This window comes from Pongo pygmaeus, chromosome 3 (assembly GCF_028885625.2).
Source record: "Pongo pygmaeus isolate AG05252 chromosome 3, NHGRI_mPonPyg2-v2.0_pri, whole genome shotgun sequence".
Taxonomy (NCBI): domain Eukaryota; kingdom Metazoa; phylum Chordata; class Mammalia; order Primates; family Hominidae; genus Pongo; species Pongo pygmaeus.
Window position 1 is genome coordinate 120,259,980 of NC_072376.2, and position 288,358 is coordinate 120,548,337.

General features: G+C 38.8%; 1 protein-coding gene and 1 long non-coding RNA gene across 5 annotated transcripts; one reads left to right on the top strand and one right to left on the bottom strand.

Moving 5' to 3' along the window:
* Positions 1-65,986: 65,986 nt before the first annotated feature.
* PAPSS1 (3'-phosphoadenosine 5'-phosphosulfate synthase 1) lies at positions 65,987-180,047 on the bottom strand. 3 transcript variants are annotated; one of them, XM_054486656.2, is made up of 13 exons: positions 179,738-179,862; positions 177,968-178,022; positions 160,868-160,982; positions 153,467-153,702; positions 146,707-146,845; positions 141,668-141,786; positions 117,415-117,528; positions 114,354-114,465; positions 112,151-112,356; positions 110,939-111,074; positions 101,812-102,080; positions 87,566-87,795; positions 65,987-66,708 (listed from the first exon to the last, which is right to left on the bottom strand). In XM_054486656.2, the coding sequence occupies exons 3-13, from the start codon at positions 160,977-160,979 to the stop codon at positions 66,570-66,572; spliced, it is 1,812 nt and encodes a 603-aa protein (XP_054342631.1). In that variant the 5' UTR covers positions 160,980-160,982; positions 177,968-178,022; positions 179,738-179,862; the 3' UTR covers positions 65,987-66,569. The 3 variants fall into 3 exon arrangements, with proteins under 3 accessions (XP_054342631.1, XP_054342630.1, XP_054342632.1); XM_054486655.2 differs by lacking the exon at positions 177,968-178,022 and having other exon boundaries at positions 179,738-180,047; XM_054486657.2 differs by lacking the exons at positions 177,968-178,022; positions 179,738-179,862 and adding an exon at positions 179,465-179,660.
* Positions 180,048-193,022: 12,975 nt separating this feature from the next.
* LOC134739378 (uncharacterized) lies at positions 193,023-200,978 on the top strand. 2 transcript variants are annotated; one of them, XR_010125973.1, is made up of 3 exons: positions 193,023-193,269; positions 195,259-195,427; positions 198,563-200,978. It is a non-coding gene; the product is annotated as an uncharacterized LOC134739378 (long non-coding RNA). The 2 variants fall into 2 exon arrangements; XR_010125974.1 differs by having other exon boundaries at positions 195,262-195,427.
* The last annotated feature ends 87,380 nt before the right edge of the window (positions 200,979-288,358 follow it).

The window sequence follows — 288,358 nt, forward strand, 5'->3', positions numbered from 1 at the left end:
TGATTTGTAAGAGAAGAGATATCATTCCAGTGGCTGAGTTTCAGGGGCAGTGGGAAAATTATCTATTGCTTTTTTAAAAAGGAAAAAGAAAAGAAACTTCTTTCTGACTGACAACTAAAATTTTTTAATCCTTAATTGGGGCTACCAAACATATCTTAGTATGAATTAGTTTGTGTGTGTATATACATACACACACACACACATATATATGTATACACACAAACTGTGTGTCTATATATATACACACATAATATAGATAAATGAGTTTATAAACTCATTCATACTAAGATATGAATGACAGCTCATACCTCTCCTGAAAATATGTCTTTGAGATGGAAGACTGAATCAGGGCTCTAGAACAGTGGTTCTCAAACTTTAGTGTCTATCCGAATCACCTGGAAAGCTTGTTAAACACAGCCTGCTGGGCTTTGCCCTCATTACCAATTGAGTACATTTTGCATAGCAAGGTAAATAATTTGTATTTCCAAGAAGTTCCTAGGTGCTTCTGATGCTGTTAGTCCCAGGATCACACTTTTAAAGGCCTCTGCCGTAGAACAGCTGGAGTGAACTGAAGCAGAGGTTGTGTTTCTGAAGATGCCAAATGCCAGATGTGCCAGAAAAGCTTTCAAATTCCATGCAGATATGTGCTGGTCGTGCTTTAAACGTGTGAAATCATAACCCTGGGTAATCCTGGGGCTCTGACCCCACAGTTGAGCTGTTATTTGCCTAAAGCCTCTTTTTCTACCTGTGAAGCCTGCTCAGTCTCTAAACTGGGCACATCTCCCCGCTTTATGTCTTTGAGTCTCAATGCCCTGCAGCATGCCAACAACAGGCATGAATTGTTTCACCCAGTTCTTCATTTGTCAGCAGTTCCAGGTGCCAACTTCATCTGCTGGCTCACATTTGAAGGAAGAGCAAGGGGGTAGACAAAGGATCAGCGAAATTCATTAGGGGAGAGAGAGCACTACTCCAGAAGGCCAGTGAAATTGTTGTTACTGCTCCTGAAAGAGAATGACTTTGGGATGAGCTTAGCTTATAATATGGGCCTTACTATTTATAGCTTGAACTATGTCATCCTCTAATATTACCAATTTTTAAAGTCAAAAAGTTTGCTAAAATTCATGGGTCAGTAGGCATCAGATAATTGTTGGTCATTCATCTAAGCACTAGAGACCAACATTATTCTTTCTTGCTCATGAATATGAGAGCAGAGAAACCTTCTGTGGAATGGACAACCACAAGTAAAGTCAGTTAAGGCTTCTTGTAGGGAAGGACTAACCCTACATTAACATAATGTATTCCTGGAAAAGTGTGGATTTTGACAATCTAGAAAATTTTTTCTTTAAAGATAAATAATGTAATTGGAACAAATAAAATAGAAAACAAAATTTTGTATGAACTTACTTTTATTTCTTATTTCTAGAAATAGCTCTGTCTTTTCCTCTTTCTTGGTCTTTTATGTTTCGCATTTCTCTAAATTTGCTCACTCCAATACTAAATACCAGTTGGCAGAATATTTATTTGATACTTGAAGCAAGAACAAAACCAAAAAAAAAACTTCAGAATACCCCAGTAAAAACAGACACCTTCATTTGTTCATTCAACAAGTGTTTATTCAATGCAGGGTAAGTGGGCCAAGTGTGGGCTGGGCATAAGACAGCCGGTGGAGAACAAGATTGACCCAGTCTCTGACTTCAAGAAGCATTCAGTCTAGTGAAGGATCCAGATAATCTGTAAGTAAATTGATAAGTAAGGAAATATAGATTATAATAAATGCAATGAACAAAATAAACTGAGTGATGGAGAAGAGTTGGAATGGGAGATGAGGAAAGACATGATGGCTGCTTTCATCTGGTAGCGAGGAAAAGTCCTTCTGGGCAGGTGATACCTGAGCCCACTCTTAACAGAAGAGAAGCAGGCAACCCTGCTGAGAGGTAAGGAGAAATGGTACCAAAAACTCTGACATGAGAAGGACTTTGAGTATTCCATTGACAGAAAAAAAGGCCAGCAAGGCAAAAGTCTTGAAGAGGTCGGCAAGGAATGTCAGGCCCAGGGCAAGTTTAGATTTTATTCTAAAACTAATGAGGATTTACAAACAAGCAAGCTATTCTGAGATATAATCTAATATATTTCTGGCTGTGGTGTGGAAAATGAATTGTGAGGAACAAGTGGAGAAGTATGGAGACCCATTAGAAACTATGACAATAGACAAGATAGGATGATGGTGTTGATTACAGTGCTGTGATGGTTAATTAATTGTATGCGTCAACTTGACTAGGTAGAACATAAAGTGCCCAGACGTATGGTCAAACATTATTCTTAGTGTGTCTGTGAAAGTGTTTCAGGATGAGGTTAACATTTGAATTGGTAGACTGAGTAAAGCAAATTGCCCTCTTTAATGTGAGTTGGCCTCATCTAATCAGTTGAAGGCCTGAATAGAACCAAAAAGCTTCAGATAAGAAAGAACTCCACTTGCCTGACTGCCTTCAAGCTGGGACATAGGTATTCTCTGCCTTTGGACTCAAACTGAAAAATCTGCTCTTTCTGGATCTCAAGCCTACCAGCCTTCAGACTGGAACTACACCTCGGCTCTCATGAGTCTCCAGGTTGCCAACCATAGATCTTGGAACTTGTCAGCCTTCACAATCATGTGAACCAATTCCTTAGGACAAATTATCTATTTTTTCTCTTGATCTGTTTCTCTGGAGAATCCTAAGAATACAAATGAACTTGGGGAGATATGGACAGATACAGGACATGTTTTGGAGGGAGAATTGATAAGAACTTGGATTTGTATTAATGTAGGGATGAGGAAAAGTCCATATTAGTGTCTTTAAATAATGAATTCTTTCTCATTTTTACCTACCAGTTGGTAATACGTTCTTACCCCCATAGCTTTTAAAAAGATTAAAGAAAGTATTTTTGCACAGTCCTTGACAGCCACATCCTATTTCTGCCACCCAAATGATCTACTGTGCAACCTCAGGCTAATATTTCTCTAAAAATTAGGGAGTAAGGAACAAGTATGTGCTATCTCTACTTAATAGTCATTCCACGCGAAAGCCATGTGATGCTTCTTCATTGATTTTATAATGAATTTCTCACAAAATTACTAAAACAAAATTGAGCCTACAAGCAAATATTTCAGACAACTTCTTTTATCCTTTGTTATTTAGAGTAGATCATCCCTAAAGTACAGTGAGACATGAGAGTCAGGTATGATTGTACATGGAGGCACGCAATGGACCTCTCTCCAAGCATGAGAGCATCACAGTACAACTTAAGCGTCCAGAAGCCAAGAAACTCATCTCATTATATAACTTTTCCCACAATTGTAGAGGCCAGAGCTCACAGAAACATACATGCAGCCTTTTAAAGCCATGCAGGTATATCTGACACATGTCTAGAGTGACAATTGTGAAATTAGTGGACTCCTAACTCAGGAGAGCAGGGGCTGCTGCCAGTTTTCCAGGCTCTTCCCTTAGACACCTCTGGGTCTCTTGGCCTTCAGGTCTTAATATGAGCTGCCCAAATAGTAGCTAAATCTATTTTTAAATAGTAATTTGAGGAATACTACTTCCTCATATCAAAACACTTCATGCTTCACCAGGAGTTAAAGGGAGACAGGGGATGGCCCATTTAACTGTAAATAGAGAAGAATTAAAACTCAGAAGCTTGGATTTCTCTAGGCGGAAGTGTGTTTTTGGTTGTGTTGTGTTTGCTCTTGGAAAAATGTGGCATCCTGTTTTTATTCTCAAAAGGCTTTAAATGCTTATTAAAAAATGTTCTTTGAAATCAAATAGCTCTGTAAAGGCTGTATTTTGATGATTTGATTATAAATGAATGAAAAGCTATGGATTAGGTCACACATGGTTTTAAAGATTTACAGGCAAAAGTGTCTAACAAGACACATTGCAAGTTTACCAAATTCAAACATTTGAAAGAAAATGTCACAGGATAGAGGAAAACAAGCTGATTTTATGCTAATTGAAAGGCTCACTGATGTGAGTATCTATATCTTAAGAGTTTGATCACCACCATTAGGTGTCTCCATTCATCATTTCTGCCAAAGGTCTAGTATATTCCACATTTATAGTTTCTAGTTTAAGTTAACCACCCAAATGTACAATTTTAAAAAAGAAATGTTATTCTAAAATAGGGGGTAAGCTTAATATTTTTCCTTCCAGCCATGGCTGAAATTCAGCTCCTAGGATGGCTATTGTATTATCATTAATAAATTACCTACATGAACAAACATATGTGGAAAAGAAGATTTTCAGCTCTTCATTAATGTTTTTTCTCTTAGAGAAATTTACTTTTTCCCTTCCCAAATCACATTCTGAAGCAATACTCTCCTGTGCCTATTGCAAAGTGAAAGGCTAAGACACAGCAGAAGAGATTCAAAGGGAGGATCTACTTTGAATTTCAAAAATAATGAAATTATTTGTATTTCAAAAACAATGAATTTAGGAGAACCAAAAAATAAAAATAAAAAGTGTTTAAAATTAGGAGCTTAAACAGGTAAGGTTTTTAAGGGTGTGGGGATGGAAGTGGAAGACATGTAAAGGGTGAAGGGAGTGGCCAGGCTAAAAGGCTGGACCTGAAAGGACACACAGAGAGAAAGGCAGAACCCATCAGAAAGCAGTCAGCATCTGGGCTCCACTTGAGTGAATGCTGAACATGGCCTCCGCTCCTGAACATTGTCATTCCCTCCTGTATGATAGTTACAGCACTTTTGTTTGTGGTATCATTAATATGACTGATTTATTCCTTCTGTTTATTTTTCATGGTCAATCTTTCCAGAACTAAGTTACTAAGTTTTTTCAAATAACCAGATTTTGGTTTTGATGATCATCTCTGTTGATTTTTAGTTTGCTTGCAAGCAGGCTTACTCTTTATGTCATCTTCTTTCTTTTTTTTTTTTCTCTACCATTTTTGTGTTTCTTCTGTGTTTTTTTTCCCTAGCTTTGTGAGCTAAATGTTTAATATGTCTATGTTAATTTTTTAAAGAAATGCATCTTAGGCTATAAATCTCCCTCTGAGTGCTGCTATAGCTGTATCTTGCTAATTTCAACATGCAGTAGTTTTATTGCCATCTATTTCAAAATATTTCAAATTTCTAATTTCAAAATTCTAATTTTGATTTCATCTTCAACTCTTGTTTTCTGAATTCTAAATGTATAAGAATTGGTTAAATATATTTTATTGTTGATTTATAATCTAAGGTTATTTTGGACAAAGAATATAACCATATTCTATGAAATCAAATAGTTGAGCAAATTTTATGTATGTTCATGTACTTAGAAAAAAAAGTGTGTTTTCTAATTTTTCAGCTCAGTGGTATCTAAATGTTCTCTAAATCAAGCTTATTAATTGTATCATTAAAATTTTCTATAGATTTACTAAATTTCACTTTATTGATCTATTATCTGTGATCCCCTTAACCCCTTATGTGAGCTATTTTATTAATTCCTCTCTTATTTCTCCTATATTTCTTTTTGCATGTATAAATAGATACATGTATTTTTTTACTTCCCCCTTTTCTTAAACAAAAAATTTGGGTGTATGTGTGTGTTCTTTAATTTTTTATTATTATTATTATACTTTAAGTTTTAGGGTACATGTGCACAATGTGCAGGTTATTTAACAATATAGTCTGAACATTACTCCATGTAAGTTCATAGTAGAATCTTAACTCACAATCCTTATCATTTCTTATAGCTACATAGTACTCCATCATGTAAATGTGCCATAATTTAGCCAATTAATCTCTAATGTATGGGCATTTAGGTTGTTTGCAGAATCCTGAAGTTACAAATAACGCTGAAAAGAATAATTCTATGAATACATTGTTCGTATTTTGGTTAATTTTAGAGTAAATTTCTAAAAATGGGGTTGCTAGGTCAAAGAGTAAATATATATGTAATTACGTTATATATTGACAAATTCCCCTCCATTGAGGATCTTCCATTTTTGTATTCCCATCTGCAGTGGAGAAGATGAGCTGTTTCCTCATAGCCTTGCCAATAGAATGTGTTGTAATATTTTTTAATTTTTGCCAACCTAAGAAATGTTATCTCAGTGTAGTTTTGATTTGCATTTTTCTTATTATGAGAAAAGTTGAATGCATTTTCATATATTTGAGAGCCATTTTATATTACTTTTGTGTTGTCAGTTCATATACCTTGCCCATTTTTCAATTGAATTTTTGGTCTTCTTTCCTTAATTATTAATATTTTTATATATATTAGGGATGTCAATGTCAGTACTTTGTGATACACATTGAGACATTTTTTTCACAACTTGTCATTTGTCTTTTAACTTTGCTAATAGTGTTATTTCTCATAAAACTTTTTTTACTGTAGGCAAATTTTTCAGTCTTTTAATGCATTAGTATTTTAAGTCATATTTAGAAGGCTTTTCTTATATATGGATTATGGAGGAATTCGCCAATGTTTTCTTTGAGTTTAATTTTCGCATTTAGATCTCTGATCCATTTGAAGTTTATTCTTGTAGTTGGTATGAAGAATAGATCTCTTTTTTTGTTACAAATGATTATTTGGTTTTACTAGCACCATTTATTTTTAAAAATTCATCTTTGCCTGAGTGTAGTTTGAATTTTCTATTCTATTCCATTGGTCTTAGTTTTCAAGCACCAGTACCATACTATTTTAATTATTGATTATCTTTATTATTAATATCAAAAATCTTTTTTATAGAGAGATATTTTAGTCCTCCCCTATCCCACCAACCCATAGTGCTTCCTTCTCAGTGTTTTCTTAGCTCTTCTTATGTGTTTCTCCTTCTCTATAAACTTCAGTATCAGCTTGATTTCCTTCAGGTAGAAAGCTTGTTGGTGTGTTTGTTGGGATCACAAGTGTACATACCACTTAAAGAGAATGAAATTGGATGCTTTATCAAAGAAAAAGAATGGTTTCCATTTGTGTTATTTAGGAACACTTTATGATTCTCATATAGATTTTGCACATTTTTTAAGCTGTGCTAAGCATTTTGTTTACTAATTTCTTTATGGCTATCTTAAATGGAGTTTTTCTTTCATTATAACTCCCAAATGGTTATATATATATATATTTATATTTTTTATATATATATTTATATATATGTTTATATATTTATATATATTTATATATATTTATATATATTTATATATTTATATATTTATTTATATTTATATATATTTATATATTTATATATTTATTTATATATATTTATATATTTATTTATATATTTATATATTTATATATTTATTTATATATATTTATATATTTATATATTTATATATTTGTATATTTATATATAGATATATATTGATATATATTTTTATATATAGATATATATTGATATATATTTATATATAGATATATATTGATATATATTTATATATAGATATATATTGATATATATTTTTATATATTTATATATTTATTTATATATATTGATATATATTTATTTATATTTATATATTTATATATATTTATTTATATATATTGATATATATTATATATATATTTATATATATTTATACATATTTATTGATATATATTATATATATATTTATATATATTTATACATATTTATTTATATATTGATATATATTTATTTATATTTATATCTTTTTTTATATATTTATATATTTATCTATATATTTATCTATATATTTATATATATATTTATATATGTTTATATATTTATATATGTATTTATACATATTTATATATATATTTATATATATATTTATATGTATTTATATATATTTATATATATTTATATATATTTATATATATTTATATATTTATATATATTTATATATATTTATATATATTTATATATATTTATATATATTTATATATATATTTATATACATTTATATATATTTATATATATTTATATATATATTTATATACATTTATATATATTTATATATATTTATATACATTTATATGTATTTATATATTTATATATTTATATATTTATATATTTATATATTTATAGATATATTTATATATATATTTATAGATATTTATATATATTTATAGATATTTATATATATTTATAGATATATTTTTATATATTTATAGATATTTTTATATATTTATATACATTTATATATATATTTATAGATATATTTTTATATATTTATATATGTATTTATATATATTTATATATGTATTTATATATATTTATATATATGTATATATATCTATATATTTATATATATCTATATATTTATATAGAGAGATATATATTGATATATATATCTATATATCGATATATATCTATATATATTTATATATATTTTTATATATATTTATATTTTTATATATATTTTTATATATTTTTATATATATTTATATATATTCATATATATTTATATATATTCATATATATTTTTATATATTCATATATATTCATATATATTTATATATATATTTATATATATTTATATATCTATTTATATATATTTATATATTTTTTATATATTTATTTACGTATTTATACATATTTTTATATATTTATATATATTTATATATTTATATATTTATATATGTATATATATTTATATATTTATATATATTTATATATTATATATATTTATATATTTATATATTTATATATATATTTATATATTTATATATATTTATATATTATATATATTTATATATTTATATATTTATATATATATTTATATATTTATATATATTTATATATTTATATATTTATATATATTTATATATTTATATATATATTTATATATTTATATATTTATATATATATGCTATTTATTTTAGCCTGTTAATTTTATATTCTGCTGCCTTGTTAAAATCTTTTATTGCTTGAGTTAGTTTTATTATTGATTCTGTAGCATATTTTTAAGTTACTGTCTGCAACTAGTTGATTCTTTTTTTTAAATACTTATTGTCTCCCATTGTTTTTCTTTCTTTAATCACATTGGCTTATACTTCCAACACAATATTAAATAATATTGGAGATGGTGGACTTAACGCATCTTGCTCCAGGTCCCTGTAGGATTTAAGTATATGTTATTTTATTATGTCAAGAAAATATCCATTTATCTCTGTTTTTCCTAAGTGTTTTTGTTAGAATGAAATTTTGTCAAAGGCTTTTTCCAGCATCTATGGGAATATTCATATGATTTTTTTTGTCGTGAGACCTATTATATAGTGAATCATATTAATAAAATTTTTAATGTTAAATCATCTTTTCATTCTTTATATACATCACATTTGGTCATAGTTTATTGTGTTGTTAATATGATAATTGACTCTGTTCATTAATATTTTATTTAAAAATTTTACATCAATATTCATGAGTGATTTAGTACCACTATTTTATCAAACTTAGAGATAAATGTTTAATTCACTTCATTTAAAGAATTTGGATGGTGTTCCTTATTTTCTTCATTTTCATTGCTCTAAAACAAGTTACATCTCATCAATTTACCTGATATTTAGGATTTGGCTACATTCCCCTGTGAAAACTTCTAGGGTTGGTGTTTTCTTGTGTGTTAGTTCCCTGATAACTCTCTCTATTTCTTCTAAGAACATTAGTCTATTGAAACTTTCTCTTTCTACTAGGATCGATTTTGGTAAATTTGATTTTAAGTTTATTTGCATAGAGATAGGCAAATTATTCTTTTATGATATATGTTTCCTCTTTATTAATAATTTCCTTTTGTCATTTCTTAATTTGTATATCTGTATATTTTTCCTTGATTATTTTAGCTATTGGTTATTGTATTTTTATGATTTTTTTTAAAGAATCAGTATTTTTATTTATTAATTTACCCTGCTATTTCTCTGTTTCCTGCCTCATTAAATACTGTTTAGAATTTATTATATCCTGCCTGATGCTTCCTTTTGGTTTGCTTTATTGTTCTGTTTCTGACTTTATTTGCTTAGGATTTAATGTGTTTATTTTTATTCTTTCATTTTTATTGATATAGGTGTTTGGGGCTATTCTTCATAATTGTTCAGTCTGATCACTGCTCTAAATATGTCTCACAGGTGTGGTTATGTAGTGTTTCATCATTATTTTTCAGAAATCAGTAAGTTATGTTTGCATTTCCCCTTTCACTCAAGATTTGTTTTTTTAAAAAGGCTTTTTAATATCCACATGAAAGATTGTTTTTGGTTTTGAACTCCTTTAAAATTTCTATGTTCTTTAACTCTTCTATATTCTTACGTTTTCCTTTGTCTACTTCATCTAGTTGGTATTGAGGGTGGTGATTTCTAGTCTCTTATTATTATTCTGTTTCTATGTATTCTCCCTTTTATCTTTTGTAGTTTCTGCTTTATAATACTGATAATTGTGCTGTTTAAAACATAGGTATTCATAACTATTATTTTTTAGCTGTAAACTGTGGCTTTTAGTATTATAAAGTGTTCTTTTTTATCTGATTAACTATTTTTGCCATGAAATCTGTTTTGTCTGATAATAGGTTTATATCAGCCCAGTATAAATTTGCCCATCATTGTATTTTTAGCTTTTTTAACTCCCATTGCTTTACGTATTTCTTTTTTAATCAGCATAGAGTTAGGGTTGCTATATGAGACAATAAGAAAGCTTTTTTCTTTTTATGGGCAATTTAAGCCTATTTACATTTATTGACACAGTTGATCTAAATACAATCATATTACTTTATGTTACAGTTACTGCAAAGTTTATGTAAGATTGACTGTGTATCTTCTATATGGCATGTCTTATTTGCGTTTTTCTTAATATTTTTTCTCAATTTCTTGATGTTTAGGATGATTTAATTTTTTGTTCTACTGGTCCTCTTTGGACTTATGCTCTAATTCCCTCTTACTTTTTCTTACCATCAGTTTATCAACTTATAAAATGGTATCCCTTGACTCCTACCTATTATCTACAGAGCAGTCAATGACCTTACTCCACTTTCCTTTTCTCATTCCCCACTCTTCCCATTTTTAGTTGCATTCTTTCTCCTTCTTAAGACTGTATAATGTTGACATACCACCCTTTCACCCATGTCACCAGCCTCCTTTAGTCTTAGGTATACAACTAAATTTACTAAATATTCAACATTAGTTCTCTTGCCAAAGCTTTTCCTGTCATTTCTCTGTTAAATGAAGCTCAGTTAAATGCAGTTAGATTTCTTAAACGTCATTTACCTGTTAAATAAAGCTAGATTCCTTGGAAATACCTTGTTAGTATTTTCTGGTTCTTGTGATTTTTTAAAAATATATATATATATATTTGCTTTGGCACTTGTAGTGGGTTGAATTGTGACCACCAAGAAGATATGTTCAAGCTGTAATTTCTCATGCCTGTGAACATAACCCAATTTGGAAACAGGGTCTTTGCACATGTAATTAGTCAAGGATCTCCAGATGAAATCATCCCAGACTTAGAATGAGCTCTAAATCCAATGATTGGTGTCTTTAAAAGCAAAAAGAGAGGTAGATTTAGGCATAGACACATAGAGAGATATACAGAGAAAAAGGCCATGTGCAGACAAAGACAGAGATTGAAATGATACAGCCACAAGCCAAGAAATGCCAAGGATTGCCAGAAACCACCAGAAGCTAGGAAGAGGCATGGAATATTCTTCCCTGGAGGCTTCAGAGGGCACATGGCCATGCCAACAGCTTGATTCAGACTTCTAGCCTCCAGAACTGTAAGAGAATACATTTCTGTTTTAAACCACCAAGTTTATAATAAGTTGTTAGTGTATCCCTAAGAAACCTATACAGCACTTAAGATATAACTTGGCTGAATATAAAAACACTTATCTCTCATTCTTCTTGAGTTCTCCAAAGTGCTGCTCAACTGTTACCTTATTTTGATAAATCTGATACCAATTTAATGTTTTAATAATTTGAACCTGAGGCTCTTGAATTAGTCTTTAGAATTTAGTAACTTTACTAGAGTTTATTATTTCAAATCAAATTTCCCAGGTTCACCACAGGCCCTTTCAATATTTAGATTTAAGTTTGCCCTCATTTTTATAAAGTTTTCTTGGATTACAGCTTTAAATATTAGTTCTGTTTCATTGTTATTTCTTTTTAGTTTTTCAGCAACTCCAATTATACTCAATTTGGATTTTCATTGTCTGTTTAATTTAATCACCCTTTACTTTCTTTTTTATATCATTTTCTCTTAGCTGTTTTTCTGTCTTCTTAAAATGCCTCTTATTGAATTATCATATGGGTCTACTCCCCATTGGGTACCTTGCTATTTAATCTTCATTTCTGAGATTGTTTTTACCCCTTTAATTTATTTCCCAATTTCAATCAACCCTCATTACATTTCTTACTTTTTTAAAACAATTTCTGTTCTTATTATTTGAGTTTTTATGCTGTTTTTTTAATAATAGCTCCAAATATTTACCCGATTATATTAAATTCACTGTAGAGTATGATTCAGCTTACTGATTGATTCTTTGGTGAGAATTTTCATCAGCTGAAGTACTTTATTTTCATTTTCTATTTTCTTTTTGTAGTACCATTTATGGAGTTAGTCTGATTTTTCTGTGTTAGACATAAGAATTTCTAGTTCAATATCACCCTCTTCCATCATAATAGTGCATCGCAGTTTCTATAATGAATAATATTAGTTGTTGGGAGTGTTAAACCAAGTTTAGCCTAAAGCTGCCTCCTTACATATTTTAAGTTCTACCTAAAGGTTTTTCTGTACATCATGAACTATAACAAGTGGAGGTGTAAACAGACCATAGCCTACACTTGTGCCAATCATTGAGTTTTGGCCAAATCTAGCCAACTGTTCAAATAAGGCAAACATTAAGCTGTAACCAATCTGGCTGTTTCTCCACCTCACTTTCCTTTTCTGTACATCACTTCCTTTTTCTGTCCATAAATCTTCTTCCACCACGTGCTGTGCTGGAGTCTTTGAGCCTACTCTGGTTCAGATGGCTGCCCAATTAGCAGGTCATTTGTTGCTCAATTAAACTCCTTTAAATTTAATTTGGCTGAAGTTTTTCTTTTATCAGGTGGAAGGGAAGAGCTGATATGTCTTATTTTTCTTTTCATTTCTGTATTATTCTTAATTTTCCCTTTACTGCCTTCTTTTCCTTCCATGTTACTTCTCCAAAGGAAAATCTCTTTTTCTATGTACCTGCTTTTCCCTTAGAAGGAATGCTTCTCTCAGCCTGCTACCTCCAGTTTCACTCACATTCCAGACTCCCCTTTGTAGCTGGTGCTGTGAACTAAGTCCCAGACCTCAATTTAATAGTTAGGACTTTTTTGTATGGTAGATTTTTTTTTTTTAAATCTATGCTACACCTATGGCCTCCGTGTTCCTCTCTCCCACCATGGGCACCCATAGACAGCTGTAGCAGTGGGAACTGCAATGGTAACTCCATTTGAATTTGTATTTATTTCTCTACTTACAAGTAATTTGGAATTTGTAAGATTCTGTGTTTCCTACTAAGGCTGTAGGCATACATCACATGCGGCTCCTTTGGGTTCATTTTTTATTTTAGGATTTGAGGGAGAGTTTTTGGACAGGTCTAGATTTAAGTGGTCATCATTGTCCTAGAGCCAACCAAAACTCTCTATTATCCCTTTCAATGTTTCCTCCCTCTTATTTCTCCCTTCTCTCATTATAGACCCTTTACTATAGGCATATTAAACTCTCTGTTTTCTTTCCGTGTCTCTTAATTTGTTTCTTGTGTTATATAATTTTTCTTCTACATTCTTTCATTTTTATTTTCTATGTGTATTTCTGTTGTGTAATATTCTCAGATAAATCTTGTGATTTATTCCTCCTCTCTTCAACCGTGGCTAGTCTAACATTTAACACACCTGTGGAAATTGTTTCCCAAGTTATTTTTTCATGACTAATGGCTTTAAGACAACAATGGTATGTACTTCATAGGATTATCAGAAGCACTAAGAGTTTTAAAATGCTACGATGCGTCACATATTTCCTGGTACACCGTATTTATTTTAGACCATTTGGGCTGCCATAACAAAATACCAGAGCTTATAAAACAACAGCAATTTCTCACAGTTCTGCAGGCAAAGAAGTCCAAGATCAAGGCACCTTTAGGTTTGGTGTCTGGTGAAGGGCTGTTTCCTGGTTCTTAGACGACACCTTCTCCTGTGTCTTCACATTGTGGAAGGGACAAGGAGGCTCAATAGGGCCACTTTTATAAGGACACTAAGCCCATTCATGAGGGCTCCATCCTCACGACCTAATCACCTCTCAATGGCCCCACCTCCTAATACTATCCCATTGGTGATTAGGTTTTGACATATAAATCTGGTAGGACACACACTTTCAAACCATAACAGTACTCGTTAATTGTCAGCTATCACTATTATATATTTAGGATACTCAACTCTAGCTCTCATTCCTATAGGACCTTCAACCTAAACTTCTCTTCCACTGCAGATGTCAAAATCCCAGGCCCCAGCCATTTAAATCTTTATCTACTTCCTATAACTCCATCATCCAATTTAATTTCAACTCCCACACACCCCTTTGTGGATTTCTTTTGATTCTGGCTTGGCTATGTGTCAAAAAATATTATATTTTATAATAATGATAATAATAAATTATAAAAGATTTATAGCACTTTTCATAGTATCCATTTGAAACCCAAGATAACTGTCTTTCCCATCCATAACTGATAAGAAATCCCTGCAGCAGCACTTAGGACTTAGCTTGAAAGCTGCCCAGTGGAATTATAATCTGTCCAAACTCTGAGAATGTGTCTGGCCCCTGTCTTCCTCTTCTTTTTGAATAATCCCTTTGAAATATCCTAGAACAGTCTAAGTTCCAAAGGAGTAGGTGAAACTCTTGACAGCTGCACAGGGAATTAGGGGGAACACTCTCACTCCCACATTTGTGTAGAATCAGCTTAAGTACTTTCAATATTCTTGCATTATACTATAATTTTGGCTGACTATACAAAAAGCACTTTATTAAGAAATAGAAGTTCACACTCAAATTCCCTTTAGAGAAATTTTTTTTGAAACATGAAAACAAGTCATTTGAGCCAAATAATTGATAAAAATAAATTGGCATCAAACAGAAAGTAAGAAAAAAAGAGATAGAGTAGAAAAAGGAAAAGGCCACTTCCAACATACTGTAGTGTAAGGATCAGAGAAAAGTTATTGTATCTATTTTGGTCAACAAACTTCTCTGTAAAACCTTTTTCTTAAGCCTATTGATCAAAGTCAGTCAGGTTTCCAGATAAGAAGGGAACCTACTATGAAAAATGTGGAGAAGAAAAAGAGGCATCAAAAAAAAAAAAAAAAAACAACGCTAGCACTGGGCAAAGGATAAGGGAAAAGATGATGCTGGAGGCCAGGGCTCTGAAGGAAACAAACACTCAAGCTATTGTAATAGGGATGCATCAAAGTGAAATGCAAATTATAATAAGAAAACTATCAAAAAATATGCTTGGATTTTTTTGTGTGAAACCTAGTAAAAAGACTGAGTTTTGCATCGAAGCTTACATAAAGCTGAAAATAATCCCATGTAGCTAGGGAGAAATTTCTAAATCTTGGTTATGGTAGAAATTGAGTCTCTTAAAAGTTTATAATAGACATTGTGTCTTGACATAATAAAAATTTTAACATATGTAGTGGGAGGAAATAAATGTTTTATGCAAGCAAAGATGAAAAATCTAGAAAACAACATTACAAAATGTTGCTGTTATTGTTGCTTAACCAGGGCCTCTTTTCATAGATCCACCAGTGGCTTCAGCTAGGGATATCGGCCCTGAAACACTTTTGATAGGTATTGAAACTATTGGTTCCATCTCCTGGGACCACCATCAGTAGGAATAGAATTAATCCTTGCTAATCAGCCAAGCATTGTATTGCCTTAAGCAGTACAGGTGGCCACATCTAGAGGAAATTCAGAAATCACATATCCCTTCTATTCCTGTGTGTTCTTGCCTAGTAATCTGTAATTCTCCTGGCTATAAACTGTTCCTTCCTAGCAACAATATACCATAATTTCACTGGCCATTCTTATTCATTAATACCAGCTGCTCAGCAGTGCCTGAAGGTATCAGAAGAAATATGTGTAGACGGTTTTACCATCTGGTTGTTAAAAGCTGATGAAGCCCTTTCATGTAAAGCTGGGATTGGCCAGACACCATATGCATGAAGCAAAGGCCAGCAATATGAAATGAGAATCAAGGCTTGCTACAAAAGAAGAGTTATTTTCTCTTTGTCACTTTTGACTTATGATCTTCTTTGTACCTAGGCATTAAGAATAACTACAAATATCTAAGGCACTTTCACCACTGTGAATTTACAAGTTGTGTTTCGCAGATCACACTTTATTGCAAGCATTGAAAATAAAGGCACAGGGTATGATAAATCAGTAAAAATGAAATCTGTTACAAAGTTGTTTCAGGTTAACAGTCTGACAAGTGGACACTGTTCTGATCACAGTAAGGGTACTGGACTTTATGCTGAGGTCAATGGGAAGCAACGGGAATAGGCGAGTGACTTGATCAGGTACACATCTTCAAACCATGACTCTGGCAATAGATGGAAAATGTACTGAAGAGGAGGAAGAGTGGATGAGTTGCTGATGGTTTGGGCTAGACAGTAGCTGTGAGGATGGAGAAACGCTGCAATCCTCTGAAGTGTGGGAACAACAAATTGCATTTCAGTTCCCAGGCACTGATTTCTCAGTTCTGCCAAACATCTCCAACCCTGAAACCACAGCCATTATTCATCTCATTCTCTGTGCTAAAACAGCCTTGCCGGGTACCAGCCACTATGGCTACTGATAATAAAAAGGCCAGAGCCTCAGCTGCAGCTGCCCGAGCAAATGGAACTAAAGCAGATGAAGGCAAGGCCTAAAGGAACAGGATTATATTACTTACTGTGGGATCTGAACAGAGATGACAGCAGCAGAGAGGAAAGGAGTCCACAGAACAAAGAATCAGCAGTGCACCAGTCGCCGCTTAATCTGTTCCCCAGTGATAAGAAAAGCATTCCTTTGATCAGTGTACACCAAGGAAGCCCTACACAGCCAGATTTCCTCCTGCAAAATAGGTCTTAAAGCCTTAATGAATTTGATTATCTAAAAAACACTCTCTGTTATAAAGATCTAAGAAACAAAGTACAAAAAAAAAAAAAATCAAAACAATCCAAAAAGCTTCTTTGGAAAGCCATTCGACAGTGTGGCAGCTGGATATAGGACCAATCCCAAGACTAAGTGAAGACCTTCCATTTGATGAAAGAGCTAACCCTGCATATAATGCAGAGACCTAGACTCAGGCCATCTCATGGTATTCTGTGAACGTTATTGATTAACATCAAATGGCAAGACAAAATTATGAACAGCAGTCCTGTAATTCAGTCAACCTTTAAGGGTAGAAGCAATGTTCACCTGTACATAATTCTCTTGGACAAGACAGGTGGAAGCTGGCTGACAACAGGAAATCTATACAGATGCTTGAGAGTTGAAGAACGTTGATGTCAAACTGAAAAAATATTTTGAATGTATAATGAAGCACAGATCAGATGAGCACACTTATCTGTACAGCAACATGAAAAATGCAGATACACCCAGCTTATGCACTGCTTATAGAAACTGACGAGTTTTTGTTAACATGGGATTATTAATTATTTTTGTAAGAAAAAATCTGCATGATGCTGAATGTTACAGTATCAAAAAAAGCTTTATTAAAAAAAAAACCCAATCGCTTAAGCTTCCCTTATTAAACAAGAAATCTAAACAATCATTACATATTCAGAAATAAAGCAGCACTTATACGCATGCAGTATGGAGAGAACTTCTAGCCAGAATTTAATGTTCTCAATCACTTAAGAACCACGAAAATAACCATATCAAATGGTATTTGCTCCTCTAATGAAAATCAATCCTAGGCTAAGTTCCTCCTCAAGTTGAAATTCCCCAGTACAGTTTAGACAATACCAAAAGCATTATTTTTTCTTGTCATTTTTTGGTCTCAAGACAGAAAATTGAAATTATTGGTCAGGTATAGGCATTTGTTTTTACATTTTCAATGATTTCAATTAGCAGAATGTGTCACTCTACAGAGTAGCTGTGGAAAACAAAAAATAGCCACAAATCTTCTGGCTTTCTTCCCATCCATTCCACTTCCTTTTAAATCTATGCAGGCTAATTGCATGAATCAATAGATCATAGAAGGAGTGACACTGGGCTAGTCTTCATGTCTAAAGGACATGGAAACTTCTACTTCCTGTCTCCTCAAACACTCACTCTAGGGCATGCCAAACACCATAGAAGAATTTCAGCTTCCTGAGATTGCCATGCTGTGAGAAACCTCAAGCTAGTCATGTGTAGATGCTCACTGAAGAGAGAGGTACCTGGCTAACCCCTAGCTGTTCCAGTCAAACCAGCCCATGCACATGACATGGAATAAAAAACTATTTGGACATCAGTTCAATTGACCTATCAGATGATGCCATCCTCATTTGACATGTGACTGCAACCACATGAGGGAGCCTAGGTGAGAATTACTCAGCTAGCTAAGTACATTCAACCCACAGAATCATGAATAATAACAATAAATTGCTATTTTAAGCCATTAAGTTTGGGATAGTTTGTTATAGTAAGTAATAGCAAGAATGGGCTGGGCACAGTGGCTCACGCCTGTAATCCCAGCACTTTGGGAGGCCGAGGCGAATGGAACACCTGAGGTCAGGAGTTCAAGGCCAGCCTGACCAACATGGAGAAAACCCATCTTTACTAAAAATACAAAAAAATTAGACGGGTGTAGTGGCACATGCCTGTAATCCCAGCTGCTTGTGAGGCTGAGGCAGGAGAATCGTTTGAACTCAGGAGGCAAAGGTTGTGGTGAGCCGAGATCATGCCATTGCACTCCAGTCTGGGCAAAAAGAGCAAAACTCCGTCTCAAAACTAAATAAATAAATTTTAAGAATGGTAGCATTTTGCCAAAATCTCAGTGCAATTTTTAGAGTTAAATTCTAAACTCTTTTCACCTTAAGTTGATGTGTTATAAGTGTAAGCTGTTTTATGTAAGCCTCAGGGTAGCCATAAAGCAAAAGCCTATAAAAGATATACAAAATATAGAAAGAAAAGAATCAAAGCCTACTACCACTACAGAAAGACCATCAACAAAGGAAGAAAGCAAGAGAAGAAGAAGAAAATGAAAGATATACAGAACAACTAGACAACAATTAACAAAATAGTAGGAGTAAGTCTACACCTATCAATAATAACCTTGAATATAAATGGATTAAATTCTCTAATTAAAAGATATAGAATGGCTGAATTGATTTTTTTAAGACCAAGACTTAACTATATTCTGCCTACAAGAGACTCACCTCACCTGTAAGGACACACAGACAACATGCTCCTCAATGACCACTGAGTCAATGGAAAAATTAAGACGTAAATTTAAAAATGCTGTGAAGCAAATAAAAATGTAAACACAAGATACCACAACATACGGGATACAGCAAAAGCAGTACTAAGAGGAATGTTTAAAGCAATAAACATCTATGTCAAAAAAGTAGAAATATTTTAAATAAAAAATCTAATAATGTACCTCAAGGAACTAAAAAAGCAAGAATAAATCAAATCCAAAATCAGTAGATGGAAAAAAATAACAAAGATTAGAGCAGAAATAAATAAAATGGAGGCAAAGAATAAACAAATCAACAAAATGAAAAGTTGGTTTCTTGAAAATATAAACAAAATCAAGAAGTCTTTATCTAAAGAAAAAAGAGAGAAGACCCAATAAATAAAATCAGAGATGAAAAAGGAGATATTACAGCTGATACCACAGAAATACAAAAGATCACTAGAGACCATTATAAATAACTATAGCCAACAAATTGAAAAACCTAGAAGAAAGAGATAAATTCCTGGACACATACTATATACCAAGACTTAATCATAAAAAAATAGAAAACCTGACCAGACCAATAAAAAGTAACAAGATTGAATCAGGAATAAAAAAAATCTCACAACAATGAAAAGCCCAGGAACAGCTGGTTTCACTGCTGAATTCTACCAAATTTCCCTTAATGAAGAACTAGTACCAATTCTTCTCAAACTATTCCAAAAAAAATTGAAGGGGAGAGAATTTATTCTAACTTATACTACAAGGCCAACATTACCATAATATCAAAAGGAGACAAAAACACAACAAAAAAAGAAAACTATAGGCCGATATTCCTGATAAACATAGATGCAAAAATCCTCAACAAAATACTGGCAAAGTGGATCCAACAGCACATCAAAAGGATGATAAACCATGATCAGGTCAAGGAGGATTTATCCTAGGAATGTGGGGGTGGTTTAACATATACAAATTAATAAACATAGATCCCATCAATAGAGTAAAGGACAAAAACCATATGAGAACCGTAGTAGATGCAGAAATGTATTTGTTAAAAAGTCAACATCTCTTCATGACAAAAACTATCAACAAATTAGGCATAGAAGGAACATACTTCAAAACAATAAAGGCTATATATGACAGGCCCACAACTAACATGATACTAAATGGTGAAAAGTTGAAAGCCCTTCTGCAAAGATTTGGAACAAATAAGGCTGCCCACTTTCACCACTTTTATTCAATATAGTTCTTGAAGTCCTAGTCAGAGCAATTAGGCAAGAGAAAAAAAAAAGGCATCCAAATTGGAAAGGAAGTCAAATTGCTGCTGTTTGCAGATGACATAATCTTATATTTAGAAAAGCCCAAAGAGTCCAACAAAAAACTACTAAAACCAATAGATGAATTCAGTAAAGTTGCAGGATACAAAATCAGCATACAAAAATCAGTAGCAGTTTTACATGCCAGTAGTGAACAATCTGAAAAAGAAATCAAGAAAGCAATCCCATTTATGGTAGCTATAAAATAAATAAATGCTTTAGGAATAAATGTAACCAAAGAGGTGAAAGATTCCTACAATGAAAACTGTAAAACATTGATGAAAAAAATTGAAGAGGACACCAAAAAATTTTTTTAAAATCCTATGTTCATAGATTGCAACAATTAATATTGCTAAAATATCCATACCACCCAAAGCAATCTACAGATTCAATGCAATTACTATTAAAACACCAATGATGCTCTTCACAGAAATAGAAACAAATCCTAAAATTTGTATAGAACTTGAATAGCCAAGCAATCTTAAGGAAAAAGAATAAAGCTGGAGGCATCACACTATATGACTTCAAAATATACTACAAAGCTATAGTAATCAAATCAGCATGGTGCTGGTATAAAAGTAGATACATAGACCAACGGAACAGAATAGAAAATGCAGAAATAAATCCACACATTTACTGCTAACTTATTTTCAACAAAGGAGCCAAGAACATATGTTGGAGAAAGAACAGTCTCTTCAATCAGCAGTGCTGGGAAAACTGGATATCCATATGCAGAAGAATGGAACTAGACCCCTATCTTTCACCATATACAAAAATCAACTCAAAATGGATTAAATATTTAAATCTAAGATCTGGAACTATAACACTACTAGAAGAACATGGGAAATGCTTCACAATTAGTCTGGGAAGAGATTTTTTTTTTTTTAGTATGTTGTCAAAGCACACACAGCAAAAGCAAAAAGAGACAAATGGGAATATATCGAATTCAAATGCTTCTGGACAGCAAAGGAAACTATCAATAGAAGAAAGAGACAATCTACATAATGGGAGAAAATATTTGCAAACTATACATCCAGCAAAGGATTAATATCCAGAATATACTAATATAAAGAAACCATCCTTACCTAGCAGGGGAGATGTGATGATCAGACTATATAAGAAACTCAAACAACTCAACAGCAAAAAAAAAAAAAAAAAAAAGAAATCTGATTTTTTTAAATGAGAAAATGATCTGAATAGACATTTCTCTAAAGAAGACATACAAATGGGCAGCATGTATATGAAAACATGCTCAACATAACTAATCATCAGGAAAATGAAAATAAAAACCACAATGAGATATAATCTCACCCAAGTTAAAACAGCTATTATCAAAAAGACAGCAACAAAAAAATAATGAAGATGTGGAGAAAGGGAAACACTCCTACACTGTTAATGTATATTAATGCAGCAACTATGTAAGACTGTATGGAGGTTCCTCAAAAAACTACAAGGAGAACTACCATATGACCCAGAAATCCCACTACTGGCATATGTCAAAAGTAAAGGAAATCAGTAAGTCAAAGAGATCTCTGCACTCCCATGTGTATTGCAGCTCTATTCACAATAGCCAAGATATGGAATCATCCTAAGTGTCCATCAACAAATGAATGGATAAAGAAAATATGGTATATATAAATAATGAAATATAATTTACCCATAAAACAGAAAAAAATTCTGTCATTCACAGAAACATGGATGAAACTGGAGGACAGTATGTAGGGAAATATGTCAAGCATGGAAAGACAAATGCCACATGTTCTCACTCATATGTGGAAGCTAAAAGAGTTGATCACATAGAAATAGAGAGTAGAGTAATATAATAGTTACCAGAGCCTGGGAGGGTAGAGCTAGAGAGAGACTGGTTAATGGGTATAAAATTATAGTTAGATAAGAGGAATAAGTTTTCATGTTCTATAGGGTTTTAGAGTGACTACAGTTAACAATAATGTATTGTATATTTCAGCATAGCTAGAAGAGAGGATTTTGAATGTTCACAATGCAAATAAATGGTAAATATTTGAGATGATGGATATCCCGATTACCCTGATTTGATCATTACACATTGTATGCATGTATCAAAATAGCACATATATCCCATAAAGATGTACAATTATTGTATATAAATTAAAATTTTTAAATAAATTTTAATGGGTTTAATCCTATAGACCTCAGTGTGAAATAGAGTAGCCCCTAGCCATATGTAGCTATGTAAACTTGAATGAATTAAACTTAAATTATATTTCAAAATTCAACTTCTCAGTCACACTGGCCACATTTTCAGTGCCCAGCAGCCACAGTGGCTAGAGATCACCATATCATGCAAAAGAGATTATAGAATATTTTATCACAGAAAGTTTTATCAGATAGTGCTTTTATAGACCAACCCAGAGCTCTGTCCATGCTTCTCTGTAGAAGAATGAGGCTGAGAGGGAACATGTGGACGACGTATTCTGTCTGCTTAAGCATAAAACTAATTCAAAGCACAGTTCTAAGACATATATGTAACTGAACTGAGGAAAGAAATGAAAAACTAGGTGTGGATTTTAAACGAAGTTGGTAAAATTTGTCCAGGCAGAATTTTTTTAAGCACAAAGTCCTAAAAAGTAAAACTTTTTTGATAATTATGTTCCTCCAGCAGTAACTGATCTCATTTTGTCACTGAATATGGGAGAGATTCTTAGAGGAAACATCATCTCAAGCTTAACCTTGCAAACCCGAGGCAAGCATGCTGCTGTAATTGAATAGGACATTATGCAGAATTCATAAAGGCTTTTGCCTGACAGAGAATCATTAAGATAAATCAACTGGAAAAGAACAAGGATCCAGTACCTTGGCATGGATCCATAAAAAATGTTGCTTTTCATTATGAGATTCCCTTTGTTCCTTGTGGGAAATTGTGAATCTACATGGATGTATATGTATATGTCTACACAGGAGAGCTACAGAAAGAGATGCACAAACCAATTATGCATCTGCACATATATAGGTATGCCTTTAGAAAGAGGATATGCTTAAGATGTCATCTTTTTAAAGGCCCTCTAGACACCTTGATGGGTTTTTTGTTTTTGTTTTTAGGTAAAGATCAAACAACAGAATTTCCAAAGTGATAGCTTTCTAACAACACTTAAGATGGGAATCAAGTATAAGTGTGAGGTGAAGATTTATGACACACGAGAATATAAGATAAAAGGTATTTCATTTTATCTTGCATGGTCCTAAAAAGAATTCCTGTTTCTGCCTCCCCCTAATAGTTTTTGTCCTCAAGAATGCCATTTATGCTTATATAACAACAAACCTCAGCCACCAAAGACCTCTATGAGGGCAGCTTTCTCACTCTTTATTTTTTTATAAGGGAAGGGTGCACTTACAACTACATTTCTAGATTTTCTATGAAAAAAATAATTATCTGTAGGACACCTCTGAGATCCGTTTGACAATGTGACTATCAGAACTAAATCCAGAGAGACATCTTTTCCAATATAAACACCTTAAAAGGCTATAATTACCCATATTTTCCAATGAAAGCCACCTTTAATTTTCTAAAATAATATTACATTTGCTCCATGGGCAGGGAATGGAGGAAAAAGAACATGATGGAGGCCTGAACTCCCATCTCAAGAGCCTCAGAAACAGGGCATTGTGTCCAATTCCTCACAATAATTAGTTAAACACACATCTTTCAATGCCATGGAAATCTAATCTCTAAGGATCTTTCTATCTTCTGTTTCCATGCAGAGGACTAGTTCCTGCAACAATCAAAGCATACCAGATAACAGCAAGTGTGATACTCCAGTTACTTTAGGAAATGAGGTGAATGAAATGACCTTAGGTATAGGCTATAAAGGCCTTTTTATGGTTCTAGTTGAACATACAAATACCATATCCATATACTCCAATCTTTCCTTTTTTTTTTCTTCTCTCACCTACATTGAAATTAGAAGAGGTATATATAATAGCGAGAATTGCCCTGAAACTAAAAAATAATTTTTAAAATACCTTTTAGCTTAAACCAGGCATGGAAAATTTCAAGCCAAAAGATTAAATTTGGAGAAAGTTACTAGCAGATGAGGACTAGGGCTATAACAGAAAGCACATTGCAGACACTATCACATATGAGTCATTATTAAAAATGTTGTTTTATGTGTATCTACATAGTAAGCTATATATTCGGTATGCTACAAGGTTATTGAGCTCAGATCTAGACATTATCTTGAAAATATTCACTAATGTTTGCAAAGCATTTTAACGTTTATAAAAGAAAGACACTATTTTTCCCCATAGAAGGTATTCAATACGAATTTGGCACATTGAATTGCATTTGGATTTTATCATATTAGATTTTGGGATAGCATTACTGGTGCTAACACTAAAGCTGTCTTCTCTAACTACAAAGAAAAACTGATTTCCTTAGATAGTGCCAGCAAATCCTGGAGATTAAAGTGGGCATATTTAATCTGAAAGCAATTTTTTAATTTAATAAATTATTTATGTACAAATACATGTTGCCAAATAGCAAACTCTATACTACTATAAAAGACAAAGTATCCATCTACATGTAGAGAATGTAGCCTTCTACTTTGTGTGTCTGAAACTTAACTCCTCTCCCTGATCTTCAATAAGGGGGAGCACTAAGGGGAGGATGATGGGACAATGACGGCTGGTCATCAAAATACTTTTCACTCAATTGGCGTTACCATCCCAAATGACTAAGGCAGAGCCCTTTGCATCTAATGTAGAGACTCTTAATATAAGCCAGACACAGGAAAGGGTCCTAACACTCCAAAGCATATAAGCACCATGAACACAGGGATTTTTGTCCTTTTATTTATTGCTATATCCTCAACAACTATAATAGTGGCTAACATATTATTGGTGAATTATTTATTACATTCTTCCAGGAATAATTAAGTAACACCAACATTATTTCACTAGGAAAGGAGCAGAGTTAAAGTTATTCTAACAGAAAGAATTTCCTTTCCTCTTGTACTGTCTGAGATGAGATCAATAATGACCTTAGAGATGTGTGTTTGGTCCTTCAGTGACTCGTGAGGAAGCAGTAACAACTCCAGCTGGTGGAGAAGCCAAACTGGAATCAGAATCTACATTCCAGGCAGAACCTCCCCTAATATTTGCAGGATCTAGAGCAAGGATATTGGCAATTCCCTTCAGCCAAAGACCACCAAGAACATCCTTGTAGCATGATTAAATTATTGATTTGTTGCAAGGAGGAAGAATGTTTATCATGAAGGACATGAATCTTCTCATTAAGAGGGCACTTGAAAGGACTTACAAGATTTGGGCTCAGGGTAAGTAGTTTTGAAGAGAGTTCAAGGATGTGAGACTTTGCTGAGGGGTTGGGTGCTTTCAGGAAGTGAGTGGAATTTTATATTTGAGAATCTTAATGATTCTTATCTAGAAAAATTAGAAGAAAGTAGAGGCGAAGTTGCACCAATAAGGAAGTAGCAGTCTCTCATGGTAACAAGGAGAGGAGGATGTTTGTTTGGTCACTTCTCATCTTGAAAAATGTTCTTGTTCTCAGAGCAAGATTCCAGAGTGGTCCTGTTTTAGCCTTGCTCCCTCATGGTCCCAAAGCAGCCTTGTCTGGCGTTGGTGTTCTGTGACACTGTCCATGCTCCACAGGAGAATTCCACAATCTGGTTGTAAGTACTAAGCCAGCTCCTCACCACCAGAAAGCTTAGCTGAGAGGAGGCCAGCTCTCAGGTGTGTAAGGCCATGTATCTAAGTATTTCAAGTTAAAAATCAGCCTAACTGTTAAATGAAGTATGTTTTATCCTCCTACTTTTACAAATATGTTCATAACAGCAAGACTGAAGAGGCTATGTAAAGCTACGGTTTTTAAATGAATGAAAGTTGGCAAAATATTTTAAAAGAATTTAATTACTAGTCTGCATATCTGGATATTCTATTGATGAGTCTGTGATGTTCGTATGACTAATAAAAGAAATTGTGTATTTTTCATGAAATGTTTTTCCTACAACTCAGAAAAATCACTAATTATGTTGTTAGAGTGAAAGTTTCTACATAATTTTGTTCTACAGACAATAGTGATCTAATACATTTAAAATAAAATATATGGTATTCACTATATATAAAAGGCAGATATATTTTCACCAAAAATAAAAAAGAAAATTAAAATTATACATATTTCCAAAAACAATGATTTTCTTCTAATATATTCCATATTATTAAAATGAAAGGGCAAAATAAATGTTACTATTAAATATCAAAATATCAAGTAAAATTATGTAAAGAAAACTAAAATCTAATTTAATATTTTAAAAATATGTGTAAATCTATTAAATATATTTATGAAAATTAAACTGATACAGGACAGGGACAGGGAAGTGCTGGGAAGAGAAGAGTGGTGTCCCTGGCGAGGGCTCCATCCTTGGGCCTGCACCCACAGACCTAGGGGAGGACAGACACTCCTGTTTTCGTGCCCAAGTGTTGCATTTTCCAAGACCACCCTGGCCCACCATGCCCTCCATCCTGTGCCTATAAAAATCCCGAGAGTCTACTGGGCATGCACATAAGCAGCTGGACGTCGAGAGGAACACATCAGAAGAAGGGCACACAGGTGGCTGGACGTCGTGCCTGGAGAGGAGCAGAGGAGTGGAAAAACACACCAACAGGCACCAGCAGACGCCTGTCAGACGCAGACGCCGTCAGGCAATTCATCAGCGGAACAACACAGACGCCCAGGGGAATTTGGCTGGAGTAGTCGGAGGAGAGTCCAGCCACTGAGCAGCCCAACTCCAGGGGAAAACCACCTTCCCACCCCACACACCTTCTGGTCCCCCATACATCTGCTGAGAGCTACTTTCACCACTCAAGAAAGCCTTGCACTCATTCTCTAAGCCCACGCATGATCCGATTTTTCCTGTACACCAAGGCAAGAACCCCAGAATACAGAAAGCCCTCTGTCTTTGCAGCAAGGACACAAGCCATCTACAGACGGCAAAACTAAAAGAGCACACTATAACATGCCCACTATGGCTTCAGGAGCTGTAAACATTCACCCCTAGATGCTGCAGTGGGGTCAGAGCTCATGCTCCCCACAACCTGCCTGTCTGCCTGCTCCCACTAGGGGTTTTGAGCAGCGGGGCACTGGGGAAGCAAGCCACACCCCCAGTACATTCCCTGTGAGGGGGAAAAGGGAAATTTCCCATTTCAAAACCATTCATGATTCTGGCATTCGCTGTCCATCCAGTTGCCAATGCAAAGAATTGCTATCACCCTTCACCAGTATTACATCTAGACCTACATATCTAAAATGTAAGTGATAGGAAATGTAATATTGAAAAACGCACCTCAGCAACCATGTACAAACTGTGGAAAGTACTTTGCTTTTTTCGTAAGTATCTGTAGATCCACAAATTGAAACCTGAAGAGAACATGGACTCTCAGCACTACTGGGAAATGGTATTTCATGATGCAAGAAGTTGTTGCACTTATGCTGTCTGAGAGGAAGAGTTTGATGAGTTAATTTGTCTTTTTTTCTTACTTACATACTTTTGCCGTTCAAATCCTTTTTGCTTCCTGAGGTACTTTACATCTTCAATACTGGCAGCAGTACAATCAACACCACACATGACATGAAGACATACTCACTTTTTGTTCAAGGACAGTGGGAAAGCAATGTCAGAAGCATTTCTCTGGGGCCTGAAGCGTGTTAGTCAGGAGGGCAGTTGGTTATGGCCATAGGTCACGCTGCAATTGCATTGAGCTCCAGAAATCAAGGGATGGAGGTACCCATGCACTCTTTAAAAATTTTACATTTTGTGTGTGTATTTGTGATAAACAGGGTCCCCCAAAGCATAGGGCTTGATGCAGGGTCCCATCTTGCTCACACCATTGGGATCTTCCTCTTCTCTTTCAAAACCAGCCAAGTTTGACCAAAGGAGAGTATTCGTGAGTACCTGACCAAAGCCAAAGCCATTGGAGTTTGCAAACTCCTGTAACAATGGGAGAAGTTTCTCAGAGGAAAGAAAACATATCAGGATTTGGGGACTAGACATAGAAGTCCCCAGAAAGAGGAGCAGGGATGAAAGAGAAAGAAAGCCCATTTAGGTTACTCTGCTTTCAAATGCCTAAATCAATAAGGCATTGTGTAGCACAGGGGAATGCAATAAATTATAGGCATGGTTCCCTCTTCACTGAACTGCTCTTTTTGAGGTACATCTGACCTTTTAGTAAATAACTTTTCATATCTGCCTTATAGATTGTTAGATGTTTGATATGGGGAAGTTAGAAAGTATTGGGGAATAGAAAACTAATGACCCCATTCTGGGAGACGCTGATGGAGATTGAGGACAATTGTTGGAGAGATTTTCACTGGTCATTAACCACAGCAAAGGGACCACAGACACAGATTAAATTCCCTGATTTATACTGCTCCCACCAGCCCCCATAATCTATTAGCAGGAAATGCCATATGAGATAGTCCTAACCCAAGTTACTCTCGAAAGTTTCTTTAAAATATGTAATATCAACTTTTTTGCAAGTGAGATCCCCAAATCCACCCAATTCCTTCCAAATATGTAAAATTTTACATTCCTAGGGGCCATATTTTTGACATTTTGGACAGCCAAGCTTGGGAAGTAGTTTCATCTACTAGAGATAAGGTTCATCAAGTAACTTTGGCCTCATAATCTCCACTCCCCCTAGATGTCCATAATCTTTTTTTATTCATTTTAGGAAGATTTAACACATGGATTCTATGTGTCAGGCATTGTGATCATCTATTGAAGTTACCTGATATGACAGTCTTCAGCCTTAAGTAGTTTAGCAGAGTCTGTCAAAAAATGCTATTCCTTCTACATTAAAGTAATCCACTGTTTCAAACCATAGAGTAACTTAGATCTCTGGCCTTACAGGAAGCATCACTGTCTATTATAATCTTTAAAAAATTGCATTAAGTGGAAGGGAAAACTATTTTAAATCATCTTGGTGTTATTGTAGTAGTTTACGAATTGGGGAAATTTATTCATGCATAATGATATTTCTTCCTATGAAACTACTTGGTGGTTGTTGACATTGGTTGGAGGCTTTTTGCCATGGACATGCAGATACTAACCTCAGATAACTCCTGTGTTTGAACCTTTAGTCTTCATGGGTCGATGTACTAGTCAGGGTTCCCCAGAAAAACAGAACCAACAGAACATGTTTGTGCTTTATTTCAATCTACCAACACTGGGAAATGTGATTTGTTATGTTTGCTGTGCTACCATCAGTCAAATAGAGGTTTACTCCTGAAAACCTACGCAAAATGCTATACAGCAGCAGTTCCTGGTTCCATCTTTCCTCCTTAGAGTTACGTATCTAATTCTCCCCAGATACCCAAAGATGAACAAGAGTAATAAAATCTCAAGATGCACTGCTCCTATTTTGTGAGTAAGCTGAAGGGCTCTGGGGATTAAGGAAAATGGAAGTAGAGAAAGAACTAACTCCATTATGAAACAGCACCTGCATGTCTGCAATGTAAAATAACTGCTCCTACAAACCACCCAATGATTGTAAACATACCAATACCGGAATTTAATCAATTAATGACTATACAATTAAAATGAGTCATCTACAATCATAGCCCTCAGAACATCTAACTGGCTAATGTTTTATGGTGGAATGTGTTTTGATATTTAATACCCAGCTTTCATAAAATACATGTATCTTTCAGCACAAATTATTTTGGCTGATGTTTACATAGGAAGGTTTTATATTTATATCCCTAAATCTTATTACAACATATTAAACAATGTAGTCAAATTCAGTGAGTCCAAATACAACTGTTAAAATGTCAGACCTTACACAGACTTTTTTAAAAGCTGAAGAGTGCCAAAAGAGGGGAAGTGCAATGTATGACTGCATGCAAAGCAATTGCTTATTAACCACTACTCTTATTGTTTGGTGATCAAAAAGCCATACTGTAAGCATTTTAGAATCTATTGCTTGTGTATATAAGTAATATACATATTACTGCTTTAGTTCCATTTAAGAAACAGGTGGAATGGGAGTGCTACCGCATACTTTTATTTTCTATTTAAAGTAATGGGGAATGAGCTACAAGTTAGCATTTGTTTCACAGAACGTGTATGATCCAGAAACAAAATACCGATGAGCAATTTGCCAGCTATGTGCAACAAAAATGAATCTTACAAACGTAAAATCAAACATGAGAACTCAGACAAAAGAACACAGATGGTATGACTGCATTTATATAAAGTTTTAAAAGCAGACAAAACCAAACTCTAGTATTTAGGGATATATGCTTCAATGGTAAAACTATAAATAAAAGCAAGGAAGCAAATTCCAAAAAACAAGATTGTGGTTTCTTTTGCAAGGAAAGAATGAAATAGTGATTGGGAGGGTGCATTAAGAGCATGTCTGGAGCAATGGTAATGTATGTAAACTGGTATTTGCTTTGTAATAAATAAATGAGAAATGAACTATGCTTGTGTGTATACAGTTTTCTGTTTATGTTCTTTATTGCATAATGTAAATGTTGGGAAAAATAACTTGTGGATATAGTTAGATGTCAAGAGTCTGTTTTAAGAAGGCTAATACTCTGATGCACTAATTCCACCTTTACAAATCTACCTTATAGACATAATCTCTTTTTAAAAAGTCTTATCACTCGAGGCGGGGCGGGGGCAAGATGGCTGCCTAGAAACACCTGCAGTTGGAGGCTCCCACTGAGAAGAAAGAAAACGGCAAGTTAATCCTAAACCGGCAACTGAGGTATCCAGGTTCTCTCGTTGGGACTGCCTAGACAGTTAGCGCAACATATGGACAGCGAGAAAAAGCAGAGCGAGTTATGGCCCACCAGGGAGCAGCATGGGGCAAGGGGAGCTCCCATCCCCAGTCAAGGTAGGCAGTGAGTGTGTTACTCCACCCGGGAAACTATGCTTTTTCCACGGATCTGTGCAACCTGTGGATCAGATCCCCTCGTGAGCCCATGCCACCAGGGCCTTGGGTCCCAAGCCCAGAGCTGTGTAGATTCTTGGCCGCCACTTTGCTGGAAACTGCCTAAGACAACCGAGCCCCTGGGGGGAGGGGCGGCCATCATCACTGTGGCTGCCAGCTGCCTAAGACGACTGAGCTCCTGGGGGAGGTGCAGCAGCCATCACTGCAGCTCCAGTCTGCCGTTTTCCCTGCCGGTGCCAGGGAGATTGGGTGGTTTGGACCCAGGAGGAATTCTCCACAGCACAGCGGCTGTGGTAGATCATGGCCAGACTGTCTTTTTAGGCCAGACCCTGACCCATCCCTCCTCACTGGGTGGGGCCTCCCTGTGGGAATTTCAGCAACTCCAGCCAGGGGTTTATAGACAGAACTCTGATCTCCCTGGGATGAAGCCCCTGTGGGGAGGGGCAGCCACCGTCTCCATTAATCAGTAGACTTAAATCTTTCTCTCTGCTGGCTCTGAGGGGTCCGGGCTGTCCCTGACTAATGAGATTCCCCCCAGTGCAGCGCACCCCCTCTACCAAGGGGCAGCCAGAGTGCTTCATTAAGTGAGTCCCTGATCCCATGCCTCTTGACTGGGTGAGACACCACCAACAGAAGTCACCAGACACCTTATACAGGGGCATTCCTGCTAGCATCAAGTTGGTGCCCCTCTGGGACAGAGCTCCTAGAGGAAGGAGCAGGCAGTCATCTTTGCTGTTCTGTAGCTTCCGGGAGTGACACCTCCAGGCGCAGGATGGACCCCCAGCAAACGGCAGCAACCCTACAGAAGAGGGGCCTCTTAAAAGAAAAACAAACAAACAAACAAACAGAAAGCAACAACAGCACCAACAAAAAAGTCTCCACAAAAACCCCATCCAAAGGTCAGCAGCCTCAAAGATTGAAGCTAGATAAACTCATGAAGATGAGAAAGAATCAATGAAAAAATGCTGAAAACTCAAAAAGCCAGAGTGCCTCTTCTCCTCCAAATGATTGCAACACCTCTCCAGCAAGGGCACAGAACTGGGCTGAGGCTGAGATGGATGAACTGACAGAAGTAGGCTTCAGAAGGTAGGTAATAATGAAATTCACTGAGCTAAAAGAGCATGTTCTAACCCAAAGCAGAGAAGCTAAGAACATGATAAAACATTGTAGGAGCCATTAACCAGAATAACAAGTTTAGAGAGGAACATACATGACCTAATGGAGCCAAAAAACACAATACAAGAACTTCACAATGCAACCACAAGTATCAATAGCTGAATAGAGCAAGCAGGGGAAAGAATTTCAGAGCTTGAAGACTACCTTGCTGAAATAAGACAGACAGACAAGATTAGAGGAAAAAGAATGAAAAAGAATGAACAAAACCTCTGAGAACTATGGAATTAGGTAAAAAGACTGAACCTATGACTGATTGGGGCACCTGAAAGAAACAGGGAGAAGAGAACCAAGCTGGGAAACATACTTTAGAATATCATCCAGGAGAACTTCCTTAACCTAGCAAGACAGGCCAACATTCTAATTCAGAAAATCCAGAGAACTCCAGTAAGATACTCCATGAAAAGTCAACCCCAAGACACATAATCTTCAGATTTCCCAAGGTTGAAATGAAGGAAAAAATGTTAAGGGCAGCCAGAAAGAAAGGCCAGGTCACATACAAAGGGAAGCCCATCAGACTAACAGTGGACATCCCAGCAGAAACTCTATAAGCCAAAAGAGATTTGGGGCCAATATTCAATATTCAACATTCCTAAAGAAAAGAATTTCCAACCCAGAATTTCATATCCAGCCAAACTAAGCTTCATAAGCAAAGGAGAAATATAATTCTTTTCAGTCAAGCAAATGCTGGGGGAATTTGTCAGCACCAGCCCTGCCTTGCAAGAGCTCTTGAAGGAAGCACTAAATATGGAAAGGAAAAACCATTACTAGCTGCTACAAAAACTCACTGAAGTACAAACACCAATGACACTATGAAACAACTACACCAACAAGTCTGCAAAATAACCAGCTAGCATCATGATGACAGGATCAAATTCACAAAAAACAATAATAACTTAAATGGAAATGGTCTAAATGCCCCAATTAAAAGACACAGAATGGCAAGCTTGATAAAGAGTCAACACCCATCAGTGTACTGTATGCAAAAGACCCATCTCACATGCAAAGACACACATAGACTCAACATACAGGGATGAAAAAAAAAAATTACCTAGCAAATGGAAAGCAGAAAAAAAAGCAGAGTTTGCAATCCTAGTTTCTGACAAAACAGTCTTTAAACCAACAAAGATTAAAAAAAAAAAAGACAAAGAAAGGCATTACATAATGGTAAAGGGATCAATTCAACAAGAAGAGCTAACTATCCTAAATATATATGCACCCAATACCAGAGCACATAGATTCATAAAACAAGTTGTTAGAGACCTACCAAGAGACTTAGACTGCCACACATTAATAGTGGGAGACTTTAACACCTCACTGTCAATATTAGATCATTGAGACAGAAAATTAAGAAAGATATTCAGGAATTGAACTCAACTCTGGATCAAGTGAACCTGATAGATAGCTACAGAATTCTCCACACAAAAACAATAGAATATACATTCTCAGCACCACATAGCACTTACTCTAAAATCTATCACATAATTGGAAGTAAAACACTCCTCAGTAAATGCAAAAGAACTGAAACAATGGCAAACAGTCTCTCAGACCACAGCACAGTCAAATTAGAACTCAAAATTAAGAAACCCACCCAAAACCACACAACTACATGAAATTGAACAACCTGCTCCTGAATGACTCTTGGGAAAATAAAGAAATTAAGGCAGAAATCAAGAAGTTATTTGAAACCAATGAGAAAAAAGAGACAACATACCATAATCTCTGGGATGCAGGTAAACCAGTGTTAAAAGGGAAATTTACAGCACTAAATGCCCACATCAAAAAGCTAGAAAGATCTCAAATCGACACCCTAACATCACAATTAAAAGAACTAGAGAACCAAGAGCAAACAAACCCCAAAGCTAGCAGAAGACAAAAAATAACCAATATCAGAGCAGAACCGAAAGAGACAGATACACAAAAACCCTTCAAAAAAATCAGTGAATCCAGCAGCTGGTTTTTTGAAAATATTAATAAAATAGATTGCTAGCTAGATTAATAAAGAAGAAAAGAGAGAAGAATCAAATTGACACAATAAAAAATGATAGAAGGGATATCACCACTGACCCCACAGGAATACAAACAAACATCAGAGAATACTATAAATATCTCTATGCAAATAGACCAGAAACTCTAGAAGAAATGGATATTCCTGCACATGTACACCCTCTCAAGACTGAACCAGGAAGAAGTTGAATCCCTGAATAGAACAAAAACAGGTTCTGAAATTTAAGCAGTAATAAATAGCCTACCAACCAAAAAAAGCCCAGGACTAGGCAGATTTACAGGTGAATTATATCAGAGGCACAAAGAGGAGCTGGTACCATTTCTTCTGAAACTATTCCAAACAATTGAAAAGGAGGGACTCCTCCCTAACTCACTTTATGAGGCCAACATTATCCTGATACCAAAACCTGGCAGAGATACAACAAAAAACGAAAACTTCAGGCCAATATCCTTGATAAACATTGATGCAAGAATTCTCAATAAAATACAGGCAAACCAAATCCAGAGAGTAAGTCAAAAAGCTTATCCACCACAATCAAGTCAGCTTCATCCCTGGGATGCAAGGTTGGTTCTACATACACAAATCAATAAACGTAATCCATCACATAAACAGAACTAAAGACAAAAACCACATGATTATCTCAATAAATGCAGAAAAGGCCTTTGCTAAAATTCAACATCCCTTCATGTTAAAAACTCCCAATAAATTAGGTATTGATGGAACAAGCCTCAAAATAAGAGCAATTTATGACAAATCCACAGCCAATATTATACTGAATGGGCAAAAGCTGGAAGCATTCCCTTTGAAAACCAGCACAAGACAAGGATACCCTCTCTCAGCACTTCTATTCAACATAGTAATGGGAAGTTCTGGCCAGTACAGTCAGGCAAGAGAAAGAAATAAATGGTATTCAAGTAGGAAGAGAGGAAGTCAAATTGTCTCTGTTTGCAGATGACATGAGCATATATTTAGAAAACCCCATCATCTTAGCCCAAATGATTCTTAAGTTGATGAGAAACTTCAGCAAAGTCTCAGGATACAAAGTCATTGTGCAAAAATCACAAGCATTCCTATGCACCGACAATAGACAAGGAGAGAGCCAAATCATGAATGAACTCCCATTCACAATTGCTACAAAGAGAATTAAGTACCTAGGAATACAGCTAAGAAGGGAAGTGAAGGACCTTTTCAAAGAGAACTACAAACCACTGCTCAAAGAAATCAGAGAGGTCACAAACAAATGGAAAAACATTCTATGCTCATGGATAGGAAGAATCAATATCATGAAAATGGCCATACTGCCCAAAGTATTTTATAGATTTGATGCTATTCTTATTAAACAATTATTGACATTCTTCAGAGATTTAGAAAAAACTATAAAATTCATATGGAACAAAGAAAGGGCCTGTGCAGCCAAGACAATCCTTAGCAAAAAGAACAAAGCTGGAAGCACCATGCTACCTGACTTCAAACTATATTGCAAGGCTGCAGTAACCAAAACAGCAGGGTACTCATACAAAAACAGACACACGGACCAATGGAACAGAATAAAGAACTCAGAAATAAAACCACACATCTACAACCATCTGATCTTTGACAAACCTGAAAAAAACAAGCAAGGGGAAATGATCCCCTTTTTAATAAATGGCGCTGGGAGAACTGGCTAGTCATATGCAGAAAATTGAAACTGGATTCCTTCCTCACTCCATATGCAAAAATTAACTCAAGATGGATTAAAGATTTAAATGTAAAACCCAAAACTATACAAACCCTAGAAGAAAATCTGGGCAATACCATTCAGGACATAGGCATGGACAAAGATTTCATGACAAAAACATCAAAAGCAATTGCAACAAAAGCAAAAATTGACAAATGCAATCTGATTAAACTAAAGAGCTTCTGTGCAGAAAAAAGAAACTATCATCAGAGCAAAGAGACAACCTACAGAATGTGAGAAAAATTTTGCAATCCATCCATCTGACAAAGGTCTAATATCCAGAATCTACAAGGAACTTAAACAAATTTACAGGAAAAAAATAACCTCATTAAAAATTGGGCAAAGCACATGAACAGACACTTCTCAAAAGAAGACATATATACAGCCAATAAACATATGAAAAAAAGCTCAACATCACTGATCGTTAGAGAAATGCAAATCAAAACCACAATAAGATACCGTCTCATGCCAGTCAAAATGGCTATTATTAAAAAGTCAAGAAACAACAGATGTTGGCAAGGCTGTGGAAAAATAGCAACACTTTTACACTGTTGGTGGGAATGTAAATTAGTTCAACCATTGAGGAAGACAGTGTGGCAATTCCAAAGACCTAGAACCAGAAATACCATTTGATCCAGCAATGCCATTACTGGGTATATACCCAAAGGAATATAAATCATTTTACTATAAAGATATATGCACAGCTATGTTTATTGCAGCACTATTTACAATAACAAAGGCATGGAATCAACCTAACTGCCCATCAGGGATAGACTGGATAAAGAAAATGTAGTACATATACATCATGAAATACTATGCAGCCATAAAAAGGAATGAGATCATGTTCTTTGCAGGGACATGGATGGAGCTAGAAGCCATTATCCTCAACAAGCTAACACAGAACAGAAAACCAAACACTGCATGTTCTTACTTATAAGTGTTCTCACTTATAACAATGAGAATTCATGGACGCATACAGCAAAACAACACACATTGGGTCTGTTGGGCAGGGGGTCGGGGGAGGGAGAGCATCAGGATAAATAGCTAATGTATGCTGTGCTTAATATGTAGGTGATGGGTTGATAGGTGCAGCAAACCGCAATGGCACACATGTGCCTATGAAAACCTGCACATTCTGCACATGTATCCTGGAACTTAAAATAAAAAGCCTTATCCCTAATGATATTCACTGAAAAATTATTAACACTTGGGAAATGAATATAACCTAAAATCCAACAATTAGGAAATGGCTTAAATAAATTATATTTGTAAACTATCTGGCCCAATTATAAATACAGTACAACTATGACTATATATTTTTTAAAATTCTATCCATGAAAACAAGACTTAAAAGACAATAAAATATTAAGAGCAAGTTTGGGTAGTGGGATTATAGCTGATTTCTTTCCTTCATGTTTTACCTAATTTCTCCACTTTTCTTTAATTAGTTCTTATTAATTTAAAATTTTAAGAAAATAGACTGCTGCTCAATTTGGGCAGGCCTTTTATACAATCATGACTTACCAAAATGCATTTATATTTAAGTGTGCAATTTGTTGGAGTTTCAAAAGCCTCCCTTCTTTAAAGCTTCCTACAGAATTTATGAAGAATTATTATTTCTTGATCAGCTGAAGAAATAAAGGTACATAGAGCTTAAGTAACTTGGCCTAAGTCACACAGTCAGGAAGTGGAGGAGCCAGAATTTGAAATCATAGTTGCTGATTTTAAATTCTGAAATTCATTAAAGTATGGATTACCTGGGGTCAGGAGTTTGAGACCAGCCTGGCAAACATGGCGAAATGCCATATCTACTAAAAATAGAAAAATTAGTTGGGAGTGGTGGAGGGCGCCTGTAGTCCCAGCTACTTGGAAGACTGAGGCAGGAGAATCATTTGAGCTCAGAAGGCAGAGGTTGCAGTGGATTTATTGATATAAAACATATGTAACTTAAAATTTACCATTTTAACCGTTAAGTGTACACTAGTGTCATTAAGCACAGGTGCAATAGTCACCACTATCTATTTCCAGAACTTTTTCATCATCACAAATAGAAACTCTAACTATTGTTGGAGGAAAAACTGGGTTCTTGTCACATGACCAGGAAAGATTAGGTTTGCAGACAATTTGAAGGGAGAGGGGGATGGAATTTATTGGGCAAAAAGGAAAAAGGAAAAACTACACAGCAAAGTGAGAGGGGTTCCTGTTAACAGGCCCTCATATCACAGACTGAATCCCAGGTTACCACAAAGAAACAGGAGCGGAGGGGCCAGGTTCCTCCCTGCTGCAAACAGCCTGAATTTCTCGAAGCCCTACCCCATCCTCCTAGTGTGCAGGCCAGTTGGGGATTCCCGGGGAGGCCCTTTTACTTGGCTGTCTCATTCCCCACTCTAAAGAAGTACATCTAACTGCCCTTAGAATAAGGATAAGGATTAGGATAATAACAAAGACTGATTTTGACTGCTTCCTGCTGACAGGGTGTGTGCTGTTTTCAGAAAATGGCAGTCAGAGCTCCCACAGAGGCCTCTCTAAGGGTCTCTGGCAAAAGGGGCCATTGTTCCAGGCTCCAGTTGCATGACCGTTTGGAGTTTGATGACCTCAAGGCAAGAACAGACAAACCAGGCTATTAGAAAACATGTATCAAAATGAAACAAGGTGGGGGTAAGGACAGCTCAAAAATCCTGATGCCTTTTACCAGTTTGCACAGGAAGAGAGGGACCAAAAGCCGACTGGTTAAAAAAATAATAATAAAATAAAATAAAAAAACCTTTTATTCTTTTGCCAGCATGTCAGCCTTCTGGGTTCCCTTCCCCTGAGCCCAATCCTAAGCCAAGCAGTTTAAGGTTTGGGAAATTGACTCTTCCCAGTTTGGAGGATGTATCCAATGGGAGTGTCCTGTAGTACAGAGACACAATTACCTATCTGTGAAGAGGGGATAGAAAAGGAGAAAGGAAAAAATAAGACTTTTTTTTCAAAGGAGTCCCAGGGGTTCAGGATGCATTAGAAAGGGATACAGATTGAAGATGAATGGCTATCCATCTAGAAAGAGGGGAGCAGGTATCACTGGTTCCCTTCTCTTCCTAGCAAATACTTGGGGTATGTGAAGGAGGGAAAGTAAGGTATTCCTTTTTCTTTCCTCCTTCCTTGAATACTTATGTCCTAGCAACCCCAACAAGGTGCCACCCATGGATGTTAAAGTGGCTTTCACCCATGTTAGTGAGCGAGTCTGGGGGATGAGAGTATTCAGTCTTACCCATGTATGCCTTATCTCCCCTGCTATCACTAGCCTTTGAATTCCCTAGACCTCATTTATGCCATGGATACTAGCATGGCCTTTATCCATGAAATGGAAAGCTTGGCTGAATCAGTAGAAATCAGCCACACTCACCTGCACTGTCTTTTAACTTCTGTTATTGCCTGCCTCTGGATCCCTCAGATCCAGCTTTCTTTCCTTGGGCTTTGACCCAAAGCTTGTAATTGAGTTTGGGACAAAAATGTGTCTCAGGGGGCAGTGCATGAACTTCTTATCATAAGCTGAATGCTAAGGTGAAACTGTGGAATTGAGTGCCCCCCCAACAAGGGAAAGAAAAGGATATCTTGTGACATGCCCAGATAACTAGTGGCTATAATTTTGCTTGCTAAGGTTTGGGTGCATTGTGCTTAGTTTGGTTAGTTCCCTTGGTCTTACTTTCCCAAAAAGGAAACCTCTGGGTGATGGGCATTCTATTTATTCCCATCACCTGGCAGGATTTGCAGGATAATTACTCATAACTAGAATATCAACCCAGATTTCTACATTACCCATCCCTCATGTTCCTTCTGAGCTGCAGTTGGAGATTGCTGGTTGGTTCCGAGTAACAAGCAGGGTTAGTCTAAAATGTAGCCAAAAACTTAAAAGCAACTAAGTTTAGAATTTAATGACAAATGTATAAGTTTTGAAACATTTCTCTCTCTCCAGTCCTCATTTTTGTTAAAAAAAAAAAAACATGATAGAACTGAGTTATCTGCAAAATAGACTTTAGTCTTATACTTGGCTTGATTATCTGCATAAAGTGCAGCAAGAATAATTATTTCTACGCAGGTCTTTTAGATTGGCTTTGTTGGAACTCTGTTCCACAAGGAATCTCAGATAGGATCTTTGAAAGCAGAGCCCAGCCATGGGTTTCTATCCTCAAATACCTGTGAGTTGGGTGATACTCCCCTCTTAAGGTCCCAAGATAAACTTGGAGTTCCTGGGCCTGTTAGAAAGTAACATTCTTTACTGACCACAGGTCAGGAACCCTGTACAAGAACTCTTTAGACAAGAGTATGAGGCCAGTTTTTTTCTTAAGGGGCTTTTATCAGCTCTGCAAGTTGAGCTTGACTCCTTAAAGGGAAGCATATCCTTTCAGTCAAAGCCTTGGTAAAACAACCAGTTTCTCCAATTGTGTTCTGTTGCAAAAGAAAATTGATTTTATTGCACTGATGCAAACAACTATATTGCCATAAGTTAAGAATATTTGCAGATAGTTTCCAAATTCTAGAGGAACCAGGTAGAGAGAAACCAACATGCTCCAAATTTTGTTCACAGGAGTATACCTTACTCAATTATGAAAGGCTGTAAATAGTTCAAAATAAGTTTTCTTGACTCTGAAAAACAAAACAAGGATCAGCAATATTCCAAGCAAAAGTCAAAAGATTGTTTCAGTTTTCTGAGTTCAGTCAATTTAGTTCTTGTTTTGCTTGATATTCATAAATATTCAGCTCTTCATGAGTCCTGTACATTTTTTCTGTACTCAAATATCACAATTTACATAGTTATCAGAAACCTGTATTTAAACACACTTATCAGAGTTCTGTAGCTTATTATAAACAATATTTTGAAAATGATTAAAACAAGACAACAATTGTCTGTGAATAACAAAATGTCCAGGGTAGTTACAGTTAGAAACAAAATTAATAAAGAAGTTTAGTTATCTCTGTGGTTTACAAAAACTTAACATAACAACTTCAATTATGATTGATAGCATATACTCAGATATTAGAATTTTAGAAACCCCAGACAATTTTGGAACATATATTAGTATTATTCAACAAAATATAGCCTAAAGAAGACTGAACACCATTTTGGCAATCCCATGTAATGAAACATGTCAAATAATCCTGTTTACCTCTTTTCTGTGTAATCCAGGGGCCTTCTGAAGCATCTGAAAAGTTTGGTGTCAGGAAAGACAATTTTGATACCGAAGTTTGATTTTGAGAAGCCTGTTAAATATGTTAGAGATTTAAAACATTTGATGTTGAAACAGAATTCCAGATTACAGAAATTATTTATTTTCCCAAAATGACTACTCAGAAACTTTAAAAAGGCAAAAACCTTTTATAACCCTTTACAAATTTTGGTAAAGAGCAGTTGAGTGCCTTAAGAGTACCTTGCGTGCTTATTTTAATGCTCAATTTACAGAAAAACTATATAATACCCTTTGAATTTAGTCAGTATGTTCACACATGGAATTTTTGCAAGATTAATTTTTACAATCTTCCCATCACTTGTTTGAACTTTTAACTTCATCTTACTTAATTTAAAACAATTATTTAACCCTAGGCAAGAATTTACACTTTTATGCCTTTTTATAACCTTTTATTAAAAACACATTTTACTGTTCTCACACACCTTGCATGTAAATCTATTTCCAGCAGTCTCAATTATATGTCATAATGGTAACTTTTAGCAATTTTTAACTTTAATGTAAAACCTGGTACGTTGTTTTGATTATGTGCTACATGCAGCCAAGGCTTGACCCCTTCCAGCATAATTAAGGGTGTGGCTAGTTCCATATGTCCCCAGGCCTTACCTTCTTCTTCTTATGTGAATATTCCTCCACCAGGGAGAAAAGCTTAATTGCTGGGGACAAAGCTGGACTCCCTGGCCAAGGACTGGGAGACTCCATGGTGCATGGCAGTGAATGCCAGCCAGCCATGTGGGGTGCCTTAAGGCCCTGGCAGCAGTTGTGGCTTATCGCTGCCCTGAGTGGCTGTTGAACACTGCACACACATGTGGCAGACATGGCCATGCACCCCAGGCAGCAGGGAAGGGGGAGCAGGGAGCTGCCCCACCCAACCATCCCATGCATGCACCCACCTGTGGCCACTGGGATGGGTGTGGACCACCTCCAGTATTGTAAAAGGAAAGATAGGTGCCATTACTCTCCTGAAAAAAATAAGAGGAATGTCATGGGACCAAAAGGCTCAGAAGCAAAAGTAAAAGGTTTTGGGTCTCCATTTTACTCACCCTTCCTCAGGTCCCACATTCTGGGCACCAAAAACTATAAAGCAATAACTCCCCATTCTCCCCTTCCCCAAGACCCTGGAAACCAGCATTCTACTTTCTGTCTCTATGCATTTGCTTACTCTAGGTACCTCATATAAGTGAAACCATACAATATTTGTCTTTCTGTGATGGGCTTACTTCACTTAGCATACTCTTCACAAATTTCATACATATGGTGGCATGTATCCAAATTTCATTCCTTTTTAAGACAAATTAATATTCCACTGCATGTTTATACCAAACTTTATTCATTCATGTGTTGATGGGCATTTGGGTATTTCTACTTTTAAGTTAAATTAAGTTTAGGCCTGAGGTTGCCTCTATACTTGAGTCCTTATGTGGCAAACTGCAACATTGGTAGACAGACTACTAACTGAAAGCTTAATTTAGGAGTACATAAACTCTTCTAACAACTGGCTGAATTCTAGTCAATCACAGCAGCTGAGCTTCAGTCAATTGCAGGTGGCTCATTCAAATAAGGCAAAACACTGAGCTGTAACCAACTAAGCTGACTGTGCATCACGTCTATTCTCCGTCCATAAATGTTATCTGACCACTTTGGGGTCCCGGAGTTCTTAGAATCTATTCTGGTTCTGAGGGCTGCCCAATTCCAGAATTGTGAATGAAAGCTAATTAAAATCTTTAAACTAAATTTGTTGTAATTTTGTTTTTCGATACCACCTTTAGGCTACTGTGAATAATGCCGCTATGAACATTGGTGCAAAAGAATCTCTTTGAGTTCCTGCTTTCAATTTGTTCAGGTATATACTGAGAAATTGAATTTTGGTAATTCTAAGTTTAGCTTTTTGAGGAACCACTGTACTATTTTCTACAACTGCTGCTCCATGTTACATTCCCATGAGCTATGCACTAAGGTTTTAAATTTCTCCACATCTTCACCAACACTTGTTATTGTCTGTTTTTTTTTAAATAATAACCAACCTAATGAGTGTGATCATTTATTTTTATACATGTGCCCATTGTACTAATAGTCCTAATTATCTTTTAATAGAAAATTTAAAGGATGAGATAAAGATACAGTATGAGTACACTTTATCCAAAATGCTCAAAATAGAAGTGTTTCGAATTTTAGATTTTTTTCAGATTTTGGAATATTTGCATACATATATGCAAATCTTGAGGATGAGACCCAAGCCTAAACACCAAATTCATTTATGTTTTATAGCAACCTTGTACACATAGCCTGAAGGTAATTTTATGCAATAGTTTAAATCATTTTGTGCATGAAACAAAGTTTTAACTGTTTTGACTGCAACACCTCACATGAGATCAGGTGTGGAATTTTCTACTTGTAGCATGATGTTTGCACTCAAAAAGTTTTGGATTTCAGGGCATTTCAGATTTTGTAGTTTTACATTAGGGATACTCAACTTATAAAATCCATATTATAAAATAAATTCAATTTGTATGTATTGTTTCTCAAATATTATGTTTATCCTAAAAAATTAACGTTAATATTAATGGTTTAGGTAAACACAAAGTAACATATGACACCTTGTTATATTCTAAAGCTTAGTTCAGCACTTTGTGATGTCACTGAGTTTTAATGGCTATCATCTGAAAAGAGTTTATTATATGTATATTTACATCCACATGGAAAAACTATGTTATTGGTTGTAAACCCTGAAGTTTATTTTTTTTACTTGCATTCACCAATTTTCAATATTTTTCTGTTAAAATACATCTCGTAAATTTTTATCTCTATGATATCAGTCTGTTGTCTTATAAATAAATCAGAAAGTATTGTATTTTCTTACTGCAGATTAAATATCCCTAATCTAAAAATCTACAAAGTTCAAAACTTTTTAAGCACTGGACATGATGTCATAAGTGGAAAATTCCACACCTGACTTAATGTGATGGGTCACAGTGGAAATGTAAGTGCACAGCACAGTTTACTCAGTGTCCCCAAGAAAAAAAGACCCTCTCAGCCCTCTTCAGCTGCAACATATTTTTTTCCATGCATGCCCAGACTTCCCCATGCAAGCATGCTTGCAAAGGGTAATAAAATGCCACTTGTGCAGGATGAATGCACCAATGGCAGATTCCCTCCAATGGCCCACATGGACCAGGACCTACGTGCATTACTCACTGTTTTTTCGCTTATTCTCTGCTCTCTGATGTACAGATACTGTTGGACATGTCAAAAAGACCTGCAGATACCCTATGATAATGGTGACAAGTGAAAGAGGAAGCATTTATGTTTATCTATAGCACAGAAAGATACACTGTTGGAGAAACTGGACAGCGGTGTACAAGTGAAAGAGGAAGCGTTTATGTTTATCTATAGCACAGAAAGATAAACTGTTGGAGAAACTGGACAGCGGTGTAAGTGTAAAATGTCTTACAGAAGAGTATGGTGTTGGAATGTCCAGTGTTTATGACCTGAAGCAACAGACAAATAAACTGCTGAGGTTCTATGCCTAAAGTGATGAACAAAAGTTAATGAAAATAGGAAAACACTGTGCAAAGCTAAAAATGAAAATGTTGATTTTGTATTGAAAGAATGGATCCACCAGTATTGCAGTGAACACATGCATATAATGATATGCTGATCATAAAACAGCAAAGATCTATCACGATGAACTGAAAAGAATTGTGAATATTCAACAGGTTGGTTGTAGAAATTTAAGAAAAAATGTTGCATTAAATTTTTTAAATATTTGTAGTGATAAAGCATCTGCTGAACATGAAACAACAGAGAAATTCATTGACAAGTTTGCCAAGGTCATCACCAAGGAAAATTTGACACCAGAACAAATCTATAATGCTGATGAAACATCACTGTTTTGGCCTTATTGTGCCAGAAAGTCACTGACTGCAGATGATGAGACAGCCTCTACAGGAATCGAGGATGCCAAGGACAGAAGAATATTTGCATACACTACTCTGTGTATGCAAGATATAATGGAGATGGGACCCAAGTCCCATCTCTACTGGGCTGTGCTAATGCTGCAGGCATGCATAAGTAAACCTGGTGTGACAGGGAAAAGCTGTGTCCTTTCTGTTTCCAAGGAATGAATTTCTTACCAGTCCATTATTATGCTGACAAAAAGGTATAGATCACCAGGGTCATCTTTTCTGTTTGCTTTCGGAAACATTTTGTACCAGCATCTTATGCTCAGAGCAGGGAAGTTAGACTGGGTAATGACTGCAAGATTTTGTTATTCCTTGACAACTGTTCTGCTCATCCTCCATTTGAAGTTCTCATCAAAAATGCTTATGCCCTGTACTTTCCCCCAAATGTGACTTCATTAATTGTGACCAGGGTATCCTTAGATCAATGAATAGTAAATATAAAAACACTCTACTGAACAGCATCCTACGGCAGTGAAAAGAGGCGTGGATGTGGAAGATTTCAAAAGGAGTTTAGCATGAAGGCTGCTGGATATGTTGTTACCAACCCTTGGAACACAGTGACTAATACACAGATGTGCATGCCTGGCACAACCTCTGGTCTGTGACTCTGTTCAGTGAGGATGATAAAAAAGTTGGTGACTTTGAAGGATTCTATATATCAAGTGAGAAAAAATGATGTTTGACCTCCTTACATATTCAAAAAGATATACCTTCAGTGTTCATCAGTAAGCTAGAAGAAGTGGATATTGAAGAAGTTTTTAACATTGATAGAGTCTCCAGTTGTTCATTCATTGATCAATGGTAAAATAGCTGAAATGGTTCTGAATCAAGATGATCAGGATAAAAGTGACAATGAAGATGAAGTTAACACTGAAGAAAAAGTGCCTGTGGACAATGCAGTGAAAATGTGATGGGGTTATTGAAAGACTAGAGCAGTGTGCATTAATAACAGAACAAGAGTCATGTCTATTTATAAAATCAAAGAGAGACTTTGAAGACAAATATCATTGTTAATGAATTAGAAGACTCTGGAGGAAACATTTTAAAAAGCCATCCATCAGGCCAGGAGTGGTGGCTTACAACTGTAATCCCAGCATTTTGGGAGGCCGAGGCAATTGGATCACCTGAGGCCAGGAGTTCGAGACCAGCCTGGACAACATGGTGAAACCCTGTCTCTACTGAAAATGTAAAAATTAGCTGGGTGTAGTGGCAGGTGCCTGTAGTTTCGGCTACCCGGGAGGCTGAGGTAGGAGAATATCTTGAACCCAGGAGGCAGAGGTTGCAGTGAGCCGAGATCACCCCATTGAACTCCAGCCTGGCGACAGAATGAGACTCTGTCTCAAAAAGAAGAAAAGCCATCCAGCAGAATGACTCCTTATCCCTAGACAACCTACCACTTCCTGGTCCCTTAATTGCTTCTGATAAAAAAATAAAATACAGTGTGCATTAAGCTTTTAGTCAAAACACAACATCATCGGTGGAGATCGAAAGCCTGCTGCTGTTGGTGGTTGCGGATGTTTAACAGTTGATACAGGTTTTCCGGTGATGCTACTGTGCTGCTTAGTTACCCTGAACACATTATTTTTTCACTGCACTCATGGTATCTCATATTTTTTACTGTTAAGTACTTGCGTGTGAACAAGTGTAAGAAAATGATTGCTTTTTAGTAGCACATAAATTCAGAGTCAGGAATGATGGTGATGCCAAACAGCATAGATTATTTACATAGGTGGCTGAGATTGTGACACTTTTGCTTTCTGATAGTACAATGTATACAAACTTGGTTTATGCACAAAAGTATGTAAAATATTGGATAAAATTACCTTCAGGCTATGTGTGCAGACGTATATAATCATAAATGAATTTTGTGTTTAGACTTGGATCCCATCTCCAAGATATATCATTAAGTGTATGCATGTATTCCAAAATCCAAAATCCAGAACACTTCTTTTCCCATGCATTTCAAATAAGGGATACTAAACCTGTATTATCAAATAGTTTGAAAACCCACTGTAACTCTTTATTTGAAATATGTTTTTAAATAGACAAAAAATTTACTCGTCAATTTTTTAAGTTTAGATATGAGAAAATTTGTATGGGACACATACACATTGTTTGGCAGTAAAATCATGGAACAATGGAAACATTTCCAAACATCCAATTTTAAAATGCTTTGTTCATAGCAGGAGTTTCTTTTGAAAAGCAATTACTTTTACATTCATTGTTAAACATTACTTTAAACTTAGGGGATGGATTAAGTGTGTTTATATTTTCTAAAAACATCTGGTGGGTAGCATACTATTGACAGACACTTGTCATCACAGAAAAGAACAGAAAATCTGGAACACTTGTCTTTTCATTTTAAAAAGATGCAAATTATACATCTCTAAGTTAATTATTCAGTACTTTGCCATGATAAACGCAGAGAAAATTTTATGGTAATAAAGATTTTCACAATCTCTTCCCATCTCATTGCAACATATACTCTTTTATTTCGTTTTCCTAAAACTAAGTGCACCCGCACAGTCTGTATCACAAAGAGGGCAATACATCAGGATAGGATGTCATAAATGAATGAGTGGGGCAGGCACTGTCAAGCCCACTGCTTGGTGTGATTCCCAGTTGTAATAAAGCAAACGACCACAAAATATCTCCTTCCTTCTATCCTTTGCAATGTGACTTTGCAGCTCCTTTCAAAGAGAGAAATTACTTCCACTTCCCTTGAATCTGGGGTAGTATTGTGCCTTGCTTTGGCCAACAGAGCATGGCAGAAGCACCAGTGCCCGTTTCAAACCTGGCCCACTAGACTCTTTGCCTGCTTCTGCTCTTGCTTGTGGAACTCTGCCACCAGGTGATCAAGCATCGGCTTCTTACAAATACGAATCCCCAGGGCACTTCTCCAGAGATTCTGATTCATTGGGTCCAGGGATTTATACTTTTATCAAGCATCGGAAGTAATTGTGATTCAGGAGGTCTTCAGATAACACCTCAGAAAACACTGCAAATATGGATTATGGAGTGGCCTCAACTCCAAGCATATTATCAGAATCAGAAAATACATATGAACTAGGGTCCACTCAGAGCAGCCTAAACTCAGTGGTAAGGTTGCATCAGTGTATGCTCCTGGTGCATGTAGGGAGTATCCCACATTGTGACAATATTGATACAACAATTAGAAGGAGGACCTCCAGAGAAGAGCAAAAGAAGTGTCCCTGGAGGTTTTCCTGTGTGTCAACTTTGCAGGATTCCTGAGCTTGACTTCAGCTCTGATTTTGTCTTTTACTAACTTCATGATCTTGTATAATTCCCCTAATCTCTCCAAGCTTTAGCCTTCCTATCTATAAAGTGGGAATTCTAACTGTGTCATAAGTTTATTGCAAGAAAAAAAATGAGGTAAGTTGTAGAAAGCACTTAATACAGAACCTGGCATACAGAAGATGTTCAACTATTTATTATTCTTGTTTCATTATGATATTGTTATCCTTAGAAACCTACTCCTCTTAGGATGTGGAGAAATAGGAATGCTTTTACACTGTTGGTGGGAGTGTAAATTAGTTCAACCATTATGGCAGACAGTGTGGCAATTCCTCAAGGATCTAGAAGTAGAATTACCATTTGACCCAGCAATCCCATTACTGGGTATATACTCAAAGGATTATAAATCATGCTACTATAAATACACATGCACACGTATGTTTATTGCGGCACTATTCACAATAGCAAAGACTTGGAACCAACCCAAATGTCCATCAATGATAGACTGGATTAAGAAAATGTGGCACATATACACAATGGAATACTATGCAGCCAAAAAAAGGATGAACTCATGTCCTTTGCAGGGACATGGATGAAGCTGGAAACCATCATTCTCAGCAAACTATCACAAGGACAGAAAACCAAACACCACATGTTCTTACACATAGGTGGGAAATGAACAATGAGATCACTTGGACACAGGGCGGGGAACATCACACGCTGGGGCCTGTCAGGGGTTGGGGGGCTGGGGGAGGGATAGCATTAGGAGAAATACCTAATGTAAATGATGAGTTGATGGGTGCAGCAAACCAACATGGCACATGTATACCTATGTATCAAACCTGCATGTTGTGCACATGTACCCTAGAACTTAAAAGTATATTTTTAAAAAGTTGAGGTTTTCCCATTAATTTCCCATTAATAAAAAATCCTACTCATCTCAAAGGGCTAATTTGCATTTCTGGACATCTCCAAATCCCTCAATGGAAGCCTGTCTCACATATAGTCAAACTCTGGAATCAGCCATATCTTGGTTCCCGTCCTCAACTCCACCACATGTGACTTCAAGCAAGTCACTTATAAATCTCAGTGTTTTCATCTGTAAAACAGGGACAACAATATTACCTTACACCACAGGGTTGTGAAGATTAGAAGAGTTAATGTTCAATACCTCACACACTGCAGCCCACAGCAAATATTAGCAATTAGCATTATTTTCTCAGGGCTATTCTTCATAAATTCTGAAATCCAAATCAAGAAAATGCATTTGCAGGTTTACGAGAAGCAACCCAGAAATTCAATGGTAAGGTCGCATCACTGTATGTCCTAGTGCATGTAGGGAGAATCCCTCAGTGTGACAAGATTGGTGGAACAATTAGAAAGAGGACCTCTTCTAATTGAGAGAAGGAGGAAAGAAGAGTCCTTGGAGTTTTCCTGAGGCACAGACCCTAAAAACAGACCTATCTGGTGTTTGGAGCTGCAGCAAGAAGAATAAATTTGCTTTTGTGGGACTCATATTGCCAAAAGCTCATCTGTGAGTGAATAATGAAGTTGAGACGTACGTGGTCACCAAAAACAAACAGACAAACAAACAAACAAAAAAAAAAGGTCAGGGCTTTGAGGCCCAGGAAGTAATTTAGGAAGATAATAATAAAGGTATCCTCCCATCTCTATTACCTCTTTTACTACCTAAACCAGACCCTCCTGACCCTCGGCCTGCAAAAGTGCAGGACTTTCAACTGGTTCCTCTGCATCTTGTTCTTCTGTTCCTCCCCTCCACTCAGCACACCAAAGCCCAAATTATTTACTGAAAACACCACTTGCCTCACACCATACTCCTGGGTAAAAACCTACAGAGAGCCAGGTGCGGTGGTTCGTGCCTGTAATCCCTGCACTTTGGGAGGCTGAGGAAGGTGGATCACTTGAGGTCAGGAGTTCAATATCAGCCTGGTCAACATGGTGAAACCCTGTCTCTACTAAAAATACAAAAATTAGCTGGGTGTGGTGGCAGGCACCTGTAATTCCAGCTACTTGGGAGGCTGAGGCAGGAGGATCACTTGAACCTGAGAGGCAGAGGTTGCAGTAAACTGAGATCACGCCATTGCACTCCAGCCTGGGCAACAATAGCGAAACTCCATCTAAAAAAATAAAACAAAAAACAAAACAAAACAAAAAAACCCTACCGAGGCCACTCCTATTGGGTCTGATATAAATACTTCATTCTCACACAGTAGGCTTCACCCTGATGCTGTGTCCATGAATTTCTTCTCATTACGGTCATCAATACAAGTAGTCCCCCTTTATCCAAGAGAGATACATTCCAACACCCCCACAGTGGATTCCTAAAACCTCAGATAGTACCAAACCCTGTATATACTACGGTTTTTTTCCCTACACATACATACCTATGATAAGGTTTAATTAAGATTAAGTTAATCTGACACAACACAATGCTGTCAATCAGAACACATTTCTGTTTACGTTTTCCATCCACAAATGTAAGGCCTTTTCTGTTTTAACTAAGCACTTATCGCTTGCTGTTTGAGGTGCCACAGCAAAAGTAGCACTACACTACCATGACAGTAGATCTGATAACTGAGAGGACTGCAAAGTGACTAACAGGCAGGTAGGATACGCAGGGTCAACGCACTGGCCAAAGGGATGATGCATGTCCCAGGCAGGATGGAGCAGGATGGCGTGAGATTTCATCCCAATACTTGGAACAGTGTGCAATTTAAAACAGATGAATTATTCATTTCTGGAATTTTCCGTTTAATATTTTCAGACCATGAGTAACTGAAAATGTGGAAAACAAAACTGTGGATAAGGAGGGATTACTGTAGCCTTCCAACTGCCAGAAGCAGGGGGAGGGTGATACTCTCCTGAACATTCTTGTAGCCCAAGTTAGAAGCCAAATGTAGCAGAATTCCCCCAGACCTTCACATTTTAGGTCTGATTTAATTGCATTCTAGCCAACGTTAAACAAGATTCTTTATCTTGTTTTAATTTTGCATTCAGAATAAATCTGCTATAGCTGAATATTTTCCCATGTTGGCTTTTTCACTGGTTGTATTTTATTCTTTTTTAAAAATTTTTTATGATTTACAAATATTTCCCATATTCTTATTTTTTATAATAAGATTTTCTCTAACCTTTTAAAATCTATTTCATTTTTAAATATGTTCTCAGAACCAGAAGTCTTGGTTCTCTTAAAGGGTCGCTTGCTTGGATAGAGCTAAGATTCTGACTTCCAACCTCCCAGAGTCATGCCTGTGGGTTACTTCAATATTGGAATCTTCCACAAATGATTTTTGGCAACCAAAGAGGGAATGAGCTGTGTCTAGTGGCAAGAGGATGCTAGCCCCGTGAAGTGTGGCAGGGTTGCCTTGCATTCCTCAGAGCTTGAAGCAAAGTTCAGAAAAAAAAAAATGCTAACATTTAAAAGCTTGCCCCAAGGCCTCTGATAAGGAGCATATTTCTGAGACTGAAGTGTTCCTGTCTTTCATATTTTATAACCTTGCCGTTGCAGCAGGAGAGCCATGGAGAAAGAGAGATGCAATCACGGAGAATGGGAGATTGGCTTGGTCCTGAAGAGAAAATGCCCGCAGTGTGACTTGTTTTCCCATGTTTTCCAGTTCAGCTGAGAGTACGAAAGGAAGCCTACAACACATGGGACTACCTGGGCTTTCCTCCTAGTGTCAGAGGGGCTTGTAAGGTAGGATCAACTTTGGGGGAATCTGGAGCAGTCTATAGGAACCTCATGATGTCTGCTAACTTAAAGGCCTGTTTAATTATTATGAGGCTTTCAGCTAAGGAGCTGAAAAGTGGAACTTTCAGTTTTCCAGAATTCTCTGGAAAGTGTTCTGTCAATTCCTGCAAAAGCCTTGCATCAAGCAAACTATAAATCCATAGCAGTAACATGGAAGCCAAAATAACATTAAAAATGTTCTTATTGCTATTGTTAGTGGTGGTCGTATTCTGTTCTAAGATTTTATGGGCTCTTAGGAACCTCAGGAATTCCTGAGAATTATTTGTGGGAAAGCAAACATTTTTAAGCCTCACTAACAAAGGAGAAACAATTTATCAGAGCCCTAGTTCAGGAGGGGACCATCTTTGTTCTACCCTGGCTTTAGCTGAAAATATCATGTTTACTCTCAACTTAAATATTCTCAAAATGTCCAAGGGACCAGGGCTTTACTCTTTGATTCTAAATAATAACTTCTCCATAAAATCCTCACTTCTGGAGCTGATAGTCAAGTACAAATCTTATTAAAGTGTTCATTTGGAATGCATATCCAAATCACAACATATGATAACTTTTTAAAAATTCATCTCAGATTTTATGCCACCAAATATTAAATTTTAGGTGCATAAGAATGACACAAAGCACATATTTAAAATGCATATTCCTGGCTTCAATTCAGAAATACCAACCCAGGTGAATTTAATACAAGTGGGCCAAGGCCACAATTTGAAAAACATGTCTTTAGACTTTTCTCAGTTAAATACAACCAAACAGAAATTGTTAAATGACATCCATCATGTCTTGTTATACAGCTTGCTGAGGAAGCATTCTTGAGTCTGCCTACCAGACAGAAAAAAAAAAAAAAGGAATTATTTTATGGTTAGCAGTGTCCACTCTCTTTTATAAGGGAAAAAAAAGCCTCCTCCCAAACAAAATTCTGTTTAGGTCTCCTGGCCCAAACTTGTCCCATGGCCTCTCATAGCCACCACAGAGCCTGGGAAAGCTGGGAACAAGGCTGTCATGATCAGTCCAAGTGATCATGACCCAACACTAGGGCTTAGTATGTTGCCAACCTCAACAGAATCAGGATCCTGTCTATAAAGAAGGTGAAATAAACACTAGGTAACTCCTAGTGTCTACCTGAAAAGGGAAGAAAGCAAATAAATGTTGGACACCTACTATTATACATGGAAAATTCTGGAACAGGTACTTTCACTTTTTAAAAAAATCACATTTAACGTAACATTATAGATATTATAGATATAGTGCCTGTAAACAGAGCCCTTTGCTTTTGTAATATCTTCTCTGATGATTTTCTAAAAAGATTGCCTTTAAAAGTTTCTATTTAATGTAATTTTAATCACTCAAAACTGAGTTTTCAAGTGTGTCTCTAAGCTGTATTATACTTTAGTTTTCTGTATTGAGGTTCTTTGTTCTCTTTTGGTTGTTTCAGGCAGCAAGAGAAAATTTTTATGCAAACTTTGGGCACAATATTTTTAATCCATTTGAGATATGAATAAAAGGAACCAAATCCCTTCCCTATTTTCCCAAAGACAAAAATATTTTTAGAACCCTAAGACCTCAAATATAGCTATTATGTGGTATACGGTGATTTCCCTGAGAGATTGGAACATTAAAATTTTTCTTTTGTTCTCAATTTTTAAAAGGAAACTAAATGCAAAAAAAAAAAGTACTAATACAATGCACAAGACACCATTTAAAACATGGAAGTCAGGAAGCACAAAGGTGAATGTTCTCATAGGAACCTCAGATCATGTACCCTGTTTCTATGCATGATCTGGGTGTTTCTGCTGATAAACCTGACATTCTGTTTCTTTGTTTGTTTATTTTGTTTTTTAAGATGGAGTTTCACTCTTGTTACCCAGGCTGGAGTGCAATGGCATGATCTCGGCTCACTGCAACCTCTGACTCCTGGGTTCGAGCAATTCTCTTAACCTCAGCTGCCCAAGTAGCTGGGATTACAGGCGCCCACCATCATGCCCGGCTAATTTTTTGTATTTTTAGTAAAGATGGAGTTTTATCATGTTGGCCAGGCTGGTCTTGAACCCCTGACCTCAGGTGATCCACTCATCTCGGCCTCCCAAAGTGCAGGGATTACAGATGTGAGTCACTGTGCCCTGCCTAACCTGACATTCTAGTCACGAACCCTTATAAATCTGTAACTGCCTGGACAGTCATCATATGTTTAGAAGTGAAAAAAACTACTAGAATAATTGCTTATTAAATTTCATATTTATTTTTATTCTCTGCATTGTATCTATAAACAATATAATTATCTGTATTTTTATTCTCTGCACTGTATCTTAAAACAATATATTTATCTGTATTTACAGGTCTTTAGTTTCCATTACCAGAATTGGGTTGATGGATCGACACAGTGCTAAAAAACTCTGATCTAGGCCAGGCGCAGTGGCTCACACCTGTAATGCCAGCACTTTGGGAGGCCGAGGTGGGTGCATCACGAGATCAGGAGTTCAAGACCAGCCTGGCCAACATGGTGAAACCCTGTCTCTACTAAAAGTACAAAAATTAGCTGGGGGTGGTGGCACATGTCTGTAATCCCAGCTACTTGGGAAGTTGGGGAAGGAGAATCGCTTGAACCCAGGAGGTGAAGGTTGCAGTGAGCCAAGATCGCACCACCGCACTCCAGCCTGGGTGACAGAGCAAGACTCTATCTTAAATAAATAAATACATAAATAAATACATAAATAAATACAAAAACTCTATTCAGTAAACAGATCAGTCCACAAGGCCCCAAACTGAGTCAGACTGAATGTCTGACACTTAATTGAATTGTTTAGACATTTTATAGCCGTAGACATCCAATCTCACTCCTAGAATAGGAGGCAATTGAACAAGCACCACACAGATTTCTTTGACTTTGAGGGGTTAAATCTGCTGGAGAGTTATGGTCTCTTCCCTTTGTCATCTCCCCCTACCCTACTTATTCCCTCCAAGTCAGAGAAGGGAATAGAAAGGCACGATATACAAACTAAACATTATATGTAATGCTATGTTCCCCAAACCTGTCTCCTTCTTTTAGGTGGAAACTCTGATATGCGGACCCCATGATGTAGAATTAATTCTTGGTCTGGAGCAGGGGTTGGCAAACTTCTTCCTTAAAGAGTTAAATAGTAAATATTTTCAGCTTTTCAGGCTGTAAGATCTCTGTCTTGAACTCCTCACCTCTTCTGTTGGATCTTGAAAGAAGCCACAGATAATACATAAACAGATGGGCATAGCTATGTTGCAATAAAACTTTATTTGCAGAACAAGGCAGTGAGCCAGGTCATTTGCTGACTGCTGGTCTACAGAATTCTAGCTAGTTTGTTTTTCCTCATTGTATTAAGGATATATTGAAATATTTTATAGTTCAGTAATTCAACCCTATTTTTAAAAAATATACACTGTTGCCTGATTCCAGTTTATTTCTTGACACTACTATTCTAATTAATCTATCAGGCATTCTTCTAATTGTAAAGCTTCTAGCTCCAGTTTCAGATTCCTTTAATTTTCTTTACCTTTATCACAACCCAAATTTCCCCAGCCTTCCTCTGCTGATGAGTACAATCACAGCTGAGTTAGAACATATTGGCCTTAATACTTGTTTTAATTAGTGTAAGGTATCAGAATATGGCATCCCAAAATATGCCACTTTGGCATAAAAATTATTTTGAGTTGGAGGCATATGAGAATCAACAGATGTATAAAGAAGTCTTCCTGGAGCTTTCCACATCCAACTAAACGCAGACAATTCTGAGAAGTGAGAACTGGCATGAATGTCCTCTCCTTGATGGCCATGAAGGAGATGGAAAGTCTGCACCAAGATGGACCTGAACAAACAAATCTTACTCCATTCATTTCTCCCACATATTCACCCTCCCTCTATTTGCCACTTGTCTTAGTCCATTTTGTGCTGCTATAACAGAATACCTGAGGGTAGGTAATTTATAAAGAACAGAGATCTGTTTCTTATGGTTCTAGAGGCTAGAAAGTCCAAGATTGAAGGGGTGACACCTGGAGAGGGTCTTCTTGTGGCATTATCCCATGGCAGAAGGTAGAAGTGCAAGTGGGCACTCTTGTGAGGAAGAGAAGGGGGCTGAACTCAATCTTTTATCAGGTACCTACTTCCAAGATAACAACCCAGTCCTGCATTAACAGCATTAATCCATTTCTGAGAGCAGAGCCCTCATGTCCTAATCACCTATTAAGATGTTACCTCTAAACACTGTTGCCTTGGGGATTAAGTTTCCAACACATGAACTTTGGGAGGCAAATTCAAACCACAGCACCACCTTTGAAAGCCTGAAACCCTTTTTGTTTTGTTTCTTTACCAATGTTTGTTTGTTTGTTTGTTTTCATTAAAATGCTATTGGCCAGGCGCAGTGGCTCACATCCGTAATCCCAGCACTTTGGGAGGCTGAGGCAGATGGATCACCTGAGGTCAGGAGTTTGAGACCAGCCTGGCCAACATGGTGAAACCCAGTCTCTACTAAAAATTAAAAAATTAGCTGGGTAGCATGCGCCTGTATTCCCAGCTACTGGGGAGGCTGAGGCAGGAAAACTACTTGAACCTGGGAGGTGGAGGTTACAATGAGCTAAGATCGGCCCCCTCTCAAAAATAAATAAATACAAATAAAACAAAATATGCTATCTAAGCCAAATTCTAGCCTTTCTTTCATTTCAACTACTCATCAAGAGGTTTCTGCCTTGCTGTGCACTGCATCCATTAATAAACTGTTTTTCTCTTGTTAACCTTTTTTTAGTCTAATTTATAGGGCCCTAGCCAGAGAACATTAGTAGATGGAGCATATTTTTTGTCCCCTACAAAAGCTATTGCTGTATAACAAAGCAACCCAAAACTCGGTGTCTTAAGACAACTACTTAATATCTTTTGTGAGTCATTGGGTCTGACAGTTAAGTCTCTCCTCACTTTTTCATCATAACTTTCTCATCAGTTCTTGGTATTTATTATTCCAGATGAACTAATAAAACTATTTTCTCTAATTCCCAAAAGAAATCATTGAGGTTTTAATTGCAATTTCCCCAAACATTTATTTATTTTAGAAAGATTGATGTTTTTATATTGTCTTTTCACCTAAAACCATGATATACCCTTCTATTTTTTCAGACCTTGTTTTCTGTCTTTTCCTAACATTTTACAGTTGTATTCAAGCAGTCCCTGGTTTTTTTTCTTAGTTTTGTTAATAAGCATTTTACAAGTTTTATGGCTGTCATTGGGGCATTTTCATTTGTAGTCTATTATTATTAACACAGAGAATTTTGATTTGTACACATTTATCTTATGCCTAACCTCTTTACTAAAGTCAAATTTAAGTTTTAAATTTCCCTTTCTACAAAATTATATTGTACTTTTCATTTTTCTTTCAATTCTCAATTTAGAACTCTTGTTTTTTCGTACTCCTTTCTTACTATTCCTTACTATGCGCCCAGTGTTGTTACAAGCATTAAATAAAATAGTATATGCAAAGCACTTTGCACAATGGCTGGCAAAAAGAGCAGTTAGCACTCAGTAAATCTTAGCCATTATTAAGAATTTGCTGTTTATTCAAGATGAATTTAAACTTTATGCTATACTTTGGTCATCATCCTAGTCATAGCCATGAGATCTTTTGACTACGTGAAGCGGGAAAAAAATATATGTGTGGAAAACTCTGGGAAACAATATACAATTTTGTATTTCATATTCCCATATTCCCGATACCTGTTAATATCCAGACTATACAAATAATGAGCTAACACATGAAGCACCATTTATAGTTAGTTCAATTCTAAAGATTAAATGTATGTAAGATTTTATGCTTTGATGAGAAGTATCAAATTGAATTTTTAAATGAAAATTGTAATGCTTATAAAATGCAGCTTTAATATAACCAATGAACACAATTAAAGCAGACCTTCTTAATTAAATATAATGTTGAGAATAATCTATGTTTCTAATTCTGATATTCCACTGCCTGTATTGAAAGACACTTGATTCTGCTTTCCCAAAGGGCTATCATTTTTTTCAATTTTTTTCTATTACATTTGAATTTGTCTATGCTTGTTTTAGATAAATGTTTCCATTTTTCTGCTTTTTCCCCTTGTAAAAATATACTTTTATAAAAAATCTAAGAAACACTAGAGAAGTTGGACACAAGGAAAAAGAAGTGCAGCTGAACCAAGAATACCGTGTTTTGACTGCCTTTGGATTTGTATCTACCATGTACCTCTACAGTCACGTGCAGCACAAGGATGTTTTAGTAAACAACAGACTATATTCCTAGACTGACTACATACCTACAGAGGGTAGTCCCATAAGACTGTAATGCTGTATTTTTACTGTACCATTTCTATGTTTACATACACAAATACTTACCATTTTACTACAATTGCCTATAGTATTCAGTACAGTAACATGCTGTTCAGTTTTGTAGCCTAGGAGCAACAGGCTATACCATATAGCCTAGGTGTGTAGTAGGCTGTACCATCTAGGATTAAGTCAACTCTATGATGTTTGCACAATGACAAAATCACCTAAGGACACATTTCTTGGAATGTATCCGTGTCATTATATTTAGTCACTTGGCTCAGTGAGCTAGAGAGTGGTACTATGAAGCAAAGATTCCAAGGTCTAGTCTTGTCAATTTTGATATCACTGTATTTCTTGGCCCAAAGACTGTATTTTAAAAGTAAGTAATTATTAATAAAAGCAGCAGTTCTTTAATGCAGTATTTCATTTAATTCCTGACTATAACTTTTGCGTCACAAACAAGGAAACTGAGGCCTAATAAAGCTGAAAGTCAAAAACCAAGGAGGAATTAATGGTTTGACTTCAGAATCTGAATTCTTAATCACAAAACTATATTCTCTTAAACTTTTGTCTTCTGTTATGCCAAAACATTTTCTCCTAAGTAATTAAATTTTTAACTGATTTCTTACTCAAAATTCTTTATTGCTATGAGTAGCCCATTAGAAATTGCTTACAACATATCAAAAGTCAAATTCCTATATATGTGCCTGTATAGAACATATACATGTGGCCCTGGATCACACAAAATAGCACTGGCCATATGCTCAGGTTGAAAACTCACTTAAAGCAGGCTTCAGGGCAGCCAGATGGTGATTCCAGAAATGTGTCAGACATAGCTCAGTCTTCCCTTTGAATTACTCTAACTTGGCTGTTTTTTCTTGGAGAAGTGATTATGCAGCAAGGTCCCACTAAGTTTGCTTTTAACATACAATTACTTTTCTCTTGGGAGGACAAGAGCAGTTATCTTCTTGGGGAGAACACATGATTCTCAGACTGGATAAGCCAAGGTGAAGGGAAGCAGAGAGGACATTGGTCTTCTTATTTCAGTGTAGATGTTTTCCCCTTCTTAATAAAGATCATTATAGACGCCCAGTGCTGGTACAGGTCTGGGAGATAAAAGTTCATGATGAAATTTTCCATGCTTCTTATTTCAGTTCCTTAAATCTAGGCCCTAAAGTCTGGTGCCATTTCGCTTGGGAATCATGGGGAGCAGAAAGTGGGGATAAGAAGGCTTCAGTCTTACCCTGCCTCTGCTCAGTTGTAGTCCTCAAATGCATATCATTAAGGGAGGCCAGATTTTAGCTCAGTCTAGAAAAAGACTGACTGAGAGTTAGGTGGGCAGGGTATTTTTTGCGCAACTTATATATAATTATATTCAGGACAAGACTGTGTGGAATAGAAAATGCGATCCTGCAGAAATACAACCAAAAAGGCTTGCAGGCCTTCTAAGAAATACACTCCACACATAAAAGAAGCCCAGCGGGCAAATACCTCCTTACTTTGCAAGCCAACCCACTCCTGGATGTATATGTGCTGATAAGGATATATCATATGTGGGAAGCATGACTTCCGAATTTTCCCTGATAAAGAATTTGAATGTTGACTTCCAAGAGAAAGACATAATTGTTCCCCTCTTGGATGGAAACGGAACTCAAATATGTGGTCCTGGTTATCATAGTGAAATAGAGAATTGACAGATTTCAAACATTATATTTCTGCCAAGATGATTGCAATTTTCCTTCTTCCTTTAAAAAAATATATTTTTCCATTCACTTTTCCAGCTAATGAATAGATAAAAATGGCACTGAGATTTCCAAGACCACTTGGCAGGAGAGGTTTGATATGAGGGTTGAATGTTTTAAACATTGGTTTGAGCTTATTTTTATGAACTGGAAGAGGAAAAATGAAATTTCTGCATATATTAGATTTGTAAAGACTCAAATACCAACCTGTGAACTGGTGGAAATCATTGGTTGCTTTTATTTTCTTTTCTGTCTGGAACATACAAGTGGGTGACTTACCCCATGGGCACAGGAGTCTGGAATCATGTTCTCACCAGGTCCCCCTCTGGTGAGCTGGAGGCAGGAGGTCACAGAGGGGACTACACTAACGACAATTGCCTGATAGAACACATGGTTACTTTCTAGACCATATTTCACCCCAGTGCTGTTAATTTCTCATCTTCTCATTCTCACCTTAATAAGTATATTGGTGTAGTCTTGAAAGGATGCTGTTTCTTGACTGCCAAGTATTTTTTAAAATGTCTTTTCCCCCTTGTATGTTTAGCTTTTAAAATACACTGTTGACAGTAAAAATCATCTAGAGATTTGGCAGTATCAAGAATTTTATGAAAAGTACACTTTTTTTCACGTGCCACCTGTCATGGTCAGGGTTCTTGGTAACAAATGATAGAAACTTACTCCAGTTAATTTAGGAGTATCTGTGATACCCTTCAGTCTTTGTAGAGAATTTATGGGAGGGCTACTGGGTATTTTACAGAATTGATGAAAAATGCAAAAGAATGAGGTTTAGAAAGTGGTTCAAGAATGAAAGTAAGTTGGTAGTAGAGGACCCAGCCAAGGTTATGTCCCTGGAATATTCTAGATAGGACAGCACTTCTACACGAGACCCCACCTCCATGGGTACCATCTCCACTACACAGTTGCTGCCTCCAGAATCCCAGCTCTGTCCTTGCCACCACGAACTCACAATGCATTGTCTCTAGAACTTTGCATCTCTTTCTACATGTTCAATTCTGGTGGGAGTTTCTGAATTAGTGGAGTTAAGGTGTGATGTCACACTCTAGCTGTTTGTGGTTGGAGGAGTATCTGTGGTACCCTTCAGTTTTTGTAGACTTAAATAAAGGAGTTATTCCTAAATAGTGAGATCTAAATAATGTGGAGCAAAAAATATGTGTGTATATGCATATCAACTACTACCTCTAATTTTTCCCAACACATCCATATGCCACTCTATACCACTTCCTAATGAATATTTTTATTCACAATCCACTTACTCATATTCTCCATTTATTCTATGTATCAATTTCTCACTAATGATTCCATGATCCACTTTTTTTGCATTTTTCCTTCTATTTCTTTTCCTAGTGGTATTTTGTTTCCATTTGCCTGAATGCCAGTACACAACTTCCATGTATAATCTGCTATCCCTTTATAAATGCTGAATCTTCAAGGCCAGATCACAAAAGATTATTTCATCATAGAAAGTATGATCATAAAAAGCTGATCTCAGCCAGAATTCTATACCCAGTTCCTGCATCTTTACTTGAAGATCCTATTTGATATTCTACAAATGCAAATATTCTATAAGAGCCAACTTGATAGGCTGCCCCATCCTCCACACCCCCAAGAACAGACTAACTGGAATCCTCCCACCTCCTTCTACCTTGTCTCCATTACCAGTGCTGCCATCCATCCATTTGTCTCATCCAAATCAGGAATTTGGAGGTCTGTGCAAGTTCTCCTTTCTTCTTCACCTCTACATCCAGAGAATCAAACAACCCTGTCAGTTCTACCACATAAATATTTCTTGATTCTGCCCTGTTCTCTCATCTGTCCCTACTGCCATTGGACTAAGTCAGGCTCTCATTTTATCTTAAGTGAAGGGCCCTGCTTATTCCTTCTGCCTCATTTCTCACTGCTTCCCACACTTGGCATTTTTCACCCAAGCTGTATCCAAGGAACAGTCTCTGAAATATGTCCAACTGTTTTATGTATTTCTGTTTGCTAGGAATATGTTTTCCTACCTTTTCTACTCAGAAAACAAGTGCTCATGATACAAAACTGAACTCAGAGTTCACCTCTGCTGTGAAGCATTTCTTACCTCCTCTCACCTCCTATCTCTAATGCCATCCCCAATATCTAGTTTATTCCTTCCTCTGTTCCATCACTATTCAATCATACAGTATTCTATCTACTATTACCCCTCTTAACACTGAACTATAATTGCTGGTGTGTATGATTATAAGCTCCTTGAGACATGATGTGGTTTGGCTCTGTGCCCCCACCCAAACCTCATCTTGAATTGTACTTCCATAATTCCCATGTGTTGTGGGAAGGACCCAGTGGGAAATAATTTGAATCATGGGGGCAGTTTCCCCTGTACTATTCTCATGGTAGTGAATAAGTCTCACGAGGTCTAGTGGTTTTATCAGGGGTTTCTGTTTTTGCATCTTCCTCATTTTCTCTTACCGCCACCATGTGAGAAGTGCCTTTCGCATCCCACCGTGATTCTGAGGCCTCCCCAGCCATGTGCAACTGTAAGTCCCATTAAACCTTTTTCTTCCCAGTCTTGGGTATATCTTTATCAGCAGCATGAAAACAGACTAATACAGTAAATTGGTACCAAGAGTGGGTGTTGCTGAAAAGATATCCAAAAATGAGGATGCGACTTTGGAACTGGGTAACAGGCAGAGATTGGAACAGTTTGGATGGCTCAGAAGACACCAAAATGTGGGAAAGTTTAGAACCTCTTAGAGACTTGTTGAAAGGCTTTGACAAAAATGCTGATACTGATAAGGTCCAGGCTGAGGTGGTCTCAGATAGAGATGAGGAACTTGTTGGGAACTGGAGCAAAGGTAACTCTTGTTATGTTTTAGCAAAGAGACTAGTGACATTTTGCCCCTACTCTAGAGATCTGTGGAACTTTGAACTTGAGAGAGATGATTTAGGGTATCTGGAGGAAGAAATTTCTAAGCAGCAAAGCATTCAAGAGATGACTTGGGTGCTGTTAAGAGCATTTCATTTTAAAAGGAAAACAGCATAAAAGTTAGGAAAATTTGCAGCCTGATGATGCAGTAGAAAAGAAAAACGCATTTTTTGAGGACAAATGCAAGCTGGCTGCAGAAATCTGCATAAGTAATGAGGAGCCGAATGTTCATCCCCAAGACAATGGGGAAAATATCTCCAGCCATGTCAGAAACCTTCATGGCAGGACCTCCCATCACAGGCCTGGAGGCCCAGGAGGAAGTGGTTTGTGGCCCAGGCATAGGGTCCCTGTGCTGTGTGCTGCCTAGGGACTTGGTGTCTTGTGTCCCAGCCACTCCAGCCACTGCTAAAAGGGGCCAAGGTACAGCTCAGCCCATGGTTTCAGAGGATGCAAGCCCCAAACCTTGGCAGCTTCCACATGGTGTTGAGCCTGTGGGTACACAGTAGTCAAGAATCGAGGTATGGGAACCGCCACCTAGATTTCAGAAAATGTATGGAAACGCCTGGATGGCCAGGAAAAAGTTTGCTGCAGAAGTGGGGTCCTCATGCAGAACCTCTGCTAGGGCAGTGTGGAAGCAAAATGTGTGGTGGGAACCCCCCAACCGAGTCCCTACTGGGGCACTGCCTAGTGGAGCTGTGAGTAGAGGGCCACTGTCCTCCAGATCCCAGAATGGTAGATCCACCGCCAGCCCGCACTGTCCACCTGGAAAAGCCACACTCTTAACGCCAGCCAGTGAAAGAAGCCAGGTGGGGGCTATACCCTGCAAAGTCACAGGGGCAGATCTGCCCAAGATTATGGGAAACTACTTCTTGCATCAGCGTGACCTGGAGTCAAAAAAGATCATTTTGGAGCTTTAAAATTTGACTGCCCCACTGGATTTCGGATTTGCATGGGCCCTGTAACCCCTTTGTTTTGGCCAATTTCTCCTATTTGGGATGGCTGTATTTACCCAATACCTGTACCCTCATTGTACCTAGGAATAACTAGCTTATTTTTTATTTTACCAGGCTCATAGGTGAAAGGAACTTGCCTTGTCTCAGATAAGACTTTGGACTGTGGACTTTTGGGTTAATGTTGAAATGAGTTAAGACTTGGGGGACTGTTGAGAAGGCATGATTGGTTTTGAAATGTGAGGACATGAGATTTGGAGGGGCCAGGGGCAGAATGATAGGGTTTGGCTCTGTGTCCCCACCCAAATCTCATCTTGAATTGTACTCCCATAATTCCCATGTGTCGTGGGAGGGACCTGGTGGGAAATAATTTAAATCATGGGGGCAGTTTCCCCCATACTGTTCTCATGGTAGTGAATAAGTCTCATGAGATCTGACGGTTTTATCAGGGGTTTCCACTTTTGCATCTTCCTAATTTTCTCTTGCTGCCAACCGTGTAAGAAGTGCCTTTCACCTCCCATCATGATTCTGGGGCTTCCCCAGCCATGTGGAACTGTAAGTCCAATTAAACCTTTTTTCCTTCCCAGTCTCAGGTATGTCTTTATCAGCAGCATGAAAACGGACCAATACAAGAAACGTATCCCTACTCCCCACTCCCAAATACAGAGAACAGAATGGCAACTTTGCTACTTACTCACAACTCGTGGTCACCAATATTCTCAGTCTACTTGCTTTCCTATACCCACAGAAGTCTGCATTTCCTAACCCTCCTTACATGTGAGTGGGGCCGTGTGACCTGTTTTGCCCGATGAACCAGTAGGTGATGTGTGTTACTTCTGATTCAAAACACTGAAGAGTTGGTGTGTAATTTTCATGCTCTTTCCCTCTAAAACCTCTTTTTGACACGGGAACATAAGGTGGGAGAACTTCACCCTGAATGACTAAGGTGAACAGAATGTCAACCTGTATGGATCAAATGGCACAAATTTAGAGATGTGTTTCTACAGCATAAGCTAGTTTTTCCTAACTAAAGCAGTATGTACCCATCTATGTTCCAAATCCTTGGAAATTGTTATATAGATGTTTTAAGAATATTAGAGAAATATTCAAAGAAACTTTTTTTTGGATGGACTAAGAATGCCTTATTATTTTCCCACTTAAAATAATGGAACACAGGCTCCTGCTATCAAAAATTTCACTGTAATACAGTATTAGAAACTAAGTATTGGATTCCAGTAATAAAAGATGCCTGCATTTTCCCTCTTCCATCAGAAACTTTTTCACAAGGAGGAAAGGGTATGTGGAAACAAAGCAATATAAAATAGATCACATAAATAAGAAGCCAAAAAATTAATTTTATTGAGTAAAGAAGTTCATTCAGAGCTTACACAGATCATAAGAATACTTTAGATTATAACAGCTGGAAAGATCAATAGCTGACTGGAAAGAAGAAAGGAAGCAGTTTCTATTTTCAATGTAGAAAAAAATCTAATTGCTACAGATGTCTTGTAAAATCCTCAAAATAAGGTCTAGCCAAGTTTATTGTTTGGTAATTTTTTCTTTTTTTAAGGGGAAAAAAAGCAAGATTTAATGTGTATACTACTGGTTACAACTAATATAACAGCTTGAAAAAATCATGAGACAGAAGCATAAATATAATATAAAAAGACAAAATTTTAAAATTGTATTGTAGGAATATAACTATAATAAGTGGAAAAGATACATTAAAACCATCAGTGTGTTACACTTGTTCAAAACAGAACTCATAAGGCAGACCAAAACTGATGCAAGTTAAGGAAAATGGTCTGCTTTTAGGAAGCATGTCCAGACAGACACCACAAAGAAATGCCAACAGAGACTGTGTGGTCCCCTCTTGTTACTAGTAACATGTCAAAGGTGGAGTGACTGGGTTAACAGCCTAAGCTTTCTCCAAGGATTTGTAGTATTCCGTCAGCACAGTCCAAGCCTTGGGAGCCATGAAACCTTCAGGTGGTTTCTGGCCTTCTCGAGCAAGTTTGCGCATTCGTGTTCCTGAAATAAATTCAAAGTCTTCATGGCTAAAGGAGAGGAAAAAAAGAAAATTATTTCATAATTTTAGAAACTTAGATTTTTAAAAAGCATTTGTTCCTTCTGTTCATATTAGACAAGCTTAATGAAAAAAAAATACTGAACATAGTACTTGTGAATATAAATCTCATTTCAAATTTGTCACTGAACAAAAAACACCACTATTGAATATTACCAATTTTTAGAACCAGAAAAAAATCAGTATTTAAATTTTTATTGAGACCATTGTAGAGTCACATGAAATTGTAAGAAATAATATAGCCAGTCACCATTGTACCCTTTATCCAGTTTCCTCCCAAAGGTAACATCTTGCAAAATTATAGCATATCACAGCCAGGATATCAGTGTGGAAACAATCTACCAATCTTACTCAGACTTTCCTAATTTTACTTGTACTAATTTCTCTTATGCACTTAATACTGTACTACTTTATCACATGTGTAGGTTCATGTAGCTGCCACAGTGAAGTGACAGAACACTTCCAAAACCACACCCATCTCACGGGTTGCCCTTTTATAATCATACCCGCATTGCCCCTCTGCCCTCTCCTCGCAGCTCCTGGCAACCACTAATCTAGAACTAGATTTTTTTTTTTTTTTTCAAGAAAACACTAAATCTAATTTAGCTAGCACAAATCGAAAACTTTTAAAGAAGTTTCAATCTGAAAGGCTAAATTAATACTGGAATATTAAGAGTACAGTTGAATTCTTTTTTTTTTTTCTGGAACAGCAAATAGCAATAATCAATACTATTTAATTGACAAGACACAACAGACGTAGTGCTGATAGTTTTTCTCATCTTCACACATACAAAAACACACAAAAGCCCTCAAACCACTAAGCACAGAGCACATATAGCTATGGCATATATTGCTTACCTTAAATTCATCCATCCTCGTCTCTCAAACATGGGAACCAACCTAGATGGCCAACTAGGACTCAGCAAGCATTTAGAGTCGCTCAGGTCACCAGATCACGAGCCTGTTTACTTCTAATTGGCAGTTTTACGTTCCTTCCTCTCTTCATTATTTATAAACTTAACCTGAAAACCTGGTGCAATCATAAACTACCAAGTGGCCCTGGCTTCTGGAGGTATGCCAAGTATGTTTTAACTAATAATCACACTTCTACAAACCTAGAAGGAAATAATTAGAAGCAGACAAATATTATGCCTAAGACAGCTATGTGAAAGTCATTTTACGATAGCAAAATACTATAAATAACCTAAAGGCTGAAAGATCCTAAATAAGTTACAGTATAGTCCTCCTGAGTAGAATATTACATAGTCATTAAAGTACGGATGGGACAAGATGCTCATGATGTGATTAATGATAAACAAAATAACCAGGACACAAAACTATATACAAACATTGCTATGAACTTATAGGTGGAACCTTAGGGAAGTAATTAGAATTAAATGAGGCCAAAAGGGTGGGCCCCCTATGATGGGATTAATCCCCTTATAAGAAGAGACAGGAGATTCTTGCTCTTTCCTCTACATAAGGACACAGCAAGAAGGCAGCCATCCACAACCAGGAAAAAGGGTCCTCACCAGACACCGCACCTGCTGGCACCTTGATCTTGGACTTCCCAACCTCTAGAACTGTGAGAAATAAATGTTTGTCATCTAAGCCTTCCAGGCTGTGGTATTTTTTATAGCAGCCTGAACTCAGACAAATATCACTGCTATTTTTAGAAAACAGAGAGAGAGAGAGAGAGTGCACACATAAAGAAATATGCCCTATGTAGTCATTGTTGGGGTTTTAAAAAAAGAAGAAGTATGCCCAAATGTTAACAGTGGTTATTTCTAGGAAGTGGTCTTACAAGTGCTTTTTATTTTGTTCATGTTTTCTGCAGTTTTCTACAATGATCATTTCATCAATTATCAATATTATCAAAATCAAATAAGAATGTCAATTATTATAATTTTATAATGAGTAAAAACTTATTTTAAAAATCTCTATCCAAAGTGATCATTCTGGCCTCACAACAATTATAATGGCTATTAACACACCTGTAAATGACAGACATTAGCAGTAAAAAATACATCTGAATGGTGCTAGGGACACCAAATATATTCAATAAATATTAACTGACCAGTGATAAGGTGGTTTATTATCTAACTAGGAGCTCAGTAAATATTTGGTGAAATATGAAAGGATAAATAGGTACATGTAAAGGAAAATGTATTGGTTCAATATAGTACCATTCATAGCCCTTAATGAGTGACTTTACACTGTGGCAAAAAGGGGAATTTAGCTTTACTGAATAATGTGGTCAATTTGTGCTACTACTTTGTTTGTTTTTTGAAATACATTAATGTTTTATTCAAATGTAACAAATTAAGAATGGGTCTTAGAAGTGGGTGGCAGAGGGTCGTAAGACAAAAAACTAACATGCATTAAGATGGGATAGAAGTGCTGATATAAATAAGTGAACACATAAATACATAATATAAGAAATGTTAGTTACTGAAGTTTGGGCTACTTCTACATTCCCTTTTATCTAAATCTGGACTATTCATATTAGAAGTTTCAGCATGCCCTTCATAATGATCTCATCAATAATCCTCTTCAGATCTGTCTTCTCTCTGACCTCACTCACCTCCACACTAGTCAGCTTTCCACCATTTTCCTTATCACAGTTCACTGAGTCTAGCTATGAGCTTGTGGGCTATCCATTCACTAGGGTGGGCTCTAGAACAAGAAAGAAGTGTTATGATTTCCTTAGTGATCTAGGTGGTATATCAAGCTTCTGGTTTCTTCTGTTTGATGTTTGTTATCTGTGTGCTCAATGACTCAACTGCTCACAGGGTCTATATGAGACTTGGGCTTTTTTTTTTTTTTTTTTTTTTTTTTTTTTTTTTTAATCACCGGCCTCCAAGCATCTCCTGTACCTGACCTACCGCTCTGCCTGACCACTGCTGTCAGTTCTTAGAATCAACTTGACACCCGGTCTAGTTCTACCTCTTAGATTCACTGTTGGCTCCAATTCTGGCCTTTCCAACTTCCCACTGAGGAACCAGGATTCTAACAAATGTTCCACTCCCCTTTGAAACATGTCTAAGAGTTTTACTCTGGAATGCTATACATATATGATATGAATATAAACTAGTGTGACTCATTTAATCAGTCACAAGAAAAATCAATGTCAGTGTTTTATAATCTAACTATTAAGCAGAAAGGTACTACTACTTTAATTCAGATATGTGACATCCTCCCCTAGTCATCCTGTCTATTCTTCCTATTCCCTGCATTACCATGAAGATAGACATACACATTCAACTCAGTATTTCAACTCTCATCTTCTTAGGTAAAACACATTTTACATGTCTACACCAAATTATTAAAGATGATGGAAAAAGGAAAGATTAACAGATATTGCTTCAAAATAAGATGGTTTGATTCAGAGAGTTTATAAATGTGGGGAGTACCTCCCACCTCTATCATATTCAATGTGCAAGAAATGCCAAGTCGACCATGATATACGGGTCCATGCAGATGAGCTGGTTACTATAGCTCAAAATAAAGCAAACTATCATCTTTATATTACATAAAGGACTATGACTTAAGGGGAGAAAAACAAAGTTACTGCATGTGAAATGAGCCTAGAAAAATAATCAAGGCTACGAGAGAAGAGATTTCAAAAACAATCAGGAGAGCTGGAGTTAGAAACACTTTGTAAGTTTATCAAAACTAAAATAAAAACTGAGTTTGAGAAAATGGAGAAGCTCTCCAAAGAAAGAAAACTCACCAAAAGGCAAAACATTTGTCAAATTGAACTCAGCTCTGCACCAAGCGGACCTAATAGATATCTACAGAACTCTCCACCCCGAATCAACAGAATATACATTTTTTTCAGCACCACACCACACCTATTCCAAAATTGACCACATAGTTGGAAGTAAAGCTCTCCTCAGCAAATGTAAAAGAACAGAAATTATAACAAACTGTCTCTCAGACCACAGTGCAATCAAACTAGAACTCAGGATTAAGAAACTCACTCAAAACCACTCAACTACATGGAAGCTGAACAACCTGCTCCTGAATGACTACTGGGTACATAATGAAATGAAGGCAGAAATAAAGATGTTCTTTGAAACCAATGAGAACCAAGACACAACGTACCAGAATCTCTGGGACACATTCAAAGCAGTGTGTAGAGGGAAATTTATAGCACTAAATGCCCACAAGAGAAAGCAGGAAAGATCCCAAATTGACACCCTAACATCATAATTAAAAGAACTAGAAAAGCAAGAGCAAACACATTCAAAAGCTAGCAGAAGGCAAGAAGTAACTAAAATCAGAGCAGAACTGAAGGAAATACAGACAAGAAAAACCCTTCAAAAAATTAATGAATCCAGGAGCTGGTTTTTTGAAAGGATCAACAAAATTGATAGACCGCTAACAAGACTAATAAAGAAAAAAAGAGAAGAATCAAATAGGCGCAATAAAAAATGATAAAGGGGATATCGCCACCGATCCCACAGAAATACAAACTACCATCAGAGAATACTACAAACACCTCTACGCAAATAAACTAGAAAATCTAGAGGAAATGGATAAATTCCTCAACACATACACTCTCCCAAGACTAAACCAGGAAGAAGTTGAATCTCTGAATAAAACAATAACAGGAGCTGAAATTGTGGCAATAATCAATAGCTTACCAACCAAAAAGAGTCCAGGACCAGATGGATTCACAGCTGAAATCTACCAGAGGTACAAGGAGGTACTGGTACCATTCCTTCTGAAACTATTCCAATCAATAGAAAAAGAGGGAATCCTCCCTAACTCATTTTATGAGGCCACCATCATCCTGATACCAAAGCCTGGCAGAGACACAACCAAAAAAGAGAATTTTAGACCAATATCCTTGATGAACATTGATGCAAAAATCCTCAATAAAATACTGGCAAACCGAATCCAGCAGCACATCAAAAAGCTTATCCACCATGATCAAGTGGGCTTCATCCCTGGGATGCAAGGCTGGTTCAATATATGCAAATCAATGAATGTAATCCAGCATATAAACAGAACCAAAGACAAAAACTACATCATTATCTCAATAAATGCAGAAAAGGCCTTTGACAAACTTCAACAACCCTTCATGCTAAAAACTCTCAATAAATTAGGTATTGATGGGACATATCTCAAAATAATAAGAGCTATCTATGACAAACCCACAGCCAATATCATACTGAATGGGCAAAAACTGGAAGCATTCCCTTTGAAAACTGGCACAAGACAGGGATGCCCTCTCTCACCACTCCTATTCAACACAGGGTTGGAAGTTCTGGCCAGGGCAATTAGGCAGGAGAAGGAAATAATGGGTATTCAATTAGGAAAAGAGGAAGTCAAATTGTCCCTGTTTGCAGATGACATGATTCTATATCTAGAAAACCCCATCGTCTCAGCCCAAAATCTCCTTAAGCTGATAAGCAACTTCAGCAAAGTCTCAGGATACAAAATCAATGTACAAAAATCACAAGCATTCTTATACACCAATAACGGACAGAGAGCCAAATCATGAGTGAACTCCCATTCACAATTGTTTCAAAGAAAATAAAATACTTAGGAATCCAACATACAAGGGACGTGAAGGACCTCTTCAAGGAGAACTACAAACCACTGCTCAAGGAAATAAAAAAGGATACAAACAAATGGAAGAACATTCCATGCTCATGGGTAGAAAGAATCAATATCGTGAAAATGGCCATACTGCCCAAGGTAATTTATAGATTCAATGCCATCCCCATCAAGCTACCAATGACTTTCTTCACAGAATTGGAAAAAACTACCTTAAAGTTCGTATGGAACCAAAAAAGAGCCCGCATCGCCAAGTCAATCCTAAGCCAAAAGAACAAAGCTGGAGGCATCACGCTACCTGACTTCAAACTATACTACAAGGCTACAGTAACCAAAACAGCATGGTACTGGTACCAAAACAGAGATATACATCAATGGAACAGAACAGAGCCCTCAGAAATAATGCCACATATCTACAACTATCTGATCTTTGACAAACCTGACAAAAACAAGCAATGGGGAAAGGATTCCCTATTTAATAAATGGTGCTAGGAAAACTGGCTAGCCATATGGAGAAAGCTGAAACTGGATCCCTTCCTTACACGTTATACAAAAATTAATTCAAGATGGATTAAAGACCTAAACGTTAGACCTAAAACCATAAAAACTCTAGAAGAAAACCTAGGCATTACCATTCAGGACATAGGCATGGGCAAGGACTTCATGTCTAAAACACCAAAAGCAATGGCAACAAAAGCCAAAATTGACAAATGGGATCTAATTAAACTCAAGAGCTTCTGCACAGCAAAAGAAACTACCATCAGAGTGAACAGGCAACCTACAAATTGGGAGAAAATTTTCGCAACCTACTCATCTGACAAAGGGCTAGTATCCAGAATCTACAATGAACTCAAACAAATTTACAAGAGAAAAACAAACAACCCCATCAAAAAGTGGGCGAAGGATATGAACAGACACTTCTCAAAAGAAGACATTTATGCAGCCAAAAGACACATGAAAAAATGCTCATCATCAGTGGCCATCAGAGACATGCAAATCAAAACCACAATGAGATACCATCTCACACCAGTTAGAATGGCAATCATTAAAAAGTCAGGAAACAACAGGTGCTGGAGAGGATGTGGACAAATAGGAACACTTTTACACTGTTGGTGGGACTGTAAACTAGTTCAACCATTGTGGAAGTCAGTGTGGCGATTCCTCAGGGATCTAGAACTAGAAATACCATTTGACCCAGCCATCCCATCACTGGGTATATACCCAAAGGACCATAAATCATGCTGTTATAAAGACACATGTACACGCATGTTTATTGCGGCACTATTCACAACAGCAAAGACTTGGAACCAACCCAGATGTCCAACAATGATAGACTGGATTAAGAAAATGTGGCACATATACACCATGGAATACTATGCAGCCATAAAAAATGATGAGTTCATGTCCTTTGTAGGGACATGGATGAAATTGGAAATCATCATTCTCAGTAAACTATGGCAAGGACAAAAAACCAAACACCGCATGTTCTCACTCATAGATGAGAATTGAACAATGAGAACACATGGACACAGGAAGGGGAACATCACACTCTGGGGACTGTTGTGGGGTGGGGGCAGGGGGGGGAGGGATAGCATTAGGAGATATACCTAATGCTAAATGGCAAGTTAATGGGTGCAGCACACCAGCATGGCACATGTATACATATGTAACTAACCTGCACATTGTGCACATGTACCCTAAAACTTAAAGTATAATAATAAAAAATAAATAAATAAATAAATAAAAAGGTAGAAAGAGAACCAAGATGATTATATGTAGTCATGGAAGAAGGGAAACTTAAAAATGGAAAGGCCACAGAGGAAACAAAACACTGAATTTACAAATCAGAATTTAAATCTTACTTAATAGAAGAGTTTTAATAGATGACAAAAAAAAAAAAAAAAGAGATGGAGCAGTGAAATGGCAGAGATACACAATGGAGTTCAGACGTGACTTTTTTTTTTTTTTTTTTTAAGGAAACGAGAGAAGGCTTACCAAGTTATATAGGCAGGAGAAAATAAGTGGCAAGAATGAGAAAGGGGAGGAGGATGAGTGCCAGGAGAAGAAACAAGAGAAACATAAGATGGAGAAGGAAGCCCAGGATGAAGACACAGGGAGAGGGGCTTTGACAAGGAGGAGGGCCAGGAGTGATGAAAAGAGGAAAGAGAAGGTGGCAGGGGAGTGGAGAGAGAGAGAGAAATGATTTGGTGTTAGAAAAAGATGTGGTGGTTAATGCAAGATGGTCTTAATTTTCTCAATAAAGATGTCAGGTTGCCTTCTGAGGGTGTGGAGAATCTGCATGTGAATGAATATATAAAATAATCCATCAATGCAGTTAGTTAACTTTATCTCCAGGCCAGAGAGGTTACATCTCAGGACAAGACTTAGCAAGCAGAGCCTAGACAGGAAGCTAAGGGAGTTGACTAGTTATGGAGGGGGTGCAGATAGCTTTCCAACTATATCCAAAAATGCTTGCTCTAACCAGATGTAAAATTAAAAACTGGTTTGGTCAATAATAATTTGACAAAATACTGACTGAATGTGTTTCAGTTCCTTAGGAGGTCCACTTATCGGCTCCCTAAATAAGCTTCATTTTGAAAAATTATGATACTAGAGCTTTCTGGTCATGTAAATTTTAAACTCTGGTTTCAAAAAAGAAAAACTTGTCACTTGCTTTATAGAGTGCTTGTTGTTGAAGGCAATGAAAAAGAAGAGAGCAGCTTGCTGGATGACTCTGCCTAACTTTTTGGAAAAAAGCCAGACCAATTAAAGTCCTTTCTCTCCCCAGAATGCCAAACTGTCTGAAATCCAGAAGTTTGCTTGTATTCCTTCTGAAATTGCAATTTTAAACCAAGGTCCCTGGGTACCTCTTGTCCTGTAGCTATTTCACACTCCATCTGCCCTGCATGCCACAGGCATTTCTTCATCACACGGAATGGGAGTTTCCGCTTCCACATGGTGGTCGTTCCACTCCACCCTGGCTATGGAAAACACATTTTCCTCCACCTCATACTTATATTTCTATCTCTGTCACATAAGGATTTTAACTTTTTATCAGAATGTAGGTTCAAGGAGTGGACACAAGAGCCACCATAATCAAATCATATTTTTCACAAGTACATCTTCAAATGGACATTATTCTACAGAAATAACTAAATTTTAAAAAAAACTGAAGAATTTCTGGAATGGGCTAAAATTATCTCTGAACTTCACCTGTGAGTAATCAGGAATCTGCCAGTAGCAGGACAGGCTACTAAATAAGGGACCTTAAGTTTTCACTACAAATAAATTCTAATTTGGGCCATTTCATTACATTAGTTAACCAATCTTCTATGGCACCTGGAAAAAGAAATACAAGTATGTTTGCTTTTTTTCCTTCTCAAACCACTTGGTTACAGATTCTTATAATCTACAGCAGACAGAATGCTAGCTCTTAAAACAAAAGAGAAGAGGTTAGAACAGCAAGGAGGGGAAAAAAACCCGAAATAAGCAGAATATGTGAAACCCTTCATAACATACTAACCACATGTGGCCAGCATCTTGACTAACTCCAAAGTAGAAATGACTCTCGGCCACTTGTTGAAGATTTCAAATCTTTACAACCATCTGCTGTTTCTTACTCCACATACATGGCCATCAGAGCCACCATTACAAGTTGCTCACATGGACAAGAGCTGGGGTCAGCAGATGGCCCTTCAAGTGTATCTTTTGAAGGTTCATATTCGATTAGACCAGCTTTTTAAAAGTGCTAACTAGGCAACAAGCAATTCAGAGAAGCAAAAGGGAATTTCTTCTTTGATAGGACAAAAAATAATAGTGGTAACTTATAAGTGAATCTGTTTTGAGTCTAACTAACTTTTTAATCTAACTTGAAAGCGGGTTACATCAAACATAGTATACATCAAAACATTAAGCATTCTTAAGACTGGGGTTAAAAATTCTCTTCAAAATCAGATAAACATTTATGGCTTTCTTTTTAGGAATTTAAGCACTGTTTGACATCATACATGACAAACAACAATTTTTATTTTCAAACCAAAGACCAATTGAAAGACATGAAAAATTGAATTATCTAAAATCTAATTAATAAAAGCCATTCATTTGTCATGTTTTCCTCCCAGCACTCCAGTCTTTTAAATAAAGGCTAGAGTGTGGCACCTATTAAATATTCAGCCAAATAATGGACTTCCAGGGCTGTCCTAAAGTGTACTGCAAAATCAACTCAATTTCTCAACAGAGATGATTTTTGCCATCCTCTTCCCCCTCCCCAGGGCAAACATCCTATAATGCATAGGACAGCCTCTCCAGAACAAAGAATTATCTGGCCCAAAAGGCCAATACTCCTGAGATTGAGAAACCCTGCTAATGGGTATAATAAGAAAGAAAGAAAGATTGAGTTGATAGTTTTATAAAATGTAAATTTCACTCTCACCCTAAAGGGGCAGAAAAGAAAAAAGAGATCTCAAAGTCACAGGAAAAAAGAAAAGCAGGTAACAGAACAAAACATCACTATATAAGACATATAGCTTTATAGTTATTTCCTCCTAGACCTCTTTACAGTAAGAAAGGTCAATGACTGGACACAGCTCAGGTCTACAGCCTAAGGCAACATCATGGCCAGATCTCAGTGGCATCTGATGGTACAGATACAGAAAAACCATACTCTGTGTTTTTAAGAGGAGTGGGAAGAAATGGGACAAGGAGATGGATGCTACCTGCCCCCAATGATACCTAAGGACATGAGTGTGCTGTAAGGAAGCCTCTTCCAGAGTAGGGGGGAGCCTTCATAAACTTCTTTATTCAGCTACAACCAATGAGACTTATGGCATAGTATGGTACCAGATACTGACAAAGAGCCATTAAAATGATAACAAAGAACTTCTAGTAGCATGGAATGATGCTCATGAAAAGTAAATTAAAAAGCAGGACACAAAACTTGATTATATTATAAACTCAACTATGTACAACTGTGTTAGACGAATGTATAAAGAGAATAAAAGCAAACCACACAAAAAGTATTGGTGACATAGGTGTTAATTTTCTCTTTTTAAATGCTCTCGTAATTTTTCTCAAACATATTTTCAATTGGTTGACCTCTTAGGGGGCACTTACTCCATTTACCCCTTATTCACCCAAGAATGCATCGAAATCAGGGCACCCTACTTAGCCACAAAGAAGAAACTTTCTAGGAAGACAGGTTTTTTATCTTTTTTTTGAGGAGTCTTGCTCTGTCACCCAGGCTGGAGTGCAGTGGCACCATATCAGCTCACTGCAAGCTCCGCCTCCCAGGTTCACGTCATTCTCCCGCCTCAGCCTCCCCAGTAGCTGGGACTACAGGCGCCTGCCACCACGCCCGGCTAATTTTTTTTTTGTATTTTTTTTTTTAGTAGAGACGGGGTTTCACCACGTTAGCCAGGATGGTCTCGATCTCCTGACCTCGTAATCCACCCGCCTCAGCCTCCCAAAGTGCTGGGATTACAGGCGTGAGCCACCGCGCCCGGCCAGAAGACAGGTTTTTAAGAGTGAGCACAAATGGCTGGGACCTATTTTCCTTCCACTGGAGGACATCAAGGGCACTTGTATGGGGAGACCTGGACTGCTCTACATATGCACTAGAGAAAATACTCTTTCAGGAACTGTCTCATTTGCTCTTTTTACTTTTTCTCTGGTACTGATACTTTACAAGAGTGGTCAAACCTGGTCAGGGCTTTAGAGAAAGAGAAAATGACCTTTGTCCTGCTTTGTGTTCAAAGCTACTTTGGCTTCCTGGCATTAAAAAAAAATGTCTTCAACGGAGTTGATTCCAGCTCACTAGAATTCTACACTGGGGGCAAAGCCCAAGAGTACTGCTCTGTCTTCAACTGCTGTTTACTGCTCCATGCATATCTCCCCTTCCCCCTCCCTTCTTTCTCCCAGATACTATAGTTGATTAAAAGCAGCATATGGGTATTGCTGGGTTTTATACCAAAAATACCATAATAACATCTCTTTAATGGTGTCTTATCTATCATTCCTAGTATCAACCACTAAGGGAAAAAAATCACTTCTATTTTATTTCCAGAAAATGTAAGCTTCTCACCTCTCTACAATGGTGTCAAAAGAGGGGCTTATGAAAAGATAAAACAAATAATGCGTATTTCCATGTCATCTGTTTATTCCTGATTAAATAAAGTTTGCCATAAAAACTAGGTAGGAATGTATCATCTTCTATTGTTGGATAATAATCTAAAGGGAGCAAAATACACAAAATCTTTTATTAACTGCTTTACGAAATGTAGAAGCAGACTCTTGTCATCAGAACACTTTTGGAATCAAAATATTTGCTGTTACAGAAAACTTAAAATTGTACACAATAATGATGGTGTGTGAAACACGAACCCTTCACTAATTCCATCACACTTTTATACCTACAGTTCTTTCCATTAAAACTCTCTGCCCATTACCTGTGGAATTACAAAAGAGGATACTGAACTAAATTGGTTTTGTTTTGAAATGGGGGAGGTTGAGTAGATTTATGTATTTGATAAGAAAAAGCAAAACAGCCTTCATTTAATATAACAATTATACTACAAGTCCTACTGACTGTGCATCCTGAAGATGCTTTAAAGTCAAGCCAATTCCTCCAGTCTGCCCACTGCAACCCACCTGTATGATAGTGATACATGCCTACACACTGACCTCCCTGTCTTTCTTTCTCTTTTCTAAACTTCTAGGTCACTTTTATAACTTTTATGTTCCATGTGGATACTTTTACACTTGTCCTTGGTTTTACAAACACTACAAGTATATTGACTTTGTAATCTATATCTGGTAATTCTAACATGTGAAGTCTCTGCAGGTCTGCTTCTGCTGACTATAGTTTCCATTTTTTTCTTGCTTATGGTGCTTGTTTCCTTGTATCCTTTGTCATTTTTGACTAAAACTGTTCATTAAGTATATATAAATATTGATAGGAGTAAGTTGAGACCTAGGACGCTGATGTGCTCCCCTAGGAAGAGTTTATGTTTGCTTCTGCTGAATGCTTAGAGGCCTGCCTACTCGAGAACCACAAAAAACTAATTTCATGACTTGAGGGTTTTTTGTTTGTTTATTTTAATATCACCCAGGTAATTTAAGTTTAGCCCATTTGAGCAGAGCTTTCAGCTTTCGAGCTTAAAGCAGAATGTCCTGCTCACAGTCTCCTAGAACAGAAGAAGAAACCGGGTTCATTTCAGGTTCTCCTTTACACTTAATTAAGGTGGGAGGGAGTCTCAACTGAATGGGAGTGTCTCCTGTTGGGCTCTCCACCTTGATCATGAGCAGAGTTGTATTTTCCATCCCCATCTACACTATGAGGCATTGAAAATCAATACTGTCAAGTTTGTTAGGTTTACCAGGGCAAAAGCAGCTTCAATGCTCAGCTTATGTGAATTTTCAGCATTCACTTACTGGTTTTGGCCTCACAGTTCCTATCATCATCTTGTCAGATCCACAATACTTTTATGAAAATGTTCCATTTAATCCAGCATTTTTAATTTCTTCAGAAAGGCAATCTGTTAAATCTAACCTACCTCTTTACCATAAACCCAAATTTTTTATAACCAATCCATACAGTCACACCACCATCTTTTAAAAATTCTTATCAACTCCAGCTCCTACCTTTCAAGAACTGCCTTATCTGGCCCCCGAATATCTCATCATCCTCCTTTGACCCTGTTCTACCTCACTCTGTTTAACCCTCTATGATCCTTCTCACCCAAGACCTTGACATGCACAGATCCTTTTGTCCAGAATACTATTATTCCCTTCTTCATCAAAGGAGTGCCGACTCATCTTTTGGAGCTCAGTGCAAACATCACTTACTCCAGGAACCTATCCCCGGTACCTCAGACTTGGTCAAACAAGTGCTAACTGAGTTTCCCACAGTCTTCTGCCAAGCACTTACCATCCTTAATTGCATGGTCAGTGGTTTACTATCTATCTTCTTTCCTAGAATTTAAGTTCCATAAGGGCAATGACAATATCTGCCTGTTTCCAACTATAGTACCTACAACCTAGCAATGGCTTGCAAATAGTAAAGGCGCCATAAGAAATTAATAAATGAATAATGCAAAGTAAAGTGAAAGTTGTGTACTAATTTCAATAGAATATATTGACCTCAATACAAGATCCAGTATATATAAAATATATAATTTGATTTTCAAAAATATACAGAGCTATACTATACCTAATTATAATTCAAATGCATACTAGAAGACAATATGATAGAGTTTAAATTAGGTCTTATCTATTAATGATCATGAAGCAACTCCCCACTATAAAGTATGTGCAAAATTAACAAATACAGGATGAGACTCATTGGTAAATTCACACAGTTATATTCAGACTCTACATGTATTCAGAAGAAACATCAAAATTAATAAAAACAAGGCATTTTATGAATTAACAGAAAATACAGTTTCCCGATACTCTAACAGAAATACTTGTGTATTGCAAGTATTACTTGCAATACTGTGGCAAGACAGGGAAAGGAAAGAATTCACACAAGAAACATTTCAGTGGTCAACTTGATAAGACTCGGCTATGAAGAGTGAGGGAAAAGGATAAAGGACTTTAAGGTTCTATATAGTGTGAATAAGAAGTAACTAAAGAAATGTAGGATTTGGGGATATTATGAGGGTAAAGGTAAAGCTGGTTTTGGCCATTTTAAGAAATGGCCGAAGAAGAAATAAATTTAAAAAGAAATCAAAGAAACAAGAAATCTAAGTAGAAATGTTCACTAGTGTGGCAGGCAGAATTCCAACATGGCCCCAATGACCTTTGCCCCCAGTGTTATTACCATCCTAGGTTATTGCATGGCAAAAGAGATTTTGCAGATACAATTAAAGTTACTAATCAGTTGACCTTAAAACAGCAAAATTATCTGCGTGGCCCTAAGCTAATCACTCAAATTTTCCTGTCTTGTAGCAGAAGGGAAGTCACAGAGATCTGAGGCATGACAGGGATGCAACATGAGGGAGGTTCTACTGCTGAGATGAAGCGGCCCACAAAAAAAGACCAAAAGTGGCCTCTAAGAGCAGACAGCAATGCTCAGCCAATAGCCAGTAAGAAGACAAGGACTTCAGTTCTGTAACTAGAAGGAACTGAACTCGGCTAATAACAAGGTTCAACCTGACAGTGGATTCTTTTCAGAGCCTTCAGATAAGAACCCAACCTGGCCAGAGAACCCTGTCAAGCACACCCAGTCTTCTGACCGAAAGAACCATGCATGAGGTAATAAATGGGTGTTACTTTAAGTGGTGCTTTGTTATGCAACAACAAAAAACTAATACAACTGGGAAACACTGATGTACAAGTTTAAAAATCACCTCCACAGAAACCACAGGAACAGATGAGCTCTCCCATGGAAAGTACACCTGAAAAACCCTTGAAGGACGCCTACAGTTAGAGTGTTTTTTAAAAATGACACTAACAGTACATTATTTAAAGTATACTCTGGGCTGGGCGCGGTGGCTCATGCCTGTAATCCCAGCACTTTGGGAGGCTGAGGCGGGCGGATCATGAGGTCAGATAGAGACCATCCTGGCTAACACAGTGAAACCCCATCTCTACTAAAAATACAAAAAATTAGCCAGGCGCGGTGGCAGGAGCCTGTAGTCCCAGCTACTTGGGAGGCTGAGGCAGGAGAATGGTGTGAAACAGGGAGGCAGAGCTTGCAGTGAGCCGAGATAGCACCACTGCACTCCAGCCTGGGCAAAAGAGTGAGACTCCGTCTCAAAAAAAAAAAAAAAAAAGTATACTCTGGCATCAAAAACATGAAAGAAATACTCTATTGAAAATGTGGAAATAACTATTTCACTAATCTGAATAATTCTGTATCTATCTACCCTAATACAAAGACTTACTTTATAATAGAGGGAAAAAAATACAAATAAGATAACTGAATTACCTCTAAAAGTTTATTTGCAATTTCTGAAAAAATGGACTTTAATCTTGTAGTCCTAAAATTAAATTTCCTTTAGTGCCTATTATAACTAATTTGAACCTCCTTAACTTTCTAAATATAAACAGATGATTTTTATCATAATTCTTATCAACAATGTTTTGCCTGAAATCTTCATAAAGTTTGTTTCTTTTCTCCTAAGCATTGTCTTACATTGGTATTTAATCAAATAAAAAACAAAACAAATTCATTAATTACATAAAAGCTGGAGCCGAGTAACATCCATTAATCAAACAAAAGACAACCTCATCTGTGCATAATTAATAACTGTTTTCTCACTACATCAAACGCTATCACCTTTCCACAAAATTTTAATCACTTTCCAATGTATTACCATCAACTTAATTACTTTTGAACACAAACACAAAAAGTTAGAAAACTAAGGCAGTTTTAAAGCTTCCCCAGTTATTACTTATTAAGATTTGGTAACCTCCAAAAAATTCCAAGAAAATGAGCCACTCATGCAACTAATATAGAATTCATCTTTGGAAAATCTTAAGAGAACTGATGTAATTATTTAGCTTTTGAATGATTAAAAGAGAGACTTAAAGCAATACTACACAGTTATTTAACCAAACATCAAAGTTATCAAAGGCTTACCAGCACATCAGTCAACTACATACAGATGGGGTTTAGGGTCCTGCGTGTGATTAAACCAACTGATCATGCAAAGAGACCACAGTAATGAAACATTTCGGCACAAGAAGTGTAAAAGAAAAGCTCAACTCTTTTTAGTTTGGTTTTCATAACTCATCAAAATGGAAATTCACCTAAGTTTTAAGCATGTAGCCACTAGCAGAATAATTTTATTTCCCTCTCCTTGCTCTCCCTTGCCACTATATTAGCAACTTAAGGAAGTTAATCCTAACTCTCAGAACAAGATTGTGTTCATAATCCCTTATACACAAACTAAATAAATCTCATGCTAGGTGAGAAGCAAAAGGTTTCTGGGCCCAGCACTTCACCTGACGCTGTATGTTTTACAGATCTGTAGGAGGGCACTGCTACCCTTTTTTAGTGGTTTTAGAGTGGGGAGTTCTTAAAAGAACTACAAATTACAGGGCCTCTCCCCAGACTAAGTAAATTAGAATTTTTGACAATGGCCTACCATAAAGGGGCAGAACTGTACCCAAAACTTTTTTACTTCCCTTAATAATCAATTTATATTTTAAAGTTTTAATCACCTTTTGTGGTAAAACAGTTCAAAGTTTACTATAATTTCTTTTTATTCTTTTTTTTTTTTTTTTTTCTTAAAAAAATTTTAAGGCATCCTTTTGGTAGAAAAGGTCCATTGGTAGAAAAAATCCTTTTGTAACTCTCAGCATACCACTTTTACAGTTGCACTTTTTAGACAGTGAAATCGTACTAGGTGTACATATATAGTGTATATACACATACATATAGATACATATTTCTTTTAAAGGCAAAAAAAATCCCACATGATTTAGAACTATTTCTAAATGTTTACAAACCTAATTTTGTACAAAGGTAAAAATGTTCTAGTTTGTTGCAAATTTTTCTTTTGGTGTGGTTCAGAAGTATACTAGAATCTGGGCCACATTTCAGATCTTCAGAAAATATAAACTAGAATATCTTCTGTCTTGAATTATATAGGGAATAGTCAGGAGTCCTTTTACACTTGCCTTTTCTGTTCATTCACTCTCATAAGACTTTCCTGTATTTTAGCTACAGTTCATCGCTCAGAAAAGTCTGCTGTCATCTAAAAGTATGCATTGTCTCCAGAATTATTTCTGTCATTAATGAGAAACCTAACATCCCCCAATCTCCACTGGTAATAATAGTATTTCTTTCTCCAGACAACTTATCATTTATTTCAACTAAATCAAATGACAACAAACTTTACATCCATTTTAGAAACAAGAGAATGTTGTTTTAATTTTTTAAAGGTTTCTTTTTCTCTTCTGTCCCCACTATTACAAAATGAGCCACAAAAATGAGGACACAGGGTCAGGGCTACATTATTCCTAAATGGGGAACCAACTATGAAGTATCATGGGAAAGGATGGCAGCTTTCAGACTAATGGTTACTAGGCCATAGTCAATTTCCAATTAGTACATGTCAGTAGAGCTGACAATGATAAAAATGTAAATTAAAAAAATTATCTGTTTTGCTTGTTGTATTATCTGTTTGTTTGCTGAATGTGGATTGTGATTTGTACTAAAAGAGAAGGTATACTAAATAAAGGTTAAGCACAAAACAATTCATATGTACAAGTTCTACTAAGGTGTAAAAATAACTAGGTGCCATAGAGCTACACATTTTCGGCTAAGAGGGAATCACCCTGTCCACTGCCTTTATTCCAGAGACAAGGAAGCAGGGCAGAGAAGACAGGACTCTCAAGTCATATAGCAAGGACAGGGCTAGAACCCACAACTTCAGAGTTTACAGCTTCACACTACCACTTTAAACTTACAGTGTACTACCTATAGATGAAAGTTAATACAATTCTGTCAGTCAAAGAGAGACAGATACAAGGGGCCTCCAAAAGGTTCATGGAAAATGTTCATTATCAAAAACAACTATGCATGGATTTCAATTTTTCACCAAAATAAACTCACACTAACTGATTATAACATGTCTGAACAGGATCTAGTTTGAGGCACTAAGAAGGGTAAGACATCAGTTTGAAAAGAGCCCCTATCAGGGAAATATGAGTTCTGCTAAAACTGAAGAACAAACATCAACTTTATGGTGAAGCTTGGGTAAAAGAATGGTGAAATCACTGATGCTTCAGGAAAAGTTTATGGGGATAATGTCCCAAAGAAATCAGCAGTTTACATTTTAAGAAGGGACAAAATGATGTTGGAGATGATGCCCATAGTGGCAGACCACATAAATTTTCAAGGAAGAAATTAATTTTGTCCATGCCCAAGACCAACAATTTTGATAGCAGAAACAAAAGCCAACACCATAGACAGCTCAATTGGTTTGGCTTAACGATTCTGACTGTAAAATTAAAGTTGAGCAAATTTTCCACTTGACTGGTGCCAAAACCACTACACCCAGATCAGCTGCAGACAAGAGCAAAGCTTTCAATGGACGTTTTAAACAAGTGGGATCAAGATCCTGGTAAGAATTGAGGGAGGAGATCAAATGTGGCTTTATGAGCACAATCCTGAAAATAAAGCACAACCAAGCAATGACTACTAAGAGGCAGAAGTGGTCCAGTCAAAGCAAAAGTGAACCAGTCAAGAGCAAAGGTCGTGGAAACAGTTTTTCAGGATGCTCAAGGCATTTTGCTTGTTGACTTTCTGGAGGGCCAAAGAACAATAACATCTACTTATTATGAGAATGTCTTGAGAAAGTTAGCCAAATCTTTAGTGGAAAAATGCCCAGGAAAGCTTCACCAGAGAGTCCTTCTCCACCATGGCAATGCTCCTGCTCATTCCTCTCATCAAACAAGGGCAATTTTACAGGAATTTCAATGGGACATTATTAGGCATCCACCTCTAAGGTCCTAATTTGGCTCTTTCTGGCTTCATTTCCTAATCTTAAAAAATCTTTAAGGGGCACCCATTTTTCTTCAGTCAAAAAAAGACTACATTGACATGGTTAAATTTCCAGGACCCTTGGTTCTTTTTTATCCCTAGTCTCCAGATCTCCAGATACCCTCATCCTTCAGGAATGGATTAAATGACTGGTGTCACTCACAAAAGTGTCCTGATCTTGATGGAGCTTATGTTGAGAAGTAAAGTTTACATTTTTTATTTTTATGTTTTAATTCCATTTTCCACAAACTTTTTGAAGTCCCCTCACATATGTTTGATATAGTTTGGCTCTGTGTCCCCACACAAATTCCATCTTGAATTATAATCCCCACATGTCAGGGGAGGAACCTGGTGGAAGGTGATCAGATCATGGGTGCAGTTTCCCCCATGCTGTTCTCAAGATAGTGAGTTCTCATAGATCTGACGGTTTAAAAGTGTGGCACTTCCCCACTTTGTTCTCTTCCCTGTGGCATGTAAATCGTGCTTTGCTTCCCCTTCACTCCCCAGCCATGCAGAACTGTGAGTCAATTAAACCTCTTGTTTATAAATTATCCAGTCTCATGTAGTTTTTTATAGCACTGTGAAAACGGACAAATACAATGTTCAATACTACCAATAATTTGTACTAAAAGCTTGGGTTTTTTTGCTCTTCTGTCTTTGAAGACAGAAGTTGTGCTGTTAATGATTAAGACCACAGACTCTACAACCAGACTGCCTGGGTTCATTTGCTGAGCTGCCATTTACTAGTCCTGTAACCTTATACAAGCTACTTGGCCTTTGTATGCCTCTAGATACTCACCTATAAAATGGAGGTAACAGCACCTACTTTAGAGATTGTTGTGGAAAATACAAGTTGAGCACCCCAATCCACAATCCAAAATACCTCAAAATCTGAAAATTTTTGAGCACCAACATGACAAAAGTAGAAAATTCCATCTCTGACACCTTTGCTTTCTGAGGGCTCAATGTACACAAATTGTTTCATGCACAAAATTATGTAAAATATTGTATACAGTTACCTCCAGGCTATACATATAAGGTATATTTGAAACATAAATGAATTTCATGTTTAGAATTGAGTCCCATCCCCAAGGTACCTCATTCAAATATTCAAATATTCCAAAATCTGAAGGAATCCAAAATCAAAAACACTTCTGGCCCCAAGCATTTCATACAAGGGATACACAACCTGTAAATAATTTAATACTTGTAAATAATTAGGACATTGCCTGTCACGTAGTGATTGCACAAATATTAGCTAAACTCTCTCTCCACACATAGACTCCCTGGGCTTACCAGAGATTCACACTACCACTTTAAACTTACAGAGTGTACTACCTATAGATGAAAGTTAATACAATTCTGTCAGTCAAAGAGAGACAGATACAAGGGCCTCCAAAAGGTTCATGGAAACTCCAAAAGGTTCATGGAAACTCCAAAAGGTTCATGGAACTTACCAGAGTAAACATCACTAAGTCCTCAAACTACTTATGCTCAGTAAGCTACAGCAGACACAGTAGGCAGAGAAATAACAATATTGTCCTCACAGACTTCAAAACAAAATTCCTGAAACCATGAAACTAGATTCAAGTTTTATTTCTACTTCTAACTTCCAGAATGTTGAGAAATTAGTTTTCTGGGTTTACCTTTCTCTGACATGGGTACCACAAAACCTGTCATCAGTAAAGATCAGACAATAAGCTAAAACCCTGGGAGCAGCTAGACCACAAAGTACTTCAAAGATTTGTACAGAGAATGTAAGACTTACTGTTCAGAGTCATAGTAGTCCATACGCTTCTTCTTCTTGTTGTAAGCTGCAACTCGAAAGGGAACTATTTCTAAAGTGATTAAACCAGGGGCCATCGTCAGCACTTTGGCACCATGACTTGGCTCATAAAGATCCTTCCCTGTTTCTGGATGAGGCATGCCAGCAGGGTCTCGTCCAACAATGTAAAAGTTGGCTCCTGCAACCATCCGTGCTCTGCAATGCCACTGGACCTAGAATAAAAGTTTCATTTTAGATAACTTTGCTTTTATGACTACGCACTTAGAAATAGTAAGTGGATAATAAATGCATATGCTTTTTACATAATCATTATCAGTAGGAAATCTCAACAAATTTAGATATATCATCCTGGGAAGCCAGAACAAAACTAACAAAAAACAAAAACAAACCTCCCCCAAACCAAAAGATTAAAAGCATATATCCATAAATATTTATGGATATATATGTATATATATTTATGTATTACTTATAAGATATATGTAAACATACATGTGTCTAGATGTTTGATTTTACACAACTACCAGATGCCATTTATACAGCTCAAAATCTAATATATGAGGTTAGAAGTCAGGATAATGGCTGATCCCTAGAGGCAGGCAACTGCAAGGAGCTTCTGGAATCATGGTAATGCTCTGTTTCTTGATCCAGTATCTGGGTGCTGGTAATTAGGGTGTGCTCACTGTAAAAGTTCATTGAAAAACATACATACTTATAATTTATGAACTTTTCTGTATATTATACTTTAACAGGTTAAAAAAAAAACCCTTTTGGATAAAAATGACATGTAAGTACTTACATAAACTCGTACTGAGAAAATCGTATAACTAATATATAACTAATCTTATAACATATGCCCAATACTAGTTAAAAAAAAAAAAAAGATTGGTTGTGAGTAAACGGCCATGCTGCATCCAAAACTAGCCTTGAAGCCTCTAGTTTCAGACCTAGTAAGACCTATTATTAAAAAACAAAAATTGGTCTAACACCTAGAATAATGAAACTTTAGAATTTAAAGTGACAGTAAAAGATCATCTCTAGTTCAACATTCTCCTTAAAATTTGAAGAAAGTAAAGCCCCCGAAAGGTTAAGTGACTGGACAATAAAGTTTAGGATAAACTCAGGCCTAGAAATTTGGTCTTAGCTCCTTTCAGTGTAAGGCTCCATTATTTAATAATTTATAAAACCATCACTGTTCCATATTAAAATAAGGTATAAATGATAACCACTACACATAAATAACCAAATCATCTTTTATTGTTTTGTTTTCATTTTCTCTCTCTTGGTAATTTCCTGCATACCAGGAAATTAGTTTAGAAAGTGCAATAGTAAGAGGGCAATTCCATACCTCACACTTGAATTGTTCACCCTGAGGGGTTTCAACTTTTTAAGTTGTTTCTACTGATGTTTGCCTACATGTTTTCAAACAGCATGCTTACACTTTGTTATGACTGTTTAATTTTACATAGTATATAACACAGACCTTATTTCCACATCACTTAGAACTTCCTACCATATTCGAGTATTTAATGAGGTTCTTATTCCCCAACAGGTACAGTGATATCAACATTTTTGGTGAAATCAATATTCATCTGTGAAGTGAGGATTATAATGGTATTTATCTCATAGAAGTTTTAAGAAAATTAATAAATGAAACATGTGAGGACTTAGAATAATACCTGGCACAGAGTAAATATACAATAAATGTTAGCCACTATTATCTCTATTTTAATCCCCTTTTTGTACAACTGTTTTTCCTAGAGTTAATGATTGCCTTGATTTTTTTCCACTTGCGTTGTTTTCCCAGGTTTCTGTGTACCTTGCTCTAACCTGCTTCATGAGCACACAGTTTAACACAATAATAAAACTGTGTGTGTATTTGTGTAAAGATAAGGGAAAAAATACAAAATTCAGGACAGAGATTATCTAGGGCAGGGGGTGGTGGATGATGGAAATGGCAGCGTAAGAATGGGATTGGTGGCTGGGCGCAGTGGCTTATGCCTGTAATCCCAGCACTTTGGGAGGCTGAGGCAGGCAGATCACGAGGTCAGGAGATTGAGACCATCCTGGCTAACACAGTGAAACCCCATCTCTACTAAAAATACAAAAAATTAGCCAGGCGCAGTGGCGGGTGCCTGTAGTCCCAGCTACTCGGGAGGCTGAGGCAGGAGAATGGCGTGAACCCAGGAGGTGGAGCTTGCAGTGAGCTGAGATAGCACCACTGCAGTCCAGCCTGGACGAAAGAGCGAGACTCCATCTCAAAAAAAAAAAAAAAAAAAGAATGGGATTCGTAGGAGTACCTGCTAGATTATAAGTCATACCTATCAAGTTAGCAGCAATTCGATGTTGTTCATTAAATAGTCTGTTTATTGGTTTTGAGACAGGGTCTCACTCTGTCACTCAGGCTGGAGTGCAGTGGTGCAAAAATGGTTTACTACAGGTTCAGCCTCCCGGGCTCAGGCAATCCTCCCATCTCAGCCTCCCAAATAGCTGGGACCACAGAGATGTGCCACCATGCCTGGCTATTTTTTATTTTTTGTAGAGACAAGGTCTTGCCATGTTCCTCAGGCTAGTCTCGAACTCCTGTGCTGAAATGACCCTCCCACCTCAGCCTCCCAAAGTGCTGGGATTACAGGTGTGAGCCACCATGCCTGGCCATTAAATAGTTTTTAAAAAGACTTCATGTTTAAAACACCAAAAACAATGGCAACAAAAGCCAAAATTGACAAATGGGATCTAATTAAACTAAAGAGCTTCTGCACAGCAAAAGAAACTACCATCAGAGTGAACAGGCAACCTACAAATTGGGAGAAAATTTTTGCAACCTACTCATCTGACAAAGGGCTAGTATCCAGAATCTACAATGAACTCCAACAAATTTACAAGAGAAAAACAAACAACCCCATCAAAAAGTGGGTGAAGGATATGAACAGACACTTCTCAAAAGAAGACATTTATGCAGCCAAAAGACACATGAAAAAATGCTCATCATCAGTGGCCATCAGAGACATGCAAATCAAAACCACAATGAGATACCATCTCACATCAGTTAGAATGGCAATCATTAAAAACTCAGGAAACAAAAGGTGCTGGAGAGGATGTGGACAAATAGGAACACTTTTACACTGTTGGTGGGACTGTAAACTAGTTCAACCATTGTGGAAGTCAGTGTGGCGATTCCTCAGGGATCTAGAACTAGAAATACCGTTTGACCCAGCCATCCCATTACTGGGTATATACCCAAAGGACTGTAAATCATGCTGCTATAAAGACACATGCACACGTATGTTTATTGCGGCACTAATCACAATGGCAAAGACTTGGAACCAACTCAAATGTCCAACAATGATAGACTGGATTAAGAAAATGTGGCACATATACACCATGGAATACTATGCAGCCATAAAAAATGATGAGTTCATGTCCTTTGTAGGGACATGGATGAAACTGGAAATCATCATTCTCAGTAAACTATCGCAAGAACAAAAAACCAAACACCACATATTCTCACTCATAGGTGGGACTTGAACAATGAGAACACATGGAGACAGGAAGGGGAACATCACACTCTGGGGACTGTTGTGGGGTGGGGGCAGGGGGAAGGGATAGCTTTAGGAGATATACCTAATGCTAAATGACGAGTTAATGGGTGCAGCACACCAGCATGGCACATGTATACATATGTAACTAACCTGCACATTGTGCACATGTACCCTAAAACTTAAAGTATAATAATAATAAAATAAAAATAAATTAATTAATTAAATAAATAAATAAATAAAAATAACACATACATAATCAAGATTAAAAAGAGCAATTAATTCAAGGGCTAATGACAAGGCATCACGTACCACAGATAATGATTAATCCAATTCTGTGCATCTGAGGTCCATGCAAGATATTTTTAGGAAGTAATATTAATTTACATTCCCACCATGTTTTACTTTTTCCAAGTAAATGGTGGAATATTTTATTAAGGTTCAAATTTACTGACAAAATTAACAAGATATGTTATCTACACATCATTTAAAATAAACCCAAAGAAAGAAATACATTTCTTAAAATGTAGCTCATATTTTACCTAATTTGGTTCATAGGGTTCCTAACTCACAATGGTTAAATGTATTCCAAAGTATATGAACCATAAGATTTTGTATACATTACATAAGTTGGAAAAAGAATTAAAAGGTGACTAAATTTTACAAAAAATATTCACAAGATCTAAAATTTCTACAATATTCTAGACTTTTTTTTTTTTTTTTTTTTGAGACAGAGTCTCGCTCTGTCGCCCAGGCTGGAGTGCAGCGGCACGATCTCAGCTCACTGCAAGCTCTGCCTCCTGGGTTCACACCATTCTCCTGCCTCAGCCTCCCGAGTAGCTGGGACTACAGGCGCCCACCACCATGCCCAGCTAATTTTTTTGTATTTTTAGTAGAGACGGGGTTTTACTGTGTTAGCCAGGATGGTCTCGATCTCCTGACCTTGTGATCCGCCCACCTCGGCCTTCCAAAGTGCTGGGATTACAGGTGTGAGCCACCGTGCCCGGCCTATTCTAGACATATTTTTAAAGTTTTTCTAAAATGTTTTATTTTTCCTTATTTTTCATATTCTATTCGCCTTGACTAAAACATGAATACACATTTTAGATAGGCGTCATCAATTTCCAGTTCCCTGACCAAAGAAACCTACTGTCTGAAAAAGACAAGTTCCCTAAAGATGACTCCTAAAAACAAAAAGTGAGAGAAAAAACTCGAGGGAAAAAAAATCTTAACTTTTATACTGTATTTTATTCCCAAGCATTAATAAGGTATACATTTGGTGATCTTTTTTCACTAGGGTACAGCTTAAAATAAACTAAAAGAATTAAAGGGAAAAATATTTCCACAAATATTCTTTTTGTCATCAACAAAGCCAAGAAGATGCTCATCCAACATGTCAATTCAATGACCTCTGCATTTAAAAGCAGGCCAACAATTAAAGGAAATAGGTGGAGCAAATAAGGACTGCTTTCCTCTACATACTTCCAATCTCCTACAAACAGTTTTTATGATAAAGTGAGGCAATTATAGGAAACAAAAAGAAGAAACAATAGGATGTGGCCCGTGAGTTAACATTTTAAAAATAAAACCACTTAAAAAATAAATAAATAAATAAAACTACTAACATAAATTTATATGCTGGTAATAAATAACCTTACAGAAAGAATAATCCACATGCCGGGACCATGAAACTAAAAAATTACGTAATAAACATTACTTTATAAGACTTTAAAATATTCTTATCACCCGAAATAGCACAACAGTTGCATTTCCTGGAAGCTGTGGTGTTTCATGGACTTGGTGACATAGGTATACAGAGACCCTGGCTTAGTAAGTGCAGTCACAAACATTCAAGCTTCCAGCATTTCAAAGTCAGTGACAAAGCAGGCATGTGAGTGCGCAGTGATTACCTTTTTAAACAGTATTATACTACTTTGCTCTGCTTATGCGAAAGAAAACTGGGTATAAGATATCCGTAAGGCAAGATTTTGATAACATGTCAAAAAACCCAAGCAATTTCAATTCCAGAAATATTGTGAGGCAAATATGCAAAAAGGTTCATTTCAGGATTCATTACGGGTTGTCGAAAGACAGACACTAACTCAAAGATCCTTCAATTGGGTGTTGTTATTGAATTAAATTCCTAAACAGCAGGGAACTGTGCCATCATTTAAAAAAAGATCAATATTTAAATTAACATAAGAAGATATTTATAATATAGGAAGGTTAAGAAGCAGTTTTACGATACAAAATACATAATAGAAATGTTGGGGAGAAACGAAACAAACGTTCTAGGCCTTGATCTCTAACACAATCATCATGCCCTAAAGAATCTGATTTTGGAAAATCACTCGCTGAAATCGATTAGTAGTGAAACAACAGCAGAAGCGTGCAACTCAAGGAAGAGGAGGAATGAGAGTGATGAGAAGTATGAATTCTAAGAAACCAAAGGGGGTAACACTCTGGAGTGTAAGGCAGGGCTTAATATTCCAGAAACAGAATAATGAAATCCCTAGTGTGCACCTGATTCACTATGTGGTACAAAATTTCCACACCGCCTTGTTCGAGAAAATGAAAAAGGAGGGGAGGACAGGAGGACTAAATTCAAATAAATAATACTTAGGTTCCACAATTATCTCATTTCACCATTAGATAGGGTTTCAGAATTGTCTTATCAAAATGGAAGGCAGAACATGGGCTACTAAAAATAAATAACTGTAATTAAAATAAACAGATATTTGTTTCAAAATTTCCTTCCCAAAGACATTTGTGGAGCTAAGGTTTACTCAAATTTTTACTTAATCTCCATAGTGTTAATCAAACAAGTAAGAATTAGTTTACTATCCAATAGTGAGAATAGGAAAGTAGTTTCGGATCCAAATTATAGCCACTGCTTTAAAAAAATTTATCTATGAAAATTTTAATTCTATAATGGCTTCTCCTTGCCATCCATCATAGGTTAAGATACCATATGACTAATAAGTCAATGATCACTGATGGATAAGAACCTCAGTTACATATCTCCACATACAACTTTTATAATATAAAATCCTTCAGAGTTAGAACTGTTCTAGATTCATCCAAATATGGCATGTTATTGAGAAGAGTTTCTTAACCTTTTAATTCATGCCCCTTTTTATAAACCTGAAAGTCTCATTTGTTCCAAATCCATTTGAAAATAGTGTCTATCACTTATCTCCCCACTTCCAAACCTGGCAAAGACTTTGGTAAATTTTATTTTCGGTAGTTTCTAAAACAAAAACAAATTAAAAACCTACTTTTCAAATTTAAGGTTACATTATAAAATTATAAAATGGACTGTACTGCTTACATATCATACCACTACCACTAAACCATTCTCTCCCCACACCTGACGGTTGAGAAATTTCACTGTTCCAGAAATCCGGCAGATTAGATATACGATATTTTCAATTTTTCTGAATTAAAAATACTGAGAATAATGAATTGAACAATTAAAATTTAAGTCCCACTTAAGTGGCTTATTTCTTTATATCTTCACACCAAAATCTGCATTTATTTAAGTGTAATAAATTTTATTAAAGTCAACATTCTATAAAGCCAACTTTATATACTCAAAGTGTTTATAAAAGAACATCAGGCACAGAAACTATTTTTTTAGTAAATGTTTGAATATTATTTTCTAGACTGTCAAAAACGTTGTTTGTGTTAATGCTGTAAAAATTATTTAGGAAGTCAAGTGCATTACCTAATTTTGCTGTGTAAAAAATCTATACCTTAATTAATCTCATGAGTTCCATATTAAAATATCCCTAATCTTGGTTGTACATTATCTAGCATTAATATGTTTTCTTGAAATTCCCAAATCATAGTGGCCTGTCTCTTGATTTTCCAGAGATAGGAATTATTTTAAACTCTTCAAGCTGACTGGAAGAATCTAGACAGGCAAGTGAAAGGCGAGGCTCATCCTCCCATCATACAGATTCCTGATACTGTGGCTTTTGGTCTTCTTTGTATTAATAAAACTGATATTCTAAGCGTTTCAATTAAGTTCTATTACTCTGTACTGGTACTGAACAGTAGTCTCATGAGAGTCATATTTCTAGTTTGCAATGCAAAAATTATGAAATTTACTTGGACATTTCATTCATCTTGTAGGAGCGAATTAAACATACCTTACAAAAACTCTCATACAATTTTAAGAGCTGAAAGGGAGTCTAGATCATGGAGTCTGAATTCTTCATTTCGTATATGAGGCCCAATACAAGATATACAGAATTTCCCCAAAATTTCCTTTAAGGATAATCTCTCAATCTCCAAAAAGATATACCTCAAATGTAAGAGCTGCATTTTTTTCAGAACAATCAGCAACCAAACTAATTTTATTCTTGGAAGTGACCTTGCCCTGGCTGAGCCCAGACCCCCAGTCAGGTGAGAACTGTATCAGCCCTCCCAGAGTGGGGGCTCAGAGTGGAGACAGCAAGCCCGGAAACGCTCAGCCTCTGCCTCCTCTTCCTGCCTCCCAAACCCAGGGACCCTCAAGAGGCTCTCTGCCCTCCCACTGATTATTATTCTAAGAAAACAGAGGAAGGCAACCATGGTGATAAGGCACTGGAAAGTATTTCATGAGGTCTTTCATTAGGGTGAGAAGAAGAAATTAAAATAGGTAACAATTACCAAGCTCTTCTTAATATGCCACTCACTGTAAAAAATGTTTTATAAATATTAGTTAATGTTTACAGCAAATCAATAAGATAGTTATTATTCCTGTTTTACAAATAAGAAAACAGGGACTTGGAGAATTCAAATAACATATCCTAGCTGCAAAATGAACTAGTGAAGGATCAAGTCTTTGGACCTGGGTCTGTGCGACCCCAAAACCCACACATCCCTATTCATACTGAGCTACTGACGCTGTGTCAAAGACATTTAGGGAGGAAACTGTATAGATTACCTAGCTGGGAAATCAGGAAAACCTGAAAAATCAGACTAACAGACAAATCTGAATTTGACACTGCTTTAGTAAGAAACAAGCAAAAACAAATTCTGAACTGAAACTCTATTAAGAGAAAAAAAAATGACATTTTTTCCCTATGAAAAGCAACCTATAACACCTGCAAAATCTGATGCTTCCTAATGAAATAAGTTCAGTTCTCAAGACATATATATGCTAAAAGTATATAAAATAGACTACAGGGATCCCCAAAATTACTTTCAAAGTAAATCAACACACTCTAAATGCATTTGTGGTACAGGTCCACAATTGCTTATCTAAAATTCTGAAATCTAAAACTCAGTTTTGTAACTCACTTGGTAGCCAAACCTGATCAAAACTGAGGAAGTTTCTACCAGCCTTTTTGCCGATCCTATTTGTGAGAAAAATCATTTACTTTGCTACAGGAATATTAATGTACTTTAATATGGGGGTACCATCCCAGACCCATCAGGAGAAGTAATACATAATCCTAAAGATTTTGGAAAAGAGACTGAACTGTGTCATACTACTCAATAAACTTTGGAACCAGATAAATGAGAAGACAAAATTATCAAAGACCCCCAAAGAGAGTCAAAGGTACAAGTGAAACTTAGGTGTCTATAGCTTGTATAATTAGGCTCAGATCTTAAGAAGTAACATCAGTTGCTAGAGCTCATGGAGGTGTGTAGAGGGAAGAACAAGTTTATATGCTAACAGACACCCTACTCACTGCTCCAGATACTGGCATAACGCATGGACTAATTAAACAACCACACTGGCATCCATGTCATAGTATGTTCTACTGTCCCTGGTGAAGGGTATCCACTCGCTTACACAGAATCAGTTTCTTTTAACGAGTCAATTAACAGTGCCTGGGTAATTTTCATAGCAAAGGATAGTCTCTACCTCCAACTGCATTTTCCCCCAAATTCAACTGATAATCCTCATTAAAACTTCATAAACCGAGGGTATAGCTGTTAGTAACATATATCCACATTCTCAAAAACATCTTACCTTTGACACTTTCATGTCACAGGTCTTAGAAAGCATTATTTATTCTTCACAAAAATGGATTTAGTATTTACTGAGATGAGACAAATAGAATTTCCTACACAGTCAATTAATACCTCACAAAGACAAAATATGTATCTATAACACCATTTTAGCATTAGAAAGTTAACACTCCCTCCACATCCTCGCCTCCTCCATTCCTGAAATGGAATTTAGGATTCAAGCCATAAAATCTTTATAGACTGTAAAATCAGGAACATCCTGTTGATAACCAAATAGGCTTAACAGCTGCCCATGGTTCTGAAAAGCATTTGTGCTAAGGAAACAAATCTGGTACCAATGCCTTCTAAATAACCTACAGAAAATGATTAAAGGAAGAGTCGTTGTTTTTATTTTATTATTACTAGTTGGCAAATAAGCGTTACTGACAGACTTTTTCCTGATGTCACTGGAAAAGCTACAAAAATGAGAGCGTGGTTTTTTTTTATTACAAAAAAATTCTTCACTTATGGCTGCAAATAAGCCAGATAAGTCAAACACATAAGTTAGGTCCTCGAGAAAGATACTTTTACTAAGCAGCTCAATCCAACAGCCTAAATACTGTCAGGCCAAAAACATTAAAATACTTCATGGTCTGAAATATTAAGATGTTTACTAGAATTTCTAAAGCTTTTTCTTTACAAGTTCAGAAGTTAAAAAACCGCCTTTTGCTCAGGCATCAGAGCTGGGCCTTCCTGAAAAGAACCACATCTCTTACACTCACAATTCACACACCAGAGATGTAGAGGCAGACACAGCTTTAACGTGCCTCTTAGTCTCCCTAGAAAAACCTGGGAGCTCTGTAGGCACCCAGAACAACTAACTTCTTGGAATTCCCTCCAAATGCCAAAGCACAAAGCTACTTTGAGGCTTCTTGGCAGCAAGGAGCCCTAGAAGGAAAAAAAACAGGCCCAAGTTTCAGTCCCAGTTCTGTGTCTCTCCTAGACAGAACACTAACTAGTCAGGCTCCTCTGAGCCCTCTAAGCCTTGACCTTCAGTGTCCATCCTTATCAGGCCTGCATTGCCCAACTGAGGAAAAATCTTGCTAAGTTTGTTTACTGAGAATCCTCTATTCTCAGTATCTGCTCACCCTCATTATCTGATCAAATTCCTTATCTTCCACCCACTTCCCAGGTATCTGATGATCCTGGCCTGCCTTCATCAAGAATCCCGTTTATCCCAGAATCCCCTACTTCCATTGTTTCCTCTCAGTAATTTTCCATCCACTTACCTCCACCCTGTCCTTTGCTATCAATCCCCACCTGTCCATGCTGTATTCAGAGTTGAGCCCAGTTCTATACTGAGGTCTTTATTCTCCTGTTGCAATATTTCCTGAATAAAGTTATGTTTTTATTACTTTAATCACTGTACAGCTCTGGTCTTCTTTGACAGACTACAGTTAAGTCACTTAGCCTCTCTGAGCTTCAGTAATCTCACTGGTAAAACAAGAATAAAACCTTCCTCACCAAGTTGTGGGGTAACCTAATGCATGCATGCAAAGCAGCTATTCAGTGAGTGACACACGCATAGGCACTCATAAAATGGGTATTTTCAATTTCTTTATATTAGCTTTATATATTATTAAACACCAGAGGATATCCCAAATCAGGGCTAGGACACACGCTCTGACATGAAGCCTGTTAGGCAGTAGGTCATCCCAGGCTCCCTGCCATAATCAAACTCTAGGACTTCATAGACTTATGAAGCAGCCTGGAGATACAGACAGTTCCTTGGATGTGGGGCCAGAATCCTAGAAACGCTGAGAATTTGCAGCAAAGCAGTTTTTTAAAGGTAATTATATTAATTACCACATATTGTCATGAGCCAGGCAATGTGTTAAATGATTTACATTGATCCTATTTGCTCCTCTCAACAATAGAAACATAGGCAGATATTACCAATATCATGAGTCAGGTATTGTAAGAATACAAAGATTAACAATACATATTATACAAAGAATATCACAACCCACAACTCTAGGCTCTGAAAAAAAAATAAGTTTATTTGGAGATTCCACCTCTAACGAATGTTGCCAGGGCCATCCTAACTCACTATTTTGGAACTCTTATAGGATATTATAAGAATTTATTTCTAGTCTTTTCAAAAAAGATATGGCTACATATTTTTAAAAATATTTTAATGTTATATAATATTAAAAATTATGTGAAATTATAGTACATAGCTCTGGAGCCAGATTACTTAGGTTCAGATTTTATCTCTACCATTTACTACTACTATGTAATCTTGAACACAGTTTAACCTCCCTACTTCAGGTTCCTCACCTGTGAACTGTGAATAACAATAGTACCTACCCTCTTAGTATTACAAGGATTAATCCTTATAAGTTATAAAACCTAACATAAAACTTATAAGAAATAACTTATAATGTAAGTTATACATTAACTAGCAATCTTTATAAGGATTTAGTTAACATATGTAAAGCATTCAGAATATTGTCTGAAAAATACAGTAAGAAATCAATAAAATATGGACTATTATATTCTATTTCTCAATCCTTTATAACTATAACTCATTTACTAAGACTCCATTTCAGTGAAACTGGTTCAATGAGGAGATTTTTTGAGGCTGGCTAAAAAATAGGAAAAGTATTACAAATTGCTTGGCTAAGTAATCAGGACTAAAGGACCAAAACGGCTCAAATGAAAAGGACACTCAAGTACTGGTGAGGCAATACACTGCTGATGGTAGTGTAAAATGGTACAATCACATCAAAAAACTGACTGGTAGAATCTACTAACGCTGAACAAATACATATCCCAGGACCCAGCAATTCTCCTCCCTGGTATAACCAACAGAAATGTCCACAAAAAGACATGCACTAAAACCTTCACGCCAGCGCTATTCTTAAGAGCAAAAATCTGTAAAGTGCCCAAATGTCCATCAACAATATTGGGCAAAATCACACAACGAAACACCACACAGCACCAAGAATGAACAATCTGCCACTAATTACATAACAATAAAGGTGAATTTCACAAGCACAATGTAAAGTGAAAGAAGCCAGACACAAAAGAGTATATGTGGTATGATTTGAATTACAGAAATACTAAAAACCAGCTGGATTTAATGCTGTGATGCAATACTCAGGCCTCCTGCAGGAAGGGAGTGGGCTCTCCAGGTTCTCAGCTGCCAGCAGACACCCAGCAGCTGTCACCCTGCTCAGAAACTGCTTCTGTTGAAAGGAGCAGCAGCACCCAAAGGTATGCCCCCTCCCATGGGCAGCCAACCCCTGGGAACACGGAAGTATAATGCCTATTTCCCATGCAACTTTGGACATCTCTGAAGGGCCTTTTCAGAGCTCCCCATGGACTCAACTAAAGCCTCCACTGAGAATGAACTGTAGCTCGACCTCCCCCTCTACAGAATCCTGCTCCCTTCCTTTCTCTTCCCTTCCAGAGGTGTTGATCCCAAGAGTTCTCCCTAAGAGACTTCCTGAACCCTCACCTCACTCAGAGTCTGCTCTCAGGGTATCCAATCTTAAACACAAGCTAACTGGGCCTATGATGTTAATGTGAGGGTACTGATGACTCCTAGGGGGAGAACAAGTAGTGAACAGAAAGGGGCAAGAAGAAAAACTTCTGGGTGATGATAAAAATTTTTTTTTAATCTGGAAGCTGATTGTCTCTGTTCCAATGGGAAAAATTCATTTACTTGCATCTATGAAAGATGTGCTTTTTCTTTTAATGCTTCTGTAACTCAAATAATATGTACTTTTTCATATATACTTTCTCATATATATATTATATTTCAATGTGAAGTTAAAAGAAAATAAGGCAAATTAGGAAACGATCAGAATGGGACAGAATCTTAAAGAACACTTAGTCCTACCTACACCACTTACTGTGCACTCAAACACAGTCTAGAGAGGTCTCAAGAAGTCTATTGTGAGATTGCAAACCAGCTGGTGGCAACCCAGACCCCGAACTGTGCCTGGACTCCTCGTCTACAGTCTTGTATTATTTCCACTAGACCATGCTCTTGTGGGGGTAGTGAGCAGAGTTGAATCTGAGGCCAGGAAAGGACTTGCTGCAGCTAGCATATTGATATGGTTCAGGACACACTACTCCAAAATATGGTACCTTGGCATTTGAGAAAACAGCAGAAGAAAGCAAGCCACTCTCACCTTCCCCTAAGGCAGTCATAAAACCTAGCAGATCTTCCCCTGAAGTAGGTCAAAAGACTCTCATTCGAGAGGTGCCCTCCCTATACCTAGAGGAAAGGAATGTGCTTATCTCTGAAAACACAAGGACGCAGAGAAGAATTTAAACAAACAGGCTTTGCCCAGCTCCCCTCTTTAACGAATACCTAGAACTCTGGTAACGGGACAAGATCAGTGTTGTTGTGTCTGCAATGTGGCCAGCAGTTACAAGAGGAGCTTGTGGCATACCTTCCCAACCACGCCCAGCCCTGTCTGCAGGGAACATCCCCTCCTTCACAACTGGGACCAAGACCCATAAGAGCAAGTGAAACCTCTCCCCACCTTTCCTTTCTCAAGGCTGCCCCTAACATCCAGGGAACATCCCTAACGAGCAGGAGAGGATGTCATGTATGCTAAATGTTTGGAACAGGCCTACAGAGCAGAGAAAAAGCAATCCGATGGTGACACTAGCTGTGTTAGTAAGAGTGGCTTTAACACTGCTGCAGTGAAAATCTTACAAGCAGTCTACCTCAGTTGGTCCGGCATACATCATGGGAGATGGGAAGATGGCTACCACTGTCGTCTCCGGATTCAGAACTCCTTCCTCCAACACTGCAGCATGCTGCTTCATACGCCACATCAAAGGAACATCGTCATCCTTTGTCCAGCCACCCAGAGGGTGGAGGAGGAGGACGGGGCGCCGGTAGCCCCTCTCTAGAAGTTGCTTATGGGTATCCTGCATTAACAGGGCATGTCCATTGTGCACTGGATTGCGTAGTTGAAATGCAAAGACAGCATCTGAAAAGAGAATTTCCAGAGTTAAGAATAGCATGTTTCTAACAGATTACTTTCCAAACGATACGCAATTTTTCTTAAAACTGGATACTTAGGATTAAGCAAACATATGCAAACTCAGAAATCAGAAAACTGGTAAAAAAAAAAAAAAATGTACTGCTTTGACCGTTTAGGATAACATGACCTATACTTCTACTATACAATATTAAGTAAATCATACTTATCTGAGGATATGTAATATAACAATCATGGATTTATAAGAATTACTTTCTTGCATTCATGGGAAATGAGAGCAATCATCAGACTTTCTGGTCCTAACATCATGGATCCACTGCTTACCACAGATAAACATTCTTGGTGTGTGCCTCAGGTACCCACCAGATCAATCCCTCCAAACAACCTAAGATAATGCTTTACTAAGGGAGACAGAAAGGTAGAGAAATATATTTGTAGTTTCAAAATTTTACTTACTGTCCAAATATGCTCACTTAACGATTACTTTGTTCGACTAGAACCATATTTTGTTTTATGATCAAAGGTCTGAATTTTGGATTATAGTTTAGCAACAACAATATCCCTTAAAACAATGAAAACTGCTAGACAGATGAAATTGGCTAACTCCTTATCTCCTGCTTACAACCCTGGGTTCATTCCTACGTGGTGGTTGCTAGCAGGAGACCTTTCCAATCCAGTTAGAGGAGCTCTGCATTTCGCCACCCTCACAATACCTGACAAAGCATCATGCCATGCTGATCCAAGCTCGACTCAGGGAGAGGAACAGCCTCTTTCTTCTAACAATCTGTAAGCCAAATAGTACATCTTCTCTAATCTATTCTCAATTCTGACCCTCTTCTATCACCATAACAAAAGGTATCACAGGAAGACTGTGGCATCCTACTTAACTGGGATTTTTTGTTTTTGTTTTGCCACATCATGTAAAATCCAAGATTTACAGCATGATCATTACTCTTGGAAGTTCCTTACGTTACCTTTATACATGAACAGAACAGGGCTGGTTTTCACAAAGGAAATAGCTGATATGACATTAGGTACAAAAAACAGAAAAGTCTTGACATACAAGCATTTAAAATTATTTTGCTTTGGGATGGGAGGAGGGAAATAGACCTAACATTTTTCTATCCTTCTCAATGTACTTCAAATTTTGTTTTACATATGGACATAAAAGATGCCAAAATATCCCTTTTGACCACTAGAACTACAGATACATATATATACATACATACATACACACACACACACACACACACACACACACATCTCTTAGTTTTGTCGACTTTTTTTTTTTTGTAGGACCATTGTTTGGTCCTACAAACAATGACTACCCAGGGGCAAGAAGCAAAACAAAAGCCCATACATTCTAAATACCATTCCCCACTTAAATAAACCAGAGCTCCTTGGCAAATGGCAGCTTTTAGAGCTGGGGCAAGAAAAGTACAACATGAGCTGTAACACCTTTTTGCACCATTAAGAAGGGAAGTGCTCAAAGAATAATGGGGACATCTGATGAAGGCTCATCTGACAGACCACAGTCTACACACTGGTGAATAAAGCCACACTATGACAACAGCAAGACCAGGTGCCGCCCTCCCCGTCAAGCCCCTCCCAACCCTGCTCTCAGGTACCTGAGGTCACTGAGCAGAGCCCTAGGTACTAGTGATTTACAAACCTGTGTCTTCTGACCAGAACTCTACCCAAGCTCAGACTACTGTCTCCCCAGCTGCCTCTTAGTGCTCCACAGGCGCCTCACCAGCAATTCACCATTACCTACCTCAGAGGCTCAGCTTCCTTTCTAGTCCTGTCCTCCACGTGTAATGTGTCCCTTCTGTTCCCTACATCTCATTTGCAGCACACTAATTACCAGCACACTCAGCCTTCATCATCTCTTCACGAGATCTGTCTTCAAATACGTCTTCTTCCCCTACCCTACACGACAGCCAGTGACAGGGAAGAAACCCGCCAGGGACAGGATGCAAATGCAGTTGGAGACATGCTGAGCCTGAGGGAGTAGTGAAACTGGCCTGCCCTCCAGGGGCTTGCAGTCTAGTCAGAGCAGGGGAGCAAAGACGTTCCCTAAGAGAATAAATACACGTTAAAAGGAATATAGTTCCTTCAACTCCGGCAGGACATGACAATATTCCTTCACTTACTCCTCTGCACTATTACCACAAGACTGGTGACAGCACTACCACAGTGTGGAGGACAGAGTGAGGGAAGGAAAGAATGGGCGTCTTCACCTATACATGACACTGCTGGACTGGATTCATTGATTCAACCAATTCCTTCCTGTTCTATCAACAGTGAGGATGAAATGCGAGCCAAATTCAAACGGCACTTTCCTGATTTAAGTGGTCCTTACCTCTCTACTGACTGACACAAAAATCTACACCACTTAAGGCCTTCTAACCGTGGCACCAAACTTTTATATGTCATCTGCCTCTCTATGCTTTTTTTTAAAGTAAAAACCATGAAACCCAATAAAATTTGATGAGAAAATCATCCATAAACACGCTGTCCTGAAAGCACGGTCTTTTGTTTTGTTTTGTGCAATCTTCCAGTTTTTCTCTTTGTTGCATACATTTTTACACAGCTATAATCAAACATATGACATTTCTATTCCGCTAGGCCATTCTGGTCTAACCACCTGTTTCTGACATCTTGTGGTCCTCTTGGAGCCACAAGGCTTACTGCTGGGCCCTATGAAATTCCTTCTTGACAGACTCACTGGAAGCTTACCCCTACACCTGGGTTCAATTACTGCACACACATAGATGGCTTCTCTTAGCCACATCTCTAAGCCCTTTCTTCCAGTTTACCAGACAGATGCATTACAAAAACTATTTCAATATACATTGCTCATTACCTACCTCTTTCCCTCAATTCTTCTACCTTTCCTATTACTGTCACACCTCAAGCCAAATTTGGGTCTGGCCCCCAAAGCCTATTCCTTCTGCTGTACCGCATGTCTATGTGAAGGAACTTCCCAGCAGAGCAAGTTCTCTCCCTTTCCTCTGGATTTCCTATCATCTAGTCCAGGAGCCAATATACTAAGGAAACAAGTAAAGTCTGATCTCTTTCCTTCCAGCAGGTAGAAGAGGAAGAAGAAAGTGAAGAAAGTTTTTCTGAGCATATATGTGTGACAAGGAAGGAAATGAAGATAATCAGCATTCCCTGAACACATGTAGGACAAGCCACAGGCCGCTTCACCTAGAGGCGTTGCCAGCAAGGACTGTCATCGCACAGTGCAGAGCGACCCAGACTCTACTCTTTCCAAGCTGAGTATCCAAAGACAACTGCAACTCAGCAAATAAATGAATGCGGTGATGAGCAGGGCAGTGCTCCTAAATCCTAGTCACCCTTCCTCAGACTTCCCAGAACTGTGCTTCACATCCCAGCCCACAGCCAGAGCCCCAGTATCCACCCCAACCACTGAACACAGAATTACAACATCTTCTTGCTTCTTTCCTCTTAACTTCACTGTAAGACTGAGCTACATAGAGCAGTAATTAATAATTCCTTTCTTCCCTCCCACCCAAGGTTTCTATCTGCCTCTCTACCCTAAAGCTCCAAGAACAGACATTTCTGATTTTCCCAAAATCAATACAGTAGCTAAACAAGACAATGGTTCTAGGGTTGCTAGAATTGTGCGTGTGCTTAATGTTTGTTTTTGTGGGAGTTTTTGTGAAGGGACCTGGAATAACAAAGCAATTGGATCTCCCCTCCTCCCTAGGGATTATCATAAACTAACAGTCTTTCTTTTACTCAAACTGCTTAAGACGGGGGAGAAATAATCATGCTACTATAAAGACACAGGCACACGTATGTTTATTGCGGCATTATTCACAATAGCAAAGACTTGGAACCAACCCAAATGTCCAACAATGATAGACTGGATTAAGAAAACGTGGCACATATACACCATGGAATACTATGCAGCCATAAAAAATGATGAGTTCATGTCCTTTGTAGGGACATGGATGAAACTGGAAATCATCATTCTCAGTAAACTATCGCAAGAACAAAAAACCAAACATCGCATATTCTCACTCACAGGTGGGAATTGAACGATGAGAACACATGGACACAGGAAGCGGAACATCACACTTCGGGGACTGTTGTGGGGTGGGGGGAAGGGGGAGGGATAGCATTGGGAGATATACCTAATGCTAGATGACGAGTTAGTGGGTGCAGCACACCAGCATGGCACAGGTATACATATGTAACTTACCTGCACATTGCGCACATGTACCATAAAATCTAAAGTATAATAATAATAATAATAAAATAAATAAATAAATAAATAAATAAATAAAAGAGATGGGCCCCTTGAACAAATACAAAGATATTAGAATTTTTCACAAGCTGGTAAATTCATATTCTAAAGTATGGCAGCAATGAACTACTTTGTATTCTCATGACTAAAAACACTTCCAAATTAAAGTAAGATGTTGACTATAAAGCTTTTTTTTTTGTGCCAACTGGGTTCTGTGCCGTTTATTTGCCATTTCCCTCCCCATCTATTCTCTGATGTCCTGGGGCAGGGAGCACAGGTGTCCCTCAGGGCTTCCCCTATAAAGGGCTGTTGTCCTCCTGCCTTGAGGGTGGAGACATTAGCAGGCAACCAGAGGATGGACGGAGGAAAGTTTTCGGGGAGCTCTTCTCCCCACTATCATCTGCCTCAGTGCTGTGATTCTGGCTGTGCCAGTGACCCTGCAACCAGCTTCTGCCCAGTGGCCCTCCCACAGCTGCAGCTCCCACCTGGCTTCAGAAACACTGTTTCCTGCTCTCACCCCTTTGGGACTGGCTAACACTACCCAATGCCACTAGTCCCTGGACACCTCAGCAATTCCTTGTAGGTTCCCTTAACTCTGACCACCTTTCTTTAAATACTCGCTTCACTGAATTATGCTCAAAGCCTCATCTGAGTGTGCCTTCTGCTTCCTGCTGGGAGCTGACTGACACAGGTTCCCCTCACCCAATCTCAGCTCTCTGGCTTGCTGCCACTTATCATCGAGATCCACTATCCACTTCAGAACCAAACACAGATCTGCTTCTGCCTCAGCTTTCTCATGTACCATCCTCAACTTTACTTAAAACATTGTTCTGATGTCTCCATTTACTCACTTAAAATGTAGTTTGTAATTCAGCAACACTATAAAGCTTTCTCAGATTTATTCAACACTGTATTACCACACACTAGTCTGAAAGAAATTATGTCAACTCTTCCCTTTGCAATCAGCAGGACACCAATATTCTATGTTTAATAAACACTAACAGGCTCTCACTTGGCTTAAGTGAAATGCATTCTTCCCCTCCAGGATATTGGTCAATCATCGGTAATTCAAAGAACTTGCCATCTGGAAATCTACCACCTTGCAATCACCAATGTGGGTATTAAAGACTTCTCAATCCTTCCTAGCTACAGAATGGTCTAAGAACAGCCAAACTGACAGTGCTGTGCACAGGACAATAGCCCACATGGGGTAATCAAAGTACTTCTAAGATGAGGGGAGGAGAAGGAGGGAAGAGGTAAAAAAAGAAATCCTAGATTAAGAAAATAAGTAAATAAATTCCCTGCTTTCTCTCCCCTGAACACATCAGAACTGACTTGTTATTGGCTTCCTGAAAGAGTGAACAAGAACTACAAAGTAAACTCCTCGTTCTGTTGCTTATTTGCCTCAGTATAAAAATAGAAAAAATAAAATAACACTCCAATTTTTGTTGTTTCATGTAAGGCTAATAACTGGCTCTCAGCTACTTTAAACAAAGTTGCAATCATTCATTATGCAACACATTCTCTAAATGACTTAAAATGTTTGGCTCACAAAGAAGAGTGCAAAACAGATGTAATATGAAAGTCCCTAATTATGAATAATTCCTTGATAAGACCCTTTCAACAGTGCCAACAATTAATTTACTAACATCAGTTCCAGATATGAATTCAAATTTTGGCAAAAATTTAAACAACATGGTCACAGCAAGTCCTCCATTAAACATGTTTCTGTTCACCAGCAGAAAAGGGAAGTGTACATATAATAAACTACCAGATGCTTCTGGTTGCAAATCACAGAAAACCCAACTAAAAGCATCTTAAATGATTTGAATATATGTTATCTCTTTGAATAAGAAATCTGGAGATAAATGACTCCATGGCTGGATGAGAAACTCACAGTATAAGGACAAAAGTTAGCATATTTGGAATTTTCATGAATACAAAATGGTTGCAGGAACTCCAAACATCCAAAATAGAAAGAAAGAGAAGGGTGAAAAAAAACAGAATTTGTCTGGCATAAGCCAAACTGTCGGAAAGAAAATCTTTCCTGAAAACCCTCTTCCTTAGATCTCAACGGCCAGAAATGACTTAATGCACTGACCCTTAAATCACATACTGACAAAAAAGAGTGGGGCATCATTATTAACTTGTATCAATCATTATTCATTCCTGTATACTGGGCCTAAAACATGTTAGCAAAAAAGAAGAGAAATGAGCTGTTATACAGGCAGTACCAAGTATAGCACTCAAAGAAGTTTCTGTATCAGTAATTTAAGCCAAATATTTGCTTCAAATTCAGGAGTAAAGTATAAAAGGGGAAAAGGGATCCTACACTCAAAAACCCTAAAGGAGCCAAGAAAGAAATGTGAATGAGTTAAGCAGACTAGGTAGGAGCTATGGAGCACTGAAGACTGGGTGGCCCATATGAGGCCTCCAGTTCTTAACCCATTTTATTAAGTTCATAACACTTCAAATTTCAGCAGTCTACAGCAGAACTTAGGTATAAACAGATAATTCTTGCTCTAACCTTCACATGAATAAAGTCTAGCTTCAGTTCACACAACAAAAATTAAGGCACCTGTATTACCATGTTGCTATGAAGAAATGCCCGAGACCAGGTAATTTGTACAGAAAAGAGGTTTAATTGACTCACAGTTCCACACAGCTGGGGAGGCCTCAGGAAACTTACAATCATGGTGGAAGGGGAAGCAAACACATCCTTCTTCACATGGTGGCAGAAGAGAGAATGAGAACCAAGCAAAAGAGGAAGCCCCTTATAAAACCATCAGACCTTGTGAGAACTTACTGTCACGAGAATAGCACGGGGGAAACCACCCCCATGATTCGATTACCTCCCACTGGGTCCTTCCCATGACAGGTGGGGATTATGGGAACTACAATTCAAGATGAGATTTTGGAGGACACAGCCAAACCATATCAACAACTTAATCTCTTACTACATACCAGTACAGTTTAAAGTGCCTCACACATCTTATCTCATTTCATTTTTTAAAGTAAAATGTTATGCTTTAGGTACCATCAATATCCTCATCAATTGTCCATGAGCCTTAGAGAGAAAAGTAATTTCCCCACAAACACATAACTGCTAGGTGGTGAGGCAGAGTCTGAACACAGAACTCTGAATGCCTACCAGGAGCATTCTGGAGTTCACTGACACTAACACAAACACAAATGAAATGCCTGCTCTTTCCCAGTTGTTCTGTGGTTGCTTGGAACAAGGGCCTCTGGTTCACAAACATGGTTTGGTGGCCAGCTATATACCCCAAAAAGGCAAACACATTCACCTGCCCTTTCTCAGCCACATCCATCTGATTTCTACACAGAAAATATGAAAGAGAGCAGCACCAGTGCTTAGGGCCAAATCATCTCTGCAGTGGGTGGGAATTAATTAGGAGCACAACTGCAGGATGCTTCCAATTTTAAGGCTTAAAAAAGCCTCCCCAAATCTACAGTGAATGCTGTTCCCTGATACAGAACCTTGAATTTGCAGGTGTAGAAAGAGTATGGGTGCACCAAGGTAAGCACATCATTTACCCACCTCTGTGTCAAACACCTAATAGCAGGAAGTTTGATATAAAAATCCTGTCCCGGAGTGCTTTATAATATAGAAAGCAGTATTATAAAGAACAGCATATGTAGCTTCTCTATTCTGCTCTTAATTAACTTTTTCTGTTATTGTTTAATGTCTCTCTCTTCTATACCATAAGCTCCTAGAGTATTTATTTATGGATCCTCAGCACATGGCATATTGGCATATAAAGATCCACAAACATTTTTTACATGAAGTGAACATGATAAAAGTTCCATCGTTCCATTATTTGCTGCAACACATGACATTCATATATTGGAAGTACACAGTATATATTTGGTGATGTTAGGCTTAACCAGCTGATTCTTCCTTGTTAAGTTTCTTTTATTTCTGTAATTCTATACCAAAAATTGTACCCAAAGACAGTCTGATGAATTGTTTTGAGAAGTATTTCTATGCACAGTGTTGTTTCTTTTAATTTTTGCTTTAAACAGCTTTCTCTATTGTTTAAATCATGGTCGTGTATCATTGGTACAATGGTATGATACAATGGTGATATATCATTATTTGCTGTGACACATCACCAAATATATACTGTGCACTTCCAATATATGAATGTCAAGTAAAACATTGAGATACATGACATTCATATATATATATCTCATATATATATATATCATGTAAAACACTCTGACATATAAAGCATATTTATATGAGTGAATTATTCAAATAATATTCTATAGTTCCATTCAGCTTTAACATGCGAGTTTTATAATAAATGAAAGGTAAATTCTGTATTAGCATCTAGCTTCCAGAGTATTAAAAATAATGTCAAATCAAATTATACCAATATAATGAAACTACACAGGCTAGTTTTGATTGACTACATTTCTTTACATATTCCACTGCTATATTTACCTGTACTCATCATTGTTTTACATTTTAGTGAGCACTGGAAAAAATCTTCTAGAACTTTCTCTCCAAACCGACCTATATTAGGAAATTAAATCCATGTCTTACCAGCATTCATATCTTTAAATTTCTGCTTTAGCTCAGCAGGAGTAAGACGATACTGATCAAGACCATCATTCCAATAAACTCGATCCAAAACTTGAAGATCTCCTCCAATCAGCCAATCTCCCTGTTCCATAACCATCTAATAGGAAAAAAAAAATTTTTTAATGGAAAATAAGATCAAAATAAGTAAAAACATTTCTCTCATATAAGCTAAATACAGTCGTTGTAAGCTACTCTCATCTTAAATGAGGTAAATCTGACTTATCAACTAAATTGACATGAGATGCTATAAAATTAGAATCGATTTTGTGATTTCCCAGAAAACTTGTGAAATAATCATACATATGAAATAATCTTTGCATATGAAAGGCAAACAAAAGCAATGTGAATAATTATACCTTTTTAAGTAACAAAAACATTCTTTTCATTATTATCGTACATTGATTAACAGAACAATTTGTAGCCCCGGGTCACCCCACACTGTGTTCTCCAATCCTTACCTTTTGAAGAATTAATGATCATTGAGTTAGATACAAATTCATGCCTTCCAATCTCCACACCACCTCAAACGTCTTATAATTTTACTACTTTCTTTCTCTGCATCTGAAAGGAGGAGTTATTACCCTCCAGGACCTGTTCATCTTCACAAGGCAGCTCCAGTCCTCCTTTTCCCCATGAGGCTTTGGCTTATGGGCCAACAACGCACCCAGCTTCTTTCTCAGTCTACCTTAACACACCTAACAACTGACAGAAATTTGACTTCAATAACATTCCACATACAACATATATATGTAATAAATGAGGTACTTTGAAGAGAAATTATATTTCACTGCTTTCACATCAAACCACCCTGGTGAGGGCTCCCTTAGCCTCTACCTCACATGCTCATTATAAGTACATGCCTAAGCACACAGCAAGACTGTATACTCCAAGAGCTGAAACACTGTGCCGGTGGTGTCCCTGGCCCTGCATTCCCAGTATCAGCACCTACCTCAGTGCCATGTATACAATAGAGATTTAAAATATGTTTGTTGAATAAATATTTATCTGGACCAAAATGACAAGAGCATAAACTCTTATCACACATAAGGTCCAATCTCCATTCTGCAAAATATTAACAATTCCAATGAAAAGTCAATACACAGAAAATGCCCACATTTCAGCACAGACATCAATGGCAAATCAAGATAAAATGCAGCGAGGTTTTTTCAGCACCTTAATATAGGGGTGGTTCTTGCATGTTGTTCCCCACTGTCTGGCACAGCGCTCCTCTTTCCTGTGCTCAAAAAACTCTGGATTGCGAAGAATGGCCACACGGCGGCCCTCATACATCAGAGCAAATGCTGTACAGCCATCCAGCCTCTCTTTATCTTCATGAGTTGCAGTCAGAACTATAGGTACTGACAAGTTAATGACACCCCCTGCAGAGCACAAAAGAATATGAAGCACACAGCTTGGATTACTCAACAGGCTTTACTTACATCCACCTTTCACTTCAGGGGACACTTTTCAAATAATAAAAGGCTGTGGGTCCAGTGACAGTATTCAACTGGTACCTGGCACAGAAAAACGAAAGACAGAACAAGCTACAAGGTCAGGGAGAATGAGCAATGACCTCCCAAGTTAAAAAAAAAAAAAAGCAAAAATTAAAAAAATCAAACTGTCTTTGGGTACAACATTTTGGTATAGAATTACATAAGTAAAACAAACTGTTTAACAAGAAATAATCAGCTGGTTAAGACTAACATCACCAAATATATATTGTGCACTTCCAATATATGAAAGAGACACAGAACTACGTTTCTGGGCCTTTTCAGGAAAAACTTAAATCCTTGTTGATAATAGGATGACATAATAACCACAATTTATGTGGCAAGTTGATTAAGTATACTTGAGTATCCTTGAGATAGGAAGACAGAACTACCCAAAAAGTTCTTTTCTTAATACAGTCAAATTCAAACTGATATCAGCTATCACTAACCAAGAAATAAAGACAGTAATGGCTGCATTTAAACCAAAATGTGTTGTCAGTGAAACTAAAGGCACAGTCTCAGCATGGAACCTTGCAAGCTGTAAAAATCTTTTTTCTACTCATCATCTATGGGTTAGAAAAATAAAGTGTGCTCTCACATTCATATTTGGACTATTTATATACTAAAGAAATCATATTTTTTTGGACATTATGGCATATCTTCTTTGAACAAAAGATGTCAAGGAGAGTAATGATAACTGCTTGGCTGCTTTTTAAATTACTACCACTAGGTAAAGTGTAACATGGAAAATGAATAGGTAGATTTGCACCAAGCCCAAGACTAAATCATTATAAAGGAGGTAGTCCACAAGACTTTGCAATTAGTTCCAAGGAAGAAAATCAAAATGCATTATTTAAATCAAAATGCATTATTTAATCCTTATGTTCTTGTGATAAAGTTTCTTGAGAAGAATGATTAGAAATTATGTTTTCTAATATCTATTTCACCACCCAGTTAAAAGAAGTCACAAAACAAAAAACTTGGTAGCAATTATAGTAGGGTTCTGGGACATTTAAAAATATTTTCATAAGGTAGTAAATTAATCTTACCAACAGTATACAACACAAAATTAAAGGCTGCTGGATTATGATAATATGTTGGATATCATTTTTTTTTTTTTTTTTTGAGACAGTCTCATCCTTTCGCCCAGGCTGGAGTACAGTGGTGCCATGATCTTGGCTCACCACACCCTCCACTTCCTAGGTTCAAGCGATTCTCCTGCCTCAGCCTCCCAAGTAGCTGGGATTAGAGGCACACACCACCACACCTAGCTAAGTTTTGTATTTTTAGTAGAGAAGAGGTTTCACCACATTGGCCAAGTTGGTCTTGAACTCCTGACCTCAGGTGATCCACTCCCCTCAGCCTCCCAAAGTGCTGAGATTACAGGCGTGAGCCACCATGCCTGGCCGACATCAATTTATTTGACAATTTTTTGTTAATGTTTTAAAAGAATAGGAAGGACCACATTTTAAGCCACATATTTCAGAATTCCTTAACTAGGATTCCACAATTCCTCATTAGAAGGCTCAAGAATGGGCTTCAGTACCGCAAAACACAGCACGTGCATGCCCTGGGTGGGAAGCAGCTTTCCACAGTGATCAGGCAAAAACAGCATAGAATAACTGTATGTGTTTTACAATCCATCCTCAGCCCTGATCCCCAGATTTTCCCTCTCTCTCTGCAACAAATAAGAGTCAGGAAATGGAAAAACGAAAATGAGATCTCATGATTCACTTAAATAAAGTGTTCGGTACTGATATAACTTAGCCTTATAATGCTACCTCTATTAAGATGTTACCCTACTACTACTTTTTGTAAACAGTGACAAATCTCTGCAACTATGTAATTTCTCTTCCATATATAATTTTGAATGTAAAATGTCTTACCATCCAGAAGACAATCAAAATGAAGGCACTGCAAGTACTCCCTCTCTCTCATAAAGCCATTCAATGGGGTTGCCCAACCTTCTGCCAAAACCTGCACCCACTGCATATCCACCTAGTAAATTTGAAAGTAAAGCAAAATTTTCTATTGTATGTATATATGAGCAAAAGCAGTGATGATCTTTAGGAATTTAATTTTGAAAGCAATGGAAACAAACAGTGTAAGGATGAATATAGATTATACCAAACTAACAAAGAATAAGGGCACTAGGAAAATATTTCCTTCTCTTATTAAATTTAAATAACATTAGGCCTCCAAGTATTTCTAACAAGGACAGCCTCTCCTAAACCAGTGGTTCTCAAACTTTACCTCAAACCCCTGGAAAGCTTGCTAAAATGATGACTGCTTCATCTGCAGAGTTCCTAATTCAGTCAGTTTGCTGTGGGGCCCATGAATCTGTATTTCTAAAATGTTCCCAGAAAATGATAACAGTGATGATCTAACACTTTGATAACCATTCTCCTTAACCAAGAGAAACTTTACAGCCAGAAGAGGTAGCTCATGCCTGAAATTCCAGCACTTTGGAGGCCAAACAAAGCAGGCAGATCACCTGACATCAGGAGCTCAAGACCAGCCTGGCCAACATGGTGAAACCCAGTCTCTACTAAAAATACAAAAAATTAGCCAGGTGTGGTGGCGCATTCCTGTAGTACCAGCTACTTGGGAGGCTGAGGCATGAGGATTGCTTAGGCCGGAAATTGTTTAAGCGCAGGAGGCAGAGGTTGCAGTGAGCTGAGATCACACCACTGCACTCCAGCCTGGCAGCCTGGGCAGTAGAGTGAGACCATGGTTCAAAAAAAAAAAAAGAGGTCATTGGGAGACAAGGATGTTCAAATGACCAATAAATGTATTGAAAAAACGGTTATTCTCATAAATCATCAGGGAAATGTAAAATGATGGCATGATCATTTCATAGAGAAGACTTCACCTTTATCTGTAAAGCTGCATTTTATTTGACAGTTTGGTACCTTTACAGTGCACCGAAGCACACAGCTTACATGCTCCAAAAGGAACTAGGGCTGGCTGGAGAAAAGGCTGAGTCCAATTATAGGGCTAGAAGGTACAAGGTGAGCCTGGAACATCTTGCCGAGCCAGGAAGCAAGGAATATTTCCAAGATTAACAAAATCTTGTTGGAAAGACACAGGAATCACCCCACTGGCCAGCTAAGACCATTTAAACTTCAAAAGGAAAATACTGGCTGAGGTCACTTGATATACAATAAATAAGAAGAGCCTTGGTCCATCAAGTGACTCACAAAAAAGTGACCATAAAGTACTGTATTCTAAAAAAAAAAAAAGGTGTATAGAATTAAGTACCTTCTGTTCTGTGGTCTTGTTAGGGGAAAAAAAAAAAAAGGAAGCTACTGCACTCCAGCCTGGGCAACACAGTGAGACTCCGTGAAAAAAAAAAAAAAAAAGAAACTTTAAATAAAATATTTTCCGAGAAAAGTCTCTTACCCTTGACAGAGTACTCTTCATTTTACAAAGACTATTATTTCTTGAACTTTAAGATTGCTAGCATATCCCATCAGAACGTCAAAGGACCAATGAACAATGTACTTATCGTACTTATCGTTAACGTAAGCTGGATATGCTCATTTTTTAACTGAGCATACAGCAGTGGCTCTCCAATGAGAAAGCTAAAGCACCTGGCCGAGTGGAGTGCAGTAAAATGCAGCCTACTATTTATTCCCAGAGTATGTTTGCCAATGTGTTCCACTGCAAAATCAATTCACAGGAAAAAAAATTGTATTCATGAAGAAATTTTTTTTTCCCAAAACCTTTGATGGTGGCTACTACTTGTCTCTACTGGAATTCAATTCTAGATGGTATCTGTTACGGATTGAACATCTGTGTCCTCTCAAAATTCCTATATTGAAGGCCTAACCCCAATGCTACCATACTTAGAAATAGGCATGTGAGGAGGTGCAAAGAATAGCAGTGTGCCTACCAGATGCTCTGCCAACTGAAGAAATTTGAGAACCAATGAATTGACAAAACATTCCATTTAGAAAAAGCTACTGTCTTTCTGGATTCAAGAATCTGACATGTAAATTCACAGTCATTCATTCTCATTCTTCTTCTCTCCGCCTTTGTCTGCGTGTATTCACTCCATGCAGTCTGTAAGCAACAAATTCTGTTGTTCTTTTGCAACAGTTCACTTCCTGAGCTGCTCTGCTCTGTAGTTCTCCCTTCTAGTCACTCCCTGGCATGTCTTGGTTTCTGGTCAGAGACCCAATCACGCACACAAAGTGCACCAATATAATTTACTCCCATCAGGGATTTTGGTAACAACTTAAAGGGTCTTTCTCCAAGCCTAGAAGTTTTGTTTTGTTTTCCTTTCTCCTTACTTTCAGATGTGGCACTTCCTTGGGTATTTTGGATTTTTACTATATTAAAAGAAAGGATGGGGAATCTAACTTCTAGTCCAAATACTTATTTTTAATTTCCCTTTTTTTAAAGTATACATAAATGATACAACTTAAAATTCTCTAAGATTTGAAAATGATAAATTACAGTTTCCATTCTTATCATGCTTAACTAAGCAGTTGTATTGGGAAAGACAGCTAATGATATCATCAGAGCTAAGATACACAATAAAATTATTCTTAACAATATAAGACAGAGTCAAGTTTTGGCAAGGGATTAGAAAACATGTCTGAAGGGGAGAAGGTTTACTTAATTACCATGGATTAGTATTCCTTGACCTTTTAGAACCCATTATTTCTGATAAGCCTAAAGATCGCATATAATATTTGTTCTTTGATAGTTCAAAATAAATAAATATTATTACTGAAAGCAAATCAAAGCCATGGTAATTTGGGAACATGGTTGCACAAATTAAACACATTCCCCATCCTTAGAAATTGTGACATATACCACAACATCTTTGCCCCCCAGCTAATACCACCCCAGCCTCAAATACTGCTATAAGTCACAAATTTAACAATCTACTGTATATAGGGCTGTATCACTTAGTGTGAAAAGCAACGAAGAACTTACTTTATTAATTTTCAGTGCTGGTAATGTTTCCGCATCTGTTTTTGCCAAATGAAGTTTATTTTCTGGCACATATAGTTCTTTTACTTCATAAGATGCATCCACAGGTACAATATCCTATATAACAACACGAGTAAAATTTAAATGTTTGAGTCAAGAATTTAGAGTTCACCAAAGGGTATCTTAATGAAAAAAATCTCTCAAAACCAAAAAGTAGCATAAAAGAAGGCTGTGAGTGCTATGTTCCCCTCAACCAATACTCTCAAGCAGATAGTATCCCACATATAAGAAGTAATTAGGCACAACATCCCATTATCTAGTGGGAAAGAATAAATTCCTAAAATATACTACATATGTCAAAGTCAGGCAACTACAAATGAGAGGTGGCCTCAAATAAGAGGTAACAACAAAAAGAATTCGGAAACAAGCAAACAAAAACCACCTGAACCATCATCCTTATTATTTCGTGATATTACCATATCACGAAACCATTTTATTCCAGCTTTTATATATACCTTTATCACCACTGTCAGGAAAGCCACCTTTTACCCAAGCAACACAGTATTCTAGAATGTCAGCTTTACTTCCACCACTGTGGTTTGAAAATCAGAACTTTTTGATCCCACATGAAATGCAGCCTGGAATTTTTATCCAAGCTCCACATACTCATTTATAAAACACTGGGATGGTGTTTTTCCCCATTTATACTACAAGTACATATTTGTGATAACAACATAACCATTTACATACTGCTCATTAGGAGCTCTTTACAAGGCTTGTTCACAACACTTGACATATCCCTAAGAATAATTACTAAATGTATTTAATCACTTTAATTTGTTTTAAGCCAAATCTGTCAGGTAACCTCTACAACCATGCAAAATTGGCACTGATGGAGGGCCTTACATAGATGTGTCCAACACTTTGTTATTCAAAATAAAGTAATTCTCAAAAGAATGAGAAGATACGCCAGACTGGGAGAAAAATACACTCAAAAGTTACATCTTTAGATAAATGACTGTTATCTAAAAATATACAAAATAAACAATTAAAACTCGCCAATAAGAAAATGAACAACCCAATTTTAAAAATAGGCAAAAGACCTGAATAGACATCTCATCAAAGAAGACACACAGATTATAAACAAGCATATGAAAAGATGTTCAACATCATATGTCATTAGGAAATTGCAAATCAAAACAAGATAGCACAACATACCTATCAGAATAGCCAAAATCCAAAACACTGACAACATCTAATGTTGCCAAAGATGTGGAGCAATAGGAACCCTCATTCATAGCTGGTGGGGATGCAAAATGGTACAGCCACTTTGGAAAACATTTTGCCAGTTTGTTACAAAACTAAACATACTCTTACCAGCAATTTCACTCCATATTACCCAAATGAGTTGAAAACGTACCTCCACTCAAAAACCTGCACAGGATGTTTAAAGCAGCTCTATTCAGAATTGCCAAAAGTTGACAGCAACAACGTGTCTTTAGTAGGTGAATAAACAAACTGCAGAACATCTAGACAATGCTATATTAGTCAACTCTAAGAAGAAATGAGCTCCATGAAAACATGGAAGAACCTTAAGTGAGAACTGCTAAGTGAAAGCAGCCAATCTGAAAAGGGTACAGACTATATGATTCCAACTACACGACGTCAATTTTGCTGTGAATCTGAAACTTTTCTAAAAAAAGTCTGCTTTTTTAAAACAATACAAAACAACAAAAAATGTAATTCAAGATGAAAGAACTGGATTTTTAAGGACACTCTCCACTATTTTTCCTGAGGAATAGATGTCCTTTAGAAAGAAACTTCAATTTATATTTGGTCTTACATGACATGTTCAGTAGAAAAAAAAAGGCAGATACGTCAATCAAAGCCAGAAGACTTCATGGAAGACCTAGGTGCTACCACTCAATCAATCAACAACTATGGGTTCTGAAAATCTAAGAACTATTCTCTTACATTTCTCCTACTTTCTCACACACCCTGTTTCCTCAAAGATGGAACAAGAGACAGTTCAGCAATGGCTAAATATGTGCCGAAATCAGGCTCCTCCTACTGGCAAATTCAAAGTCTCTGACCTTTCCAATAATTAAAAATAAATAAATAAACAAGAAGAATAAACATCAAGGAAAAGAAAAAGTAATGTTAAAAATGAAAAGACAGACAAGAAATAAACACTGCTAGCTACAACAGCAAATTTAGCCAGCTGCGCTGCTCCTGGGGTGTAGACATGAACGGCACTTTCTGGAGGCCCCTTGTCCCTCTAGGGTCTCACTGTTCATAGGAGGAAAGCAGAAAAGCGTGTGAGGCACAAACCCGGCACAGCATTATACACTTCGTATACCTTCCAAATCTTCTGCAATTAAGCTTCCAGCAGGTACCCATAAGCCGAAAGCTATCTATTGTGTTTACTGAGGGTGAATAATACAGGAGGGCATTAAAAAATAATGGTGAAGGAAGAAAGCTCCACCAGCTGCTTCTGTGTTCTCTTTGTAGATGCACTAATGGGGCAGATTATTTCTAATGAACCCACACTAAAGAGGGCATGTCTTAAATTTTGCCAAGGAGTTCAAAGCAGTGACAAGTAAATATACATAGTTTATACATAGTACCAGGAGGGGAAACCACATATAGAAAAAAAAAAGGACTCTTCCTTAAATCTAGCATGAGATATAGCTTATCTTCCAACTCCAGAATTATTTTAATATATTTATTTTAAATTATAAAATAGCAGTAAAGAGAATCTGGGAGATTCTCTTTATGAGAAAAACAAATCACCCTGTATCCCAGATATGGTTATCACTGTTATTTTTCTGTCTTCCCTTTGATCTGGTCTCCATCCATAGGTACATCACAGGACAAATGATAGTTTAGCAGTCTGTACAAAGCCTATTACTTCATCAAGTAGAAAATAAAAATTCAGAGTCAATTTTTCCTGGAAGGACAATACGATGTGCATTAAGTGAACAACACACACATTGTGTATGTTCAATTAGCTTCTTCGATATGTAAAGCCTCCAAAGATGCCTTGAGGCATACAGATTCTTTTCAGCTACAAAGTAAAGAATTGAAATGCTCTATACTAGGGGGAGAAAACACTAAACATAACAAGTTACACAAAAAGTCAGGCACTCATTAGGACTTTGTGAGGAAGAGTATGATACACTTTCACGAGACACTTAAAATTAAATATTTACATAATCACAAAGCTTTAGGGGCATAACATCTTCAAAACCAACAAGATACAAAAAGCAACAGGGGTCTATAGGTCAGTTATCTCCAGTGTTCTTATTACTGAGAATGTGAAGTAAAAAAAGAGGGCAAAGGCTTTTTATATTTAAGATCTGAGTTCCAATTCTAACAGTGTAATCTTGAGCATCTTACAACATGTCTCCCCAGTTGTTTAAAAAAAATACAAAAAAGATACACACATATATGTTACAGGGCTGTTGTGACAAACTGGTGACTTAAACTACCAGAAGAGTGGAGGATAACATTAGTGAGAACTGCCTACAACACCACACATTGTTCTAAGGGCTTCATGTGAATTTTAATCCATTAATCTTCACACAGTCCTACTAAGGAAGGCAGAAGAAACTACTGCTATCCCCTCTTTACAGAGGAAATCGAGGCCTAAGAGAGGTCAACAACTTGACCCAAATCCCTGCAACACTGTCTTTCAATGGACTTAACACAAAAAGAATACTCAATAATCAGAGTACGCTTGCTACATGCCAGGAACTGTTTAAGCACTCTGCACGTATCAACTCATAGAATCCTCTGCACAATCCTGAGGCAGGCACTTTAATTATTTCCCATTTCATAGATGAGCGAACTGAAGTCCAAGAAATTAGACTATATCCTCCAAGGTCATATAGTTGAGAAGCATTGAAAACTAAGGTATTAAGTATTTTGTCACACAAATTTTTTTTATTTTCATGATTTTATTAAACATAATTCCCAAGTTTTTAGTCAGCATGTGATCTTCCAATGCGTTGGTAAGGTTCTAGAGAAAAATAAAAGATATTCAGCATTTCAGCTGGGCCTAAATAGTTCTATTAAAGACAAGTAAGCAATTTGCAACCGATTGTTCCAAACCCTGCCACTGTGAATAAATCAAGAACCTCCATTTCCACTGCTGAGGATCCCTTAGCAGGATATGCAGTCTGGGAATAAATGACAAAGGACTCCAGAGAAGAGAAGAATCTCATTCTCAACTTCAATGGTAAGAAAAACTCTATATAAAGCTTTCTTTGCCATCTTTGAAATGTATATTATTGTAAGGATGGGATATCTTTTTGTATGCTGTGATGGGGCTTGACAACTCTCCCCCAGGTTTACTGCTGAAAATTGTCACAATCCTAGAGAAGCAGAAGAAAGCATGCAGCAGACACATCTTCTGATTTTTACTGGCTACAGCAAGCCATGTTTAGCTGGTTTCCTAAACCAGCATCCCTAGTTCAGCTCACAAAGACTGAAGACCAACAGCAGTGTGCACAGTCCACTGCAATGCTCCAGGCACAGGGCTGGGGCTGTTCTCTTCCCTCCACCCTGGAAGCCCCCACAACACCGAGGGCACACTCAGGTGTATCTCTGCTTCCTCTGAAGAGATGTTCCAAATAAGAACTCTGCACTAACGAATGTTTCTATAGATGATGTCTACCATTTCCTTCCAACCATACCCCCAAGTTAAAAAAAAAAAAAAGTACAAATAATCAAATCTGTCTCCAAGGTAACTAGTTTGAACATGAAAAGGGCAATATCTATACTGTAAGCCCCATCAAATTACTGAAATCTTTTGTGCACTAATAAAGTTATTCATAATTGAGCATAAATGTATTAATGTGCTACTTTACATGTATTAACAAAGGCTATAACCACTTTCTTTTCAAGAAGGGAAATTTTTTCATATTTTGTTTTTTTGAGTCAAAATAACTTTTTCATTAGAAGCATTTCATAAAACTCTTCCCTTTTCAAAATTCACACCCAACAATATTTTTAAATGGATTTTAGCCTCACAACTTCAATACAAAATTCTTCTGATACCTAACCAATGCCAAAATAATCATTCAAAAGGTTGCTACTGTTTTTCTCTTCTAAAAAAGATACACAGAGTGAATGTTTTGGGAATTAATGCAAAAATAGCATGAATCAAGAGGAACTGGGAGCATCTGCTCAGTCTGTGGAAATGAGTTATACACAGATTCTATGTGTAAAGACAAAAGGACTCAGTCTCTAACAGGAATATAGAAAGAATCTTAAACATGCAGATGCTGCCAGCTTCTAGCACATTCCAGTGACAAATCTCAGTTTCCAAAACCACTACTAAACATCTGAAAGGAGCAAAACCACCTCAAAGTAAGACAAGATATCTGGACAACAGAAAGTTGGTCCCTGCCACATGAGCTATCCACTTTATTTGGGATTCATTAGGATTTCCACAGACACAGCTATTAGAAACAACGTGCTCTTCTTCAATTTGTACATATAACACCCTTTGTTTCATGAAATGTCCTTTAAAACACAAATAGATCACAAGCCAGGCCAGGAAAAAGTCTGCACATACCCAGACACCTCACCTCCAATCTGAAAGGCTCCAGTCACCCAGCACTGAAGGGTAAAGGGGGCTCAGGGAGGTCCTAGGAGTCCTCCTGAGCAGGGGATCAGTAAACGACCCACACTCTACTATTAATGAGAGGTGAATTCTGTAACCTGTAAGTCTAGAGATACTATAAATTTATAAGTATTAATTTAATTTTAACATGTAACACGGGGTACCCAGAACGTTGTTTGAACTTTGACAGTCTAAGATCTAACATATGTTGTATCCAAAAACAGACAACTGTTTTTGTTTTTACCTGGAAACTGGCAGGCAGGGCAAACAACATGTGCTACATGAAAGCGGTAGCTCTCGCCTCTCATTTTAATCTTTCTAAAGAACTCTGAACATGTTAATACAATGATTCCACATTTTAAGTTTTCCTTTAAATACTTTCTGTACTTTTTTCTTGAGCCAAATCTGCTCAACAGATTTGAACACAAGGGCACATTCATATTTTTATGTAACTATTAAATTTCTATTATCTAAACTACATGCATCCAAAGCATGAACACCAAACGACATTCTGGCAACACTTTAAAACTGAGCTGCAAAGTCTGGCTTTTAAAACCCATTTAGCATAAAACCCATTTAGAGCACTAAACCACCATTTCTTAAAAAGACAAACCTTTAAATAATTTATAGCACTAGTAAATCAAGAGTTCCTGGTAGATTTTAAAACAGTATTTAAAATATCACTTTAGATTAAAACCAGCAGCAAGAAGTCTACTTCCTTATGTCATAACAAGCCAAGTTACAATGCAATACTAGCAGGCCATCTAGTGACCAATTTAGGGTCTAGGAAAATTAAAAAATCCTGATTTGTTAGTGTCTTCTATTTTCTTAAATAAATACATACCAAACAAAGAAAATGAAGATGCTGTGAGAAAACGCTGAGAAATGCAGTCTTTATATGAATGACCACTTTATCTATCCCGATTATATTACATAGCCACGGTGAAAGAGAAGGCAACCCAGAAAATGACAGAGAATTCTTAACTTTATGTAAAGTACCCATGGTAACCAAAGGACCCATCATCCTATATTACCCATTGTACAGCATACTAAATACATTTTTCTTGGACAATGAAATAAATACTGTATCTTACCGAAGACCATTAAACAATTCCAGGTACGATTCACTTCAGAAGAGTCTCTCCAAAGGAATACAGAGGAACACATAAAAGCAAACTCTACTTACCACTATTTTTCCATGAAGACAGTGCTTTTCAAACACCTTCACTCTCTGGGAAGTCCCAGACCATAGTACTTTCTTCTCTCTAATAAAAAGTGGTATACAATTGGAAATACATACAGTGTTTGGTCTTTGTCCTCAGTTCTTGGCACAGAGCTCCTAAACCCCTTGAAATCCCCTAAGTGATCAATGTGTCTTTGGAGAGCTGAGGAGAGGACTCTTGGCTGAAGGGCTCCTAGACAGCTTCATGATGGGAACTGGGACCAGAAAGTCCAAGTCACCAACACAGGGTTGAAACTTTCAGCCTCACTCTTCTCCCCTGACCTCTGGGGAGCAGAAAGGCATTAGAGAGATTGAGCTCAATCACCAATGGCCAATGATTTAATCAAACGTGCGATGTAAAGCCTACATAAAAACTTCTAAATGATGGGGTTCAGAGAGCTTCCCAGTTGGTGAGCACACAGAGGTACTGGGGGGTGGAGGTTGAAGTTCATGGAGAAAGCATGGAAGCTCTGCCACCCCTTCCCTGCACATCTCTTCCATCTGGCTGTTACTGAGTCTATAAGAAACTGGGAGTAGCAAATAAAGCACTTTACTGAGTTCTATGAGTTGTCCTAGCCAATGACCAAACCTGGTGTGGGGACAGGGTAGGGAGGTGGGAAACCTTGGATTTATAATCAGCCAGGCAAGAAAGTGGGTAGCCTGGGCACCCCATTTGGGCTGGCGTCTAAAATAGGGCAGTGTATAGGAGTGAGCCCTTAACCTGTGAGGTCTGAACTAACTCCAGATAGCTAGGGTCAAAATTAAATTGAATCACTGGATACCAGATGATATCAGAGATCAAACACAAAACTGGTTATTGTGAGAAAAAAAGTCTTCAAAAGTCTTACAAAACTAAACTTGAAGAGGGGATAAAATTTACTTAGCTTATTTTAGAAATAAAGTTGTCATTATATATAGTATAACCCTTTACCACTTAGATTCAGGTTTTAGGACTTACATAAATCATAATTCATTAGGCAAAATGTGCCTCTTTCCAAGGTAAATTAGATAACCTACAAACACTTCTCTTATTGCACTTACATAGAACAAGCATTTCACACTAGCTGGGCACAGGTATGAGCAGTTTCTTTAATAAACATTCTTTCCAACCCAGATAGTGTTGTCTTTGATCTGCTCAAGTATTTTAAAAGTATTCAAGAAATAATAAATCTTTCTAAGGTCAACGAAATGCCCATGCCTCTCCCATTTCTTAATCCCAACTACAGTTAGGGAACAACTGCTCAAGGAATGTGAAAGAGAGTCAGAGAAAAGATTCATATTTCAGAAATAAACTAGAAATGGAAAGAATCTAAATACTAGTAAAGGCAGAGTAGTAGAAACACGAGTGTATAGGTTGCAGAATCAATCAGAACTGTGTGCAAACCTCTCCCTAACTGAACCATCTGGGACAAATAACTTCAACTCTGGAATCTGTTTCCTCATTAGCAAAATGAAGATAATTATAAATACTTCTCAGTTTCAATGTAAATTAGATGCAGTAATGCCACTGCAGTAACTAACACAGGGCCTAACACATAGTAAGAGTTCAACTGGTAAGTTACTGTTGATGGTCTCCATCTCTGCCTGTGATGGTTAATACTGGTTAACCATCCAATGGTTGATTGGATGGAAAGGATACAAAGTATTGATCCTGGGTGCGTCTGTGAGGGCGTTGCCAAAGGAGATTAACATTTGAGTCAGTGGGCTAGGAAACCCAGACCCATTCTTGATCTGGGTAGGCACCATCTAATCAACTACAAGCATCGCTAGAATATAAGCAGGCAGGAGAATGTGAAAAGAGAGACTGGCCTAGCCTCCCAGCCTACATCTTTCTCCTGTGCTGGATGCTTCCTTCCCTCGAACATCAGACTCCAAGTTCTTCAGTTTTGGAACTCAGATTGGCTCTCCTTGCTCCTCAGCCTACAGATGGCCAACTGTGGGACCTTGTGATCATGCAAGTTAATACTTAATAAACTCATATACACACACACACACACACACACACACACATATGTATATTCCATTAGTTCTGTCCCTCTAGAGAACCCTAATATACTGCCCATGGCATTCGCTTTCAGCACACACATTTATATATTCTTTTACATAATGCTGGTTAATGTAGGACCCCTAACCTTCACCTCCCTACTCCAAACACATACTCTAAAGCTACATAAATTTGGCTATTATTCCTTGCTTTAAAGCAACATGGTACTTGATATATTCATCCCCTTCACCTCCCAATCTATATTTAGATTGTACTATGTGTCCTCCCACAGCCCACCTTTGGAAAACCTAACAAATGTCTTTGTGATAACAATGAAGTTAAATGAACTGAATTTGCTACCCCTGGATAGAGGGAGTTTGATATGAAAAGTACAGATTATAGCAAGTCACTATGCAATGAAGTACAGTGGGCAAATGCACAACTGGCATCTCTAAGGATGAACTTTGAGCTGAATGTCAGGTATTCACTGGTTTCTCCATGTGCCCTAATGCCTACTGGGATTCAACTTAGTGAGAAAAACAACCAAAAGAAAATAAATGGCTCTCCCTCTCCCTCTCCCTTCTTCCGTCTCCCTCTCCCTTCTTCCGTCTCCTTCTTTTTTCGGTCTCCCTCTGTTGCCGAAGCTGGACTGTACTGCGGTGATCTCGGCTCGCTGCAACCTCCCTGCCTCGGGCTCCTGTGATTCTCCTGCCTCGGCCTGCCGAGTGCCTGGGATTGCAGGCGCCCGCCGCCACACCTGACTGGTTTTTGTGTTTTTGGTGGAGACGGGGTTTCGCCCTGTTGACTGGGCTGGTCTCCAGCTCCTGGCCTCGAGTGATCTGCCTGCCTCGGCCTCCCGAGGTGCTGGGATTGCAGACGGAGTCTCGCTCACTCAGTGCTCAATGTTGCTCAGGCTGGAGTGCAGTGGCGTGATCTCGGCTCACTACAACCTTCACCTCCCAACCGCCTGCCTTGGCCTCCTAAAAGTGCTAAGATTACAGCCTCTACCCCACCGCCACCCCGTCTAGGAAGTGAGGAGCATCTGTGCCTGGCCACCCATCGTCTGGGATGTGAGGAGCCCCTCTGCCCGGCCGCCCCGTCTGGGAAGTGAGGAGTGCCTCTGCCTGGCCGCCATCCCGTATAGGAAGTGAGGAGCGTCTCTGCCCGGCCGCCCATCGTCTGGGATGTGAGGAGTGCCTCTGCCCAGTCGCCCCGTCTGGGAAGTGAGGAGCGCCTCTGCCCGGTCGCTACGTCTGACAGGTGAGGAGCACCTCTGCCCAGCCGCCCCGTCTGGGAGGTGAGGAGCGCCTCTGCCCGGCCGCCACCCCGTCTGGGAGGAAGTGAGGAGCGCCTCTGCCCAGCCGCCCCGTCTGGGAAGTGAGGAGCGCCTCTACCTGGCCGCCCCGTCTGGGAGGTGAGGAGCGCCTCTGCCCGGCTGCCCCGTCTGGGAAGTGAGGAGCGCCTCTGCCTGGCCGCCCCGTCTGGGAGATGAGGAGCGCCTCTGCCCGGCTGCCCAGCGTCTGGGAAGTGAGGAGCGCCTCTGCCCGGCCGCCCCGTCTGGGAGGTGAGGAGTGCCTCTGCCCGGCCGCCACCCCGTCTGGGAGGAAGTGAGGAGCACCTCTGCCTGGCCGCCCCGTCTGGGAGATGAGGAGCACCTCTGCCCGGCCGCCCCGTCTGGAAGGTGAGGAGCACCTCTGCCTGGCCGCCACCCCGTCTGGGAGGAAGTGAGAAGCGCCTCTGCCCGGTCGCCCCATCTGGGAAGTGAGAGGCGCCTCTGCCCGGCCGCCACCCCGTCTGGGAGGTGAGGAGCGCCTCTGCCCGGCCGCCACCCCGTCTGGGAGGTGAGGAGCGCCTCTGCCCGGCCGCCACCCCGTCTGGGAAGTGAGGAGCGCCTCTGCCCGGCCGCCCCATCTGGGAGGTGAAGAGCGCCTCTGCCCGGCTGCCACCCCGTCTGGGAGGAAGCGCTCTGCCCGGCCGCCCCATCTGGGAAGTGAGGAGCGCCTCTGCCCGGCTGCCCCGTCTGGGAGGTGAGGAGCGCCTCTGCCCGGCCGCCCCGTCTGGGAGATGAGGAGCGCCTCTGCCCGGCCGCCCCGTCTGGGAAGTGAGGAGCGCCTCTGCCCAGCCGCCCTGTCTGGGAGGTGAGGAGCGCCTCTGCCCGGCCGCCCTGTCTGGGAGGGGTACCCAACAGCTCCAAAGAGACAGCAACCATCTGGAGTGGGCCATGAGGACGATGGCAGTTTTGCTGAAAAGAAGAGGGGGAAGTGTGGGAAAAAGAAAAGAGAGATCAGATTGTTGCTGTGTCTGTGTAGAAAGAGGTGGGCATAGGAGACTCCATTTTGTTCTAACTAGGAGAAATTCTTCTGCCTTGGGATGCTGTTGATCTATGGCCTTTCCCCCAGCCCCGTGCTCTCTGAAACATGTGCTGTGTCAACTCAGGGTTAAATGGATTAAGGGCGGTGCAAGATGTGCTTTCTTAAACAGATGCTTGAAGGCAGCATGCTCTTTAAGAGTCATCACCACTCCCTAATCTCAAGTACCCAGGGGCACAAACACTGCAGAAGGCCGCAGGGACCTCTGCCTAGGAAAACCAGAGACCTTTGTTCATGTGTTTATCTCCTGACCTTCTCTCCACTATCATCCTATGACCCTGCCATATCCCCCTCTCCGAGAAACACCCAAGAATGATCAATAAATACTTAATAAAAAAAGAAAGGCATTTGGGGAAAAAAAAAAAAAAAAAAAGCCAGATATAGTTGTGTGTATATGTGTATTTCTTCCTCAATTGCATTTTTAAATTCTACATCATAGTATAAAAGAAAAGAAATAAATGAATCTATATATGCTCATTTTAGTCTATACACTATAAACAAAATAACAGTGGTGAAGACCAAAAATTAAGGTCCATGAGGCCGGAATGTTTATTGTTTAATTCACTGCCACATCCCCAGTGTTCACAAAAGTGCCTACCACATATAGCACTAACTATCTGTTAAATTAACTAAAAAGATCAACTAAGTACAACAGAGAAATATGCATGCTTTCATTGGGAAGTGAAGTCATTTATTCAGAAAAGCATGTAACAAATATTGAAAAGGAGGGTGATACCAAAAGAAAGCTATCAAATTAAGGAGGCATTTGCATTTCTTCTTTTGTCACCACCCACCTGTAAGATAAAAATTAACAGTTTTTCAAAAGAAAATTTCTCTCTCCTAAATGAACATAACCAGAATCCCTTTCTGGATGTAGATTTAATTACATCTCACTTAAGTGTAAGGAGAACACTCCTGAAAGTAAAAGCCAGAGGTATAAGAAAATTACTGAAATTCTAGATGCAGAATCCAACATGTCCCTGAACAAGTTTCTTCATTTCTCTGAAATACTTCAAAGGTTTACTATATGAATAAAATTGGGGACAACATATGAAAAGAGCTTAGCACAAAGACGACTTGGAAAACTACCACAGTAATTCAGGTGAGAGATAGTTGGAAGCTAAATTAGGAAAAAAGGCCACTTTCCCCCAAATGAAATAAACAGAACAAGTTATTTTAAAAGACAACATACTATAGATATGTCCCTTATAATAAGGACTCAGCAAATGTTAATTTCTTATCTATCCTTCTTTTTCAAGGATAATCTCCTTGAATGAAACTGTCCAATTATCAGATTGTCTAGCAGGCATAATATAGATTAGTATCCATATACAAGGAAGAGCAATTAGCGCAATCATTAATTAGGTATAAATAAATTAGGAGGAAGGCATTAACTAAGACTACAGAGATAAGACAAGCAATAGCACCAAAGAAAGAAAGAAAATACTACAGTGAACTTCATAGGGACAATAAATAAGAAAATATGCAGCATGGAACCAAACTATGAAGAACTGTGAACACAAATCATCTTTCCTCTTTATTTTATCTTATTTTTATTGACGCATTTTATTTTATTTTATTTTATTTTTTCAGACAGGGTCTCACTCTGTCATCCAGGCTGGAGGGCAGTGGCACAATCATAGCTCTCTGCAGCCTCAAACTCCTGGGCTCAAGAGATCCTCATGCCCCAGCCTCCTGAGTATCTGGGATGTTCCACCACACCTGGTACTTTTTTAAAAATTTTTTTGGAGACAGGGACAGGATCTCACTATGTTGCCCAGGCTGGTCTTGAACTCCTGGCCTCAAGCAATCTTCCTGCTTCAGTTTCCCAAAGTGCTGGGATTACAAGTGTGAACCACCATACCTGGCATATAAATCATCTCAATTCTATAAACAATGAGAAAATCAGTAAGTGTTTTAGAGTGAAAAAAGGGAAATGCTTAGACTACACTTTAGAAAGATGACTTTGTGAATATTATAGGATGGACTAAAAGGCACACAGAACTGGAGGTGTGGTAACCAGTTAGGGGAATATGAGATGGTGTGATCCTAAAATCATACAGTGTCAATTTACCTTCAGTTTTTAACCATCACGGAATAAAAGCAAGATGCAAAGTCCTGTGCATCACAAATACCACAGGAATCTGCATTTTCATTATACAGAATTATGGTTAAAAATCAACTGAACCCTGAATACAATGTGGAATCCTGGATTGAATCCTGGAACAGGAAGAATGTTAGTGAAAAAATAAGTGAAGAGCTGCAAAATTTTCTCAAAATCAAGGTTTTTTTTTTGTTCAAGAAAAACTTAAAATTATCTTCCTCCCTGAAGAAAAAAAAAGAGACTACACGTAGGAAAAGTGTCAAACTCAAAGGACACTATTCTAAACAGGGCCCCAAAGAAGTGATTATGAACTAAAGAGAGAAAGACAGGAAGAAGGTGGGAGAAACCTGTGGCACCCAAAGCAAATTAACCTTAATAATCCCATATACATGTCTGAACTATTTGGAATTTATAGTCAAAGATTAATAAGCCCCATAAAATTATATAAAACGGTATCTATTAAATATGTACATTTTTCTGATTTTATAAAACACTTATGAATCACTAACTAGATATAAAAAAATCAAAACAAATAATAAAACTGTAGAATCATCCCTCAGTATCTGAGAGGAATTGGTTCCAGGACTCCTTGAGGACACCAAAATCCATAGATGCTCAAGTGATATAAAATGGCATAGCATTTGCATACAATCTACACACATCTTCCCATACACTTATATCATCTCTGGATTACATATAATACCTCATACAATGTAAATGTTATATAAGTATATAATTGTATTCTTTTTAAAACTGTATTCTTTTTCATTGTTGTATTAATTTTCCTGAATATTCTCAATCCATGGTTGTTTGTATCCACAAATGTGGTACCCACAGATATAGAACCCCAGATACAGAGGGTCAACTTTCTAACGTTGATATGGCAAATTTCAAGTTAAAAAAAAGATAGATTCAGTATACAAAAAACTCAAACAAAACTACAATCAAAACGAAAAGGAAAAATACTAGAACTATAGTTCCAATAAAAATGAGATGGAGGGGGGGTGGCGCCAAGATGGCCAAATAGGAACAGCTCCAGTCTACAGCTCCCAGCGTGAGCTACGCAGAAGACAGGTGATTTCTGCATTTCCAACTGAGGTACTGGGCGCATCTCACTGGGGAGTGTTGGAAAGTGGGTGCAGGAGAGTGGGTGCAGCGCACCAAGCGTGAGATGAAGCAGGGCGAGGCATCACCTCACCCGGGATGCGCAAGGGGTCAGGGAATTCCCTTTTCTAGTCAAAGAAAGGGGTGACACACGGCACCTGGAAAATCAGGTCACTCCCACCCTAATACTGCACTTTTCCAACGGTCTTATCAAACAGCACACCAGGAGATTATATCCTGCGCCTGGCTCGGAGGGTCATACGCCCACGGAGCCTCACTCATTGCTAGCACAGCAGTCTGAGATCAAACTGCAAGGTGGCAGCGAGGCTGGGGGAGAGGCGCCCGCCATTGCTCAGGCTCGCTTAGGCAAACAAAGCAGCCCAGAAGCTCGAACTGGGTGGAGCCCACCACAGCTCAAGGAGGCCTGCCTGCCTCTGTAGACTCCACCTCTGTGGGCAGGGCATAGCCAAACAAAAGGCAGCAGAATGCTCTGCAGACTTAAATGTCCCCGTCTGACAGCTTTGAAGAGAATAGTGGTTGTCCCAGCACGCAGCTGGAGATCTGAGAACTGACAGACTGCCTCAAGAGGGTCCCTGACCCCTGAGCCTAACTGGGAGGCACCCCCCAGTAGGGGCAGACTGACACCTCACACAGCCGGGTACTCCTCTGAGAAAAAACTTTCAGAGGAACGATCAAGCAGCAACATTTACTGCTCACCAATATCCACTGTTCTGCAGCCTCTGCTGCTGATACCCAGGCAAACAGGGTCTGGAGTGGACCTCCAGCAAACTCCAACAGACCTGCAGCTGAGGGTCCTGACTGTTAGAAGGACAACTAACAAACAGAAAGGACATCCACACCAAAACCCCATCTGTACGTCACCATCATCAAAGACCAAACGTAGATAAAACCACAAAGATGGGGAAAAAACAGAGCAGAAAAACTGGAAACTCTAAAAATCAGAGCACCTCTCCTCCTCCAAAGGAACGCAGCTCCTCACCAGCAATGGAACAAAGCTGGATGGAGAATGACTTTGATGAGTTGAGAGAAGAAGGCTTCAGATGATCAAACTACTCCGAGCTAAAGGAGGAAGTTCGAACCCATGGCAAAGAAGTTAAAAACCTTGAAAAAAAATCAGACGAATGGCTAACTAGAATAACCAATGCAGAGAAGTCCTTAAAGGACCTGATGGAGCTGAAAACCAAGGCACAAGAATTACGTGATGAATGCACAAGCCTCAGTAGCCGATTCGATCAACTGGAAGAAAGGGTATCAGTGATGGAAGATCAAATGAATGAAATGAAGCAAGAAGAGAAGTTTAGAGAAAAAAGAATAAAAAGAAACGAACAAAGCCTCCAAGAAATATGGGACTATGTGAAAAGACCAAATCTACTTCTGATTGGTGTAGCTGAAAGTGACGGGGAGAATGGAACCAAGTTGGAAAACACTCTGCAGGATATTATCCAGGAGAACTTCCCCAATCTAGCAAGGCAGGCCAACATTCACTTTCAGGAAATACAGAGAATGCCACCAAGATACTCCTCAAGAAGAGCAGCTCCAAGACACATAATTGTCAGATTCACCAAAGTTGAAATGAAGGAAAAAATGTTAAGGACAGCCAGAGAGAAAGGTCGGGTTACCCACAAAGGGAAGCCCATCAGACTAACACATGATCTTGGCAGAAGCTCTACAAGCCAGAAGAGAGTGGGGGCCAATATTCAACATTCTTAAAGAAAAGAATTTTCAACCCAGAATTTCATATCCTGCCAAACTAAGCTTCATAAGTGAAGGAGAAATAAAATACTTTACAGACAAGCAAATGCTGAGAGATTTTGTCACCACCAGGTCTGCCCTAAAAGAGCTCCTGAAGGAAGCACTAAACATGGAAAGGAACAACCGGTACCAGCCACTGCAAAATCATGCCAAATTGTAAAGACCATGGATGCTAGGAAGAAACTTATCAACTAATGAGCAAAATAACCAGCTGCTAACATAATGACAGGATCAAATTCACACATAACAATATTAACCTTAAATGTAAAGGGGCTAAATGCTCCAATTAAAAGACACAGACTGGCAAATTGGATAAAGAGTCAAGACCCATCAGTGTGCTGTATTCAGGAAACCCATCTCACGTGCAGAGACACACATAGGCTCAAAATAAAGGGATGGAGGAAGATCTACCAAGCAAACGGGAAACAAAAAAGGCAGGTGTTGCAATCCTAGTCTCTGATAAAACAGACTTTAAACCAACAAAGATCAAAAGAGACAAAGAAGGCCATTACATAATGGGAAAGGGATCAATTCAACAAGAAGAGCTAACTAACCTAAATATATATGCACACAATACAGGAGCACCCAGATTCATAAAGCAAGTCCTTAGAGACCTACAAAGAGACTTAGATTCCCACACAATAATAATGGGAGACTTTAACACCCCACTGTCAATATTAGACAGATCAATGAGACAGAAAGTTAACAAGGATATCCAGGAATTGAACTCAGCTCTGCACCAAGCGGACCTAATACATATCTACAGAACTCTCCAACCCAAATCAACAGAATATACATTCTTCTCAGCACCACACCGCACTTATTCCAAAATTGACCACATAGTTGCAAGTAAAGCACTCCTCGGCAAATGTAAAAGAACAGAAATTATAACAAACTGTCTCTCAGACCACAGTGCAATCAAACTAGAACTCAGGATTAAGAAACTCACTCAAAACCACTCAACTACATGGAAACTGAACAACCTGCCCCTGAATGACTACTGGGTACATAACAAAATGAAGGCAGAAATAAAGATGTTCTTTGAAACCAATGAGAACAAAGACACAACATACCAGAATCTCTGGGACACATTCAAAGCAGTGTGTAGAGGGAAATTTATAGCACTAAATGCCCACAAGAGAAAGCAGGAAAGATCCAAAATTGACACCCTAACATCTCAATTAAAAGAACTAGAGAAGCAAGAGCAAACACATTCAAAAGCTAGCAGAAGGCAAGAAATAACAAAGATCAGAGCAGAACTGAAGGAGACACAAAAAACCCTTCAAAAAAATCAATGAATCCCGGAACTGGTTTTTTGAAAAGATCAACAAAATTGATAGACCACTAACAAGACTAATAAAGAAGAAAAGACAGAAGAATCAAATAGACGCAATAAAAAATGATAAAGGGGATATCACCACCGATCCCACAGAAATACAAACTACCATCAGAGAATACTATCAACACCTCTACACAAGTAAACTAGAAAATCTAGAAGAAATGGATAAATTCCTTGACACACACATCCTCCCAAGACTAAACCAGGAAGAAGGTGAATCTCTGAATAGACCAATAACAGGCTCTGAAATTGAAGCAATAACTAATAGTTTACCACCAAAAAAAGTCCAGCACCAGATGGATTCACAGCCAAATTCTAACAGAGGTACAAGGAGGAGCTGGTACTACCATTCCTTCTGAAACTATTCCAATCAATAGAAAAAGAGGGAATCCTCCCTAACTCATTTTATGAAGCCAGCATCATCCTGATACCAAAGCCTGGCAGAGACACAGCAAAAAAAAAGAGAATTTTAGACCAATATCCCTGATGAACATCGATGAAAAGATCCTCAATAAATACTGGCAAACTGAATCCAGCAGCACATCAAAAAGCTTATCCACCATGATCAAGTGGGCTTCATCCCTGGGATGCAAGGCTGGTTCAACATACGCAAATCAATAAACGTAATCCAGCATATAAACAGAACCAAAGACAAAAACCATATGATTATCTCAATAGACACAGAAAAGGCATTTGACAAAATTCAACAACCCTTCATGCTAAAAACTCTCAACAAATTAGGTATTGATGGGACATACCTCAAAATAATAAGAGCTATCTATGACAAACCCACAGCCAATATCATACTGAATGGGCAAAAACTGGAAGCATTCCCTTTGAAAACTGGCACAAAACAGGGATGCCCTCTCTCACCACTCCTATTCAACATAGTGTTGGAAGTTCTGGACAGGGCAATCAGGCAGGAGAAGGAAATAAAGGGCATTCAATTAGGAAAAGAGGAAGTCAAATTGTCCCTGTTTGCAGATGACATGATTGTATATCTAGCAAACCCCATCGTCTCAGCCCAAAATCTCCTTAAGCTTATAGGCACCTTCAGCAAAGTCTCAGGATACAAAATCAATGTACAAAAATCACAAGCATTCTTATACACCAATAACAGACAGAGAGCCAAATCATGAGTGAACTCCCATTCACAATGGCTTCAAAGAGAATAAAATACCTAGGAATCCAACTTACAAGGGATGTGAAGGACCTCTTCAAGGAGAACTATAAACCACTGCTCAAGGAAATAAAAGAGGATACGAACAAATGGAAGAACATTCCATGTTCATGGGTAGGAAGAATCAATATCATGAAAATGGCCATACTGCCCAAGGTAATTTATAGATTCAATGCCATCCCCATCAAACTACCAATGACTTTCCTCACAGAATTGGAAAAAACTACTTTAAAGTCCATATGGAACCAACAAAGAGTCCGCATCGCCAAGTCAATCGTAAGCCAAAAGAACAAAGCTGGAGGCATCATGCTACCTGACTTCAAACTATACTACAAGGCTACAGTAACAAAAACAGCATGGTACTGGTACCAAAACAGAGATATAGACCAATGGAACAGAACAGAGCCCTCAGAAATAATGCCACATATCTACAACCATCTGATCTTTGATAAACCTGAGAAAAACAAGCAATGGGGAAAGGATTCCCTATTTAATAAATGGTGCTGGGAAAACTGGCTAGCCATATGGAGAAAGCTGAAACTGGATCCCTTCCTTACACCTTATACAAAAATTAATTCAAGATGGATTAAAGACTTAAATGTTAGACCTGAAACCATAAAAACCCTAGAAGAAAACCTAGGCAATACCATTCAGGACATAGGCATGGGCAAGGACTTCATGTCTAAAACACCAAAAGCAATGGCAACAAAAGCCAAAATTGACAAATGGGATCTAATTAAACTCAAGAGCTTCTGCACAGCAAAAGAAACTACCATCAGAGTGAACAGGCAACCTACAGAATGGGAAAACACTTTTGCAATCTACTCATCTGACAAAGGGCTAATATCCAGAATCTACAATGAACTCAAACAAATTTACAAGAAAAAAACAAACAACCCCATCAAAAAGTGGGCAAAGGATATGAACAGGCACTTCTCAAAAGAAGACATTTATGCAGCCAAAAGACACATGAAAAAATGCTCATCATCACTGGCCATCAGAGAAATGCAAATCAAAACCATAATGAGATACCATCTCACACCAGTTAGAATGGTAATCATTAAAAAGTCAGGAAACAACAGGTGCTAGAGAGGATGTGGACAAACAGGAACACTTTTACACTGTTGGTGGGACTGTAAACTAGTTCAACCATTGTGGAAGTCAGTGTGGCGATTCCTCAGGGATCTAGAACTAGAAATAGCATTGGACCCAGCAATCCCATTACTGGGTATATACCCAAAGGATTGTAAATCATGCTGCTATAAAGATACATGTACACGTATGTTTACTGCAGCACTATTCACAATAGCAAAGACTTGGAACCAAGCCAAATGTCCGACAACGATAGACTGGATTAAGAAAATGTGGCACATATACACCATGGAATACTATGCAGCCATAAAAGATGATGAGTTCATGTCCTTTGTAGGGACATGGATGAAGCTGGAAACCATCATTCTCAGCAAACTATCACAAGGACAAAAAACCAAACACCGCATGTTCTCACTCATAGGTGGGAATTGAACAATGAGAACACATGGACACAGGAAGGGGAACATCACACACCAGGGCCTGTTGTGAGGTTGGGGGAGGGGGGAGGGATAGCTTTAGGAGATATACCTAATGTTAAATGACGAGTTAATGGGTACAGCACACCAACATAGCACATATGTAACTAACCAGCACGTTGTGCACATGTACCCTAAAACTTAAAGTATAAAAAAAAAAAGAAAAGAAAACACATCAAGTTGCCATTTAAGTATTAGCTGAATGTAAAAAAATAAAAAATAATTTTAAAAAGGTATGAATTAATATCTATGTCTAGAACTAGAATTTTATGCAAATTTCTAAGAAAACGATACACAACAGCAACAGAGTAAAAGTGAAGAGAAAGGATAGACAATGCATTGAAAACAAAACACAGAGATTCCAAAAGACAGCATCACCTAACAAGTGAAAAGTCCAGCCAATCTAGAATCATAAACTTTCTTGAGCCCATTGCAGAGCAGAGGTGAAAAAAAGCAGTGAGATGAATTGCTTCCAAAGAGTGACAAGTCTCACCACGAAAAGACGAGGCACATGAACTGCTTACCTTCAGCAGAACACGGAAGGAAGAGGTGGCTGCAATAAAGGCAGGTAAGAGGAAAACAGCTAAAATGTCCTTAAAACTTCTAAGGCTGAGTGTAGACTAGTGTGACAGGCTTAGTACAATGGGGGACCGGGGGGTACCAGACACAAGGGGTCCTGCACTCACTCACAAGCACGCCTATGGCAGGTGCTCAAAACATAAATCAGGAGCAGGTCTAGAGACTAAAAAGAGTCTTCCTCAGTGGGGCACAGGCAAAAAACTATGTTCACTCACCAGACCCTTCTTTCATATCCACAAAAGTCTTAAGCTAATGAAAAAGGAAAGGAAACCCTCAAACCTTCCCAGGGTCCTCTGTTTCTGGGCGAGGGGTAGAAGCAAATATGGTCTGCCACAAAGGAGGAGATGAAGGAAACCCTTTTGGGCCCAAGATCCTGCACTCATACAAACCAGGTAGCCAGTACAAAACAGATACAAAACATGCTAATGCATGTGAGAAAAAGAAAACTCCCCTCCAAGTCTCCCAGGGTGAAAGCAGAGATTAGCTGTTACGCAGGGAGGGGAAGGAGCACTGAGAAAAACCCACCTCAAGACTCAGGAGCACAGGTCATGCCTAAGACTGAAGGTGGGCCAGGAAACTGAGAATCATCACCACTTCCCAGTCATGAGCCTAGCATCAAGTGATAAGCCACAGCAGTACGCTGCTGAAAGACAAGCAGGAGGAAGACTCCTTCTGTGGTATAGGCATACAGGGAACACTGAGGATGAAGCAGGAACACTAAGAAAAACTCATGAGCAGGCCAGTCTCCATGCTAAGTACAAGGTAAAAGAGCCCACCACTACAGAAATTTGAAGCCTCTGGTGCATTAAGAATAACTTCATAAGGAATAAGGACAGCCAAATCCAGCTGAGGGCTAAATCAACCTACTACAGTAACAGTATGACAGAAAATGAAACATGCCCATGACATAAACAGTACCTCAATCTCTATTGTACATCTAGACACAGTGTCCAGCATTCACAAAAAATTACAAGATACACCAAAAAAGCAAGAAAAACTACCCACTGTCAAGAGACATGACAAAGAAATCTCAACAAAACGAGATTCAGAAATAACACACATGTTCAAACCATGAGGCAGGACTTTTTTTTTTGAGACAGAATCTCGCTCTGTCACCCAGGCTGGAGAGCAGTGGCACAATCTTGGCTCACTGCAACTTCCACCTCCCAGATTCAAGCAATCCTCAAGATAGGACTTTTTAACTGGATTAAGTTAAAGGATCTAATGAAAAAGTGGACAGCATGCATGAAGATATGAAGAATTTCAACAGAAACATGAATGCTATCAAAAAAAAAGTCAAATAATGACAGAATTGTTTTTTAATGATTATCAGAGTTCAAAAATTCTTTCTATGAGCCTATCAATATATTGGATACAGCTAAGGAATCAGCAAACTTAAAAATCAGTTAGAAATTATCAAAGCTAAAATGTTAACAGAAAAGTGATGCAAGAAACAGAGCATCTAAAAACTGTGGGACAATATATTATTTAACATATGTGTAACTAGAGTCCCAGAAGAAGAGTGAAAAAGGCAAAAGAAATATTTAACATGATAATGGCCAAGAATTTTCAAAAACTAATGAAAAAAATATATATCTACCCAAGCAGGTTGGGGAATTCTAAACAGTAAGAAAAAAGACCTTAATCTACTACAAGACCTAGACACATGATATTAAACCCACTAAAATCCAAGGAGTAACAGAAAATCTTAAATTCAGACATGAAAAAAAAAATCACATAGAGGAACAAAGAAAAGAATTACATTAGACTTCTCATCAGAAATGAAGCAAATAAAAAAAAAAAAGGAACATCTTTAAAGCACTAAAAGAAAAAAAAATCTGTCAATGCAGAATTCTATGCCCAGTGTAAGTATTTTCTAAAAATGAACAAACAGATGAGAAGGCCCCTGTGCCTCCCAGTATGCCATAGACATAACTGAAATCATGATTTCTAACACACTTCCTAGGAGTTAAACACTCATGTCTGTTTCTATCACTTATAATGTAAATCCCTCAAGGATGGAGGCACAGATGATAAATCTTTGCATTACTAGTGCCTAGGGCTGTAACTACAGTGGTGGGCTTTTAATCAATGTGTGGTTGATGATGGATGATGAAAGAATGGATGCTGGGACAGCTTTGGAGAGATAAGAAGGAAGCTACAAGTAGAACAATAAGATTAGAAAAAGAGTGCAGAAGTCAGTTAAAAAGAAACCTAGAAGAAGAGATTGTGAAGCATAAAACCTGCTGGGATGTCTCATTGACCTGCAAATAATGATATCTGATCAGTAAATACAAAGAAAAACATCAGAGCAGTATCAATTTACATTATTTCTATATATTCAGCTACAATGTTTGGATAAAATAAATAAATTAGGAAGGAAAGTCCCACATTATCTACCTGGTAGATATTTTACAATGTGGAAAAACTCAAAGGCTAAACATTTATAACACATTCAGACAAAGAAATTTTTTTAATATATCCAGTAAGATACACTAGATGAAAGAGGTTTATAAGATACACTAGATGAAAGAGGTTTATTACAGGATTTTGTAGATTAAGAGGGGGTTCAAACTCCAAAACCCACAGTTAGGACAGAATGAGGAAAGATGATGTCTCATTTTCTGTGTACCCCTAGGTCAGGACTGAACAGCAAAGGTGGGAATGCATGACAAGGTGACAGGGTAATCACTGACCCAAGACCTCCATCCACATAGAGGTCAGATCCTCTTCAACTACAGTGAACTATGTGACCCTCCAATGAAATGGGGAAAGAGGATTGAGGGTAGTATGAACAAAGCACAAGGGAAAGAAAACTTCTAAAAACCCAGACTAAAGTCTGAAGGAACCCTGCACTTGTTAGTGGGCCTGAGTACCCTGGAGAACCCCAAGCCTCTTCATGCCTCCATATGCGCAGGCACCCAAAGGTCCTTATGTCCTAGAAACTTACATCCTCCACAGGTCCCTCTCTAGAATCCACCCATAAGGAAATCATCATGTTATCACAAGGAAAATGTGGGCGCTCTAAATGTCTAAGAAAAGTTAACTACTTTGTATACCTCAAATTGAAAAATATAATACTATCAAGTTACAGGACTGAACAATCACGGCTGGATTTTCTGTTAGGTATTTTTCTGTGGTAAAATTACTGGTAAAGTACAAGACTGTTTGACTCCTAAGCCTCCTGAGGTTTATACTGATGGGGATAGTTCACATACTGTACATTCACGGTGCTGCCCACAACACCTCACACACTGACATACAGACACAGAACACTGTTGGCAGTTTGAAGCATTTAAAATATAAATGTTACTCAACATTAACACCACCATTTTTTTTGAAGGGGATAGATTATGAGACAGATATAATTTTTCTCTGATGATTCCTTCTTTCATCCTCTCTTACCCGTTCCTGTAGAAGTTCCACAACTTGCTGGACACAGTCATTTACATCACAGGAGTCTGTTTTCAGCACCAACTCAGGGGCCTCTGGCTTTTCATATTCAGAATCGATCCCAGTGAAACCTGCAAAAGGTACCAGATTATAATAGAGTAGGGTGGAAAATAAAATTAAAATAGTTGATTTTTTCAGTGCAGATCTCTGCTACGTTGAAGTTAGTATCTGCGCTGTCCCCCAAACCACAGGGCTATAGTAATGAAGCATCTTTCTTGGGAGATTTCTAATTAAACTTTTTTTTTTTCCTGCACTGGGGGCCATTTTAAACTGTAAAACTACCCAAAATACCACAAAAATGTAAAAAATGTGACACCAAATAGGCTGCAAAAAGAATAATTGTTTATGGTTTGAGAACTAAAACCAGAAGGCAAAGTGCTGTCTTGTTTATTTTTGCTGGGAACTGTGTCAGGTGTGTCAGATGTGTCACACTGACCATGAAAGTGCCAGGAGTATTGATGTGGAGATTACAAATAAATTTTGTCAAGTAGGCAAATTCATAAATATCGAATCCACAAATAGTAAGAATCAATTCTACTACTTTTGTCACCTTTCTTCTTTTCTGTCTTAAGAAAATGCCCAAGCTGCCTGTGAAGATGTACGGAATTAATACCAGGTGATCCAAGGCATCTCAAGTTCTCTACAGGACATGGACATAAAACCAAACCTGAAAAGATTATTTTTTTCCCAATGCAAAAACTAACACTAAGTCAATCTGTCCAGTACATTCACAAGAATTATCTGTGGCCAAATTGAAGCTCTGCGGCTTCTTCTGCCATCAGATAACAAGTGTTAAGACAAATGAACTACTATTTACTTAAACTAAACATAATTTAGTTTAATTTAGTAAACTAGTAAATAGATCACAAAATAAATTACACAATCAAATATAATTTTAGTATTAACCACTATCTAGATTTTTCCTACAGTATATGTGTTACCATATAACTGCTAAGAAAAGAGCAAATAGACAACAATTTCCCAGAGAGGGTTAGCCGAGTTAAAGATATGCTATTCCTATCTTATACCCCTGACCTTACCCCACACATAAGTCATTCAAGGCTTGTCTATCTTGGAAAGCTTAGGTCATTCTTAGGTTAGAATGGTACACATGAATTTAAAATCATTACCATTAATATTAAGAAATACAGCTAGCAAAAGAGTTCAAAAATATATATTACAAACCTACAGCCCACTTATTTCATTTTTTTCTATTTCCTATTTCTAAGCATCCCCTGCAGCCCTGAACTCAAGAAAAATTTCTGCATTACCGGTACTCCCATTTAGCAGTGGGTCACAAGAAAATGGCTGGGAAAAAAATAATAATTCTGATTAAGAGAACACTAACTGTTAAGCTCTGATTCTCAAATGCGGTGATATACTGGAATCACCAGGTACCACCCCGTGAGATTCTGATTTCACTGGTCTGGGGTACAGACAGCCTTGGCACTGGATTTTTAAAAGTTCCCAAGGAAATGCTTACATGCAGCAAAGCTTGACAAGCACTGGGTTAGAAGAGGTGGCTTAACATTTTAGAAGCCCTGGAGTTCTCCTACTAGATAACTTATCCATAAGTGATTACAATAATAAATGTAAATTGTGAGAAAAAACATATTTAAGTAGATAATAAAAACTACCTTAGGTAGTCATCACGAAAATAATTGAGATAACAGAATGGTTGACACAAGGATATACTGACTGTCCAATAAATGTCATGTAAAGGTCTATAAAAGCCTGAGGCCCCCTGAATATACACAATCTTGTCTGTCCTGGAATGTATGCCATTACAGCCTTGAAATAGAGTTGATAGGGAACTTGCTAAGCATCATTTACAAGTAAAAGCTTTTTAAAAAAATAAGCAACTCTACAATCAGGAACTCCAGCACCATGGCAAACCTAAATATCAGTGTATGCATACAGACACACACACACACACATTACCCTAAGGAACATTTTATCAACCTCTACTCAGGGGAATGTAGTCAACAATTGAGAAAGTAAACAAGAAACTGGACTAATACAAACACACTCCCAGTTACAGAGTACAAACTGTAAGAGACCCAAGAGCATTGTGGACAAGGTCTTACTCATCTTTGAATACCTGGCACCAAACATATACCTTGCAAATAGAAAGCTGAGGACTAAACTCTGATTTTTTCTCTTGCCTAAATTCCTATCTAAGGGGTCTGGGGAGTCATGCCCTACAAACCATAAATTTTCATCAGATAGGTTTTATTTAACCCTATATATCATGACTTCTTTTCCAACCTGACTCTGGCATAACATTGCAAGACAAGAAGAAAATCAAAATATTTTCCTCAAAACATGTTTCTTTGCCATACTTTGAAATGACCCTGCAAAGCTGTTCTTTGTGGGGGAAAATTTGCATCTTTAAAGAATCTTTATTAACAAAACTATATTTTTTTCTTCCAGATCCTCCCAATCCTAAAGAGATTAAGATCTGAATGGGAAACATTTGTCATCTATTGTCTCTAAGGGTAGCCACTGTAAGACCTCAGAAGAACCTTGGTCTCCACAATCTTTATCTTAACCTGAACATTCCCTTTCTATCAATCCCAGTTCTTTAGACAAACTCAACCAATTGTCAACCAGAAAACGTTTAAATTCACCTATAGCCTAGAAGCTCCCCCCACCACCTGGCTTTGAGTTGTCCCACCTTTCTGGACCAAACCAATGTATTTCTTAAATGTATTTGATCGATGTCTCATGCCTCTCTAAAATGTATAAAACCAAGCTGCACCCCAACCACCTTGGGCACATGTTCTCAGGACCTCCTGAGGGCTGTGTCACGGGCCATGGTCAATCGTATTTAGTTCAGAATAAATCTCTTCAATTTTTTTTTTTTTTTTAGACGGAGTCTCGCTCTGTCGCCCAGGCTAGAATGCAGTGGCGCGATCTCAGCTCACTGCAAGCTCTGCCTCCTGTGTTCACGCCATTCTCCTGCCTCAGCCTCCCGAGTAGCTGGGACTACAGGCGCCCGCCACCATGCCGGCTAATTTTTTGTATTTTTAGTAGAGACGGGGTTTCACCGTGATAGCCAAGATGGTCTCGATTCTCTTTAAATATTTTACAAGAGTTCAACTATTTTTGTCGCCAAAGCATTGGCAAATGTGTGTTGAACATTCCACTACCACTCAACCTTCTCATCCATCCAACAAGTATTAACTATGTGTGTGACAGGTATATGCTTTGGGCAATGTACTGTGCTAAATTCTAATCACACAAAAATGTTCACTATGATCTCCCTGCTCACAAGTAGCTTACTCCAGCCAGGATGACAAACCTTCCTCCCTCACCAATCCATTCTTTCAAAAACAACAAAATCAACTACAATTAAAGTAAGTAAAAGGTTTAGACTTTATTTAGGATCCTGGACACACCATTTTGCTTTTCTGTGCCAAATTTCTACCCAAAGACTGAAGTGAAAACTGGCCATTGAGAGAGTAATATGGGAGCTGAAGGGCTAAACAGGTTTTCCTCCAATTGTCACAAATTAGTCTGGTCAAGCAGCCTGATCTTTCTGAGTCAAGAAAGTAACAGCTTAATGGGGTAGAGGGTTGACAGGCAGCAGTCCTCATCAAGGAGGTGATTCTCCATAGTGGCATTACCAGAGGTCAGCCTTGCCCATGGAACTAATGTTACCACAGCAGATGGAACCTGACCCAATTGCCAAAGCATTCCCAGGTCCAAATACAGAAGAACCCAGAATAACTACCATTTTCCTTCCCACTCTATCTTTTTCTTTTCAGGGCCAGAAACTGAATGCCAAAATCTATCACTGAGAGAGCTCCTGGGAGTTCCTGTGACAGTCTCAGCCTATCACATTCCCTGATGGGAAGGCAAACTTAAAAGTTACCTGCATGACTCACTGATCCCTAAACAGCGGTATCTTTAGTTAGTTTTGTTTTTTTTGTTGTTGTTTTGTTTCTTTTTCTGTTTTGTTTTGTCTTTGCCAGCAAATCCTTTGTTTCTGTTAACAATTATAGAACAGGACAAGTCAAGGGATGTCTACAAGATAAATAGTATGATTAATATCAAAGGCCAGAGCAGAGTTGGGTTCTAAATTTCTCCCTCAATGTCTAAATGTCCATCACAGTTGAAACTCTGGGAAGCAGATTATAAAACCTAAAAAGCAAGGTGTAGAGCTGTCCCTTGGTAATCATACAGATTTGTTCCAGGACTCCCTGTGAATACCAAAATGTGAGGATGTGCAAGTCCCTTACATAAAATGGTGTACTATTTGCATATAACCTATGTTAATTCTCTTATATGCTTTAAATCATCTCTAGATTACTTATAATACCTAGTACAATGTAAATGTTATATAAATAGATGTTATACTATATTTGTTATTTATACTATTTTTTAATTGCTGTATTATTTTATATTGTTTCTTCTGGAATATTTGCAATTCACGATTGGTTGAAACCACGCATGTGGAACCCACAGATGTGGAGGGTCAGCTGTATATATTTTAATAGAATCAGTGATATGTTAATTCAATCTAATTCAACAATAGTACATGAGAAGAAGGGACCATTCCAAGGATTGTAATAAAGTACAAGGCATTATCCTTGTCATCAAGATGCTTATAATTCAGGCATTTTTTCCAATAACTATGGGATTTCCTCCATTTTCCCTGGAACAAAGAAAGTAGAATTGGTGGCAGCAGGCAACTGATGTCCAACTTAACGTTAAGCACCTAATTTTATCAAGTAGGTTTTCGCCAACTCCCGAGCCCCAACGCTGGCTAGTGAACAGGATTCCAACAGGATCAACAAGACTCATTTAGCCAAGCACCAGGCACTGCTGCTATGCCTGAGGGATAGAACAGTGTAATAAGACTAAATTCTCTCCTCAAGGAGCTCCAAGTCACTTTAACACTTCCAATCTCTTAGAAAATATCAATCCTAGATATGGGAACATAAAATATCTAAGCAAAGTGAAACCTGGAAGAAAATATTACTGACCTTTAATTTCTCCTGCCCGGGCTTTTTTGTAGAGTCCTTTGACATCTCTCTGTTCACAAACATGCAGAGGAGCATCAACAAATACTTCAAAAAACGGTAAACTTGCACCCTCATGAATTTGCCTTGCATTGTTGCGATCCTTAAAAAAAAAAAACAATAAAAAGTGATCACACAAATCACAAAGGTATTATATTAATATTAAAGATGAGTAAAAAGTGCTTCTCACCCAATTTAGTGGGAAATAGACAAAATTTATGTTTTTGAATATAAACTGAAACAAAAATCCAAGAAATTATTAGGTTAATTCCTATTATTCATGACAATTTTAAAAGGCATACTGTTCTACTAACCCAGGATATTGGGGAGTTACAGAAGGAAAACCATGAATGCACCACAAACTCTTTCACTCAAATTCTACGTGGATCCTGAGCCAAAGCCCAGCTTGAATGCAGGTGTCATCAGGCTTCTCTCTAATATCACATTCAAACCCAGCCTGAGCTGGCATGAAAGCAATTTCACAAAAAAGATCCATCCAGAATCCTGAGGCTAGTTTACTTCTTTGCCAAATGCAAGCCCCCTGCAGCCACTTCTCCTCTCTAACACTCCCCAAACTTAACTTTTCTGCTCCTAACTCCCAACTCTCTAGTAACCACCCTTGCAGCTCCCTCTAAGTCCTCTCCACTCCGTCCTTTGGAACAATGTTTCCTCTGTAAGTCAACCTTTTCTTCTTTATGGTCTTCAAAACCTGATTCTCCCTTTGCTCCACATTTATACTCCATTAATCAAAGTGCAGTTGCCAATATTTTCAAAGCTGGTCCCTGCAATTTCTACCATCCTTTTTCCACACAGCTCATTTCAGCATTTGCCATCTTCCTTATAGTCCCTCTGACAATCCTCACCTACTTCCACTCTGACCAGATTACCACACTTCATGTTTCAAAACAAAACAAAACAAAACAAATCTCCAAGCATAAGCTCTCAATCTCTTCTCTTTCAAGCAAAATCTCTTCTCTGTCATATAAAATCTCTTCTCTGTCATACAAATTTATCTACATACTAATGATCTTTTTCTCCCTGCCACTCCTACCTTCACATACTAGGAATTCCCTCCCCTTTCACGGCCTCCTACAGGACCTTGTTCAACCCATTCTCTCTACTCCACCTGAAATCTTCAGCATTCCCCCTTTGCTGGGTTCCCTGACCCCCAGCAACAAACAAGTACAAGTCCATTTAAAACAAATGAACTGCTAAGGGAAGTTCATCCATTTAAAACAAAAGAACTGCTAAGGGCAGTGGTGTAGCACGCTTACAGTCCCAGCTACTTGGGGAGGCTGAGGCAGGAGGATCACTTGAGCCCAGGGGTTCCAGGCTGTAACATACTACGATTGTGCCTATGAATAGTCACTACACTCCAGGCTGAGTGACAGAGTGAGATCTTGTCTCTAAAAAAATTTTTTAGCGTAATGAACTAACAAATCATATAAAAACTTTCCCTTAACCATAGGTACTTTTCAGTATTTAAAACACCAGGCCTCGTTGCTGCTTTCCCACTGCTATGCCTATGGATGCCTATAATGTTATTCCCAGATCTTTCCTAGGCAGACTCCACCTGGGCTCCTTCTATTTCACCCATCCCTTAACGCTGGAGTTGCCCACACTCCCGTCACAGCCCACTGCTCACCTTACATAGTTCTTGAGCGTTTCTCTCAAGTGCCTTCACAATATAAACTACAACACATATATCAACACTGAAGCTTGAACCCTGACCTCTGTCCTGAAATTAAACACACATGTCCAAATTCTTCCTATGTCCACCTGGATATATCACAGGTGCCAAAAACTAAGCACGTCCAAAACTAAATCCAGTCCCTTTTCTCTCAAGTTTGCATTCTCTCATATGCTTCCTAAATCAAGGAAGACCACACTACACACCCACAATCCTAAGAGTGGTTCCTTCCCTTTCCCATACATTAATTCAGTCACAAAGTCCTTCGGATGTTACTTCTAAATATTACACCAACCCAGTTTGCAATCTTTCCCTATTCCTTAGTTCAACCTCACTTCTCTTGTCTCAACAACCTCAACATATTACAGATCTTCTGGCTTCTAACTCGGATCTGCTCAAAGCCATAATCTACACTGTGGCAAGGATGCAAATCTGACCATCTTACTAAACTCTTCAGAGACTCCCTGCCACTACTGGGGTAAAATCCAAGTTTCTTAATATGAGGCATCACCCCTACACCTGGCCCCACCATTCTCAGTCTTGCACTTGATGCTCTATTAATAATACCTGCCTGGTCAGGCTGTTTCTACCTCAGGCCTCCCCCACGCCATAACCCAACCCCTACCAGCAACACTCAACCCCTCTCTTCTGGATAAACCAATGTGCTTCCTCACAGCACATCTCCATGGTGACCTCCTCCAGGAAGTCTTCACTGCATGCTCAGGCTGATGAGGCCCCTTGCTTTCTCAGGGTTCTCTGAATACTCACTATATATGATCATAGATCTTATTCCAGTATATTACAATCATCTCATTAGCTTTACAAGTTTGGTGTCTGGAATAGCAATTAAGCTATGATCTTACTATTCTAACTATCCTTTTAAAGGAAAGTGTACCGAGTTTCTATCCCTGGCTCTCATCTTATTATATACACTTCCGTATCTAATCGTCCTCATCTAGGTTTCAACTAATAAAGTTAATGATTCCTAAATCTAGATCTCAATCCTATGCAACTTTCCTAAATTCTAAAACCAGTTTCCTAAATGGCCCAGTGATAATCTCCATTTAGACTAACTCCACTAGCACTTCAAACGTAACCCACCAAAAATGAAATACGCATGTCCTCCCCTCCTATCCTGTACTTCATAACTCAATCACACCAACCTTTATTCAGAAAGCACCATGCTTCATTCTGCTCCCCCACAAAATCAGCAGTCAAGCAGGCACCAGGTCTTACTGATGCTATTCAAGCTTCAAGAGACCTTAAATATGCCCCCATCTTTATTAGTCCCATTGCTGCTGCTCAAGTTCACATCCTCTTCCCGAAGGAGCTGGTGCTACGGCAAGCCTCCTGGCTAGTCTCTTATCTCCAGACCATTCTCATTCCAGGCTTCAAGGATGACCTCACTCAAATGCAAACCCAATGACACCAATCTCTGTTACAATCTCAAACTATTAACTCCTTTTGGGGCAAAATCCTTTCTGAGTAGTCCAGAAGTCACCACCTAGCCTCTGCAAATTGATCAGCTCCATCTCCCCTCACAATAATCCTTCATAGCAGTCATACCAACCTACCTACAGTTCCCCAAAAAACCAAATTCTCACATTCCATTGAGCATACTGTACTGTCTCCTCTGTGTGAAATAGCTTTCTCCCTCTGGTCTAACTAGTATACTCTGATTCATACCTTCGTGACTCATTTCAAGCAGCAGCTCCTCTGTGAATCTTCCATAACACCTTTCATATATATTTACTTCATCACTTGCCTCAAGATATTGTAACTCTTCACATCTCTGCATTCCCACCAGACTACCAACTCCTTAAGAATAGGAACTATCAGGTTAATTTTTAGAACCAATATGCCCAGTTCAGTGGTTGACATGGAAATTCCCAATAAACATCTCTTGAATGAACAAATATAATCATGACTATACAGAAAAATACACATGTCCTGTATTACATGTTCCAATCCAAATATTTTCATGGATTTTCAGATGCCCTAAACATAGTCCAAACCTCATTATTAGTGCTTTTATAGATGAGGTCAACAAAGATTTTGCTCCACACTACACAAACAAGGGGGCCACAAAGCAGATCAGCACATACTCTTAGATACCCAGGTGTCAGCTGATAGCTCTCCATAACAGGTATTATAGACCTCCCCCTTTTCCGAGAGCTACAAGATTCCCACCAGAAGGTATAAGAATGCCAATATCATATTTTTATGAAAACTGTGTATATCCAAGGATTCAGGAACTCTAACTCTTACTATGCTCCTATTATTTATACATTTTTAAACTGATATATTGGCAATGACCCAGGGGTTTCAAGAAATGGTTTTAAAGAATGTTTTAGGACTCCTGCCACGGTTCAATTAAGCGAACCTGTGTAAATAATACTCAATATAACACTTATCCATAATTCTTACAGGTCAAATCTTGTTTAAAAAAAAAAAAAGTCCAAGTAACCATCAAAATGTATGACACAGTACTAGAATTGTGCTAATATAATTTATTCCATTTATTGAATAGTTATTACATGCCAGGCACTGTGCTGAGGCTTTAAATACATGACTTACGTAATCTTCAGAGCAACCCTATGTTTTAGGCATTACTTGAACTGCAGGAGGTTAAGTGTGCTGGCCAAGGCCACAGCAGCAATAACTGGCAGAGCTGAGATTTCAGCCCCTTTGTTTCCAACTCCAGAGACCCTGCCTCTCACCTCTATACTAACTCGCTTATTCACTGATATCAGGGCTTCCCAAGGGAGTATGCTATTGTTCAACAAACACTAATCATATAATATGGTCCAAGAGCCGGGCTTGGCATCGAGATTACAAAGGCAAATAAGACACGGTCCCAGCTGTCAAGGAGCCAGTGGGGTTTGGAGGCAGCATAGCCATCTAAGCCCAGGAGACACACTGTCTGGGTGCAAACCCATGCTCTTCTACAAGTACAGTGTGTGACCTTGGGCAATGCACACCTTTGTTTCCTTGTCTCCCCACTAGGAGACAAGAATTACTTGAGTTAATTCACATAAAAGCACTCTAGCAGTTACCAGAACACAGTTAAGTGTTCAATAAATGTTAATATTATTACCACTACAGCTACTATCAATACCACCAGTCAATGAATTGAGTTTTTAAAAATAACATATGCATACCTACAACCATCTTATCTTTGACAAACCTGACAAAAACAAGCAGTGGGAAAGGATTCCCTATTTAATAAATGGTGCTAGGAGAACTGGCTTGCCATATGCAGAAAATTGAAACTGGACCCCTTCCTTACACCATAGGCAAAAATTAACTCAAGATGGATTAAAGGCTTAAATGTGAAACTCAAAACTATAAAAACCCTAGACGAAAATCTAGGCAATACCATTCAGGACATAGGCACAGGCAAAAGATTTCATGACAAAAACATCAAAAGTAATTGCAATAAAAGCAGAACTTGAAAAATGGGATCTAATTAAACTAAAGAGCTTCTGCACAGAAAAAGAAACTATCATCACAGTGAACAGACAACCTACAGAATGGGATCAACAAGGAACTTAAGCAAATTTACAAGAAAAAAAAACATTAAAAAGTGGGCAAAGGGTATGAACAGACACTTCTCTTAAGAAGACATACATGCAGCCAACAAACATGAAAAAAAGCTCAACATCACTGATCATTAGATAAATGCAAATGAAAACCACAATGAGATACCATCTCACACTAGTTAGAATGGCTATTATTAGAAAGTCAAGAAACAACAGACGCTGATGAGCTCGTGGAGAAAAGGAAATGCTTTTACATTGTAGGTGAGAATGTAAGTTAGTTCAACCATTGTGGAAGACAGTGTAGTGAATCCTCAAAGATCTAGAGGCAGAAATACCATTTGACCCAGCAATCCCAGTACTGAGTATATACCCAAATGAGTGTAAGTCACTCTATTACAAAGATACATGCATGAGTATGTTCACTGCAACACTATTCACAATAGTAAAGACATAGAATCAACCTAAATGCCCATCAATGATAGACTGGATAAAGAAAATGTGGTGTATATATATATATATCATGGAATACTACGTAGCTAAAAAAGGAATGATACCATGTCCTTTGCAGGGACATGGATGGAGTTGGAAGCCATTATCCTCAGCAAACTAACACAGAAACAGAAAATCAAACACTATATGTTCTCACTTATAAGTGGGAGCTGAATAATGAGAACACATGGACACATGAGGGGAAACAACACACACTGGTGACTGTTGTGGGTGGGGAGGGAGAACATCAGGAAGAATAGCTAATGGATGCTAGGCTTAATACCCAGGTGATGGGATGATCTGTGTAGCAAATCACCATGGTACACATTTACCAATTTAACAAACCTGCACATGTAGTCCTGAACTTAAAATAAAAGTTGAAGAAAATAAAATAATGTGTTAAGGTACCTAACCTAAGCCTCAATCTATGACTAGAAGTCAGCTGACACTGTGAAAAGAGGAACAGGAGGGAGAAGAGTGCTTTCCAGGCAGGGAGGAAACAAAAATCCTGAGATAAGAAATTACATAATTTTTTCAGAGAAATACACAAACATGGTTTGTTGTTGCTGCAGTCTCTAAAATAAGAGGAACTATGATGCAAGCTAAGAACAACGAATTCCGAGCAAAGAAGCCATGGTAGGGCACATGTTAAGAAAGTTAGATTTTCTCCGGAGTTTGACATCTGTCAAGTATTCACTATAGGTTTATTAAGTTGAAAAGTTGCGCTTGAAATAATTTGGCCATTGGCTTGAATTCAATGACTGTGTCATACTTCAGGGCTTTTTTAAAAGCAGGTGTTATCAAAACCGGATTTACTTAGAAAGTCACAGCATAGAAATGTTTTAGGTTATTTTAATCCTATGTTACAGGAACAAAGAGATGGTAGCTGGGGAGGAGTAGAGTTAGCCTCAGAGCACATATCAATGTTTAAAGTATGTGCTTTGCCTGATACCATATTCTCAATAAATGTAATCAAAAAGGCAATGGCACAAAAACCACATACCTGAGTATAAGGTGATATGAAACTTGTGATGCACACTAAGCCAGCATCTGCAAACAGTTTAGCAACTTCTGCGATGCGTCGAACATTTTCTTCTCTATCTTCAGGACTAAAGCCAAGATTTTTATTGAGACCTTGACGAATATTGTCACCATCCAGAGTGTAGCATGGAATACCATGACAAACCAGGTACTCCTCCAAGGCCATGCTCACAGTAGTCTTTCCTGCCCCAGACAAGCCTAAAATTAAACAGTCAAAACAGATTCCATGTGTAAAGTTAGAAGGATAACTATGTAGTAATACTTTTTTTTTTTTCCCCAGAAACAGGGTCTTGCTCTGCCACCCAGGCTGGAGTGCAGAGGCTGCATAGCTCACTGCAGCCTCAAACTCCTGGACTCAAGAGATCATGCCTCAGCCTTCCAAATAGCTAGGACAACAGGAACATGCCACCACATCCAACTTATTTTATTATTTGTAGAGACAGAATTCTCAATATGTTGCTCCAGCTGGTCTCAAACTCCTGGCCTCAAGAGATATAAAAAATTGTAGTCACAGGATTAAATACATTCATTATGCAAAGCAATCTCTCAGTAATGTTCTTATCTAATATTTCTCTTTAAGATTTACCTCTTGCCTAGGAAAACACCTACAGTTTAAACATAATAAGGGTTTGTTTTAATGAAGTATCTATGAGCAAAAGTATCAGAAATCACTGATAAACTTCAGAAAGGCTTAACTAATTTTATTAGCAGACATGGTTGGGAATTCACTTTGTCCTCTCATTACCACTTTTCTAAAGCTGCATGCCAAATTTTAAAACAAAGTCATATGCCCAAATTATTTCTGGTGAGGGAAGAAAAAGAAAGGACAAAAGTAAGAAATGTTACAAAGGTACCTCCATTTTCCTAGATCTTCAGCACTCACAAACCACCTTGATACAATTATCTGGGAGTCCAATTTATAATACAATTAATCTTAATAGAACACCCTCATTTCAACTCACCTTCCTATACCAACAGTATTTACTCAGTAAACAAAGAGAAGGAAAGAGTACATTTATGCACTATTACTTGCCAACTTGGCGAGTGTCATAACCAAGATAGTTCTAAAGCAAGAGATAAAATACTAAAGTCTAATGTACCAATGCTCTTGAAAGAATTCATGGTAGTACAGAAAGCTAACTGGAATAAAAAAAAATAGAAGAGAGGGCTCTTTTTTGGTTCCATATGAAATTTAAAGTAGTTTTTTTCTAATTCTGTAAGAATATCAAATGGTAGTCCGATGGGAATAGCATTGAATACATAGATTACTTTGGGCAGTATGGCCATTTTCACGATACTGATTCTTCCTATCCAAGAGGCTGGAATGTTTTTCCATTTGTTTGTGTCCTCTATTATTTCCTTCAGCAGTGGTTTGTAATTCTCCTTGAAGAGGTCCTTCACGTACCTTGCAAGTTGTATTCCCAGGTATTTTACTCTCTTTGTAGCAGTTGTGAATGGGATTTTATTCATGATTTGGCTCTCTGCTTGTCTATTGTTGGCGTAGAAGAATGCTTGACTTTTGCACATTGATTTTGTATCCTAAGACTTTGCTGAAATTATTTACCAGCTTAAGGAGTTTTGGGGCTGAGACTATGGGGCTTTCTAAATATAGAATCATGTCATCTGCAAACAGGGACAATTTGACTTCCTCTCTTTCTATTTGAATACCCTTTATTTCTTTTTCTTGCCTGATCGCCCTGGCCAGAACTTCCAATACTATGTTGACTAGGAGTGGTGAGAGAGGGCATCCTTGTCTCGTGCTGCTTTTCAAAGGAGATGCTTCCGGCTTTTGTCCATTCAGTATGATATTGGCTATGGGTTTGTCATAAATAGCTCTTATTATTTTGAGATATGTTCCATCAATACCTAGTTTATTGAGAGTTTTTAACATAGATGTTGAACTTTATCAAAGGCCCTTCCTGTGTCTATTGAGATAATCATGTGGTTTTTGTTAATGGTTCTGTTTATGTGATGGATTACATTTACTGATTTGCGTATGTGGAGAAAATTTTTGCAATCTACCCATCTGACAAAGGTCTGATATCCAGAATCTACAAGGAACTTAATACACAAGAAATAAACAACCCCATCAAAAAGTGGGCAAAGGATATGAACAGACACTTCTCAAAAGAAGACACTTAGGTGGCCAACAAACATGAAAAAAAGCTCAACATCACTGATCATTAGAGAAATGCAAATCAAAACCACAATGAGATACCATCTCACGCCAGTCAGAATGGCTATTACTAAAAAGTCAAGAAACAACAGATGCTGGAGAGGCTGTGGAGAAATAGAAACGCTTTTACACTATTGGTAGGCAATGTAAATTAGTTCAACCATTGTGGAAGACAGTGTGGTGATTCCTCAAGGACCTAGTACCAGAAATACCATTTGACCCAGCAATCCCATTATTGGCTATATACCCAAAGGAATATAAATCATTCTACTATAAAGATAAAAGCACATGTATGTTTACTGCGGCACTATTTACAATAGCAAAAACATGAAACCAACCCAAATGCCATCAATGATAGACTGGATAAAGAAAATGTGGTACATATACACCATGGAATACTATGCAGCCATAAAAAGGAATGAGATCATGTCCTCTGCAGGGACACGGACAGAGCTGGAAGCCATCATCCTCGGCAAACTAACACAGGAACAGAAAACCAAACATTGCATGATCTCTCTCATAAGTGGGAGCTGAACACATGGACACAGGGAGGGGAACAACATACACTAGGGCCTATCGGCGGGGAGGTGGAGGCCTCCCACTGGGGGTGGGTAGGGGAGGGAAAGCATCAGGATAAATAGCTAATGCATGTGGGGCTTAAAACCCAGATGATGGGTTAACAGGTGCAGCAAACCACCATGCCACACACATGTAACAAACTGCACGTTCTACACATGTATCCCAGACCTTAAAGTAAAATTTAAAAAAAAAAAGAATAGGAGGATATGTTGAGAGCATCGATACAGGGTCAGTTGCTTTCTACATTAAAAACCGATATTAATGACTGTAGCCAGCTGCATTTTCCAAAGATGGCTGCAACTGAATATCCCATCCTACGAGTGTCTACAATGTGACTTTACTACTGTCACATCAAGAGGTACTAATTCCCTGCCCTAAAATGTGGGCTGGCCTTAGGACTTACCTGCAGCCAAAAGAATGCAGTGAAATAGTGACACGATGATGTGTGACTACCAAGGCTAGGTCAGAAAATGCTATGCAGCTTTTCTTTGGTCACTTAATTTGGCAGAAGCCAGAGACTAAATCCCTTGAGACCACCATGCTAACGTGATCCCAAGCAGGTGTACCAGCCACTCTCAGACCGCTAAGCTCCCAGCTGACAACCAGCAGCATCTGAGTAAGTCATCTTGGACATCCAGCCCAGCTGAAACTTCAGATGACTGTGGCCCAGGCCAGCATGACAACAACCAAGCAAGCCCTAAGCATAGCTGCCTATCTGAGCCTTTTTAAATCCCTCACCTTCAAAATGGTAAGCAAAGTTAAATGGCAATTGTTTTACAACAGTGGGTTTTAGGCAAATTGTTACACAGTAACAGTACGTGGAACAAAGGGACGGTGGCTAGGGTGAAAAAGGCTGTTCTTTATTTCTTTTGAATTGTTGTTTTTAACCACCAATTGAGTATCAAGTATCAGGGAAAAAAAAGTTTGAAACTCTAAACTTTTACACAACAAAAACAACCTAAATTATAATAAAAGTGTCTGTTCATACATACATGTGTATTTATATGTTTTAAGTGCATATTTAATTTGAAACAAATAAGCACTGCTGAAAATTGAATTACTGATATAAACAGTTTCATTTAGATAATTACAGTCAACAGAGGAGTCACAGGAAACTGATAATACAAGATAAGCAATCCAAATCTAAGATACGGATAACTGGTATACCTGAAGAATAGAAACCAGCTCTACTAGGTTGAATAGTGTTCCCCAAATATTCATGTCCACCCAGAACCTCAGAAGGTGACCTTATCTGGAAATAGAGTCTTTACAAACACAATCAAATTAAGAGGAGGTCATACTGGATTAGGGTGATCCAACAGCTGGTGTTCTTACAAGGCTATAAAACAAAAAGAGATTGGAGTGATCGTCCACACACCAAGGACTGCCAGCCACCAGTAGAAGCTAAGGGGGAAACAGAAGAAATTCTCCCTCAGCACTTACAAGAGGAACCAACCTCACTACAAACTTAATTTCAAACTTTTAGCCTCCAGAACTGTGGGAGAATAAATTTCTTCCACCTATTTTGTGGTTAATTTGTTATGGCAGCCCTGGGAAGTTAATATACCAACCAATGTAGAAACACAAAACAACAAAATTCCCCTAAAATAAAATCTGATAAAAAGTGAAACATGTCTAGCAAAATAGTATACAAAAATCACTCAATAGCTTGGGCAGATCCAGGTTAAGCATCCGAATTGCAAGAAAAAAACAAATCTTGACTTCCATGTCCAACATCATTATCAAAAAACATATATATATGAAGGCTACAGAAGATTTGACACAACTGACAAGCTTAATCTATTATACAGAATACTGCACACATCAGGGGAATACATATTCTTTTCAAATACACGTTTATGAAAACTACAAGTTTTCCAGGTCCACATGGGAGGAGCTTGAAAGTCACCACTACATCCGAACAAGTAAAAACCTGAACAAAATAACTCTTCTTGGATCCGTGAGGGGAGAACAGTGGGCAAACCACTGCCCCCATGAATGTGGAGACAGGCAAATGCAGGGAGTAACTATTGACTGGAGCTGAGACTCACTGTGGGGAAAAGTACTGTGGGAACCAGTGTCACACAGAAAAACCTAAACTGTAATTGATGAATTAATTAAGGCTCAGTGTGGACATGTCTGAGAGTCAAAAATTCAAAGGAATCTAGTTATAGGGAGGTCCCCACAACATTGTGAGTTTCACCTCCAGGAGCTCAATCAGGTTCTCACAGTAAATATTGGAGAAAAATCCCCAAGTGCTTCCATTCTGAAATATACCAGAGCACCAGATTTTTTTTTAGCAAGGACTGAACTCAAGAGAAACTATTTAACCAAAGCCTAACCTGCTGAGGTTTTATTGGAACCTAACTGACCTGGGGGAAGGGAAATACCAACTCCAGCCAACTCTAGCCATCCTGTCCCAATTGAGGAAGGCATAGGGTGGGGGCAAGGTGATGACTGAAAACTTATTACATACTAGACCACAGAGCAAGTACCAAAAAATCAGATAAGCTTTATTTATAAGTATCATTAGTGATGAAATAAATGGAAAATACCACGTTCAAGAAAAAGAGTACCAAATATTCTAAAGATCAATTTTCCCCCAAAATTAATCTTAGATACAATGCAATCTCAAACTAAATAACAACAGAGTTCAGGGGAATTGATTAAATCTATTACAAGATTTAGACAGCACTAAGAGCCAAAAAAAAAAAAAAAAAGGAAGTCACAATGAAAAAAAAAAAGGCAACGCTGCTGATGAAGAACAAGGTAAGAGGACTTACTCCACTGTCCTTCAAGATTTATAAAAATACAGTAACTAAGAAATATGGCATTAACAGAGGAACAGACATATATCAGTGGTACAGAGCAGAGGGCCCACACATAAGTGGGCCTGATATAAAACAGAGCAGACACTGCAGATCAGAGAAAAAAGACACCCTCATAAATCTATGTTCTTGGGACAAGTGATTATCCACATGAAAAAAATGAAAATGGATCTGTCCCTCACACTATACGCAAAAATCAACTGCAGATAAGGACCTAATTGAGAAAGACAAAAGCCTCTATTTCCCTGTATTTTTACAGGGAAATAAGTAATTCCTTAGTCATCCAGAGGAAAAAAGGAACGCTCCTAAAAAGAAAAAGCTGATTAGGCTCACACTTCTTCAAAACATTTAATGCCAGAAGACAATAGAGTACTGTTTTTAAAATTCCAAGACCAAGAAAGTATGAACCAAATATATATATTTACCCAGCCAAGTTGGCATAAAAGATAGTCATTCTCAAACATAAAACCTCCAGGAGTTCAGAACCTAATGGAAGGCCATCTTGCAAAAATTATTTAACAATGAAATGCAGATAATTAAGACCATTCAAATAAAGAGCTCATGAGTGAACATGTCATAGCAGAAGAACTGACGGTGAGCTACCAACTATTGACCCATTAAGTGCTATAAACCTGGGCAATAAAAATGTAACAATTTAACAACTGTCTGGAATTAAGAATGAGGAAATGGGAAGAATGTGAGAGTGTATCTTCTTTCACACAAAAACAAACAGACCTGTCTAAAAATGAAACATAATTAAAAAAACAAAAGAGTAACTTTTTTGCCAATCAGCACAAATTTTTAAGAACTGGTAACAACCACTGTTGACAAAGACACTGGGAAATAAACACCCTCCCATACTGCTGGTAGGAGAGTAAATTGGGATAAAATTTTAGTGGGAAATGGGGCAAAATGTATCAAAATTTTAAATATAATTCATAGAAGTGAAAGCATCCATCATTTTTAAAGCTATTTCAAAATCTGTATCAATTCAGTCACTCACCAGCCTGCTATGACTAAGCCAAAAGACAGACTCTAGGGAGACAATCAAAGGCCATAGCAAAAGCTGAATAATAGAAATTCACTTTGTGAAAATTCTTACCACTCATTCTTTCTGGTTATATCACGCTATGGTTTGAATGTGTCTCTCAAAGTTCATGTGTTGGAAACTTAATCCTCAATGCAACAGTGTTGAATGATGCAGTCTAATGGAGGTGTTTAAGTCATGAGAGCTCCACCCTCATTAATGGAACAATCCATCTATAAAAGGGATTGAAGCTGTGAGTTCAATCTTTTGCTCTTTCTCAGCATGTGATGCCTTCTGCCGTATTACAAACATAGCAAGAAGATGCTAGTCCCTCAATCTTGGACTTCCCAGCCTCCAGAACTATGAGAAATAAATTTCTATTCATATAAATTACCCAGTCTCTGGTATTCTGTTATAACAGCATAAAATAGACTAAGACGTATGGTTTTCACTGTTAGCTTCTTAGAGCAGAATCCAGATCTTATTTGCACTCAGAAGTGTGTAGAATTTAACGTGGTATCTACGAAAAAGTAGTTTTAAGGTTCATTGTGGTTTTTACCTTTATTTAACAACAATCCTATAAAAGAACAAAAAAAAATTACAAGAAATATTATTAAGCAACTATGTCAGTTATATGTCGTGATGCTCCAAATACAAGAACAGAGCTCAAAATTTAAATATGCTTACGCCTAGTCCAAGGTTACCTATATGCACTGCTTTTAAAATAAACTGCTTTCTCTCTCCTGACCATACCTGTTAGCCAAACTGTGCAACCACGAAAGCCACCTCTGGTCCCCACCACCTGACCTCTCTTGTTCCTGCTGACATGATGGGCTTGGTAGGTGACATTGGTTGCTCTCTGCATTCCCTAGAAGAAAAAGAAAAAAAGATTCTAGTTTACATGAGTCCTTTAAAAGGCAAACACATATTCCTTGCAAACACACACAAGTCTATGTAACATGCCAAAAGCAAAGAAAAAGATAAAACAGTTTTTTTTTCCTTAGGGTACTGGCATGGTGTTTACTGCTTTCCACATGCCAACTGATTTAATCCTCACAGCAACCCAATGACATAGATACTCTTACTACTAAGGTTTTACAGATGAAGATTTTAAATCTGAAAAACGGTAAGTAACTTGCCAGAGATCCCAAAACTAGTGAGTGGCAGACTCCAGAGCCTAGTCCTTTCACACATTTATTTATTCATTCATCCATTCAGACAGTATCTACTGAGGCCCTACTAGTATGCCAAGTGAGGAAAACAAGGTCACTACCCTCAATTAGCTTACATCCCACTGCGGAACAATATAAACCAATAAAACTTAACTACAACATCAGAGAGTGATAAGTGCACTGTAGAAAAATAACATAGGGTAAAAAAGGAAACAGAGTGCCTCTTTAGAGAGGATAATCAAGAAACGCTAAGAAGGTGACATGTGAGTAGACTCCCAAAGAAAGTGTGAAAGAGATGCCTGTGGGTATCATGAGATAGCTACTTCTGAAATGAAAAAAGTGGAATGTACTGGTTATAACTTCATGTTCTCCCAAAGCTGCTTCAAAAAAAAAAAAAAGCATAAAATTACATAGGCCTCAAAGTATCTGGACAGGCTTTCCTTCAAAGAAGATATACAAATGGTCAATAAGCTACATTATTTAAATAATATTCAACATCATTAGCCACCAGGGAAATGCAAATCAAAACCACAATAAGGTATCACTTCACACCCACTAGGATAGCTTAATAAAGACAGATAATAACAAGTACTGGGGAGGATATGTAAATATTGGAATCCTCATATATTTGTTGTTGTGAATATAAAATAGTACGGTCATTTTAGAAAACAGCAGCCCCTCAAAATATTCAATACAGAGTTATCACATGACCAAACAATCCTATGCCTACATTATACTCACAAGAAATGAAAACACATGATCACATAAAACTTGTACATACATATGTCCATAGCAGCATTTTCAGAAATACATTGTTATTATCATCACCATGTTGTACAATAGATCTTTTGAACTTATTCCTTGTATCTAAATAAAATTTTGTACCCTTTGACCAACGTCTCCTCCAACCATCCTCCTTGACCCCCACTCAACCCCAAACCTCGCAGTCCCGGATAAACACCATTCACTCTCTACTTCTACAGGTGCAACTTTTTTACATTCCACATGTAAGTGAGATCATATGGTATTTCTCTTTCTGTGCCTGGCTTATTTCACTTAACATTTTATCATCCATGTGGTGACAAACAAAAGGATTTGTATCATTTTTAAGACTGAATAGTATTCCACTGTGTAAATATACCACTTTTTACAATTAACATGAGAATGCCAATATCTACTCTACATACTGATTTCACATCCTTTCATTATACACTTAGCAGTGGGATTGCTGGATCATATGGCAGTTCTACTTCTAACTTTTTGAGGAACCTCCATATTGATTTCCATAATGGCTATACTAATATTCCCACAATAGCATACTAGGATTTTCTTTTCTCACATCCTCACCAACACTTTTGTCTTTTTTATAACAGCCATTCTAACAGGTGTTGAGGTGATAGCTCATTGTGGTTTTAATTGCATTTCCCTGATGATTAGAGAAGTTGAGCCTTTTTTCATATACCTGTTGGCTATTTGTCTATCTTCCTTTTAGGAATGTCTATTCAGATCCTTTGCCCATTTTTTAATTGCATTGTTTTCTTGCCATTGAGTTGTTTGGCTTCCTATTTTGGATATTAACCCCTTATCAGATGTATGGTTTGCAAATATATTCTCCCATTCTGTAGGTTGTCTCTTCACTCTGTTGATTGCTTCCTTTGCTGTGGAGATGATTTTTATTTGATGTACTCCCATTTGTCTATTTTCATGTTTGTTGCCTGTACTTTTGGAGTCATAACCAAAAAAAAAAAAAAAAAATCACTGCCTAAACTAGTGTCATAAAACTTTTTCCCTACTTTTCTCTAGCAGTTTTAGACTTTCTGGTCTTACATGTAAATCTTTAATTCACTTTTTTTTTTTTATATGAGGTGAGATAAGGGTCTGACTTCATTCTTCTTCACGCAGATATCCAGTTTGCCCGACACCATTTATTGAAGACTGTCCTCTCCCCATCATGTATTATTGGCACCTTTATCAAAAATCAATTAAATATAAACACATGTATTTATATCTGGGCTTTCTGCTCTGTTCTATGGTTTATATGTTTGTTTCTGTATCATGCTGTTTTGATTACTATAGCTTCAGTGTATGTTTTAAAGTCAAGTAATATAATACCTCCCGCTTTGTTATCTTTGCTCAAGATTGCTTTGGTTATCTGGGGTCTTTTGTGGTTCCATACAAATTTTAGAACTGCTTTTTCTATTTCTGTGAAGAATCCTTGGAATTCTTATAGGGATTGCATTGAATCTGTAGATCACTTTAAGTAGTATGGACATTTTAACAATATTAATTCTTTCAATCCATGAATACATTTAATGTTTCCATTTATTTCTGTCTTCTATTTTTTTCATCAATGTTTTACAGTTTTCAGTATACAGGTCTCTTACTTCCTTGGTTAAATGTATTCCCAAGTATTTTATTTTTCTGGTAGCTACTATAAATGAGATTGTTTTCTTATTTCTTTTACAGGTACTTCATTGTTAGTATATAAAAACACTACTGGTTTTCTAATGTTCAGTTTGTATTCTGCAACTTTACTAAATTTATTTATTCTAACAGTCTTTTGGTGAAATCTTTAGGGTTTTCCATTATTATTTAAAACCATGTCATCTGCAAACAGGAACAATTTAACTTCTACTTTTCCAATTTGGATGCCTTTTATTTATTTCTCGTCTAAGTGCTCTGTCTAGGACCTCCTACACTGAATAGAAGTGGTAAGAGTGGGCACCCTTGTTGTGTTCCTGATCTTAGAGGGAAAGCTTTCAACTTTTCCTGTTTTACCATTGAGTATGATGTCAGTTGTGGGCTTGAAATATGTAGCCCTTATTGCATTGAAGTACATTCCTTCTTTTCCCAATTTGTTGAGAGTTTTTATCATAAGGTTAATGAATTCTTTCAAATAATTTTTCTGCATCTATTGAGATGATCATAGGTTTTTCGCCCTACATTCTGTTCATGTGGTGCATCATCTTCATTAATTTGCATATGTTAGCCGGGCATAGTGGCTCACACCACTAATCCCAGCACTTTGGAGGCCGAGGCAGGCAGATCACCTGAGGTCAGGAGTTTGAGACCAGCCAGGCCAATGTGGAGAAACCCCGTCTCTATTAAAAATACAAAAATTAGCCATGCACCTGTAGTCCTAGCTACTCAGAAGGCTGAGGCAGGAGAATTGCTTGAACCCAGGAGGCGGAGGTTGCAGTGGGCCAAGATCATGCCATTGCACTCCAGCCTGGGTGACAAGAGCAAAACTCCACCTCAAAAAAAAAAAAAGAAAAAATTGCCTATGTTGAACCATCCTTGCATCCCTGTAACAAACCCCACTTGATAAGGATGAATGATCCTTTAATGTGCTATATAATTCAGTCTGCTACTACGTGTTCAGGATTTTCACATCTATGTTCATCAGGGACACTGGTCTGTGATTTTCTTTTCTTCAAGTGTCCTTTTGTGGCTTTGGTATCAAGGTAATGATGGCTTCATAAAATAAATTTGGAAGTATTCCCTCTTTAATTTTTTGGAAGAGTTTGAGAAAAAATCGTGATATGGTTTGGCTATGCGTCCCCACACAAATCTCATCTCGAACTGTAATCTCCATGTGTGGAGAGAGCGAAATGGTAGGAGGTGATTGGAGCATGGGGGTGCTTTCTCCCATGCTGCTCTCATGATAGTGAGTTCTCACAAGATCTGATAGTTCAAAAGTGTGGCACTTCCCCCCCTTGTTCTCTCTCTCCTGCCACCATGTAAGATGTGCCCTGCTTCCTCTTCACCTTCCGCCATGATTATAAGTTTCCTGGGGTATCCCCAGTCATGCAGAACTGTGAGTCAATTAAACCTCTTTTCTTTATAGTTTACCCGGTCTCAGAGAGTTCTTTATACCAGTGTGAAAATGGACTAATACAGACTGGCATTAATCTTTCTTTAAATGTTTGGTAGAACTCAACAGTGAAGACATCGCTTAACAAATTATTGTCACTATTGTTAATTGTCTTTTAACATTCATATCAGAGATATACATTATTGACACATGACAATTACAGTATTAATTCGGAACTTGACTGTGGACTTACTTTTACCAGTGAGTTTTATACTTTCATGTTACTAATTAGCATCCTTTTATTTCAGCTTGGAGAACTCCCTTTAGTGTTTCTTTTAAGACATGTCTGGTAGTGATGAACTCCCTTAGCTTTGTCTGGGCAAGTCTGCATGTTTGTGTTTGTGAATTACAGCATTGTTGAATACAGTATTCTTGGTTGGCAGGGTTTTTTACCTTCAACACTTTGAACATGTCACCCCAGTCTCTCCTGGACTATAAAGCTTCTGCTGAAAAGTCTGCTGCTAGGATTTTTGGAACTCCCTTGTATGTGATTTGCTTTTCTCTAGCTGCTTTCAGAATCCTCTTTTATTTTTGACAGTTTAACTGTACGTCTTGATGTAGTCTTGTTTGGATTGAATCTGATTAGAACTTTTGATCTTCCTGTACTTATTTATACCTTTCCCCAAATTTGGAAAGTTTTCTGTTGTTATTTAAATAAGCTTTGTAACCCTTTGTCTTTCTCTTCTCCTTGAACTCCTATACCTCGACTTTTTGTACTTTTGATGCTGTCCTATAAATCCTGTAAGCTTTCTCCATTACTTTTCATTCTTCTTTTTCCTCCTGTAACTATGGAAGAAATCTGTCTTCAAGTACAATTATTTTGCTTGATCAGTGCTTCTATGGATGCTCTCTATTGCATTTTTCATTTTATTCATTAAATTTTTCAGCTCTAGAATTTTTGATTTTTTTAATAATTTCAATCTGTTAAATTTCTCATGTTGGTCATTTATTGTCTTCCAGAATACACTGAATTATTTCTATTTTACTGAGGTTTGCTGAGCTTCCTTAAACAATTATTTTTTAATTCTTTTTCAGGCAGTTCATGTATCTCCATTTCTTTTGAATCAGCTACTGGAAGGTTATTGTGATACTTTTGGTAGTATTAAGTCTCCTTGTTTTTTCACATTTCTTGTTGTCTTATATCAATATCTGTACAATGAAGAGGTAGGGACTTATTCCAGTCTTTGTAGACTGGCTTCATTTGGGAAGCACTTCACCAGTCAGCCTGTCCACAGAATTTGGGGAGGCCATCTGGCATGGTGCACAGGCAGACTTGCTGCTGGAGTCCTCAGGGAGGCTGGCCTGGTATCTGGGTCAGCAGGTAGGCAGAGCTCAGCTGGTGCTGGAGTGGATGTGGAGGCCTAGGTCTACAGTGGTTGGTCTGAAGCCTACCTAGAATCACAGGACCTGCCCTGAAGCCATGGGGGCTGACCTAGATGCTCAGCATATGGGTGCTAGCCTGGAACCTGGGTCCACAGAAATGGTCCTACAGCCTGGGTCAATGGGAGCTGGTACAGTGCTGGGATGTATTGGGATGGTCCTGAAACCTTGGGTCTCTTAAATATGGGGTTGCAGTAGCCAGCCTGGAGGGTAAGGCCACAGGGAATGGCCTTGTACTGGGGCAGACCTGAAGCCCAGGGCTGTGTGGGCCAACCTGGCTCTCAGCTGGTCTGAAACCTGGAGAGGGCCTGAAGCTGGGACTGCTTGAAGCCTGTATCCACAGGTGCCTGCCTGTGGGAGCCAGCCTGGTACTAAAGGTAGCTCTGAGCCCAGGGCCACTGGGGCCAGCCTGGCCCTAAGACAAGTCTAAAACTTGAATCAATTGGGTCTGGCCTGGTGGTGGGGGTTGAAGGAGCTGGAACCTTGGGCTGCAGAATCCTGCTTAGTACCAGGGTAGGCTTGGAGGCTCAATCCATGGGTACCATCCTGGAGTCTGGGGCTATGGGGGCCTGCCTGGCACTGGGTTTCACTGGGGGGGGGGAGGCCTGGTGTTGGGTTCCGGGGCAAAATCTTATGCTCACTGCCCTCTCCCTCCCCTAAGCAAAGGGTATCTTTCTCCACATTGTGCTGCCTGAGGTTGCAGGCTGGGGGCAGTGATATAGGTCATGTAAAACTGTTCTTTCTACTCTCTTCAATGTGTTTTTTCTGATTTCTCTGCTACATCCAGGTGCGATCATCTCTCACCTGGTTTCCTTAGCTCTTATTAAAGTATTTTTGTGCAAGAATAGTTGTTCAATTAATGTTTCTGTGGGAAGACAAGCACTGGCAAGTCCCATTCTGTCATTTTGCTGACCTCCACCAAGACACAGATTTGATTTTTAAGGAATTAGATTTCTATCCAAATCTTCAACTTCCATGAGATTAAGGATCTCTTTTCCTACCTTCCCCTTCACAATCCTGTACAGTAGAAATGCCATCTCCCACACATCTGAATCTTATTATCATCATTACCATTACCTGAAAAATCCTCTGGGACCAAAGGGACAATTTGACAATTCTTTTTAATAGGTATGCCACAAAAGCTGCACCCCTTCCCATCTACTCATCTCATTAACAATAATTATTTACACAATAATTATTAATACTTTATTTCCAATAAAATACTTTTATATATTTAATAATCACTTACAAAAAATTGTAATGAGTCTCTAGATTCATTTCTTTTCAATAAACTGATGAAGCAAATACAACTTACCAGCTCTACGTTTCCAAGAACTTAAAAAAGAGGGCTTCAGAAGTAGACATTTGTATATCTTGAGAAGCAGTGGCACCTCTTTAGCTTTAGCTCCCATCGATACTGGCTAAGGAGGAAAAGGGAGCTAAAGTCTCTGCTAAAAGGGAATTGCGAGGGTGCTATACACATTTTGCTGCCTATACTGGTAGAACCTGTTTGGCTTGGTCATTTTGTTTGAGGATTTTTCCAAGTTACTTCACTCTTTATAGACAAGAAGAAACATATATCTAATGAATTTTAATTGATTTGGGCTCTGTAAATATCTTCCGCTTTTCTTATCAAATCAAGCTAGAATGCATAAAAATTATCTGTCAAGCTATCAACTGCTGAGAATATGGTTGAGAAAAGATACAGACAGGATAAGTAGAGACCGTCTGTTTTAATCTCTAAAAAGAATGCTCCCTCAGTTTCTTGCCTCCTACATTTAAAAAGATTCTGGCAGCAAACATAGTACTCTGGATATAAGGAGATTTTTTTGGTTTATGTATGTTGTTAAATCAAGTTAAGCCTACAGCTACCTCTTTTATATATTTTAAGTTCAGCCTAAAGGTTTCTCCATATGTAGTAAACTGTAACCTAGCTGGAGACATAAACAGACTGTAGCCACCCTTGTGCCAATGACTGAGTTTTGGCCAATCAAATGTGGCCAACTGTTCAAACCATGTTCAAATAAGCCAAATGCTGAGCTATAACCAATCCAGTTGTTTCTGGATCTCACTTCCATTTTCTGTGCGCCACTTTCCTTTTTCTATCCATAAATCTTCCATCACACAGCTGCACTGGAGCCTCTGAGCCTACTCTGGCTTAGGAGGCTGCCTGATTCACGAATTGTTCTTTGCTCAAACTTTTTTAAATTTAATTCAGCTAAAGTTTTTAACAATATTTTTCATATTAAAAAATAAACTTAAAAAAAATTGCCACACTGTCCTACCTCCCAGTTTTTCAAAGTAAATCAAAGAGCACTTTTATAAAACTACTGAAATTGAAACAGCCTTTGCAAAAATTATAAGTGAGAAAATTGTTAACAGTGAAAAAGTTCTGCTCTAACCAACTCCCATCTTGCCTTTAACCTCCAAATTGCCCTTAGGTATTGCTGGGTTTGGGTCAAGCTAACTTTGGGAGAAATTTAGTTTTTAGTTTAAATGATAACAGTACTTCCCCAAAAGTAAACCATCTTTTAAAGCTAATAAAAGACCACCAGGTTAGGAGACGAGAGGAGCCTGAATTCTCTCAAGGTATAAACATAAATGATTACCAGCCACTGTTCCAGAAGTCACAAGATTTTCAACTTCCCCAGTTACTCCTGCAGATGACATCGCTATTGCAGAACCTAAGATTGGCCTTTTGAGATGTCTTTTCAGGTTTTTGCATTTCTGACTCTCAATGGCTCCACCTGGACCCACCAACCACCTGTGTGCTCCCAACCAGAAGCAGACTTAACACACTAGGACTATCTTCCACACCCCTATGATTACATCCCCAACGAACTGGCTGCACCCATTGCCTTGCCAACCAAACTATCCTTAAAAAGCCCTGGCCTCTAAATTTTGAGGAAGGCTGATTTGTTCAATAATAAAAGTCTCCTGTTCAGCTGGCTCTGCATGAATTAAACTCTTTCTCTATTGCAATTACTCTGTCTTGATAAATTTGCCTCTGGGCAGCAGGCAAAATGAACGCATTGGGTGGTTACAGAATTGCAAAGTGGTAGACTTATGCCTGAATTTTTAGACTCCACAGCCACTTATACATGTAATCTTCTTCTACTTCCCCTTTCCTTCCTTCTGCACCCACTTCAGTCAAATCCTTTCTATAATTCTGCTGAGGAAACATGACATTAATGACTCATTAAGGGTTGAGAATGAGTTACTTCCTTCCACCTCTAAATTTCTATTCTTGGCTTTCTGGGTTGGAATTTTTTTTTAAAGTACATTTCTATACTGAGTCTTCTGTGCCCTAGTTTCCATACACAGGAGAGAGAAACCAAGCTTACTGCTTCTTACTTAATAGTCTGGGTGCTTCGTAGAAAAAAAAAAAAAAAATATATATATATATATATATCTGGCTCAGTGTAAGTATGTGTACCTAGGAAGTCCCTATAACATTTACTGCCCATATCATTCTTTTGTTATTTATGTACCATTAACACATTTAGGTGTCTTCTTGTGCCTATATATTATTTCCTTAGGAAAGTAGGTCAAGGACTATGAGTGCCCTGCTTGGGGTCAGGTTCCAGCTCATGCTGGGGTCCGAAGGGAGTAAGTGGATCAGCAGATAGCTAAAAGAACACTCAGGGGCACAGGCAGGTGAAAGGTAGTTTTACTCAGCAGCTCTCTCATCAGCAGCTCACTCACATTAGCTCTCTCACACTGCTTGCCTTGTCTTGACTGCTTAGTCCAGCAGCTCCCACACATAGCTACGCGGCCAGCTCTCCCTTCAGGGTCAGCAGCTTAAATCTCTCTCTCTCTCTCTCTGGGTGTGAGCAAGCCGAGCTGTGTCCTGGCTCACTCCTGTCCATCTGCAAAGATGGACAGCTCTGGCTCGCTCTCTCCTCTGGGTGCAAGCGCACCCAGACAATGTCAGCAGGGCAATTACACCTTTTACAGACAATAGTGGCTTAGAGCCAAATGATGAGCCTTCTTATGTTATGGCTACATGGCTGTGATAACAAGTGGAGTTATATACCTGCGCTGTAAACTCGCTGAGTCATTCTGGACGTTTGCCTCGGCCTATCCTTGACCCAAGCACAGCCATGTTCTTTACAGTGAATTACAATTATCCATATTTTCCACAATGCCCAACCTCCTTTGTTACTAGTCAGTACTCATAAAAGTTAGATACAAGACATTTATTTTAAAGTATGGTTTGTTCTCTCTGTGTAACTTGCAAATGAAATGATGACTGATATTTGGAAATCTTAAATCTAGCAGAAATGGAACAATTCATTGCAAGGCCATTTAATACTTACTACATTTAGAACTAAATGACTAACAATCCTGTCACTAGGCTAATATTGCATGTCCTCTGATATTTGTGGTATGCATTTTCTATACATACTACAAACTTCCATCCTCATCAACAACACAAGTGGCCCTTTTTGACCCATCTTAATTTCCACATGGCCATTTTGTTATTTTATCCACTTGCCTATAAGGAAAATCAACTTCTCTGTGACGCTACTTAGAGAATTTCAGATTTTGTGAACTTTTCATCATTTTATAAAGAACTGTGCATTTTTAAGTGAAATGTATAAAGACACAAAGCATATACCAAATACTAAGCATAATTCTGGACTTCAACATCTTTCATCCATCCTACCACCCACCCTAAACTGATAAACAGTGTATTCCTCCAATGAGAAATCCCTGAAATGGTAACAGGCACATTTCTTTTATGTCCCTAGACACAATATGGATAAAACTGTAGAGATCGTAACAATATGGATAAATGAGAGACTGTAGAATAAAATGAAAAGAAATCTTTAGTTCACAGAGTTCTTGATAATTAAAACCTTTAGTTCACAGAGTTAACTGATAACTGAAATTAATATTTTAAATATTAATAAGTCAATGATAAAAAGCAAGTGAAGATCATACATCCCTGGAGGATGTTGAGAAAACAACTTGAAAAGGCTACTCTTAAAACTTTGCTACTACAAAATATGCTGTGTGGCAACACTGGCATGGCCTGGCTGCTTGTTAGGAAGGAAATCTCAGGCCCTACCACAGACATCCTGAATCAGGACTAAGTTACCAGCATGCTTATCTCATCACTACCATCTGTCATGCATACACTCTGCATACACATTACAGCTCTCCAACTATTCTGTTAAAGATTAAAGAACTTTTAAATATTTAACAGGTTTTTATATCAGTACCTTTAACAGAAGGGCCCTCCATTCCATTACCTCCAGCTGCGAATTCCGGCCCTAAGACACTCCTAGAAGTCAGAATGGGCCTGGGACTATCTGTTCATTCATTATTTGTTGTTTGATCCTTTCTAGACACTCAGGACACAATAAAAACAAAAACATTTCATAAAAAGAACTAGTTATACATAGGTAAATAAAGAAATCATTAATCTGTAACAGACCCTGTCTCCTAACACAAACACAGTGAGACATTCACCACACATACAAGGGAGGTTCAGAGACTGGGCAGCCAAAATACACTAATGTCCACCTCAAAGGTTGAAATTAACTATTAAAACCACATAAGACTAACCACAAAAACTTATGCACAAATGTTCATAGCATTTATTCATGATAGCCAAAAAGTAGGAACAACCTAAATGTCTACCAACTGATGAATAAAGAAGATGTGGCCGGACGTGGTGGCTCATCCCTGTAATCCCAGCACTTTGGGAGGCGGAGGCGGGTGGATCATGAGGTCAAGAGATCGAGACTATCCTGGCCAACATTGCGAAACCCCATCTCTGCTCAAAACGCAAAAATTAGCTGGGCATGGTGACACGTGCCTGTATTCCCAGCTACTCGCGAGGTTGAGGCAGGAGAATAGCTTGAACCAGGGATGTGGAGGTTGCAGTGAGCCAAGATTGCGCCACCGCACTCCAGCCAGGCGACAGAGCGAAACTCCGTCTCAGGAAAGAAAAAAAAAAAAAAGATGTGTTATTATCCATACAATGGGATTTTCTTCAACCATATAATGAACGAACTATTAAAAAAAAAATACAAAACAGAGTCTTGCTCTGTTGCCCAGGCTGGAGTGCAGTGGCATGATCTCAGCTCACTGCAACCTTTGCCTCCTGGTTCAAGCGATTCTCCTGCCTCAGCCTCCTGAGTAGCTGGGATTACAGGCACATGCCACCATGCATGGCTAATTTTTTTTTGTATTTTTAGTAGAGACGAGGTTTCACCATGTTGGCCAGGCTAGTTGATACATGTTGTAACACGGATGAAGCTTGAAAACATTATCCTAGGTGACAAAAGCCAGATACAAAAGGCCATAGATTATATAATTTCATTTCTAGGAAAGCCCACAATAGCATAATCCATAGAGACAGAAAGTACATTATTGGTTGTCGGGGCTAGGAGAAAATGTAGAGCCTGGGGAATGACTACTAATGGGTATAAGGTTTCTTTCTGGGGACATGTAAATGTTCTAAAATTAGATTCTGGTGATGGCTGTACAACTCTGGCTATACTAAAAACCACTGAATTGTACACTTAAAAATATGAAAGACAGGCCGGGCATGGTGACTCACGCCTGTAATCCCAGCACTTTGGGAGGTCGAGGTGGGCAGATCACGAGGTCAAGAGATCGAGACTATCCTGACCAACATGGTAAAATCTCGTCTCTACCAAAAATACAAAAATTAGCTGGGCATGGTGGTGCACACCTGTAGTCCCAGCTACTCAGGAGGCTGAGGCAGAAGAATCACCTGAGCCAGTGAGGTGGAGGGTGCAGTGAGCCAAGGTCGTACCACTGCACTCTAGTCTGGCAACAGAGCAAGACTCTGTCTCAAACAAAAAAAAAAAAAGAAAAAAAATATGAAAGACAAAGGCAGAGGGAAGGTGTGCAAGCACCGAAGTAACTAGCAAGAACAATGAGAAAACAGCCTGCACAATGGCTGCATTCATCCAAAGACAGACACTGAATTTCTCTACATAATGTCTGGTATTTCCACTATCATTATTCAGTTAAAATTTAACAACTGTGTCTTTAGGAAAAGATATGTCACAGAAACGATTACCACCGACAAGATTTCTCTCCTTGATCAAACTAGGCAGGCTCCTTCTGAACCCTTTTTCAACTGGGCCCTATCCTTGGCACGTCTTCAAGAGTCCAATTTTAGCAGAAATCCCCCATCCTCGATAGCTGACCAAACTCTTCAAGCTGCACCATCCCCCGATGATGTCTGATCACCTTGGCCGGCCTGCCTTCAGCAAGAACCCTGTTAAATCGTTTTAGTCAGAATACTCCCTAATTCTTAATGTTTCCTCTTAGTAATTTTCCATCCACCGACCCCCACTCTGCTCCCTCACCATAAATTCCCACTTTTCCTTAGTGTATTTGGAACTGAGCCCAATCTCTCTCCCATACGGCAAAACTCCATTGCAGAAGTCTCTATAGCCACTGCAATAGTCTCCCTGAGAACATTCTCTTTACTACTGCTTAATACCAAAAAGAAAAATCACTCCCTCCATTTGAACTAATTACTTAACCTGATTTCAAAACAATTCAGGATTGGGGTTTTCCTGTCTTGTTATTGGTATGCTATGAGTAACTGATCCATCTCAGAGTAAGAAATGGCAACTTCCAGGCTGATGGGGGAAAAAAATGCCACATCAATTGGATTTTTCAATTGGATTTTACATTTGCATTTCAGATTTAAGTTTTTTTTTTTAGAAATTTAGGTTTTTCAAGAAATCTTTTCCAATAGATGTTAGAAGAATTATCCCCCTCCATACACAAGCAGAATAGCCAAAAATGTCTCCAGAATTGCCAAATGCCCCCTAGGGCTGGTAAAATCTCACATGATTGAGAACCACTGGAGTAGAGAACTACTCCTCAAAATTCAATGTAACACACTCAGGCTGGGAAGCATATTGACACTTCAAATCTGAAGAAGTAACTACACTAAGGGGAGGCTAATACTGCTGGACACGCTACCAGAAGCCAGGGTGCAAAACTGCCCAAAACTAAAATTTCAAAGTATCCACTGACTCTGGAAATTTCCTGTTCTTGGGAACAGAGTAAAAATACCCGAATACATAAACACACAGATAAGTAGGAAAAAAAAAAATGGCAGCCATCACAAAGCTTCATCTAGATCTGCACTGTCCAACAGAGCTTCCCGAGATGATGAAAATGTTCTATACTGTGCTGCCCAATTCCTGTGGCCACTAACCACATACGCAGCTCTTGAAATGTGGTTACTGCAACTAACAAACGGAATTTTTTACTTTCTTAATGTTCATTAAATTTCAGTTGCCACAAGTGAATCGTGAACTGGACAACACAGATCTAGACCTCGCTATCGTTCGTCTTATTGCTGTTATTGGTAGAAGTTTAAGTTTCCCTTTTCATCAGGCAATTTTTTTAGTATCATCTTCCCAGGGTAGAAAGATCAATTCTGTTAAACCTGAGGGTGGGGGAAATAAAAGACCAATGCCTGCCCCTGACCACACCGAGGCCAATCCTCTGAAGGACAAGTACACTGGCCTCTTGTTTGGCTATGTGTTCCACTTCTGTGTTCTTATTTCATTTTTGTATCATCTGAGTATTCAGCTAAATCCAGAATGTGCTGCTGGCCTTCTACGAAAAACATCCACATATAAGGAGACAAGCTGTTTGGGAAAGACAGAATTGGTAAAAGGGAGAATTATTTCATTCATTTATTTGGTTTAATTAACTGTCTCCCAGGTAGAATGTAATATCCATGAAACAGGACACTTTTCTGTCTTTTTACCACTGCATCCTCAGGACCTGGAACAAAGGCCCATACAAAGTAAGTGTTAAATATTTGAGGAGCTAATAAATAATAAGAACAAGAATAGTACTTATGTGCCAGGAACCATAGTTTTATAAATATATTAACTTCTTTAAACCTCACTATAACCGCATATGATATGCACCATTAGCCTCACTATGAGGCATGTTTTATTATCTCATTACAGATGAGGATACTGAGAGATGAAGGGGTTAAATAATGTTCCCAAGATCACCCAGATGGTAAGTGACAAAACCGAAATCTGAATCCTCCCACATATATATGGAGCTTATTCCGTTACTTAAGCTTTTGTAAGATACTAATGAATTATCTAAGGATTTCAGTATCAGAGCTACCGAGCTACTTTGCATCCTGCCCCTTATCCCCAATTGTTATATCAGGAAAAGCTCGGTGTAGATACAAAACATCTACAATGAAATATGATTACAAGATACATAATAGCAGAGAGAATGCAACATAATGCAGAAGAGCACAAACAATTCAGCCCAGGAGCAAGTGAACATATGTACCTATGAGGGCCACACATTTGTTAAAAGTAAAACCGTCCAAGGCTCTGAACATTTCAGCCCCTGACAAAGGGTAACAGGCATCCCAGGGAGGGATGTGTAAAGGAAAGGCTTGTGTAAAACCATGAGGATGTATGATATGGATGGAAAGTTGCGCTGGAGCTATGGAAATTTAGGGAGTTGTGAAAGGTAAATGGAAAAGCAAACCAGAGACTGCATATGCTTCTTAATGTCACGCCCGGTTTCAAACGCTTCTTTTAGAACACTACTCCACTGTAAGGCAGGTCCAACAAGGGATTCAGCCCAATATGATTCTACAAAATGGGTGAATGACACCTGGGCCTGAACTGAGTGTCCCAAATTTCCCTCAGCCCAACTAACACATCCCCAAGGCCAGATGAAAACTGGTCCCATTGGAGAAAGATTCAATTGGATAGAAAATGATATTCATTATATCTGATGCTTTATCAGACTGAAGTAAGAGGCAGCTCCAACAGCAAGTCAATTTCTTGGTTTTTCTTTACTATTCCCACAGGTATATGGACAACTTTAACTTCCTGTAATTCTAACCATTTCCCAGAGCTGTAAGACTACATTTTCCCATCTCTTTGCCTATTGTCTCCCACGAGTACACTTCCTTTACCTAATCCTTAACAGGAGCTATTACCCAAAGCTTAGTATCTGGTCTCACATTTACTTTCCTTATATTCTTTAACTCAAATTTAACCATGAAACCTTTACTTCTAACCTCAGCACAACTCAATTTCTGTAACTATGTTATCCACATGCCCTACTATTTGAAAAGTGGATAGTATGAAGTGAAATGTGTACTAACTGTAAAAAAAAAACTCCAGATTTTTATAACTCTTTATTAATTATGATAGTGTTGAACTTATATTAACATTGAAAAACATACTGAAATGATAGTATTTGGAATATAGTCGGTTAAATATATGATTGAAATTTATTTCACTGTTACTTTTTACTTTTTAATGTGGTATCTAGTAAATGTTGAATTATATACATGGCTCATATTTCCTCTACAGACTATCTCTACTAAGCCTGTCCCTCAAATGCAACAGGTTTAAAATGGGTCCAGCACTAACAAGCTCCATGACATCTCTGTGCCTCAGTTTTGTCATCTATAAAATGGAAATGCTAATGGTAATAGAGGATGATAACAGTAAGAGCTAACTCTAATTGTCACAATATCCCTGTGAGGCTATCATTCTCATTTTATAGATAAGCAGATAGAGGCATAGAGAAATTAAGTGACCAACCAAAAGTTACATAGTTAATAAATAGTGGAGTCCAGATTTCAGCCCAGGCAGTCAGCTCCAGGGTCCTGCTTTTAACTACTGTCTCTCATGATATTCACCCTCAGAAATGTAACAAAAACTCAATGGGCTAATATAGGTAAAACATTTCAAACTGTTCCTAGCACACACTAAACTCTCCTTTGTGTTTAACTAATATCACCCTTACCCCCGTGCCCAACCTACTTCCCAATTTCCACACAGGTAACAACCTTTCTCCTCACTTCCCAGACCAAAACTTCAGGATCATCTTTTAACATTTCTCCCTTTTTCATCCCCTAAATCTAGTCGGTCCTCTCTACTCTTCCTTAAATGTTTTTAATGCAGCTACTCCTCTAGTCCCACTGCCACCTTACCCCAGCCCTTCAGCCCCTCACACTGGATGAATTAACAAGAACATAAATAGTGCTCATGTGCCAGGCAGGCTTCAAATCTATTAATTCATTTAAACCTTACTATAACCTTGTCTGGTCTCCAGGGCTTCCCCATCTGGGTCCTACCAGGGTCTACATTTTTTCAGCGGAACATTCTTCCTGGATTACCAATTTTATCCTGTGATAGGAATTTTAAAGGAATATGGGTTCTTCACACTTGTGCCTATTAAGATGATTTAAATATGAGAGAGAAGAGATGATGGGTGTTCCATGAGGGAGAGAAAAAATTTACAAGGATCAGAAAATTTAAAATTCTAGCCCCATCAAAAATCCCCCATAGAATCAAGTCTTCTCTGCAGCCAAACACAAGAGCATCACGAAGCCCCAGCCTCCCTATTGAACCTTACCTCCACTTCCCAACAAAAACTCTCCAGAGCAGTCAAACAAGTTTCGTCAATGTTCCTGGAGTAAAAAAATAGTAATTTTTATTCCCAACACTTATCCACGCAGTTCCCCTCTGACTCTGAAATCTGAAAACCTCCATAAACCCTCCCAAAACGCCCAGGCGAAACTAATCTCTCTAAATTGCAATAAAACTTCTGTCTTACGCCACTCACTGTGGACCACAAAGACATATTCACCACTTGGCAAATGTCACAACCCCAACACAAACCATGAACTACCAGAAGGCAAGCAGTAAGTCCCACATTTTTCACCACCATATCTAGCACAAGTCTCTACATAGAATACGCACCATGTGGCAAATGTTAATAAATAAATGAGTAAATAAATGGACAATGTAACAGAAATTATCTGTAAATACCTCAAGTAAGCCAACCTTATTTCTCTAACCATGAAATACCTTAAGGTAACAGAAGCGAAACTGAGTCTGAGTTTCAAGGCAGTGGTTTCACCGCACATTCAAATTCATGATCTGTCGTCTTTGTTCATCAGAACAATCTCGTGAAGTACATACTATTATACCCTTAAGTCAACTGAGGTTCGAATAAGTAAAGTGACTCTCCTCAAGATCACACAGCTAGTAAGTGGCAAAGCTGGGATGAGAGACCAGGCCAGGAGTCCAGTGCTCTTTCCACTGTTCTAATTCATCTTTTAAATCTCCTTCCCCTCCTTACCATCTATAGAGTTAAATAAAAGGAGAGAGGAATCGGTAAACAATTCATGATAACAATAACAGATGTGGTAAATTAATGACTTCCAAAGAACATTTGCCTGAAATAGCTCGTTTTTTTTTTTTCTTTGATTCATCTAGGGCAAGTAACGTTTTGGGAGACACTGCATTTAAACCTTATTATTCCATTGGACTGTGCAATAACATTTCCATCTAAACTTAAAACCAGTGCCTTTCCAGACTCCAAAGGTGGGCCCTTCCCTGCTACACACTTACAAAGGAACATAAGGCTCTTTCTCATCACAGAGAAATTAAGGAACTAAGCAACATTATGAGGACACAGCACTTTACAAAGTCAACTGGCAGTCGTTACTAAACGTTATAAAGGACTGGTCCCATACCTGACTGTCACCAGGAATGGAGTCTTTCAAACTCCTACTTGTTAAACATTCCGATTTAACACAGAGACACAAAGAACCTCAGTTCAGGGCAGTCTCAACTCATGAATGACCACATTGTTGGGTACTCTCCCTTCACACTGAAACTCAGAAATGGAAAGACAGGGAGATGGACCCAAACCTGGGCCAACCGCACTGGCAGAGCCAAGAAAAACCAAGAACGCGTCGAAGGCGCCCGCCTCCGCCTCCTCTGCAGATCTTCAGGCCACTCCAAGGGATGCAGGAAGCTCCTGTTTCTGCAGCCGCAGGTTTCAGCACCCGGAGGTTTCAGCGGGCGCCAGCTCACGTTTGAAGGATTTTCCTGGGGGTCTTACCTGAGCGGAGGCGCTGGGGAGGGGGCGCGTTCTTCCCACGAACGGTGGCTCGGTCCGCACGCTGCGCCAAGCTAGGGCGAGACCCCCACCCTGCGCCGCGCCCCTCTGCCTCGCAACCACCCACGGCCCCAGCCAGGAGGCGCCGCGGCCCCGGAACCCACCTCCGCGCTCCTGGAAGGATGCGGAGGAGGCGGGAGAGAGGCGGCGGCTCCGGAACGAGCTGCTCCCACAGCCCCTCCGCTCCTCGCCGTCTCGCCTTCCTTCCCAGCTTACCCAGTTCTGCGCGTTATTGCTCAGCTTGACTTTCTTGCACAGGCTCCCGGGGATCTCCATGACCGCAGAACGCGCTGAGGAGCCGGCGTTCTCTGCGCCGGGAGGGTAGCAGGAGGAGGGCAGGCCAGCGAGCGGGGCGGGGCTGGAGGGCGGGGCCTCCTCGCGTCGGGGCGGGCGCGCGCTGACTTGCGCACGCGCCCGTGCTCGTGGCCTGGGTTGCGCGGCGCATGCGGCGCGCCTCGGAAATGTGTCCGGGGCAGAGGTCTGTGGGGAAGGGCGAAACGCCGGGATAGAACCGGAGGTAGGAGCGGGGGGCGGAGCTTCAGCGCTCGCGCGGGCGCGAGCGCGCACGGCGCTCCTCCTTCCGGATACCGATGAAGGGGCGGGGCCTGGAATGCAGTCGTGGAACCTCACGTGCCTCTGCGGCACCGAGCCTAGCTCTGAGCTATCGCAGATCTCTAAGAGCGAGTACCAGCCGCCGGGAGAGAGGCAAGGGGAGTGCGCGGCTCGCCGCGCGCGGCACTCCCTCAGCAGAGGCTGATTGGGAGGACGCTGATGCGGCCTCCTGCACCTCTGGCTACTCCTCCACAGACCTGGCTGCCGGCCTTCTGTCTGCCCCTTCTATGCCCATGTCACCCTGGCCAAATGTTTTAAATGTTTTACAGCTTTGCAAAGGGAAGAATTGATTTACTGAACAGCTCATTCTCCACATTAAAATTCTACTCAAGACACAATTTTTTTTTTTTTTTTTTTGAGACGGAGTCTTGCTCTGTCGCCCAGGCTGGAGTGCAGCGATAGGATCTCGGCTTACCGCAACCTCTGCCTCCCGGGTTCAAGCGATTCTCCTGCCTCAGCCTCCCGAGTAGCTGGGACTACAGGCGTGTGCCACCACGCCCAGCTAATTTTTGTATTTTTCGTAGAGACGGGGTTTCACTATGTTGGCCAGGCTGGTCTCGAATTCCTGACCTCATGATCCACCCGCCTCAGCTTCCCAAAGTGCTGGGATTACAGACGTGAGCGACAGCGCCTGGCCTCAAGACACAGTTTTTAAAAAGATATAAAAGCTCGATTTTTATATCAATCATTAATATCAATTTACATCAATAATTAATATCTCAACCTGGATTAGTGATTACTTATAAGGTGCCTCCCTCTCCGCTAGGAGACCTCACTTCGCATCAGATTTCTGTGCAGTGCTTCTTACCGACCTACACCGGAAAGGGGCTTCTGTATTATTGAGAGCTACTCAGGAAATACATAGAGGACTGAAATCCAGGACCGGGGAGGCCGCAGGTAACCCCGAATAGAACTCCCGCCTACGGAGGACATTTTCAAATTCACCTAATTATTCCAGGGCTAGTTCGTAGGAGGATGGGCTGGGGGCATGACACAGTTTCCTCCAGGAGTTATCTTCCCCACACTCCCCATAACTCTTGAGTTCTCTTTTCCGCAGCTTGCCCCTGGCACCAAGAGAGTTGCTTGCAGCTCTGCCCCTCTGTGACACAGCCGCCTTCCGCCCCCGACCCCGCCCATCACCAAGACCTGAGTCTGCTGCCTGTTAGTGCCTAGCAAATCAGCCCCCATCACCAAGATCTGAGGCTGCTGCTGCTGCCTGTCAGTGACTAGCAAATCAGCCCCCATCACCAAGACCTGAGGCTGCTGCCTGTTAGTGACTAGCAAATCAGCCCTCCATCTATTTACCCCACTGCTACTGTCTTAAATTAGGCCTCCCCTATATCCAGCCTGAGTTATCACTAAGCCCTTTCACTGGACATCCTCCCAGCTGTGCAGCCGCTCTCCACACCCCTGCCACACACCCCATTCTTGCACCTGCTGTCAGAGCGGTATTTCTGAAACAGAAATCTGATCTTGTTACTCGACTACTTAAAATGTGAATGGTTCCCTTCAGCTTCTTCTAGGGAATTTTCAATCTGGGGTTCATACATAGAACTGAATTTCAATATAATTCCAAATTCTGCCAATAACAAGAATGAGCTTGGAAGAAGATCTCAAGCGTCATATGAGAAAATAGGGCCACATCTGAAGTTAGCCATTTCTCTGAGTTCTGGTTCTTATTAGAGGGAAATGGTATTTAGATATAACGATCTGGCTCTAGGAGTGCTCACTGCTGTGAGTTCGACCTTATTTCTAGTAAAAGACTTTTTTTTAAGGTAAAATATATCATAAGTTTACATTGATACTGTCCATCCAAATTCATGATTCCAGATATGGGTCATGCAAATGAGCCAGAAACATCTTATCAAACGGGAAACATAACAAAAAACTATCAAAAGCTACTTGGATTATGTCAAAAGGACTCAGATACCAATTTAAAGAAATTTTTCCATGTCAAAGATGGGAGAGTTAAAGCACTAAATGGACTAGAACTACAAAATATTAAAACATATCAAATATGTTTAAATCTAGGTGTTTGTAATGATGATGATTTTTAAAAAATTTATTGTCACTCTTAGAGAATGCTAGGAAACCAACTCATTATTTTGAAAACTGGTAAATAAAGGGGATGAATTAAGCATTTACTCTGCTTTCCCTGGACTGTCTGGGACCCAAAAAGTTGACAAGGAGAAGTTTCCCTTTATAGAAGTACCATTAATAAATAAAGAAGAAATGATATAATTTTAATATCACCACTTTTCATTTTCTACTGAAATAATGGATAAAGACACTGATCCTCTGTATTAGTCAGGGTTCCCTTAGAGGGACAGAACTAATAGGATATATACATATGAATGGGAGTTTATTAAGTATTAACTTACACAATCACAAGGTCCTACAATAGGCTGCCTCCAAGCTGAGGAGCAAGGAGAGCCAGTCTAAGTCCCAAAACTGAACAACTTGGAGTCCGATGTTCAAGGGCAGGGAGCATCCAGCACGAGAGAAAGATGTAGGCTGGGAGGCTAGGCCTATCTTGCCTCTTCACGTTTTTCTGCCTGCTTTATATTCCCTGTTAGCGGTTTAGATGGTGCTCACTCAATTAAGGGTGGATCTGCCTTCCCCAGCCCCCTGACTCAAATGTTAATCTCCTTAGGTAACAACCTGACAGACACTCCCATGATCAATATTGCATCCTTCAATCCAATCAAGTTGACACTCAGTATTAACCATCACAAGTCCACCCCTTGATAACTTGAACCCATACACATCTCCTGAGATCATTCATAATCTTCAAATAAGACAATAATAAGGTCATAATTATGTCTAACATAACTGAACTGTCCTTTGTACAACTGGAAATGCAGTCCCCAACTCACATACTATTACATAAAGTTAACAATACTTAAATGCTGATATGAAGTCAGTGAATCTTATATCACATGATAAAGGAAAAGGAAATAAAATGAAGATATTTTCTTAGTACAAGTGTATACATGCACAAACATGTTTTTAACAAAAGAAGGAGGAAATACTCATGACAATTACAGTCCTTGTTTCTGCAGCTGGTCATGTGCTCATAGCTGGTATCGATGACTACCTTTTTCTACTACCCATTCTGTATTCCCTTTGCCTTCAGCAAGTCCCTGAACAGGTGGTGGGGTTTTTTTTCCTGGTGGAGTGACCCAAACCTCCATTTCTGAAGGGTCTGGGCCATTTGTAGTCCTGCCTGGATTGGGCTGTTGTAGTTTCCCATTGACCTTAATCACAGGGTGATACTAAGAGACGACCTAAGGGATCTCCTGTGTTCCATGTGTACTCTTCCTTGCCTCCACTGTGGAGTAGTAGACTGATTTCGTCTTGATAGTCTGGGTCAGTCACCCCAGCTAACATTGTAACTCCCTTCTTAGTCTGTTAACTTAGAGGTAGGAGGAGCCCAAAGTGTCGAGGTGGCAATCTTAACTTATAGTTTAATGGAATTGTTTTGTCTCCTGGTGACAGCGTTTCTCCCTCTGGAACTAAGACCTCTAGGCCAGCAGAATGTAATGCCATAGGAACAGGAAGCAAAAATGTTGCTAGTGGATCACTAGGGGTGATGGTGAGTGGTGCCGCTTCCACTTCCACCCCTTGATTCCTTGACCCGTGAATCCTGGCTACGGGAGAAACAGTACCATATATTGGATGCTGATTCAGAGCATACACGGTCTTCTGGAGATCTTTGCCCCAGCCCTGCACACTATTGTCACCTAGTTGGCATTGTAGTTGTGATTTCAAAAGGTCGTTCCACCGTTCTGTCAACCCGGCTGCTTCAGGATGATGAGGAATGTGGTAAGACCAGTGAATTCCATGAGCATGAACCCACTGCCACACTTCTTTAGTGGTAAAGTGAGTGCCTTGGTCAGAGGCAATGCTGTGTGGAATACCATAATGGTGGATAAGGCATTCCGTGAGTCCACAGATGGTGGTCTTGGCAGAAGCATTGCATGCAGGATAGGCAAACCCATATCCAGAGTAAGTGTCGATTCCAGTGAGGACAAACCTCTGCCCTTTCCATGATGCAAGAGGTCCAATATAATCAACCTGCCACCAGGTAGCTGGCTGATCTCCTGAGGAATGGTGCCATATCGTGGGCTCAGTATTGGTCTCTGCTGCTGGCAAGTTGGGCACTCATTGGTGGCCATAGCCAGGTCAGCCTTCATGAGTGGAAGTCCATGTTGCTGATCCCATGCATAGCCTCCATCCCTGCCATCATGGCTGCTTTGTTCATGGGCCCATTGGACAATGACAGGGGTGACTGGGGAAAGAGGCTGAGTGCTGTTAACAGAATGGGTCATCCTATCCCCTTGATTATTAAAATCCTCCTCCACTGAGGTCACCTGTTGGTGAGCACTCACATGGGATATAAGTATCTTCACAGTTTTTGACCACTCAGAGAGGTCTATCCACATACCTCTTCCCCAGATTTCTTTGTCACCAATTTTCCAATCATGCTTCTTCCAAGTCCCTGACCATCAAGCCAAACCATTGGCTACAGCCCATGAATCAGTATATTATTGCACATCTGGCCATTTCTCCTTCCATGCAAAGTGCGCAGCCAGGTGCGCTGCTCAAAGTTCTGCCCACTGGGAAGATTTTCCTTCACTGCTGTCCTTCAGGGATGTCCTAGAAATGGGCTGTAGTGCTGCAGCTGTCCACTTTCAGGTGGTGCCTGCATATCATGCAGAACCATCTATGAACCAGGCCCTGATTTTCTCTTCCTCTGTCAACTGATCATAGGGAACACCCCATGAGGCCATTGGTGCAGGCTGGGGGAGAGAAGGCAGGGTGGCAGGAGTAGGGACCATGGGCATTTGAGCCACTTCCTCATGAAACTTACTTGTGCCTTCAGGACCTGCTCAAGCCTGATGACAAATACACCACTTCCATTTGTTGATGGAATGCTGCTGTGCATGACCCACTTTATGGCTAGATGGGTCAGAAAGCACACAGTTCATGATAGGCAGTTCAGGTCACATAATGACTTAATGACCCATAGTCAAACATTCAGTTTCCACCAAAGCCCAGTAACAGGCCACAAGCTGTCTCTCAAAAGAAGAGTAGTTATCTGGAGAAGATGTCAGGGCTTTGCTCCAAAATCCTAGAGGCCTCCACTGTGATTCACCTATGAGACCTACCAATGGCCCCAAACAGCCTCTGTATCTGCCACTGCCATCTCAAGTACCATTGGACCTGCTGGGTCATATGGCCCAAGTGGCAGAGCAGCTTGCACAGCAGCCTGGACCTGTTGCAAAGCCTTCTTCTATTCTGGACGCCACCGAAAACTGGCAGCCTTTCGGGTCACTCAATAAATGGGACAGAGTAACACACCCAGATGAGGAATGTATTTCCTCCCAAATCCAAATAGGCCCATTATGTGTTGTGCCTCTTTCTTGGTAGTAGGAGGGGCCAAATGCAGCAACTTATCTTTCACCTTAGAAGGAACATCTCGACAGTCCCCACATCACTGGACCCCTAGAAATTTAACTGAGGTAGAAGTTCCCTGAATTTTAGTTGGACTTACTTCCCATCCTCTGGCACACAAATGTCTCACCAATAAGTCCAGTGTGTTTGCTACTTCTTGCACACTTGATCCATTCAGCATAATGTCATCAATGTAATGGACCAGTGTGATATCTTGCAGAAGCGAAAAGCAATCAAGATCTCTCCAAATAAAATTATGACACAAAGCCGGAGAGTTGATATTCCCCTGAGGTAGAAAAGTAAAGGTATATTGCTGGCCTTGCCAGCTGAAGGCAAGTTGCTTCTGGTGGGCCTTATAGACAGGAATGGAGAAAAAGGAATTTGCCAAGTCAATGACTTGGTACCAGGAGATGTGTTAATTTGCTCAAGCAATGAAACTACATCTGGTACAGCAACTGCAATTGGAGTCAACACTTGGTTAAGCTTATGATAATCCACTGTCATTCTCCAAGATCCATCTGTCTTCTGCACAGGCCAAATGAGAGAGTTAAATGGGGATGCGGTGGGAATCACCACCCCTGCATCTTTCAAGTCCTTGATGGTGGCACTAATCTCCACAATCCCTCCAGGGATGCAATATTGTTTCGGATTTACTATTTTTTTATTTACTTTTTTGTTTGATTTACTAATTTTCTAGGTAGAGGCAGCTCAAATGGCTTCCATTTGGCCTTTCCTACCATAGTAGCCCTCACCCTTCCAGTCAGGGAGCCAATGTGGGTGTTCTGCCAGCTGCTAAGTATGTCTATGCCAATTATGCATTCTGGCACTGGGAAATGACCACAGGATGAGTCCAGGGACCCACTGGACCCACTGTAAGTTGGACCTGAGCTAAAACTCCATGAATTACTAACCTCCTGCTCTTTACAGGAAACACACAAGGGGAAAAGAAGACGCACACACAATATTTTTAAGTGTAAATAGCCTTTATCCCAAGTATATGGCAATACACATATAAGAAACAAATCACAGTGAGAAAGGGAGAGGATATATATATATATATATAAAAAACTGTGTGTATATATATGTGTATACATATATATGTATAAAACTGTGCGTGTATATATATACACACACACACACACACACACACACTCACCAAACTATGGAGGAATCATCACCAAACTAGGAAGCAACAGCCTAGGCTCCAGAGTTGGCCACCCATCTGTGCACAGACGAGGAGGAGTCTTGTGGAGCTTCAGTGTGGTCTGCGAACCTAGCTTGTTTATAAGTTTGAGTTGTTTGGCATGAGGCCCAGTCACGAGGGCCCTTTGTGCCTGGCTTCAAGGAACACAAAAAGGTCAACTTGTTTTTGCGATTGTCTGTTGTTTTTCAATAACTAACATACAGGAACAGATTTCTGTGAAACAATGCTGGATGAACGCCTCAAGGGGTTCATGCAACCTGTTCCAGGACTTGGTGACAATTGTTTCTGTCTATGTTCAATTGAGTTCAGATTTAATGTTTAACTTTTCCTCCACACCCCCATAAGCCCCTACTGGAGGACCACAATGATGTTTTGGGTACCCTGGAATCAATGTCAGCTCAGAGCCAGTGTCCGGTAGTCCCCAAAATATCTGATCATTTCCCTTTCCCCAATGCACAATTACCCTGGTAAAAGGCCAGAGGTCTTTTTGGGGAAGGATGGAAGAAAGATTCACTGCATACATTGTCAGTAATGTAGTGGGGTCCTTGCTCAAGGGAACTGGACCTCCCCTTCATTCAAGGGGTTCTGGGTCTGTAAACCAGCTCAAGTCTGGAAATTGATTGAGGGGCATGATTCTCTGTTTTTATAACTCAAATTAGTCTTTTGTCCATTCGACCTAGAAGTTTTCTGTTTGTATAATTTAAGTAGGAATGCAGTAGGCTTTCTATCAATTTCACTTCTAGGAACACCATGATTAATTAGCCAATGCCCGAGCTCTACACGTGTCAGACCAATTCTGATTGCCACTTTGTCTCTGCTGTCCATTTTGTTAGCTATGCCCACCTTACATTTGACAGTTGAGTGCCACCACTTGGCCCCTGCCACCTCAGTATCCAATTATTTCCATTGTATTTAAATTTTGTAATTGAGTGACTGTGGTCCCACTGTTAGATCTGACATACAGAGAAAAGCAATTACAGGGCTCTTCAAAAATGCAGGCGCTGCCCCCACAAATCTATTTCACAAGGCATTGGTCAAGAATATATCTTCTGGATCCTTCCAGCTGGGATGAGTAGGTCTAAAGTGACTAGTCCACTCCACCATCCCAATCTCCCTAAGCCTTTGGGTCCCTTCCTCTACATTAAACCAAGGGAGATCAGGCATTTCCAGCTCACTCACAGTAGGCCATCTTTTAATCCATATTTCAGTTAACCAAGCAAATAAACTATTAGAACCTTTTTTAACTCCCTGAACTGCAACATTAAATGCAGAATCCCTACTTAGTGCACCCAAGTCAATACATTCAGTCTGATCCAACTCTATGTTCCTTCCATTATCCCACACCCTTAATATCTATTCCCATGCTTGTTCTCCAGATTGCTATTTATATAAATTAGAGAACTCAGGCTGGGCGTGGTGGCTCACGCCTATAATCCCAGCACTTTGGGAGGCCGAGGCAGGCTGATCACGAGGTCAGGAGATCGAGATGATCTGAAGGGGGCCTGCCCCTCCACACCTGTGAGAATTTCTCATCAGGTGGAGATGAGAGACTGAGAAAAGAAATAAGACACAGAGACAAAGTGTAGAGAAAGAACAGTGGGCCCAGGGGACAGGCACACTCAGCATGCCAGGACCTGCACTGGTGCTGGTCTCCAAGTTCCCGCAGTATTTATTGATTACTATTTTCACTATCTCAGCAAAGGGAGTGCAGCAGAACAGGGTGAACAGGGTGATGGTGGGGAGAAGGTCAGCAGGAAAACATGTGAGTAAAGGAAACTGCATCATAAATAAGTTCAAGGGAAGGTACTGTACCTCAATGTGCATGTAGGCTAGATTTATGTTTCTCTTTACCCAAACATCACAGTGTAGCAAAGAGTGACAGAGCAGTATTGCTGCCAGCATATCTTGCCTCCAGCCACAGGGTGGTTTTCTCCTATCTCAGAATAGAATGAATGGTCGGCTTTACACCAAGACATTTCATTCCCAGGGACATGTGGGAAACAGAGGCCCTCCTCTTTTCTCAACTGCAAAGGGCCTTCCTCTTTTACTAATCCTCCTCAGCACAGACCCTTTATGGGTCTCGGGCTGGGGGACGGTAATGTCTTTCCCTTCCCACAAGGCCATATCTCAGGCTGTGTCAGTGGGGGGAAACCTTGGACAATACCCAGGCTTTCTTGGGCAGAGGTTCCTGTGGCTTTCCACAGTGCATTGTGTCCCTGGTTAATAGAGAATGGAGAATGGCAATGACTTTTACCAAGCATACTGCCTGCAAACATATCATTAACAAGGCACATCCTGCACAGCCCTAAATCCCTTAAACCTTGATTCAGTACAGCACATATTTCTGTGAACACAGTGTTGAGGCTAAAGTTACGGGTTAACAGCATCTCAAAGCAGAACAATTTTTCTTTGTACAGATCAGAATGGAGTTTCTTATGTCTTCCTTTTTCTACATAGACACAGTAACAGTCTGATCTCTCTTTCTTTTCCCCACACCATCCTGGCTAACATGGTGAAACCCCATCTCTACTAAAAAATACAAAAAAATTAGCCGGGCATGGTGGCAGGCACCTGTAGTCCCAGCTACTTGGGAGGCTGAGGCAGGAGAATGGCATGAACCCAGGAGGCGGAGCTTGCCGTGAGCCGAGATGGCGCCACTGTACTCCAGCCTGAGGAGCGAGACTCCATCTCAAAAAATAAATGAATAAAAATAAATAAACAAATTAGAGAACTCAAACAGTTCTTTTCGAGCGTAGCGCACCTCCCTATGGGTCACACTCTCGACCTCATCTCTAGGGGTCCGCTAGGACTTCAGTCTATTTACAGATCTAGAGGCAAACAGAGGTGTTGGGGTTGGCTTCTGAGAAAAACCATCATTATCTTGACTGGCAACTGCCTCAGGGGAGGCCATCACTGTTGCCTCAGGCAGTGCAGGATTCATCTCCTCAGACAAAGGTGAAAAGGCTGATGGCAGCATGGGTCAGGGAGGGGATGTTGCCACTACTGGAGATGGGGAAGCTGTTTCTTCTGGCAAAAAAGTTTCATCAGAGTTTACAAACTCAGTGTCCCCAGCTTCATCGGCTCCCCCGCCCCCAACACGTCCCCATTCCAAGTTGCAGGTTTCCATTCTTTTCCAATCAATGCCCTCACTTTAACAGTAGGCACCTGGCGAAGCTCTGCATGCATCTTTCATTGCAGGTCAGCCACTCGCATGATAAGAGTTTGTGTCTGTTTTTCCAAAATTTCAGCAGTTTCTCTGCAGGAGATAAGAATCTCACTCAGGGCAATCTTAGCAGACTTGAGGCTCAGTATCTACTTCTGAAGCTGGGAGACAGAATCCCTGAGTGTATCATTTTATTTTATCACTTTGTCCACTGGACTTAGGAGCAACCAATCAGCTTCATTATGCTCCTTGGTTCTCCACATATGGTCAAGGGTATTCTGTATAGTCACTAAACTCCTTGCCTCTCACGAGCGGTGAATCAGGAGTGTCAAATGTATTTATTTGGCATAACTCTCTCAACAGTTTCTGCCAAGGACTATCGGTGTTCTCCATATTATTAGAAGGAGAGTCCTTAGCATTTTTGGGTCTAATCATATTAAGAAGACAACTCCAGAAACCCCAAAACCAATGAAAGAATTCCATCCTTAATATTCTGTTCCTCTAGAACCACTCCTGGTACCAAAATCTGTATTAGTCAGGGTTCTCTTAGAGGGACAGAACTAATAGGAGATATATATATATATATATATATATATATTTTTTTTTTTACTTAATAAACTCATATATATATATATATAAATCAGTTATTAAGTATTAACTTACACAATCACAAAGTCCCACAATAGGCTGTCTGCAAGCTGAGGAACAAGGAGAGCCAGTCCGAGTCCCAAAACTGAACAACTTGGAGTCTGATGTTCAAGGGCAGGAAGCACCCAGCATGGGAGAAAGATGTAGGTTGGGAGGCTAGGCCCATCTTGCCTGTTCACGTTTTTCTGCCTGCTTTATATTCACTGGCAGCTGACTAGATGGTGCCCACTCAATTAAGGGTAGATCTGCCTTCCCCCCAGCCTACTGACTCAAATGTTAATCTCCTTGGGCAACAACCTTATAGACACACCCATGATCAATATTGCATCCTTCAATCCAATCACATTGACTCTCAGTATTAACCATCACATCCTCAATGGCTGCAAATATCATGAAAATAAAGAACACCGTAACTTTTTGTCTCCTGATGGAAATCATGAAAAAGTCAAATCAAATCTGGTTCTAATCAAGTCTTAGGACAATTTATAGGTTTGCAGTTAATGTAGAGGAAAGAGGAAGAGGTGAAAACACCACAAATGAAATTAGTCAAACCCAAACTCTGGAAAACTACATCATTAATGACCTGAGTTTTCAGTAATTCAAAGATAGGAAAAAATAAATGAGGAAAAACTAAAGAATAAAATAAGATATAAAGTAAAAATGGAGCAATTGAAATATCTGAAACATATTTGAACACTGATCCAAACAAAAGAAATTTTTAAAAAATTTATGAGACTATATGGGAAATTTGAAGAGTTTCTGAACTCGATATAAAAGACTTACTTTTTTGGTGTGATAAATAGCAGTGTTATTATAATTTTTAAATAAGTCATTTGAGAGTATATTAGTCAATTTTCCCACCGCTAGAAATACCCAAGACTGGGTAATTTATAAAGGAAAGAGGTTTAATTGACTCACAGTTTCACATGGCTGGGGAGGCCTCAGGAAAGTTACAGTCATGTTGGAAGGGGAAGCAAGCACGTCTTACATGGAGGTAGAAGAGCAAACAACAGGAAAAACTGCCACTTATAAAACCACCAGATCTTGTCAGAACTCACTCACTATCATGAGAACAGCATGGGGAAAACTACTACCATGATCCAATCACCTCCCTCCCTCCACGTCAAGATTACAATTCAAGATGAGATTTGGGTGGGGACACAGAGCCAAAACATATTAGTGAGATACATGCTGAAAGATTTATCAGTGAAATGGCAATGCCATAAATACTCAGGAACCAAAACTGGGTTCTTGAATATGATAGCAGGAGTGGAGGAAAATGGTTGATATGTCTTTCAGAATGCAGAGCAAAAATCCCAAGAGATGGGAAATACAGCATAATTTTTTAGAAAAGAAAGAAAAGAACAGTCCAGGAAATCTAACATCCAAGTATTAGAAGTTCTAGGAAGAGAAAAAAAAAAACAGAGAAAACTCACAGAAGGAAATAACCATGGCAATTATTTAATGAAATTTCCTAGAACTGAAATGCTTCCCTGAATGCCTAACTCAACAGATAAAATCAAGCACGGAAAAAGCATAGCACCATGAAGTTTCAGAATACTGTTATACAATAGTTTGAAATTGTTTGGAAACCCTACAAGCCTCTAAAGGGAAGAAAAGTTCATGAACAAAGAGTCAGGAATAAAAATGAATTAGAAGTTGTCAAGAAAAATACTGCAAGTTAGAAGACAAATGGACCAATACCTTCAGAGCTCTGAAAGTATTTTCAGTTAGAATTTGGAATTGCTATATATGCTTTCTCAAGGAAATACTGGAGGACATGTTCTGTGGCAGGCCAGTTCTCCCTGACAATCACACAGACAGGCCTGCATAGCACTTCAGTTACACAGACTAATTTCCACAGAGCTGCCTTAACATTGAGCAAATAGTTAAGCCTAGGGAAATCAGTGCCCAGACATCAGACCTAGAAATGAAACACATGGTCAGTAGGAGCCTTGCATGGGCTTCTCCCTAACCTGGAGCAAACCAAAATAATAGAGACAGTCTTACATTCCCAGTGCCAGGACACATATCTGAGACAAGTCAAGGTAACAGAGGCAGCTGTTTGAATAGATTCATTGGAGACTCTAAGGCAGCTCTCCAGACAAGCTGTAAAGGACATAAGATAGAAATAATCACTCTGGTACCACAGTAGACAGGCCTTGAAGGTACTGGGGCCCTTTTAATCAGACTTTTGCCTCTGACCTTCTAGTTGAAACAAAATTAGTTACCAACAGACTTAGGCAAATTCTATACTGCATGTAGGCACATAACTCCAACCTATATAAGCACTAGGAAAGTTGTAACACTTTGAATTGGTCTGGTGGAATTACCTCCAGCCTTCTCTCTGTATCCAGTTACAGCAATAAATTCCCTTCTTTCCAAGTTTGTCTGCTTCTCATTATTGGGCCTCGAGAAAACACAGCCAGATCCAGCTTGGGTCCAGGAACAAAAATTTTGTCGAGCCAGCCAGGAGGCCGCCAGGATGGTGCTGCCTTTGGTGCTGGCAGTTTGCAATGAGACAGTCATGAGGAAAATCCCAGCAGCTGCTGGGTAAGATTGTCCTGGGGACTCTACTGAGGGCTGTCCTGTGGACAAAACCGCACATCCTTTTCATCACCTGGGAAAGAACGGAAGTTTGGCAGAAGCAGATGTGCTCAAAGGGTGAGGAAAACCAGACCATATATTATTTCCTTATCTGGGCTATTAAGCCTTTTGTTCAGTACCATTAGGAAGATAATAGGTCTTGTTTGTACTCCCGTTTGCTGTTTGGTTTGCAGGCCTTTTTCACCTAGGTGCACTTCCTTCTGTGTCTATCTGACACTCTCTGTGTCCGTGTCTATCTGAAACTATCTCTGTGTCTGTACCTATAGCCTTGTTGAATTTAAGATGGTGAATGCTGCTCCCTTCCCCCAGGGGGTGAATGCTGCTCCCTTCCCCCAGGGAGCCCTCTGGGAAAGATCCTGTTGGATTGGAAACAGTATGGGTACCCTCCCATTACTAAAAAGAAAATGATTTACTATTGTAATACGGTTTAGCCAACATATGTTTTGGGATCTGGGGAATGGTGGCCAATTTTTTGATCTTTAAGCTACTTTACTATCTATCAGAACAGTTTTGTCAGTGTCAGGGAAGACAGGCAGAAGAGCCTTATGTACAAGCGTTTATGTTACCGCATAATCAAGAGGTCAAAGGAAATAAGCTAATGGTGCAGCGCTCAGACAAGGTTTGTCTCAAGTCCCAGGGAGAAGGAGAAAAGGAATTAGAGACTCAACAAGTATTAAATGTGCTTAACCCAGTAGGTGGCGACCCAGAGGGAGCCAATGCCCCGCCACTGGCTCAGAAGGGGGAAGGGCCTTCACCCCTGGGATAGGAGGAGGCTGCAAAAATAGTCTCTCCCTTCCAAAATAGACAAGGCACTAATTTTGACCGGGGAGACACTGAGCCTGGAGCAGGGCAATTTTCCCTCCAACAATATCCTGTGGGAGTTCATCAGCAAGGAGCTTCGGCAGGATATTACTGGGCATATAGGGGCATATAGTCCCTTTCCATGTCTGATTTACTGAATTGGAAAAATTCCAATTCTTCCTACAGGGTGGATCCCCAGAAAATGACCGAATTGTTTACTGCTATCTTTGCCACCCATCGTCTTACATGGGCTGACGTGCAAGCCCTCCTAAACATCATGCTCACAGCCGATGAGAGAAGGCTAGTGGTTAGAAGGCTAGTGTTAGAGGAGGCATAGTGCCTTCATGATGAAAGCCCCAATGATAGCCCGGACCCTAAAGAGGCAACTCCCTGAACTGACCCAAACTGGGATCCTAATGAGGCAGGTGGAGCTGGGATGAATCATCTGGAACACTATAAAAAGTGCATCCTAAAGGGCATTGGATCAAGGGTGCCAAGACCTGAAAGTCTGAACAAAGTACAGGCACTTTAGCAGACATCTATTGAGGACCCCTCAGAATTTATGGAACAGATCTGTCAGACATATAGAAAGGATACAGAGTTAGACCCACAGGAGCCTGAAAACATTAGAATGGTGAATATGACCTTTATAGGGCAAAGTGCCCCAGACATTAGGAAGAAACTACAAAAAGTGGAGGCAGCTGTTGGAATGAAGCTTCCCAATTAATCAACATTGCATTCAAGGAATATAATAGCAGGGAGGCCAAGGAAACCAAGGCACTTTAGCAGGCAGCTGTACTCCTGGCAGCTGCAGGAGGAAACCCAAAGAAAAAAGGACCCCCAAGGCAGAAAGGGAAAATAGAAAAGGACCAGTACGCTTACTGTCAGGAAATAGGGCATTGGAAGAGAGACTGCCCCAAGTTAACTCACAAGGAATCCAGGTCACTTATGGCTGTCAAGCCCAAAAATGAATCCAAGGAAGATTGAGGGTGCCCAAGACTCCCAGCAGCTCCAACTCTAACTGACATCAAAATTTCCCCAAAGGAACCTCGGTTAAAGTTGATACTGGTGCTAGTTATTCAGTAGTTAATACACCAATAGCTAAGCTTTTTGATACTTTCTCTCAATATAGTCAGGGTAAGTGGGCAATTGAAATCAGAACAGTTCCTGCAACCCCTTTCATGTAAAGTGGGTAACAATTTGATAACTAACCAATTCGTTTATGTGCCTGATACCTTTACTTAGCAGAGATTTACTACGCAAGTTAGAGGCTCAGATCATCTTCCACCCAGAGAAATGTCAGCTGTGTCTTCAAATGCCTCCAGAGCATGGACTGCAGCTGCAAGCACTGCTGGCGAGCACTGAGGCCCCACACCCTGAGGTAGAGGCAATTCCTCAAGAAGGCTTCGACAAGGTAAAGCCAGAGGTCTGGGCATCAGACCGACCTGAGAGCGAAATTAATGTGAGTCCAATAAAAAACAAACTGAAGGAAGGGTCCCAACCTGTCCGGAAAAAAGCAATACCCCTTAAAGAAGGAAGTCTTGGAAGTTATCCAGCCGGTATTAGTCTGGTTTTTGCAATATGGCTTAATAAGACCTTGTCAGTCCTCATACGATACTCCTTTCCTGACATTAAAGAAGCCTCATTTCCATAAGTATAGGTTTGTGCAAGATCGCAGAGCAATTAATGATATTGCGGAAGACATTCACCCCATCGTGGCTAACCCATACACTATGTTTGCTTCACTACCTAAAGATCACGAGTGGTTTACAGTGCTAGACTTAAAGGATGCCTTCTTTTGCATACCAGTAGAAATAGAAAGCCAACTATTGTTTGCTTTCGAGTGGACAGACCCTGAGACAGCTGCACAGTTTCAATATTGCTGGACTGTGCTCCCTCAAGGGTTTAAAAACTCCCCAACTATATTTGGAGAGGCTTTGATTCAAGACTTCAGAGGCTTACAATTAGAAAATGGGGTGCTACTTCAATATGTGGACAATTTATTAATTTCCGGCACCTCAAAACAAGAATGTCAAGAAAACACTGTAAAGACCCTAAACCACTTGGCAGCTTGTGAGTATAGAGTCTCAAGTAAGAAGGCCCAAATATGTAAGCAAACTGTAGAATACTTAGGGTTTCTGTTACAAGAGCAGCTAGAGCCCTGACGGTGGAAATGCGAAGTGCAGTTGCCTCCATTGTGATGCCCACAACCAGGAAGCAACTAAAGGGCTTCCTAGGAATGGCGGGATTTTGTAAAATCTGGAGTCCCAATTATGGGTTAATAGTAAAGCAGCTATATCTAAAAGGAGCAGACCATGGGAAATCGAACACCAAATCACATTTGAACAACTAAAGAATAAATTAATATCTGCTCTGGCTCCAGGACTGCCAAACCCACACAAACTTTTCCAACCTTATATGCATGAAAGACTAGGTCTAGCACTCTGGGTCTTAACACAAAAACTGGGAGAAATACTACAGCCAGTGGCCTATTTTTCAAAGCAGCTCCATACTGTGGCTAGGGGCTGGCCCCCTTGTCTTAGGGCAGTAGCCACGACCTGCCTGTTGCTCAAGGAAGCTGAGAAGCTGACTCTAGGTCAGCCCACCACGATTTCTGTGCCACACTAAGTCTTGGCATTGTTAGAACAAAAGGTGGCTATTGGCTAACAGCGGGCAGATTGGGCCAATATCAGGCTATCCTGCTCGATGACCCTGCAGTGAAACTGCAGACCACTGGAACCTTAAACCCCACCACTTTGCTGCCACCTACTGGGGAATCAGAGGAACTAATACATGACTGCCTAGAAGTTACTGATCAAGTGTTTTCTAGTCCCCTAGATTTGAAGGACGCAGCCCTCTCATGTGCAAACTGGATATTGTTCGTGAACAGGAACAGTTTAGTCATTAATAGAAGAAGGAACGCTGCCTATGCTGTAGTGAGTCTCAGAGGGAATAGAGGCAAGAACTCTCCCAACGGGGACTTCTGCACAGAAAGCTCAGTCAATCGCCCTTACCAGAGTCTTGCAACTGTCCCAAAATAAGAGTGCCAACATCTACACTGATTCCAAATATGCCTTCATAATAGTCCATGCACAGGGTGCTATCTGGAAAGAAAGGGGCCTACCGAAGGCTGACAATACTGAAATTAAATACGCAAAGCAAGTGTTAGAGCTACCAGAGGCAATAAAGGCCCCAAGAGAAATAGCTGTTATGCATTGCCCAGGCCATCAGTGCAACAATTCTGAAGTAGCTAGGGGAAATGCTTTCTTAGATTACACAGCCAGGCACCTAGCCAGCTCCAATGTTGAACTCCGGGCTCCTTTAATTCCCCAAATAGATTTGGCAGCCTTCAAACCTAGGTACAGTCTTGAGGATGAAAAGGCTACCAAGGACAAAGGGTTTATTCAGGACGAAAAATGACTAGAAATTGAATGACAAAGGCCTAATTTGGGTGTCAGAGATAAAATTTCTTTTATTCTATTCTTTCTGTTTACACCTAGTATTGTTTCTGCATCCACTGCTAACCTCTTTCTACAATGGGCACAGGACTATGCAGACAGCCTCCAGCATGATTCCTGTTGGGTCTGTGGCCTGTTACCCCTTTCTAGCACCACTGTGGTGGGTCTCACCTATGCAAGGAAAAGATTGGAGACATTTACAAGTTTTCCTGGATTTAAAACACTGGACCGGGTCACAAATGATGGGAGTGACTAAGGCAAATGTGTCAGAATGGCTGCACAACTTTAAACGACTCAGGACATGGGTCTTTCCTTCACCCAATACTAAAAAATATTCATGATGGCACACCTTTTGGGCAAGATGCCTCATTAACTTTTGTATAGAAGTATATGAAAAGGAATGAGGGCCCGTTTAGAAAGTATAATCCTACGATGCCAATTTGCACTAAAAATGAGCCCAACAACCATAATACAGGACAGCCTGGACAGCAAGGGAGAGGGAAACAACCACTAGAGAATTGGCAAATTGACTTTTCTCAAATGCTACCTGCCCCAGGAGGGTACAAATATCTCCTAGTTCTGGTGGACACCTTCTCAGGCTGGGTAGAGGCATACCCATGCTGCTCTGAGTGGGCAACAGAGGTAGTTAAGGGACTGCTAAAGGAAATCATTCCTTGATATGGGTTTCCTGACATTATCCAGAGTGACAATGGACCATCATTCACATAGGAAATAGCCCAACAAGTAAGAAAAGTGCTAGGGATAAAATGGAAGCTACGCACAGCCTGGAGGCCTCAGTCCTCCAGACAAACTGAAAGAATAAATCATGCCTTAAAAACAACCCTCGCCAAGCTATGTCAGGAAACACGGCTAAAGTGGCTTCAGTTGCTTGGGATTCCTCTGCTCCAGGTAAGAATAGCTCCCAGAAGTGGGATCAAATGAAGTCCCTATGAAATCATTTTCAGGAGGCCTTTTGCAGCCAACTTGTCCCAGGTGGCTAGAATGTCTCCAGGCAAGGAACTAGCTATTAAAACTTATGCCACTCACTTGGAACAAACTCTTAACCCCTTGAATAAATTTTCTTCTAACAGAAATGTCATAGACTCCATGGGAGCCCGCCACCCGTTCCAGTCTGGTGATCAAGTGCTGCAGAAAGAATGGAAGGAAGCTGGTCCTGCCCAACAACTATAAGAGAAATAGAAAGAACCCTATGACAGGCTGTTGACTACCAACTCAGCACTGAAACTATCAGGCATCAGACCTTGGGTTCATCATATGTGGGTAAAGAAATTCCAGTCGCCCAAGAACTCCACCACAGAAACACCTGTAGCCACTCAATGGGAGGGAGAGACCCTAGAGGACCTGAAGTTTCTATTCAGAAAACGATAAGAATTTCTTTTATCCTATTCTTTCTCTTTATACCTAATATTGTTTCTGCACACACTGCTAACCTCTTTCTACAATGGGCACAGGACTATGCAGACAGCCTCCAGCAGGATTCCTGTTGGGTCTGTGGCCTGTTACCCCTTTCTAGCACCACAGGTTTACTGTGGTGGGTCTCACCTATGCAAGGGAAAGATTAGAGACATTTACTAGTCTTCCTGGATTTGAAACACTGGATTGGGTCACAAATGATGGGAGTGACTAGGGCAAATGTGTCAGAATGGCCCATAAACACAACTTTAAATGACCCTTTAAATGACATGAAAAGCCATTATTGATTAACAAAACAAGAGACGAAGTTATAGCACTAGCTATTCCCTTGTTAGAATCCAAAGTGCCCATCCAAACTTTTAAACCCCCAAATGTTTGATACCAGAGTGGCTTTTTCCAAATTTTGGATGGGCTCACATGGTTATCCACCTCTACTGGGCACTTGAGTCAACTAGCCCCCTTGTGTTGGGAACAATGAAACCACTCCCTTGACCACTGGCCCAATGCCACATGGGTTATGGGATGGATTCTTCCAGATCGGTGCCAACATATTATAGCACTCCAGCAAAGGGATGTATTTGCCACAGATTGGTCTCAACAGCCCGGCCTAAAGATTGGGAGCAATGGCCCAGTATGCTCCCAACAGGAGCTTTGCGGCACCAATCTGTGGCTTTGCGGCACCAATGGCTTTGCGGCACCAATCTGTGGCCATGGCTCCCTGTGGGCTGGCTAGGACACTGTACTCTAGGCCTCCCATGAGCACAAGGCTGCTGGGTAAAAAAAGAAAAAAAAATCCAGCCTGTTTTCCACATATGATTAATAGGTGGACTAGGTCAGTCTTTCATTAGTATGATCATCTAGCTGCAATATTCATGCCCTCAGTAGGACTAGGAACTGTCATATGGCACATAGAAGCCCTAGCTAACTTTACCAAAAGGGCTCTGAATGACAGCCTCCAGAGCATCTCTCTAATAAATACTGAAATGTGTCACATACGGAAGGCTATTCTACAAAACCGAATGGCCTTGGACATCCTTACTGCAGCTCATGGGGGAACTTATGCCCTTATCAAAACTGAATGCTGTGTATATTCCAGATAACTCTGGGAACATCTCCCTGGCATTAAAAGATGTGCACCAGCAAATTCAGGCCATCTCCAGCCCAGAGCTGTCACTAAATGATTTCTTGCATCATGGTTTGGTGGAATGCCCTCTTGGTGGCAGAAAATTCTGATGTTCTTAGCCATTATCCTAGGCATAGGAGTCACTTTAGGCTGTGGAATGTATTGCTACTGTGTGCTGTTTCAGAACATTCCTTGGACTCATGCAGTTATGTTTCAACAGGTGCTACCCCTAAGACCCCTAAATGAAAAATACTTCAGAGAACAAGTGGACCTCTTCCACTCCAACCCCAAGTTCAAGAACCCCTGATGACGACCTCTCTCAGCAGGAAGTAGCCAGAATTATCACAACGTCCAGTACCCCAGCAGCTCCTCTAGCACAAGCATGACAGAAATCATGCACAAATTGACAGTGGGGATTCTGGCAGGCCAGTTCTCCCTGACAATCACACAGAAAAGTCTGTATGACAATCACACAGACAGGCCTGCATTGCACTTCAGTTACACAGACTAATTTCCACAGAGCTGCCTTAACATGAGCAAATAGTTAAGCCTAGGGAAATCAGTGCCCAGACATCAGAGCTAGAAATGAAACATATGGTCAGTAGGAGCCTTGCATGGGCTTCTCCGTAACCTAGAGCAAACCAAAATAAAGAGACAGTCTTGCATTTCTAGTGCCAGGACCCATCTCGGGTCAATGAAATCTGAGACGAGTCAAGGCAAGAGAGGCAGCTGTTTGAATAAATACATTGGAGCACCTAAGGCAGATCTCCAGACCAAGCTATAAAGGAGATAAGATAGAAGTCATCACTGTCATACTACAGTAGACAGGCCTTGAAGGTACTGGGGCCCTTTTAATCAGACTTAGCAAGCATTTTTGCCTCTGATCTTCTAGTCGAAACAAAATTAGTTACCAATAGACTTAGGCAAATGCTATACTGCATGTAGACACATAACCCCAACCTATATAAGCACTAAGAAAATTGTAACACTTTGAGTTGGTCTGGTGGAATTCTCCCTGTATCCAGTTACAGCAATAAATTCCCTTCTTCCCTAGTTTGTCTGCTTCCCATTATTGGGCCATGAGAAAATGCAGCCAGACCTGGCTTGGTTCCAGGAACATGTTCCACAAAAAATGAAAGGAGAAAACATGGTGTTCAGAAAACAAGAATTTTTACCTTGGAGACAGCTGAAGGGAATCCCCAGATTGATGGAAGGGAATCCCAGGATGACTCTGTGTCCCAGGTCTAGAGGGTGATCAGTGAGATGGCTTTCAGAGAGGTCAGAAGCCCTCAGAGACCTTGTCTGAAAAAAATGAAATTGATAGAGTATCCACTAGGAATAACCATATTAAAAATGATTCAGACAACAGGCAATAGTTCAGGGTTAAATTCGTGATAACTACTTAAAGTCATCAAAAAGGACACATTTATCCTACCCTCTCTGTACAAACTGTTTTTCAGGGGAATCAAACTGACAGAAGAATTTTAGCTTATGCAGAAAAAATACTGGATTGATTATTTTTATTTATTTATTTATTTATTTTGAGACAGAGTCTCACTCCGTTGCCCAGGCTGGAGTGCAGTGGCATGATCTGGGCTCACTGCAAGCTCTGCCTGCCAGGTTCATGCCATTCTCCTGCCTCAGCCTCCCGAGTAGCTGGGACTACAGGTGCCTGCCACCACGCGTGGCTAATTTTTTGAAAAATACTGGATTTAGAAAACACCGTTTAAAATACCTTATGAAGTAATATTAACAGATATAGGCAATGATCATCAGTGAGTGCTAAAAAGTATTAGGTGAAAGGTAGGAAAGAGAATTTTATAATGAGGGGATCAGCCTGACACCACCTGCATCCACTGATCAATCTTAGCATCTCTAAAACTGAGATGCCAAATATCTTGTGCCTTATAATGTGACATAATTAGCTGTGCTCAGCATTAATTGTCTCAGTTTGGATTGTTTAAGAAGCAGGCCTAGGGAGAAGGATTCTAGTACAATAATTTGTTTGGGAGGTGATCCTACAAGTTTCCACTAGTGGAGCAGGAAAGTGTTACAGGGACAGGAAGGAAACCAATAGTGTTTCATCAAAGAGGCATCCTAGGGCCAGGCATGGTGGTTCAGGCCTGTAATCCCAACACTTTGGGAGGCGGATTGCTTGAGCCCAGAAGTTGGAGACCAACCTGGCCAACATGAAGAAACCCCCTCTCTACAAAATATGCAAAAATTGGCTGGGTGTGGTGGTGCACACCTGTAGTCCCAGCTACTCAGGAGGCTGAGGCAGGAGAATTGCTTGGACCCAGGAGGCGGAGGTTGCAGTGAGCCGTGTTCATGCCACTGCACTCCAGCCTGGGCCGAGCAAGACACCGTCTCAAAAAAAAGACATCATGGGAAACTGAAGCTTAATCCCACTAGGGAACACTAAGAAACAGCATTGAACATATGCCTCAGAGTATATTACCTAAGAGGAGAGGGAGTTGGGGTATTTATGCAATGCTCTTCAGTTGTTAGTCAAGGACTACTCTCAGGAAATATTCATTCCCTCATATTTTTGGATTGCATGCACATAGGTCAAGAAGACACTGGTCCCAAAGGAAGCCCTCATGCAAAGAAATGGAACTATTCACAGGTGGAAGTCAGAATGATATTTGCCATGATAGTAGGAATTGAGGGGAAATGGGTGGGCACCAGCAGTGTTTCCTGTACTGCCCATGAAGTAGTCCTTAAAAAAAAAAATAGCATGTGTATATTTCTGTAATGTTTCTCTTTTTTTTACACAAGAAGTTACTACTTTTTAAGAAGAGAAAAAACAACAAAGAATTCCACAAGGAAAACTATGCATATGTACACACACGTGTATATGTACACACACGTGTATATGTACACACAAACATTCAGAGGAAAAATATTATGCTAAAAGCAAAGGTAATGATGGTTTTAGTACATAGCTCCATTCTAAATCATACATAGTCATGATAATGTAAACTATGAATATATAAACCTTAATAAGATTGCAATATAACTAGATGGAAAAGTTGAAGGGATATGAGAATAAGTATGTGTGTGTGGTGGTGCTGGTAGGAGAGGAGAAATAAATTTTCACTTTCTGTTGTGAGAAATAACTAACTAATGCTTCTAAGGTCTGAGTGTTTGTGTCACCTTAGGATTCACAGGTTGAAATCCTACCCCATGCCCAAAGTGATGGAATAGGAGATGGGGCCTACCCATTCAAGTCTCTGGGACTTGCCAGAAGATTTCTAGGTCAGTCTGAGAAAATTACCCCTCTAGTCAAGCAGTTTCATTTTACCAATGACTCAGCAAAACTGTGAAGGTATATCTTCTCCACCAAGGAAATTTACTTGAATAAAAGCATGGTAAGAGGAATAAGGCTTAAAGAAACCTTGAAATATCACTTATTAATTTCATCTGAAGCATTTCCTTGTGGTTAACATGGTCACTTTTTTTCTTAGAAAAAAGCCCCCAAATAATGAATTTTATAAGTCCACGTTACTAAAAATTATATTATTAAATTATGGCTTGCCTGTAATTTAAAGGAGCTCTTCACAGTGAGTGGAAATAACTTCCTAGAATTCTAGGTTTCTACCAATTATGTGGCCTTGAGTAAACCATGTAACTTCCATGAACTTCAGCTTTCTCATCTGGAAGATAAAGGCTGGAGGTGGATAAATTTATCTCAGGATATTCTTTCTGCTCTAAAATTATTCTAGGTTATTAATTTAGGTGCCAGAAATATCTGAGAATAGTAATTTAATCAAAACCACAAATGGTCTTTGTACCCCTTACTCTATGTGAAACATTGTCTTAATATTAATAATTTCTATATGTTAAAGTAACTGAGTAGTAAGTAATGAGATGCAGCATGTATTCTTTTCCCTGGCTGCTTTTAGCATAATTATTATGAGATTCATCCAGCATTTTCATGTGTATCAGTAGTTCATTCCATTTTATTGCTGAACAGTATTTTTATGGCTATACCACGATTTGTTTATTCTTTCATATTTTGATGGACATTTGGGTCATTTCAGTTTGGGGCTATTGCAAATAGAGTTGCCATGAACATCCGTATACAAATATTTGTGTGGACGTAGGCTTTCTTTTCCCTGGGTAAACCTAGGAGAGGAATCACTGGGCCATATGATAGGTGTATGTTTAATTTTTGTAGAACTGCCAGAACTGCTTTCCAAAGTGGTAGTACAATTTAACATTTCTCACAGCAACATATAAGAGTTGTAGTTGCTCCACATCCTCACCAACACTTGATATGGTTGGTCTTTTTACTCACTGTAGTCATATGCAACCATTTCTCACTGTGGTTTTAATTTGCACTTCCTTAATAATTGATGATGTTGAACATCTTTTCATGTTCTTATTTCCTATCTATATATCTTCTTTGGTTAAGGGTCTGATTAGACATTTTTGTCTATTTTTTATTGAGTTCATTCTCTTATTATTAGGTTTTTAAAATTATATATTCCATCTCAGACATTTTATTTTTGATCTCTAGAAATTCAACTTGGGTCTTTTAAAAAATATCTTTCATGCATCTATTTAATATGAGCAATCTTTCCCCATGCTTTTGAATTTATGAAATATAAGTGTTTTAATGTCATTATCTATTAATTATGTGTTTACATCTTTTTATATTGATTCATTTTTCTCATTAGAGTCATATCTTTCTCTTTTTGTTCTCTTCTTTCCTCCTCCTTATTAAGCCTCTGACATTGTGAATTTTACCTTGTTGAACACTGCGTATTTCTGTACTCTATTACAAAAATATTCTTGAGCTGTGTTCTGGGTCACAGTTAAGTTACTTGGAAATAGTTTGATTCATTCACATCTTGTTTTTAGCATCATTAGGTGGTACCAGAGCAGCTTTTTGTTTAGGGTTAATTTTTCTCCATTACTCAGAACACCATCTTGAGTACTTTGCCCAATGCCAAGGTTTTCCGCTCTGGCTGGTGGGAACACACACTCTTTCTGCTGGGTGTGCGCTCCAGACATTTTCCCTCTGCTCCTTTTCGGTGGTGTTTTCTCTGGCCTACATTAGTTTTCTCACTTGTCTGTGTTCAGGTGGCCTTTCTGTAATCTCTGGAGCTCTCTCTGTGGTAGCTCCCTCTTCGCTGGTACTTTGCCCTATCTCTTGGACCCCAGCTTCATATCCTTAACTCAGGGTAACTGCTGGTTTTTGTCTAGGCTTCTCCTCCCATCACAATGGCCTGGAAACTCTCTGCAGCTAGTAAGCTGGGGCAATTATAGGGCTTACCTCATTTGTTTTCTCATCTCTCAAGGATCACTGTTCTTCACCGCCTGTTATCCAATGTCTGAAAACCATTGTTCCACAGAGTATTTTGTTGAGGTTATTTTAGTTGTTTCAGGTGAAGAGTATGTCCCATCCCTGCTACTACTTTCTTTATCTGCCTAGAAGTTGAAGTTGCCTTTTTTAATACTATTACTTTTTATAGTAAAAAGTATAGTAAAATAACTATACTTTTTATAGTAATAATTTCCTTGCTTTATTTTTTAAGTTTCACCATTTAAATATATATCCTTAGACGATGTAATTTAGTCTTGCAGATTTAAAAGTATGACATGCCTTTAAGTCTCTTTTAATCTGTAAATTACTCCTCTATTCCTTCATTACCTTACAGGAAGAGGGGGAGCTGGCCTAAGTAAATTTGGAAATGAATGGAGTCTATGAGACTAAAGGTAAAAGGAACTGCACACAGACACTGTACTCTAGTGTTAAAGTTATTCCCCGTAGGAGTACAGGTTAACATTCCCAAGCTGCTATACATGTGTAATAGAATTGAACAATTAATTAAATGGATGGCAGATGGTGGGAGCCAAGTTTCTCACTGTTGGAGTAGGATTGATAGTTAAGCAAGGGGGTAGGGCTAGGATGATTCATATGGTAATGGATCTGAGTTAAAGATGTTGGTAGGAATTCATGTTTAGCTTAATACACAGATTATTTCATCTAGAAATATTTTTACATATGTGTACATATGGAATTATTATATGCACATATATTTCTTTACTCTCTCAGCTGAGACAGCTCAAAAGCAATGACACCCCAGAAGAAACAAGTACACCTAATGCCCAGATCTTGGTGTTTCTAAAAAAATACCAGTTAGAAGCCACAGTGGCTTTTAATACCATTTCCAACAAAAGGAACCAGGGTTCCACAGAGAAATGGCTGATTCTAGAACTAGGACAGAAAACATACAAGATGAGCCTGGGGCATGTTGTAGTGTCAGAAAGTAAGGAAGTACAAAAACAAACAAACAAAATACTACCATAATTGTATGAGCTTGTCAAAGGAGCACAGGCGCCAACTGAAAGAGCTCCCAATGGTCAAAGATGAAACAATTTGAGCAATAAAAATAAAGTAATACAGGATTACCACAAGTATAAAATAAATATATGTGAGTCCATACTGATACAAATAACTAAATAAATTAATAAATGGAAGAGACTAATATCCCATGCAGAAAAATTCCAAATAATTTATATAGATATTCTGCTCTCAAGGAAAGGAAACATAAATCCTTACTCCTTAAATACGGGCTGTGCATATCTCCTTCCAAATAATACATAATAGAAACCAAGTGAAAAAGAGTGACTCTATTGTGAAGAAACCCGGCAAACATTCCCTCAACAACATAATAAAAATCAACAGTGATAAATCATGTTGACAGTATGTAGCTTTGATATGATGTGATGAAATGACACTTCACCTTTGTGATCTTTCTCCCCAAAACCTATAACCCCAGTTGAGACATGAGAAAAATAGCAGATAAATTCCAACAGTGGGATATAACAAAAATACCTGGCCAGTACTCCTCAAATCAGTTAAGGTCATCAAAAATAAACAAAGGCTAAGAAACTGTCATAGCCAAGAGGAGACTAATGAGATATGACAAATAAATATAATGTGGTGTTCTAGATGGGATCCTGAAACAGAAAATGTAGGTAAGGCTAAGGAAATCTTGACAAACTTGATCTTTGTTAACAATAATGCATCAATATTAGTTCATTAAGTATAACAAATGTACCATACTAAGGTAAGATGTTAACAATTGGAAAAATTGGGTTTGGGGGTATGTATTAATTCTGTACTGTCTGCTTCATTTTTCTACAAATATAAAATTGCCCAAAAAAAGACTATTTTTTTAAAAAAGAATCCTGGCAGCCGAATGCAAATATGCTTCTCTCTTGTGTTAAATCCTCAAATGCTCAACATCCACTGAACCTTTTCAAACAACAGCTGGCAAATTCTGTTTACCTCTGGCATCTTAACTTCGTTAATGCAGCCTTTCCAGTGATTGACATGGTGTTATATCAGTATTCTATTGCTTCTTCTCACTTCTGTGGACTTAAAATGAATTATCTGGGTGATATTATCTGCTCCCTCTTCCTAATAAATATCCTAGAGAGTGGTTGCATTTTGACTTCACCATATACTCAGACTAGGGAGCATGCCAGCAGAACCTATCTCCTGGTTTTCCGTTGTTCCCTAGATAGCTCTGTTTTGGTAATTAGTTAACATTGGCACAGTTCCAGCTTCTTGGGTGTCCATGTGCTCTCTCTTTCCACTCATTGCCTCCTTCTTCTATTTAAATTAATTAAATAATTACTTTTCTCATTATTTTCCGATAGTCATCCGGGGAAATAACATGCTCAAAATCATAATTTTCAGCATATATTTCAGAGATCCTTTAAAGAAACATTCTCACCTAGAGAAATTTTTTTTTTTTCTGCAGCTATTGACAAAAGCATTTCCTCCAGCAGTTGAAAAAGCTGCCTAACCAGCTGGTTTACCAGCATAACTTGTAGTTGGGTTTCCCAACAGAAGTCCCCACTGGGCTTGCACATTGGTAAAGGGACATATAATAGTGGCACTTCTCCCTGAGCTAAACAACTGAAAGAGTATTTTCTCACTCTGAATAAGTGTGCATATACCTCTTTTCCTGATGTTACGTACAGTTAGACTCTTTCCCATAATAAGAAATTGAGACAGGTTGTGTCAGTTAATGGAGTTTTATTCTAAAGATGGAGGGAAGAAAAGGGGAAAGGAGGTGTTTTCAGCAGCCACACAACCAGAAAATAGGCAGAGCACCCTAGGACTACATATAATGGAAACTCAGTTACTCTTAGCTTCTGCTTCTATTTGTCTTACCCCTACCAACTAATTGACTGATTTTCTCAAATTCGAACTACTCAAAAGAGAAGATATAATTTGGTCTGCCTATCACAATCAAATTTAAGCTACTCATGTTTTCTCCTTCTCCTCCTCATCCTCTTTCTTTCTCCTTCCCTTTTGCTCGGCCTTCCTATAACCTCTAGTCCTTTTCTCTTTGGGGGCTCCAAAACACTGAGTAGGTCACAGTATCCTGAGTTTTTGTGATGTAGAGTCCTCAAAAACCCACACATTAATTTCAAGCAAGCCACTCAGAAACCCAGATGTTGCATTACTATTTTATAATGGTGAGAATCTTCCCCCTTTTAGAAAGATTTTGTGCTAGGCTTCCTTATCATTGCTGGCTGAGCTAGAAACGGCTGCCTTCGGATCAGGTGCTCATTTGGGTCTTGTCACCTGGGACCAGGAGATGGGATCATGTCATTCAAAGTGCAATAACCAATTCACTAGGAAACACCCAGACAGAAGCCATGGGTCAGGAAGAAAATGAGTCACATAGTCACATACTACTCTTTTCCATAATAGACCAGTGTTCCCAAAGTTCCTTCAGTGGAAACACCACTTCACTGGGAATGCAGTGTGCATTTTGTGAAAAAGGATCTTGTGATAAATTTCATTCCACAAATATTTATGAACGATTACTAAGTGCCAGGCACAGTTCTATACTCTTAAATATTTGAGGAATGCTGTGTTATACAAATTAAACAGATTTTTATACTGCAAAACTCTTACCACTTTTGGCATGCCAATGAGCCAAAGTGAAGGGGTATAGATTGTACTATCTTTCAAATTTATAATATGAGTGCTCTTTTTCTGAAAGACATTTCTTAAGCCTCATATTACACAAAACATACATCTTGAAAAACAAGTACACAGTTGAAGATCCAGGAAATCACACTGTCAAGGGACACATGTATTGTAGCTAGTCTCCACAGTTACACCCCACCCCTGATGAACCATACTTCCTGGTATTCATACTCCTGTGTAGTCCTCACCTACTTTGAATCCAGGCTGACCTTGTGACAACTTACTTAGCCAACAGAATGTGGCAGAAGTGACTGTATGCCAGTTCCAGACTCAAGCTTCACAGCCTCTTAAGAAGTGTGGCTACCTTGCTGGAAAAACTTCATGAAGAGGCCACATAGAGAAAAAGAGGTTCTCAAACTATTTGGAAAAGACCAAGGAACCCACCCTGCAGGAAGAACCAAAGTCCCAGATATATGACCCTGTTGAGCATTAGCCAGATGCCATCATTCATGCCATCCTAGATAAGGTGACAGGCATGGGAGTAAAGAAGCCTTCTTGGACGTTCCAGTCCCAGTAGCTATCAGGCAAGCCAAGATGAGCCCTCTCAGTATGTCCAAGCCAAATGCCCAATGCACAAAATTGTGTGAGATGATAAAATGCTTGTTGTTTTAAGCCACTAAGTTTTGAAGTAGTTTATTAGGCAGCAATAGTTGAACAAAAAATGTATTAACTATTCTGGAAAAATTACTACATAAACAATATATTGCACCTAGATTACATTTATAAACACATATCTCTATTTCAGAAATGACCCATTTTAGAGGAAATACTTTAAATATCATTTATTTATAGAGACTTAAATAATTTCATGGTTTATTATAATAATTTTCCTTCATTTACTTTTGTACCTCTTTATCAGTAAAAATTAAAAATCAAATAAAAGAAGTTATAAAATATTTAATCACAGAGAAACCAATTTAATTGTACATATTTCTTGCAGTAAACAAATTAAAATGCTTGCATACAATAAGAAACTAAGAAAAAATTGGATTGAACTTGAGACATCCATTTGTTTGTAAGAGGCTAATCTAATTAAAAGCACATCTGTTTGTTTATGCTGCAAGAAATCTCAATAGCAATTAGGAAATTATAAATTCCTAACATAAAAACAAGCCCTAATTTTAGTCAGAAAACACTATCCTGTTATTTATAAGCTTGGGGGTACTAATTATTTACCCTGCAGAAGGTAAAATGCACTAGTGAAACACAGTACTCCTTCTCCTCCTCCTCTTCCTCCTCTTCTCTTCTCCTTCTCCTCCTCACCTTCTTCCTTTCTCCTTCCTTTTTGCTCAACCTTCCCATAACTTCTAGTCCTTTTCTCCTTGGATGTCCAAAATACTGAGTAGGTTATAATATCCTGCGTTTTTGTGATACAGAGTCCTGAAGAACCCATGCATTCATTTCAAGCAAGCCACTCAGAAGCCCAGATGTTGCATTACTATGTTATAATGGTGAGAATCTTCCCCATTTTAGAACTCGCCCTTTTCTAGGCTGAGCAGCCTAGCAGCATAAGATGCACAGGATCGTAAATCACAGTTCTTCAGTCCTTACATTAAAGCTGCATTCTTCTTGGTAAACTTTACGGGGCATGACTTTCTGATATTTGCACAAATTATTTCATACAGATATTTTAGTATATGCAAATGACTAAAGCAGAGTTGTTTAATAAGAATTTAAATATTTAGGAGTAAGTTTTCATTTTGGAATTACAGTAACATATTTCAAGAGAATACAAAAAGATGCCCTAAATAACATTATGTCCAATAAAGCACAAAGTTAATAATGTTGTTTAAGGAAAAACTGTAAGAAAGAGGGCATTTTTTTCCTATTTCTTGCCACCAAGTGTTTGGAGGCTATCATAGGGTTGTCTACTTTGTTTTGCGTTTCTTTTTAACATGTTGGCTTCGCTTTTTCAGTTTTTGACCTTCTGATCTCTCTTTCATCTGACAATTCCAGGACAAATGCTGGAGTAGAACACATATTTAATAGAAGTATTATAATTCAGGCAGACTGGCATCTCTCTGGTTCCTATAAGAATTTATTTCTATCAAGGAACAGTAGCACTCTGTGTTATCTCATTGGTTAGCATACAGTGCCTAGTGTTAACTTTCCTTTACCTTCTAATCATAAATTAGATTCTACTATGCTAATCTTAAGAGCAACCGTTGTATTAAAGGAAACAGATCACTATAACTCAATCTAAATTTACTTAGAAGGAATTATTTCATTAAAGGTACTGTACCTGAATATATCAAGAAACTGCTCTCTAGTTGTGTTTCTGCATAAATAATAAACTGACCAAGATATGAAAGAGTACCCTGAAGAAACTATAGATATGAGTACTGTGACCCATTGGTTTGAAGAACAGAAAGTTTCTCTTTGATGCTCCACAATGTTTTCCTTTCTTCTAGTTTTTTTTTACATTAACTTTGTGATTTATTGGACATAATGTATGTATACAATCTGCCCTCTGCAAACTGGAAAATTACAAAAGCCTTTGGTGTAAACATTTAGTCTTAATCCAAAGGCTTGGGAACTGGGAGAGCTGACAGTAAAACTCCCAATCAAGTTTGAAAGCCTGAAAACCAGGATAGACCATTAGTGTAAGTTCTGAGTCTGGAGGCCCAATAACTGGAAGCTCTGATGTCCAAAGGCAGGACAAGATGAATCCACCAGCTCAAGAAGAGAGAGTGAGGACAGGCACAGGGGCTCACATCTGTAATTCCAGCACTTTGGGAGGCCAAGGTGGGAGGGTTGCTTGAGGCCAGGAGTTCAAGACCAATATAGCAAGACCTCGATCTCTACAAAAAATAAAATTAGCTGGATATGGTGGCATATGCCTATGGTCCTCAGCTACTCAGGAGGCTGAGGCAGGAAGATCACTACAGGTTGAAGCTGTGGTGAGCCATGATCATGCCACTGCACTCCAACCTGAGAGAGAGAGGGAGACCTGACCTTGTCTGGGGGGAAAAAAGAAGTAGAGAGAGAGGGAGTGAATTCACCCTTCCTCCATCTTTTTGTTTTACTGAGCTCTGTAAGGATTAGACAATGCCCACCCACATGGGTGAAGGTGCGTCTTCTTTTTCCCAGTCCACCAATTCAAATGCTAATCTCTTCCAGAAACGTCCTCACAGACACACTCAGAAATAATGTCTTACCAGCTATGTGGGCATCTCTTAGCCTGGTCAAGTTGACAGTAAAATTAACCATGACAGGAGTAAACCTAGATAAAGCAAAAACTACAGAAAAACGTATGCAAATATGTTTTACCTCTCATCACATCCTAAAAAAATGATATTTTATCTAAAGAGAAAGAACCCAAGATGGATAAAATCTTTGACATGTTAATTCCATTTTTACTTTGTGTCTATGCATGGAGAAGTATGGGGGTGTAGGTATACACAATACATACTTATGTACATACTTGTATAAAAATAAGGCCAAGTTATTTTTTCATTCGGACATCAAGGTAGAGATACTATAAATGTCTGTTAAAACAGAATATGGGGGGGAAATCTACACTGATTACTCTTTAACCAATCAAACTAGTCAGGACTCTTTTGGTCACAAGTGACTGAAACCATTCAAATGCAATTAAGACGAAAGTGACTTTATAGGCATAAAGAACTGAAAAGTTTAGATGTAGTACAAACTTCTAACACAGCTGGTTTGAATACTCAGAAGACATGAGGATTGTTTCTATGAATCCCTCAGCTCTCCGTCCATCTGTGCCAACTTTACTCTGGAAAAAGTTTTTAATGAGGAGTATCAGTTTGGCCCGCAGCTGTTCCAGGCTGCCATCCTAGACTAAAAACTTCAGCAGAAAGACAGGAACCAGAGAGATGCAGGTCTGTCGTGCTAGGAGGTGTCCAGGGACTGCGTCTTATCTTTCTGTCCTGGACAATAAACCCACCTATTCTAGAACTTATCACAGGGCTGGGGTGAGGGCAGTGTATAGAATGTTCTGACTGGCCAGACTAAGCCACAGGTCTTCTGGAACTTGGGGAGGGGCTGCACAGTAGGAGATGTTATTCCCACACAAATGATAGGAAAAGATGGAAGATGGAATAATTCACTAAGGTAAGTTGGAAGTTCTTCTACCAGTAATTGAAGGGATAAATACTTGACAAACAGCACCTTCATATTAACCTGCTTAATTTCTTTCTTAGAAGGGTATACAATAGGATGGGGTGGGAAAATTCAGTTATTTGTACTTGATAGTTATTTGAATTCTAGAGAAGGGAGAGTTTATTCAATAAAAACAAAAGTAGATTCAAGAAAAGTTTAAGGACTGTGGAAAAGATAACTAGCTCTCAGGGACAGTAGCAAAGAGCAACTGGCCAAAAAATCATACTACTGAAGTTTTACAGTTGATTCCCTTTGCCTTTTCTGACCTAGCATCACCTTTTGAGCACCCTTTCCACATCTAGGCAAATTTCTGCCTTTTAATCCACCTCCAGTTGGTAGAAGCCAGAAAGCTCACTTTGTCACACTCACTTGCGGCGAAGCTACAGGCATATAACCTAGGCTACCCCAATCACACACACCCATGTGAGACATCATCCCAGAAATGAGCTACGTGACAAGGCAGGAGCTGAAGGAAATCCACATTTTGGCATAGGTAGCCGCTGAGATGTCATCTCTCAAGGTCAGAATGATGGAATTCCTGATGTTTCATATCCAGAGTGAGTGGTGTACGCTTTAGTGTCTAGTTGCATCAGAGCCTTTACTGCCACAATCTCACAATGTGGTTAGAGCATTGTTTCTGACTACATAGCCTCCAAACCCAACTCTTTAACCTTCCAAAAATTCTCTGAGCTATCTAATATTCCTTAAGAAATATCCTTTTTCTGCTTAAACTAGCAAGAACCTTAATTTGTAAACTAAGACCCTAATTGAAACAGTGACTGTATCAAATTTCTAGGGCTGCCATTACAAACTACCACAGAGTAAGTGGCTTAAACAACAGAAATTTATTTTCTCATAGTTATGGAGGCTAGAAGTTAGAAATCAAGGAGTCTTCAGGGTTGGTTTCTTCTGAGGCCCCTCTCCTTGTCCTGCAGGTGGCCATGTTCTCCCTGTGTCCTCACATGGTTTTCCCTCTGCAGCCATCTGTGTCCAAATTTCCACTTCTTATAGGGACGCTAGTCATATTGGATTAGGGCTCACTCTAATTACCTGTTTAAAAACGCTGTCTCCAAATACAGTCACATTTTGAGGTACTGGAGGATTAAGACTTCAACATATAAATCTGGCAGAGACACAGATCAGCTTGTAACATTGACCATAACTGTACCAGAGATAACAAAGAGGACCAACATTTGCAGAGAAGAAATTTACCATTGCTATCAAAGAAGTTAATGTACATACTCTACAAATGAAAGAGGAGTATTACAATATTTATATTGGAAAGACAAATTTATGTACTGAAGTTTACCACAAGCATAGCATGGTGTAAAAGATAAAACTGAGCAATTGTTAGATGAGTTTACCAGCGCAGACACTAGATCCTAATAATAAAATTGGGTCAAAATTATTTGGATAGTTGACTAAAGTTTATATTGAATGTTATACAGTGACCCCAACCTAAATTCTGTACTTACTATAGGAATAAGTATAGCCCTCCTAGATTAAGAACATGGACATTGGACAGTCTTTTGATTTACACAAATCACAGTTTTGCCACTTGCCAGCTTTGCAAGTTTTCTGTACCTCAATTTTCTCATTTGTAAAATGGGAGTAATTAACAGCATAATTTTAAAAGTCAAATATGCATTATATGCAAAACATTTATAATACCTAGCTGATAATGGTTTGGATTTGTCTCCCCACCCAAATCTCATGTTGAATTGTAATCCCCAATGTTGAAAGAGAGTCCTGGTAGGAGGTGATTGGATCATGGGGGCAGATTTCACCCTTGCTGTTCTCATGACAGTGAGCGAGTTCTCACAATATCTGGTTGTTTAAAGGTGTGTAGCACCTCCCCCTTCACTCTCTTCCTCCTGCTCTGGCCATGTAAGATATGCCTCCTTCCTCATCACCTTCCATCATGATTGTAAGTTTCCTGAGGCCTCCCTAGCCATGCTCACTGTACAGCCTGTGGAACCATAAGCCAACTAAGCCTCCTTTTTTTTTTTTTTAATAAATTGCCCAGTCTCAGGAAGTTCTTTATAGCAATGAGAGAATGTACTAATACAGAAAATTGGTACTGGGAGTTGGGCATTGCTATAAAGATACCTCAAAATGTGGAAGTAGCTCTGAAACTCATTAATGGGCAGAGGTTGGAACAGTTTGAAGAGCAAAGAAGACAGGAAGATGAGGGAAGGTTTGGAACTTCCTAGAGACTTGTTAAAAATGCTGATAGTGATATAAACAATGAAGTCCAGGCTGTGGTGGTCTCAGCTGGAAATGAACAACTTATTGGGAACTGGAGCAAAAGTCACTCTTGCTATGCTTTAGCAGAGAGACTGGTGGCATTGTGCCGCTGCTCTAGGAATCTGTGGAACTTTGAACTTGAGAAAGATGATTTAGGGTTTCTGGCAGAAGAAATTTCTAATCAGCAAAGCATTCGAGATGTGGTTTGGCTGCTTCTAACAGAATGGGCTCATATGTGTGAGCAAAGAGATTATCTGAAACTGAAACTTATATTTAAAAGGAAGAAGAGCATAAGAGTCTGGAAGATTTGCAGCCTGACCATGTGCTAGAAAAGAAAAAAAAATTTGTTTGCGGGGGAAATTCAAGCAGCTGCAGAAATTTGCGTAAGTAAGGAGGAGCTGATGTTAATAGTCAAAACAATGGGGAAAATGCCTCAAAGGCATTTCAGAGAACTTCAAGGCAGCCCCTCCCAATAAAAGTCCAGAGGCCTAGGAAGGGAAGAGTGATTTTGTGGGTCAGGCCCAGGACTCCATTACTCTGTGCAACCTGAGGACTCTGCTTCTTGTATACCCACTGCTTCAAATCTAGCCATGGCTAAAAGGGACCCAGATATGTCTCAGGCTGCTGCTCCAGAGGGTGCAAGCCTTAAGCCTTGGTGGCTTCCATATGGTGTTAAGCCTGTGGTACACAGAGGGCAAGAGTTGAGGCTTAGCAGCCTCCACCTAGATTTCAAAAGATGTATGGAAACACCTGGATGTTCAGGCAGAAATTCAGCTGCAAGGGCAGAGCCCTCGTGGAGAACCTCTACTAGGGCAGTGCAGAGAGGAAATGTGGGATTGGAGCTCTCACACAGAGTCCCCACTGGGCCCCTCCCTAGTGGAGCTGTGAGAAGAGGGCCACTGTCCTCCAGACCCCAAAATGGTAGATCCACCAATAGCTTGCACAATGCACCTGGAAAAGCCACTGGCACTCAACGCCAGTCCATAAAACAGCTGAGGGAGCTGTACCCTGCACAGCTACAGGTGTAGAGCTGCCCAAGGCCTTGGGAGCCCACCCTTTGCATTAGTGTGGCCTGTATGTGCGACATGGACTCATGGACTCATGGACTCAAAGGGGATTATTTTGGAGCATTGAGATTTAATTACGGCCCTGCTGGGTTTCAGACTTACATGGGGCCTGTAGCCCCTTTGTTTTGACTGATTTCTCCTTTTTGGAATGGGTGTATTTACCCAATGCCTGTATCCCCATTGTATCTTGGAAGTAACTAACTTGTTTTTTATTTTACAGGCTCATAGGTAGAAGGGGCTTGCCTTGTCTTGGATGAGACTTCGGACTGTGGGCTTCTGAGTTAATGCTGAAATGAGTTAAGATTTGGGGACTGTTGAGAAGGGATGATTATATTTTGCAATGAGAAAGACAATATTTGGGAGGAGCCAAGGGCAGAATGATATGGTTTGGCTCTGTCATGACCCAAATCTCATGTCAAATTGTAATCCCCATGTGTCAGGGGAGGGGCCTGGTGGGAAGGGATTGGATCATGGGGGCAGATTTTCCCTTATTGTTCTTGTGATAGTGAGTGAGATCTCTCACAAGATCTGGTTGTTTAAAAGTGTGTAGCTCTTCCCCCTTTGCTCTCTTCCTCCTGCTCTGGCAACTCCTGCTCTGGCAATGTAGGACGTGCCTGCTTCCTTTTCGCTTTCCTCCATGATTGTAAGTTTCATAAGGTCTCTCTAGCCATGCTTCCTGTACACTCTGTGCAACTGTGAGCCAATTAAACCTCTTTGCTTTATAAATTACCTGGTCTCAGGAAGTTCTTTATAGCAAGCAAGAATGGACTAATACATGGGCATTCACTAAACACTCAACAAATGGTGGTTATTACTACCTAAAACAAACTAAATTCCTTCAGAAGTTGTAAACATCCAGTATATTTTATTCTTTTTAATTTCCCATCCAATACATTTCCATGACTAATTGCAGTATTTTCCTACCATTTCAAAGATTTTTCTCCCAACCTTCCCCTCATGTTCTTTATTTACCCTAAATGATCCTGGGCATTTGCTACTTTCTCATTCTAGTGCCTTCCTCATTTACAGCTGTCTTCACATGTATAGATACATAATCATTAGTAACCTCTTCCTTTCTTCCCTAAATTTTTAAAACTCTCCTCAGTTACCTCAGGAAATTCCTTCTTGAGCTCTGCTTCCGATTTTAAAGAGTCAAGATCCAATTATATTTTGAAATAACCTTTTTATATTACACGAATTTTATGGGAATAATTCTAAAGGTGAACACTAGATGGCAACATTTTTAAATTTTGCTGTTCTAAAACCATGTCTGATAGACGGCAAATGCTGAGAACCTCCAAATAGGAGTATATAGTTCTTTAGTTTCTTAAACATTTTTTCTTTTTAGTTTTCAAACATCAAATAAGCTTTTAGATCTCTCCATAAAGGAACTATATGGTGTTTAATTCTTAAAAATAAAGTATTTCTTTTTTATATCTTATATAATCCCTTTTTATATCTTATATAATCTTTCTAAAATATTTTCTAATTCTATTTTTTCCTTAAAATAACAAATCTAAGCTGTATCTATTTATTAATTGTGCCATATTCTGTTTAAGGTATTTTCAGTAGTTTAGTTCTTTGAAATAATAAGCTTTTATTTAATTTTACAGAGAGCTAGAGATGATATTTTATATAATATATATAACAGAGGTATACATACTTTTTCCTTTCCTCATGTGTTTTCTTATGGAAATTTGAGCTCAGAGACTAAAAATAACAGGTGAGAATTTCCTGTCATGAGGATGAGGAAGAGTAGGGGTGTAGTTTCTATGAAAAAGTAATTGTTTTGCAAATCTAATTTTCCTTAGGAAGTGAAAATGTGAACTGGGATTTCATTCCTGGTAAAAATGTAAAATTCTTTAAATAAAAATATACCTTATTATAAAAATATATTTTACAGCAAGGAGCTTTTAATACAAAACATCACTTAGGACTCCAAGACCAAAATGGACAAAGAATAGGAACAATAAAGAAGACATGCAAAAAGCTAATTATCACATGAAAAGGTTAAAAATCGCTAGCAGTTTTACAAAGCAAGAATCAAATGCTCTTTTGCCTTTAAGTTTAGGAAAAATAAAAACAATGTTTGCTTTCTTCCCCTCCCCATTATCATACTGAATATTCAAAATATTGTAGTAACAGCCTGAGTTCAAATCCCAGCTCAGAATTCTACCTATCTATCTGGACTTGGTCCAATTTTTTTACTTCTCTCCACTACAGTTTCCTAATCTGTAAAACAGGACTAATCAGCAAAATGAGGATTAAATATGTTAATCTATGTAAAGTTTAAAAAAGGGTACCTGGGCCGGGCATGGTGGCTCACCCCTGTAATCCTGGCACTTTGGGAGGCCAAGGAGGGCAGATCACAAGGTCAAGAGATTGAGACCATCCTGGCCAACATGGTGAAATCCTGTCTCTATTAAAAAATACAAAAATTAGCTAGTTGTGGTGGTAGGCACCTGTAGTCCCAGCTACTCGGGAGGCTGAGGCAGGAGAATCGCTTGAACCTGGGAGGTGGAGGTTGCAGTGAGCCAAGATTGCGCCACTGCACTCCAGCAACAGAGCGAGACTCCATCTCAAAAAAAAAAAAGTACCTGGTTGGCATGATGATATTTTGAATACACTGAGTTAAAGAGAATACATTATTAATTTTGTAAGAATACCTGGCATATATGTGTTTACCTAATATATGTACCAGTTATATTAGCATTGTATAAATATTACATAGTATAAATATTATAATTTTATTCCAGTGGTGGATTGGGTATAGAATGTTTAAAAAAATAAACAACAGAACTATAAAGATAAGTAGACAAAAAAGGCTACAGAAATATTATCAGAAAAAGAAACAGAAGGATCTTCTAGAAATGTAACTGTTTAACTTTTTAATCAATAAATAGATTAAACAGGTTTTAAAGGTATTTAGAAATAAACTCCGAGCATCAATAATATTCATAATCATAAATAAACTTAACTCACTGTTAAATGACTGATTGTCCAGTTGTATTTTAAAAATCCAACTAAATACTGTTTAGAATACGGGGACATAAAACATAAGGACATAGTAAAAAGTTAGTAAAAAGATATACCTGACAGATATTAACCAAAAGAAATCTTGATGGAATATTAGTATTGAAACAGGTTTATGACCAGAAATATAAAACAAAAACAAATCACCCCAAAACATTATTAAGGAAAACTAAGTTCACCAAGAAGCTTTAATGATTTCAATTTTGTATGTACTTGATAAAAGAGCATTAAAAATATAAAGCAATAATTGATAAAATTACAGGAAGAAATGGACAAATCTACCATATAATGGAAGATTTCAATATTCATTCACTCATCTTATTCAACAACTATTTTTGAGTGTCTGCATGCTAGGGACTCTTCTACTCACTAGGAGGAAAACATAAAAATCCTTACCTTTTTGAAGCCTAGATTATAATGGAAGGAGAGAGAAAATATATACAAATACATAAATATAGTATAACCTTATGAAAATATATCTAGGATATCATAAATTCTAAAACTATAAAATGGATGTTTCGCTCCCATCCACCACTCTATCCTACATGTAGAACAGATATGGAGGAGGAGAAATGCTTTTGTTCTGAGGTTGCGGGATGGAATAGGGTACATAACAGAGACGTCAGCCAGGCAGCAAACTAGCACAAAATCCACAGAAGTGGAGTTCAAATCCTGCTTGCTCAGTAATTGCCCCATTCAATATTCCCAAACTGGGCCAATAAAATTAGTGCTATCTAGCTAGGAATTTCCTGGAATCATTACTGCTTTCCTGATGTCCAGTCAACTACAGGCCCTGAATCAATCCCATTAATATTTAGGTTGGAGTGGACAATCACCGCCGGGTGATGCCAAACTGTTAGGACCAGGACTAATTTGCATAGTGAAGCAATATCTCCAGGACTGGGCACTCTCCTACTCATTTTATTAATTTCCCGCTGAAAAACAAGAAAAATAAATCAAAGATGCAAGGTTGGAAAGGAAGACAAAGGACTTCATTATTTTACAAATGATACAATAGTGTATACAAAAATTCCAAAAGATGACCTATTAGAAGCAGTAAGTTTACCATATCATTGCTATGCAAAATTCAGCTGCATTTCTATAAAAATCTAACAAGTACTCAGTAAACATTTCTATGGCACAACAAGCACAAAGAAAATTTAATGTAAAAAGAGATCCCATTTAAATAGCTCAAAAATAGAATACCTAAAATTAATTTCATAAATAATAATAAAGCCTGTACAGAAACGTTATGAAACATTATTAAAATACACTCAGATCTAAATAGGCTGTGTTCATGGAAAGGAAAACTCAATTTTTTTCAAAGTCAGTTCTCCTCAAATTGATCAAGAGAGCTAATATAATCACAATCAAAATATCAATAGAAGTTTCAACATAATTCTGAAATTTATGGAAAAGCAAGAATACCCATGGCATGCCTCAATTAAAAATGGAAACTTGGCCAACAAGATATTGAAACTAATGATGAAGCCATAATAATTCAGATAGTGTTTTGGCATAGGGAAAAGCCAAATGACCAACTGAACGAAACAGAGAACCCAGAAAGACCAAAGAATATATGGAAACTTGATATATAACAGATGGCAATGGTGATCAATGAGAAAAGTTTACTAAGATTAAACAGATAAATTTCTATTTATAATAAATAAATAGGGAAAAAATCTTTCTACCTTAGAGTAAAATCTTATGTAGATGGAAAGATGAAGGTAGAAAATCACCATTTGGCAATCATCATAGTAATAACTGATTCAGACAAAATTGCCAACCAATGCCAAAACTAGTGGGTTGAAATTTGGTAAACAACAGAGTAGTTACATCCTCTCAAACTACTTCTACTTAAATTACTTTATTACAAAGAAGAAAAAACAGTACTGTTAGAGTGAATAAACCTTGAAGACATCACCTTAACAAAGTAATCAAAGTGGACAATATCAAAATTGGAAAAAACTGATATTTTATTATTTCTGTTGTGTTGCATGGAAAAGAACACAACCTCATCTATATAGTGTTCCTGATAAAAAATGGATAACCTAAATCTAATCATGACGAAACATCCCATGAAGAAAACCTACATTCGAGGACATCCTACAAAATAATTGATCTGAACTGTTAAAAAATGTCAAGGTCAAGAAATATAAAGATAGACTTAGGAACTGTTCCAGATTAAGGGAAACAAAAGGGACATGACAACTAAATGTAATACAGGATCCTGGATTGGATCCTGTACCGTGGGAGGAGGAGATGGGAGGGTAGAATAGGGTGGCTATAAAGGATATTTTTATTAGGGCTATTTTATTAGGACAACTGAAGAAATTTTAAAATAAATTATAGACTAGGTATAGTATTACATTAGTGTTAAATTTTCTAATTTTGATAATTGAATATTCTCATTCTTAGAAAACATATGCTCAAGTATTTACGCAAAGAGATATCATATCTGCAACTTATTCTCAAATGGTTCAAACAACAAAACATGCATAAAAAGAGAGAACAAGAAAGCAAATTTGGCAAGTGATAATAATTGAATCTGGTGAATGGTGTACAGGAAATTTTGCAATGTTCTTGAAACTTTCCTGTGCTTTACATTATTTTTAAAATTAAAAGCTAAACAATAGCAAGAGAATGGTAAATAAAAAACTGAAAACAGTGGTTACCTCAGAAAGATGGGGAAGGCCGCAGAGTGAGAAAAGGGAGGAAAACATAGGTAAGTGCAACAGTGCTGGTTATATTTTAGTTTCTACATTAGAAGATGGAATTTTGAACATTCATTGTGTTATTTAGCTTTAATTATCTATGTGGTCAGCCCTCCATATTCATGGGTTCTGCATCCCTGGAGTCAACTGACTACAGATTGAAAAATATTTAAAAACATACAAACTAAAACAACAATAAAAATAATACAAATTTTTAAAACAATACAGTAAAATGACTATTTACATAGTATTTAAACTGTACTGGTTACTATAAGTAACCTAGAGATGATTTAAATTATGCAAGAGAATATGCACAGGTGAAATGCAAATACTATACCATTTTATATAAGGAACCCAAACATCCACAGATTTGGGTATCCCAGGGGATTCTGGAATCAATTCCCTGTGGATACTGAGGGCTGATTGTACGTTATACATTATATCTTTGTGTATGTATCAAATATTATATTTTAAAAGAATAAAGGGAAAAAAGGATAATGAGGCATGAATCGAATATGTCTGATGAGCTGTATGAAGCCATGAGCTGTATGCCCTTGAGTATGTTTCTTTTTCTCTCTGAAGTTCTGGTTCATCACCTACAAAAAAAAGGGAATAAAAAGATCTATTGTGTTGTTTTGTGTAAAATGTTTGGCAGCAAGTGCTCATTAGATGGTAGCTGTTGTTATTTTCTCTGATAGGGCAGAGATAAAGGGAGAATACCCACAATGATAGGCTTGATAAAAGTGATGAAGGTTTGGAATGTTCTTCATCACCAATTGGTAAGGAAGTTTCCTAGGGAGTAAAACTGAGCCAGTGTTGGGAATGAAATAGATAGAGAGCCAATGAGCTGTATATATATATTTTTTTTCTCAGCTGCACTCCATAGTCTGGAAGTAAGACTTGGAAACAAAACCTCAGATATTTATATTGAAAGGTCTAGAGGAAGGTCAACAAAGCAGAAGGGGCCGCAGAGAATGAGGCAAGTGCAGCTAATCAGGGGATTCTGCCTGGGCAGTAAGCTTTCTCTTATCTAAAATGTTGGGAAAGGAGACACTATTTAGGGGAAGTCAAAGATATAAAGTGAGCTGATAATTTAGTAGATTAACTAGAGACTGTGTATGAAAGAATGCCTAACAGAATAATAGTTTTCCAGTACAGAATACGTGAATTCATTTCTAATTTATACATGAAATAAAAAAATATTCTTTTTAAATTTTGTATTTCCATAGGTTTCTGGAAAACAGGTGGTATTTGGTTACATGAGTAAGTTCTTCAGTGGTGATTTGTGGGATTTCAGCACATCTATCACCTGAGCAGTATACACTGAACCTAATTTGTAGTCTTTTATCCCTCACCTCTCTCCCACGCTTTCCCCCAAATCCCCAAAGTCCATCGTATCATTCTTATGCCTTTGTATCCTGGTAGCTTAGCTCTCACTTATGAGTGAGAACATAACGATGTTTGTTTTCCATTCCTGAGTTACTTCACTTAGAATGATAATCTCCAGTTCCCTCCAGGTTGTTGTAAATGCCATTAATTCATCCCTTTTTATGGCTGAGTAGTATTCCATGGTGTATATATATACACCACAATTTCCTTATCCAATCATTAATTGATGGGTGTTTGGGCTGGTTCCACATTTTTGCAATTGCAGTGTGGAGATTCCTTAAAAAAAAACTAGAAGTAGAATTAGCATTTGATCCAGGAATCTCACTACTGTGTGTTTACCCAGAGAAAAAGAAGTCATTATACGAAAAATCATTCTTACATGATATATGTACAACTAGCTTGTACAATTTCCCCTATGGTTTACCACTTTTTATGTACCAACATCCCTAAACAAATTTTAAAAACTCAATTAAATGTATATTGAGCAGCCAGTTTGTTCAAGGACAGCTTCACTATAAGGTATATAATAAAAGAACTGTTGTAAGTCAATCAATGAGTGAAATTTTAATTTTTCAGTGTCTGTTGCTTTATAGGAATGAGCATATACACACAGCTAACTTAAGCCCACCATGCATGAAACTGAACTCAAAAAGTATGAAAAGTAGAGCAAATTTAATGATGTTTATACATCACTAAGAGTCAATTCAGTGAAAAAATTAAATAACATCAATTGTTTGGTATCCAAAACTTGAAACTTTTGCTATGTAAATAGTATATAGAGACAATCTATCTCTCTAAAATAATAGAAATATTGCCAGCGTACTATACTATACTAGTTGTTGGTATGTGGGAAATTCTTTCGGTTACTTGTTTCTGTGTTTAATTTCTTGAATATTAATTATTTACATTTTACATCAACTATTTATCATTATCTTATTTTTATATCAATATGGTACTTTTCTTTAGAGACAAGGTCTCACTATGTCACCCAGTCTGGGGTTGAGTGGTGCAATCATAGCTCACTGTAACCTTCAACTCCTGGTTTCAAGCAATCCTCCCACCTCAGCCTCCCAGGTAGCTAGGCTACAGGTATGGGTCATTATGCCCAGCTAATTTTTTATTTTTATTTTTTGTAAAGACAGAGTCTTGTTATATTGCCCAGGCTGGTCTCAAACGCCTGGCCTCAAGCAATCCTTTGGCCCTGACCTTCCAAAATGTTGGGATTATAGGCGTGAGCCAATGTACCCAGCCCATGATACATATTAATTAACACAATTATTATCTATCCTTTCTTCTTTCCTTGCTTCCTGTACTAAATGCAGACAACGTCAGAGATGAAGGCAGATATTCAAGTGGAGGATTTTAAAAGAAATTCACTATAAAATTTCTGGGAGTTACAGGTACAAGAATTAGTAAGCTAACCATTGTCTTGTTTTTACTCTGACAGCTTTGCTACAGTCACTGTGTTCTCCACAAATAGAACTATGTAGAGAAGTTATAACAACTAAAGTGAATTTCCTGAGAAATGTAATTTTGGCGAAATTGAAGGATTTAGGAAGAGATGATACTCACAGAGACATAGCAATGCTGCATTTGAACTGATGTAATAAACTGATTATGAAGAGGCATAGTGGAAGAAAGGGATATTCAGGGGAACAATAAAAAGTCATCTGTGACCAACTAAAAATCCCATGTTCAAAATAGCTCAAAGAATCAAAATGCTACTCTTATTTTAATCACTATGTTTTAAAAAAGAAAGATAATGTCTAATTCATTACTTATATTTCTGCCAAAATTATCTTTGAAAAAAATTTCTTAATAGAAAGAAAAAGAAAAGAAAAAGATAATGCCACAGGATTATTTAAATAGAAATGGGGATTTCTGGTTTGACATGGTGAATTGAATAGATGTATCACTTCTACTCTCTCCTGAATGCCTATTAATATGACAATAATAATATTTAAAATATATAGGCCTAAAAGAATCAAAATTACAGGAGAGAAGACACAAGGGGTCAGGAAACATCAATGTATTTTGGAGGATGGAAAGCTTGATTACTCAGGGGAATAGACGAAGCTGAACCTGTTTCTTTAGAAGGAGGAAACAGAACCAAGCTGCAAAGGCTAAAGAATTGGGTTTTGCAGAAAGGGAGTATAAAGCCCAGGTCTGGAATTAAGAGAATCATTGGATATTCTGTCTAAGAGGTGGTTAGACCCTGAAAAGCCTCAACATCCTCTTCCAAACTCTCAGACTTGAGATTTATTCCTTACAGAACATGAATTACAAAGAATTTAGGCTTACAGACAACGGGAACAGAAAGATTCAAGAGGAGATATGGGACTGAAAATAGGTGGATTAAGTGGAATCTATATATTTATCAGAGAAACACACCCCCAATCCCTGCCAGCCCTCATTCCCTGTCCCCAGATACCCGCAGCCTGACACACACACATCCCAGGGACAAGACTTTGAGAAACTTTCAAGACAGAAACTGAATGACCCCTGAGAATATGCTACAGATTCAAAGCCATTTTCAGGCATGTAAAGCCTCAAACAGGGAGAAAATCAATAAAGAAGAAGCTAGGATTCTGGAAACATGGGCTTCCACAGAGAAGACAGCTGAGGAGATTTCCCAGGAAAATATCAAAAGAAAGTGCCAGAGTAACGAAGCATAAAATGGAACTACAAGGCAACCAGTCAAGATTGGAGCAGGAGAGTAAAGATTTCTGGAAATAAATTCAAAATGGCACTCAGATTATCTGACAAGCATTGGAATATGTGAAATCGTATTTAGAAGACAAGTGAATGAATAATTGACAAAATTATTGACTCCGGGAGAAAGGAAAGGAAACATAATTATGTCACACTACTAGTTTCAGCAATGAAATACATGTTGACAGTGAAAATAATGAAAATACAAAATAAAATTTAGCTAAATTTGTGATTAATTTATTTATGGTGGGAGGTTGGAGGAAAGGGAAACCTGGTGGCTGTGTGTAAGAGAAGTACATCCTCATTTACCAATGTGTAAAGTCAATAGATTATGTAAAAGATGAACATATCAAGATATAGCAGTGTAAATGTATAGCTCTTATATATACAGATAAATACCAAAAGACACACGGAAAGGATTACAAATTAGAGGGTAAGAGTGCGTACAGGGACAGGTAGGCCATTTTTAAAAAATTGTAACTCTGTTATATCCTATTATTTTAATGACATTAGTGAAAAATAATAATACTTGGGCTTATATTCTGTGTTTCTCAACAATTTTTAACCCATAACTGCATTTGGTGAGTCAAAAAAAACCCCATGCATTTAAAAAATATTATTTTGAGGTTGGAATGAAGCAAACTTTGTGACTAAAAACAATTTACACAAAATGCTGTTTTGTTTTCAAACTGTTCATACCCCTTTTGTGCCCCTACTTTCAGAATTAGATAAGAACATACTTTGCCATCTAACTGTAAAGAGAACGTTCACTTTTTTAATTTCATGGCTGAGGACTTTACAATGTTTTCTTATTCCATCAATCCAATTGAATGCATTCAATCCCCACTCTTTTCAACCTGGCTTTCAATGCCTGCTTTTCTCTCCTACTGTCCTCAGTTTGCTTATTTAAACTTACTGTCCTGCACATTGCAACAGGCACCCTCTGCTCAAGTTAAATGAATCTCTGAGAACTCTGCATACAATGGGCCATGCCTACTTTCATCTTTCAGATCAGGCTATTGAATATCTGGACCCATCTCCTCTGTACCTTGCCAAGGCCTTCCTGTCCTTCAAAACCTGCCAAAGGATTGGCAAAGACAATTCTTACCACAATTCTGAAATTTTATCGTCTTTGGAAATTTGACTTTTATAATTAGAACTTGAAAGTACTACTTATAGAAGATGAAAAAAAATTGAATGAAAGACATCCTTTATGACTTTCTTGGGCAAAAGCAAAATTTAAACAAATGAACATTTGTCCAAATTCAAGAGACTGTGCAAAGTCTATTCAGCTGATGCCATACCAGTTATCTTCACAAACAATGTGATGTGCCGGTGATTTTTTTCAGCATTATGGCATTCCCCATTAAAGAGGGATCAACTCTTTAAAACACCTAGTCCCAACAACATGTACATATATATAATTTGTCATTGTCTACTTGAAGGGGTAAATACCAACCCAATGCTAGATAGACATTGGCCAATAAATCTGGTAAGAATTTACTTTTATAGTGATCTTTTCTGTTATTTAAAGGCTCCCATTTTTATTGTATTTATTTCACAAACAAATAATAATACCAGAAAAGAAAAAAAGGCAAAAACTCTATTTCCACCACCCAAACAAATTTTTTACTTTTTCATGTACTCTTTCATTTCTTATACCTATACACACATAATTTTATATACAAAGCATTCTACTATTTACCCTGTATGTTATAAACATTTTCACATTTAAAACTTCCTTTAAGCTTAATATTTTAGTATTTATGCAATAATGTATATTAATATCATATAACTAATCTATTATAGCACCATAATTATTTCATTTGTGTCTCTATTATTAGTCATTTAAATTTCTTTCTACTTGTTTTAGTAGGTTTGGGTAAATAGGCACTTTTATGCACTGGGAATACTTAAATTCTCTGACCTGGCAAATTCACTTCTAGAATCTATCCTTGAAAAGCAATTATAGAAGTGTGTAAATTATATATGTAATGTTGCTCTTTGCTGAATTATCAAATAGGAGAAATTGGCAATGATCTAAATTACCAACAATAGGGTAATTACCAAATAAATTTTGATTTACTACATAACACAGTATATGGTCATTTAAAACATGAGTTAGATCTGTTTGGGCTGCCTTGGAGAATAATCCATGACAAATTGATGAATGATGGGATGGGAATGGAAATATAAGTCTTTGGTAAATTAATAGAGCTCATTTTTTGTGAGAAAAATACTATATGTGTGTATTTATAATAAGTATATACATAGATGTTTGTACAGACATAAAAATACATCTAGAAAAATATATAATAAACTCTTGATAATGGTTATCCTTAGGAAGTAAGATTAGGCTGGGCAGGAGAGAAACTTTTATTTTGTATTTTTCAGCATTATTTGAATTACCACAAGCATATATTACTTTGATTATTTTTGAAAAACATAAATAAATACAGACAATCTAAATAAAACTTATGAGGTAATTACATCTTCAAAGATGGTCCACCCTAGCAGCTTTTTAAAATTGCTCCTGATCAAACAGGAGACTCGCCAGTCCCATCAGTCCTCCTTATTTAAAGGGAAATGAAGAGAGCCCAATTTTCTCTGGAGTTGAACGCGTTCTGGATTACCAGTATTTTCATTAGGCAAATGAAAGTCAGCTTTCTATTTTGATATGTTGTCACTCCAAGGGAGAGACTGAACCAGGTCAATCAAATAATGTTTTCTGGGACTGAACAAGATCAATCAAAAACTTTGGGCCTTCTCAGTTTTGCCCTTCTCAGAGTCCTTAAGGGTTTTACAAATAGGCAGAAGTCTCTATGAATACTCAAAATCATCTAGAATTGTCAACTTCAGACTTTCTTTTTCCAACTCTTTTAGCTTATAGAAATTAGAGTGCAAAAGTGCATAATCAAATTTCTGATTATTAATACTTTCAGCTGAATTTTAGTTTAGAAAAATATGGAGCAGGTTAAATGAAAGTATGCCACAGGGTTTCTCAGTTTTAGTACTATTGACATTTTGAGCAGGATAATTCTTTGTTGTAGTGGGTTGTCCCTAAACTGTATCCACTGGATGCCGGTAGACAACACCTCCCTCCAGTTGTGACAACCAAAAAATATCTTCTGACATTGCCAAATATCCCTGGAGAACAATATCAGCCTCATTTGGAAAGTGATATAATTGGAATAGTGTTCAGCCACTAAAACAAATGGATTAGTTCTATGTATATTGATAGAAACAATTTCAAAGTAGTAAGTGAAACATGAAAGGTACAAAACGGTGTATAGAGTACGCCAATAATGTAATAATTAAAACCCTGGGCTTTAAAGCCAAACCACCTGGAATGAAATCCTAACTCTTCCAGGCCGGGCGCGGTGGTGCACATCTGTAATCCCAGCACTTTGGGAGGCCGAGGCAGGTGGATCATTTGAGGTCAGGAGTTCGAGACCAGCCTGGCCAACATGGTGAAACCCCATCTCTACTAAAAATACAAAAATTAGCCAGACATGGTGGTACATGCCTGTAGTCCCAGCTACTCAGGAGGCCGGGGCAGGAGAATCGCTTGAACCCGGAGGCAGAGGTTGCAGTGAGCCGAGATCACACCACTGTGCTCCAGCCTGGGCAATAGAGTGAGACTCCATCTCAAAAAAAAAAAAAAAAAAAAGAAAAGAAAAGAAAAGAAATCCTAGCTCTTCCAAACCAGCTGTGTGATGTTAGGCAATTTACTTATCTTCTCTGTCTCTAGAATTTTTTTATTTCTAAAAGTCCTATCATGGGATTAAGATTATGTACATATCACATAGTTAGTGGGAGGGTTAAATGTGGTGATATATAGAAAGTGCTTAGAACACTGTCTGGCATAAATGTTATGATTTGTGATCATCATCACCATCATTTGTGAAAATATGAGATTACAGAATATATCTGGAAAGACATATAAGGAAACTGGTGACAGTGATTTCCTCTGGGCAAGGGTGTGGCTAATGGTACTGGGGAAACTTACTTTATCCTGGATGCTCTTTGGAGTGTTTGGAATTTTTCTAGTATTGCCTATTCAAACATTTTACAAAGATAATTTAGTTTTAAAAGGCTTTATAAACATATGTTAGATTCCTACCTGATATTTTTTAAAAGGTACATCAAAACTTCTGAGTAGCTATTTTTCCTCTGTTGCTAACAAAATCAAAATCTGCTTGTTGGTAGATAACCGAGTAACATCCAAATTATGCCATTTCTTTTTATTCCTGGAGATAGGGTAAATAGTACAGAAGAGCTTCATTCATTTCCAGTTACTTTAGAATAATAATAGTTTTAGCTGACCTTTGGTTAACCGTTTTACTTTATATTGAATTCAATGTTCACAAAAAGAGGAGAGTAAAGTAGCAAATAGCTCAAAATAATGTGTAGCCTTATAATGTGATTTTTTTACTTACTTTTGAACACAAGTTGTCTCACCAGCATAAATATCCATACTAGAATTACAGTAGAGAGGCATTAGAATTAAATTTAATAAGTAATGGCAGCAATTTATCAGAACACATTCTAATAGTGATAGGAATGCATTCATTTGAAAATGTTTACAACTGAAAGCCCACTTCAGTGAAATATGAAATAGAATAACCTATTATCTTCTATTATCTGGGTTTCTGGTCCAGGATTTAGGGAGCTTAGAAGTTGCTACCCTATCCTAACAATAAGTAGAAAGCTGAACAAACTGAAAATCAACTCTTCTTAGATCCATCAGAAAAGGGAGATCACAGAGCATAAATGGCCCCCAATGTTGGAGAGTCAGGGATATACACAGAACCACAACTTACCAGAGCAAAAACCCACAAGCAGAAACCTCGGCGGGAACCAGTGCAGGGATGACATGATCACCTATGTAGACAATCCAAAAGAATCAACAAACTCCTAGAACTCATAAACAATTATAGTAAGGTTTCAAGACACAAAGTTAATATACAAAAGTCAATGCTTTCCTACATACCAGCAAGGAACAAATGAAAGTTGAAGTTAAAAACACATTACCATTTACAATAGCACTCCCAAAAATGAAACACTAAAGTATAAATTTTACAATATGTATACAAGATCTATATGAGGAAAACTAAAATTCTAATAAAAGATATAAAAGAGGAATTAAATAAATGGAGAGATACTCCATGTTCATGATTAGGAAGATTCAATATTATTTAGTTGTCAGTTCTGCCCAACTTGATCTATAGACCCTAATCTGGATCAAAATCTCATCAAGTTATTTTGTGGATATCAACAAGCTGATTCTAAAGTTTACATGGAGAAGCAAAAGAGCCAGAATAGACACCTCAACATTGACGAACAAAGTCATAGGACTGACACAAACTGACGTCAAGACTTAACATAAAGCTACAATACCCAAGACAGTGTGGTATTGACAAAAGAACAGAAAAATAGATCAATGGAACAGGTCCAGAGAGCCCAGAAGTAGACCCACATAAATACTGTCAACTGATCTTTGTCAAAGAAGCAAAGGCAATACAATATAGCAAAGATAGTCTTTTCAACAAATGGTGCTGGAAAGACTAGACATCCACATGCAGAAATATTAATCCAGACCTATACTTTGGACCCTTCACAAAAATTAACTACAATGGGTCCTAGACTACATGTAAAATGCAAAGCTATAAAATTCCTAAGAGTAACATAGGAGAAAATATAGATTACCTTGGTTTTGGACATGACTATTTAAATACAACGCCAAAGGCACAATCTGTGAAAGAAATAATTGATAAGCTGGACTTCATCATAATTTAAAAAAACTTCTTCTCTATGAAAGACAACGTCAAGAGAATAAAAAGACAAGCCACAGACTGGGAGTGATTATTTGAAAAATATATATCTGATAAAGAACTATTATCCAAAGTATACAAATAACTCTTAAAACTTAACAATAAGAAAATGAACAAACCAATTTTTTAAAGGGGCAAAAACCTGAATAGGCACCTCACCAAAGAAGATATACAGATGGCAAGTAAGCATAGAAGATATACAGATGGCAAGTAAGCATATGAAAAGATGCTCCACATCTTATGTTATTAGAGAATTGCAAATTAAAACAACAGTGAGATAATGCTACACACTTATTTCCCAAAATTCAAAATACTGACAGCACCAAATGCTGGGAAGGATATGGAGCAATAATAATTCTCATTCATTGCTTGTGGGAATATAAAATGGTACAGCCACTTTTCAAGAAAGCTTAGTAATTTCTTTAAAAACTAACCCTACTCTTACCATATAATCCAGCAATCACACTCCTTAATATTTACCCAAATGAACAGAAAATGTATGTCCACACAAAAACCTGCACACAGATGTTTATATCAGCTTAAGTTATAATTGCCAAAATTTAGAAGCTTCCAAGACACCCCTCAATATGTGACTGGGTAAATGAACTCTGGTACATCCAAATAATGGAATATTATTCAGCACTTAAAAGAAATGATCAATCAAGTCATAAAAAGACTTGGAGAAGACTTAGATGCATATTAATAGTGAAAGAAGCCAATCTGAAAGGCTACATATTGTATGATTTCAACTATATGAATTCTGGAAAAGGCAAAAGTATGGAGACAGTGAAAGGATCAGTGGCTGGTGAGGGAGGGATGGATGAATAGGTGGAAGAGCACAGAGGATTTTTAGGAAGTGAAACCATTCTGTATGGTACTGCAATGGTGGATACATACCATTATAATTTGTCAAAACCTAGAATATACGACACCAAGAGCGAATGCTAGAATGAACTGTGGACTTGGGGATAATGATGTGTAAATATAGGTTGATCAGTTGTAACAAATGTAGCACTGGGGAGCAGGATGTTGATAGTGGGGAGGTTGTGCATATATGGGGCATAGGGATACATGGAAACTTCTGCTCAATTTTTCTGTGATCCTAAAACGGCTCTGAAAAATAAAGTTTGTTAATTAAAGAAAGAAACCTAAAAAAGGTAATATAGGCACATTTATCCAGAGACACATACAACTCTTATGTTTAAATAAATGTTTACTTATGATTTGTAAAAATGAAACTTGTCTTTCCTGACTCAAGGACAAGGAGATCTCTAAAGGAACTTCTGTTAGTCCGTTTTCACAATGCTGATAAAGATATATGCAAGACTGGGCAATTTACAAAAGCTGACTTACAAAAGTTCAACGTGGCTGGGGAGGCCTCACAATCATGGCGGAAGGCAAGGAGGAGCAAGTCATGTCTTACATGGATGGCAGCAGGCAAAGAGAGAGCTTGTGCAGGGAAACTCCCATTTTTAAAACCATCAGATCTCATAAGACTCATTCACTATCATGAGAACAGTGTGGGAAAGACCCACCCCTGTAATTCAATCACCTCCCACTTGGTTCCTCCCACAACAAGTGGGAATTGTGGGAGTTACAATTCAAGATGAGATTTGGGTGGGGACACAGCCAAACCATATCAGAACTTCTCTGAAATATCTTTATAATAGAGAGAAATAAGGAAAGATAGATTATAGAAAGGGTAGGAGACAAAGGGAAAGAAAAGAGGAGAAAAAGTGGAAAGAGACCACATAGATTAAGAAGATGAAGTACACATTTTCTCTGAAACATTAAGAGAAAAAAAATACGTATATATACATACACACATACATTTCAATGTAAAGGTTATGAGTTAAGCCTGCCTGTGAAGTTAGCCCTACTTACACTACTAGGATTTTCTTAATTGATCATTCCTTTTCTCCACCCACAACCCAGCTCTAGGTATGTTAATCCTATCCTTCTTCTATAACTTGTTCCTTATGCAACTTAATATAGTTGGGGTAAGGTGAGGAGAGAGAAAAGAAAAGAATACTACCCACTCCTCCATCCCTAGAAAGGGAACTTTAAAGTTCAACTCCCTTGGCCCTGCTCAAATTCAGGTTACAAGACTTAAGGGAGGTCTGGTTAGACTGAAAGTAAACAGCATCATGGCAGGTCACTGCATCAATATCCTTCCTAGGATGTCAGGGGACTAAGCCTCCAGGTAGCTAATCTTTGGGGTTTTGCTTTGAGGTGAATACCAGTTTCACAGAAATACAAAGAATCACTATGTTGCTGCCCATAAGCATGTGACTGGTTGAATACTGAAAATGAAGTTTGTTCTTTTTCATTATAGAGAAGCAGTCCACCATAAGCTTCCTGTACTCCCACGTATCTTGCTAAGTGAGCCAAAATTGCAGTCTTGACTACACTCGCCCCATCCCTTTTGCCATGAGCCACCTCTCAAGACTGATGATGCAGCTGGCAATCCTGAACATCAGGTAAAGCACTGTAGATCTTGCATTGTACCTGTCTCCTTGCAGACAAAGGAAGGGTTGCTTGCTGCTGTCCAAAAAGCAATGGATTTATTAGGGTTCCCCTCCTGTGGTACACACCCCTGCTGTGCGCGCTCCGCCTGGCTTTCTGATCATCCTGTGGGATTTGGGGAACTGGCACAACTCTGCTGATACTTGCATAACTGCTTTTGCTGTGAGTATTGAAGTCCTTTATCTCTGATCCATGAGCCTCATGCATTCTGCCAGCATCAATGAAACTGTGGAAGGCTAACTTATTAGCCAGTAGTTACTTCAGCGGAAACTCCCTTGCTTCTAGCTCTTTTTCATATTTATTTATCTCCGGGGAAAAAAAGGTATGTGGGGGTGAGTGGGGAAAGAAAGTGGCTAAAATGACACTCAGGCATCCAAATAGTCTCCAAAATGGTATAAATCATTAGCTACCTGGTACTGACATGTGGTTAAACAGTTAAATTGTTGTACCTCAATCTAAGCATTTCCAACTCTTCCTCAAACTAGGCCTCTAAAGTGGCCTCTGTCACTGGTGTTACAGGCCTCATAAAATCTCTGTGCAGTATGCACCAGGCATATTTCCAACATTCTCCCCACCAAATGACCACAGGTCAGTGTTCATACATGGAAACTAAGGAACCCCAGGAGGGTGAAATCACAAGCATATACCTCCTGTCCCACACCATCTTTGGTTGTTTTTCCTGTTCAGGGGCCTGATGGTCCCTCACTACTGGCCTCATGCTACTGAAATATAGAAGGACTGCTGCTACCTTGCAGAAGAACCTTCCACCTTGGACGATCATCCAATCAACACAATAGCTCCGGCAGTGAGAGGGACATCACGACTTAGAAGCTCCAGCTGAGAACACCCTGACAGCTGTCAGAAAGATCTTCACTACCATAAGGTAGCATCAGCTAGTCCATGTTCTTCTCCTTTCCCTTTCAATTCTATGGCATTCTGTTTCAGATACACTACAGACAGCATTTCAGTGTCATTGACCTCTTAGAACTTAGTGTCTTTTGTGAAATTCCATTTTTATTCCATTGCTTTGCTTAGCAAAGATCCTGGCTCACAGCACCAAATAAATGGTAACATTTTATTTTAATAACTATTATTATTGTTATTGTCATCTCACTCAGAGGAAAGCTATAGTGTGGTGCCTACACACACACACACACACACACACACACACACACACACACACACACAGAGTAACTGAAGTATCCATCTTTAGAATCTGAAATATGAGCTTTTGGATGAGGCTTCAACTGTAGATAGCACGGCAATTCTCAAAACCAAGGATTTCTTTATTTATCTCAAAATTGCCATAAGAAATGCTAGCTGTGCAGTATTAACCATCTCCTCCTAAGGGACCATTCTACTAATGCTTAGACATGAAATTTATCTTCACCATACACATATCTCTTGACAAACCCATTTGAAAAGCCATTCATTTGGAAGGTTTATTTGATCAATCTAGTTTGTAGCCAAGACACCTTCCTTGAGTCACAATTTGGAACATGTCGGCCAGGCACAGTGGCTCACACCTGTAATCCCAACACTTTGAGAGGCCAAGGTGGGTGGGTCGCTTTTAGCTCAGGAGTTCAAGACCAGCCTGGTCAATATGGCAAAAACTGTTTCTACAAAAAAGTAAAAAAAAAAAATTAGCCAGGCATAGTGGCTCATGCCTGTAGTCCCAGCAACTTGTGAGGCCAAGGCTGGAGAATAGCTTGAGTCTGAGAAGCAGAGGTTGCAGTGAGCAGAGATCGTGCCACTGCACTCCAGCCTGGGTGACAGAGTGAGACCCTGTATCACCAAAAAAAGAAAAAAATATTGGAACATGTATCCGAGCAGAACTAGATCCAAAAGAATAAATACGAAACAAACCTTAGTAAAATGACTGATAATAACCCCAAAATCAAGATGAAAGATATACTGTCAAAATTCTATTTATAAAAAAGCACAATAAAAAATGTCTACTCCCACCAACATTGTAAAAGCATTCCTTTTTCTCCACAGCCTCACGAGCATCTGTTTTTTTTTTTTGACTTTTTAGTAATAGCCATTCTGACTAGTGTGAGATGGTAGTATCTCATTGTGGTTTTGATTTGCATTTCGCTAATGATCAATGATGTTGAGCTTTTTTTCATATGAGTGTTGGTCGCCTATATGTCTCCTTTTGAGAAGTGTCTGTTCATGTGCTTTGCCCACTTTTCAATGGGGTTGTTTTTTTCTTGTAAATTTGTTTAAGTCTTCTTTTTGAGAAGTGTCTGTTCATGTCCTTTGCCCATTTTTTAATGGGGTTGGTTTTTTCTAGTAAATTTGTTTAAGTTCCTGGCTGGGCGTGGTGGCTCATGCCTGTAATCCCAGCACTTTGGGAGGCTGAGGCAGGTAGATCACCTGAGGCCAGGAGTTCAAGACCAGCCTGGCCAACATGGTGAAACCCTGTCTCTACTAAAAATACAAAAAATTAGCTGGGCAGGGTGGCAGGCACCTGTAATCCCAACTACTTGGGAGGCTGAGGCAGGAGAATTGCTTGAATCGGGGAGGCAGAGGCTGCAGTGAGCCGAGATCTCACCACTGCACTCCAGCCTGGGCAACAAGAGTGAAACTCCATCTCAAAAAATAAATTGTTTAAGTTGCTTATAGATGCTGGATGTTAGACCTTTGTCAGATGCATAGCTTGTAAAAATTTTCTCTCATTCCATATGTTGCCTGTTTATTCTGTTGATAATTTATTTTGAGGTGCAGAAGCTCTTTATTCTAATTAGATCCCATTTGTCAATTTTTGTTTTATTGCAATTACTTTTGGCATATTCATCGTGAAATCTTTGCCTGTGCCTGTGTCCTAAATGGCATTGCCTAGCTTGTCTTCTAGGGTTTTTATAGTTTTAGGTTTTGCATTTAAGTCTTTAATCCATCTTGAGTTACCTTTTGTTTATGGTGTAAGGAAGGGGTGCAGTTTCAATTTTCTGCATATGGCTAGCCAGTTATTCCAGCACCATTTATTGAATAGGGAATCCTTTCCCCATTACTTGTTTTTGTCAGTTTTGTCAAAGATCAGATAGTTGTAGGTGTGTAGTCTTATTTCTGGGTTCTCTATTCTGTTCCGTTGATCTATGTGTCTGTTCTTGTACCAGTACCAACTGTTTTGGTTACTGTAGCCCTGTAGTGTAGTTTGAAGTTGGGTAGCGTGATGCCTCCAGGTTTGTTCTTTTTGCTTGTGATTGTCTTGACTATACTGTCTTTTTTTTGGTTCCATATGAATTTTTAAATAGTCTATACACTATTGGTGGGAGTTCAACCATTGTGGAAGACAGTGTTGCTATTCCTCAAAGACCTAAAGACAGAAATGCCAGTGGACCCAGTAATCCCATTACTGGGTATATACCCAAAGGAGTATAAATCATTCCACTACAAAGACAAATGCAGACCGGGCATGGTGGCTCACACCTCTAATCCCAGCACTTCGGGAGTCCAAGGCAGGAGGATCACATGAGGTCAGCCTGACCAATATGGCAAAACCCCATCTCTACTAAAAATAGAAAAATTAGCTGGGTGTGATGGCGTTCCTGTAATTCCAGCTACTTGGGAGGCAGAGACATGAGAACTGCTTGAACCTAGGGGGCGCAGGTTGCAGTGAGCCGAGATAACCCCACTGCACTCCAGCCTGGCGACAGAGGACAGAGCGAGACTCTGCCTCAAAAAAATAAGTAAATAAATAAAATAATAATAATAAAGGGAAATGCACATGTATGTTCATTGCAGCACTATTCACAATAGCAAAGACATGGAATTAACCTAAATACCCACCAGTGATAGACTGGATAATATATACACCATGGAATACTATGCAGCCATAAAAAAGAAGGAGATCATGTCCTTTGCATGAACATGGATGGAACTGGAGGCCGTTATTTTTGGCAAACTAATGCGGAAACAGAAAATCAAATACCATATGTTCTTACTTATAAGTGGGAGCTAAATGATGAGAACACATGGACACAAAGAGGGGAACAACATACACTGGGGCCTATTGGAATGAGGAGAGTAGGAGGAGGGAGAGGATTAGGAAAAATAATTAATGTGTACTAGGCTTAATACCTGAGTTATGAAATAATCTGTACAACAAACTCCCATGACACACATTTGCCTATGTAACAAACCTGAACATGTATCCCTGAACTTAAATAAAAGTAAAAATAAATAAATAAATATTGCCATCAAGGGGACATTAGGTCTCTCTTGCTCATGTCTCCACAGCTAGCACAACACTTAGTGCATAGCATAAACTCACTGCATATTTTATGGAAGAAGGAAGGGAGGAAGGAAAGAAAAGAGGAGGAAAGGCAGGGAAGGAGGGAGAGGGGGAAGAAAGGAAAAAGGGGAGAGGAGAGGAAAAGAGAGGAGGGAAGGAGATAGGAAACAAAGAAAGAAAATAAAATAAAGGAGTAAAACAGAAAACTCATAGTCAGGAGTAGAAGACCAACAGTAATATGCCATGATTTCATATTTGGGAGAACTCTTCTATTAGCTTCATAGGTAACTTGATTGTCCTTTTTCTAAATCTACTCATTTAATTTAATTCATTTAACAAACATGTACAATCACAACAGTTTAAATACATTACAGACCTGCTTCATGGTTTACTTCTTAAAATTTTTCAAGCATTTAGTTCATATACAAACACTAAAAAGTATAAGGGAAAACACAGAATGAAATATAAATTCATGTACACAGGCTTATTCAAAGTTTAGCTTTTAGACTTGTTTACTTCAAAGTATCTCCATGTGTTGATACTGACCAAACAATTGGGTAGTTTGTTAGCATAAAAGTGTCATAATCTTAAGAAATAATAAAACTATCATTCTATTTAAGTCATTTTTAAAATTTCTTTGAATTGATTATTTACTGAATAGTGAAATTATAATCATACATGGTAATGAAAAAAAGTAACAATAATGTAATAAAATGTAAAAATAAACTCAAAGCTAGTAATTATCTTGCTAATTTAACTAAATCCAATTAGAATGAATTTGGGTGACCTAAATGATCTAGTTTGACTGACAAGATTTTCTCTTAATAGTTAATTTTTTTCTTTTTACTTGATAAACTTAGTACAAAAGTACTCATTTATAATTTAAAGTGACCTATTTATCATGATTTTCCAGTAACACCAATTCCTTCAGAACAAATATTTCCTCAAAATCTTGTGCTTTACTGATAAACTACTTTTATTCACTCGATAAACATTTTCTTTTGTGTATTTTTGTGTGGGACAGCTCTTTATAAACCCCTCAAATTATTTCATTTATTTATCTTACAAGTGGAATCATAACTTTTGCGGCTGTTTTATTTGCTATGGAAAGAATACAGTGTTTTACTACAAAAGCACACCAGGAAGCCCTTTAATTCTGGTACTTCTTACCCTTGAGTTATAAAAACAGGCTAGGATTATGGAGGAAAAAGATTAGAAAGCAGTGTTTATCATCTTATCCAAAACTATACCCCAAACTAGCTACAAAAGTAAGTCTTTTTAAAAACATCACACTGAGAACTATGATTTTAAACCCCTTCATTTAACTTTGCTTTGCCTTTGAAGGGTAAAAACTCCTTGAACTTTAAATAGCTTTTAAATGTTGACACTACTCTCTCATTGAGTTTTTCAAGTCCACAAGTCACTATTTGTTTGATCCCAAATAGCATTTGCAGGATAGGCCCCTCACTAACTATGCACATGTACTTGCCAACTGCCATTTCTAGAGCTAATTGTGGTACTAGTGACCAAAGAGTAAAGTCATAATAACCCCAGTGGGTAGAACAAAGGCTAAAAGAGCAAAACTCTGTTACTTTCCTAGTCCATTTTTCTCATGTTGAATTCTTAAATATACTAAAAACAGAAGGGGAAGGAGAGGTGATGGGTAGGGGAATTTATTTTATTCTTGGCCTTAAAAATAGGGCAAATGCATATATCAAATCTCATAGGAAGCCTAGGTTATTAGATATTAATGTAATGATAATAAAATAAAAAATGTATTCTGGTATACATTAAAATAAATTTCAAAAATGTTTGGCCTACGTTAGTGGTTCTCAGCCCTGGCACTGATTAGAATCACCTGGAAAGCTTTTAAGTAACACAAAATGCCTGTGCCCAGTCCCCTTGAGATTCTGACTTAATTGTCCTGTGGTGGAACCTGAGCATGGGCATTTTAAAAATCACTAAGTTGATTTTAATGTGCAGCTGCAGCTGAGAACCACAGGTCCAAATCTTGCTAAATAAATACTTGGGCAGATTTTTAACCAGAGGAATTGGTTGCCTCAGCACCAACAAACTCTACACAGTCCAGGCACTGTGGTAGGCTCTGAGGATACAAAAAATTGAAAATTAAAGACTTCATAATACACTTGCAATTCAAATTTCTAAAAAAGTAATATTTTAAAAAATCTTCCTTTTTTTACTACTATAGAAATATACACTAACATATTTCTGATGAAGTAAACTATTTTAAAATACCATGCTTGATTTGAAAATAAACCATAATTTGAAGCATAAGGACATAAATAGCAATAACAAATAAAATATTTACTAATAAAAAATGAGGACTAATGGTTTTAGGATTTAGATCAACACTAGAATGGTGAGCTCAAAGTAGATAGCCAAAAACCTCATTTTCCAGATTCATACACAATCATTTTTTAACGAGAAATCCTAAGAGTAACAGTGTTCATCACTTAACTCTGATAAACTGGAGACTTTCCACAACACAGGCAGATGGAGATAACAAACACTGGAAAAAAGAAAGTAAGAAAATGCCAAGAAACTAGCTCAAGCTATTGCTAGTCAGAAAGAAGAGACTGCTTACCACGAGAAATGAAGTGGTGAGATGATTTTAAACAACTAAAATTTAAAAAGTCAAAAAATTCTTCAGCCTCCTCAGCCAGAAACTTAATGTGGTTTTATTTATCTTGACATGTGAATTCTAAAGAATCATAATGGCTGTTAGGTTCAAGTCCTAGCTGAGGTCTGAGGGGAGTGGGTGGACGGGGAGCAGGAAGCTGGAAGAATACCCAAGGGACAGTAGGCAGCTAAGACATGGTCTTATTCAGCAGCTCACCCACGTGGTCAGTGCTGCATTTATGCACCTCACAAACAACAGTGACTCCAAGCCAGGTGATGAGCCCCCTATGTATGTCTACATAACTGTGCTTATATTATACATGGGACTGTGCACCTGCGCTCCAATCCTACTATGTCATACAGGATGTTTACCTCAGCCTATCCTTGACCAAAGCACATCCATTACCTTACAATAGTACATATTCAGCTGTGAAAATAAAAACATCCTCCAAAGGTAACTGAAATTATCAGTAGATTATTAATAAACCAATTAAAATTTCAAAGAATTAGAGTTCCCAATTGAATAAATCCAAAGATTTGAACCATAAGGGGCCATGTTTACAAAAACTGAGAAATTGGCCTTAAAAAATAAACATACTTTCTTTTGAACAAGTCTTTGAAAAAAACTGAGAAATTGGCCTTAAAAAATAAACATACTTTCTTTTGAACAAGTCTTTGAAAAAAAGAGAAAGAAAAAACACAAACAATATCTTGCACCCTTATTGGATATCCAAATAATAAGTATTAGTATTAGCATTATAAGCAGCAGTCACATATATTGGTCTGATTCCAAAGTTAGTGCTAATAATTATGTTTCCTGAGGAAAATCTGGAGGGTACATACCACCTGTTGCAAGCTATTGATTTAAAATGCATAGTTTTCCTCAGATTTAAAATGAATCTCTATTCAAAGTCTACCTGGAAAGAAAGACATTGTTTGAGGGAAACCTGTAATATTTATTTTCTAGTCTTCTTGTACTTGTTTCCTTGAGAATGTCAATGCTTTTTCAATTATGAGTTATTTGAAGGAGTTCTTAGATATCCTTGGACTAGCCTGCTATGCCTGTATAAGGTCTGGTCACTACCATCAACACTACCAGTAACATTAACAGTGATGACAGTGATTGTGATGATAATTCCTGGGTCCTTATTACATGCCAGGTCCTTAATGTATACTAAGCATGTTGCATATTATCTCATTTAATCTTCACAATTAACTCATTTATTCATAGTTTAAGAATGAGAGGACTGAGACTAAGCAAGACTTTTAAATTTGCCAAAGATCACAAAATTAAGAAGTGGCAGAACTAAAACCAAAGTTTCTTAGTCTTCTGTTTCTTTTTTTCCAATGTGGAAATCTAATACATTCCAAAAATACATGCTTACTACAGGAAAATTCTAAAACATAGAAAATTTGAAAAGGATTAAAGGCTTGTTTCTGAAAGATAACTAGGAAATGATTTTCAGTATATTTTCCTCTTTTTTTTTTTTGCTGTGCTTTTTACACCAGTGCCTGTGCTCCCAAATAAGAAGCTCTGCCAACTCCCCAGTGCTTTCATTTATGTGTACTCAAAATGTGTCCTTTGGGAAATTCTGGTCATTCTTTGTCCATTCTGGTCATATGTATGCTTCAGTTAGAAACACACACAAATGCATGGTGAGTGAGCACCTCCTGTTCTTCATTTCTACCTTCCCCACGGTTATCATTCCCTCTGTCTTGTCTATTCCTAATCAATAACTGGCAAAGGGAATGAAGCAAAAATCCAGATGACCAGATAAGCCTAGGATTTTTTGAAGACACACCAAAGTAACATAATGAGTCACTGGGAAGCAGTGTCTCTGGTCTCAGCACAGAAATCAAAGTTGTCATCAACCCAGGTCTCTTGAGAATGGCTAGTGGGCAAGTTGGTATCTTCAAAGTTCAACAAGAATCAAATGACATCAATCAGATGCAGATTTGGTCTTTTCACATAGTCCCATATTTCTTGGAGGCTTTCTTCATTTCTTTTTATTCTTTTTTCTCTAAACTTCCCTTCTCGCTTCATTTCATTCATTTCATCTTCCATCACTGAAACCCTTTCTTCCAGTTGGTCGCATCGGCTCCTGAGGCTTCCGCATTCTTCACGTAGTTCTCGAGCCTTGGCTTTCAGCTCCATCAGCTCCTTTAAGCACTTCTCTGTATTGGTTATTCTAGTTATACATTCGTCTAAAGTTTTTTCAAAGTTTTCAACTTCTTTGCCTTTGGTTTAAATTTCCTCCTGTAGCTCGGAGTAGTTTGATCATCTGAAGCCTTCTTCTCTCAACTCGTCAAAGTCATTCTCCATCCGGCTTTGTTCCATTGCTGGTGAGGAAGTGCATTCCTTTGGAGGAGGAGAGGCGCTCTGCTTTTTAGAGTTTCCAGTTTTTCTGCTCTGTTTTTTCCCCATCTTTGTGGTTTTAACTACTTTTGGTCTTTGATGATGGTGTTGTACAGATGGGTTTTTGGAGTGGATGTCCTTTCTGTTTGTTAGTTTTCCTTCTAACAGACAGGACCCTCAGCTGCAGGTCTGTTGGAGTTTGCTAGAGGTCCACTCCAGACCCTGTTTGCCTGGGTACCAGCAGCAGTGTCTGCAGAACCACGGATTTTCGTGATCTGCGAATGCTGCTGTCTGATCCTTCCTCTGGGAGTTTTGTCTCAGAGGAGTAGCCGGCCGTGTGAGGTGTCAGTCTGCCCCTACCGGGGGCTGCCTCCCAGTTAGGCTGCTCGGGGGTCAGGGGTCAGGGACCCACTTGAGGAGGCAGTCTGCCTGTTCTCAGATCTCCAGCTGCATGCTGGGAGAACCACTGCTCTCCTCAAAGCTGTCAGACAGGGACATTTAAGTCTGCAGAGGCTACTGCTGTCTTTTTGTTTGTCTGTGCCCTGCCCCCAGACGTGGAGCCTACAGAGGCTGGCAGGCCTCCTTGAGCTGTGGTGGGCTCCACCCAGTTCGAGCTTCCTGGCTGCTTTGTTTGCCTAAGCGAGCCTGGGCAATGGCGGGCACCCCTCCCCCAGCCTCACTGCCGCCTTGCAGTTTGATCTCAGACTGCTGTGCTAGCAATCAGTGAGACTCCATAGGCATAGGATCCTCCAAGCCAGGTGCAGGATATAATCTCCAGGTGCACCGTTTCCTAAGCCCGTCGGAAAAGCGCAGTATTCGGGTGGGAGTGGCCAGATTTTCCAGGTGCCATCTGTCACCCCTTTCCTTGACCAGGAAAGGGAACTCCCTGACCCCTTGCGCTTCGCAAGTGAGGCAATGCCTCGCCCTGCTTTGGCTGGTGCATGGTGCGCTGCACCCACTGTCCTGCACCCGCTGTCCTGTGCCCACTGTCTGGCACTCCCTAGTGAGATGAACCCGGTACCTCAGATGGAAATGCAGAAATCACCCGTCTTCTGTGTTGCTCATGCTGGGAGCTGTAGACTCGAAAGTGACGGGGAGAATGGAACCAAGTTGGAAAACACTCTGCAGGATATTACCTAGGAGAACTTCCCCAATCTAGCAAGGCAGGCCAACATTCAGATTCAGGAAATACAGAGAACGCCACAAAGATACTCCTCGAGAAGAGCAACTCCAAGACACATAATTGTCAGATTCACCAAAGTTGAAATGAAGGAAAAAATGTTAAGGGCAGCCAGAGAGAAAGGTCGGGTTACCATCAAAGGGAAGCCCATCAGACTAACAGCGGATCTCTCGGCAGAAACTCTACAAGCCAGAAGAGAGTGGGGGCCAATATTCAACATTCTTAAAGAAAAGAATTTTCAACCCAGAATTTCATATCCAGCCAAACTAAGCTTCATAAGTGAAGGAGAAATAAAATACTTTACAGACAAGCAAATGCTGAGAGATTTTGTCACCACCAGGTCTGCCCTAAAAGAGCTCCTGAAGGAAGCACTAAACATGGAAAGGCACAACCGGTACCAGCCGCTGCAAAATCATGCCAAAATGTAAAGACCATTGAGACTAGGAAGAAACTGCATCAAGAGCAAAATAACCAGCTAACATCATAATGACAGGATCAAATTCACATATAACAATATTAACTTTAAATGTAAATGGACTAAATGCTCCAATTAAAAGACACAGACTGGCAAGTTGGATGAAGAGTCAAGACCCATCAGTGTGCTGTATTCAGGAAACCCATCTCACGTGCAGAGACACACATAGGCTCAAAATAAAAGGATGGAGGAAGATCTACCAAGCAAATGGAAAACAAAAAAAGGCAGGGGTTGCAATCCTAGTCTCTGATAAAACAGACTTTAAACCAACAAAGATCAAAAGAGACAAAGAAGGCCATTACATAATGGTAAAGGGATCAATTCAACATGAAGACCTAACTATCCTAAATATATATGCACCCAATACAGGAGCACCCAGATTCATAAAGCAAGTCCTGAGTGACCTACAAAGAGACTTAGACTCCCACACAATAATAATGGGAGACTTTAACACCCCACTGTCAACATTAGACAGATCAATGAGACAGAAAGTTAACAAGGATACCCAGGAATTGAACTCAGCTCTGCACCAAGGGGACCTAGTAGACATCTACAGAACTCTCCACCCCAAATCAACAGAATATACATTTTTTTCAGCACCACACCACAACTATTCCAAAATTGACCACATGCTTGGAAGTAAAGCTCTCCTCAGCAAATGTAAAAGAACAGAAATTATAACAAACTGTCTCTCGGACCACAGTGCAATCAAACTACAACTCAGGATTAAGAATCTCACTCAAAACCGCTCAACTACATGGAAACTGAACAACCTGCTCCTGAATGACTACTGGGTACATAACAAAATGAAGGCAGAAATAAAGATGTTCTTTGAAACCAATGAGAACAAAGACACAACGCATCAGAATCTCTGGGACTCATTCAAAGCAGTGTGTAGAGGGAAATTTATAGCACTAAATGCCCACAAGAGAAAGCAGGAAAGATCCAAAATTGACACCCTAACATCACAATTAAAAGAACTAGAGAAGCAAGAGCAAACACATTCAAAAGCTAGCAGAAGGCAAGAAATAACTAAAATCAGAGCAGAACTGAAGGAAATAGAGACACAAAAAACCGTTCAAAAAATTAATGAATCCAGGAGCTGGTTTTTTGAAAGGATCAACAAAATTGATAGACCACTAGCAAGACTAATAAAGAAAAAAAGAGAGAAGAATCAAATAGATGCAATAAAAAATGATAAAGGGGTTATCACCACTGATCCCACAGAAATATAAACTACCATCAGAGAATACTACAAACACCTCTATGCAAATAAACTAGAAAATCTAGAAGAAATGGATAAATTCCTCGACACATACACTCTCCCAAGACTAAACCAGGAAGAAGTTGAATCTCTGAATAGACCAATAACAGGAACTGAAATTGTGGCAATAATCAATAGCTTACCAACCAAAAAGAGTCCAGGACCAGATGGATTCACAGCCAAATTCTATCAGAGGTACAAGGAGGAACTGGTACCATTCCTTCTGAAACTATTCCAATCAATAGAAAAAGAGGGAATCCTCCCTAACGCATTTTATGAGGCCACCATCATCCTGATACCAAAGCCTGGCAGAGACACAACCAAAAAAGAGAATTTTAGACCAATCTCCTTGATGAACATTGATGCAAAAATCCTCAATAAAATACTGGCAAACCGAATCCAGCAGCACATCAAAAAGCTTATCCACCATGATCAAGTGGGCTTCATCCCTGGGATGCAAGGCTGGTTCAATATATGCAAATCAATAAATGTAATCCAGCATATAAACAGAACCAAAGACAAAAACCACATGATTATCTCAATAGATGCAGAAAAGGCCTTTGACAAAATTCAACAACACTTCATGCTAAAAACTCTCAATAAATTAGATATTGATGGGATGTATCTTAAAATAATAAGAGCTATCTATGACAAACCCACAGCCAATATCATACTGAATGGGCAAAAACTGGAAGCATTCCCTTTGACAACTGGCACAAGACAGGGATGCCCTCTCTCAACACTCCTATTCAACATAGTGTTGGAAGTTTTGGACAGGGCAATTAGGCAGGAGAAGGAAATAAAGGGTATTCAATTAGGAAAAGAGGAAATCAAATTGTCCCTGTTTGCAGACGACATGATTGTATATCTAGAAAACCCCATCGTCTCAGCCCAAAATCTCCTTAAGCTGATAAGCAACTTCAGCAAAGTCTCAGGATACAAAATCAATGTACAAAAATCACAAGCATTCTTATACACCAATAAGAGACAAACAGAGAGACAAATCATGAGTGAACTCCCATTCACAATTGCTTCAGAGAATAAAATACCTAGGAATCCAACTTACAAGGGATGTGAAGGACCTCTTCAAGGAGAACTACAAACCACTGCTCAATGAAATAGAAGAGGATACAAACAAATGGAAGAACATTCCATGCTCATGGGTAGGAAGAATCAATATCATGAAAATGGCCACACTGCCCAAGGTAATTTATACATTCAATGCCATCCCCATCAAGCTACCAATGACTTTCTTCACAGAATTGGAAAAAACTACTTTAAAGTTCATATGGAACCAAAAAAGAGCCCGCATCGCCAAGTCAATCCTAAGCCAAAAGCACAAAGCTGGAGGCATCATGCTACCTGACTTCAAACTATACTACAAGGCTACAGTAACCAAAACAGCATGGTACTGGTACCAAAACAGAGATATAGATCAATGGAACAGAACAGAGCCCTCAGAAATAACGCCGCATTTGTACAACTATCTGATCTTTGACAAACCTGAGAAAAACAAACAATGGGGAAAGGATTCCCTATTTAATAAATGGTGCTGGGAAAACTGGCTAGCCATATGTAGAAAGCTGAAACTGGATCCCTTCCTTACACCTTATACAAAAATTAATTCAAGATGGATTAAAGACTTAAATGTTTGACCTAAAACCATAAAAACCCTAGAAGAAAACCTAGGCATTACCATTCGGGACATAGGCATGGGTAAGGACCTCATGTCTAAAACACCAGAAACAATGGCAACAAAAGTCAAAATTGCAAATGGGTTCTAATTAAACTAAAGAGCTTCTGCACAGCAAAAGAAACTACCATCAGAGTTAACAGGCAACCTACAAAATGGGAGAAAATTTTCGCAACCTACTCATCTGACAAAGGGCTAATATCCAGAATCTACAATGAACTCCAACAAATTTACAAGAAAAAAACAACCCCATCAAAAAAGTGGTCGAAGGACATGAACAGACACTTCTCAAAAGAAGACATTTATGCAGTCAAAAGACATGAAAAAATGCTCATCATCACTGGCCATCAGAGAAATGCAAATCTAAACCACAATGAGATACCATCTTACACCAGTTAGAATGGCAATCATTAAAAAGTCAGGAAACAACAGGTGCTGGAGAGGATGTGGAGAAACAGGAACACTTTTACACTATTGGTGGGACTGTAAACTAGCTCAACCCTTATGGAAGTCAGTGTGGTGATTCCTCAGGGATCTAGAACTAGAAATACCATTTGTCTCGGCCATCCCATTACTGGGTATATACCCAAAGGACTATAAATCATGCTGCTATAAGGACACATGCACACGTATGTTTATTGCGGCATTATTCACGGTAGCAAAGACTTGGAATCAACCCAAATGTCCAACAATGATAGACTGGATTAAGAAAATGTGGCACATAGACACCATGGAATACTATGCAGCCATAAAAAATGATGAGTTCATGTCCTTTGTAGGGACATGGATGAAACTGGAAATCATCATTCTCAGTAAACTATCGCAAGGACAAAAAACCAAACACCACATGTTCTCACTCATAGATGGGAAATTGAACAATGAGAACACATGGACACAGGAAGGGGAACATCACACTCTGGGGACTGTTGTGGGGTGGGGGGAGGGTGGAGGGATAGCATTAGGAGATATACCTAATGCTAGATGACGAGTTAGTGGATGCAGCACACCAGCATGGTACATGTATACATATGTAACTAACCTGCACATTGTGCACATGTACCCTAAAACTTATAATAATAATAAAAAGAATCGAATGACATATGCTCTAATTTCTAATAAACACACACACATATATATAGCTTATAACTGTCTCCCTAGTGATTTTCTTCTTGAGCCGATATTTCTGAGACACAAATTTCAGAAAGTGTAGATTGCTGTGACTTCTTTGAAGGGCATTTTGGAAATAACTATTGGAATCTAAAATATACTTACTCTTTAATTTGCAGGTTTTTTTCTAGAAATTTATTCTTCTGACCTACTCAGATAAGTGCACAAAAAGTAGAAAAGTACAAGGATATTGGTAAAGGACTGTTTATAACTGAGAGGAATTAGAAATCACTTATATATCCATCAATGAGGGATTTGTAGGTGCTCGCCCTGTGGAATTTTCGTTCTAGTGGATGCTTAACTTTCCCTGCAGTTGCTGTCTTCATTGAAAATACACTCTGTGAGTTTGCATTCTGGAACTGCTCCATTACTACCTCAGATGGTATCACTGAAAGATCGTAAAATTTGCTTTTTTTATGCCAGTACAGCAGGAACAACTAAATGGAGGCATTATTCAGTTTGTTTAAATGTTCCAAGAGTACCATAAAATTAATCCACCTAAAATTTTTTTTTCTACTGGAACCCTTAAAATATATATATTTTTTCTCCCCAAAGTGGAAAGGAATTCACGTTCTCTGTTTGCTTTCCAGATTCTCTTGCAATGACAGTGGTAACTGGGTATCTAGATCAGATTTTAAAACCAGAGCCACCATTGGGGTCCTGTCAGAATTTCCATGACTTTCAAAAATTGTGGAAGGATGAAAAAAAAGAGGGAAATTTCTTCCTTGCTGCTTTCCCCAGGCAGTAGTCCAAGAACAAGAATTATAATTTGTTTTATATCCTGATAGTCAACTATTTCAAAATGTGAGAAAAATGCATCTTTGGAAAGGAATTAAGCAACAACTATTGTTCATCTTTGCTTAGAGATTACAACCAGCCATTGTGTTCTTTTCTAGAAATTGTCTACCTTTTCTTACAAATGCAACTAATTTGGGAAAAATTCAGTAGAACTCAATGTTTAGATTATAGATTTAATTTATATAAATATCATTTTGTTATTTGTATAAAGTAACAGCATATAGCTACCATGAGGATCATGTCAAAAATTTTTACAAAGGATATAGAATATCCTTTTTTAGATGAGTACATTAACCATATGCAAATTGGACTGCCAGGGTTTAAAAACAATTTGTCTTAAACAGTCTCTAAAATCTTAAATACAGGTTTGACTAGGGACCCTGTGCCTGTACAAGGCCCCTGTACTGTATTTGCAGAGAAAAATCAGAGTCCCTGATGGAGAACTAGGATGACACACAAAAAGTTAGATAAATAGCAAAAGCAAAAGCAAAGATGGTTTGGGTACTTCAAAATAAAATACTAGATCTAAATTTCTCCACATAAAACTCTTGAGCTGGAAAATATGATTACATCATAAATAGCCTAAAATATGACCCAAAGCCAACCTGTAGTTATAATAATCTTTCTTACTGAAATGATGGTTTCCTTATAATGCAAAAAAAAAATCAAGAGAAAAAAACTCACATCTGTTATAAATTTCTAAATCAAGCCATTTAACAGGGCAAAAGGAAACTTCAGCATAACCAAATCTGCTGTGTTATCACAAATTCAGAATTAGTGCTATCATAGAATCTTAAGATTGGAAGAGATCTTTAAGTTTATCTAGTTGAACATCCAACACTCTATAACATCCTTACCAATTCGTAAACATATATTCATTGAGCACATATCACGTACCAAGCCTATGGTAGGTGGTTTTTAGCCTATTCTTAAAAAAAAATCTCTAAAAGAAAAAGCTTCCCACCTCCCAGAGCAGACATTCTTCGTTGGACAGCTCTAGCAATTATCCCTGAACTGAGAGCAATTTATCTTCTCCTTCTAGAATCTTCTGAAACTGTTCTAAATACGTTCACCATTGACCTCTCTACTGTAAAATTCAGTGTCCCATCTTTAATTTCCTATTGTTTCAACCAGAGTTCTCCAACCCTCTTGGGTCCAGACTGGGTACTGGTCCATGGCCTGTTAGGAACCGGATTGCACAGCAGGAGGTAGGCTGCAGGCAAAGGAGCATGACCGCCTGAGCTCCATCTCCTGTCAGATCAGCTGAGGCATTAGATTCTCATAGGAGTGCAATCCCTATTGTGAACTACACATGTGAGGGATCTAGGTTGCACATTACTTATACCTGATGATCTGAGGAGGAATAGTTTCATCACAAAGCCATTCCCCCTATCTGTGGAAAAATTGTCTTCCACAAAACCAGTCACTGGTGCTGAAAAGGTTGGGGAACACTGGCTTAAACTACGTAGAGCATTTAACACTAATGACCACAACTTTCTTTAAACTTCTGGTCAAATTTCATTTATTCTTTCCAAATTAGATCAGATACCCAAATTAGAAGATATTATAGAATTCTACATTTTTCCTACAGAACACTTAACAGAGATTGCAAACAATTGCTTAAGAGTGTGGAACTTGATGCCAGACTGCCAGGATTCAAATCCTGCTCTAACATGTACTAGGTGACTTTGGCCAAGTTTTCTCTGTATTTCCATTGCCTCATCTATAAAATGAGCATAATAATGGCACCTACCTCATAGGTTGCTATGAGTACCAAATGTGTTAATATTCATAAAATCCTTAGAATAATGTAACTGGCAAATAGTAAGCACTGTGTTTGCAAGCTATATAGATTATTTGATTAAAGTCTGTGGTCTCTACTAGGTTGTAAATTCCATGAGGATAAGAATCATGTCTACTCTGCCTACCATTTTATGTCCCCTGCCTAGTTCTGTGTCTTTGGTATCAAATGTTTGCTAAATGAGTGAACGAATAAATGTACAAATGAGGAAATGAGGGAAAAAATCAAACAATGGATGTGGGATAGGTACCATCTCATATGAATATAGTGCATCCACCTAGCCATCATCCCATATCTCACCCATTCTGGTCACTGCCAAACACCTATTCTAGACCATTTTCCTGGAAAGTTCCCTTCTTGACAGAACTCAGCTAACTGTTCTTCTCTTCTAGGTCTCGTCTCCTGACTTGCATGTTTTGGATTATATACACCGAGCTTTGAGAAATGCTTATGGTTCCTTCAGTCTTGGCAACTTGAATAGATACCACTTTCTAGCACACTGAATGCACTTCCTCCTTGGCCCTCAGTTTTGCTCACTCACTCGATTTAATGTTTCCCCAAAACCTAAAAGTCCAAGGCTGGTGTGTGTTTAAACTGATATTGAAACTCAGATCTTCTGACTTATGATGTACGATGCCATTTAAACTCTAGAAATTTGCCATTTTAAGATAAAAGGTTAAGAAATGCGGCAACCTACTACTCAAGGTACTTACTTATTCTCCTCTTTATCTCTCTGAGTTAAGATATTTCCATTTTGGTCAGATATAAAAGTGTGGTTCCTATTCAATATTTCCTAGTATTACTACATATTTGATAAAGTCAGCTTTGCATTAGCAACTTCATTTTGTTTTTACTGTTGTTGCATTCTCCGTCATCTTTAAAAGGGAGCACATAACGGCATTTAAATCATATAAAACACTGGGACCATGACCAACATTATTTGCCTAAAATGGAAGGTTACAGGAGTACAAAATCAGCACTGTGATAAAATGGTGGCAAAGATCCTCATGTCTTCAGGGTACAAGATGATAACAGGATGTGAGAGAAAAGGGATGACATCAAACAGACTTTGTCTAAAAATCTTAGTGTAGTTTTCTCATGTAATATTTAGCCGCTATCTTGCGAATATGTGAATACTATAAAATATCTCAGCACAGAAACAAAATTTGAAGGCTATGTAACAAATTATGCGTATCAAAATTAATTTATCTCTTCCTGTTTATTTCCTTCAGACAGAATAATTAGTAGAACCTGGTTGAGGAGGTAGATTTCTTGGCCCTTGAAAGTCAGGAGAATTAAATGCAACAGAACCGTAGGATGCCTGGAGTCAAAGATCACAAAAAGTGCTCCTCGAATCAATGATCTCTCACTCGAATCAATGATCTCTCACTATCTCAATTTCCCCTCTGAAGAGTTCTCTGGAAAATGAAGCTGGAAACGGTTGTTAGATATATAAGAAGATTCTGTTTACCCAGAAACAAATCTTTATCTAAGAGTAAAAAAGTGATAGTGAATTCTTAAGTCTGTTTTTTAAAAAAATTCATAAAAATGTTTAAACTCTTTTAACACAAACACACAAACACAGCACATTTCAAAGTTAACATTGAGAACTTTTATAAATGTTAGTTTTGTTGTTGTTGGATATTTATCTCATGATACTGTTGACTATTTGCCTGATGTTAGAATAAAAGTTTAAAATTTTGTATCAAAGAGACAGCACATAGATGGACTCAAAATAATGAAGTCTATTTTTTCTCTCATTTACCCTCCCACAGGTGAGTAAGTGGGCCGCTTTGCTCCACATAGTCATTCAAGGATCTAAGTTTTCTCCATCTTTCTAACTCACTTCATTTGCCTTTGAGAACATCATATCATACTTATCTGGTATACTGTCTATCTTTTTCACTGCCCTGTCTCAGTTGATTAAAATCTGTGATCTCGTTTGTTTTTCTGGGGTTTATGTTTGTTTGGCTGGTTTCCCCTCATCTCCCCTACCTCTAAATGGTGCTTGGACTATTTCTTTTTTCTATTATTACTCACTCCCTAAGTGATCTCATCCAGTCTTGTGGTATTAAATAGCATCTATATTGATGGCTTCCAAATTACTACTTTTAGTCTGGATTCCTCTTCTGACCTGCAGACCCAGATGTTCTACGGGTCACTTGTCACCTCAGTTGGAGTCTAATAGACATCATCATCATGACATAACCAAAATAGAGTTACAAGTATTCCCCGCAAGTCCTCTTATAGTCTTCCCAATCTAACTTAACACTAATCCTGTTTCAAGTTCCTCAAGCCAATAATCTTGGTGTCACCTTTGACTCTTTTTTTTCCTCTCTTATTCCCTGTATCTAATCCCTCAGCAAATCTTCATGGCTTTATCTTCAGAATATCCAGAGTTCAACAGCTTCTCCTCCCACTGCCATTAATTTGTCTGTGCTACTATTTGCTCACATTTTATTTCCTATAATGGCCTAATACCAAGTTGGCATTTCAAATCTTTCCTCCCTGCTTTATTTTTTCTTTAGCATTTGTTCCTAATAAACTATACATTATGCTTATTTACCTTTTTTATTGTCTGAGTTCAAGGAGGGCAGGATTTTGTTCTCTTTTGTTCACTGACATATCACCAGTATTTTGAATGCTGCCTGTGTCATGGGATCCTTCACCAGCCAGAAACATCTGTGGCTGGTGGTGCCTTCTGCCTGAGCATTACTCATGCCCACTGGGTTCATTCCACCCACTCAGCCTGGCAGGCTGCACTTGGCTTGCACTACTGGCCTGGGTCCCACACCTGCCGAGGTCAAGCCAGGTGCAGAACAATGATGGGTGTGTAAGCGAGCAAGTGCGGGGTCCAGCTACTGTGCACAGCCAGACATGCTGGCTGCTTCAACAGGGTGGGTGGTTGTGTGAGGCTGTGGCTGGACCAGGGTGTACCACAAGCAGCTTCTGCTGCAGGTACCTACATCTAGATGAGGGGAACACAGTGGTGCCTGGAAGCTTGGAGACACCAGGAACCACAGAGCCCCAAAGAGGGTGTCACAGCCCCAGCTTGGGCAGCCCCTAGGTGTGAGCTCCCCAAAGGGTCACAACTCTTCTCTCCTCAATGCCAGCAATGTAGTGAGCAGGGGGTGGGGGAGTGTGTTTCAGCCCTGTTTGTATTACAGCTCATTCAATCCCACCATTCAGCAGGTCTTGAGTTCTTGTCCCATGCCCAGGAAGAATGAGGTACATGGATGACTGGAGGGTGAGCAAGGCAGAGAGGAGATTTACTGAATGACAGAACAGCTCTCTGAAGACCTGAGTGGGTAGCTCCTTTCTACAGGCAGGTACTCCTGAGGAGTCAAGGAGACCTGAAGTTCGTAGCTCCCTCCTGCAGCTGGTAGCCCCAACATCTGTGTGGGTCTGCCTGAGTCCAGGGTTTTTATGGGCTCAGAAGGGAGGAAGTGTGTGCTGATTGGTCCATGGGTGGCCATGGGCAGGACAGGAAAAAGCACCACAAGTTCCCACTCCACAGCAGACTCTAACCCGAACTGGCAGCCTGGCCCCCAGGCTTCAGGCCTTCCCTGACTTGAAGGTGGGATTTCACCAAGGACCCACCCCTTTCCACTCAGGAGCCTGTCTGCCTCCTGCTGCCATTAACATGCCTTCCATGGCACCCAGGCTGTTCATGTCCAGGGGGTGCCTGCAGGCCAGTGCTGAACCACCCTCATCCCCACTTTGGCCTCCCTCCCATGCTTGTCAGCATCCAAATTCTGGAGGGGGTCGAGTCAGCAGGGGGCTGGCATGTCAGTGTTGCCCCGAGCACACACACACATGCAGCTGGATTGCGATAGCACCCAGGCTCAGCCACAACTTTGCTCTGCTTTGGAGTGGATGCCAGGAGCAGGGAAGAGGCCAGGGAGCAGGAGCAGGCACTTTCAAGCCTGCAGGGGCAAGGGGCTTCCTGAGTCCCCCAAGAGCACAGGGATGCCCAGAACTGGAGCTGAGGGTTGGTGGCTGCAGCTGTGCCCAGGAGCACAGGGGCTCCCTTGCCCCACCGCCAACTTGGTAGGGGGCAGGGCTGTCACCCCCACCAGCTCTGCAGAGCATGCAGCCTTGGCCATGCCTCTCCTGCTGCAGCTGGCATCCCCACAGCGGCTATTCCATACAGGCCACTGCCACCATCACCTGCATGGAGTAGACTCAATAAATATTAGTTGAAAGAATGAATGACTGTTGTTTCTTTTCCATTGTCTAGGGTGTTTTCCTCAACTTCATGGTTGAAACTCAGTCCCAGGATGGTCCATGTTTACCACCCAGAGATGGGAAAGAGAATGGTGCGGTGAACATGCAGTGTTTCCAAGTCTTAACCTGGAAATAAACACGTATCACTTCCACTGATACTCCATCAGGGAGACATTGAATACATGGCCATCTCTAGCTGCAAGGGAGTTTGGAAATAGCATCCCTAGCTTGTAAGCCATGGGCTCACATATGTCTCTATAATTTAGAATAAGGAAGAACATAATCTCTGAGTAGCTGGAAGCTTCCATCTTACTTGGATTTATAACAGCTTATTTTATCCAGAATGACAACAGAATTAAACTGCTTTAAAGTCCCAAAGTGGGGAGGAGCCAAGATGGCCAAATAGGAACAGCTCCGGTCTACAGCTCCCAGTGTGAGTGACGCAGAAGACGGGTGATTTCTGCATTTCCATCTGAGGTACCGTGTTCATCTCACTAGGGAGTGCCAGACAGTGGGCGCAGGTCAGTGGGTGAGCGCACCGTGCACCAGCTGAAGCAGGGGCGAGGCATTGCCTCACACAGGAAGCGCAAGGGGTCAGGGAGTTCCCCTTCCAGGGGTGACAGACGGCACCTGGAAAATCGGGCCACTCCCACCCGAATACTGTGCTTGTCCGACGGGCTTAGGAAACGGTGCCCCAGGAGAGTATAGCCCACACCTGGCTCAGAGGGTCCTATGCCCACGGAGTCTCGCTGATTGCTAGCACAGCAGTCTGAGATCAAACAGCAAGTCGGCAGCGAGGCTGGGGAAGGGGCGCCCGCCATTGCCCAGGCTCGCTTACATAAACAAAGCAGCCTGGAAGCTTGAACTGGGTGGAGCCCACCACAGCTCAAGGAGGCCTGCCTGCCTCTGTAGGCTCCACCTCTGGGGGCAGGGCACAGAGAAACAAAAAGACAGCAGTAACCTCTGCAGACTTAAATGTCCCTGTCTGACAGCTGTGAGGAGAGCAGTGGTTCTCCCAGCACGCAGCTGGAGATCTGAGAACGGGCTGACTGCCTCCTCAAGTGGGTTCCTGACCCCTGACCCCCGAGCAGCCTAACTGGGAGGCACCCCCCAGCAGGGGCAGACTGACACCTCACACGGCCGGCCAGGTACTCCAACAGACCTGCAGCTGAGGGTTCTGTCTGTTAGAAGGAAAACTAACAGAAAGGACATCCACACCAAAAACCCATCTGTACATCACCATCATCAAAGACCAAAAGTAGATAAAACCACAAAGATGGGGAAAAAACAGAGCAGAAAAACTGGAAACTCTAAAAAGCAGAGTACCTCTCCTCCTCCAAAGGAACGCAGTTCCTCACCAGCAACGGAACAAAGCTGGACGGAGAATGACTTTGACGAGCTGAGAGAAGAAGGCTTCAGATGATCAAATTACTCCGAGCTACGGGAGGATATTCAAACCAAAGGCAAAGAAGTTGAAAACTTTGAAAAAAATTTAGAAGAATGTATAACTAGAATAACCAATACAGAGAAGTGCTTAAAGGAGCTGATGGAGCTGAAAACCAAGGCTCGAGAACTACGTGAAGAATGCAGAAGCCTCAGGAGCCGATGCGATCAAATGGAAGAAAGGGTGTCAGCCCTGGAAGATGAAATGAATGAAATGAAGCGAGAAGGGAAGTTTAGAGAAAAAAGAATAAAAAGAAACGAGCAAAGCCTCCAAGAAATGTGGGACTATGTGAAAAGACCAAATCTATGTCTGATTGGTGTACCTGAAAGTGACGGGGAGAATGGAACCAAGTTGGAAAACACTCTGCAGGATATTATCCAGGAGAACTTCCCCAATCTAGCAAGGCAGGCCAACATTCAGATTCAGGAAATACAGAGAACGCCACAAAGATACTCCTCGAGAAGAGCAACTCCAAGACACATAATTGTCAGATTCACCAAAGTTGAAATGAAGGAAAAAATGTTAAGGGCAGCCAGAGAGAAAGGTCGGGTTACCATCAAAGGGAAGCCCATCAGACTAACAGCGGATCTCTCGGCAGAAACCCTACAAGCCAGAAGAGAGTGGGGGCCAATATTCAACATTCTTAAAGAAAAGAATTTTCAACCCAGAATTTCATATCCTGCCAAACTAAGCTTCATAAGTGAAGGAGAAATAAAATACTTTACAGACAAGCAAATGCTGAGAGATTTTGTCACCACCAGGCCTGCCCTAAAAGAGCTCCTGAAGGAAGCGCTAAACATGGAAAGGCACAACCGGTACCAGCCACTGCAAAATCATACCGAAATGTAAAGACCATCGAGACTAGGAAGAGACTGCATCAACTAACGAGCAAAATATCCAGCTAACATCATAATGACAGGATCACATTCACACATAACAATATTAACTTTAAATGTAAATGGACTAAATGCTCCAATTAAAAGACACAGACTGGCAAATTGGATAAAGACTCAAGACCCATCAGTGTGCTGTATTCAGGAAACCCATCTCACGTGCAGAGACACACATAGGCTCAAAATAAAAGGATGGAGGAAGATCTACCAAGCAAATGGAAAACAAAAAAAGGCAGGGGTTGCAATCCTAGTCTCTGATAAAACAGACTTTAAACCAACAAAGATCAAAAGAGACAAAGAAGGCCATTACATAATGGTAAAGGGATTAATTCAACAAGAAGAGCTAACTATCCTAAATATATATGCACCCAATACAGGAGCACTCAGATTCATAAAGCAAGTCCTGAGTGACCTACAAAGAGACTTAGACTCCCACACATTAATAATGGGAGACTTTAACACCCCACTGTCAACATTAGACAGATCAAAGAGACAGAAAGTCAACAAGGATACCCAGGAATTGAACTCAGCTCTGCACCAAGCAGACCTAATAGACATCTACAGAACTCTCCACCCCAAATCAACAGAATATACATTTTTTTCAGCACCACACCACACCTATTCCAAAATTGACCATATACTTGGAAGTAAAGCTCTCCTCAATAAATGTAAAAGAACAGAAATTGTAACAAACTGTCTCTCAGATCACAGTGCAATCAAGCTAGAACTCAGGATTAAGAATCTCACTCAAAACCGCTCAACTACATGGAAACTGAACAACCTGCTCCTGAATGACTACTGGGTACATAACGAAATGAAGGCAGAAATAAAGATGTTCTTTGAAACCAACGAGAACCAAGACACAACATACCAGAATCTCTGGGATGCATTCAAAGCAGTGTGTAGAGGGAAATTTATAGCACTAAATGCCCGCAAGAGAAAGCAGGAAAGATCCAAAATTGACACCCCAACATCACAATTAAAAGAACTAGAAAAGCAAGAGCAAACCCATTCAAAAGCTAGCAGAAGGCAAGAAATAACTAAGATCAGAGCAGAACTGAAGGAAATAGAGACACAAAAAACCCTTCAAAAAATAAATGAATCCAGGAGCTGGTTTTTTGAAAGGATCAACAAAATTGATAGACCGCTAGCAAGACTAATAAAGAAAAAAAGAGAGAAGAATCAAATAGATGCAATAAAAAATGATAAAGGGGATATCACCACCGATCCCACAGAAATACAAACTACCATCAGAGAATATTACAAACACCTCTATGCAAATAAACTGGAAAATCTAGAAGAAATGGATAAATTCCTCAACACATACACCCTCCCAAGACTAAACCAGGAAGAAGTTGAATCTCTGAATAGACCAATAACAGGAGCTGAAATTGTGGCAATAATCAATAGCTTACCAACCAAAAAAAGTCCAGGACCAGATGGGTTCACAGCCGAATTCTACCAGAGGTACAAGGAGGAGCTGGTACCATTCCTTCTGAAACTATTCCAATCAATAGAAAAAGAGGGAATCCTCCCTAACTCATTTTATGAGGCCAGCATCATCCTGATACCAAAGCCTGGCAGAGACACACAAAAAAAGAGAATTTTAGACCAATATCCTTGATGAACATTGATGCAAAAATCCTCAATAAAATACTGGCAAACAGAATCCAGCAGCACATCAAAAAGCTTATCCACCATGATCAAGTGGGCTTCATCCCTGGGATGCAAGGCTGGTTCAATATACGCAAATCAATAAATGTAATCCAGCATATAAACAGAACCAAAGACAAAAACCACATGATTATCTCAATAGATGCAGAAAAGGCCTTTGACAAAATTCAACAGCCCTTCATGCTAAAAACTCTCAATAAATTAGGAATTGATGGGACGTATCTCAAAATAATAAGAGCTATTTATGACAAACCCACAGCCAATATCATACTGAATGGGCAAAAACTGGAAGCATTCCCTTTGAAAACTGGCACAAGACAGGGATGCCCTCTCTCGCCACTTCTATTCAACATAGTGTTGGAAGTTCTGGCCAGGGCAATTAGGCAGGAGAAGGAAATAAAGGGTATTCAATTAGGAAAAGAGGAAGTCAAATTGTCCCTGTTTGCAGATGACATGATAGTATATCTAGAAAATCCCATTGTCTCAGCCCAAAATCTCCTTAAGCTGATAAGCAACTTCAGCAAAGTCTCAGGATACAAAATCAATGTGCAAAAATCACAAGCATTCTTATACATCAATAACAGACAAACAGAGAGCCAAATCATGAGTGAACTCCCATTCACAATTGCTTCAAAGAGAATAAAATACCTAGGAATCCAACTTACAAGGGATGTGAAAGACCTCTTCAAGGAGAACTACAAACCACTGCTCAAGGAAATAAAAGAGGATACAAACAAATGGAAGAACATTCCATGCTCATAGGTAGGAAGAATCAATATCATGAAAATGGCCATCCTTCCCAAGGTAATTTACAGATTCAATGCCATCCCCATCAAGCTACCAATGACTTTCTTCACAGAATTGGAAAAAACTACTTTAAAGTTCATATGGAACCAAAAAAGAGCCCGCATCACCAAGTCAATCCTAAGCCAAAAGAACAAAGCTGGAGGCATCACACTACCTGACTTCAAACTATACTACAAGGCTACAGTAACCAAAACAGCATGGTACTGGTACCAAAACAGAGATATAGATCAATGGAACAGAACAGAGCCGTCAGAAATAATGCCACATATCTACAAGTATCTGATCTTTGACAAACCTGACAAAAACAAGAAATGGGGAAAGGATTCCCTATTTAATAAATGGTGCTGGGAAAACTGGCTAGCCATATGTAGAAAGCTGAAACTGGATCCCTTCCTTACACCTTATACAAAAATCAATTCAAGATGGATTAAAGACTTAAATGTTAGACCTAAAACCATAAAAACCCTAGAAGAAAACCTAGGCATTACCATTCAGGACATAGGCATGGGCAAGGACTTCATGTCTAAAACACCAAAAGCAATGGCAACAAAAGCCAAAATTGACAAATGGGATCTAATTAAACTCAAGAGCTTCTGCACAGCAAAGGAAACTACCATCAGAGTGAACAGGCAACCTACAAAATGGGAGAACATTTTCGCAACCTACTCATCTGACAAAGGGCTAATATCCAGAATCTACAATGAACTCCAACAAATTTACAAGAAAAAAACAAACAACCCCATCAAAAAGTGGGCAAAGGACATGAACAGACACTTCTCAAAAGAAGACATTTATGCAGCCAAAAAACACATGAAAAAATGCTCACCATCACTGGCCATCAGAGAAATGCAAATCAAAACCACAATGAGATACCATCTCACACCAGTTAGAATGGCAATCATTAAAAAGTCAGGAAACAACAGGTGCTGGAGAGGATGTGGAGAAATAGGAACACTTTTACACTGTTGGTGGGACTGTAAACTAGTTCAACCCTTGTGGAAGTCAGTGTGGCGATTCCTCAGGGATCTAGAACTAGAAATTCCATTTGACCCAGCCATCCCATTACTGGGTATATACCCAAAGGACTATAAATCATGCTGCTATAAAGACACATGCACACGTATGTTTATTGCGGCATTATTCACAATAGCAAAGACTTGGAACCAACCCAAATGTCCAACAATGATAGACTGGATTAAGAAAATGTGGCACATATACACCATGGAATACTATGCAGCCATAAAAAATGATGAGTTCACGTCCTTTGTAGGGACATGGATGAAATTGGAAATCATCATTCTCAGTAAACTATCGCAAGAACAAAAAACCAAACACCGCATATTCTCACTCATAGGTGAGAATTGAACAATGAGAACACATGGACACAGGAAGGGGAACATCACACTCTGGGGACTGTTGTGGGGTGGGGGGAGGGGGGAGGGATAGCATTGGGAGATATACCTAATGCTAGATGACGAGTTGGTGGGTGCAGCGCACCAGCATGGCACATGTATACATATGTAACTTACCTGCACGTTGCGCACATGTACCATAGAGCCTAAAGTATAATAATAATAATAATAATAATAATAATAAAAAAAAAGAAAAAATATACAATTAAAAAAAAAAAACTCATCATGATATCTAGAAAAAATAAAAATAAAAAAAAAAAATAAACCAGCATCACTACAAAGACATAAATAACATGCTGCACTATGACGTATGATGGCTGCAATGTCAGTAGGCACTATGATGTACAATGGCTGCGATGTCAGTAGGCAATGGGAACTTTCAGCTCCATTACAATTTGATGAGACTGCTGTTAAGTATGTTGTATGTTATTGACCATAATGTTGTTTTGTGCTGCATGACTATATACATTTCTTATCATAAATAAAAATGTTACAAGGGCTAAAATAAAATGGGCAGCCTACAATTTAATGCCCAGAAAAAAGTATTCAAGAAGGAAGGTGAAAGAAATATATTTTTAGAAAAATAAAACTGACAATTACCAGCAAAAAAAAAAAAAAAAAAAAAAAAATAAGTATGAATTGCTTTCATAATCATAAAAGATAAAGCCATATCTATTTTGAAATATAATTATTTTAATAAAATAGGCTTCAGTAAAAAAAAAAAAAAAAAAAAAAGAAAAAAAAGACACATGCACACGTATGTTTATTGCGGCATTATTCACAATAGCAAAGACTTGGAACCAACCCAAATGTCCAACAATGATAGACTGGATTAAGAAAATGTGGCACATATACACCATGGAATACTATGCAGCCATAAAAAATGATGAGTTCACGTCCTTTGTAGGGACATGGATGAAATTGGAAATCATCATTCTCAGTAAACTATCGCAAGAACAAAAAACCAAACACCGCATATTCTCACTCATAGGTGGGAATTGAACAATGAGAACACATGGACACAGGAAGGGGAACATCACACTTGGGGGACTGTTGTGGGGTGGGGGGAGGGGGGAGGGATAGCATTGGGAGATATACCTAATGCTAGATGACAAGTTGGTGGGTGCAGCGCACCAGCATGGCACATGTATACATATGTAACTTACCTGCACATTGGGCACATGTACCATAAAACCTAAAGTATAATAATAATAATAATAATAATAAAAGAAAAAAAAAAGAAAAGAAATAAATAAATAAAGTCCCAAAGTGAATTACAGGCTAAAGGTAGACCAAGTTGTTCAATAATATGCAAACTCAGGAGTATTTTATAAGCTATTGATCACAAATTTGCTTACTAAAGCATGGCTGAGACAAATCCCATTTAAAGACTATACCAAGTCCCATATATTCTTACTAATTGCTTCAGACAGAAATTGCCCAGAACATATGGACCATATCTTCAGACTTGTATTGTTTAGTGCAACTTGCAAAAGTTGTACAGAAATAATATTGAAACTGAGGTAGAAAAGAAATGTGGGTCAAAACTCCTGAAATAGTGTAAAGAAAGGAATTTGTTACTGAGTTTTCTGTCTTGTCACCTCAATTACTACAACTCCTAAATTAACAAAACATTGGACTGACTTTCCTCCTTCTAAAACAGTCCAACAATCTATGAAATGACCTTAAGAGATTCCAGCAGGACTTGGCAAAGGAAAAAATAAATCAAATGTTTAAAAAGAGAACTAGAAGATGGAGTGGAGAAAATCTGCAAATCCAAGTCCAAGCACAGATCCTTGCGGGAAACACAGTCTCAGGTATTGAAATTAATCAGACTAGAAATAACAGTATTATGCTTTACCTAACATTTAAAAATTTTTTAAACCCTTTTAAGTCTTGTAAAATTAATTAATTGAAGTTAATTCTCACAGTTGGCAAATAGAGTTTACGTTCTCATGCACCAGGATGGAAACATAATAAAAAAGCGTTTGTTCATTGGGCCTACTTTTTCCGCATCTAAAATGTATTAAGTGCCGGAAAATAAGCATGGTTCATATCTAAAAGGCTTTTGTTGACCTACTGCAAGACCTTATGATATTTTAGGCAATAAGTTTGTTTCTCTGCCAAGGGATCCAAAGGAACAGTGTCAAATAGCCATCCTTTCCTCTGGTTTTCACTGTGTCACATGAAGTGTATTCAAATAAAGACAGCTGGTGGGAGCAAGGCAAGAAGATGAGGCACTTAACTGTGTACTTAAAGTAGTATCTCAACTGTTATAACTCCAAACTATTGTAACTCAGTTTCTAAACATTCTCCCCTCACTTTTTTAAATTATTAAGAAGATTTGGATTTCATCTGACATAATTTATTAACATACGTAAAACTTTTAGCATATGATTTGCAAAGTTAAATTTTAGTTACTATTTTAAAAGTTTCTTTTCTTGATTATAGCTATATCACAAACACTCAGTTTAGTGAAAAAGTTATACACCTTGATGTGCTGAGCATTTACTTGTTTTTAAGGACTTCACTACTTGTTGGGAAATTACAAAAAAACTTCATAAAATGTGAAACTCAATAAATAGAGAAATTAAAGAGCATTTTCCATTTTCATAATACCCTAATCTACTTTAGCTGTAATACCAAAGTACCAATACAAATTTTTAAATCAGAAGAAATTTCTATCCAATTTTAAATAAAATAGTGCTTAGCATGGGCAAAGTAATCTTTTCCATTTTTGTTAGCACTACTTCCCCAATATTAATTATTAAATCCTTCAACCATCCCTTTTAGGGATTCTTAAAAGATTAGCATTTTGCCTAAATGGGACCTTAAAGTCATTGAACCTGAAGTAACTGCAAAGAACAAATTAATTTTGAAACAATTAAAATGTGGCAAGAAGCATTTGGAATCATTTGGGCTCTAAATGGTAATCAGAATTTAACTCTCTCACCTTCATGCCATTTTCACAGCTGAGGGGTGCTAATTTTCCTTGCATTGTAGTATAGAATCATTTGGATTTTTAAAGTGGGTCTCAATCAGCAATGAGTTTTATAATACTGAGTCTGTAGCGGTCTTGTTTATTTCACATCTTATGGTTAGGTTGTCTAGTCCAGCTGGCTATATCCAGTCTCCAGGATCCAAACCTTGCAAGGCAATGAGAACAGTCTGGCCGTGCTGTCTAGAAGGCCAACTTCACAATCCTATGGCAAGTAGGGCCTGAGAAATATTTGTTGAAACCTTATTCTGCTCAGTTCTGTGGATCCAGCCTACATTTGCCAATAGCTTTATAATCACTTTTGCTCATGGCCATACTTCTTAGCTATCAATTAGGTTACTATTATTTTCCCATTTTCTTAAGATTAAGCAAATGAGACAGAGGAGAGGAAAGTTATTTTTCTACAAAATAAGGCATATAATAGGGTACATATTAATTCAGATTTACTGTCTTAAGACTAGAGACTGCCAGTCATCTGCTGAGCAGAGCATGGGGTTCATATATACTGTACATTCCTAGCACATTTTTGTTCACATTCCCAATCTTCTGAAACAATTAGTCCATTGCCTCTCCAACCCAGTCAGATTCATTCTGTAGCAGACATGGTTGTGATCTGTAATATTTGCTAGAAGCCAAGAATGTATTACTCTTCTAACTTAATGCACCTGCAAACAATGGATCGTATGACCCATCTGGTGGCCTATATAGAATGCTTTTATGCAACTTCCTTCTAAAGAAATATTTGGCAGTTGAACTCATAAAACCATAACTTGAAATGATAGCCTTTTCCTCTGCTAATCCATACGGTTTCCCCTGGTTCACTGGGGTTGGAGGTTTTGAAATACAATTGTACATATGCTTCCAATACACCAAATTTAAAAGAAATCCCTTTCCAGGTGAAATGCCAAGCATGTTGAATTGCATTCTTACAAAAAACATAAAGTACATGCTCCTTGGGATTATTGCTAAGATATTTATAGAAAACAAAATCCCAGCCCAGGCTTTGCAAATGTGGGCAGTCCCATAGGCATTCTTTGGAATGTGAAAGATTTCATAGCCTGGTATTTCTTGGTTACTCTTTTCTAAAAAACATACAGCAATTTTTTTTCAAGCTTAGACAAAGAGTCTAGTGATTGATTTATGATTTATTTAAATGTTCCTGCTATTTCTTGAGCTCAGGGGCAAGGAGAGGCTCTGTTAGGGTGGGATGTGGGGTAAAAACCTGTCTTCAGGTTCCCTTTCTGCTGGCACCCTATCTGCTCACTGCCTCTGCCTTCTCGATGGTCACACACATGCTCATGGCATCTGACATTTTATAACGATGCATGATTTTATGCCTTTCCCATAATCTTGATAAAGTACTGTCACCGGCATTGATAACCTACAAAATGTGCTGTAAAATTTGACCCTGTTTCATGGGTGTTGCACCCATGGTCACGTTCTAATCCCTGCACACTTCGAGGAACCTCTGTTGATAAGCACTGTTGTGCTCCACTCCATCATCCTACTGTGAGTCATTAGCAAACACACCCCTACCCTTATGATAATATCCCAGATGCTCAACATGGCCATCTTTACCTCCACCACCATGGGACAAAACACTGGCTTTCAGTTCCTCAAAAGGGCCCATCTTCCCTCATAAGACCTTTGCTGTTCCTTTAGCCTAGGATACTTCCCATCTCTCCAACATTCATCTCCCACCCCTCGAACACACAGGCACAGGTACACACACACACACACACACACACACACACATCTTTACTGACTCTGACTCAGCCTTCAACTCTCAGTTTAATATCATTTACTCAAACTATGGCCTTCCCCAATCCTCCACTTCTAAATTAGAATCTCCTATAGCAATGATTCAAGTCCCTGATACTTCTTTTTCACAACAAATATCACTATTTGAAAATACATATTTTTTTTGTCACTTGCTCTTAAAGTGTCTTCCCTCACTAGGCTAATAGCAAGCTCCATCAAGGCAGTCTGGGTCTCTCACTTACCACTGTAGCCCCAGCAACTAGAATGTAGCAAACACTCAATAAATAAGTATTTGTTGAAAGAATAAACTTTATTTCCGTATTGCATGTCAGGAGAAAAGGTCTCAGTACATTGGTCAAACATTTTCCAAAGGTTCTGGGTCCCCGCCCTAAGATGAAGTTTTTTTAAAAAAAGATTGAGATGTGCCTTTTAATCATCACAGGGTAGCATGCCCAGTGATGGCTATCCAGTCTTGGATCACTCAGGCATCCTTCAGAAGAGCAGCTAGCTTACCTCCTGTCTGGTCCTAGCAGGAGAGGGCTAACAGCAGATGGCCATGCAATCCCTTTGCATGACAGGTAGAAGCTATTTGGATGTTTCCCTGTGTTCTCCATACAGATTTTACACCTTCCCCACTTTCTTCTGGGTATCTTTCTCCATCTGAACAGCTAGAAGGCATTAAGCATTCCCAATAATTACTTTTGTCTTCTAATGTTGTTAGGTGGAGTTGGGGAACGTTACCTTTCACCATGCCTCAAATCAAATTGTCACACGTTAAGCCTGGACTCCATGGAGACCACATTATATAAGCTCCAAGTCCGATTCTTCATCCCTAGAGCTCTCTAACTAGGGGAGCTTAATGTGCATTCCACTACTTTGTTGCAGGATTGCTATTGCCTCAAGACTTCCTTATGCAGCTACAAGACAAACCATGGTTAAGGAATGTTCAAACTAGTTGTTTCACTGGCCCTGCTGTTGATAAATGCAACCCTATCACATTCTTGTCCAGAATTTCTGTCAATCCCTTTGCATGACATGAGGAGAATTCTGCTTAGTAATAGAGGACAGAGTCTCATGAGAGGAACTCAGTGGCCCTGCAAAGGCGATCTGTGATAAATAGCATAGTCCTGGAGCCACTCCCATTAACAACCCCTAACTCTAGGCAGGCCCTGGGTCAGGTGTGCGTTCTCCATAGCTGGCTTATGACTCATGGCTGTAATCACACCAGAGACACTCCTTAGCATCTTCCAAGGCCATAAGCAAGGCTAGTAGCTATAACAAATAAATTATTATCAGAAATTCTTGCTGAAGCCAGCTGACTTTACAGTTCCTGGGCCACTTCTTTTAAATGTAGTTCCCTTGCAGTTCCTACTGGTCTTGGCTATGCATAATTTATTACTTCTATTTTTAAAGCACTATCAGAAATCAATAATAATATAAACACACCAACTGTTATAAATGTCCTCAAAGCAACTGTTTTCCCATGCCATGTTATTCTTTTCGCAGCGGTAACTAGAACAATTGATGTCCTTTTTATGTGAGTTGCTTTGCTCAGGTTGAGCCACAGCTAAATGCAACATTAGCTCATCTTAAGGAAGAACATGGTACCCCAGAACTTGTAAGTCAGGATGAATCATTTAAAGCATAGTTGAAACTCAGCAGCGCTGCAGCACAGTTGATAATTCAATATATTAAAGAATGTCTATTGTGTACATTATATTGAGATATTTTTCCCAACTAGCAAATCTTAACTAAATTCCTACCCTGCAAATCACTTTTTGGTAATAATTGAAGTCTTTATCCATATTACATGTATTTGGTAGTTTAACACTACCATGTAACTGTTTAATTAATAAATGGCTAATGCCTTCATTAAGTCACTCAGTAAATATTTATTAAATGCCTACTACATACCAGTCACCATAGTGTTGGTGATACAACAGTGAAATAAGTCTCTCTCCCTGCCTTCGAGGTGCTGCTTTTAGTTTACTCCATTGCTGCATTTGAATTTTTCATTAAACTCTGGAGAATGGGCACTAGGTCTCATTCATCTCTGCACTCTCAGTGTCCTACTGAATTCCTGGCAAACAATAGATCCACAATGAAGGCTTGTTGAATAAAGGAATAAATAAACAAAGGAATGAATTAAGAAACAGAGGCTACTGAACAAATATCTAAAGATCTAGGTAGCCCAGAGACCACTGAAGTAAGAAGCAATATCCATTTTTCTCTCTCTTCTTTGAGTGTAGAAAACAAAATAGACTTACTCTTTGCCACGATTCCTGCCATCTGGCTCCCAACCAGCCTCCAGAACCTGCCATTTTCCCATGAACATATTATTTCCTCCTGCTCTTTCATTTGTTCTATATGAAAAAGTTGTTCAGAGTAGCACAAGGAGCAAGCTGTTTAGTTTAATAAGCAGCTAATTAGCCAGGGTTTCTTCCCCTTCTATCGCCCAAAGCAGGTCACGTGGTGGGTTATTGCTAGCTTTTGAGATTCATCTAATATATGCATTTTCTTCTGTGAATTTATTAGATCAGTCTTGAGCCTCAGGTGACCCAGAAATCTGGTGGCTTATAGGAAGTAGAATGTAACAAAAATGTCATTCTTGTGTACTGAAATTCACTATGTATGTGAACTCCACATTTGAGCAGAGCATGGAATCAATTTGCAATTATTTACTAACAATGGCCCAAAGAGTCACCCTGTCCCTCTGAGCCTAGGAAAAGCCTATTTAAGTGACTGCTCAGGAGGTTCCCTGAAGATGTTCAGGCACTCAGCACCAAGCACCACCCTCTGGATGCTTCCACTTAGAGATCTAGGGAGAAATTGGGCTTTGTCCATTAAAATTGTGTGGAAAGTTCTAGTTAGTGAAGAAGAATGATCAACATAATGTCACCTGTCTGCATATAGATCATTAGCCTGGAAATTTTTGTTTTTGGGTTTGAAGCAATCACCATACATGAATCATGTTACTTTCAAGACTATGATAATTCTGGCAGATTATAAAACAGCAAAATAAATAAATAAGAAGAAAGACTATGATAACTGTGTAGAACAGAAAACTCTTCAAAAGCTTCTTTGGCAAGAATAGTATTCATTCATTTAACTAAAAACTTACCTACAAAGTAAGAGACAGCAAATTAGCCAATAAAGATGAGTATAGACGGGTTCCTGTCCTGGAGGGACTTACAATCTAAGGAGTAAGAGGAGGTCAAAGGAAAGGGGATTATTCCGAATTTATTAAGTGCTGTGGAAGAATGTATACAAACTGCTCTGACAGTAAAGAGGTAAGCAAAATCTGCTCTAATTTATACAATGGAGGCTGTGTAGCTCAGCGGTTAAGAATGCAAGCTTTGGAGACAGATGCCCCAACCCCACAGCCCAGTAGCAAGCCTCACAGGGTGTGAGAACTAAAGGACTAAATGAGTTAATACAAGCACTTCGTGAACACTTAACAGTTGTTAGCTCCTCTCCCCAAATGAAGCTATCAGGCTTGTTCTATCCATTGCTATTTGAAATGATCTTTGCCCCATGTGTAACTCCATTTTTTTCTCATTATTGAATATTAATTCCACTCTCCCAAGTTTTTGCTAAAAATATAAATACAAATTGTTGTTGAGCATTAGCTGTTAAAAGCTGTTTCCAAGACCAATGAGCGTGTTGGCAACAACAACAACAGAATCAGGCTTGAAAGGACATAGGTCCCAAAAACATAGGCAATTGGAGGTGGCCACTAGTGCAACATGAAAGAGTACTCAAGTCTCCCAGTGTCTAGGAAACGAGTTTTTTCAGTACAAACAGGTATGCTGTTGAGCCCCAGGAGAGAAGAAGGGACTCCAGCTGACAAATTTTAAGGTATGGCCACAGGCAGTTCCAAATACCTATTTAATCCCAAAGCTATCTTTGGGTTATGTTTTGGGGATGGTGGTGAGGAATTCTGCCCCTACCTCTTCATTTTTCATAGGGAAAGAGGGAAATTTCTAAACTCCAGCCCTTGGAGGAAAGGACTAGAAATGCTTCTGGACTCTCTTGACCCCTCCCCATCTCCTTCCCAAGAAAGGGGGAACGATATCTCTGATTGGTGACATAGGAAAGAAGAAATAGCATTGGTCTTTGGTCACTTTTCTCTCTGTTTTAGAGGGCCTGATCTCAGGATGCTATAGGCTGAATTGTGTTACCCTATGAAACAGATGTTAAATTCCCAACCCCCCAATGCCTTTGAATGTGACCTTATTTGGAAATAGGGTCTTTAATGAGGTAATCAAGTTAAAATGAGGTTATTAGTGTGGTCCCTAATTCAATATGATGGGTTTCCTTATAAAATGAGGAAATCTGGACAGAGACAGATGCAAGAAGAGGGAAGGTAAAGTCAAGAGGCAGACAGAACACCATGTGACAATGAAGGCAGAGATTAGAGTTAATGCCACCACAAGTCAAGGCATGTGTGGGGCTACCAGAAGCCGGAAGAGGCAAGGAAGGATTCTTCCCCCGTAGGCTTCAGAGGGAGCATGGTCCCCACTGACATCTTAATTTCAGACTTCTAGTCTCCAGCGCTGTGAGACCATATATTTCTGTTCTGAGCTCTAGCAAACTAATACACAAGACACTTTCTCCACTCACCCTGCCGTAGACAGCCTTCCCCTGCAAAGAAACCTGCATGTTCATCCTGTTCAGTGACTAAAAGTGTTGAATTGAATAGATGTGAAGTGGGTATGGCCAGGAACGGGGTTCCCTTTTCTCAACAGATTTCATTGGTAGCAAAGCGAATCGTTTGATGTGTATCTTATTTCTCAGTCATTCCTGAATTTGGAGTGGGGAGAGAGGCCTGATTTTCTAGCCTAAACCCCAAATCTAGGCTGAGGCACATACTTTACATGTATTAATGCATACAATCTTCATAATAAGCCTATAAGAATATGTCCTATTATTATGCCCATTTTATAGATGAGAGAGTTTAGGCATGAAGAGGTCACATAACTTTCCCAAGGACAATGAATGCTGAGGACTGAACTGCAGGCAGCCTGGGGCCAGAGTCTACATCCTTGCCCACTAAGGGGTGCTGCCTCCCCAAGGGCTACATTCCAATGAATAAGCCGTTAAATGGCTAAAAGGGAGTCTAAGGGTAATCACTGTGGTCCTTCCTGTGTACACGTTAATAAGTTTGTATGCCTTTTCTCCAATTAAAAAATAATAATAAAAGAAAAGGGATTCTGTGGTCAAATTTATGAAGAGAACCCTGGGTGAAAAGAAATGTTTTCTTTAATCTCTTCTTATCTTCTCAGAGTCCTTACAATGCCAACATGCCTTCTGACTCTTAATCAGGATATGGAGCACAACATTTGACCACTGAGCACTTTTCAGGGAGCACTTCTTGGGACTAGTGTTCTGAAGAACACCAATTTGGGAAACACTGAGAGAATATTTTGAGTGGGAGGTACTCTTTCATTTGGATATAGTTCTAGAATCTTTTATAATTTCTATAAGCCAGTCAAAATGCTCAGAAATCCCTTAGTTTAAATTTTACAAAGAGTTTTATAGGGCTTAGAGGGAAGGCTGGGCATTGAGATCTACACGCTGAAGCGGACACATGTCCCAGCCACAGAAATAGAAGACACTGGAATGACTGTAACACCTGAACACAGCAAGGACTGTGGAAGGTAAGGCACAGCCTCATGGAAGGATGGGATGATTTCATGGAGGAGCTGGGCTTGAGTGGGCCTTGAAGGATGGGTGGGACTTCAGGCAATCATTTTGGATTAACTACCTTAGGACAAAATCTCTCTGTCCCAGGATGGGGTCAGACATCCTGCTGACTCTTGAGATCTGTTTTGATCCCACAGTTTTGACAGAGAAATTTTCCTACAGCTAAGCAGAGATCATAAATTGGTAGCCCTTAGGAAGGATGTGACTAGCAGATCCTTGTTTGGACAACACGATGTGGCTGGTGTGTGTGTGTATACGTGTGTGTGTATACGTATTTGTATGTGTACATGTAGGTTTAATTTTCATTTATATACTCTTGGGACTCACCATCTCTCCCATTTTACTTTCCTGTCCAATCCCAGAAGTCATCTGAGCTCCCCTTTCTAGGCCGATGTAATCACATGCACAACTAAAAGATGAGGTGCCTTTACGCCCCTGTCAACATTTCGGTATGACTGACAGTATCACAGGAAACATCAGAGAGGAAGCTTCTTCCCAACCGTTTTCAGCATATATGTTGTGTTACTTACCAGAACCTGCCTCCAAAATGAATTCCCACTGTAGAGCAGTGGTATATATATTTGCACTAGTCCTGCCTATTCAGTATTCAACTTCAGTACTTTATATAATGGATTATATTACATTAAACTAGATAGATCTATCATCCTCTTAAATGTGGTGGGGAAAAGGAGAAGCACAGGATGCCAAGTAATTTAAAATATAATCTTTAAAAATCATTAGATAATGATCTGCAGGCCAGCTAAGTCATTTTCCTAAGGAGATTTTTGTCTTGAAATCTTTTACAGTTTTGGTTGTTCTATAGCAGGATGGTTGCTTCACCAATGTTCAGAAAGTAAACATTATATGCTTATAACATATTGTTACGGTTATAGGCACTTGAGCGCAATAAAATACATCCCTACCCACAATACTCTCAGTAGAAGCGTCACCCCAAGAACTACTCTATGCCTGCTTATATTAATAATTACAGTCACAGGAGGACTGGACAATGATGTCAACAGAAAAGCTTTTTTGAGCTCATTTTTTCCTTTGCCCCTCAAGAGGGGCAGAGATACTCATTTCACTTCCCCAATCAAATTCGGTTCTCACTTTCAGCAACGCTGCAAACAGAATTGACTTTTTTCTTTCACCTTTGCATCAGCATTTTCCTAGTGGGACGTTGCAATTCTGAGAGTCCACAAGATTTTACAGAGCAGTACTGTGGAAATGCTCTTACTTCTGACTTCCTAGCCTCCCCTCTGGGCACTCATTCCCTCTGAAGGGCTTGGGTGGTGGGAAGAACAGGGCAGAGGATTGTGCCAGCGGCAGTCGCTCACTCACTGGAGAGGGGTTGCCCCTGTCCCTTAGCAGATATCGCTGTCTGTGCCTTCCTCTCACGGGGCAGGAAACTGCAGTCATGTGGACAGTAGGGCACTGAGAGCAGCCAGCATTCAAATGTTTATAAGTGAACAGAAAACAATGAGTTGGAAAGGGTGGAGCAGGGGACTTTGTTCTTCATTATAAACCCTGCACTAACTGATGGGTTAACTAAATATTATTAGTATAATTTTTTTAAGTTTAAGTCCTCCCTTAAATGTTTGGACTGCTGCCCCAACCCCTTGCTACCCTTTGCAGGCAAAGCTTCCTATATCTCCTTCTTCACCTCTCCTTCAATCTTACTGAAAAAAAAAAGGAAAAAAAGTTGCAATGTGTAAAGGATTTTTATCAATATGTGCATGGAATTTTAAATATTTGGCTAGTACTAAGAGGCTTTAATGAAAACTCACATTCCCCTGCCCAGCCCACAATCCTGTTCCCCTATCCCACTCCCAGTGGAAACCACCTTCAACTTTTATGCTGTTTTTACTGGTAACGATTTACTGCTATTTCTTGATCTATTTTAATTTTTTAAAATTCCCCTCCTGTTATAGAAGTTGAACTCCGTCAAGACACACACACACACACACACACACACACACACACACACAGAGAGAGAGAGAGAACTTCCCTTTCTTTCTTCATCCTCTCAATATCACTTTACTATAATGTTTGGCTAAGTCAGCAGTCACAGTCATTGACATTACTATGAGCAGTAAATATTCACTGCTTGACCCAAGTTGTTCTTTATGAATATTGTGGTTTATCCTAGAGTTTAAACTGTCTTTGCTAGCTTTCCATGTAGCTAACATTATATTTTTTCTAAATGTTCTGATAGAGCTGCTGAAACTCTACTAATAATTTTTGCCAGACATCTGAACACATCAGTTCCTTTTTCACCTGGCAACCTCCCTCCTAAAGACCTCTGTCTTCTACCCCAGGTAGGATAGGCTGGTTGTCCTCTAGAAAGACCTGTGCATGAAACCTCACTCTTTCCTCTGTTGCATCCCCTTCTATTAATCAAGCTAAGGTAACTGCCATTATAAATAGATCTCAAAATGTATAAAAACACACTATTGAAGTCTATTTCCTACTCACTGCTATGGACTGCATTGTGTCTCCCCCTCCTATGCCATATGCAGTGAAGCTCTAACTCTGGTGTTTATAGATAGGCATTTTAGGAGGTAGTTAAGGTTAAATGAGGTCCTAAGGGCCGGCTTCTAATCCCATAGGATTGGTGGCCTTATAAGAAAAGGAGGATATTGCAGCACCTTGATCTTGGACTTCCTAGCTCCAAAACCATGAGAAATTAATGTTCATTGTTTATGCCTCCCAGCCCATGATATTGTGATATAGCAATCCAAACTAAGACACATACAAAACTGTATAGTGGGTAGGGTGAACTAGTTGGCAGGAAGCCCTCTTCCATGCAGCCACTCAGAGACCAGGTTGACAGGGGCGCTTTGCCATCTTTAACACACTCCATTAGGTTTGCCTGGGAGCCATTCCCATTCCAGCCAGCCCAAAGGGGAAGTGAGCATGGAGGAACATGTGTGGTAAGTTTTTATAGACCAGACCTGGAAATGGTGCCATTCATAAACACTACTGTTAAAGTGGCTATGAGTCAGCCACGTGGGCACACTTAATAGCAAGAGGAGCTAGGGAATGTAGTAGTGTGTCCCAGGAAGAAAGGAGCATGGGTCAGGGGAAGTGGTTGGCTGACTGCCGCACCTCTGTGTATTGGATCTCGTTTTCCTTTTGTATTGCTGGAATTTATACACCAATAGTTTTCTTTAATTCAAATGTACGTGGAAGGGGAATTCTTCGGTCTTTACATGTCAAAAACCAATTTTACCTCATATTGACTCAGTTGACTCTGCATAGCAAAGTCATAGCTCCACCCTCATCTAGTATTCTGTGTGTTACTCAGCAGTCCATGCCATTCTGCATGCTCATCCTTTTCACTTGCTTTATTTTTTTCTCTTAATAATCTTTTGGTGTCGCATCTCTGTTGCTGGTTCCCAAATACCACATTTTATTGATTGTATTAGGTATTAAGTGTCTCTTTCAATATGGAAACCCATGAAGTTCAGTTTTAGCATATTATCTCATTGATAATTTGTTCCCTCTTCCCTCTTTCTCAAATTCTGATTAGTCAGAAGCTGGACTTACTGAATTGTTCTAATCTCCTTGCCTACTGCTTTGGAAGAGTCTATTGGAAAAACAGCTTTGAAACAGTCTATTGGGTGTTCAGTTTTTCCCCACATAACCTATGTGGAGATGTTTCATATAGCCAAGGGATACACCTGTCAAGTGATGGCTATTTATTTTAGTGATTTATTGGGAAGCAGAGGTCACTGTATCATGTCATACTTGCTTCCCATTCTTCTTTGCTTCCTTTTTCCCTTATTTTCTACCCTGGGATTGCACTTTCCAATAAAGCAATCATGCTTTGCCTTAGTCTATATTCTGAAAGGAATCTCCATATGCATGTCAAGGTTGAGGGGTGTTTGTCAGCTCCAAATATTAGGGTGCTTGTTATGGACGGAATATTTGTTGAAGGTCTAAGCCTCAATGTGATGCTATTTGGAGGTGGAGCCTTTGGGAAGTAATTAGGTTTAGATGAGGACATGAAGGTGGGCCTCCATGATGGAATTAGTATCCTTATATAGCAATAGTTATATACAATTATAAGGATATAAGGATATCCTTATTCTTGTAAGAAGAGGAAGAAAGACCAGAGTTCTTTCTCTCTCTCTCTCTCTCTCTGTGTGTGTGTGTGTGTGTGTGTGTGTGTGTGCAACATGTGAGGACACAGCAAGACAGTGCCTATCTACAAGCCAGGAAGAGGGCCCTCACTAGGAATGGAACCTTTATGGTCCTTGATCTTGGACTTCCCAGCCTCCAGAATTATGAGAAATTAATATGTGTTGTTTGAGCCACCCAGACTATATGGTTTTTTGTTACGAAAGCCCAAACTGACCATGACAGTACCTTTTCACTGGATGATTCTGAAAATATCAGTACATGTCAGTCTTTTCTCAGGGGTAATTTAGATTCTCCAGAGAAGAATCCTTCAATCTGCTATCCAGTCTGTTGCCAAAATTCTGGGAGTAGAGCAGGAGAAGGGAGTCCAGAAACTACAATTCAGTGTGACAATTTTCTCCATATTAGAACTCCATGCCTTGTCCTTTTGCTGGTCCTAGTGTCTCAAAGTCAAGAGTCTCTAATCAAATTTCTCCAGAGAATAAGACTCCTTGGGCAGGTTGGAAGCACATGGGGATAGGGTATTCTGGCTGGGCCATGTAAGGAAGGAGATTGCTGAGCTCAATCATTCTATAAAACTTTCAACAAGCATTCCTGTTTTCATCCAGGCTTCTCACCTCCGCCTTCTGTAGTACCTGGAGTACCTGGAGAATCCAAATGCAGAACATCTAAAGGTTCCTACACGGCAAACTGCCTCGTTCCTCATTAAATTTCTCATTCCTGTTACTTCTTCCAAGTACATAGGTGTCAAATCCATTTCTACTTCTCCATATACTTTCCATGTTCCAAAAATGTACAGCCATTGTTGCCTGCTCTTTTCTTTCTCATATGTTTTGACGTTGTGTGTTATTATCTCTTGTTATTCCTCTTTTCTTATTTAGTGGGGATGTATGACAGTGCAATCCTCCAGCTTATCCTTGAGCCATTTCCACTGCCCAGAAACTTCTCTTACTGACGTTAGCAAAGATCTCCATGTTGCCAATATACTGGGGGCTTTTCTAGCTTTATGTTCCCCAGCTCCACAGCCAGAGATGATATTGTTGACCATTCTCTATACAACACCTCTCCAGGCATCTCCTGGTTTTTCTTATACATTACTGTTCCTAATTATCTACCTTCTTTCTTGGATTCTTCACCTCCACCTGACCTTGACATATTGAAATTCCCCAGGTCTTAGGACCTCTCTTTTCTAGCTATGCTTTTCTCTGGGTAATGTCATCCATTCTCCTGGATTTAACTACTATCTACTTCTAGATTAATATTTCTAGACCTCACCTCTCCTCTGAGCTCCAGATTCTTCTACCCAACCCCCTATTTAACATCTCCTTTTAGACATCAAATAATTATTTTTACTCATCCAGCCAACATTTATTGTGTATCTACTATGTGTCAGGGAATATTCTAGGTTCTTTGGACAGATTAATGTCAAATCCCTCTCTCTCATGATGCTTTCAGAGGAGACAAAAAAGATTAATAATAGACTTTATAGAAGTGTTATAGTATAACAAAAGGTGATGAAATAGAAGTGATACAAAAAAGAAAGAGTACAGTGCAAGGGATGAAAGAGCAGTTAGGATTTTAAATAGGATTGTCTGTGTAGATCTCACTGAGAGACTGAAATGTGACCAAAGACTTGAAGGAAATGAGGTCAGGAAGGTACCTAAGATATCTGTAGAAAAATTATTCCAGGCAAAAGGAAGAGACTACAAGGGTCCTGAGATAGGAATGTGCCTGGCAAGTTCAAGGAAGAGCAAGGAGACCGGTGGAACAGAATGAGCAAGGAGAGTGTAGGCAATGAAGTAACAAGGAGAGGGTTAGAGGTGGGGAGAAAATATAGGGATTATATATCATTGAAATGACTTCAGCTTTAACTCCAGAATTAGACGTGGACTCATTGGATAGTTTTGAAAAAATTTTTGAAAGGTTCCTCTTAGTGCTGTGCAGTGAATAGATACCATAATGGAGTATGGGTAAAACAAGTAGGAGACTGGGTCTGTCTAGTGCAGAAATTTCAAACTTAACATGTATAAAACTGAATTTTTAATCATTCTCCCCTAAATCTAGTCTTCTCTATCTCAACCCAGAAGCTGAGGCCAGACACCTATGAGTCAGGCTCAGTTCCTCCTTTTCTATCACCTCCTTCTCTCTAAACCCATCAGTAAATCCTAACCTCATCCTGTGAACTCCTCACCATCTCCGCAGCCATCCTATTTGTTCAACAACCCTTGTCTCTTGCCTGGTCTGTCACAACTGCCTCCTCATTTATCTCCTGCTTTCACTCTTACCACAATCCATTTTTTTCCAACAGTAATCTTTTGAAAATGTAAATCAAATCACATCATTCCTTGCTTGAACATCATCAATAGGAAATGGAGAGAAACTGCTTACTAAGTATGAGTTGTATCTGGAGTGATGGCATGTTTGCAAATTAGATAAAAGTGATGGCATGTTTGCAAATTTGCAAAGCGCCCCTGTCAACCTGGTCTCTGAGTGGCTGCATGGAAGAGGGCTTCCTGCCAACTAGTTCACCCTACCCACTATACAGTTTTGTATGTGTCTTAGTTTGGATTGCTATATGTACACACTGCAAATGTACTAAAAGCCACTGAATTGTTCACCTTTAAATGGTTAATTTTATATTACATGAATTTCATCTCAATCAATTTTTAAAAACCCTTTGATGGCTAGTCATTGCATTTCTTACTATATAATTAGGTGTAGATTTGGTTGCAAGTTTTAGAAAACCCAAAATAATAGGGACTTAAACAACATAGAAGTTTATTTCTTTCACGTTAAAAAAACACCCTTGAGAATAGCCCTTATCAATGGTCAGACAGGATGTACATGGAGTGCAATGAGGTAAATATATTTGACTGAGGGGCTGAGAACACCAATCAGTACTATTCTCCATGACGTAATCCCAGATATAAGTTACAGGATAGTGCAGTGTCAAAAAAAAAAAAAAAAAAAAAAAAAAAAAAGGACAGCAGCCAAGATAAATAAGGCTCTGGAATCAGATTTGTGACAATTACTGGGGTCTCCTTCACTGGGGCTACCACAGCAGCAGAGACACATCATCTGATGATTGGGGGTGTCTGTCACTCTCTTAGCCAAGCCTTGGGCTTCATTCCTCCCAAATCATCATCTCCTAAAAAAAAGAAATTTTTTTCTATTTATTATTCAAATGTATTATATTTTATAAAAAAGAAAAATGCTGAGATGGTCTTTCAAAACCATTATTTAGGGGTAGAAACTGCCAAAACAATACAGAAATCAGAAGAGACAGAGCAATAAAATTTTCCAGTTTGGGAAGGGAGAAAAACACAATGATAAAAGCATTCCTTTGCCTTTTTTCTCTGCCACCCAAGTTCTATTTGTACTTGACAAGGCCAAACTAAACTTTTTTGCCTTGTTAGGAACTGCAAGGATTTTTCCAATTCTTTTTTTCCCAGACCACAACAGACCTCTTTCAGTATAACTGGTTGATTTCAACTTTTCACCTTAATCCCATTGGATTTCTCTCCCCTGTTTTCTCAAGAGAATGTCATTTGAGTACATATTTCAGTGCCAAAAGAATGAGGGAAATGTTTTGGTTGGATTTTTTTTTTTCTGTTGAGACAGTTTCACTCTTGTTGCCCAGGCTGGAGTGCAATGGTGTGATCTTCGCTCACTGCAACCTCTGCCTCCCAGGTTCAAGTGATTCTCTTGCCTCAGCCTCCCGAGTAGCTGGGATTACAGGCATGCACCACTGCATCTGGCTAATTTTTTGTATTTTTAGTAGAGACAGGATTTCACCATGTTGGCCAGGTTGGTCTCGAACTTCTGACCTCACATGATCTACCTGCCTCGGCCTCCCAAAGCGCTGGGATTACAGGTGTGAGCCACTGTGCCTGGGCGAATATTTTTATATCACTAATTACTGCTCAGTGAGGTTCAGATGCTCCAGTATAAAAACAGATTCCTTATTTCAGACATGTTTTCATTTGGCCAGAACTCTGCATCCATCTTTCTGTTGTTGCAGTGGAAGACTTCATGGGAGACAATCTCAAAGAGTTTCAAGGACTAAGGAATTGCCTTATTAAATGGTGGTATCTCAATTTTTTTTTTTTTTTTTTTGCTTTGTTGACTATTTCATTTACCTCCCTAATATTTCTGCAATTCTAAGCATTTCTGTTCATGTAAAGTAAGAACAGTGTCTCAGTTAAGAGCATGGTCTCTGAAGCCAGCTGCTTAGTTCAAGCCTGGCTAAGAAAGCTGTACAATCTTGAGTGCTCCCTCAGTTTCCTCATCTTATTGAGATGTAGAATTGAGATATGCCAAGCACATTCTAAGTGCAAAGTAAGTGCTAGCAACAGTCAAGAGTTAGGTATACACTTGTTGCTATGGATCATATGAGGCAAGACTGACACCATCCTGCCCATATGCAGCTTATTAAGGTTTAGGCAAATTACTTAAGATAGCCTCAATTTAATTATTTGTAATAAAGTGTCTCTCTCACAAGATTGTTGTGAAAATCATGAGATATGCCAAGAAACATGCTTAATATGAGGTATGGTGAATATTAAACACTCAATGAGAACTAATATTGTCTGGCAAGAAAAGCAGATAATTAAGCAGCCTGAGAAATGTAATTATAATAGGAAAAGTTCAGGGTGCTAAAGGAGCACCCACCGGGATATCTAAATTGAGTCCTGATAAATAAGGAGTTAGCCAGATAAAGAAGGGAAAGAGAGGTTCCAGAAAAGGAGGCCAGAGAGCCTCACCATTTTAGATGAACTAAAAGAAGTTTAACACAGAATGGGAGCTGGGAATAGCAAAAGAAAAAAATGAAGTGGTAGACAGAAATCAAGTCATAATAGACATTTTAAGCTACACTCACAGTTGTATTTGATCCTAAGAAATAGGAGAAACAAGAAGCTATGCAATGGGCTTAAGCAGGAGAGTGATAAAACCAGAAGGCACAGAAGGCATCTTAGAGTCTGGTGGCCACAGAGAGCGGAATGGAATGGAGGGGACCAAAACTGGAGGCTGGAGACGCCTTCGGAAGCTGCTGCTGATCCTAACTGAGAGATGGAAGGGGGCACTTGGGCAGGGTAGTGACAAGGGGTGGAGACCTAGTATCCTTCCTCAGTCACGCTGCTTTGCTGAGCATTTCATGTCTTTGTTTGAAATGTCCTCTTTTTTTCTTATATGTACAGAGTTCACTGTGACTGTTTCTTTGGTTCAGCTATTCTCTGTAGTGAGGAGTATTATTTGTCCTCCTGAAACTTCCAAAATGTGATACCACTGCTGCAGGTGCTGGAGGAGCATTCACCAGTGTTTGCTGGCTTCGGTACTTATTATCTCCCACAAAGAGTTTATCTCCCACAATTTTATTTCCCTCAATTCTTTTTTTTTTTTTTTTTTTGAGATGGAGTCTCGCCCTGTTGCCCAGGCTGGAGTGCAGTGGTGCAATCTCAGCTCACTGCAGGTCTCCGCCTCCTGGGTTCAAGTGATTCTCCTGCCTCAGCCTCCTGAGTAGCTGGGATTACAGGCGCATGCTGCCACACCCAGCTAATTTTTGTATTTTTAGTAGAGACGGGGTTTCACCATGTTGGCCAGGATGGTCTTGATCTCCTGACCTCATGGTCCACCACCTCGGCCTCCCAAAGTGCTGGGATTACAGGCATGAGCCACCGCGCCCGGCCTATCTCCCACAATTCTTAATCAGATGTTGTTTAAGCATTGTACCATGGGTTTTACATGCTGCTGTCTGAAGCTGCCTCCAGATATGCCATGTGACCAGCAGTGACGCAGAGATGATTAGGACCGCAGTTTTCTATCCAGAAGGTTAATGTTTTACCTTACCTGGAGGAGGAGTACAAGTACTTCTTCAAAAAATCAAATAATGAGTTACAAATGTCTTCACCACCTGACCATACCCTATCAAACAATTTTTTTGAATTTCTTGGGAATGACTTGGCTGGTGGGGAACAGGAAGAGTGTAAATTAGCTCTTTCATGGGAGCCCCACCCCCTCTAATCACTGACTTCTTCATCAGAGTACAATGTGACTTGGCATAATCCATATAGAGGTTACGAGTTGTGATAAGATTAATGAGCAATAACTAGCTTATTTAAATAAAGAAGAAATGCCATGTTAAAGTTCATTGACCTTAACTGTTTTTCTCATAAAGCATTATGGGATTTGCAGAGGAGAGGATTTATGGTTTGTTCTGTTTTTATTTTTGTCCAATAGATACCCTGGGAAGAATGACCTCAAGCAAAATTGTAAGTAAAGGAGGTGAACTTAGCATTTCCTACTTTACTGTTCGCTTTACTCTTTGCTTTCCCAGCCTTCAACTAAGACAGGCCCAGTCCCAGGGAAGCAAAGATGATCACAGACTCAGACGGCAAGAAGAACCTGCTGAAAAACATGGATTTGGGGTCATGAAGATAACAGAAGGAAGTGAAAGTCAGAGCCAATTCAGTTGAGATCAATGTCCAATCTGAGCGCCATGAACAGCAGGTCTTCCTCCCCTTCTCCTCCCTTCTGACCCTCCCCTGTGCAACTTAACAGGTAACTTCACAAACTTCAGATTTCTACTGCCACTACAACAGCAAGCTTTGCTCCATGTCACTAGTGCAAAAAAGACCCTTGGTCACTACTAGATTAAATCGTATCATTACTTGGAACTGTGCCCAGTCCAAAATAATAAACTTGTAAATCTCCCTCTCTTTCTCTCTCTCTCTCTCTGACAACGTCCTCAAATCTACACTTCAAGTTCACATGGAGACTCGGTCCTTATCCCTTTCCCAAACCCCCCAGTTTCCTCCTCCCCTTCATGGACTTTGTAGTCTAACCTGAATTCTCTCCCCTCACTGAATTAAATTTATTAGGTTTCTACTTTATACCATGGTTCTAGACCAGTTGTGCTCAATCTGGTTGTACACTGGAATCATTCGTAGAGCTTAACAAACACACACTGTGAGTAGTCCCCACCTAGAGATTCTAATATAATTGGTTCATGGTGCAGCTTAGGTATAAGAATTGTTAAAGCTCTCCAGGTGATTCTAATCCACAGGTAAGATTAAGGAAAGCAGGTACTGATCCAGGTGCTGAAGATATAGCAATAAAAAGACAACTAAGGCAGAGTCTATATTCTAACAAGCTCAAATTCTATTCCTCTTTTTATTATCAGCTGCCTGAATTCTCTTTTTTTTTTTTTTTTTTTTTTTTGTGATACAGAGTCTCGCTCTGTCACCCAGGCTGGAGTGCAGTGGTACGATCGCTGCCAACTGTAACCTCCACCTCCCATGTACAAGCAATTCTCCTGCCTCAGCCTCCCTAGTAGCTGGGACTACAGGCATGCACCACCACACTTGGCTAATTTTTTTGTATTTTTAGTAGAGACGGGGTTTCACCATGTTGTTCGGGCTGGTTGTGAATTCCTGACCTCAAATGATCCTCTGCCTCGGCTTCCCAGAGTGCTGGGATTACAGGCGTGAGCCACCGTGCCTGGCCAGCTGCCTCAATTATCTTGCCATCTTGTTCTCTTACTATAGTTGCTCCTTCAGGTTTTGGTCTTAAATGAAACCATCAAACCACTGACTGGACTCAAGCACCCAGGTGTCCTGGCACAGCTGTGTTAAACATGTGACTCTGCTGATTAGCTCCATTACAAATGTATGAGCTCCATTCTCAGCTTGGCTTTCAACGCTGGAAAATTTTTACTTATATTTTGCCAACTCCCTTTTTCATTTCTGTTAGTAGATATTTCAAATATTTATCTCTCCCTTAAGCCTCCATCAAGATCCTGCCTCTCTAAGCTGATAATTCAACCTCTTATTTAACAAAGAAAATCACAGACATGGTAGTAAACTCCTTCAGTGATCTTCCTCAACATTAACACTATACCTTTTTTCTCACTTGTATTTTTCATTTCTTTCTCTCTTCTCTACTCTCTACAAATGTGCTCAAGCAACTGCCTGCTGAATCTGCTTTGAATCACTCCATTTCCTCTCTCTCCACTCACTGACCTATATCTTGAAAGAAATCCCTATACTTGTGGCCACAACCTCCTTTTTTCCACTTATTCCTTCATATTTGCAACTTGATTTCCAATGCTATTACTCTATAGGACTTCTTCCCAATTATTCCATGTCGTGACACCCAAAGAAAATTATTATGTTTATTCAGCATCTGAGGACAACAAGGTAACTTTAGCTGCTCCTGGCCATGTCAGAAACTGAAGGGTCTTATCTTCAGCTCACCTTTTATCATTCATGACTTACCAGCCTGCCTTGGCATATGACGTGGGAAGGTCTGCTCCACTGAGCTGCTCTGGCGAGGGACACTAGTGGCCCCCATTGACAAGTGCAACATCTGCTTCTGTGTCCTCATCTGCTCTATAGCAGAGTTTATTGATCATGAAAATTCTTTAGTTAAAATGGTCACAGGTTGGTCAAGATAATGTGGAATTGGAAGCCAGAAAGTAGGTGAGAATAAGAGAAGGCTACTTTCCTTTCACTGTCACCTAAATTAAATCATTTGAGAGAACTCTGCCATCAACAGGCAATGCCTTGGAATCCATGCTCAGATTAGGTGGCAGAGACAGTCATTACTACAAGCAAAGGGCCTCAGAGTCTTAATTTGGCTAAGCAATGGGTAAATGGTGACACTCAAGAATTACTTGTAGGTTGGGCGTGGTGGCTCACACCTGTAATCCCAGCACTTTGGGAGGCCAAGGCGCATGGATCATTTGGGGTCAGGAGTTAGAAACCAGCATGGCCAACATGGTGAAACCCTGTCTACTAAAAAATACAAAAATTAGCCAGGTGTGGTGGTGGGTGCCTGTAATCCCAGCTACTTGGGAGGCTGAGGCAGGAGGAGAATCACTTGAGCCTGGGTGGCAGAGGTTGCAGTGAGCCGAGTTCGCACCACTGCACTACAGCCTGGGCAACAAAGACTCTATATCAAAAAAAAAAAAAAAAGAATTACTTGTATATCACTGTAGCCCTATAATGGTCTCACAAATTAATTGTAAGTAATTAAGATCCCAAACATAGATTATCTGCATGTTTCTGAGGAGAGGCCATTCAAGGAGTTTTTGCATTAGAAACCTTAACATGATTATTTTGTGTGTGTGTGTGTGTGTGTGTGTGTTTTGAGACGGAGTCTTGCTCTGTCACCCAGGCTGGAGTGCAGTGGTGCGATCTCGGCTCACTGCAACCTCCACTTCCTGGGTTCAAGTAATTCTTCTGCATCAGCCTCCCGAGTAGCTGGGACTACAGGTGTGCACCACCACACCTGGCTAATTTTTCTATTTTTAGTAAAGATGGGGTGTCACCATATTGGCCAGGCTGGTCTCAAATTCCTGACCTTGTGATCTGCCCACCTCGGCCTCCCAAAGTGCTGGGATTATAGGCACGAGCCACTGCACCCGGCCACGTGTGTATGTTTTAACTTGGGATTGTCCAGGGAAAACCTGTTCACCTTACCTTTACATAGATTCCTTTTCTCCTTATTGGCCCTTACTGTAGAGGTTAAGATTTGGCCTGAGAAAAGAGCATTTTCCACTAAAATAAGAGAGGATAGAATGTTAACAGCTTGGCATACAACTATATATCTATACTGTATAGCAGTGGTATGGTGGGAGGTGGCCTGATAGAGTAATTGGCTAAGTGAAATTCTGAGATTATGGTCTCCTCCATTTGTCCTATTATTCCTATCCCAAACTGGGCTGGCGATGCTGGAATTTACTGCTTTAGGGAGTTGTGCTGGCTACTCATCATTTCCTCCCCCAGATCCATTCTCCACCCTTCTCAGCCCTGTTCTCTACCCTAGGACACTGACTGCATCACTTGGGTGTCCTCACCCTTCAGCTTCTGGTCGGGGGTCCATCAGCAGGAGACATCAGGAAGAAATCTGAGAGTAGGAGGAGAGATGGGGATAATTGCACCTCTCACTCTCTCCCTCTTTTGCTGCAATTCTGAGCAGCTACAGTCCTCCACCTAAGGCCACAGCTCTCACCCAGCGGCTCCCCTCAGACAATCCCTGCTGCGTAATTCCAGCTCTTGTTGGCTCTGGAAACATTTTTCCTTCCCCTTACAGCCTACAGGTGGTAATGACTTCCCAGTAGACACTGGGTTCTGCATCATTTTTTATTGTATCTTTGTGCTGGCCTCTCTGCTACACCCTTTATAAATAGTCCCTTCATTAGGCTCTTTTTTGTTAAACTCTTTGAGTATGCATCTTTTCCTTGCCAAGGTCCTAACTATACGAGTACATGTATAGCTATATGCCTATGGTTCTGCATTTCCGTGAATATAATTACTATTATTATTCTAGGTTTTTCTCTTAACTTTTTCTATTTATGTAGTTATCTACAACTTAAATTACTTAGCATGTAGGAGGGGCAGTGGGAGGCCAGAAGCTAGCTTGTTGGCACTGCCAGAAACAGTTGAAACCAGTTCTAAGTGGATTGGCATGTCACCCATAAGTTGGGTTGAAAACGTATGAAAATAAATTTTAATTTACTTCCAGGTAAAATATGATTACGTTATGATGAATATAATTCTAAGTGTTTATCTTATTTTCCCAACCATATTGAGAAAAAAAAAACTTTTTTTTTTTTTTTTGGAGAGCTCTGTCGCTCAGGCTAGAGTGTTGTGGTGCAATCCAGGCTCACTGCAGCCTTGAACTCCTGAGTTCAAGTGATCCTCCCACCTCCTGAGTAGCTGGGACTACAGGTGCCCGTCACCATGCCTGGCTAACTTTTTAATTTTTTTTAGAGACAGGGTCTTACTATGTCACCCAAGCTGGTCTGGAACTCCTGGCCTCAAGAGATCCTCCAGCCTTGGCCTCCCAAAGTGCTGGTATAATACCTGGCCTGAGAACACTTTGAAACCAGGAATATATGCTACTCTTTTGTCTCTTTTATAAAACTCAGGCTAGGCATGGTGGCTCATGCCTGTAATCCTAGCACTTTGGGAAGCACG

Bases quoted from the DNA above. Each gene is read 5' to 3' on its own strand.
- PAPSS1 (XM_054486655.2), bottom strand. From the start codon at position 179,797: ATGGAGATCCCCGGGAGCCTGTGCAAGAAAGTCAAGCTGAGCAATAAC. The intron at 146,846-153,466 runs GTATGTGGTTTT...TTTTTTTTTAAG, and splicing joins TCATATCACCTTATACTCAG to GATCGCAACAATGCAAGGCA. The intron at 66,709-87,565 runs GTAAGTCTTACA...CCTCTCCTTTAG, and splicing joins GACTACTATGACTCTGAACA to CCATGAAGACTTTGAATTTA.